Here is a 288,358-nt window from a genome sequence, read left to right on the forward strand (position 1 = left end):
TACCAGAAGTCCTATACTGCACATCTCTATATACACCTCCTCATCTCCTTTCTCTATCTCTTCCGAAGTATAGTACAGTATGGTATATATACAATGTGTTGTTGTATAGAGAGAAAGAGAGATCTTCCCTCTCTTTTCTTGGGAAAAAGACTTCATTTCCTGTCTCGCGATGAGGCACGATCTGGAAACCTAATGGCTTTTTCGGATCAGCCGGAACGGTTCCCGTCATCTTGGGATGTGTGTGGGGGTATATATATATACGAGGGGAACGGCTTCATCTATAGTTTTCCTTCAATGGGACGCTAGTTTAGTTTTTCCTTCTGGATTTTTTGTTTTTTATTTCTTTATTTTTTAGGTCTTCATCTTTTCGGAACAATGGAGAGAAACCGGATTAAGATGAGAGTTTGTTTTCGCTTGACGGATGATAAAGCGAGAGAAATGAAAACGGGTTCCGAAGAGGTCTTTTTTAACCACCACATGAAGAAACTTGTTTTTTTTTTTTGCTTGCATTTTCAAAAAATGTGTTCGGGATTCGTACAAACTAGAAATTTTTACATAAAAAACGTATTTGCTTATCTTTAATAAATGTTCTTATTTGATATATATATTTTTTTTTTGAATGAGTCATTTATTATTGATACGTGCATTTCGGAAGATTGAGAACTGTGTATCAAGCAGTGGTGGATAAATTTCCAAAAATTTACATGCCCGGTCGGACATGTAACTTAAAATAATAGATGCCGCAATCAATATTACATATCCGAAAAATTTTATCGCTGTGAATATATACTTACATTAATTGGAATGTATACTAATTGGATTACCCTTTTAATGGCCGAATTTAGATTTTTATAGATTGATTTTCATAAATTTTTTCTTTTATTTCCACTTCTGATCTTTTAGCTTAGTGATATGAACCGAAACATTCACGAAAAAAAAATTTTCCCGTATGTTTTCTGTGGACCCACCCATACCCACAGAAGCAACATTAAAAACCAACAAAAAAATTATTTATTCTTCCTTAAAAATGAGTGATTTAAAAAATTAAATTTACGGCACAAGAGCTGAAATTTTTGCTTTCTAAATCAAGTTCGGAATCTCACACCTTCAGGGGAACAAAATCAAGTGCTTTCGTGAAAAATAAATATTTTTTGCTAATTATTGGAGAAGACGTTCCCATTTGGGAATTTCGGTTATTAAAAGGTGAAAACAAATTGGTTTATTATCATGAAAAATATCAAAAATGATATAAATTTTCATTAATCGATATTTTGAAAGTAATATGGAAATCCAAAAGGAATTCGGTCACCAATTATAAAAATCTAAAATTATTCTTACCGCTGATTATGAATTTCCGCAACAATTCAACTCACTTATAGATTCATAACCGATTTACGGTACAAGACCGGACTTGAGCAAGACACTTCGAAATACAGATGGCAGGTGGCAGCACGATAACAACCATTAAAAACAAAATAAACTTCACGTTAGCTTCAAAGCACATACATTCATTTATTTTTTGGATCTTAATATTTATTGAATAAAAGGTGTTTCAGAGCTACCCGTATCAGTACGGGCAATGGCCGATATCACTGTCAGGCGATGTGGTCTGGGTGCCTCCTGACTCCAAATTGTGTATGCTGCAACGAATCATATAATATAGACGCTTGTGAGCCAAAAAATACAAAAAACTGTGTAGACGGTACAAAGTTTCTGCGGTTTTAACAGTCCGAAGCGCGAATGCGAGCCGGTCTCACATTCGTAAAAAGTTTTTTCCGCTAAGACCAGGTAAACACGATACTTAAATAACAGGAAAATTCAGGCATCCAAAGTTTCCGCTGCAAAATATAGAAGCCGGATGTCAGCATCACTTGAACACGAATCATGTATAAACCCGACAATATAAATACATTGGGGGGGGGGGGAGGGTGACACATACACTCAGAACACACATTCCGGTATTTACCGGTTAATTAGTAGAAAATACAGATGAGTATGATCATTCGAAAAATAGATCATACGAATCATCTTATAATAATTCAAAGAAAGTTATGATATCATGGAGGAAATAAAAGGGGATATTGTTTAAGGACGAAAAAAAAGAGATGGATCGTAAGTATTCTGGGCATGACGGATAAAAATTGAAGAGTTTAGGAGACCTGCATCCATCAATACTGTAGAGTGAAAATCGTTGGTGATGCTGTGAATTAAAGTAATTTAGAAAATTAACATTGTGGAAAAAATTTGTTCTAAGCTTTCTGGAACATAAAAATAAATTTTGAACACATTTTAAGATCCTAAACAGGGTCAAATAAAATTAAACATTTAAGAAATACAGGATAGTTATCTTCTCCAAGAAGGCATCTGTAATTTGGAAATTCCTATGAATATTTCATGATGAAATCGTAAAAAAATATTTTATGTTTTTATCGGTTGAGATGTTTTACATGTTGAGAGTTAAGGCATAGTGTGTGTGTGTGTGTGTATGTATATATATATATATATAGTAATTCACCAGCACTGATATATGTATATATATATATATATATATATGCGTATATCAGTGCTGGTAAATTACTCCTATACCCAGATAACCCGTTTTGAAGGGCTTGGCTCGCAATGAAATATAACTGATGGCAAAAAAGAGGAAATATTTATCCAATATCTGTAACATTTTCGAAAAAAATTAGCTGTGATTAGAGAGAATTGGCCGTATGTATATCTCTTTTATTGAAATCTGGTCAACATATTCTTAGAGGAATCAATACATAAAAAAATTGAAAATTAATTTAGTAATCATTTTGTATTAACAGGAAAAATAATGCCAAAAATTAATAATAGATAGTCAAAACACGATTAATAAAAACCTTTTATATATAAACCAGTTTTATTATTGGTGGTTTTATTTGAAAAATTAAAATCAAGAAGATATTTAAAGTATCTTTCCCACTAACCCTTTTCAATGCCGTTTCTTTCTTTACACATAATTGAAAGAAATTATATATAAAGAAATTATACTAAATTGTCGCATTCTTCAGACATTCCCCCTGACTCGAACAATATCAATGATTTGACATTTAGAGCATTTTTTGCTCACTTTTATTTACATAATTTAAAATGGTACACAGTATTTTGATAGTCAATACAATTTAAGTAAAATATTAAAACTTATTCTCGAGTCAATCACTTAAAATTTATGCATGTTTTGGATTTTTAAGAAACAGCACATCAGTATTTCCGAAATACATCCCATTACAGAGTATTTACTAGTTCTTTATATGCTGTTTTCGGTATTTTATCACAGAAAATTCCAGAAAATCGCTTCAGTTCTAAAGACAAAAATCTTCAAGGAATTTTTTTTTAAAAAAAAGTGCCTCTGTCCTATCTCAAGTTATGACCGAACTGAAGTTGTCTATCAAGTGGGCCTTTCAATGTAGACTATATACTATATGTATACAGAAAAAATAAATAAATAGCGAAAATCGTAAAAATCACATCGGGTTAAAGAGCCAATTATAGGAAAAAGGATTTACAGAAGTGCAATGCAATAGTTTCTTTTCTTATTTTTAGTTTCCTTTTTCTTTCACTTTCTGTTTTTATGATCATATAGCTCTGAAGAAAAGACAATGATAGAAGAAAGTCAACAAGGAGAAGAGCCAGTGGAAATTGAAAAACGATAACCTTCGAAGAAAAGAAGTATTGAAAGATTTTTCGTTTCTCTCAAGTCGAGAAGATTTATTAGGGTGTCTCTGCGATTTTGAGAGATGTAAGAACAGCAAAAATGAAGTCGTCACCGTTTTATAAATAATACATAAATACGTATAATAAACTTCACTATTCGCTCACAATAATAATCGCCTTCAAAAATCATTTTTAAATGCAAAATGGTTAAAGGTACATTTTATATGAAACTTCTTGGTCAACAGTTCTTTTGTATCCTGTAAATAATTTTTTAAAATTATTATTTACGCCTTAAAAATTAATGCAGTTGTAAAAAATAAAACGATTATCTCTGTGAGAGTGAGATAATTTTTTTCGCTGCCCCTGTATGAAGACTTTTTTCAACGGATAAATAGCTTAACTGAATGCCTTTCAAGTCCGAAATATTCATAATAATGTAAAGCACACTGAGGAAAGTGGAACTGCTTTTTTCTCTATAGTGCAAATTCAACCTAGCACTTAAATTGAAGAAATTCACGAAATTTCTTGAAAACTTGTGCCAAGACTGATTATTCTTTAAAATTATTCATAAAATGATGATTTATAAATGAAAAAAGTGTTAACGAGAGGAAAAAATTCATTCAAACCATAAGAAAGCCCAAACATATTATTATTCTGCTTTTTACAAAGCTAATTAACCGCCTTTGTATGTAGAAAACTCATAATGTAATGATACCCACCCCGTAAATAGTAACCTTTATGACGTTATATTGGACAAATGAGGAAGTATTTCCATGTCCGAAAAATAAATTGTTAATTCTCTTGGACGTCAAACTTAACTTCATTACAGCTAATCGTACTTTTGTCTTGAATATTGGGCCATTGAAAGGTAGATTCAGTACCGATTCTTTTTCCAAATTTTGCTTCCCGACAAGTTTCAACTTCAGTATGTTGCCTAACAAACATCTTTACTGCACATTCACAAGGTTCACGAGAACAGTCACCAACCTTTGCTTCTAGAATGGTTTTTAATACCATATCTACGAAGTTTCGTTGTTCCTCTACATCTGGACACTTATCTTTTAGGTCTATAGAAGCAACTGGTGCTGACTCAGGAGCAAAATTACCTTTCTTAAGTTTCGTAAAACAGTTGTTAAAGCCAATTCAAGTAGGTACGAAGTTAGCTCTTATTTTTTGGTTCCACTTGCCCTTACACAGGGAAAACGCGCGGAAAAGGGTGACCCTCTTAATTCCTACTCGTCCTGCAAAAATATAAATTGTATCGTAATTGTGTTAAAATTACAGACCAAATAATAAGAAAGGAAGATTTCTTGACACCAAACAATCGATATTAGGCCAACTCAAACTTTCAGAAATAGTTGAAATGTAAAGGGAACGAAAGAGGTAGCAAAATGGTCACAAATCTAACTTCTCCATATGAAGTCTCCTTGTAATATTGTTTGCGCAGCTATGACACACACATCAAACACATTTCCACTGAAAAATAGGGCAAGTACAAAAGAAAATTCCGCAAGTGAAACAGAGTTCCCTGTTATTAGTGGATTTGGACTGTTTGGATTTGAACAACACAACCCATCTCGGAAGCCCTGCTAATCACGTTTGGGTCGTGACCCGTAGGTTCACGCTGTCTTAAATAAACTCTCTATGCCAGGGATATGCGAACTTTTACGTTCTCTTGTCAGTTCTTTAGGAATCGCAAATATCTCGTGTTGTTTTTCGTTCGATCTCTAAGTACTTTAGCGTCACCCTCAGTTATATATTACACACTTTATTAATACTCTCGAGATATTTTTCATACCTTATTATAATTTATTGTTGTCACAGGTTATACGTAAACAGTGAGTTTTACTCATGATAGAGTAAGAAAAATGTACATTTTACTCGTTAATATTTAATTGAATGTAAATTAAACGTCTGTTATTACTAAATGAAAACAACTAAAAAGTAGAAAAATACTATTTATCGCATATCACAGAAAAGGCCTTCACTTAACCTGTTGTTTGATAATCTGAATCAAGTTATTTATAATAACGTATTTGAAAAATGTTTTGCAACTGTAATTTTGAATTATAAATTCTCTTTCCAGTTTTGATTCATTAAAAATATATAAATGTAATAAGAGTACTGAAAAAAAGAAACAGCAAAAATTGAAATTCAAACTTTCTAAAAATAACACAGATTTTATTGAAATGATTAGAAAACATCGTAGAAAATATCTGGAGTTTCCAACATCGTTTAGACATGAAACATCTAGAACAACCTGACACTCTATAAAACCTCTTTCTCTCAATAACAGGTAATTTGAAACTTTTCTGTCCTTTGAACATTATTAAAAATCATCGTCATTCTTCATTCCTTTACACGTAATATATTTTTATCCATTTGAAAATTATTCGCAAAAAATCACTTTTATATATTTTTCCCTCTCTTATATCAGTAAACGACATTAGTTCCGTCACATTTAGTGAAATCAGTTGCATTGAACGGTAACCTTCTATAACGTGAAAGTTTCACAGGTTGTTTTCACAGTTTCCCTGCGATGTCTTGGCGCATGTTGTGTTGATGCGTGACATGTTTTCTCCAATAACGTTTGATTAAGAGCTATTTCTCCTTACTATGAATCTCTTCATGTCTGGCATTCTATACAGTTCTTCGATAATCCATATTGATGCCAGATGTTACGAGAAAAATCACCATAATCTATACAATATCTTTTGTGGATATGCATCGAAAACTTTAAATGTCATCGAAGAATTTTGCAAATTTTTATCGTTGATTTGATCGATGCTGATTTGTATTATGTCATTGATAACGTTTGTTATCAATTCTGCTGGGTCAATAATTTGTCATTGAACTTGTCTTACGTGATGACGCGATGTCAGTTCTGAAAGAAAGATGTCATAGATTCGAATACTCCAGCAATAATTCCATTATTTACGGTATTTTACCATCAATTTATTTAAATTTAACCATTATTTTACCTATTCTACTTCACATTCCATTATCATTTCTTAGGAATGACAATATAACGTGGAAGGTTTCTCTCTGAGACCAAATATACAGAGAAAAAGTCTCAATTAGACTGAAAAAAGATGTTATTATTCGAAGAATCTTCACATTCTGTTTATTTCAGATGCATTTGTAATTATGCTGCACCCACCATGAAGATTCACTCACATAAGCTCTCTTACTAAAACCAAATAACTGTATCGAGTTAACTTAATTCGTGGTCCACCGACTATTGTGCTTCTTGCGATAAAAAGTCCAAATCCATGTATCGGAGTTATTGGCATACGAAGTTGTCGGCTTGACAAGGTTTTTCAGGGGGTGCTAGAAATAGACGTCCATTTTCGCAAGAACACAGTTGATATATTCCTGGGTAAGAACGTCCCCGAGTCGTAGGTATGGCTGTCTTCAAATTTTTAAGCTCTAACCTCTCGGAGTCTAACCATATCTGGAAATATGCGAATGAGAAAAAGAATCAGAAGAGAAATGACACGAAAGAGAACTTTTTTTCAACATTTATCTTTGATTTTCTTCATTTTCTGCTAAAGGTTTATGCACAAGGTGAACCAGAATATACCTGGATTTTCTTTAAAAATTCATAAAAATTGAAAGAAAGAAACATAAATAGAATAGAATATAAAATAGAAACATAAAAATAATTAAGCAGTTCGCAAAAGAATTCATATCATAAATATAAATTTTATTTGGAAAGAAAAAAAATTGAAAATTTGAGGTCTCGCTGGCAATATGATTCTATTTGTTTTCGATAACTTTTAATGGATGGAAATTTATTTGTGAATGGCGTTAAAATGCTTCATCAGGTAGCGTTTCACATTACAAAAGTGTCTTTCGATAAATGAAATGCATTTAGAATTCAGCTTCCATTTCCATGCTTCTTATTGAGAAGTATCACTTGCCAGTGAAAGTTGGAACTAATTTCTGCTGTGCAAATGAGATACGAATTCATGACATAAATTTTGATGCCAACAAGGGACTTTCACTTGCAATTATTTCTACTTCTAAATAATAGTTTTCAAAAGTCTGTGAAAACATTTTTGTTAGTGACTTTTTCATGCACGATATGGGGAAATCCGGCATCACCGATTATTTCCTCACACATTAAAGCAGTAGTTCTGAACCTAGGGTCATATGCCACCCTGGTCCTGGAATATTCCAAGTGAGACAAGAGTGAAAGGGGAGCCATTACAGTTGGTTAAGGGACCCCAGAGCTGTGCAAAATACTTCAGATGAGGAAAAACAAAGCTCGTGGCAACGAATGAATACCCGTGGTCAGGGGCGTGCGTAGGATTGACTTCTGGAGGTTGGTGCAAAATTCTTTGGGGGAAGCACAAAAATTTTCTTCCCGAGAAATTTAGAGTTAACCCTCTTCAAAAAACATTTAAATTAACAGAAGTTGCTTAATATATATATATGTTTGAATTTTTTCACCGAAATATTGCATTATTTTCTAATTTTTGGTTGGTTTGGGAGGCACGGGACCCCTAAACAAACTCTTTCGTACGCCACGGCCCGTGATCTAGGGAAGTGGTTTTCATTAAGTGGGGAAAGGCATACAGTGTCTTTGTGATGGCCCTCGAATATTCTAAAGTAGGGGTTGCATGGTTGAAAAGCAAATAAAGGGAGGGGACATAGCCAGAGATAGAAGCCCCCCCCCCTAAAAAACCCATGATTTAAGGATAAAAAGATGAAAGAAAATGCAGAATTTCTCGTAGAACCAGGGTTATCCAAACGTATGGGCTTACTCGGGCATGACCCGGAGGCGCCGAGTTCAAAGGTGATCCTACACGATGAGACCTGCTATGATTCTCAAAAGTAAGTATGTAAATGTGTCCGTTGTTACTTCCAGCTAAGTACGGGACCCCAGAACATCACTTTGCCTATGATGTTGAGACGGCCTTGCACATAACTAAGACAATAGTGTAGATCGCTGAACTCTGTCTAAGGGCGTCTGAAGATCTCACTCTTAATTCATAAATTTTTTTTTCACTATAAATTTACTTGAAAAATAAAATCTTTCAGCTAATAGAGGTTATTAATAGCTCTGGGTGAATCGAGTAAGGGCACTTGATAAGACGTAGTCATGAGAAGTGGGTGAATGAGGAAGGAAGACGACATGTGGTCTGAAAAGTGGGGGGGGGGCTAAAAATTGTTAAGAAGCAGTGCAATAAAGTATAATCGAAAATATTCCTGCGTAAATAAAAGAGAGAGCATACACCTTCTTCTCTGAAGGGGATAATACTCGATAAATACTGTACTCCGAATTCTATTCTTGTCTTTGATAAAATAAAATAAAAAAATAAACATTTTCGTTGTTTAAATTATTCTATTCAAATGCTAACAGGAAAAACAAAGATGGGGTATCTTCTACAAAGGAAAGATATTTCAAGAACACACCTCCAAAACGTTCATTTTAAGCTCGAGGTAGTTATGTGAGTCTGATGAATGAAACCAATATACAGTAAGTATACTGTGTACAAGGCTTACATTCTACATTTTCCCCTCGTGAGTGTGTGTGTGTGTGAGAGAGAGAGAGAGGCACAATATACCTGCAACAATTTACGGCCACGAAGAAATAAAAGCAAGGTAATGAAATTAAACACTTCCGAACCTCCAATTTATTACGAAGAAAAGTGAAAAGCTATTTTAAAGTTTTACGGCTTCCCATTTCTCTCTCGGAAACGCTGTATGTTTGTATGTTATACGCACGAAGAGAAACCTCCACTTAAAAACTGTTGGAGATTCTTTTGACTTTTTTTTAATACCTTAGGGGAAATTTATAAATCAGATGTTGTGATTACGTTAGTGGGATATGTTTACCCTGCGTTTGAATAATATAAAAGTTTATACTGTATTTTGAATATTTGTTACTGTGTCTTGATCTTGGTGACTTAATTTGTTTCTTATTATACATTTATTCCTTTTCTAAAAACTGTGGAAATTAATGTTCGAGGGGAAATTATCCGTTTTCGATTTTTTGGTGTAAAATCAGCGTTTATGAAATAAGGTTTCGTGGGAACCCCAATGGTTCACCTAGATATCACTAGATTTCGCGATAAATAGGATAATGCAGAGTTTTTATAGAGAAGATGAATGTTTTTATTTCAATTGTTTCCTAGTTCAGATATTTTCGGATGATTTCTAATAGCGTATACTGTGTATTTTCCAGCGTCTCACGGACTATACGTTAAGGGAGAAAAATCAAATTTGTTAATGCGGATTACATCATATACTTACAGATTTTTTTTTCTGACAGGCTATAGAAATAAATATTTTAAAATATGTATTTTAAACATTTATAGATGGTGTATAGATACACGAGGAGATGAAAAATAAAAGAAAGCTATTTATATACAGAAAATATTATATGAATTTTACCGATCCTTCTTTTGATCGAAGTTTGAGATCCTTGAGACAGGTGGCACTGATGTCCCCCGCTCGAGATTCGATACCTATTCCTTCAGGAGCTTGAAGATGCAACGTTCTTGTTGGTGATTCTAACCTGTTAACAAAAATCCTAATTTCAAAATTTATTCTGAATCACAAAATTTTCTGAACTCACTATCAGATATCATTTGATTTCAAGTACGAATCAATAATTAATCCTTGAAGTAATTAAAAAAAAAATTATAATTTCGTTCGTATGCATCGGTGTATACATCGCCACAAGATAATTATCAACCAAACACGACAGCTGTTACTCGTCCGACTGATATAACATGAAAATAACAATCAAAAACCATTATTTGAACAGATATACCCTGTCAGGTGAGTTTGATTTAATGCAAAATTCTCATGGGATAAGCATCGTTACTCAATATATCGATCACCACTAACCGATTCGAGTTTTCCCAACTAGGCATCGTTCGAAATTAAATTGAAATTTCTGAATACCAGATTACTGTGCCAGGGAGGGATGGTATTGCTGTCTCTTCTTCCAACGCCCCCCCCCCCCCTTCCATTTCAAATATATTCCTAGTCTTTACAGTTGATTCGAATCTTTGTAGAGGTTAATTGGATTCAGAGGCAATTCATTCTCTCCTCCCCCCCCCCCCCCGATGCAAATTCCAGGTCCACTACACGGTTAAGAAACTGGGATTCCACCATGGAATAGCTATGGAGCTCCGAGTGACCTCCTCCTCCCGAGTAATGACCATATCCACGGAAACAGGGATCGGAAAGCATTCAAACAGATGCTAATTTTTCCCGAATAAACTCCTTGCTGTGTGTGTGAGTTTTCGGAATCGCAGAGATATAATTCCTGAGTTTCATCCGTTATATGTAAGAGGATTATTTGTGCTGGATCCATGGCTAGTTAAATTAACGGCCGAAGATTTCATGATTTGATTCGAAAATTTATTACGCAGCCGTTTACAGTATTCGTACCTTACAGATGGAAGAATGTAAATGATATCATTCAGCTAAAAAGAGAGATGAGCGAGTGTCTTGGTTTTACGCATGATGCTACTTACCTGAGTTGTTGAAACGGCTCGGCTCTGACGTGTGGTGTTTGGACAGAACCTTCGAAGCGTACTCCTCCAGAACCTATCATTGAAGATTAGGAATTACTCAATCCTCTTATCTCAAATCACTCATTATATTTATGCATAAACCTAGGGTGTCAACGAAGTGTGAAATTTTTCATGATTTCTAAATTTACTTTACATGATTAACTGGTGTAATACTTATGCACAGTGTCCTATAAATTCGTAAATACTTAAAAATTCATAAAAATTTATGTTTTGTGAAAAAGTCATTCTCTCGAAGGGGGGATTTTTTTATACAGAAAAAATTCAGTTTCTTTTTAAGTTCAAAGTTGATAGTGGACGCTACACGAAAGCAAATAGGTAGCTATTGGACCTGAACGATCTCTTTTTATCCTTTCTTCGACCTCTTCGGTGTCGTTTCTCCGAAACGTTCGTAAATCTTCAGTCACTGATTCGTGTGGCTGAGATAAATAAAACAACTTCACCAATAACGCTTTATCCGCCAATTTCGTAATGAAAAATTTATGTAAATCGCCAGTATATCAAGATAATTCAGAATTGGATTAGTGGTTAATGGTTAATCATGCAGACTGCACCCAGTGTTAATCAATCGGCACCCAGCCGATATGCCTATTTCCAGATACTTGTTTCGAACAACGTTCTCTGTCCGACGAGAATTTCGACTAAATATTTTTTCTGCACAAAAAAATTCCCCATTTGTGAGAATAATTTTCTAATTGGATTCAAATATATTAATTTCTTCAGTTTTCCACTATTTACAAATTTATTGGACACCCTGTACATACTTACCTCCGTAGAAATACATGAACATAGTGAACATGGTGATTAATATTCCCTATTTTTGTTTGCACATAACTCTATAATTGAAGTCGGAAATAAATATGTTGATTTTTCATGTGAAAATACCAGCATATATAAATCTGCAGAAAATGTCCCTAGAAAACCTGATTGTATAGTTTATATATTTAATTAATTATTCATTAACACATCTCAATGAAAAAGCATTGCCCAATTACGGAGGTAGACAAGACAAGAAAAATACAATGAATGCAAGTACACATAGACCATTAAAAACCACATAAATAACATAAATTCAAGACTAAAGTCATTCTATAAATTTAGCGAATAAATAAACGAGGAAAAGAATCTAGTTTACTGAGAGAAAGAATGATTATACAGTTTATATATACAAAAAGTTTATGAAGATGTTTGCGAAGCTATAATATCAGTTCTACGAAGTTATTCCAACAGCAAGTTCAAAAACTATCTGGCTGCTTTTGACAGTAGAAATTCACTTGAATTATCCAGTCAAAGATCAGTAGAAGATGGTGGACAACAGGCGCAAAAGACGACCATTTATCGTTGTCAAGGAATAGTCATAGGCAAAGCCCGGATGTTGTTTGCCCTAAAAATCTTGAAAAATGACTTCAAAAAATGCACTAAAAACTTAAAAAATGTCCTAAAAAGGCTAAGAAAAAAATGCCATCAAAATAACAAAGAAAAGTTCTCTTGATAAAACGGGTTATGTTCGAAAGTCGGAGGAAAATGTTTTGACAGCATCAAAATCACGTTTAAATTTTTTTCTCAACGGTTAGAGTTCATCAAAAATAACCATTTTTCTAATACTCCAGTTATAATTCATGAATCGGTTATAGGAACACTTTCGTTATGTTAAGAAGTCGCCCACGAATATAAGGCAAATATACGAAAAATACAAAAACTCCTAATGTATTTCGACACACAATGGGTGTCATCTTCAGAGGAAAAAATATTTAACCACTAATCAAACTGACCGAGGATCCCAATTGGGTTGTATACCTAATCTTAACTCTCGGTTGCTGAGCGGCAAAAAGTACATCTGGGTGGGACTAACAGGGCTTCGGCCCCGGTAGCCTGAGACGATTCTTATCATTTTTTGTTTTTTCCACAAGAAATTGGCTTTTGAGAGGCCTTGAAGAATTTGAAAGCGGGTCCCTGTTGCTAGATATGGGGTCCATGACTGGCGTAGGGTTTCTTTCAGTAAAAAACGAAAAATGATTCCCACTCCTAGAAAATCCGGTGTCTGCCTATGGTTAGAAAGCCAAAAAGCATATTTTATTTCATTTTAAAAGAAATTCAAGCATTTTTTTTTCATAAGGGCTCAACGCACACAATCAGTGTTCGTATAAATTGTCAATCCTTTCCATTGTCAAAAAAAATTAAAAAAGTGAAAAATATCCAGAAAATGTCAAAAAAAAAGGTCCTAACGGGGGGGGGGGGAGGGGGAGGAAAACGCGAGATGCAAATGTCATCAACATCCGGGTCCAGGCAATCGACTGTTACTCAACAGTTTTTATATCTAATCCGTCACTTTGACTTTACCGTCAAATCATATAATCAAGGGGCCGGAGTTAGTAACATGCTCTTCTACCACTGTAAAGGCAAGTGTCAGGCCAAGACGCCTCCTTGAGAAGATCTATCTGTAAGAGGTGCTGGTAAAGACTCTTTTCCGATTGAACGTGAGGCGGCCACTGGTAGATAGCTCCTCCACAATATGCCACCACCGAGTTACTTTAGGTCTCCGAACAAAAAGAAACTGTCCCCCTACGTCTCACGATTCAACACGTGTCAACTCTGGCGGAATTAAAAGAAATAAAAAAACTATCTAAGAGTATAAAATATACAAGGGTGATTATTCAATTCCCTCTTGCCGCATTTTACTGGCGAACCGTTTATGGTAGAGACATGCTTCCAGTTAGAAAACTTATCCAAACAACGTGTAAAACTCAGATACGCCATTTATTGTTGTGAGAGTTTTTTTGTTCAGTTATTAAAATAAAGGGATCAATTTTTTATACGGACACTCTGTCCTCATGATCCCAATTAGAAAGTTTTTGCGCTATCCCTGCTGAGGCTAACAAACAAAATTACATGTTTCAAAGTGCAATATTCATTGAGATACAGTATTCAGGCCGTGTAAACATAGAAATAACAACGTGCACCCAAAAACAAAGTTTTTTTTGTTGTTTCTTATTACATAGTTTCATATTTCATGCAAAAAAATGGTCAATAGTTGTACTTATTGTTGCGACATCCGTAATTCTCGAAATCATTGTTGAAATCGCCTTATAACATGGAATTCGACAATGTCTTTCTTCAGTCTCCCAATAAGGGTCCCTGTCTACCAGACGCCCATCGACCAACAAGGACGAGCCATCTGCGGAGATATAAGGTCTGTGTTTTTCATTTCAATTCACCATTATATAACTATTTTAACCCTTTACGAAAGAATTTTTCAGGGACGCATAGAGGCCGGAAATGTTATGAGGGCCTTCTTAGGAAAGGATTCTTCATGGGGCCCATAAAGACCGGGTGTTTTGCGTGGCCCCTAGCGATATTTTAGACTATATTAATAGTGTAAAAAAGAAAAGAAAAAAAGAGATCGATCCCCGGGCTTTTTTGTGCTAGAGTCCCTATCAATCACAAGCACCGAAGGGTTGAAAGTAACCAGTCATCCCGTATATATACGAAACTAAAGAGGGGGGGGGGGGTGTATACTCAAAAATTATTTGGGGGATGTGCCTCCCTCCATATGATTTGTCAATGGTGGTGGGGGTTAAACTGCCTGAGCTCCGAGGTTTTGGCACCCATGCTATCAACCTCAAATTGGGACGAAGGGGTTTTACTTTGGTCTTCTCTAAGCAACTATCTTGATAAGAGTCCTTTAAAGCAGGGTGACCATGAAAATAAAAAATATTGTCAAAATGGGGCCCACGGACTATGCGATATTTTGAGGGGTCCACTATTTTTTCAGCTGATTTTCAGGTCAAATTAATGACGTAAAGCGCCTCCAGCTGGCGTTAACCTTGATATTATATCCAAATGAGGGGTTAGAGAGTCGTCGGTTCTAGGCAAAGCCATAATACAAGTACAGTAAGACCTCAGTATAACGTCGATCACTTTTAAAGATCCCTGAAGAATAATCAGCAAATCTACCGTTTACTCGTTATTAAAAGTCATTTTTTTAATCGGTTCGAAGGATTGCTGTTATACCGAGGTCCGCCTGTATAACGGAGTAGAACCTCACGATAACGGATCCTCCCGGGAAGGGAAATATTGTCCGCTGTTGTGAGGAGTATAATCGACATCGTAGGGATATTAAATAAGCATTAGGTATTTAGTAGAAAGAATGCAGTGGATACTTCCAACGCTCTCATATCTGTATTGGATGGGGAGCGGGGCGCGTCTGGTAATAAAAGTGGATACTTCCGATAACGGACACTTCCGTCACATGTCCGTTGACCGATATTTTTTCCGATTACCGTGTGATAGGGCTTTAACGGATTTCATTTATACAAAAATTGCCACGTTTTTAAGACAAATAAATTCAATTGGTCGAATGGTTTCATTTGTTACGGACGTTACCCGTTAAAGGAAAATTTCGGTCGCATGGATGTCCGTTATTGTGAGGTTACAGTGCCTTTTTATTTTTCGGCACTCTCTACACTAATACTAAGCGTCACACAATCACACTGATAACCACTATCAGGTCTTTCATTTATAGTCCTGCACAGGGGAGTAGCGAACGAAAAAAGGGACAGTGGCAGACTCACTTACTTGGCGTAGTGTGAAATTCTACTATTTATGCTCATTAGATCGATACCTACACTCGGACACACTGGAATGTCACATTAAGCCTTATAAGCCGAGGTCGAGTGAACGTCGTTCATTGCGTAAATCTTCTCAGAGTAGTCCGCAAAACTCGAAGTAGTCACCATTATGAGTTCGACTATCGTTTCAGCGGTACCGCCTGGTGGCTATCTCTGTCCTGGACGGGATTTTCCTGTACGGGATGTTTATGGGGAGTAGCGGATGAAAGGGTCAAGTTGCAGACTCACTTACTTGGCATAGTCCATGGAAATTGGCAGTGCATTAATTCGTCACTATATAGTCACACGCGGACAAGTCTTAAGCACTTTATAAGCCGAGGTCGAGTGAACGTCAACAGTGCGTAAAACTTCCCAGAGTAGTTCGCGAAACCCAGTCATCGTCACCAACACAACATGCATGCCACATAGAACATGATACGGGAAAACCTGTCTTAGACACCTGCGGTTCCATTCAAAATCTACCTAAGCTACCGAGCTATCCACAAGATATAGAGTAGTGTTTCCCAAAGGGAGCAATATCTCTCCCTAGGAGCGATGTAGAAGTATAATATAGGATCCAATGACTAGTCTCGAAGCAGAGACGGACTTAGGTACGAAGGAAAATTTTAGGGCGCCGCAAACGGAATAAAAGTACTTTGACTACGCTGACTTCACTCAAAATTCTGTGTAAGGCTGGTCTCTACTTACAAGCCTCGTATTAACCCCCAAAGTCAGTAGCTCACGCAGGTTTGGTCAGCAACTCCTAGAGATAGAAGGCCTCCGCACGGGTTGTCAAGTTCATCAGTAACGTTAATAAGACTACCTAGCAAGTTTGCCATATTCTGAACCTCACCATCCTATTTAATTTCTTGTTATTATGTCGTAGAATCTTCTAGATTGGCTAACAAATATCGCATGGTGATTGGAAGTGGGGCATAGAAATCGCCAATTCTGACGATTTATATGCCTGACCGTTTCGTTTCCGCGCAACGATGATACTGACACGAGCAGGGAATTTTTTCCCCCTGAATATTCTGATGGTTATTTACGGGGTATTGCAGCTATGCAATAATCTTGCCCCACCAAAGATCGCAGCCCATAGGTTCTGATCTTTTGTGGGGGGGCTCCCCCACAACTCAAAATTTTCACAGGCTGCTAGGATTTCATCTTTGGTGGACACAAGGACAGATTTTTCATGGGTCCCACTGCAGTGAATTTATAGGATGAAGAATCCTATGAAGAAGAAAAAATGATAAGAATCATTACGTGCTTCCGGGCGGGATCTCTGTCAGCCTAACCTTTATTAAAGACCATGATTGTAGGGCAGTGTTTCTCAGCCTTCAAGTGTCTTCGAGGCGCGAATCCAAGCCGATCTTAACCCTTCGACAGTTACGCATATTCAAAGAAAATCTTCTGAATCGGGCACACGATTTTACCAAAATCCTTTGAAAAACGGCAGGGCCTCTTGAGGTAAGACGATGCCTTCCCCCAGTTGTCAACAGTAGGGTGCCGGATTTTCGCTGATAGGATTCCTCCCACCGCAACAATAAGGCCAGAGGTATGAATAGGTCTTTTGTAAGTTGACGATAATAGCCTTACTGAGTGGAAAAGGTCCATGAAATTCAGGGAATAAAGTTTCCGTCAGTGAAAATTCTTCTTTCCCCCTTCTTTCCGTTTCTTTGACTTCACACAAAATTATTCCCATTTATACTGATTATAAAAATTACAGCAACATCAAAATCTGCTATACTTGATATTCACATAACATTCGATTAAAAATAATTAAATTACGTATCACTGTATGGATACATCTGATGCGAATTGGTATACAGAAATGTATAAACAATAGCTATAATTTTCCGTAATAGAGAGTTGTCACATTTTAATTTTACAGTCAATTTTTAGCTCCAGTTAGTGGCCAATTCTAGCTCTCACGGCCTATCCGACAATTTTTTTTAGTACTATAGCTTCGATGATTCTAATGAACTTTTATGAACATTTTTACACCCCAGATTATGGATTAGTGTTCAATCGGTAATTTTATGAAATTTGTAAAAATACCAAAAGCATGATCCCCACTAGGATGGAGCTGACACGACTCCAATCTTAGGGTCCCTTATGATTATCTTTTTTTTTTTTCCAATGCCATAAATTCACTTTCCAAGGGGCCCCTGAGCGCAGGACAGTGCTGTCTCAACGCACGAGCCCACCCAGGTACGGCCCGGAGGATTGGAGTTTAGACCGGGGGCTGTAAATAAAATCAGGTTAAAATTTTCGAAAGTAAACACGTAGAGGGCCCTAGAAAGATCACTTTACCTGAGGGCTCACGATGCTCTTGAGCGACGTGTCGTCGACGAGGGCGACGATCGTGTCTAGGGGCCCTGCTTCAAGATAGGGGGGATGCATCCAGAAGTTAAGTTGATTTTTTATAATTGAGTTTTATTCAACTTTTCTATCTCAGTAGGCTGATACGAAGCTTCTGTGTGTCGGTTGCGATATTTGTACGAAAACGTTTTTTTTTTTTTTTTCTCTCCATTTTCCTAGAGACTGCTTACATATTAAAGTGGTTCTTCACCGAAAATAACGTCAATTGAATTAAATATTTACGAGATTATACTATAGATAAATTACAATACATTTTACTGAAGTTTAAATCAAGATCATAATATGTAGCAGATGATTATTTTTTTTCCCACTCAAATCATTATTTTCGATAATAAAGTGAAATACATATATTTTTCACTTGTATGCAGAAATTCAAATCCATAAACAGAAACAAAAAAAAATCAATACTATATATGATATGCAATGGCCTTTGTGGCAGTGCTTCTCAAAGTGTGCGTCGTAACAAGATGGAAGTATCGATATGTGTGTCTATTAATGCTTCGAAGTGATTCTTTTATAAATGTACATTGAATGCATTTATTCTCTTTAGATTAATTAGCAATTAACTCTTTAGATAGAACATCTGGTTAAATGGTATAGGTATTAGTATTTAAGCTATATTTAAATCATTATTATTAATAATTCAACGGTATTGTAAACGGTATTGTCCGTTGATCACCGAACAGAAAGCGCTCATTTCCTCCGTCACTGCTACCTTCTTGGGGAATAAATTTAAATACAAAGAAGAATATTATTCAACAATAGTTACAATATGATTATTTGAAATGAATTAATTTCTGAGTAATTCGAAAGTTTTCTGCTTCTTTTTTATTCTTAAAATGCTAAAAGCATTTTTCCTCCTCTCAAGTCTGTTTTGCCTTGATAAATCCTTGCCTGGGAAACACCAGATATCCCATTCTATATGACAGTGGTTCTCAATTTTTTTTCACCTGCGGCACCCTTGCCTAAAATTCATGGTTCATCTGCGGATCTTCAGAATTATTTAGTACAGTGATGGGTACACTGTTTTAGGAGAGGGTCACCAAACAAAAAGAAAAAAAATTTGACGGTCTGGACATATTCGGACATTGATCCATAATTGGAATTTTTATGCTTAGAAATGAAGTAGCGGAATGTGTTGTAGACTTTGAAGACTCCCGCGGTCTTGTTGCAAATGAAAGACAGTGGTTTATCCTTTACAACTGTGAAAAAACAAATAAGTACATTTTAATAACTTTACTGCATATGCGTTCTATTATTTTGTACATGCAACGTTTTTGAATAAATTTCTGTTCAAATTCTCACAGACATATTTTCCATATGTAAGAAAGGGAACAACTCCTCCTTCCAAACGGATTTTTTCAAAACACCCGAAACTGAAAATTTCCATACTATTATTTTGAAACTTGTGGCGGGCCGTACAGAACCTCTAAGTGGACCGTAGTTTGCCCATCAATAATTTTGTTGATACTGTACTTTGACTTTTTAAAGAACCACCTCAAAGTGCATAAATAGGCACACAAATCAGTATCTCGAGCTCGCCACTATGCCTCTATGAGTCGCGATAAAACCTTCGGAGAATGCTATAGGAGTACGTATCCATTGTTTGTGTGTGTGTGGGATTGGGGGTTATCTGGCCCGGCAACGGATTGTTCGCCCAGTCATTCATTCGTTAGCTATCGAAAAAAAAATTGTGACTCGGTGAAAACGTTCCAGAAGAAACACACACACACACAAAACATGTTGGTGTATGAGAGCCAACTGAATTAATATTCAATGAATAGAAAGGACTTGGTGGAAAATGAATCAATGAAACGAATCTGATGCTTCCACGCATATTTCCGAAATTAACAAAGAAAACTATTATACGTTTCCACCTGTGGAGCGAAATATCTTTAGTACAGAACAATGCCGGGATTATCGTTTACCCATTTTTGGTACAAAGTTTAGATACGCGAAGAATTCACGCTAAGGCGTGTATCGATCGTCTTGAGAAAAAAAATACAGTGCCGGATTATCTTTGCCATTGTCAAAAGTTACCTGTTATCAGGACTCAAGAATCAAGAACTCAATCAACACCCCCAAAGAAGAGGGATGGTTCTTTTGGGAGTGTTGGTTCAATACGGATGAAAGTATTTAGGGGAAGGGGAAACGCGAGCATAGAAATGAGTACGTATTGGTGATTAGTTTGAAGAAAAAGAGGGGGAAAGATTATTTTCTTATCAAAAGTACGTTCGTAAATGAGGACAATAAATGTCCATTAGTGAGAATATAAGCATCGTCTCGTTTTTCTCAGTTCGGTTTTATACTGTGTTTGCTAAAAGAAAAGAAAAATGGGAGATATAATTTGTGGCCCGACAAAAAATAAATAAGAACATTTTTCGGACGAACAAAAAGTAATTGACAGATATAATTTGTGGACCGGCGACAAATAAATAAATGAGAGAAATAATTAATTTGTAGTTCTGCTGACGGGTAAAATAGGAATAAAAACCAATATAGAGACATTAGTATACTATGTATTATATTTAAAATTAAATTGAAAATCAAATCGAAAATTACGTATCGACTATATGAATTGGGCAAAATTTTCCATAGACTAACTGTCAAATATTGTTCAAGATCAATTGTGAATATCGATCTCAACGATTTCCTGTTCCTGACATCAAGCATTGGCAAGGGATCTCCAGCCACTTTGTGAAATAGCCGGTCTATGCCGGAATCATTTCTACAATTCAGACGGACTTTGGCCAAAACTCTCGGCCCATTCGCGAAGTGGCTGGCCCAGTCTCAGATCGGCCGCGATTCGGGCTTTGGCAGTAACATGTATATAGGTGTACTGCTTATAAATTCTTTTTCTAAAAAATGAACACTGCATATATTAATTAAACTTTTAATTTTTTTCCCCATCTCTCAGTCATTTTACATGTATGCATTATTTTGAACGGTAATTTGTTTTAAATATAAAAAAAAGTTATTTTTTACTCTCTCTCTCTGATGTACATCAAATATTTCAACTTGTTTCGACATCTCTTATTATTTAGTGCCTTGTGCAATTCCATAGGCCGCACTGCCCTTAGACCGCCATTGGACTTATACTGTTCTGGTGGCCTTTGTTTATCATTCAGAATATTATATCGTCACCTTTACTTTATTGGCACAAAGGATCCGTGAAACACCAAATGTTTAGAACCCTGACTTATTTTATTTGTTTTAATTACACGGGACATGGTCTCAAAAAGGTTGAAAACTAGCACACCAAACCTGAGTAAAGTTATTTTTAACTCAGTTTTTTTTTTTGTAGCACATTAAAATATATTGTAAAATGCGTCTATAATAATAATATTGAAAGAATGTTTTTACTCTTCGCTGCTGACAACAAACAGACAGTTCTCATACCAACTGATAAGAAAATTCCATTTACTTTCAATACATGTTGTATAGACTTATGGATAAGTCAGTGAATAGAAGAATTCAGTATGTACTTGTAGGGGGTGTTTTTTACAATGTGTTCACGAAACAGTTTATCTACTACAGAGGTACACACCTATCTGACATTTTCTTTTTTTCTCTCTGAATACACGGGTAGTCACGTACAAATACGGCTGTACAAAACCTTTCCCAATTTAAAAGGATTCTAGTTATCCGGATTATTCTTGGAATCCGCAATTTTCTTTCAGCTCTGTACATAAAACGTCGTACAGAGTGTTGTGCAATATTAATTAATTGCATCTCAATATTCCTCATTCTCATATCATTTTGCTAAAATTATTGTTACTGTAAATAGAAAAGTAAATTTTTTGTATCATTTTTTACTTCAAAGGCAAATTTTCGGTCTTTCGGGGAATATTAATTTTTTATAGAGCATTTTCTATCAGTTTTTAGGTCATGAAAACCTTGCCCCTACTTATAAGTATACTTGCCAACCACAATGGAATTTACGTAGTTTCTATGGATTTACACCATAAAATATGAAACTACGGTGGAAATCGTGAAAAATTATGGAAATATGGTTTTTTAGAAACTTCTTTTGTTCAAGGATTTCTTTGAACTCCATTACCCTATCGTGTACAAACTTACGTCACACAAAAAAAGACTGCACTACCGAAGAATAAATATCAAATTAATAACAAATCGAAAAGGTGCGGTTTACACTAAGACAACCTATCGTGCAGGTGGGTAACTAGGCTGGGGCAACCGGGGTCGTCTCTGAACTTCCTCCGTGAGAGAGAATACATTACTATTATTATATTTTTTATAACAAGCTGCAACATTTCCCCCCCCCCCTATATTTATTACCTCATCAAAATATTACACATTATAATGCAATTGTAATTTCTACAATGATACAGTAGTATCCCAACTTACGTTACCACGATTTGCGTGATTTTCTATGGAAAGTTGCACATTTCTGATATTCAAACATAATCTCGGGATTAATGCTGAGATAGTACAATATATTATGTAAACATCAAGTAAAAGTTGATTTATTCGTTCAGAACACCATATGTAATGAAACTGCATCGATTTCTGGGAGGCTACAATATATAAAGATGAAAAATTTGCAGTGATTTAGAAATTAAATCTCAAGGGTTTTATGATATCAGCCATTTTTCTGTAAAAGGTCATAATTTTCAACTGACCCGGTAAAACGGGTGGAGTCGAAGGGTTGAAAAGGGAGACAATTTTTAAGGTTGAAAAAATTAAAAAGAAAAAAAAAATTACCACAACTTAATGCAAAAAACATTTTGTTTGCTAATTGATCATCATAGTGCACCCCCGGAAAAAATTACGGACCTGGGGGAAGATGAAACAAATACGGTGTGATGGACCAGAGGTGTGCCAAACTGGATGTTGTCGGACTGGCCGAGTTTATGGCTGCAGCCCTGACTGAATTAACTATTTATTAAATTCTTGAATGATTCTCAAACTCTCAAGAATCATTTAAGAAATATTATCAAAGAAGTATTACAATAAATACTATTATTACAATTATTCAAGATATGTTAATTTTAGAGAGAGAAATCTTGATATTAATTTCTAAAGAATGTTAATTTTAAAAGTTTAAAAAATTGAACTTGTCAGAACTATTACTGTATTTAACAAGAGTACAATCAATTATATTACGATGTTGCTAAGTTCTTTGGAAATATTATAAAAAAGTGCTCTTCAAGAAACGAGTTTTCTCAAACGCAGAGTTATAAACATATTCCCAAATAACACACCCACACACGCACAATTCAAGATAACTATAGTACATAATAGAGAACAGTGTCTTTTATTCACGTCTGCTTGCTGTATTAGGTGCCAGTGAAGAGCTTCCTACAATGAGATCAGCATTACTGAATGAAGAGGGAGGAGCTCGTCAAACAGCATGGGTGACAAGTCTCAGACAAAGCAGCTAGGGGAAAGCACTGGCCTGACCAGGACGCGTTGACGCGTCCTCGCCCGTTTTCGAGAGAATTTTTTGGTCGCGTCAACACGTCCTTGCCCGTTTTCGAAAGAATTTTTATGACGCGTCAACGCGTCTTCGACGGTTGAAGGGTTAAAAAGTCTCGCCACAGAAAGCAGCAGGCCTACAACGATAAAATTATTCAATCATAACACTTCACTCATAGTTACAAAAATTGATGGCAGATGGCAGCACTAAAAATAACAAGCATTACTCGGAAACAAACTTCACGTCAGGTTCACAACACGCACATCCTAACACGTACTAATTCGTTAGAAATTCCGCAGAGGAATATGGACGTGGTGCATGTGTTGTTTAGTAGTAGTAGCTTTCAAATGCCAGTAGGCGCATTTACAATTTCCCTCGCTGGACCGTGGGTACTATTTTCCAATTTTATTGCCGAATAGCTTTTTTCATTACCATAGTTCGATAGTCGTTCTCGGGTGTTAATGTAAACCTGGTGGGGCCCCAGGGTGCCCGATGACACTGGAGGATCATTATTATGACTGGTTACACTCAAAACAGTTCAATATACAGGGAGGTGTCATGCATGCCTTAAGACATCAGGTGGCTCAAGATTTTCAATTCCGGTTCTCGGGGTGATTATTTCCTGCACCTAATTCTTTTAGTACGGGTGGGTTACCTAATGAGGATCCTTAAATTTTTGGTATCTACTTGCGTAATTAATTAACTAAAATACTAAAATCAAAATTATATACATAGCCTACAAGTAATAATTACTTGCGATAATTTTTAAATTATGCATTATTACAATATCGTACTTAAATCAATTAATAGGAATAGACTAAGGAATTAATTAAGTTACTCAATGTATTTCAAGAGTTTGGATTTTTCTCAATATTTTCTTTCAATCCTATGTACCTGACTTGCGGATAACTCCGAGGACAATTTGGAGAAAGCATCGAAGAGAAGTCCTTTATCCAGAACCTGGAGGACCCTATTCCTGAACTGGACGATCATTCATGGTCACGACTCGTCGGTACAGCTACGGCGATTCTTGATACCTCTTGTACCTCGATTCTTGGTACACATTTGCATGTACCGTGAAAAGAGCAGTTTGTTCGCGACGTGTATAGCGGCAGGAGTATTACAATAAATCATTACGTATTTATGACGTATTCGAGTGCTTTTATTGTTTAAAAAAAATTCCGTACTTATGTGCACAATTAGTATAGAGAACATGACTATAAATTTCAATAGGAACAGTTTTCTTAACCTTTTAAGCGGCAATGACGCGATGTCTCGTCTCCATAAAAGACTCTTATTTTAGCATTGACAAGCCAGAAGATATTTTGTGAAAACGATTTTGACAGACATGTGATGATACATTTTACTTTATTAGAAATTGTAGTATTTTATTTCAAAAATCGGAGGAATGTTGGGAGAGAACAGCAAAAACTTCGGTCATATCTCCATACAGCAATTGACTACCTATAGAGGCGGGTCTGACATGAAAGCGTCATCTATAGCTGGTCGGCCCTGATAGGAAAAGAACTTGTTTGCTATATTGTTTCCCAGGATCAAACCCGCAGACCTGACGGAAAACTTCATGTGGGGTGGGGTGACGAGCATTTTACCACTCTGTCACTTAGACGCTCATGATATTCGTACTGGAATCCTATGGGAAATGTTTGCGTTTATCGTGGGGTGACAGAAAATTGATTCTCCGAATTGTTATCTTCAGATTAACAACATCCGATTTTTCTGCCACTTGTAAGGTTTTAAATCCATTTCTTTTTTTGACCTATTCGATCATGGATAAAACTGTTGAAGTCATAATGTGATGTACATCATAATTGATCACACTTTTGATGATGAAAATCTTGAGATAATATAATATTTATTATAGACGATGTGTGATCATTCGTGAGAAATATTTCCTCAAGTTTCATTATATCGTTTCTAGTACACGATAAACCTGTTCTCATAACAGTTCAGTGAGAATTACGGAAATTTCTCCAGATTTCGGAAGCAAGCGAAGATTTGAAAAGAAGAGAACAAAGAAACACCGAAAGAAAGAATCAACATAATACGGGGAATAAAGAAAAAAATAAACGATTTCGGAAATCACTTTTTACGGGAAAAAACTCAGAAATATGAGAAAAAGCAATTGAATAAATTTCAAGATAACGTCTTCTTTGGGGTTTCCTTTTCTTCTTTCAAGTGTTATCTTTGCCACTAAAATGTTTCTTTCAAAATGAAAACAGGAAGCTGATGTCTTTAAATTGCTTTTTTTTTATCTTCCTCTTAATTTCGGATTACTATCATGTTTTATTATTATTTTTTTTCACTTTTTCTTCGAAAAATAAAAGCTACAGTGAAACTGTTTTCACTGCTTACCACAAAGAAAAACAGGTGTTACATTTCCACCGACATCTGCTTCTTCGATCATTCTCAGGAATTTCTCCTGATAGCAACAGCAAATTACGTTGATGAAATTCTGATTCCTCTTCTTTCTTCCTTTTCTTTTCTCCCTTGATTCGATTCGCGTCAATTAAAAATGAATTTCGATGGATATAACACCTGTTATATTACGAATGGCTTCCATGCAACAAAAATCTAACGTTAAGATTAATATATTTTCTTTCACCCGATGCGCTCGACATTTGGTGAAGGAAAAGTGTTTGTTGCGAAAACTTGTTGGTAATTCACACCTTAAATTTATAGAATGATACAATTTAAATCAGTATGAAAGAGACTTTCTTAAGTTGGTGCTCGAAAATTTTTTGTATCAGCATGTATCAGAAGCCACTAGGGGTACTGCTATTTTGGATTTAGTTCTTACTAGTTCTGAGGATCTAGTTGAACATGTTTCGGTGGGGGAAGAGTTTTCTTCCAGTGATCATCGTATCGTCAGATTTCTCTGTAACTTTTCCTCGGGTAAGGTTGATAACAAAAGACTGGTTCCTTGTTTTCGGAGAACTAACTTTGATGTTTTGCGAAGAAGGTTAGCGGAAGTTTTCAAAGACCGGTTGGAATCAGTAGGGGTGGTAAGTCAATGGGAAGAATTTAGTACGAAGCTATCCTCTGTTTTGCACGACGTCATACCCTTTGTTCGAAAAAAGCGTGTTTGTACATCACACCCTCTATGGTTCACGGATAGCGTGCGGAACCTTTATCTTGAAAAGAAAAGAGCATTCAGAGAGTATAAAAGTGGACGAGGTGACCTATCATTGTTTACTGATAAAAGAAGACTGTTGAAGAAAGCGATAAGGGATAGTAAAAAGCAAGTTGAATCTAGGTTGGCAGATAACATTGGCTCTGACCCAAAATCATTTTTTCGATACGTCAATAATGGATGTAAGGGGACAGTTGGCCCCCTCTCGATAGGAGGCTCAAAAGTAGAGAGCAATGTAGGCATGTGTAGTGCTTTCAATGACTTTTTCGCGTCGGTTTTTAATGGAGATAATGATATTCGATATACGGGTGTTGCATGGGGTAATAAAACGCTCAACGATATTCAAGTGGAAGACGTGGAGGTCCTAAATCTTCTAAGAAATGTATGTGCAAGCAAAGCACCAGGACCAGATGATATCTATCCCAGGGTTCTCAGGGAAGGTGCTAATGAATTGTTGGGGCCAGTCGCACAGATATACAGGAGTAGTGTTGCTGAGGGTATCGTCCCGAGAGATTGGAAACTGGCTAACGTTGTTCCGATATTTAAGAAGGGTAGTAGAGAAGTGGTGTCTAATTATCGTCCAGTGAGTTTGACGAGCTCCCTCTCGAAAATTTTGGAAATTATCATCAAAAGGCAGTTTGTGAAGTGGATAGACGAGAATAATGTATTGTCGGATAATCAGCATGGGTTCAGGAAGGGGAAGTCATGTGTAACTAACCTCCTTTGCTTCTATGATTACGTGACTAAGGCTTTGGGTAAGAGCAAAAATGTCGACGTTGTTTACCTTGATTTCCAGAAGGCATTCGATCGGGTCCAACATGGCAAACTCTTGAAGCGTTTACACGAGATTGGAATAGGGGGCAACTTGCTGAATTGGATAGAATCGTGGTTAAGAGATAGGTCACAACGAGTTATGGTGAACGGGGAATTCTCTGGTTGGACAGACGTCACAAGTGGAGTTCCTCAGGGAAGTGTCCTTGGCCCCATACTTTTTTCACTTTTTATCGACAAACTCGATCAGGGTATCGATGGAATTACTAGCAAATTCGCAGATGATGTGAAGCTAATGGGGGTAATCGGAAATGAAAGCGATAGGGAGTTGCTCCAGACCAACTTAAACAAGATTGCAGCATGGGCAAATGAATGGAGCATGACGTTTAGCGTAGATAAGTGCATGGTCGCTCATTTTGGTTCGAACAACCCACGGTTCTCTTACGAGTTGAATGGTGTCACTATCCCGGATGCAACTAGAGTCACCGATTTGGGAATTCTCATTGACGAGCGACTTAAGTTTTCTGAACATTGTTCAGCGGTTGTCAAAAAATCGAATAGAATGCTTGGTCTCATTTTCAAAAAGGTCTCTTCGCGTTCTCCTAAAGTCATTCTTCCGCTTTTTCGAGGCTTAGTTCGTCCTGGACTGGAGTATGCTGTAAGGTTTTGGAGACCATACCTACAGAGGGACATAGACTTGGTTGAAGGGGTGCAGAGAAGAGCTACGCGTGTCCTTATTGGCACACAGGGCTTGAGTTATGAAGAAAGACTTCATTTTTTGAATATGTTTACATTGGATGAACGCAGGTGTCGAGGAGATATGATCGAAGTGTTCAAAATTTTCAATGGGATGGATAGGATGGACCATGAACTTTTAGTACACCGCCAATCGACTGCTTTTACAAGGGGACACCAGTATCGATTGGTGAGGGACAATGCAAGGTTATGGTGTCGCAGGGAATTTTTCTCCAATAGGGTTGTTAATAAATGGAATAGCTTACCCCCGGAGGTAGTAAATTGTAACACAATTGACACGTTTAAAAAGAAATACGATAAACATGTTGGGGTAAATCGAGAAGCTATCCATTCTTAGAATAAGACAACCATAATATTCTTTATGGGCATTGTATAATATTTTATCATGTGTATATATTGTTTGTAATTTGTGTTAATTGCATTTTTAATTGGGTTGCTGTATTTTTGAAACATATGACAACCATATTTTTATGGGCATCTTTTTATCAGCCACCTCGTTGGGCATTTTGCCTGTTGTGGCGTTGTATTTGTATTTGTATTTGTATTTGTATATACGTTTGTAACCTGAATCAAGATTTTAAGTCATTTAAGCCCTATATACGGTACATGGTTTCCAGAAAAATCTGCTCGATCATTTTCAGACTTCCCCAACAAAAACGTTTTTTTTTCCAATTTCTCTAACCATACGAAACTGAAAAAATTCAGATTTGCCCAGACTAAACTGCAAAAATTTCCCCGACGTTCACTGACAAAAACAAAAAACTTCCCTAACTAGAACTCAAAAAATTTGACTTTCCCTTATCGAAACTGAAAAATTTCCCTCACCAAAACTGGAAACATTCCCTAACTTTCTTAGAGAAAAACTCAAAAATTTCCTTTACTTTTCTCTGACTAAAACTCAAAAATTTCCTTTTTTTCTGACCGAAACTCAAAAATTTCCCTTTTTTCTGACCGAAACTCGAAAATTTCTCTAACCAAAACTGAAAAATTTCCCTGACCATTTCTGACAGACTTCGGAAATTTTCCTTATTCCAGACCAAACTGAGAAATGTTCCCGATTTTCACTGACCCAAACTCAAAACCTTCTCTGATTTTCTGTGACTAGAACCCAAAACCTTCTCTGATTTTCTGTGACTAGAACCCAAAACCTTCTCTGATTTTCTGTGACTAGAACCCAAAACATTTCCTGACTTTCTCTGACCGAAACTGAAAAAATTCTATGACTTCCCAAAAAAAAACTATGCAATTTCACTGACGTTTCCCTGACCATAACTTAAACATAACCCTCTATGACTTCTCTAGAATAAAACTCCGGAAGAAAAATATAATCCAAAATCCTAACATTCCAAATGTTTTTGAACTTCCGATTTTTCCCTCGTTTCCATCCAATATTTGCAATATTTACACATTTCTCTTATTTTTGATTAAAATTTTAAACTTTCCCTGACAACTTTTCCTTCCACTGAACGTCCATCTCGCTAGGTATCCCGCAACATACGCTACGTCAGGCACCCCACCTCGCATATAATAATGCTTCTACATAAACAGTTGATACAGATGTGGTTGAATCGTTCATTCTCAGATCAACTAAGGTTTTCCGATTTTAATTGGAATTACCTCGAAATGGCCGATTTCGCTCGGATTTTTTATACATTATTGAAATAGCTGAACTCGGGCATCATTTTTTTAAATATTAGGAAACATTCTTGTGTATGTATTATAGAGCTTTGGTGCTACTCCGCTGCCTTCTTTCAGACCCATAAGAGGCTTTTTGGGCATGTTTAACCTAATACCCGGGGTGATTATAGCATTCGTTTGCTTTTTTCTAAATGTAAAAGCCTTCGACTCAAGTTCTCCGCGAAAAAGAGTTGGAAAAAAAAAAAAAATATATATATATATATATATATATTTTTTTTTTAAATACTCACACACACGCGCGCGCGCACACACACACACACATATATATAAAGACTCTATTTTGATACAGCTGAAGAGGATGAAAAGCAAAAATAAAAACCTCTTGGACTGAAAAGTGGAATAAACAGAGAAGGAATTTTTTTTTTACTGTTTTCTTTTTGCTGCTTTTAAAAATAACGAAAAGAAACCGAAATCCATGAGAAAAAAGTGCAGGGAAGCTTACGGTAAAGTTCGATTTCTGCTTTACCGATAAATCATGGACGCATGAGCTGAATGGCGGAGCCAGGAAAAAAAAAAAGAGGAGAAAGAGCTGAGAGAAACGTTTATATATATATATTTTCTGGTGCTCACCTGTCACCCTCAGTCGCTGAGCTGCAACCAAAACTTCTTTGTCGTCTACTTGGAAAAGAGTTTCTCCGCGTCTATTTTTGATAGAAAACTTTTCTGCAAAAGACTCTACCGAGTTTGGACCTGGGAAAAAAAATAAATAAAAACAGAATCAAGCGTTAGGTTCCATAAAGCATTGCATCAAGGATTGAGTTTTCGTGAAGAGCTTGAGCTTTCCAAGTCTATCAATGAAAACACATCAACCTATTCTTATAGCCATTCATGAGAAATCCTCATTAATAAAAGGGTAGCCTATCCATTGAAAAGCGTTGTGAAATACAATTATTATGAGGTTAAAGTTAACAAAATTTTAAACAGGAAATTTCACATCAACAACTAAGAAAAAATGCATTTTACTCTTTTCATACTGCTCCTTTTTTTGTTAATGTACAAATATCCAGTGATTGCACTGCTCAACAATATAATACAGAGGCAGGCACAAAACATTTCTTTTCTTTCAACCTGCATGGTAGTGTGATGTGCTAAGTAGAGCTAGTAGCCTTCCTTAACTCAGCGATAAGCTCCCCGGGTGTCTCAAGGAGGCTACTGCACACTCAGCGAAGCACACTACTGTGAGTGTTATTCTAAAAAAAAAGAATTTCTCTGGTGCATAGTTTAGTACTCGCCCAGATAGCAAGAGAACCAGGGTTCCCGAAGGAGTCTACTAACGCTTCTTTTTAAAGATGAATTAGGTATTTATACCCATTAAGTCTCTTTCCTTGACGTGTTGAAGTCTGAGGAAAATAACATCTATATGCACTGATTATGTTTGCTGCACACAGGTTCAGACGAAACGTCTAGATATTTAAATTCCATCCGATCATGGATCCTAAGCCCTGTTATTTTCTTTCATCCATCTTTAACCTAATTAGTACTTCCAGTATAATTTCATTGCCAACATTTCGTGACATTTTCGGCTGATTTATTTGCCACTCAAAATACATGGAGTATATCGTTTGGGAATCAATAAATTAACTAATTCCTGCACGAGAGATTCATTAACGAAATTGAGATAGCGCCTGGATCTTTTTAGTTAAAATTTTAAATATAAAAATGTTTCGTAAGTAAAATGAGACAGATATTGAAAACTGGGAGATAAATTGAAGATCTATTTGAATATTTACCAAAAATACCCATGAATTGTAGAATTTGATTCAAAATCTGTAGGCAGTGATGCTCACTATTCGGCTGACCATGTGTTAACATTCAAATGAAAAATGGGCAAAATATTTTTACAATCGTATTACTGATAGATAAATATTACACAAATATATTATATATTTATAATTTTTTCATACTTTGTTTTGTAAAAAGTGGTAGGAAAAAGAAATATGGGGGCATATGAATTTAAATATTAGTTCCTCTAGCATTTTTGACAAAGAAGTTTAAGTTTTTATGACTATCCAAAAATGAAAATTCTGGAAAAATTTTTATCGATCCGAATTTTTTTTTTCTCATGATCATGAACAGGAAAATATTTTTTTAAATAGGAAAAAAGCTCTATATTTTTCTATTTTGTAATTTTTTGTCACATGGTACAAGAGGTTTGTCAAAATCCTAATTACTAGTTATTTTAATCAAATTGAGTTAATTTATTTACATTAGTTAAAAAAGTTAATTAATATTGGAAATTTACTTTAATTACAAAGAAAAACGTACTAAATCGTTGTACAATATTTTGGACAAAATATATCTCAAATATGTTATTTAAGTAACGAGATATACATGTTACCGGCAAAGTATGAAATCCAGGCATTCTATAGAATGCCTAGGCATTCTATACAATGCCTGGTCGTTTCAGGCAAAGTATGAAATACCGGTTTTATTCTATACTTTGCCTAGGCATTCTATAGAATGACTAGTCATTCTATAGAATGCCTAAACACAAGTATGAAATATCTTCTTCCAACAAATCTCTTTAGGGGCGGTATAAAATATTACATAAAATTAAAATTTCACAGAATTTTCGTCATTTTTCCCCTGAAACGTTTCCCTTTCGCTCTCGTGGAAAAGGATCTGATGAGGAGCGGTATAAAATATTACAATTTCGTCGCATTAAAATTTCACAGAATTTTTGCCATTTTTTCCCGGAAACATTTCCCTTTTCGCTCTCGTGAAAAAGGATCTGTTGAGGGGCGGTATAAAATATTACAATTTCGTCGCATTAAAATTTCACAGAATTTTTGCCATTTTTTCCCGGAAACGTTTCCCTTTTCGCTCTCGTGAAAAAGGATCTGTTGAGGGGCGGTATAAAATATTACAATTTCGTCGCATTAAAATTTCACAGAGTTTTCGTCATTTTTTCCCTGAAACGTTTCCGTTTCGCTCTCGTGAAAAAGGATCTGTTGAGGGGCGGTATAAAATATTACAATTTCGTCGCATTAAAATTTCACAGAATTTTCGCCATTTATTCCCGGAAACGTTTCCCTTTTCGCTCTCGTGAAAAAGGATCTGTTGAGGGGCGGTATAAAATATTACAATTTCGTCGCATTAAAATTTCACAGAGTTTTCGTCATTTTTTCCCTGAAACGTTTCCGTTTCGCTCTCGTGAAAAAGGATCTGTTGAGGGGCGGTATAAAATATTACAATTTCGTCGCATTAAAATTTCACAGAATTTTTGCCATTTTTTCCCGGAAACGTTTCCCTTTTCGCTCTCGTGAAAAAGGATCTGTTGAGGGGCGGTATAAAATATTACAATTTCGTCGCATTAAAATTTCACAGAGTTTTCGTCATTTTTTCCCTGAAACGTTTCCGTTTCGCTCTCGTGAAAAAGGATCTGTTGAGGGGTGGTATAAAATATTACAATTTCATCGAATTAAAATTTCACAGAATTTTCGCCATTTTTTCCCGGAAACGTTTCCCTTTTCGCTCTCGTGAAAAAGGATCTGTTGAGGGGTGGTATAAAATATTACAATTTCGTCGCATTAAAATTTCACAGAATTTTCGCCATTTATTCCCGGAAACGTTTCCGTTTCGCTCGCGTGAAAAAGGATCTGTTGAGGGGCGGTATAAAATATTACAATTTCATCGAATTAAAATTTCACAGAATTTTCGCCATTTTTTCCCGGAAACGTTTCCGTTTCGCTCTCGTGAAAAAGGATCTGTTGAGGGGTGGTATAAAATATTATAATTTCGTCGCATTAAAATTTCACAGAATTTTCGCCATTTATTCCCGGAAACGTTTCCCTTTCGCTCGCGTGAAAAAGGATCTGTTGAGGGGCGGTATAAAATATTACAATTTCATCGAATTAAAATTTCACAGAATTTTCGTCATTTTTTCCCGGAAACATTTCCGTTTCGCTTTCTTGAGAAGGGATCCCTTGAAGGGCGGTGTCGTCAAATTAAACTTTCGCACAGTTTTCAATTTCAAACGTTTTCCTTTAGCTCTCTTGAAATGGAATCCCTTGAGGGACGGTGTCGTCAAATTAAATTTTCAAACAGTTTTCTTCGATTTTTCCGGGAAACGTCTGGCTCTCTGGAAAAGGGATCTGTTTATAGGGGTGGTATAAAATATTCAATTTATACGATTACAATTTAATATAATTTTTCTTAATTTTTTTTCTGTAAACTTTTCCTTTGGCTTTCTTGACAAGGGATCTGTGGATGGACGATATTAAATGTCACATTTTCGTCAAATTAAAATTCATTCGTCAAAATAAATCACAACTGAATTTAACCGGGTAATTTCTTTTTGGAATTTCAAATCGGATACGGACAACAACATTTTATCGCTTTCGGACGTTTTTCGTGGAATATGTTACTGTAAACAAAATGGCATAAATCTGTAATTACGCATAATCGCCGGATTTATATCGATTACTATGGATAATCACTGATCAAAACGGATGAAATTATTGTGCATAATAACCGGCGATTATGCATAATCACCAGATTTATCATAATTACTGTATTTTATACATGGCATCAACCTGTAAATGCTGTCAAAATTAGTGCTCAATGATAACAATTCTGAAAAGTGCCCCGCGACGTAAAAAATTTTGGAACCAGTTTTCTATCACTTTGGTCCCTCCCCATGAAATGAAAGTGATCCCCCCTTGACCTTGGAATGAAATTTCTGGCTAGGGGCCTGATGAGACACATAACGTCAATTATTTCACCACTGACGTAAGCTCCCAAAGCTGAGGTAAATGATTTCATTGCTATCCAAAGAATTCACGTAATTTTGGTAGATTGTAAAAACCGTGTCACTAAGTTTTATTGCACATTTAGGCTAACCAAATTTCTTCGAGAAAAATACCGGAACTCAGGATTTCAAATACGGGTGAAATACGGAACATCGCCAATCATCGCCATAACTGCCGCCGAATGTAAACAAAGTTGCCAACTTTTGCAGAAATCACTAAAAAACACCAATGGCAGGAATAAAAACATTACTCTGAGAGAATTGCAGTGGACAAAACTGGATTCCACGAAGTACATTGTAAAATAACGAAATAAAACGTTTGAAGGGGCAAACAATTAAATCAACGTTTAGTATTTGCCGTCTTGCAGTGGAGTAGTTTGGAAGCTAGCGTTTTACTGTGGAAGTGTTGGTTCGAACCCTGATTCTCTCGGGCATGGATGTTTATTAACATTAACAAATTCCCTGGACAGATCATACAGGATCATACAGAACATATTTGAGGATCACTTTATCAAGAAAGTAAAAAAGCCATGACGTATGTGAGGTGAATATTCTTATTCATAGTTGTAATTATAGTGATATAATTTATGCGTCGAAATATAATTTCAATAGTTGATTTTAATAAAGTATATCCATAATAAAACTATAACCATCTAAAAGTAGGTTTTGTAGATTCTTCAATGTAGAACATTCGCGACAAACCACGGCATTCTTGCAAAAAAGTCGGGACAGCCAAAATAAAGTGAAAATGTCCCTGGAATGTCCCGGGAAATGCGTGACATATGTGTCATATGCATAAGGTCACCACAAAACGTTTGCTAAAAAGGCCTATATTTTGCTATTTATCTTTTATTTTCACCGTCCCGAATTTGTTTTTCAAAATGTCCCGTATTTGTTTTTCAAAATGTCCCGTATTTTCGACTAAACTCACTTGACTCACTGAAACTTGACTGAAAACGTGGAGGAAGATAGTTTTAATTTCTTACAAATCACGGTACGATTAATTATGATTGTAAACATAAACGTTTGTGTCGTATATTTGTGACGTGTTTCTTTTTTACATAACAAAAACAAGACATTTAAAAAAAAATATCAATAACATAACATTTATTTCGTGAAATACATTTTTATTTACTGCAATTTATTGTAGTCCTTCTTCGTACATACCCATCAGCATTTCTTTCCCATCAATTTTAACCATAATTAGCAATTTTTCAACATTTGACAATTTTTTGAGAGATAGAATAGCAATAAGCAGGGTGACCATACATCCCGTATTTCTCGGGACAGTCCCGGTTTTTTTCTGTTTTTTTGCTGTCCCGACTTTTTTGCAGAAATGTCCCGAGTTTTCAAATATTTTCAACGAAGTCAACTTGGCTTTTTATTCTTCAAATCAACGATTAAAATTATCTTTCCACCTTAGAAATTACATCACGATAATGAGGCTTTTGGAATAGATATCATAATCATCATCAGCATTGGCGCACTCAAAGGGGGGGAAGGGGTTCTAACCACCCCCCTCCCCGAGCCAAGATTATAGTGTTATTTTACAGGAAAAAAGGTAAAACTCCCTCAGAGGGTAAACAAGTTTCAAATCCCCCCTCGAGAAAATTCTGCGTACGCCTATGATCATCAGTATCACTTGGAGGGACAAGCACAGCATGTTTTTCCCATGGAAATCAATGTTAAAATTGCCGAATTTACCGTAGAAATGTGGATATTTAGTAGGGTTTTCCGCCTCATCAATAATTTTAAAAGTTGAACTGAATTCTCGATTTTCGAAAAATTGAGTTCGCTTAGAAATATGAAGCACAGAAAATTAAATATAAAATAATTAGCCGGACCTACTTTTGAGTTAGATATTCATGCAATAACATTTACTTATATCTTCTCAAGCACAAAAATGAGAATTAATACTTCTGTATTGTTTTATAATATTCAATATCATCAATCTATATAGTTTAGGATGTTTTGAAGTTAATTATGGGCCCATAAATTACACTGAAGAAATTCCGCAGCTTTAATCAAGCATTTTTTGAAGCAAAAGCAGGCAAATCCATAACTTGATCTTCAAGAAAATTTTCGAAATATCTAGCACCCATCAAAAACAATTCATTTCTACGTTTCTTTAATTTTGATTTATGTCTTTCACGAGTTGCGCAGGAAGTCGCCATATTGGTTACCATGTATGTCCCTCCAGAAAAAGGAAAATATAACGTGATTCAAAAAGCCTCATTAAGAGACTAAAAACAAGAATATTCATCTCACACATTTGTCATGTTTTTTTTTAATTCACTGTAATTTGAAGTGGCACTTTATTTCTCGCGATTGGCGAATTTTCTGTGATTTTAGCACGAGTTAACAACTTCGCTTACTTTTGGCATCATTTAGCGATAATTGACATTGTCCCGCATTTTCCCGTATTTCGAATCCCAATTTCACGTATTTTTCTCGAGCAAATATGGTCGGCCTAACAATAAGCAATTCTTTACTTAGGATCTCTATCTCCCGTATTTCCACCGATAAAATACGGTAAACCTACGTATACCAATTTGTTTTCCGTGACCGACATACCACGGTCACTTTCCCTCGAATAGATGAGTTAACGGGCGCTTTATACATTATATTTTTTGTTCATAAATGCGTAGATGAAAATTTCTGTTACTTCAAGACAAAATGATATCGCATAATCCGCATTTGCAAGTTCCATTTATCAATGATGAAATATTAACAGTAGGAAGACGAAACGGGGGTCTTTTTGACCTTGCACGCTGTTTAAGCTTACATATCTCTGCTAAGAATAAACGAACCACCTGGAATTTCTGGACTTTTCCTGAATTAGCATGTTCTTATTGTATACCAAAGCTTCCTTTCGTTATCTTTTTTAACAACGAAGCTACGAGCGGATATACCTAGAAAGACCGAGGCGGGGTCATAGTGACTCTTTCTTATATTCTAGCACATTATGCGGTAAATACTACTATCGTCGTCACAATTGATTTCTAAGTAGGTTATAATCCTTCTGAAAGTCTTTTTTGCATTTGACCTTGTGTGTGACCTTTCTTTTCCTCTCATTCTTATCTGCAAGTGTCGTCAGCAGGTGTGTCATTTTTGGTTTTTGTCAAGCATTCTTGCCATATTATCCGTTAAATTGTTTATTCTTGGACGTAGAAAATTTGAGTGCATGTGATCTTTTCAAACAGTTAGTTTAGAACATAGTTTCCCAAACTTTTTGTTCCACCGCCCCCTTTTTCAGATAAATTTTTCCCTCACCCCCCCCCCAACTCAAGCGAACCCATAGGATCCTCTGTTATACCCGTGGCTTCTATCGCCCCCTTGGCCCTTTCTATCGCCCACCAGGAGGCGATATTGCCCACTTTGGGAAACATTGGTTTAAAATGACGAGAAAACGTATATTTACTGAAGAAATACTCCAGGAGATGTAAAGATTAGATGAGAGAAACTCTGGAAGCAGTTATGATAAAAGTGCAGAAGAGCATAGATCTACCCTATGTCGAACTGTAGTGAAGAAAGTAGCGGTTCTGATGACGAAGATTTAAATCAATATAAAATTATTTCTCGGGCACGGTAGCCCAGGTCGATAAGATACTCGCCTAAAGTACCAAAGGATGTTTAGAGGTGTCGCGAGTTCGATACCCGGTTCGTCTTTGTCAGAAAACTTTCCTGACACAGGGGTACAACAGACACGGCGATTTGACTGCAGAAAAAATTGCTACCGCAGGAAGTTCCCCATTGAGGAGTTAGTGCACCAAATTCTCGATGATGAGCATTGAAACACGCTTGCCGTTCGGAATCGGCAATAAATTGTAGGTCCCGGTCTAATTAGATCTCGTGTGCAGAAAATGACCGTGGTGTGACTCATTATAACTCGTTAAAGCCACAGAAATGATCTAAGAAAATGCAGCAGATGGGAGCATATGGAAAATCATAGAACCTTCATCAACTTTAGGATGTCGGGGATCGCAAAATATATTGAGAGAAAATCAAGGCCCCACATTTTATGCGTTCAAAAAACATAAATGAAAGTGTTCTGGGTTCGTGACGCCTTATTTTCTGCGACAAAATGATTCGACATATATATGGGCTTCAGAGGCTTCAGAAGCTGAAGCCCATCCTCGTCTGAATGAAACTTCTTGGTCAGTTTCTTTGCTTGAACTGGATGCAACGATAACCATTATGTATGCAAGAGGTGCAAAAAACTTCCTCCTGAATTCATTGTGGTCGTCGAGATTTGGGGTCCCCTATTTTTTCCCCAAACAATGACAAGACATCGTTTCAAAGAAATTTTGAAATTCATGCGATTCGATCTGAAATCTGAAAGGTCTGAAATATTAAAAACTGACCAATTTTCTCTTGCATGTTCACTATGGATTTCATTCATAGAATACAGTGTGACTTGCTACAAACCAGGGCCCAATCTAACTATGGACGAACAACTTCTACCCTCAAAAGCAAGATGTCCATTTACACAGTATATCCAAAGTAATCCTGATAAATTTGGGATAAAATTCTGGCTTGCCTGCGTTCATTCCAAATATATTCTGAATGGACAGAAAATCAGTTTCGATTACACTGGGGCAGATAATACCAGACCAGCAAATCAACTTGTCTATGAACATGTAATTCGAAACAAAACAACAGATGATTATTTTACATCACTGAGATTATGTGCATTTTTTAAAAGGACAAGCTTGGTTGGGACCCTTCAAAAAGACCGTCGTGAGGTACCTCCAACTGCAAAAACAGGAACTGATATTACACTGACATCTTATCAGAGAAAAAAGATTAAAAATGTTCTAGTTCTGAGTTCACTTCATACTGATGTAACCAGGGCCGGTCTTAGGCCCAGCGGCGCCCGGTGCAAAAAAAGTAGTCAGCGCCCCCCCCCCCAGGCGTAAATCCAGAGTGATGTGCCAGAGGAGGCAATTTTTGCTAGTCATACGGGACAGATTCATTCTACCATATTATCAGACACTCTTTGTGTTGTGACACCCCCCCCCCCATCCCCGGCACACCGCTATTTAACTTGTAAACAAGCATAAAAACCCAACTTGTTTGATTTAATTAACAGATTTAAAAACATTAAAAAAGCAAAACGTCACACATTTGTGCAGGATACTCATCACGGAGGATCAATCTTCTTCATACTTATGTTAATTGAGTTTTATGGTAAAATTCGTGTAGCGCACGCATCACGTACGGGCTAAGATGATAATAAAAGTGGTTAAATTAAAGTGATATTTCCGTATGATTTCTTTTCATATTTATAAAACACATGAACTTCATTTGAAATTACCCCTTTCAGTGCCAGTACCAAGAAACGGAAGGGACAGGCTAACACCAGCTAAAGCACCGGGCCCTGCAACTTGGGCAGGCCCGTAACTATTCTGAGGCAATTTGGGCGGTGCAACGAGCCGAATGGGGGGGGGGGGGCTTGTAACTCTTCCTTTTTCTGAGCATAACCATTTCAAGGAGACTCCAAGAAAAGACTGCCCCCGAGAAAGCACGCTACAGCCCTGGGGAAGGGGCCATATTATGCACTGCACAACTGCCCATCGATTATTTCCGTTTCGAAAAATAACTAATATTATACACACTCAAATCTTTGTTTTTTTTTAAATTCATCTCGGTCATTTTTTTCATACATATTTTACAGTTTTTTTATAAATACGTATCTTAAAGATATTTTTCTAGTAATGTATATTTAACGCGTTTCGGCGCCCCTTCTCATTTGCTCCCGGTGCAATTGCACCGGTCGCACTGCCCTAAGCCCACCCTGGATGTAACTATCAACGAAAACGTGAAAAAGACCCCAGAAATAGTTGCCTACAATAAAGAAATTAAATAAGGAGTTTACATCGTGGATCAAATGGTGCGATTATACACCAATAAGAATAGAAGTCGTTGCTGGCCAATGCATGTTTTCGGAAAAAATTACGAACCTTACTCAACAGATCCTTTTTCAAGAGCGCGAAAGGGGAAACGTTTCCGGGAAAAAATGACGAAAATTCTGTGAAATTTTAATGCGACGAAATTGTAATATTTTATACCGCCCCTCAACAGATCCTTTTTCACGCGAGCGAAAGGGAAACGTTTCCGGGAATAAATGGCAAAAATTCTGTGAAATTTTAATGCGACGAAATTGTAATATTTTATACCGCCCCTCATCAGATCCTTTTTCACGAGAGCGAAAAGGGAAACGTTTCCGGGAAAAAATGGCAAAAATTCTGTGAAATTTTAATGCGACGAAATTGTAATATTTTATACCGCCCCTCATCAGATCCTTTTTCACGAGAGCGAAAAGGGAAACGTTTCCGGGAAAAAATGGCGAAAATTCTGTGAAATTTTAATTCGATGAAATTGTAATATTTTATACCGCCCCTCAACAGATCCTTTTTCACGCGAGCGAAAGGGAAACGTTTCCGGGAATAAATGACGAAAACTCTGTGAAATTTTAATTCGATGAAATTGTAATATTTTATACCGCCCCTCATCAGATCCTTTTCCACGAGAGCGAAAGGGAAACGTTTCCGGGAATAAATGGCGAAAATTCTGTGAAATTTTAATGCGACGAAATTGTAATATTTTATACCGCCCCTCAACAGATCCTTTTTCACGAGAGCGAAAAGGGAAACGTTTCCGGTAAAAAATGGCAAAAATTCTGTGAAATTTTAATGCGACGAAATTGTAATATTTTATACCGCCCCTCATCAGATCCTTTTTCACGAGAGCGAAAAGGGAAACGTTTCCGGGAAAAAATGGCAAAAATTCTGTGAAATTTTAATGCGACGAAATTGTAATATTTTATACCGCCCCTCAACAGATCCTTTTTCACGCGAGCGAAAGGGAAACGTTTCCGGGAATAAATGACGAAAATTCTGTGAAATTTTAATTCGATGAAATTGTAATATTTTATACCGCTCCTCAACAGATCCTTTTCCACGAGAGCGAAAGGGAAACGTTTCCGGGAATAAATGGCGAAAATTCTGTGAAATTTTAATGCGACGAAATTGTAATATTTTATACCGCCCCTCAACAGATCCTTTTTCACGAGAGCGAAAAAGGAAACGTTTCCGGGAAAAAATGGCAAAAATTCTGTGAAATTTTAATGCGACGAAATTGTAATATTTTATACCACCCCTCAACAGATCCTTTTTCACGCGAGCGAAAGGGAAACGTTTCCGGGAATAAATGACGAAAACTCTGTGAAATTTTAATGCGACGAAATTGTAATATTTTATACCGCCCCTCAACAGATCCTTTTTCACGCGAGCGAAAGGGAAACGTTTCCGGGAATAAATGACGAAAATTCTGTGAAATTTTAATTCGATGAAATTGTAATATTTTATACCGCTCCTCAACAGATCCTTTTCCACGAGAGCGAAAGGGAAACGTTTCCGGGAATAAATGGCGAAAATTCTGTGAAATTTTAATGCGACGAAATTGTAATATTTTATACCGCCCCTCAACAGATCCTTTTTCACGAGAGCGAAAAAGGAAACGTTTCCGGGAAAAAATGGCAAAAATTCTGTGAAATTTTAATGCGACGAAATTGTAATATTTTATACCACCCCTCAACAGATCCTTTTTCACGCGAGCGAAAGGGAAACGTTTCCGGGAATAAATGACGAAAACTCTGTGAAATTTTAATGCGACGAAATTGTAATATTTTATACCGCTCCTGAACAGATCCTTTTCCACGAGAGCGAAAGGGAAACGTTTCCGGGAAAAAATGGCGAAAATTCTGTGAAATTTTAATGCGACGAAATTGTAATATTTTATACCGCCCCTCAACAGATCCTTTTTCACGAGAGCGAAAAGGGAAACGTTTCCGGGAAAAAATGGCGAAAATTCTGTGAAATTTTAATGCGACGAAATTGTAATATTTTATACCGCCCCTCAACAGATCCTTTTTCACGAGAGCGAAAAGGGAAACGTTTCCGGGAAAAAATGGCGAAAATTCTGTGAAATTTTAATGCGACGAAATTGTAATATTTTATACCGCCCCTCAACAGATCCTTTTTCACGCGAGCGAAAGGGAAACGTTTCCGGGAATAAATGACGAAAATTCTGTGAAATTTTAATTCGATGAAATTGTAATATTTTATACCGCCCCTCAACAGATCCTTTTTCACGAGAGCGAAAAGGGAAATGTTTCCGGGAAAAAATGGCAAAAATTCTGTGAAATTTTAATGCGACGAAATTGTAATATTTTATACCGCTCCTCAACAGATCCTTTTTCACGCGAGCGAAAGGGAAACGTTTCCGGGAATAAATGACGAAAACTCTGTGAAATTTTAATTCGATGAAATTGTAATATTTTATACCGCTCCTGAACAGATCCTTTTCCACGAGAGCGAAAGGGAAACGTTTCCGGGAATAAATGGCGAAAATTCTGTGAAATTTTAATGCGACGAAATTGTAATATTTTATACCGCCCCTCAACAGATCCTTTTTCACGAGAGCGAAAAGGGAAACGTTTCCGGGAAAAAATGGCGAAAATTCTGTGAAATTTTAATGCGACGAAATTGTAATATTTTATACCGCCCCTCAACAGATCCTTTTTCACGAGAGCGAAAAGGGAAACGTTTCCGGGAAAAAATGGCGAAAATTCTGTGAAATTTTAATGCGACGAAATTGTAATATTTTATACCGCCCCTCAACAGATCCTTTTTCACGCGAGCGAAAGGGAAACGTTTCCGGGAATAAATGACGAAAATTCTGTGAAATTTTAATTCGATGAAATTGTAATATTTTATACCGCTCCTCAACAGATCCTTTTCCACGAGAGCGAAAGGGAAACGTTTCCGGGAATAAATGGCGAAAATTCTGTGAAATTTTAATGCGACGAAATTGTAATATTTTATACCGCCCCTCAACAGATCCTTTTTCACGAGAGCGAAAAAGGAAACGTTTCCGGGAAAAAATGGCAAAAATTCTGTGAAATTTTAATGCGACGAAATTGTAATATTTTATACCACCCCTCAACAGATCCTTTTTCACGCGAGCGAAAAGGGAAACGTTTCCGGGAAAAAATGGCGAAAATTCTGTGAAATTTTAATGCGACGAAATTGTAATATTTTATACCGCCCCTCAACAGATCCTTTTTCACGCGAGCGAAAGGGAAACGTTTCCGGGAATAAATGACGAAAATTCTGTGAAATTTTAATTCGATGAAATTGTAATATTTTATACCGCTCCTCAACAGATCCTTTTCCACGAGAGCGAAAGGGAAACGTTTCCGGGAATAAATGGCGAAAATTCTGTGAAATTTTAATGCGACGAAATTGTAATATTTTATACCGCCCCTCAACAGATCCTTTTTCACGAGAGCGAAAAAGGAAACGTTTCCGGGAAAAAATGGCAAAAATTCTGTGAAATTTTAATGCGACGAAATTGTAATATTTTATACCACCCCTCAACAGATCCTTTTTCACGCGAGCGAAAGGGAAACGTTTCCGGGAATAAATGACGAAAATTCTGTGAAATTTTAATTCGATGAAATTGTAATATTTTATACCGCTCCTCAACAGATCCTTTTCCACGAGAGCGAAAAGGGAAACGTTTCCGGGAAAAAATGGCGAAAATTCTGTGAAATTTTAATGCGACGAAATTGTAATATTTTATACCGCCCCTCAACAGATCCTTTTTCACGAGAGCGAAAAGGGAAACGTTTCCGGGAAAAAATGGCAAAAATTCTGTGAAATTTTAATGCGACGAAATTGTAATATTTTATACCGCCCCTCAACAGATCCTTTTTCACGAGAGCGAAAAGGGAAATGTTTCCGGGAAAAAATGGCAAAAATTCTGTGAAATTTTAATGCGACGAAATTGTAATATTTTATACCGCTCCTCAACAGATCCTTTTTCACGCGAGCGAGAGGGAAACGTTTCCGGGAATAAATGACGAAAACTCTGTGAAATTTTAATTCGATGAAATTGTAATATTTTATACCGCCCCTCATCAGATCCTTTTCCACGAGAGCGAAAGGGAAACGTTTCAGGGGAAAAATGACGAAAATTCTGTGAAATTTTAATTTTATGTAATATTTTATACCGCCCCTAAAGAGATTTGTTGGAAGAAGATATTTCATACTTTGCCTGGATTGTGTTTAGTCATTCTATAGAATGACTAGTCATTCTATAGAATGCCTAGGCAAAGTATAGAATAAAACCGGTATTTCATACTTTGCCTGAAACGACCAGGCATTGTATAGAATGCCTAGGCATTCTATAGAATGCCTGGATTTCATACTTTGCCGGTAACATACATATAAAAAAATTGTGCGATTTGATCATGAATTGGAGAAGCGGTCAAAAATGGTTAACCCTTTCCCTGAAACAATAATTACCGTAGTATAAAATGAAAAATCTTAGCATTTAAAGATAATTTGATTTGATAAACTTTGGTAGACCACTTAAACTGTTAGATAACCCAGTCGGAGGCAACAATGATTTTTTTTTCTACTTTGAATAATAGAAATATTTAATCGAGCTTTTACCAGTTCTGTTGATTGGTTCCCTCTTCTTCTCCGTTCAAAATACATGAAACATTTTTAGGAATGATTTTAGAATCAATCTATGACAGATTCTAACTATGTATAGTGAATTATTTGCGAATTCATTGTGGAATGAAAGCGAGCTTCGGAACAAGTATAAAATCAAATCTGAACAAAGCGAGAAAAAAGCGGAATGTTCTTTACGGAAACTTTGCCACAATAGGACACTTTGAGAAGACATTTAAAAAATGATTTTAAAAAAAAGAAATAGATAAGGACATTAATTGAAAAGCCTCATCCATTTCAGAGCCCTGCGTGAAGGTAGAGGGAAAATGCAGTAACCGAGAACATTAAAACACGGTGGAAAGCATTTTGTCTTCATTGCAATTAATGCTCTCGAGGACAAGGACCGGGAGTACCTTGGACACAACAGAGAAGTATTTTTTTTTTATAAATATATATGTACTCTATACGTGTGTGTATTCTTCTTTCATCTTTTAGTTTGTTCTTTATTCTTTTCCAAAAGAGAATCCACTTCCTCTTTTACGATTAGTTGAGCTCGGAATCTTTGGTTTAAAGGCGAAAGTTTGAGGGAAAAAAATAAAATGTTGGAAAAGATGGTGGTGGATTCACTTGGAATCGGGTTGGGCGTACGTGTGCGAGAGGTAGTGGCGGTGCCAGAATTAATGTCCCTACTAGACTGCGATGAGCCCCTGCTATAACAATTCTCGAGAAGCTTCTTTGATTTATAAAGGTTATTATTCAAAGCCGGATTCTTTTATCTTTTATCTTTATTTTTTTTAATGATGGGAATAACTGGTTCCGATTGCTCCTGGTTCCGGCCAGACGTTTTAGTTGAAAAATCGCGTCCATTCTGGGAGTTGTTTGTACTTCATCATGTCTGGAGGGGAAGCGGCATAGGATCTTCATTACTATTTTTTCGTTTCTCTCCCACACGATTTTTATTTTCTCGCCTTTTGAGTAATTATCTAAATATTTTCAGCGATCCGTTCGTTTGATAAGTGAACAAACACACCAGGAAAGAAGCTTGCTGCTGTACTAGGAAAATCCGAGTAAACATTGTTCTGTGGAAGTCTTTAGCGATTGTCATCATAAATATTGTGCTCCGGATTCCGGTTACAGAACTGAAAAGAGAGCGACGATTTGTCGTACTATCCATTTTCTGAAAAATCTCTACGGAGCATAAATGCTTATCTCTAGACTTCGAAGATTGCGTAGATTGAAAATTTACGTCATTTCCTCAGGAGTTGCTAAAAGATAATATGCACGAGTGTATTTGATTTCAAAGTCTGCAGTGGCAATATAATTAGTAATTTCCTTACAAGAATTTTGTAGAGGCAGTAGTAAAAGTATGGTGTTAATTTTTGAATTGTGCATTTTTTGACTTCGTCAATTTTTGACAAGAAGAAATCGTCCATTTTAGACCTTTCTCGACAAAAACATGAAACTGTCGAAAAACTACACGAATCTTAATCAACTAGACTTGATGCTAGTGCGAAAAGTTAGTTAGAAGGGGCAACGGGTCTATTGAATACGTTCAATAATATCCATTTACGTGATACCAGTCGCTTTAAAAAATCCTCGTTATTTTCCTCTCCTGAACCGAGCGAAAATATAAATATGTATTTTCTGTTTTAAGTAACGAGATCCTCAAGTATTCCCAAAAGATCCTGTGTGATCTGTCCAGGCAATTTATTTAAGTTAAAAATCACCCATGTGTGCCCGAACTGGGATTCGAACCCGGATCTGCACAGTAGGAGGCTAGCTCCGTAACCCCTCGACTTCCAGGGAGTTAATAGAAATACAGATGTAAAATCAAAGGTGGTAACAGATAAACTGCCTGAAGAGGAGGATTTTTGCAATAAATCCAACAAGAAGGACCTCATAATGTACTAAATCTATCTTTTTGCACTGCCTGAAATAAGAGAAAGAAATAAAGAGATAAAAGGTGGTGTATGAGGTGATTCACTAAGAATATTACTACAGTTGCAGTGAAATGGTTGGTTCTGTTTCAATTTTGATACCACTGTTTTACGTCCCTGAAGAATCTTCGAGTTTTAGGGAAGTTAGCATTTATAAATACAAATTTTATAAAGTCGCAACAGACAAATTTCCCATCAAGTTAACTCGAACAAAATGTTAAAAGAGAAGATAGAAATATAAACATGCATAAAGAAAAAAATCGCTTAAAAAAATATGGATGTCATTAAGCCTAAATACAGCAACTCAGTTTTTAGAAAGAGTGAAAGAAAGTTATAGAACAAAAACCCTTTTTAAAAATAATCTTACACTATCCATGAAAATATGTTTGTCATCATCCGAATATGGATAGATTTTTCGATTTCTTCTACTTACTTATCACATTTCTTTTTAAAGGTGCTTATATATATTATGAGGAAATTTACGACAATAGAAGGCAAGATATCCCATGCACTCACAATCCTGCTAGAAAAAAAATCTCCTTAAGATACAACAGTCTAGGAATTGTGCTAACCAAAGGGTACTTTTGTTCTGTATTACAGTGGTTCCCAAACTGTGGTTCGTGACCTCCCTGCGTGGCAGCATAGGGGAGAGAGGGGAGCGCTAGGGGATCGCGGAATATTTCCAAAAGTATTCAAACGTCTTAAAATAAAATTATTTTATATTCTCTCGCAACGTAAATAAATATATTTGCAACCTAACACTTAGCTGAGCTATTTATAATACATATGCGCACTAGTCAAAGGTAAAGCGCGCGGCGCACGTGACTTATAAATTAATAACTACAGGTACATTAATACTACTATGCGTGGAAAAAAACTATCATTAAAATGGCAAATCTTAAAAACCGTAAATAAAAAATCCGGACAGCTCGGTAGAATTTTTACCGCCAGGTTTGAAGAAATCATGTAGTTACTGATTTTGATGACAGGGAAGCCCCCCCCCCACTACAATCATTCAACTTTCATTAATTTTTGAACACGGGTTGATGTATCCGAAGCCACACACAAGCACGAGCACTCACGTATCTCGATCAGAATGTCGATTTTCCAAAAAAATTCGAAAATGCAAAGTTCAATGAATACTTTGTATGCACATATGAATAGTACCGATACGGCACCACCTATCGATTAAATTTTAACTGAAGTTAAAAAAAAAGTGGGGGGGGGGGAAGGGCTACCAATAAAATTTTTTTGTCAAAAGGGGGGTCGTGCGTCAAAAATTTTGGGAGCCCCTACTCTAGTCGAATCATTTGATTGAGGATGTGTTATAATACTCTATGGTCCATGATATCCATTTCATTAAAAATCTTAAATACCTCAAATAAATCTCCCCGACACCTACGTTGTTGCAAGGAAACATATTTAAAGAATGGATATCTTTCTTAAATGCTATAACTCTGCATACATGTAGTTTACAAAATTGAAATTTAAAATTCAACTCAATTTCTTAATTCAACCCAATTAATTTATTCCTTAATAACATAATGATGTGCATTTGAAATTCATGCAAATGGCATATTATGTTCTTACCAATGTAGAGTCGATTACTTATTTTTCCATCAGTATTCCTAGCGTTGATTGTAATATTTCTGGAAGACTCTATCCTGAGCTGCTGCTCCTGTCGATAAAAAAGAAATAAAGCATTGGAATATGTAAATGTAAAAAAAATTTTATGTGCAATTCAAAGCATTAGTTGCTGAGTACAATTTAAATGTTTTTCGAGAACACCTGAATGACGAGCATGATGAGACATACTTATTTCACTCTATTTCCCATACTTTACATTAGTTAGCGTCCATCTTGGAATAGTCGAATTGTCCTTGGAGACAAATACAATAGAATCTGGCCTATCCGGCCTAATGTGGCGGAAGGGATAACAGAAAAGCCGGATACGCCGGAGTTCTACAAATTCTCACTTCTCTCTCTTTCTTTCTCTCCCTCTCTTACCCCAATCATTCCACCAAAAACACCATTTTAATACCAAAAAAAAACAAAAAAAAACCGCTGTTTATACTCCTCCGCAACAAACATAGTAAAGTTTGGCGACAGATCTGATGATTTGGTGACGTCATGGGGCCGTGAGACGGCCGGATAGTCGAGTTTCTACTGCGTGTGTTTGGCTCAGCGTACATGAAATCCATTCCATATTCTATGAGGAGTATCAGGGTGAAAAGTGAGATATTCTTATATACCCTTTATTTTTTGAACCTTTGGTGATATAGAAAAACTTCCATCCAGTTATAAAAAATACAAATAACATGCACATTCTAGTTTTGTCATTTATTTTACCTGAACCTGAAAGACCAGATTTGGGGGAACAGAGCGGGGACCACGTTCTGGTGGAGCAAGACCAGACACATCCCACCTCACGTCTCTGTCGATATGGAGATATCGACGTGTCCACAGGGATAAGTACGTCCGAAAACGAAGGGGAACTCTTTCTCTTAATTAGCAATGTAATGTGATTAGTTCATTAGTTTTAGTTCATAATCTATTAATTGTCCAGTATTAGTTGGCGAACGAATCGAGAATCTTATATAAACGTTGAGCAAAGTTATCAAAGTTATTTTACTTGCGTCCGCAAATATACCGAGATACACAGTTTTATTACATCATGCGGTCATCCTGTCCTCTAACTTCCAGATAAAAAATTATTAACCTGCCTTTACTAAGCCCAATAAAAAAAATTCATGTTTTTGAGTGTAAAATTAGAACAAATACTTGAGTTCAAATCGCTGAAAATGTGGGAAAGAACAACATATATAGTGAAACCTCGATATAACGATATTCTGCGGACCATCAAAAATGTCGTTGTAGAGGGATTATCGTTATATCGAATATTGTTGTAGCGAGGTTTCACTGTACTAAACAGAAAAAAAAATTCGCAACATTCTTTTACAACTACAGTTCATTACAGAATTAATAAATTTTATTAAAAATGTTCCTCTCAAATTTCAATCAGCAATATATCAACATATTGCACTTGGAAACATGGAATTTTTCTGTTAGGCTTCCCATAGGCGGCCTGACAGGGCAATAACTTTTTGACTAGAAGTGAGTGGACTGAAGGGGACCGTATAAATAGTAAATTTTATTTCTCAGCACATATACGTTTCCTGATAGAAGAAATGACATATTCAAAATGTTCATGCTATCTAGATACTTTTCCCACTTGGAAGTATGTTTCTATCTATTGTAATTTTCACAACATTGTAAAAATACAACACTATCACCAACGGTTCAAAAGATAAAAAGTATATAAAAATACACTTTACACCCTGTATTTTCTTCTATCGATAGGAATGTTCATAGGAATATTCACAGAGGTTCCATAAAAAGAATTGACTAGACGTATTATTAATCCTTTAATTGGCAAACATTGAAAAAATCCAGAAGAGAAAAATTTAGAAGATTGTATCAAACATACGAGGCACCCTGAATGCTATTACATAAGGAAAAAAAACATTATTGTCAATATTTAAAAAAGTATGGGATGTTACACTTCAGGGAAGAAGGCACCGCAATATGCCCCTTCCATACATGCTATTTCCCTCCAAAATGCAAAGGTCAAAAATCGTTTTTGCTTGTCAGGACATAAACGTGTGTACCATTCAGTCATTTTGCTGGTAATTATAGAAACTTCATGAACAGCTCACAAGTAAAAATCGAATGGTTAGGAGTTGCTTAGGAGCACCAATGACGAAATGAGCTCAAAATATACAATGCATATATTTGAAAAATATAAGTAACCCATATGTGTTGCTTTTGAAACCAACACGACTAAATAAAGGGTTAAAAAAGAAGAACGTACAGGAGAATTAATCAGAAAAAATAGCCACAGTTATTCGGAAAAGAAGAAAAAAAACATTGGAAACGTACATCCAAATTTCATATCCAAAAAGAACACCGGAATGATATTTTTTTCCCCACATATATAAATCATAGAAAAAAAAATGAATGCTGATTAAAACTTATTTTTTCCTTCACAAATTCGAACTTTACGGTTGAATTTCTACCAAATACTCGCCCGATAACTCAATACTAAAATTTATTTGAGGTAAGAATAAGATAGAATGAAAAAAAAAAGAAGAGAGAGTCGCAAATATAGAAATCGAAATTGATTATCTGAAACTGGGAGAGAATTTCTTTTTTATTATTATTATTATTATTCGGATTTCGAGAATTTGTCATTTTTCGTTACTTTTCAAAAACTGCTAATGACCGAAATCGTAGAAATTTTTCCTCTTCCCAACCCTCTTGAATATTCGATCATTAATACGCTTTCCCCTCTCTTTTGCGCGTTAATTCTTTTTTCCTTCTCAAACCATTTTTTCTCTCTCTCACAAACGTACAGAATTACAATCCATTAAACTAATTTATTAAATTCATATTTTGCCCCCGGAGCTTTAATAATAATATTATTATTATTTCCTTTTTTTCTCTCCCTACTTCTTCTAACGACTCCTCAGGATGTTCGAAGAGCATCGAATTACATCAATTAACTTTTCGTTTCGAAATTTCGAGATCATTAAGCATAACGTTCAGCAGAGTGTTTATTACTGGACTCATTTACTTGAAACGTTTGGATTTTTTTTTTTTTTTGAATTTTACTTTTATTTTGGATTTTTTGAACTAAATTCCAAAAGTCTGATTTAATTCGCCATAATTAACGACGTCTGATAGTAAATGCTGAGTTAATGACAAAAAAAATGTCTTCCCAGATTTTAATCCGCGTAAATATGAAATTCTATGACATAGAAAACCCTAGAGTTGGGTTTCATTGAATTTTAATTTGTTTTTAACTTGAAGTTAATGGAAGTGAACGTGATGATGCTTTTGAAATATTATTGTTATTTTTTGATAATTAAGGTTTCTAAAATTAATAAATATCTGAATGGATTGATTCGAGTCACGTCTGTTTCTTAAGTACGACTTTATTTCATTAATTGTTGTTTCAGTACAAATTATTGCATTTTTTTTATTATTATTAATTTTTTTTTTTGGTTGTAGAAAAATAACTTTATGTTTAAAAATGTGCGAATTATATTTTATAATATGAAAAAAAATGAGGAAAAATAATATGAATGTCAAGAAACTCGTTATGTTCTTTTAAGAATAAAATTTTTGTATATTTCAATAGATGGTTTTGCGTTCGGCAAATAGTTTATAATGTGTGTGTGTGTGTGTGAATACTTTTTATAGAATAAAATACCTCATGTTAAAATACAAGAGGCATTATATTTTCACTACGACGCTTACAGCTTATCGGTGTTTTTTTTTTCCCTCGGAAAGTAGGAATCACTAAAATCTCTGTAAAATGTCATGTATTTTTTAATGAAGTAGGATTTGTCCCGATTTTCAGTAGGTGCAAATTGAGCAGTTAAGAAAAGTTGTTCCATTGAGAAATCCACGTTAAAAAATATTTGGGCTTGTTGTTGCTAAATTAAGAGTCTTTAAGGGGGAAAAATATCTCGTCAATGCTCCTGTGACATTTATTGCTAGGAACGCGGTGCAGATGAATCGTTTCCACGTTAAAATGAGTGCTTGTTCATGATAAAGAAAATGCGGTGTTGACGAACTTTCATTTCCTATCATTGGAAATGTGTTTAACAGGCGTTCTCAACCTTTAGCTTGAAAATCGTGGGAGGTGGGAGTCATTGCTAATGGTAGGCATGCTATAGCCCTACTAAACAATTTCATTCGGCCTGTCGCTCTCATTTTAATAGAGGGGTGCAAGGTGGATACAGCTCCACTCCGTTGACAATCCTGTTTTGTCTCTGATGTAAACCAGAGTGTAGCACTTTTGATCCACCATCATGGACATCCACAATTCTGCTGAACTACATACGGGTATCTCTCAGTGAGAATTTTGGTAGGCACACGATCCAATCTAGCAACTAGGGTGTGAACGAATTCGTCATGCATATACTCATCATACAATTTCTCTCCAAATTAGGAAGCCGTATAGCCGCAGCTACTGAACAGCATCCACACTGTTACCAGCAATAGAACTGCACAGCACCCACATACCATTAGGTTAACCCCTCTCATCAAAATATTCTAACACAACTCACCACGTTCTAGGGTAAAATTTTGTAAATTGCGTTAACAGTAGAGGACAGTAGTCACAATCTATCGCAGTGTTTCCCATAATGGCAATATTGGCCCCTGGAGGCAGATGGAAGAGTTGGAGGAGGGTGCGGTAGAAGCTATGGGTTTAGTATAGGATCATATAGGGGATGACTGAAGTTTCGGGGTGATGAAAAAAATGCTGAAGGAAGCAATTGAACAAAAAATTGGGAAACTGTTGTCTGTTACAGACGCACACTATCTGGGTTGATAAAATTCTTCTTACCGTGATGAGTATTTCTTGATGAAAAATATACCTTTTCCTCTATTTAATGCAAGATATACAGGAAACTATTTCACCAAGCACCAACTCTGGCCGCTATATTGCAATTCACTGCCATTAATGAGATCGGTTGGATATGAAGGTGCTGTCAATCTGCGGTCGCCTAAGTTCGTTAGGGAAAATATCTAATCTATATCCTCCCTCGGGTTTAAACCTGGACCCGTGACAGCAACCTTCACGGTGGTGGACGAGCATCTCACCACCACACCATTTGGACGTTAATATATCTGGGCTCGTCCGGGAGAATTACTTCCTCATATGCAGGAAACTGGTTTTATACAGAAAGTGTTGACTAGGAAACGGAAAATCATATTTGCCTCCGTTGGGACTCGAACCACAGCCCTCTCCCAGTCCGGGAGAGTGCGCTACTACTACGCTATAGAAGCAATGAGAAACTTCTTCCTTGAAGCTGAACGGCACCGTGCGATGAACGGTGACAAACAATCAGCTAATGGCTAGTAACGGCATCAAGGCTGCCAGAGGGCGACATGTACCTAGATATTTCGAGAAAGATGCCCCCGTCCCTAGTTGATACACGATATGCAGGAAAATCATTGTTATGTACAAATGATGACTAGGAAAGCGAAATTCCCATTTACCTCCATTTAGACTCGAAACCTGCTAGCTGGTGGTAGCGAACTCGCTTGGACTGCGAACGGTTTATGGTTTGAGTCCCAGAGGAGATAAATGTGGATTTTTCTTTAGTCAGAATATTTATATTAATATAATTTTTTTTTGATTTTGTGTGAATTGTGCATGAGATTTACTTCGAATGGTACAATCGGTGTTTGTAATTATATATTCTGTATCTTCAATTAAAAATTGACTTAAAAAAATTTCTTAAAAAAATAACTCGCGTATTACACAGATTACAGAATTTCTGAATTTTTCTTTATGTATTTGAAAATATCGTAATAATAATGTTCCAAGAACATATTACATACACATTTTTCAGAATTTGTTCATAAAAATCCTTCAATAATGAACGCGTTCTTTCCATAAACATTGGGAAGTTTTTAAAATATTTGTGAACACAAAAAATGAATTCTTAGAAAGTTTAATAGTGTACTTATTTCCCAGGAATTTCTAGAACATCAGTGAGTTTAAACACAATCTACGAGCAGTATCGTGAAGTTAACCTATGAAAAAGAGGCTTTCCAGTAAAATAGTCTACGGTTACCTTAATATGGTGGTGGTGTAAAGAGAGTGAAATAATGGCCGTGTAACGGTGTTACGAAGCTCTGATCAATCACTAGAATCAGCCGTTTGAAGTGAAGCTAAATGGAGTGTTAGCAACTGCATATCTTCCCATTACCGTGAAATTGGAACTTTAGATAAGCACTTTTAAAACAAAAAAAAAAAAGATTTAGTTAATCTCCTCCTTAAAGCTCAACATCGATTCCTTACTCTTAACTTTATCCTATTTAATTTTTTGTTTCTCAAATTTTAAGCTCTTTACAATTTTTTTGTGAGAACAATTTAATTTGCTTTACTTAATTTTTATATTTTCTGGAGTGAATTCACAAGCATGTGTAAATATTCATTTTTAGCACTTTACCATCTTGTTCAGATTTTTTTTTTTTGAAGTAAATCGATACTTCACAGAAAATTTAAATATTTTTATTGGGCATTTGAAAAGCTCAACATTATACATTAGGCGCAAGTGGTGAAATATCAGCACATGTTTATCATAATTTATGGAAAATGTTATGTATGAAAACAAAAGATCTAGTCAGATTTTCATGGTTCAATATTTATTCAAGAATTATTTATTTTTACAATATTGTTGGCAGAGAGAGGAGACCTAAATATATATATTTGCTTGCCTATATATGCTTGTATATAGGCAAGCAAGAATTACTGAATTTTAACGTGTTTGAGGAACCCTCTTTTGCCAAAGATGTTGTCCCAAAAATAGAAGAGGTTTCTTATAATCAGGGTGTTTCATTAAAAAAATACGAAAAGGTGAAAGTGTCAATTACAGCGTCGCTACACCGAAAGTCCGTCTCGTTCATGTCCGACTGAAATGCGTCTCTGATTCGCTTGACGCATTCTTCTGATGTCGATGGTATGGGCCGTAATCTTTTCACATGCTCAACCTTACCTGTGTCTTTAAACTTCTGCGCATCAATGCATAATTGAAGGTATATCTGCTGGATTTTTATGGTTCATCAGACAAAATTTTCTTTACCCGGTTTTCGGTGATTTTGTTTCCACTGACCACATACACACTGCGCTTTAACCTGCGCGGTTGCCATTTGCGTTTCTTGTAACAGCTGCCGAGCAACTAGCGCCGTCTACCTCAGACAATTGATATTGAAAAAAACTGTAAGATTTCTTCATCCTTTTGCCGCAAACTGCATTTCATTTCACCTTTTCGTATTTTTGTTATTAATGTTTAAAATAATAAAGACCTTTCTCGGGCACCCTGCATATATTTTTCAACTTTTTCCGAAGTTTTAAGCTGAAACAATGGGGGGGGGGATCCTTATACACGATGGTTAATTACATATTTTAAAGTTTTTTTTAATTGCATTTTTAATTGGGTTGTTGTATTTTTGAAATATATGACATCCATATTTTTATGGGCATCTTTTTCTCAGCCACCTCGTTGGGCATTTTGCCTGTTGTGGCGTTGTATTTGTATTTGTACATGTTAAAATGTGTGGTCTATGTTTGTATATTCATTCAAGAATTACATGCTTGTATTTATTCAAGGATTTTATGCTTGTTTATTTAATCAAAAATGAAATGTATTGTGCATTCCACTCAAAAACAGCGTATTTTTCCAATGAAACTGTGTAGTTATTCAATAAAATTGTGTATTTATTCAAAAAATTTTGTATTTTTTTATTCAATACGACTGTGTATTTATTCAAAAAATTTTGTATTTTTTTATTCAATATGACTGTGTATTTATTCCCCAATTATATGCTTGTATTATTTGTTCGAGAGAATTCTTTGCTTGTTTTTTATTTCAGAATTTCTCAAAAATTTCAAGTGCTTTTCAATATTTTTAAAGACACTTTAATTTGGATGTATAATTATTTTTTTCACTTCTTTAAAATATGCCTAAACACATAAATTGATTTTTTTTATGTTTTACAGACAAATTTTTCCTATAAAATTTACACCCTGTAGCCAAAAAATCATTAACACCCTGCTACTCACATCTAATATCGTGTGGGATCTCCTTTGGCTTTGAAGACAGCAGATATTCTTCCAGGCATGGACTCTACAAGTTGATGAAATCGTTGAGGAGGAATATTAGGCACTGCTAATGAAATTACAGCTCTTAATTCCCTCTGGTTAGAAGGTGGTGTTTCGAAACTTTTAACATACATTTCAACCTCGTCTCAAAAATCCAAAACTGAGGTGCTCGTATCTCATCGCTCTGGCAACGAATCGCTTGGGGCGGAACGTGCCGGTGATGGTAGCGGTGCCCATGATGACGTTCTTCTCCTGCGTACAACGTTAATACTGAACAATCCAAAAACGGGATTGAAAATTAAAAGAGCCGACCCACGTCCGAAACTGGCACAAGTACAAGAAACAGAGAGGAGCCAAGTTGCTCAATTGGATTGGGATTAGGTGACTATGTGGGGCCATTGGAGCAATTGAAACTTTGAATCATGTTCCTCAAACCAATCTAAGATAATTCCAGCCCCGTAGGAGAGTGAATTGCCCTGCTGGAATAGCCATCATCAGGAAACATTACGACTATAAACGGGTGCACGCGGTCAGCAACGATTTGGCATTGTCCGATGTTTCCAATGGAAATATAAGGAACCTTGTTTTTTTTTTTCCTCAAGCCGAGCACAACTCAGGTCTATCGCCATGGGCAATTTACTACCTAGTGAGTTGTGCCGGAAGTGTAAGTGCGTGTACCTAACAGTCTGAGTGCGTATCTAGTGTTGTGTATGATTTTTCAGTGCTGCCATCTATATCTCAGAAGTGAAGTGAGTGATGTGTAGTGACTGAATATTTGTACTGTTTGTAGGACTGTTGTTCTCTGTGGCGAGACTTTTTAACGGGGAGATCAGCTCGCATTTGCGCCTCGAAGTTGGGAACCACAGAAAACCAACTTCAGCCGACCACCACTGTGGTGAAGGCGGGGCTCGAACCCGGGTCCCCGCGATGCGAGTCCGTCACTATGACCACTCGACCACCACAGCGGCAATATAAGGAACCAAGAGTACACCAGGGAAATTCTCCCCAGACCGTGATTCCACCGCACCCCGTTTGAACAGTTGTCATATGACAAGCCAGATCCATGGCTTCGTGCTGCTTGCGTCACACACGGATCCTGCCATCAGCGACATGGAGAAGAAATATTGACTAGTCAGACCAGACAACCTTCTTCCATTCATCAAGTTTCCGATTTCAAATACAAATACAACGCCACAACAGGCAAAATGCCCAACGAGGTGGCTGAGAGGTCTTTCCGCGCTCTCTAGCTCGCAAAAGTCTTCATCGGTTTTGCGGTGAAATCAAAAGGACTCTTGCTGATCGCAGGCTATTAAAACTGATTTGCTTAAAGATCCGTCTCTTAGAGCGTACGGATATGCTTTGCGATGATCCTGAGTTGTATTTCGCTTCATTTTGTGGCGTTGTAGCTCTTCTGTTGCTGCACGCGATGCGTGTTAGTTGCCTGACACCTCTTTCGTTCACACGTGATTTCCACCCACTATTCCTCTTTCCGTTCGAAGTTTTTTTGGCTTAACTTAAATTCTTCGAAGACTCAACATACTATTGTACGAGAAAAGCCAAGAAGGTGTTGGTGAGATCTGTCTTCCATATTTTGAAACAAATATGGCAAATGCATGAATTTTAATCCTTTATATCCTAGCATTTAATCCTAGCATATTGATCCTTTCAGAAAAGTGATTTTGTCTCTAACGCCAGAAAGTTGAAATTTTCACATCGCTCAACCAACGGATCATTTATATGTACAGCAGATTTGTGTGGTCAAATATATCGTGACATGTCCGTAGCATGTAAAAATTTTGACCGGGCATGTACATTTTAAACCACACGTCCTACGTTTGCATATAAAATATTGATTCGAGCGTGTAAATTTTCGGACATCTGTCCAGCCCTGATGCACACCAAAACCTGCTAAGTTAACAATGTCTGTAAGTTTTTCACTTGTAAGTTGAATAGTTTTTCCTGGGAAGTACTACATAACTATAAATTAGTGTAGTGAACATTGCTACTTTAACGCATGGGCCCACCCGGCCTCAAGAGAATAGGGGCCTCAGAAAAAGGACAACTGGTTGAATTTTTTTTAAATATGCCAGGTAGGGCCTCAGAAAAATCACTTGGCCAGTAGGCACATGATGTCCTTGAGACGGCCATCGTAGTGAAGTAAGTGACCTAAGTTGACCAAGGAAATTTCACACCGTAGGCCAGGGGGGCTCAATCTTTTGAAGACTGCGGGCCACTTCAATGGTTTAAAGGGTATCGCAAGCCGCATAAATTATTTGTAAATGTGCCGCCGCCCACTCAAATGATCTGGGAATATTCCGTGGGTCACTTTCAAAAGATGGGAAACAGCGCCCCCGGTCACTTACATGATCTATAAATGTGCCGTGGGTGACTTAAGTGATAATAAGTTAGTAAGAATGTGCCGTGGGTCGCTTGAATGATATGGAATTGTGCCGTCCATCACATAAAGAGTAAAGAAATCATGTGCTGGCGCCACTTTAGTGATATTGCTCCGGGTCACTTAACACGTTCACTGCGGGGTCTAAATTGCTTGTTGAGTCCCTACTGCTAGCTTTTGTAGCTAAGATTAAAACTAGTTTTGTACATGACGCCACCATGGCGTCATTAGCAGTGAACGTGTTAATGGATGTGTAAATGTGCCGCGGGTCACTTCAGCAATCCGAGAATGGTCTGCGGTCATCACAAAAATATTGCTTATGGCGATAGACCGGAGATGTGCTCGGTTTGAATGAATGAATGAATGAATGAATGGTCATCACAAAAAGTGCCACGGGTCAGTTAATTGTAGTTTAGTTTTTGTTTAGTTTCACTGGAACAGCGCTGCAGGTTGCGTAAGTGATCTGTAAATACACTACGGGTCACTTATTTGTGAATAAGCTGCGGGTCGGTAAACTGCTCTGAAAATGTGGTGCGATGATTAAATATGTCGTGGGTAACTTAAGTGGTCTGGGAAAGTTTCGCGGGTCATTTAAAGGTGCTGGTTGTGTGCTACTACTACACCAAACACCAACTCTGGCCATATCGCTGTATTGCAATTTACTGCCATTTATAAAATGGGTTGCAAATGAAGGCGCTGTCTCCTGGTTATGTTCTGCTTACTTCATTTTTGCAAAATTAAGTTTGAGATCATGGGACTCATCAGATGATTTCGAGGGCCAAATTTAGCCCCCGGGCCATGGGTTGAGCATGTATGGCATAGGTGGTCAACTTATATAGTGGAGTTTCTACAATATCATTCTCATTGTGGGTTGGCATCATTAAAATGCATTGGAAAGTTGGAAATCATTGAATATTTCCTTTCGAAGCGGTATGTAAATTTCTGAAATATTCTAAAATTGCTTGAAAATCCCGCAAGACCAGTTTGAGTACTTTCACTTCCTTTGGGGAGGGATTCTGGTATTGTCCCATTCTGGATTGATGAATGAACACTCTGGATTGTTTCATTATTAGGTTGCGTGTTGGACGGAGCAGCATCGTTTCGTATCCACCGTGGAAAAGCTAAATGACTGATTTGATTTACAACTTTGGGAGAAGGAAATGTCTTTTTCTTACACGAAGCCCCAAAATTTCCCGAAGCACTTCATTTCTCGGCCATGTCAAGTGAAAATTGCCTCGGATTTTCGCTCCCCACCTCCTCCCATTCATCGAGTCAGCAGTATTACGGTCTGACATTGGACTGTCCCCCAGGAGAATACAATATTGACTACGAGAACTTGCCTTCGTACAGAATATTTTGCAAAATTTAAAGGCATTCCAGATAACACTGAAAACCGCTCTCCGCCCATGCCATTACACTGTGCCCGACTCCCAACTCGTGTCAGTGAGTAAAATATATACATCATGGAATCGCGTGGAAATTCTTAGAATTCTTTCATTAAAGTGATGAGGTGGCTTCACGAGGCGCGTAGTTGTATGTGCGAAGAGGGGGGGGGGACCTAGGAAACACCCCCTTCGTTTCGCGGGTACATGTGTGCCTTTGCATAATGCATGAAGCAAAAATGGAGAAGAAGGTAGGAGAAAGCGTGGCCTCTCCCAGGTTCCGAACTTGCTTTAGCCCGAGCTAAAAGGCAATGAAATGGCATGAAGTTTAAGGGTTGGCAGGTGAGAGGGGAAAAGCCCAGCAATTTCATCAATCACAACTTCGTTCCTAGAGGCAGAGGTTTTACAAATTGATTCTCAGAGGCTTTTGCTGCCGCCCGGAGAAATTCTCTCCCGTGTTCATATTTAAAAGTTGAATATAAAGTAATTGATTTCATACGAGACATTTCAAGAATTTCTATTGCTTATTGTACCGAATTTTCTTCTTTTTTTTCGGTTGTCATCGACAGCCATTTCAAGAAGGTGTCTGACTTGAAATTTGCTTAATTATATTACAACCTAATGTATATATATATTTGAATTTTTAAAACACTAGTATGAAGTGCTTTATTGTGATACGGGAAGTCCCGTATCAAAATGTTTCGAATCAAGGAAAGGGACTTTTTTTTACGAGAGATATATTATTAATTATTGTGTATACTCAGGAGATGATCTTTACATATCTAAAATATCTAACCATGGTTGTGTGCTGTGCATTTATTCCTAATGTAAAACAGCAAAAATAACATGGGTCCTGAGGACTAGAACTCGGTCAGCTCCTGCCCCACCCTGTTGGGGCTACGACGTCAACTGATGGCCAGCGGAACAACTCTTATGACACTCACCGGTCAGTTATCTATCTGCAATGCGTGAGCCAGACATGCTATGTGAAGCATGTGGAGGGACAAGCTTCTAATTTATTTTCAGCTTTTCAAATATATGGGTTGCATTTGTCCGAAACAAAAACGTTCATGTCCCGTCCAGCCAAAGCACAGTCGATGCATAAGTGAGTAATTTTAATTGGAATTTTAATTCTGTTCGTTTTAACTGGAACTTTCACAATCTTGATGCGAATTCCAGGGTACACGTGGATTGTAATCGAAAAATTTCTCTATAGCCGGGATTACGCTACAAAAGTTTTGTAGAAGCTCTTTGATAAAATTTGAAAAATTTAATCAATAAGATCACCTGTTGCATTTGCTCGAATTTAACCGATGCGCTTAGTGGTTGAATTTTTCAAATCTTATAAAAGATCTTTTATCAAACTTTTATAGTGTAATTCCGGCCTAAGGCAGAGATCAAAAGTCTTTGTCACTTCTATACGTAACGCGAACTTTCGTATTCCTCGGGCACTTATGCCTATTTGGGTTTGAATGGGTCTGGGAGGACGATGGGTGGGGCGGGGGTTCGGATAAGAATAAATGAAAGGAAGGTTTAAAAAACAGCAATATGCGTTTGAAGTTCTCAATGCTGAAAATATCCAAGTGCTTCTGAATATGGACTCTAAAATTCACGAATAAACATTAAAAAAAATGTCGAAATAGGCATTTATCACAGAAAAAATTCAAAAAAGGCATTTTTGTAAAACAAAATTCGAGAATAGGCAAAAAGGGCATTTGTGGCACTTGACCTGGACTTTTGGGGTCTATTTATTACACTTTCGCGTAATTTAGTCAAACACTGCTTTTAAAAACGTTCCCTCACAAATGTATAAAACACACGTATTATGTTTTTCTTTGTAATACAGTAAAGTTTTTCGTGCGCCCAAGAATGTCCTTGTCACTATCTAAAGAAAGAAGTTTTGACAAGAATTTTCACGCCTCTCTTGTAAAGGGGTTCATTGAGAATATACTGTAGGTCCATAAATGCGAATGTTTCGAATTGTCGTACACAAGTCAGATCGGGGTTCTTAGCGTTTTATGGTCCATATACCACTTGTGACCACCTGGTAGGTAAGCGGTTGCAAATAATTATGAAATTAATTATCGTAATTATTTATTACAAAAAATGTTGTTTTAGATTATTATTTAATTAGTTCATGGGCACAATATAACGAGGGTGCGTGCGGTATATATTTCACATTCATTAATTCAGTATTCATCCCTCACAGACTGTTTTGGGCAGGAGCTCAAGTTGCTTGAGCCTATACGTTCCAGTGCTTATGACTATGACCATACGGTATGGCTAAGACCAATATAGTTCAGTAGGCGATATGGTAGATGATATGGTAAGTTCAATAACATAGTAGGTTCGTGGAGGTTGAATAAATATTTCTGGATCATGGAAGGCTGAAAGTCATTGATGAAAAAAAAAGAAAAATTCCAGGGCTCTGAACTAACGATCCACGAATCCACGAATCTCATGGAGAGATTACATTGGGTCCTCCGTATGTGTGGATTAACAGAACAATTAATTTATCGATTTTACATTATTTCATAACGAATATTATTCTGTAAAGGTATCCGTGGTATTCATCTCATTGGCACAAGCGGTCTGGGGCATAGAAAAATTCAAGAACCTTGATAGTCAAAGCTATTGTCAAAATTGAATATCATCATGAAGAACAAAATTTTCTTACGAAAGAGATTTATTACAATCGAGCATTGTGTGTGTGTGTGTGTGGAAATTCCGTCATACTCCGAAACACCTTCTAGCACGTTGTATCTTACAAAAAAATTAAACGCTTCGTTTGAACATGGCTGCAATATGCAGACAAGAAACATGATTGAAACATGATTTCGAGCGGGAAAAAAAACACATGTATCGAGTAAAAAACAACTTGCCTTTCTGGACTGGATTTTGGCGGCGTATAAAGCATGCAGGAACTGCGACTCCCCTTCTAGCCTTAAGCCACCGTTGAAAATTCTTAAGCGCCCCATTCCGTCCTTCGAATAAATAAAATGCATAAATTTAACAAGATTATTACAATAACAGCTCACAGATGCAGAGTAAAAAATAAATAAATATGGACCTATTATATACAAAATTCAGTGTAAATATGCCTCAAGAATATCGTATAATTCTTTTAATTAGAAAAAAAAAGCAGACTATTTCTGTACTATCCACAATGGAAAGCCACAATCAAACATTTTCAAACGGTGGCGGTGGTAAGAATAGACCCAGAATCTGAGATCTGGAGCCATTAGAATGAAAGCGGTTGCCATTGTTCGCAGTAGCATTTGTAATGGCGTCTGCGGGAAATGGCTGAGGGTAAGGGATCAACTGAGAGGGAGAAAGAGCGAGAGATCACAGCTGCCACTAAGCACCACGGAGCAAATTGCGCTGAATTTTCAAGATAACCAAGACAACACGGTCACGTCTTAAATTTGCGCCGCTGCGAACTTTGTTAGCGTAGTTAGCGTATAACACGGTCATATAATGACTTCCTGTCGGCCTTTTGTGCGATACGCCTCTTTGCAGGTCAGCGACGAGAAATTTCTCATAGATAATAATCACTGACGATCCGCAGAATGCATTCAAAATCCGGTAAATTCCTCGGACTATGGTATCTGGGTTACGGACTCTATTTCTAATTTCACTACTCTTCGTATTATATGTGGTTTTGACTCCAGAATGCTATGGAGTTAAATTGCGGGATCTATGAAATGTGATTCAACTTTTATGGTTTTTACATGAAATATTACACCTAGGGTCTTCAACGTTTCAGACATTGCGGGCCAAATTAAAACTTTCCATGGGGGTCTCGTGAGCTACCAAGCCATACCGTGGTAATCCTCGTTATTAAATAGGGTTCCCCGAATTAGTACTTTTTTCCTACTTATGCTCCAATGATTTATTTGAAATTTCATTTTTTTTAAATCACTTTTCATCGATTATGGATTTTTTTATTATTTCGGATATTTGTTCGGATAATTCTAAAAGAGTGTTCCTTCATTAATTTTAAATTTTCATTAATTACGAAATTATTTTTTTTCACCGATTCTTAATTTTTTTCATGAAATATTACTTATAACAATTCTGAAATCACTGTCGTTGTAGGAAATTTTTGCATAATGGTATATTTTTTGTTATACATATGCTACAAATAATCACCGACCATCTTGGTAAGTTTGATAAACTTTGGGGAATTTATCGTACATACCGGTGATTATAATATATATTGATATATATTATGTATGTAAATATAATTCCCTATACTTATTGTTAAAAATGATAAATCGTCAATAAATTACTTAAATTTTTCAGACACTGCTTTAACTTCAGCAACTTCAGCATAAGATTCATGTATTCTATCGGTGATGTGGTTATGTTTAAACACTAGCGGTATTTTTGACCTCTGTTGCAAAGATACAGTGCATACGGTTGTAAATATTAATTTATTTTGGATTAAAATAAGAGACATAAAACATAAGGTTTCCTGTCTTGAAATATTGCCGTATGAGGGTATTGGAGGACACGGGGTCCCCAATCCCGAGAAAAACACTATGTTTATATTTTTCTAATTTATTGCATATTATTCATTGATTTCATAGTGTCGGGATGTAAGTTGCTCCACGGCAACCGAGTGACATTCCCCCTCCTAATCAGGTGGTTCCGATAAGGCAAAACAATGATGGGTTATTTGGCATTTTAAGGATATCAGGTATCTGGCAAATAAGGGATTCAACAAAGCATGCGTTGAAGGGTACGTGAATTGCTTTGCATGTTCATGAATTATTGCGAACACACTTTATAGAAATTCTTGAGGGATCAAGTGACCTGAATCCTCACTACTTATGGTCCCGCCACTCCTCTCCTATCCCAGCTGGATCACTTAAGAAAAGTTTATGATTGAAGCTACAGTATACTAGCAGAAAGATCGTGTGGCATGTTGTCGTTGCAAATTTCATCACCTTTGTTTTCAAGCTGTTGCAAACAACTTTGTCACTTATGTGATTGTATAATGAACCCATGGAAAATAATCGTTCTGTTCTAGTAAGATACATTATCTAAGATCACTGTATAACTTTTACACATCCACTTAACAAATATCTTTCTCTACATATAAGAAAAGAGCCTCCTTTCACAATTTTCTCGTAAAAAAAATAAGGGCCGCATACTTTCTTCATGGATACAGCGTTAGAACAGACTAGGGCTTCTGTATAACTGGGTGGACTTATCGTGTCCCATCTTGGAGCGGCAAACCCAGGTGTGGTGTTTGTTAAGTGACGTCTAGATAATCCTGTGATTGTCAATGACGCTTCTAGAACTTCAAGATTTTTTGAGGCACATAGAATAGACTTCTGAGAGTTAATAGTAGGCTGAAATAATCTATTCACTATAACACCAGAAATTCGTTTAGATTTTCATAAGTTAGTGAAAAATATCAATATCAATAATAATTCAAATTCGCACGAATGACTCACTATAGAAAAGTCCATGACCCTGATGATCCATATCGTTAAGGCAAGATTAAGTATCAACATCGTAGCGAGTACAAGCACTAAGAAATACAGGCACCTCTTCCGCCATCCATAAATGCCTATCCTGTACACGTACTGCTGTTGCTGCTGGAAGGCGTCCAGTGGGAAATTCTGAGCGACCGAAGTCTGTTCGGAGGTGGTATTGCCACCGCAGGGTTGCTGATGAGAGGAACTTTCTCCGACGGATGCTGAAGTAGTCGTTGCTGTTGACGCTTCACCACGACCCATTACTGCAAGTAGATAAAACAAAGATGTCTGTAAGATATAGTACTAAAACAGCATATGATTACTAACAAAAAATAAACACTTCATTTCCGAACGTACGTCACACATGCATTTCAGCCCATCACTATTAAATGGTTTCACCAGTTATGTGGTCCGCGCCAGAGTGGCGCCGTGGTATGATGCTCATCTACCACAATGAAGGTTTCCACCAGGTCCACGAGTTCAATCCTGGGGTAAGAACATTGGGTACAAGTTCATATCCTTCCAACCTGAGTAGATCGTCGACAGATCATGTCTTCATTTCCGACCCAACTCAATCGATAGAAAATTTCTGTAATGCGATATAATAGGCGTTGTTGTGCGGCAAAGTAGTAGTAGTTATGTGGTTTTGTGTAAACATGATTCGTTCACGGTTACGTCCTCCTACCTCCTTTTATAAATTTCAGTTGCAAGAGAGGTATTCCCGTAGCTATCGGACCACTTTCCTCCTTATAAAGGGCAGCAGAGATGGAATGACAACAGAGCCCGGTCGATCAACTCATAACATCCTGCGACATGCAATCTCGGAACCATAAATGGTCACGTGAGATGATAATGTTCGTAACGGATCATGATCCGTTTCCTAATAACCGTCATAGGTTCAAATCAATCCCCAGTGAATTGATAAATGTGTTTGTTCGGCCATAGGCACTCCTCTTCATTACGTAACTCTATGTCCCGCAACAACAGCCTTCCACTTCAGAGAGCCAGCTGAACATCTACGGATACCTTAGCTTGAGTGCATGCATCCTGAAGCGGAAGGATTCGGAAAGTAAAATACGTAGACGTTCACTTTCTGGAGCAGCACCCTGAGGATATCAGAGCTACAGCCCCGGAACCAGATAGTGAGCCACCCATGCCTGTTCAGAGATCTACCAGAATAAGGCGTCAGATGCACCCAGACAGCGACCTCATACAACTGTTTAGAGAGGAGGAAGAGCCAAAGTGGGAGAATAGATGATCCACGCAGTCTACGGAGAAGCTGGATGTAAGCAGCAATTGCTGACAAATGCCTTTGGACCGCGGTGCAGCGATTAGATCAAGCCAGCTGCAAATTGACAGTTTTCATTGACTGATAGTAACTGATTCAATGAAAATCCCCTGAAGAGAAGCAGATCACAAACTTTATCAAGAACTATTTTAGATAATGACGATTTTGTGATTTAGAATTTTGATTTATTCACCTCAGTCACCATATTTTGATCATAAAATATATACTTGTTTACTGGCGATGTGTATAATGACACCTGCCCATGTTTATATATCTTTTTTTCAAGCTGGATAAATGATTAGGTAATTCCGGAGACACCCGAGTCCCCAGGGACATTGTGCTTATATCACCGAGTGTGACAGTGCCTGGATGTATGTCTCTCTATTCCTATCCTCATAAGATGTTACATAGATCTAAAACCGCCCCCTTATACAATCGGTCCCACTTAATCCGATAACAGATAAAAGGATGACCTGCTTAAACAGATAAAAGTCCTCCATCACTGAAATTTCTCCCACAGAGACAATGTTAAAATTCTCCGCTTAATATGATAATTTCAACGACTTTTCCCCCACTTAATCGAATTATGCTTCTCACATCACAATTAACACACCATTAACCATACATATAATGCTTTTATTGAATGAAAAATTTGGAATTAATGGAAAATATGTTACTAATTGTAAGTTAAGATAATAAATAAAACAAAAACATTTGAGAAGTACGTACTGGCCTCCAAGCATTCAAGTTGTCTTCAAAATGCATATTTAATTATTTTATTTTTTGTTCTCTGTTCAGCCAATAGAAGGCGCTCACTTTCCTAATGAAAAGTAAAAATCTTGGGTATTGTGATCATAGTAATTAAATATAATTTCCATTTCATTTTTTTATATGTCTGATTTATTCGAGAAGCTCAATAAATATTCATCCTTCGTGAGCTTTCAATACAAACTATACTAACGTTGTAAAATTCGACAATACCGAATTGTTATTCAGGTAAGTGTAGAATTTCAGGTTGTTCTATTGTTATCCATCTATACTTATGTACTTAACATTATATCATTCGATATTTGAAGAGTTTTATAAAAGAGAAACGGCACCAAATACGAGTACATCGCTAGTCTATATCTCTAGTACGATTTCTGCCGTCTAAGATGCTTCCAATACGGACAAACACCAGACGCGTGAAAGGTTTTTCTCGTCCCGCTCTTTTCTATTTCTGTTTACCTATATCAAAGCTTCTGAGAGAGCCTTGAGAGATCGGAAGAGAGCATAGCTTATTTGAAATTCTGATCAGGCTTGGTTCCGCATAAGATGAGAATCGTTTGGATCCTCGAGAAGAGTGTGGATGGGAGAAAAGTAAAAGTTCATATGTGACGGAAAGAGATGAGAGACTGACCACGCGCGTTGTCGTCTCAGCGATACAGGAGGCGACAAATAAGCACCGCTCGCTGATTATCATTAAGTATGAATCAGGTACAAGCACACAAAGTCACACCTGTGAAGCAGAAAACTCTTCACTACTTTCCTACAGCGCAACGTACATACATACAGTGTAAGAAGAAGTAAAGGACGGTATAGGAATATATGAAAGTATATTATACGTGCCTCTTTTCTCGGAACCGAAGTTATTTCTGTTTCATGCATGAAAAATAAATTTGAGAAAGAATAGAACGAAAAGAGAGTCCAGAATAATGATTTTCCGGCAGCTGGAGTTATAATCTCGCCCTTGATATAATTCCTGCACACGTAATACATACAGGGGAGAGTGAAAAATAAAAACAAACAGTGAAAAACGATCGCCACACTTTAGAGATCTTCAGTCTTTATCCCTCTTTAATGATGGTTTGAGAACCGTCGAAGCGTCTGGATTACATTGTGATTTCGAGCGTCTAAAATTAATGGTTTTATACTGGCGAAGAAGCATTTTTTTAATCGAATTAACGTTACATATTTGATTTTTTTTTTCAAAAACGAAATTACCTCGCAATACAATCGCAGAAAAATGATTTTTCATCGATATGATTACTCGTAACCGCATTTTTAAAAAGGAGAAAAATTTTGAATAGGAAATATTTGGAACTTTAACTCTTGAATAGTTTTCACGTGTCGAACGGTTCTTTAAACGTTCATTACTGCAGTCAGTTTGGAGATAAAAATTCATGGTGTTGTTTGCAAGTACTGTGTCACCGACTTAGAATGAGACTAATTTTGGTGTTTGTGAAAATATAGTAAATATTATTTTAATTTGTAAATTTTATTTTCTTAGTATATTTCGATCATATCTGTTAAATTTTTAATCGTGAAAGTTGCTTTCAAAAAATTCAATAAATAATTTTAAAGTCATGTATCCCTTAACTTTTTTCGAATGTGTGTCTTAATAAAATTTTTCGGAAAATAATTTAAGGAATTTGAAAAATTATTTAGTGAATTAATTCACAAATGAATGTAAAAAACCCGTTGCTTTTATGAAGACTCTTTTTGTTGATTTTTAAAATGCATTAATTATTGTCAGAAACTTTCATGTGGCACGGGTACAAAAGAAACGGCGACATGACCACAGAAAAGATTGCTACCGCAAGGAGCCCCACAGCGAGGGGTTAGCGGACCAACCTTTCGGTGAGTACAAAAAAGGCTGCCATTCGGAATCGGCAATAAATTGTAGGTCCTGGTCTAATTGGCCCTCGTGTGTAGAAAATGACCGTGATGTGACAAAAAGGATCAATGAATTAAATGCATTAATACTTGCTGGGTTCAAAATGACCCCACGACGCCAGTTACGCACAGAATTTTCACAACGCCAGTTAAGGGTTAATTTGTTAAAACAAATTTCGAATAATTATTTAAGTGATCTGAAAATGTGCCACGGGCCGCTTAAATGTGCTGGAATTGTACCACGGGACACTTAAGCGATCTGTAAATGTGCCACTTAGTAAATTTTTACAAAATTAGGTTTGAGGAGGGCAGGCCTCATGAGATAACTCCCAGGGCTATATTTGGCCCATGGGCCAAGGGCCTTTATGCGATTTACTATTATATGGCTTAGGGGATGGGTCGCAATGAATTTATTGAAGATAATTTTTTTTAGTTCATAGCCTTCAAATAAGCCGCTGTGGTGGTCGAGTGGTCATAATGATGGACTCGCATCGCGGGAACCCGGGTTTGAGCCCCACCGTCACCACAGTGGTGGTCGGCTGAAGTTGGTTTCCTGTGGTTCCCAACTTCAAGGCGCAAATGCGAGCCGATCTCCCCGTTAAAAAGTCTCGCCACAGAGAGCAACAGTCCTACAAACAGTTCAAATATTCAGTCACTACACATCACTCACTTCACTTCTGAGATATAGATGGCAGCACTGAAAAAATCATACACAACACTAGATACGCACTCCGACTGTTAGGTACACGCACTTACACTTCCGGCACAACTCACTAGGTAGTAAATTGCCTATGGCAATAGACCTGAGTTGTGCTTGGTTTGAAAAAAAAAAAAAAAAAGCCTTCAAATAACATTGAATTTAACAGAAATTGATTATAATGATATATAAGGTATTTTGTCTCTGATCCCACCAATATGCGTTAGGAATCAGAGGGGCAGAGCTGATGACGAAATTTTGCTGACGGGACGGGTCAGAGTTTTGCTGACTTTTTCTGACGGGGGGGAGGTCAAAATTGGCTAAAAATTTGCTTACGTAATACTTGAACGGTCCCTAAACAGTACACAATCCGAAATACGTAGATCATTTTAAATATTTCCGGCTTTCAATATACGTGTTATTAACGATGCCAATAAAATATCAGCTCGGGGAAAAAATTGAGCATTCAAAGGTTAGACATTTTTATTAGACGATTCTGAAATTCTAAACGTTTTGTTTTGGCGCATGCTTTAGTTTCTGTTGCAGAATTAGAATAGTATATATTCTATGGTAAAACGGCATTCGACCGAGATGTCTAACCTGGATTTTTTATCGTGATCGCCATATTTTGATGAGGTCCATATGGCTGACCGAAAGTTTGGCGATGTTGCTCTCAAAAGCGACATGGTTTTCTCATGTTTTTGAAGTGAACGCATTTTATATTTTGAGATCGTTTAAGAATTGATGTTTCTAAGCAACTCCTACAAACATTCGATTTAAACTTGTCAGTGGTTCATGTAGTATCTATAATTACCGACATAATGGCTCAAAAGTTACACACGTCTCCTATTTCTTGACAAGCCGAGCAAGAACGATCTTTGACCATTTCATTTTGGAGGGAAATACAATGCGTGGAGGAGGCATATTACTGTGCATTCTTCAACAGTGATAGAAAAGTATGTCTGCAAACACAATAAATGACATTTTTAAGCTATTCAAATATATGAAAATCATATAAATACAGTGAGTTCCTTGAAGTGCAACATCCCATATATTTTTATAATATCGATAATATATACAGTATATTTTATTATTTTTTTATTTTATTTATTTATTTATTATTATTATTTATTGACATGTAATAACTATTACATTATTACAGTACCTCACTTGCTGAATATAACCCCTCAAAATTTTACTCTTTGGATATCTTAATGCTTGGCAATTAAGGGGTTAATGGCAATATGATTTTTTTAATGCATTAGAGAACTGATTTTTTCCTCATTCAATATTGTTCATTAAATCAATAAAAAAATTAAACAAACTCAATGCGATTTCTCAAAAAAAAAAACAACAACTAATTTTTAGTTTAATCATAGTCTAATCACGAAAAATGCAAAATTTCTAATTATATTAAGTTGGATGGACTAGTTACAATAGGCTTAACAGAATATCATGCTGATAAGAAAGTGTTGGATAATTCACTCAAATGCGTTTTGTATAAAATGATTAAGCTCTTTGCAACGAGCTGGATTTTTCACTTCGTCTACGACAGATTTTCTCAATCGGTAGTCACATGAACGGGTGAAAAATCAAATCAAAGAGGACAGAAGTGAGGAAATCAAGATTTTGTAAATGCGTTGGGGGAGAAAAGTGTATCGATTTTTTAGAATCCAGCAGAACTCCTCGCTGCCCATAGAGCCAGAACCATCTTTCCGCATGGTCCATCCGGGCGTGGTCAGAGAGCTTCATGTTCATGGAAGTCCTACATGATGAGAACGGATCTCGCCAACCACCAACTCTGGCAATATCGCTATACTGCAATTTATGAGATGGGTTGGAAATGAAGGCGATTTCTATTGGTGGTCGCCTCATGTTCGTTAGGGAAAATATCTTATCTATATCCTCCTTCGGGTTCACACCGTGACGGTAACCTTTAGGGTGGTAGACGAGCATCTTACCACCACCACGCCACTCGGACGCCACATGATGAGAACTGGTGCAATGATTTCCAATAGTATGTATGTTGATATGCAAGCCGTTACTTCTAACTACGTATGAAAGAAACCTTTGAACATCAATTCATCGGAGGCTCATAATATTGAGACGTTTTACATAGAACCTCCACTACATGGAAGCTCGCCGAATCCCGGGGATCACGAGATCGACCTGATGTATAAAATTTGTTACAAATTAAATTTTTCATGTAAATATAATTTACAATATTTTTTTATAAATTATGTTTTTTATAGATTTACGTTAGATCTATATCTATATCGTTATAGATATTACTCCCTCCAAAAAAATCAAATAACACTAGTAAACGAAATTTCACTTTTTTCGTGTTTCTATCATCAAATAGAGTCATTCTTATAGTATTTTCCCCACCGATTCCGAATCTGCTATCAGAATTTGTGTGTCAGGCATAGTGTTTGAGTAACACGCGTTTAAAATTTTGAAAAACGTATATTTTTCGCATTTGTTTACAACTTAAAATAGCTTAAATTTCAATATTAATGGCAGTTCAAAAGGTATTTTTACATGATTTTCTTCGGTATTTTGCAGCAGGAATATTTTTTTTTAATGTCCAACAGTAATCGGCCAGCATGTTTGGGCTCCACTTGCCTTGATAATGCGATTACATGATGGATATGTCCTGGTGGAATCGCTCACCGTGCTCGTCGTTGACATCATCTAGGTTTTCTGGGAAAAATTCCAAATGTGAATGAAGAAAATGTATCTTCAGTGATATATTGCAACCAAGAGCTTTATAGTTTTGAAGTAATTCCTCCACAAGGTCCTTATATTTGTCCGTCTTGTTATTTCCAAGAAAGTTCTGGACTACTTTCTTGAATGACTCCCACGCTGGTGTTTCTTGCTCATTTAGGGTGGCATTGAACTCAGCATCGATCATTAACTCTCGAATTTGAGGGCCAACGAATATGCCTTCCTTCATTTTAGCGTCACTGACCCGTGGAAATTTGTTTTTTAGAAAGCTAAAACCGTCGCCGTTTCAAAATTTATTCCATTAACAAAATTTTTCATCGATCCCAGTTTAATGTGTAATGGTGGCAGGTAGACTTTCTGAGGATCCAGCAGGATCTGACTGACGCCATTTTTGGCTCCAGGAATGAGCTGTCTTCTTGGTGGCTATTGTTTTTTTACATAATGGTTTTGTCTATCCCTGCTGTCCCACAAGCACAAGAAACAGCAAAATTTGGTATATCCTAGTTGAAGATCGAGTACAAGGGCAATGACTTTTCAATCTCCACAATTGTGCCAGGCATGTCTTTCATACTGAACCACATCCGTAATAAAACTTTCATGTTTTCATATGTCTCCTTCATATAGGCCCCGTAAGCGATGCGAACGGAAGGGTTTTCGTTACCATTGTGCAAAAGTACTGCTTTCTAGCTGGTTTTAGAGGAATCTATGAATACCCCCCCCCCCCCCCCCCCGGGGATTATACTGATGCCCCAATGTAACGTACAGAGCATCGACATCATTGCAATAGACTAAGTCGTCTTCCTTGGAAAAAATGCTTTGGTCGAGGAGCAAAGCTTGGACACAGTTTGGTCAGAAATTCCCTATAAAGGGTGAAAGGGACTCGTAATTCCCTTGTTCCCATGGCTAGCACATGATCAGAGGTATCTCAAAAGAATCTTGATGTACTATATAGAATCTTGATACTATTCCATAATATTTAGTCAGATATGAGGCAAGTTTTAATATTCATAATACCCATTATTAGACTAAAAATGTTGATCTTCTAAGTATAGAGTATTCAGGCTGGTTAGGCTAACCCGCAACAATGGAAAATGCAATTGCTGAAAACTGGTGCCTGATGGACAATTTCTGACAACAGATTCAGAATGAGCATCGAAAAATACGTAAGAAACAGTACTCAGCGTCCAAAAAACAAAAACCTTGTTCACCAGTGTAATTAGAAAGAGTCCCGCTTCTAGACAGAGGCGTATTTACAATTGAAGAGTCATCTTCGCAACAGCCAGTTATTAAAGACCTTCGTATGTATAGCGGAGAGTGACGTCATCCTTTCAGTACGAGTTCATGTCCTTCGCGGGATCTGAATCCATACATGCCGAACAGATGGTACATTAACCTAGACACTAATGTAACAATAATGTAAGCTTTTCATTAAGAAAAGTGCATTAACTACATGGTTGCTAGTCAGTGTTTTTCCATTTGGAAACTTACTTAACGACAAATTAAACAAATTTGTGAAACATATTGGTATTGTGATAGATGAAGATAATGACATCTACGTTATTTGAATGATGATCATAGTATTGGAATAAAGACACCATAACACGAGAGAGAGAGAGAGAAACGCTCATTTTTTTCTTTTCCTTCGAAAATCTCGTCAAAAAATTCTTTTCTGGCAATATTTCAATGTCTAGCACGAGGATCTTAGAAGATGGAAGACGGAAAAATTCTTTCGATTTATGAAATTCGAGAGAAGAGAGAGAGAGAAATTCTCTCCCACAACGTCGTTCTGATAAGACGTCCGAACACTTTTGATTTATGCTAATGTAAGGCGATATCGTTGTGGAGAATAAGTGGGAAAAACTTGGAAATTTTTTCTTTATATTCCTTTTTATTATTATTTTTTTCTCTTCTTCTGGGAATCCTCCTTTACTCCCAAGCGAGACGAAGTGAGGTCGTTATTTTGGTGATTGGGACTCATATATGCGAGAAGCCCCCCCCCCGTATCAAAAAAAAAAAAAAAAAATCGAGATAGAGAGAAGTGTAGGAATCTTGTTGCGTCGATTGTCAAACTAGCTATTTTCTGTCCTCTGCCAACCTCCGCTTGTTAAAATGATTCCCTCATGCGTCTGGGAGAGAAAAAAGAAAAACCCAAATATCCATTCCCTTCAAGACGAAGCCCGGAAAAGAATCTCCTTCGATGGGAGTGAAATGGAGAAGCGCTCGAATTATTATTTTTGCCTCCCGTTCCGAACAGAATGGTCTCGGCCATCTAGGGATCGTGCGGCTTAAGATGTATAGTAATACGGAAAGAAAAATAGAGAAATCTGGTAGAAGTAGAGAATATCTACGAGTATAACATAAAAAAATAAATTGTAGATATGCCGTTGGGTGTATTTTATTATACGGGAACTTCGACGAATAATTTAAGCGTGGAATTTTTTATGGTGATTTTTCCGTAATATACGTATGCTTTTATGCAATGTATTGAGATAAGTCATATGAAACCATGATTTTAGCCGTAGATATTGAGAAAGAAATTAAATTGAAATTCATGAAAATTTAATTATGTTTCGGATATTGGTGAGAGAGAGAGAGAGAGACCCTTTGACTACTCATCATCATTTTTTTTAATAACGTGATCCTCACATATTCCTAAGGGATCAGCATGATCCGTCCAGCGAATTTGTTAGTGTTAGTAAACATCCATGCCCGAACCGGGATTCGAACCCAGACCTGCACAGTGAGAAGCTAGTTCCCTAACCAATTCTTCAACCATTTTCAATCCACTGCTGGAAAAACGTTTCTAAATTTTTCCATGTTATTCTGTCTGATGCTTCAGCCATCCAGTTGACTCCAGCTACTTTTCCGATCTCATCGATACATCTTGTGTGGCGACTCGTTCTCGGACGTTTAACACCACGCGGGTACCAACCAAGAATACTTGCGGTTCATTTGTTATCCTGTTTTCTTGCAAGAAGGCAGGACAACAGTCCTGTTCTTCTTTGACTACTCATGGGACAAATATGTTCTACTAAGATTTCAAAAATTACTAACTGGACAAGAATTGTTCGGATATAATTGTAATATATCCCAGTCGTGATCCAGACCAGTTGTTCATGTTTTACCTGTTACTCAGATGGTGCTGCAGTTACACTGCTGAAAACTATATATGTAATTTAATAATTTTTGTCTCACCACGGTCATTTTCTGAGGGCTAATTAGACCGGGACCTGCAACTCATTGCCGATTCCGAACGGCAGCCTTTTATATACTCATCGAGAGATTGGTGCACTAACCCCCACGGTGTGGTACCCCCTTGCGGTACCAATCATTTTTTTTTTTGGTCATGTCGCCTTTTCTGTTGTACCCCTGTATCAGTAAACTTCCTGACAAGGACGAACCGGGTATCGAACTCGCCACATCTCTAAACACCCATTGGTGAGTATCTTATTGACTTGGGCTACCGCGCCCGCATATATGTATACCGTCCCATCGTATGTATAACGTCACTGACTACGACTGGGACATATGTATCCCATTGTTGACTGCACGACTGTAACTGATCCGGGAGCCTGTTGAAAATTTGAAAATGGACTTACAACGCCGTTTAGTCATTTGCGACCTTTTTCTTCCCTTCAATAACAACGACTAGGAAAAGCCGTGTGTTTCAGCCTTTGTTCGAATACCACTTGATGAAAAAAATCCCAAACACCGAATTTGTTATACAGGGCGTTCTGTTAATGGACCGACAAATTCAGAGGGTTGTTAGTAGGCATTATTGTTATGGGCATCTTTTTCTCAGCCACCTCGTTGGCCATTTTGCCTGTTGTGGCGTTGTATTTGTATTTGCATAAGAGGAACAAAAATTGCAATGGAACATGGTGTCGCAAACCACGTTGAGGGAGTGAAAATCGTGAAAAACGCATGCAGGTTTCGACGTACCGCTGGAACGACAAAAAGTACAATAATAACTACAAAAATATTTATTTGTTAATTATTACTAGAGTTGTTGGAAGTGGCTGTCGATGACGTCATTGCACAGTCTACAACGACGTAAAAATGACGATTCCCGGACGCACTCGAAGACCGCCGTGGTGTGCATCCATCTGAACATCGAGTTCAGATGGAACCGTTCGTGAACTTGTCGACGGGGAATCGGCAAACCGTTGCAGCACGGATTCTTCCATTTGAGGAGTGGGGGCGTTGCGCGGTCTCCCTGCATCTCACGCTGTGCTGGGTGGAAGGTCTCGGGTCTCCCGTAGTAGTCGATCGATCATGGCGAAGGTAGTATCGTGCGGACAACTCCTCATCGAATATTGCTGTTGGTACATCCACTGCGCTAAGCGCCCATTGCCATCTGCTCGACCGTAAATCAGATGCATATCAGCGTATTCCTCGTTCGTGTAGTCAGCCATCACGTTGCTCATTGAATTAGACAACAAACTGCTGCACGTGCTTCAACCACAATAGCGCTTATTTACGTAGTCCGCAGCGCGTGATCCAACCCATCTCATGCGTTTCGCGATGCTGCTTACGTCAGATATGGTGAGCGAACGTACGAACGCATTCAGCGATCAACTGACATCCACCTTTCGTCTCCTCTGGACTCAGAGCCTGCATGTGTTTTTCGTGATTTTCACCCTCTCAACGTGATTTGCGACATCATGTTCCATTGTAGTTCCTCTTGATGCCTATTAACAACCCTCTGAGTTTGTCGGATCATTAACAGAACACCCTGTATGATCTATTTTGTCCATTTTCATAGTAAATGAGGTGAAAAAATAAAAATGAAAAATACGTAGTCAAATGGTTAAATATCGATTACAGAATTTACGCAGGGGCTCTTAACCTTTGGGTATTTGTATGGCTTCCGAGATGGGTCGTTCAAAGCTACTAACAGCCAGGGACTTATCCTTTAGTTATGGATCCCGCCCCAAACTTGGTAACAGCTCTCAAGAAAGGTCGTCCGAATTTACTTACACCTAAGGGTTTCTGAGCTAATGGGTTGCGACACAAATTTTATTCTCAAGACTTCCAAGATAGGCCGTAGAAAAATCCACATTCAACCAGGATATCTTGAGATATGTATGGGTAAAGGCCAAAACTTGACTCACAGGGGCTTCCGAGAAGGCTACGAATCTACTTACATGAAAGTGTTTTTGAGGGTCATGACTCTCTCTCTCTGTCAAACTTGATTCGCAGGGTTTCCGAGATGGGCTATACAAATTCACATATCCTCTTCTCTCTGACTACCTAAGGAACATATATGTGTTCAAAGGTTCTCGTGTTCACATATGTTTTCAATAGTTTCAAACGGCTCAGGTGTGAGTAGGTTACAGCCAGGGACTCTTGAGCTATGGTTCACTACCAAAACTTGATTTTCAGGGGTTCCTGGATGAGTCGTTTGAATCTACTTACAGTCTATTATGAAGTCACTCTTATTCTGTCACTCGTTTCACTAATTTGAAAAAACAAACGATCCCGTTGTCGATTTTACCATTGCACCTCCGCATCGGGAAAGGTTCTGACAAAGACGGATCAGGTATCGGACTCACTAACATTCAATAAACATCCTCCGATATTTTAGGTGAGCATCTTATCAACCTGGGCTACTACGCCCAATCAGAGTCTTATAAAATGCAGAGTGAACCATTATAATAGATGATTCCTGAATTTTCCTGTTACTGGCACTTACATGAGTTTTTGATTGTGATATTGACATCAGTGAAAGTACAATTGGTGATGTTGTTTTACCGCAGCTACGCCGGTAGAAGCTTTTAGAAAATTTCGGACACGGAATAAATTGAAGAAAGGTTCTGATCCAAAATTATGTGAATCATTTCGTACAGTGTCCTCTATCGGCAAATATTTGAGAAAAAAGTTGTATTCAAGGTGAAAAATACCCCTTCATATACGAATAACTTTTTCCTCAACCCGCAATGAAATATACCAATTCCTTCAGTTTTCATCAATTTATGGATCTTTGGGGCACCCTGTACGTATTTCTTATTGTACTCTCACTGGCTGATACGACTGATGCATGGGTTACATAGCACTGGAATGTTCATGGGGATACCTGAACAAATTCTTCTGAAACGGCAGTATACGTATGATCCACTCATTTCATTTCTTTGTGCCGTTTGAGTCTTCAGGAAGATGAATAAAAATTTCATTCACAAATACCAGCTACGCTCCGAATAAAATTTATTCAGGTTGCCTATTGTTTTGAAAATTCTTGATTGTTTTCCATTGAGAATGAAATAAATCGTACTTCACCGCAATTCTTGCGTCGGACACATCAATGGTAGGGGAAAAAATTGTGTCCTCTTCCCGCAAAGAGAGGGGGAAAAATATCGAGATGATTTTTATTTCTCCGCCATACGGCAAATATTAAGACTATATTTCTTGAGTTTAAGAGCCCGAGTGTCAAAAAAACCAGGAAGACTTTATATGGACGCTATTGCATTCCTCGATTCGCGGAGATGATCGCTCCAAGAGAAAAGATGGCCGTATTTTAGTGAAGTTGTTCAATAAAAAATTTCGGAAGAATTTTTCGATTTCTCCTTCCTATATCTTGTAATAATGTGTAACTAGTATTTTACTTACATGCGCACATAGATATTCGTATACACTTTGATCTCAGGCAATGAGCCGAGGAAGCGTAAAACCTAGAGATCCAAATCATATTGCTGCGATCCTCGAATTCTAGAGTTTTCTTGAAGATCAATATATATATATAAGTATTTCGGCTGCTTTGCAGTATGCAATATTAGCAGGATTTCGGCCCTGTGTTAAAGCAATCACCATACTTATTACAGTGTGAAGAAAGTATAACGATACTGAAAGGATCGGAGAAACGTATCGTTTATCATTCTAAGCTCTCAGATGGAATATACTAACGCTATATAGGAATTTCAATGCATATCGGTGGAGTTTTGGTGTATTTAGGGATTGTCTCTCTAAGGTAGAAACTTGGTTATTTTCCTTCGTACATAGATAGTTTTACATTACAGTTACAAAACTTTATACTGGTTATTACCAACATGTGCAATATCGATGCTGCACAAACAATTATAAGATCATGTAACATGATGTCTGGAAATAGTCGGAGGATGACTATAGAGTACATATTCAGTAAATTAAAGTGGCACTTCAACTCATTTTCTGCAGATGTCTCGTAGAAGATTTTGGACCTATGGGTAATTCTCGTACTACTATCCTTCTCCGAACAAGATCATGGCAAAGCCTCCCAGATGTACCTCTCCTAGTAGTATTTAGGAGGCTTTGATCATGGCCCGCCATTCAGTCTCAATGAAGAGATGTTAGCAGGTGGTGACAGAAGACCTGAGTCATGCTGGGAAATATGCGTGTATATATTGTGTTTGTTTCTGTGTAATGCTTGTTATAGTGATGCGATCAATTTTTGAGTGAAGTGTAATGATTAAATAATTGTACTGTTGTAGGTCTGTTGCTCTCTGTGGCGAGAAATTTTATTCAGGAGATCAGCTCTCACGAATCGATCTTCAGAACCACAGAAAACGAACTTCATATTATTGTCCGATAGTGTAAGCCGGAAAAAGAGAGAAATTTTATTCTCTTCAATCTAATCTTGTTTCTATTTTGCAGACCGATCAGATTAAGTGAACAGACCGGCCTAAAGGGGAGAAATTTAGAAGGGGAGAAGGAATCGAAGAAAAAATAAATAGGAGGAAAATTTTGCGAACCTTCTAACTCATTATATTTTACCTCCTGCTGCCACCTAGAATATAAAAACAAAACTACTTGTTATATTTGTTCAAGTAAAATTAGTTGGAGGTTTTAAACTAGAATGCATCACGAAAATGAGTAGTATATGGTATGATAACATATATTTTTTGTGTTTGAAATACGCACAGACTGGCGTAAGTTTTGTGTTATAATATCTGTTATTAGCTTTTATAGACATTTTTGACACATACCAAAAAGAAAAAAAAAGATTATACCACTAATGAAACAAAAACAACCGAATTGCTATAATTATTCAAATGAAAGTTACTGTTTTCCTTAAACCGGTCTGCAGGATGAAAATAAATAGTACTTGATATGATAATATATATAGTATTTTTATGTTACATATCGCTGTAAATTTTATGTGCCACAATACCGGCTACTGTTCGCCAGGAAATAATTCGGCGGTGAATATACAATGTAGTAACCGGTTTCTCGGTAAAGAAGCATAAAATGAGTAATATATGATATCATAAAAATTACTATTTATATTCAAGCTGCATACCACTATAAAATCAACATCTAATTTTACTTGGATAATTTATAACAAATAGCTATGTTCTCATTTAGTAGATGACAATAGGGGGGTCCAAGAGCAAAAACATTTCTGTATATTTCAATCAATATTTATACAACTTTCTCTACTATATGAAAATTTTTGGAACGGGAGAGCGAATAAAAAATTCGAACTCGTCCACCAATGTTTTTTTTTAGGCAACATAATTCATCATTATCTAACATTTGCATTTTATTCACATCAATATGTGCATTTTCATTATCTCTTGTATTTGATTAAGTTCCCGAGCAGATATGCCTGGTACATTCAGCCGGAATTCTCATTTCTTCTTGACTTTCACCATCATTTGATGGTGTGAAATTACTCTTAGATTTTCATCATTCCATGCCATGATGCTCATACCCACTAAGACCTCAAACTGTACTTAATTCGCAGAGCGATGAGGAACCGGTGTATGAGCGATTGCAGCTTCATCTGTTTCACATGTCTACCCGAGATACGAATCAAGGGACAAATGCGAGCCGATCTGTCAGTTAATAAATTCTCGCCCCACAGAGCAACAGGACTACAAATATTCAATCATTTCATTGGTGTCATAATTTCAATCATTTCAAAATTGGCGGCAGATGGCAGCGCTACACATAATAAGCGTTAAACAGAAACAAACTTCACATTATGTTCACAACACGTACATGGACATTCCGGCATGTAAAAATTCTGTAGAAAAATGTATACGAGGTGCATGTGCGGTTAAGTAGTAGTAACACTTCATAACCACGTAACACGCATTTCTCAGAAACTAACTTCACGTTAAGTTCTCAACACATACATGCACATTCCGATATGTACCCATTCATCAGATATTACATAAAGGAATATGGACGCATGTGCTGCTTAGTAATAGTAGTAGTCTAACAGGAAGACCTTGAAACCCTTCAACGCAGTTTCACCAGCCCAAGTTATCGAAAGAAAATAACTTTTACTTTCTTTAGGAAGTCATTATTCATTCCCAAATGCAATGTTTAGATTATCCCGATTTCCAGAATACACAAAAAATAGAAGACATAAGTCTGTACGCAATGGATTCATTGACACCTTACAAACACACACACACACATCACATTAGAAAAAGATTGCGAATTCAGTATTGTACTCAAGGAATACCTGAGGCGTTATGAATATCAGAGATAACATAAAAACTCCCCGTTTACTTGTTCCTTTTTTTCAAGACACCAGAAATATATGAAACTATTCGAGCAGATCACGCCATGAAAAAAGAACATTCTGCTGATCAATGTGTATCAACACGACCGACGGCCATGAAATATCACCCCATGGTCATTATTATATTTTTTTCTCGGGTGCCAAAACAAAAAGTATTCCAGGTTTTTATCTGTAGCATTTAAGCACGTATGTGATGTGTATTGTTTCCAGAATATAATCATAACGCGCCAAAGACTCGGCTCGTACTCGATGCACGCTTTATAAATCTGCTGCCGCTGTTTTACACGCACCCTTACCGTCAATATTCACGCTCTTGACTTGAAGTCGGTCCAAGTAAGAGGAGGCATGGCGATATACCCATTTTCCAGGAAAGGAACCTATATAACCGGGGGTGTATGCGGATGCATAGGGAGCTAGGCTAGTCTAGCTGTTCCGTTCGTTCTGGTCCATAAGAAGAGAATTTTAGTTTTCTGGAGCAAGTGTAACTCCTGCGAGGGGATTTGTTTTATTGCCGTAAGTGTCGGGGAGCTTCGGTCCAATGCTTTCGACGCTTGATGGTCTGGAATGTATGCAGCAGCAGCAGCAGCAGCGACATACATAGCGGATATGCTATGTATTTCGATATCGCTCCCGGATGTAATGTCATGGCGCACCCGAATACTAGCAATTTCGCTTCCTTCCCTTCCAATACATATTTTTTGCCTAAGAGTTATAAAGAGTAAGACATTTATGACTCTCCCATAATGTATGGGGATATATCTGAATATTAATGATTCGTTAAAATCGTCGGATAGAAGATAAAAATAAAAAAAAAGAGGCACGTCGTTATATATGTGTGCTTTCCAGGAATAAATAGTCGAATGGGTTAAAGGATAGAGAATGGTAGTATTCAAATACACGGCAAGCCCTTGTCGAAGTTGGGTAGATTAATGTGGCGAATCATCGATACTCTTTTCATCCGAAATGAAGTTGTAAAGGTTCTCATTCAAAGTGGAATGAGCACGTGATTACTGAAATACTTGATGAAATCGGTATATGTAAACGGGAGAAAAATATCCATTTAGTATGAAGTTTTTTTAAATTTTTAATGTTTCGTGTTTGATCCTTCCGTAGTAATTTAACACAAGGATTCGAAGATATTCATTATTTTATTCATTAAGGTGACTTCCTTGCTTCCAGGTACTTTTTTGAAGAAAAAAAAGGTCAGTTTGGATGAAACAAATATGGTTCTGGTTTGGATATAGTACAGGATTCATAAAATAAATATCATTTCATGAATACTTTTGCAAAAAAAATAATGTGTAAATGTGTAAAATAAGATGTAAAATTTACATATTTACACATTCTTTGTTGAAAGTACTTGATATTTGCAATTCCAATTAAGGTAAATCAAACAGTTTTGAACATTAGTTTTTAGTTCGTTGCACAGCCAGAACTGTTTGAAATACATTTGGAAAGTTTCGTAGAGATGTTTTGAAAAATGCTTGCGAAATGAAGTTTTTTGTGAAGTGAAAAAGCAAAAAACACAAATCTTCAAAAAACGCATTGGAAGATTTAATTTTCAGACTAAGACCGGAAATAATAAAAGTTTGATAAAAGTTCTTTATCAAATTTGCAAAATGCAACCGATAAACGTATCGGTTACGTTAGAGCCAATGTAATGTATAGGCTCATTGATTAATTTTTTTTTGAAGTTTCATAGAACTTTTATAGAGTAATTCTGTCCCAAGAGGGCATTAAATTCGTTTCACTTAACCCTTGACAACTAAACTTAAATCAGTGTTACTCAGTAGTCTTTGAGACTAGCAGTCTCTTAGGCGGATATTTATTTATCTAGGGGTTATTATCCAGGGTTAAGAGAAATACGATAAACATGTTGGGGTAAATCGAGAAGCTATCCATTCTTAGAATAAGATAACCATAATATTCTTTATGGGCATTGCATCATGTGTATATATTGTTTATAATTTTTGTGATTGTGTTTTTAATTGGGTTGCTGTATTTTTGAAATATATTACATCCATATTTGTTATGGGCATCTTTTTCTCAGCCACCTCGTTGGGCATTTTGCCTGTTGTGGCCTTGTATTTGTATTTGTATAATTGGCAATAACTTTGCTTCAGTTATTGGAGGAAAAAGATTAAGTTTTTGGGGATAAAATGAGATAGTCCCAAAAAAACTCGTTAAAAAGAGTTTTTTGGGGATACTAGATTAATTGTAATTTCGAATAAACGCATAAAGCAGTTTAATTTTAATCTGTCGCCTGTCTTCAAATAAGGGTTTGTAAACGAGAGAAAAAATATCCATTTACTTTAGTTGTTTTTTTATTTCACTGTTTCGTGTTTGGGGTGATTCCACAATATCTTGCATTTCATATACCTCTGAATATCATTTTTAATTTGCGTTTTTAATTTTATGGCCATTTTCATCTTGCGACTAAACTTTTAGAACGGACTATAGATTTACCCTCCCCCCATAATGTCAAAGACAAAGTTACGCCACACGTATACGGACATCGAGGAATTACAGACACAAATCAAGAAAGTGATCAAGAGACTCTTCCGCAATCAATGGTAGAAGAGTGGGTTGAAATGGAGTACCACGTTCGGATGCAACCGAACTTACGAAAGGTGTTCATATTGGAATTTTGGTAGTATCACGTAACGAAACCTGCAGTAATCATTAAGTATGCGCTGCTTGTGTTACATTTTATACGTTATTCTCAGTTTTATTTGAAACAGTACCGGCTGTGTGAGTGAAATTTTTTTTTTCTCAGATTTATAAACAGAAAAAAAAGAGGGGAAAAAAACTTCATAAAATGGTAAGTGTCTCGTTGCAAACCACATCTTTTATGTGAATTGGTTTGGGTTTTTGTCAATTTTCAAATTGTATCTAGTGCTTCTCGCCCACACTGTACAATTTAAGAATAAAAAATTCTAATCGAAACTGGATAATTATCGATTACAAAATGCTGTATTTTTCACACCAGGTGCGATTTTCCACAGCGTCGAAAGATGGTGAGCGTAGCTTTTGAAGCTATAACTGAAACACAAAAGATGCGGGAAAATATCAGACGTGGGGGGAAATACGGTATATTAGAAACGATGAATTCAGAAAAGAAAAAAAAAGAATCTCCCAAACAGCATCGAAGAAGAAATTCTCAGGAAACAGTATTGCATGTTAGATGGTTGTCTATAACATTTCCATATACGTTATTCGGTCTATGAAAGTAGGCTAAAAGTGGTGCAACGGATACTATGACATAGTACATATATTGTTGAACATAAAAGAATGTATCCGACTATACGGAAGAATTTTCTTGATCGGCGTAAAATAGCAATATCTTGGACTTGTTAGGATGCGTTAACAGAGAGTATTTGAGTTTGTCGCTTCTCCAGTTTTCGTTGGAAAAAAAAACCACTTCTCTCCTTATTTTCAGAAAATACTTTGTTTTTCCCAACTGGCGAATGCGCTACATACATATCACCGAAATCGTAGGATACAGACGGAGGAAAAAAAGAAACAACTGTAAATGGAAGTGTCAAGAATATTTCAGAGCTTTCCACCCGAGACACATTCTGCGCTCGTTTTATGGCAGATGCTTCATCTATTCCTTTTTTATTGCTGTCTTACTAGTTCTCAGCGACGTTTAACTAGCAAAATATTCTTCAATTCAGTTTTATAAAGGTATAAAAGTTTATTAAATCTATTTTATAATAAAGCTATGCAGTCGTACCTCAAGATACTATTTCAAAATTATTATTAAGAGAAACCCATATTGACAATGAAAGTATGATATTAAGACAATCTTAACTTTGATATGTTTCAAAATGAGATAACACTATAGGCACTTGGTACTTAGATTCTACCCTAATTGAAATTTTCATAATAAGGATAATAATTTTCTTAGAAGAAACCGGATTTATAAATCCTAATATATTAGTATCATTAGACATTATAATATTTTTAGTGAAGATCTTTCAGCATTAGTATGATAACTCATTATATTCATTGCATTATAAATTAATAGAATATCTCAAATTAATATTTTTGAGATATAAGGGTCTCTCTCATAAATTTGCGAATAGTTTAAAAATTCGTAAAAACTGAAGAAATCGGTATATTTGATTTGAGATATTCTCACGAAAGGGATTTTTCGCACATACAATTCCCCCCCCCCCCACACACACACAAATTAGTTCAAATTTTGGTCGATAGAGGGCACTGCAAGACAGAAAATCACAGAATTTGGAACCTGAACCTTTCTTCAACGTCTTCGGTGTATAAAACGTTCATGAAACTTCAGGCGGCAATGTGTGAGCTGAAACAACTTCACCAATAGTGTTTTTCCCCACCAGTGTCATCTGCCAACAACACAATGGAAACCTGATGTATAAGCGCCAGTAACAGAGAAAAGTTCAGAAACGATCAGTATAAATCGTACACCCTGCATTTTATAGGACGCAATCTGTTAGGTAGCCCAGCACCTCCTAGATTTAGAAGGCATCCGTACGGGTTGGAAGTTCATCTCAATGACAAGAGAGTAGTTTGGTAAGACTTTCTAGCAAGTTTGCCACATTTTGAACCACAGCATTCCATTTCATTTCTTCATATTTTGGCGTAGAATCATTCAGGTTGGCTCAAAAATACCGCACGGTGATTGGATGTGGGACATATAAATCACCAACTCTGTGCCCGATCATTTTTTTTTTACGAACAACGATGATGCAAGTACGTGCAGCGGAATTTTTTTTCTCTGAATATTCTGAGTGAGGATGGACTACTTGAGTGACGTTACGAACAGCGTGCGGATGCCTTTTATTTCTCAAGAAGCTGGGTAGACACACTTTGTTCTAGACTCTGCTCCAAATCTAGGCTGGAGAGGATGCCAACAACGGGATAAGTGCGGTGGCAGAGTCCTGGCCGTTCATTCATTCATTGCTCACAACCAGGATGAACTCGCTTGGATAAACTAACCTGTACATTACTCGCCAGTAGAGACACATATATCTCGAGACACTTATATCTTTAATACACGAAATAAATTTTTACAAAAATAATTCTATAAAGATTAGAATGAGAAATGATTTTCAGAAAATTGATAAGGATAAGAATAAAATGATTTTAAACATCACCATTAAAGTCTCACTCACGAAATTTTTAAATACTTAAAAAAATCAATTCATTAACTGCCCTATAATTTGAAATAATTTTTTCAATATTCAAAGTGTATGTGTATGTTCATGATTCGAGCGTAATGATTATAAATTGATTTGATTCTCATTAAAATAATCATGGAAGCTATTATTTCGGGATTTTAAATTGTGGTCACTGAGTGATTTTCTTTTTTTCCAACTTTATTAAATTAAAATAATTAATATATAATAATTTATTAGCAAAAATGAGAAGAAATGAAAAAAATTCAAGCTTTGAAAGAAAGAAGTTACAATGTTTTTCCACCAAAAAATAGAAGGTTATCTCTTTTTTAACAAAAATAAAAAAAATCATTTTTTTTGTTCTTAGCTTTATCCGTGAATCGATTTTTTGATCGTGACCCATCGTTATCAATTTCAGAACCGGGCAGGATCTCGATGAAAATTAAAATTTCCCTTGATGTACCCACCATCGATCTTGCGCGACCCGCCGCCGACTTCCCTCGAATCTTTCGTTCATATCTTAGTTAAGCGCGCGGTTGATCGGGATATCAAAATTATGGATGTTCTGTGCCAGAGGTAATTACTCGGCAATGAGTTTTACTCCACCCTCCACCTTTTACCAGTAATAACCTCGGTTGGCCGAAGAGAAGCACTTACTTCTTTTTCCCTTAATCGACGGTGAAATTAACCCAAACCCACCACTTACTCACTTACTACTACTGCTACGAAAGAGCTACTTACGCCTATGCTATTATAAATTGTTACGTTTATTTCTCAAGTCAACGCAATGGTATTTTTTAAAAAGGGGAAAAAATAATTTATCTCCGTAATTGTCAACATTTCGGTTCGATTTGTACAAAAGATTTGATGATTCGTACATTGCCTTTGCGACAAAGGTGTTCCAGTTTCTCATCTTGTTTATCATCTTCTAAATTCAACCAGTTAACCTTCTCAGTGGTATTGATGACATATCTCGTCTCTATTACCCTTTAAGCGGTTTTTAAAATTTCTCTGATCTGCATTATAACTGCTGCAATGTAAATCTCTGAACTCTCTGCAAAATGCCGCACCTTATTTCAAGAAGAATATTTTTGCAACTTTGCGCAGTTGATAGCGCTTTCCCTCAACTCCGGGAATAATGATAAAACAATAACCGAGGAAGAGAAATACTCCGGCTTTGCCTATTATTATGGCTTTTCTATTACCTATGCACTGTACGCATATTCTTATACTACCCCGAAGAACACCATCTCTTTTCTTCTGGTATCAAACTTTGAAGAAATGCTGACTCCGCGCACTGGCAGTTGATCTGACAGATTATGGTGTGGAAAACACAATATCCGAAGAAGAAAATTTACAGTGGTAATCTGGGCTCGGCATTGCCGAAATATGAGGATTTTAAGGAGGTGAGATATCTTGTAATTGCCAAACTAAAAGGATCAAGTTAAGCGAAATATCTCGTTAATATCGTTGTAAGGGTTAAAAGTGTCTTATTTTATCACTTAAAAAGCCCAGATATTTTGTAAAGCTGATATTTTGCAAATCCTTCTAATTTGCACCTGCTGAAAATCGGAAGAAATCCTAATTCATTAAAGAAGATATGCTATTTAAAAAAGGGGGGTTAGTGATTTCTACTATGTGTCGTGGAAAGGATTAAGATCCTTAATCCTCCACGCCCTTTATTCTTTTAGGATTAAAACGGAGGAAAAATTTACTCGCAAAGTTTCATTTAAATACCTTACCCGCGGGCCGGTATTAACATCGGACCAAATTATTTTTTAAGGGTGAGTAAATAGAACAACTCTTTGTCATAAAATGAAAGTAATTTTTTAAACCACCATTAATGTACCATCTCCTCATCCTTAACAAGAAACCTTATAGATACAATTGCATCCTCATCCTTAAAGAGCACTTAAACCGTAAGTCACCTGAATTTTTTTTTCATTCCTAGGTACAGTCTGAAAAAAAGGTTAAAACTTTATTCTCATTGAAGACGAGGGTGGTACAGCCCTAAAACGTTTATAGTCCTCAACTAAGGACAAAAACAGAATTTTCTTTTTAAATTTTAATTGCGTTATGAGCCAGGGGGTCCATGAGCTTGAATAAAAAATAATCAACTCATTGTTTCTACACATTGCTTCATATTAAATATTATTCTGCAAATTGGCATATGGCCTCAATTTTATTGGCACAAAGGATCCGCGGAAAACAAAAAGGAATCATGTACCCCTATTGAGAACAAAGGATCTAAAACATGAGTTGGAGTCCTCTCAAAAATCGCAAACCCTCGTTTCGCGAGTCCATTACAGCAAACGAACGGATTCGACCTAAGGACTGTGATGGGATTGAATTCATAATTTATAAACTATATTGTATTTCTTTAATTTTAATTATTAAAAAGAGTTATTGAATAAAAATTTGAATGGAGTTGAAAAAAAGGCTTTTGTCACTTCCTTTAGCCCTATAAAGAGACTTCAGACCTTTAGAGAGACACCTTAGACCTCTAAGACTTCCCTTAGACAGTTCTTATACAGTATGATTTACATTCGCTATTCCCAAAATGCGCCGCGTAAGCATACATTATTACTGAACACGGTCCTACTCCTATACAGGGTGGCTATGAATAACAATCACCAAATTAAACTAAGGCATCTGGAGCTGATTGCAAGCAAACCATGAAATATTATAGGCCTACACATGCACTTTAGATGATACAAGAGAAATTCAGAGAAAGACAAAAGTTGCGTTTTCATCACAAGGTGCAAATTGTAAAGTGTTGCTGTAATTATAAATTACGAAGTGCTGTAATGAAGAAAATGGCACGAGCGCAAAATTTTGTAATTTCGATTTGGCATCATAGAATAAATTCTTGTCCGTTTGTCATGTCATTTATCATCAGAGTGCCGAATTCACATCACGTGGAGGAAATTTGAAACAATTCTTTCCCAGTTCTTTTCCCATCGAAAATTAGGGCACGTACTGCTAATCTGAACAGCATATATGCACAAAATTCCATTTGCATCGGTGTACCGTCATGAGTGATTACCGTCAGTTTAATTATAGGAAATCTGTGCATCCAGTTGGAAAAGCGTTTGCTGCACCTGGGTTTGAGACGTCTGCCTTGAACGGATTCCATTTAATAAGATTTGAAAGTTCAAAAATTTTCTTTGGAAACTGTAAAAATCATTGTGATTTACCCTCTCAAATTAATTATTCATATTTGAACATTCATGAGCTAAAACTTCACTTCAACTGTAACTGTCTCAAAAAAAAATTCCTTTGGAATATATCTCCATTCCCCAAAATTCCATGAAAATATAAATTTATAAAAAAAAAATTTGATACTCTCATTCCTTTTCTTTAAATAAAAATTTTTCCAAGTGAAAAACGTAATTATTTTGATGGTCTCCCGCTAGTAATTTTAGAGCTATCAAAAATTCATTTTCAGTGACATGAAAATCGACGCGAACCACTGAAACGACCCATTCCACCTTTCAAATAATAAAACAATGAGTTCTTAAAAGTTCTAAATTTAGAAAAGAAGCATGTTCCCGTGGTTAACTGTAAACTTAATCTCACAAGGGTTTTCCCTCACAACTGGATAACCGTCTCACAGCAACCAACGTCTAAAATTCAATTAAAATCAAATACTCTGAGACCAAAAAAAAGGGGGGACTCTAAAAAGTATATTACTTTAGGTACTTGTTTTGAGGATTTAAGGGAAAATTTAAAGGGAAAAAAGTAAATTATATGTGTACAGATATCAGTATATAATGTGTGAGAGAGAGAGAGAGAGATTTACCTCGTCGCTCGGTAATCATTTGCTCGAGCGATTATCTTTTCTCTCCTCTTGTCGGTTGATGCCTCACGGATAAACAAGAGAGACAGACGGACAAGGCTGTCATCAAGATTATCCTAGAAGAAAACCAAGACAATATATAAAGAGAGAAAAGCAAAAAGAGGAATTCACCCCAATTCGGGAAAACGTCAGTTTTTCCTGAAGGTGCAATAAATCGCGCTTGGATGCCTACATATGAGGATGAAAGTGCGTTTTGTGTATTTTCCACACGAATTAGATTAAATAAACCGTTCGCGTGGTATTATTCTGTTGAAGACAAGCATGAAATTAACGCCGGGATGTCTGTTCGTACATACGGCAGATGTGTTGGAACAGAAAGGACCATGTTCTCTCTTCTATCGCCACCCCTCCACACATATTCTCTCATGTTCTACACACGTCTTCATCTTCGAAAATCCGTCTCTCTCTTTCTCTCTCTTGCTTTCCCATACGCATAAACATCCTTGATTGCTCCGTTTCACGGATGCCCCCCGAAATCCAATTTCTGAGATGGAAATCATTCTGTCTCTGAAGCTCTCATATTCTCGGGATTTATGGATTAGGAAAAAAAAGAATTTCTCCTTTGCTGTACTAGATCGCATAATTTCATACTTGAAATAATGATTAAAACGCATGCAAGAAATGTGTTGACGGAATTGAAAATTGAAGACGTTCCAACCAAGGACACCGATTTAATGGTACATAAATTATTAATATCGAAAGAGATGATTGTGTAATAAATGCGTAATAAAATTATTAAAAAACAATATTATTCGGTTTTGTTCTAATATACAGTATACATTTTTTAAATTGTAATGTGTATGTTACTGCGAAAGCCCGAAATATCGTCCAGTACGTGAATCGGCCAATATCGTTGTAAATTGACCCGGCCAATATTCGAATTTCTGGTTTTTGCCAGCCAGTTCGCGAAGTGACTGGACATCCCTGGCCAAAGTCCGAAAATAAAAGGCAGGATTCGGAGCCATCGCCATTTGGCGTATTTTTTCGTGGTTATTTTGTAGTATTATACATTAGATATGGCAACCCATCAAATCGCAGTCACGACACACACACACACAGTAATCGTTTTCTTCTTTCTTTTTTTTCAAAATTTTACCGAAAAAAAATACCGAAAATGTGTCTATATTATTATAGAAATAGTTTTTTCTCAAATGTTTTTTTCTCCCTCGTCACAGGGAGCTAATCCAATACAGTTATTATATATAGTCATGCATCTCATACGTTGGCGATGCAAAAAAAAAAAGGATTTGGCACCTACCATCAGTACATCGAACAATGCCCAAGAATTCCCAGCCATTTCGCGAAATGACCTCACTTTTTGCTTTGACAGTAACATATATATATTGAACTACAGGGAGGGTTAAAAGTCGATGGCACATTCCACGAACAAATATCAAATTAAATTAGCAAATGAGATTGTGGTTTGCAATTGAATGATCCTCATAGTTAAGAATTTTTATTTAAAAAAAGGAGTATGTCTAAAACGTACCGTAATTTTCGGCGTATAGTCCGCAGCGGTGTTTGATCGGTTACTCGGAATGAGAAAGTTTCATTCATGAATAATCAAATCTTAAGGAATGGAAGGAAATGTTTGTCACGCTTTTGTATGGCAATTTTTAATATTTTTCTACTCAAACACTTATACTTCATCTATAAATCTTTAAAAAATTATTTTTTTCCCTATGCAGGATGATTCAAACTGTTCGTCCGTAAGACTTCATCTTTGTAACCGTTTACTTTAGAACCATACAATATTACAATATACATACCAATTAGAAAACGTTTTTCAAATGACATGCGGTTTGTTTAAATGACGCAATTCTTTTTTGAGGGATCATACACATAAAAAAATTGAAAACACAAAAAAATTTTTATACGGACACACTGTGCTCAAAAACCCAATTAGAAATTGCTGCCCTGAGTCTCTTGAGATAAAAAAATAAAATAAAAAATCCACGTTTCCAAGTGCGATGTATACTATATATGGACCTGTATATATGTAAAGGGTGTCCTGCAAGTGCTAGCACGGCCTTTATCTAATCAATCGTCCGTCGTAGAGGTATGATTCCAATTTAAAACATGCTCTAAAATGGCGTTCGAAGATCACCCTGTACCAATTTTGAGAGTGCAAATACAGTGTGTAACAAAATAAAACTTGTACTCCCACCCCATGCATTAACTTTCAATCAGAAAGTTGTTGCCCTGTCTCTCCTGATGCCAACAAGAAACATGTTTTAAATTAATATCATACCTAGGTGACGGGCGATTGGTGAGGTAAAGGCCGTGCTAGCACTTGCAGGACACCCTTTACAAAAACATGCCAACTGGTACAAACTTGTACGTAAAGACAAAGATACACGAATTATGAATATTCAGTCTGTGACCCAGGGAACTAGGTGTCCTTTCAGTGGGTCTACAAAAATAGTCTAATATCTGTTATCAAATGGAAATCATCATAATTATTTTTTTAATCAGTTAATTGTTGGTCAGGGTTATGTAATTGGTTTTACTTAACATCGATTATGCTTTTTATTCTAGATATATGAATTCGAAAATCGGAGAAATGTTCGAAAAAAAACATACGTAAAAGAGAAAAGAGTGTTTTCCATTAGTGGTGCGGCATTCATGTATACTAAAAACCAGGGTAAATATTGAAGTCAAAATATTAGATGAAATCACTTTTCACGTTCTTCACTCTCGTATAAGAAGTGAGTATTTTGTTTTCATTCATTTTTCCCAGAACTAGTCTTTTGATAAATTTTGTGAAATATTAAATATTTATACATTTTTTCCCAATGATATCAGGTTTTTTAAGAAATTTATTTTTTCTTATATGTTTTTATTGTCCTTGTAATCTGTACATTTCATATTTTATATTTGTAATAGTCTTGTGAGAATATTTTTGATGTTTGGATATTTTTTATTCTTTTTATGTGTTTTGGAAAGGCTGTTTTAACGTACGTTAAAAAACAAATTAAAGAGATAAATCTTATCTCTATTAAGAAAACTTGAATTATTCAACATTGAGAGCATGCTACAGAAAACCATTGACTAGTTTTTGTTTTGAAAATATAATTAATTTCTGCGAAATTAATTAAAATCATTTTAGAATTTCAAGGTGAAATTAACTGATTGAATTCATCAGATTGACAAGCTATACTCAAATTCAACTTGTATTAGACAAATTATTTTTTATTGCAATGAATACGCTTGCTTGCTTGCTGAAATAGTTTTCGTTGTAAAACAAGCCTCAAGCAATTCACAGTTCTCACAAGAAAATCGAGGATCCAACTTGACTTCTCGAATGTCTTACGGCACAAAGCTGCCAAGAGGACGATGCGAGGCTAATAAACGCCTTCTCCTCGAAACACATCCCCTCTTTTCTCGTACAATTAAGTGCTCCATTATGAGAGAGTGCTTTCTTAACACCTCTCCGACATTACTAGAGAGCGTTATTCCGCCGAAAATTTATACCGGCTACCGCCATCAAGGGGGACTAACAATATGTCGTCTAAAGTAGCATTAGCCTTCCCTCTCTTTGGAGCAAGCAGTTTTGTTTTAATTTGACTGTTATTAGCAATATACGTGACAAGCATTGCATTAACAGAACCAGCTGTGGATAAATTTTTCCCGTGGAAAATTGGTGGCAACTTCACGTGTTCGATTCGAGGACCTCCTTCTCCCTTTGGGAACTAATAACTCGGTGTAAGAGTTATACGCGCCAAAAGCATTAGTCTTGTCAAATTTTCTCAACGTTGCAAAATTTTCTTCCCCTCTCTGAAAATTTAATCAAACTTTTCCGATGGATTTTAAAACTTCAACAAGTGACGAGGAATTTCATGTAGGGAGTGGAGGAGTGAATCCAAATTCCGGACAGAAATTCCACCGTTCGTCGGTGAATTCAATGTTTAAATTGCGCTGCAAGTCCTTGATAAGTGAACAAAATACTTAGACACCTGAAATCAAACGGCAAAACTTGCGTAGCACATATTAAATCTTCCTTTCATTGGATAATAACACATGTTGATAATTATTGATGGAAATGTTTTGATCGTTTTTGAATATTTTATACAAATTTATTGCACAGATGTTTTCTTACTCGAATTACTATTTTATATGTTCTTTTTTTCCAATTTATTCGCGATCAAGAAAATAGTCTAAATTCCTTGAATCGATTTCGAAACTACGATTCGATTAAACTACTTAATTTAGAATTTCGAATGTGGAAAGAAAAACCTCCCTTCCCATCAACGATATTTTTATTGCAGTCGTTACTTTGACTTTGAGTAGAATATTTGAGGATTAATTTTTTGGTGACTTTGTGAAACATCTTAATGATATTCTCAAAATTAGTCTGTTTTCAATACTTACACTAAACATTGTACCATAAAAACTAATGCGTGTATTGAATGTTAAATACCTATCTATATTTATTTTCCTATTCATTTTTTTCTTCTCCGCGCAAAAAATTTATATTTATCTATTTCTTCTGCTTATTTTTGGCCGGTCCGCTAAGTATTTCTTCTATTTATTTCTTATCTCTTGCTTATTTATGTTTGCTCTTCCGCAAAATATTTATTTTTTATTTTATTTTTCCCCCTGCTAATTTTTTACTGGTCTGCAAATTATTCCTCCTATTCGATTTTTCTCCTGTTCATTTCAACTATTCTCACCGGTTTTCAGTTGTAAAAATAAGAACGCTGATTCTTAGACAATAAATTACATGTTTAAAGGTAAACTAAAAAATTTTTGATACATACTCTATTTTCCGAAAAGAATTGTGAATTTCGGTCAAAAATGCAACATTATATGTATCAAAATATTTAAAATCAATGTGAAAAAATTCTGGAAATACATAAACGTTTCATTGTATAGCCAATATTATATGAAACACGGTGGGAATATTTCTCACTCTCTCAGAAATCACATTTAATATTTTGCTTTGATACTATATAATTCCTAATTTATTATTTCTACTTACCGCATGTATAATAATAAAACTTTTGGATTTGATGAGATAAAAAACTTTTGAATAAAATAATTTAGAAAAAATGATAATTTCAACAAAATTCTTAGCTGAAGGGGACGGGGGTTGCGTAAGCAAATAAAACAAACTAAGAACTCTTCTAAATAATAATCAGTGTGAATTATTCCAATGGGAAATAAAGAATGTGTGATGATTATATCGAGTGAACATCGAAATGGATTCTTAACTTCCTGTTTAAAAATGAATACAATAATCTAGAAAACACTACAATTCCAACTTTGTGACTTTCTCAGAATTTACAGCTAAGAAGTATTCCAGATGTTTATTCTCCAAAGGCGTGTATCATTATATAATGTTCTTTTCACAATATCCTCAGATAAACACATTGGATATATCCGATGCAATTTCATTTACTATTCAAGCATATCCTCGAGTAAGCCAGGGATTATTAGTTAACAGTTCGTCACTTTATTAAAATCCCACTAGACGACCGTAAACTGTTTTCACGCCATTTATACCGTAACTTCGGAGCACTTCGATTACTTCTGCCAGCGGAATAAAAATGCTGAAACAGACCAAATGGAGAACATTAGAGCGGAGTAAACGAATCCCGATGAATCTTCCATTGATGAAAGAGACGCGCAATTTCAAATATCATCTCTTGGATTTTTACTTATTTTTTAACGCTCTCTCTCTCTCTCCATCTTTGCACAATCGCTGTTTTATTCATTTGACTCTTAAAAATCCTCTTCCTCCACCACTTTATATTGCATAGGTAAGTTAAACTACTCTTCTGCATCCTGAACAGGCAGAGTGGCGGGGGGGGGGGTTGAGATTGGATGGCAGTGAATTGAGACTTTAACTTCAGTGGTAGTCTTGATGGTAGATAGGGTTGGTCGGTGTGGAGCCTGGTATCAAGAGCCTCGTTCGCCTGTGACAAAACTTAGTGAGACAGAACCAAAGGAAATGAGGAACGGGAGCGAACACCGGGATTAAGGAAGATTCTGCGCTTTTATCTAGGCGCAGATGAATTTTCATAAATGTCATTCCGGATGGTTGGTCGCAGAAATCCAGGCTAAAGTCCCGGCAACTCTCTACGAGAAGTTATTATGGAAGAGAAGGTTTGGAACGAGCGTGCGGTCAAATTATCAAGATGATAAAATATATATATTTTATTTTTTCATCTTTTAAAAAACTCGGTTATGATAAGAAAGAACATTTTTTTATTCCGTATTTAAAAAAAATATATATTACTCATAAAAGAGTTATTACAAGTTTTCTCTTTCCTTCCGCGTAATACGTATGAAATAACTTGCTGATCCATCATTACTCGTAAGATGAATGTTTTATTCGGGAATTATTTTTTGTAAAATCTCTTTGGTGAAATGTGTGAACCTGTGTGAGGATTGCATGAGTAGAAATGATTTATTTTATAGTTCGGAATTGAGCTCGTTCGAGCGAAAGATTTAGAAGTCTTTGTATTCGGGAGACAAAATATTCTTCAAATATTCGTTAAGGTTCTGAAGAGAAAAGTAGTAATTCTATAGGTATTAAATACTTTTATTTATCGTTCATATGTGGTTTTTTGAATGCAAATGATAATTTCTGCTACATATTATTTAGATAATTATTTTGTAAGGATAAATTTTTTTCTTTAATGTGACTAGGATTTGATGCATTAAAATAATGACCGTCAACGGAAGATATTAAGATTTAATTTCAGACATTGTCTCATGTACAGTATTGCTCACAATAAACATAATAAGTGCAATAATGTATGTATTTTACTTATAAATATTCAAACAATGAAATTTTGAAAATATTTTCTTCAAATTTAGTTTTGATTTTACTGTTTCTTATTTAAAATTGAAACAAGAATGATGATTCTGCATTTATGAATAATTTTTAATGTAAATAAATATTTTCATAAAATATCTTATCATTTATTTAAATAAATTAATAAATAGCTTATTTTGTTTTTGAATGAGGAAAAACAAAATAAAAACTAAATTTAATTCAAGGAAATAGTTTCATAGTTCAGTGTTTAAATATTTAAAAGAAATATTCATGAAATATTTGCGCTTATCTAGTCTATAGTGAGAAATACGGTAAAATAACTACAGCTAAAATAAAATCTCTATATCACCCATTGACCGTGAAATATATTTTACTGCATGAAATCCTATAGTGACATAAATGAATAAATGTTATATGCTTACAGAATAATTATCCAAATATGCAACAGGAATTATTACTTGCATAAAAAAATATATTTAATAGACGGCTTTTTCTCAGCCCAATATATCAAAGAAACAGATATTTTCTGGATTTTATGCCAAGATGAACGTGGAAAGAGTACTCATCTGGTCTCCGCTGGGACTCGAACCCAGGCTCTCATGCATACCCGGCAAGCATGTTCAGCGACTCACGCTACAGTGAGTGAAATAAGGAAGGCATCTCTAGCGGTGTGGATGGTAGCATGCTTCTCCGGCCTGGGTTCGAGTCCCAGCTGAAATCAGATGACTTTTCTTTCCGAGTTTAACTTGGCGTAAAATCCAGAAAATATCTGTTTGCCTGGAAAGTATTCAATGCCAATAAAATTGGTTTTTCAGAAAACCTTGATTTAATGGGGTATTCAAAGAATATTCCGTGCGAATATTTCAATATTATGTTATAGTATAAGAATATCACCGCATTCCTTGGAATAGGCATCGCATGTGTAAAATCATCGGGAAAAATATATTTAACTTACTCACAACATCAGCATATCCACAGCACCTTACTAAAGTGAAGTTTAATATTCATACAATCATTATTCGTAGTCTACACGCTGCATTTATTAGAAAATGCTTGCACGATCAGTTCTCAATAATTAAAATAATACTTAACAAGTTGATGTTTGAATATTTTATAACATAACTTTCATTATCGATTTTTCTCATTGTTTTTTTTGAACAATGTTCTTCTTTTGAACAACTTCTCTCTCTAATTTAGTTTAGTATAGTTAAGTCTCCAAAATCATGTTTTATATAAACGTGATTTCCTTGTAGGATCGGGGAAAGTTTACGGCACTTATGGTTTAACAAAAATTTCGATAGTCGGAACTTCTTATAATTTTTAAAAAAAGAATGATATAATATTTCTCTATATACTTAGAAAATCAACTAATATTATTTAATTATAAAAAATATACAATGCTACTACATTATATAATTTAATTTTTAATTATAATTATATTTCTAGCAGAAATATTTTTAAAAATTGATGTTATTTTATTTTGCTTATCAATTAAAACACAAATTCGCAGTATACAAGCGCGATGGTACTTATCGAAGCACCCAAAAAAGTGCGCACTGCTTGTCAGATTCAATAGTCCTGAAATAACAGTCCTATTCAATTCGCATTCAACTGTTAGCATTATGATTGGACTTTGAGCATGTATAAGAATTGTCATATGGGCGCTCTTATTCTGATCATGGACATCGAAACACGAAAACGGTTGAAGCCCCTTGTCTCGAAGCATCGTGATATCATATCGAGGACTAACTTCAAGACCAAAAGTTTATAACTAATCATGAGCACTTTTTATTTCGTTTTCCAACCGTGAAGAGCACAAATACACAAGAACACTCACATAGAGTTTGATGATTTTTCGGAAAACATATGCTTATTCTGTCATCTTGTCACTTGAGAATCTAGATTGATGATTGCCGATTTTTCTTTTATGCTGAAAAATTTATCTTTTTGTTGTCATGTTGCTCTTGTTATTCAACCCTTACAGCGGCAATCCTGAGATATGCCATCAAACTTTAAATTTTCATCATTGATATTTTCTTAAAACATCATAACGTATACAGGTAGATTAGGCACATGTAATATTGATCTGGGTTGAAACGTCCCGAAAGAAAAATCAAATAACGCACAAATAATATTCCCATGTGCAAAAATAACTGCTGAATAAAAATTCGAAGATTGAATATTTTTCCCAAATCTCTTTCATTTTAAAAATGAATAATTTTTAATTATTCATGACATTATGACAAATCATCCTCATTTCTCATAACTTGATCCGAAAGAAAAACATATCGGAAGGAGCTATCGTTGAATGTGATCATTCGCATCTAATACTGTCGAAAAATATTCCATTTATTTTTATAACCGAGGAAAAGGTAATCGCCACGTCTTCGAAAATTCCTCATTATCGCCAGAAAAATATTTTTCTCAACTGAAAATTAGAATCGAATAAAATACTAGATACAGATCGAGTTATTCTCATTTTCTCCTCCAAAATTATTTTCTTTTATGGTCAAGCTATTAGAATTAACGGCTTGCAATTCCGTAAAAACATAAACACTTTCTCTAAAATTCACAAAGGAAAAAAAAGAACAACATACATTGTATATTCGGTACAAAGAGAAAATAATGAGCAGAAAGAATTTCAATAGTAGTTACGCAATCGAAGAATGGTTCGGTTCAGTCGAAAGAAAAAAAAAACAACAGAAGAAACAAAATAGGAAATTCCTCGAGAAAAATCATAATTCAAAGAACATCCAAAGCAAAAATTTCCTCGCAAAAGAAGTCAAGCGGCAAAACTTTTGCCACTGTTGAGGAATTCCTATTTTTACTCAACGCGAAAAGCTACAAATCAAAGATAGGATTTTTAGTTGGAGGATGAAGAGGAGAAAGTACAGTACTGTGTTGGTGTATAAGCAAGAAGGAGAAGCTCTCGAGGCCTAAATTGGATTTACCTCGGGTGGGGAATAAAATCCGAATGCCATGAAGTTAATTTGAGTTTGTGTGAATATTTATTTATTTTATTTTGCCTCCCCCCTCCCTACATTTTTTTTTTCTTCTCTTTCTTACCACTCGAAATTGCAAGAGCAAAAATCAACAAAGCCGATGCGAACCAAGATTTTCGAGAAATCACTTTTCCTTTTTTTTTGGTATTGCTTCTTATTTTCTATTTTATTTTATTCATGCATTCGTTACAGAAACATGATAAATACAAGAATTCGCTTTTGTAGGGTTTTCCTCCCAAAAAATCTCGTTTATGTGTATATTTTTTTCTTCATTTTCGTGGATGGTGTTTTCTACTTTCCGGAATACGAGAATTACTGTTTTCCATCTTCTGGGTATTCGAATTTTTATGCATGCTATGTCGGGATCTGTCATTGACGTATATTGTATTGAAAATATCTCTTCTTGATGATTCGATTGTGTATTGTTTTTAATCATTTATATTGATTGTTTTTTTTTTTAATGCTACAGATAAAAAATGTCAAAGAAGATTGAAATTTATGCATTGATTTTTGTTATTATAGTGGTGATGTGATGGAGGAAAAACTTTTATATATGTATATATATATGTATATATATATTCAATTATTAAAACCGGCTGAGCGTAAAACGGGTGTTCCCAAACTTATTTTCCGTTTACGTCACCATGGAGGAATGAAATTAGATATTAATTTTTATAAAATCTCGCGAGACACGTGACGAATTTCAATGAATTTGGAGGTATTCTATGCAAAACAGGACAACACGTGGTGTGCTGTTAATTACTTCTTTGAAACGCAGTATCGCTCTGGTCTATCGCCATCAGTAATTTACTACCGATTGAGTGGTGCCGGAAATGTGTGAGTGAGTAACAGTCTTAACAGTCTTAATGCGTATATAGTGTTTGTTGTGCGTAACTTTTCAGTGCCGCCATATATATTTCGGAAATGAATTGAGTGATGTGCAATGATTGAAAATTTGTGCCGGTGGAGGCCTGTTGCTCTCAGTGGCGAGACCTTTTTAACGGGGGAGATGGGGTCGCATTTGCACCTTGAATTTGGGAACCACATAAAACATGTTTCCGCCGGCTGATAATTACTGGTGGGAATTACTTTACCAAACGCACATAGCCTTTGTCCTACCGTGACGAAGGTAAAATTCGCTACAATTTTATCTCCGCAGAAATGGCTGTGTGAATTAATTATAATAGGGCCCTAACCATGAATTATTAATCTTGAAGATCCTTTATTAACGATGAAGTTTCATGCATGCATGTGTGTGTGTGTTTGTTCAATTGCTGCATCTCCCAACTTCAGCTGAAGTTTCCAACTTCAAGGTGAGAATGCCGAGCCGATCTCCCCGTTTAAAAGTCTCGCTATAGACAGCGACAGACCTACAACAGTACAAATATTCAATCATCACACTTCACTCAAAATTTCGAAAAATATTTGGCTGATGGCAGCACTATAACAAGCATAGATCGAAGTAGTGTCATTATATAATCAGACTGATACTACTTAATTTTATTGACACTACCCTACTTTGACCTGGGTAACGTCCGTTGTAATGAACATATTTCATTGAAATTTAGTATATACGTTATTTGAACCACGGAAAAAAGATAATATAAATCTGTCATTTTTTTCACCTAGTAGTCGGAAATTCAACTCTTTTTAACCGAATCTTTCTTTCCCCCATGGTCCAGGGCCGTCATTTGGGGGTCCGGCTTTTGAATTTTGTAAATACACTAAAAATGGTATATATATACATATACATATATTGAGCACATGTTCTTTGCCTCCCCCCCCGAACGGAAAAAGTTGAAATGACGGTCCTGCCATGGTCCATATATTCTACATACCAAGTTTCGTCAAAATATCTCCACCAGAATGGGCGCAACGCATGTCTGAGTAATGTCAGTTTATTTATACCACCCTGTACTCTTTCATTTCCATTACTGGCCGCAGGAATTCATCATACTCACTTAAGAAAGGCTCTACCCAGATTCCGTTTTCGAATTTCAAACATATAAATTTATAAAAAAATATATTGTACACAAAATGGACGTAGAGAACTGTCAGAAGAAAACTAATTCCAAATTTTCATGTTTTGAATGATCGATAAATCGAATGGGGGAGGATGTATTTAGTATGATCAAACCCAGTTTTTTTTCCCCCAGTTGTCTATATCACACGTCTGTATGACACGTTGAATCAAGATAAGAATCGGTTTTGATCCTCTAGCATTACTTTAATCTCTGCTGTATCTTTCCTTCAAAAGAAATAAATTTACAGCGTCTTTGTCGTTCTTTTTTTCCCCTTTCGAAGACATTGATCAATAAAAGTTCGATAACGAGTGAAGTTTGCTTTTGGGTCTCACTATAATATGATTTCTTTTCTGAGTGTACTGAAGAATTTCTATACTGTAGAATTCAGGGTTTTTCTCCTAACAAAACCTCGGTACATGTTGCTGATGCGGGGGAAAAAAAAACAAAAAACGTATATTGTGCGTACATTTTAACAAGCACGGACAGGGCTTCGATAATATTGAAAACTGGTTGCTCAATGCGCACATAAGTGAATTTATATATATAATTTGTAATGGTAGAAAGGGAATGCGAATTTTTTCATCATTGGTTTTTTTCGTTGTGGATCAGCCTCAGAAAAATAACATCAGCGTAAGGACAAGCCGCGCATCAGTATTTTTCGTTCTTTACCAATATGTCAGTTTAATTTTTTTTTTATTTCAAAACACGGAGATGTATGTGCTGAGTTGCTCGTAATAAAAAAAATCGAGCGGAACCATGTATTGTTATGAGGCGTTCTAAAAGTCGGATTTACTGTATTTCCAACAAACATTACTTACACCAGTGTCCTTCAAAATATTTTCACAATTGTGGACCGGTGAAAGACGTTGAAAAATTTCACAGACCGGTAAAAACGAAAAAAAAAATAATTTGCGGACCAGCTAAAAATGAATGAATAGGAGAAATAATCTGCGGACTAGCAGAAAATCAATGGCATGAATAAGAGATGTAATTCGCAGACTGGCAAACGATAAAAAAAATAGGAGAAGTAGATTAAAAAACGAAAAATACTAAGTAAGGGGGAAGAAGTTAATTTGAAAAAAAAGAATGTAAAGTAATGTAAATGTAATAAGGGGGAAATTTTTTTTTCCATTTTTTCCTTCCATTTAAGGGAAAGATGTTTTATTGTATTATTGTTAAGGAGTTGATCAGGCAAAGAGTTATAGAATTTAGGGATAAGATATGAAAAATGTTTCTTACCAATCGTTTTATAGATTCTAGGGAGTAAATAGGTGGAGTTGATTGTTGCAGAAGAACGAAAGGTGTTCAAAGGTAAAAAATGTTGTTTTTTACATAAAATAATTAATGATTTGAAGAAATAGAGATGTCGAAGAGGTAATATGTTTAGAGAATGGAAAAGTTGTAGTGAGGGAGTACAATAATCATTGGTAATCAGTCTAATTATTCTTTTGTGCTAAGTGACCAAAGGATATAGGTTAGTAATGTAGTCACTACCCCAGGCAGAAAGACCATAAAGTAGTTGAGAGTGAAAAAATGAGTAGTACAGAACTAAAAGAAAAGAGGAATTGACATAAAATTTGAGGTAAAAAAATTTGTACAACAAATAACGAAGTTTACAGTGAAGTTTTGTGATATGAGAATTCCATTTAAGGTTAGAGTCAACATAAACACCAAGATATTTGATAGAATGTACTTGTTGAAGAGGATTACAATGACAATCATTAGGGGAGCAGTTAGAATCATGGAAAACAATATTAATATTATGTAGAGGGTTATTAAGTAATAAAAAATAGATGAATTTGGTTTTGGATACATTAATAGTTAATGTATTAGCTGAATACCAGTTGCGTACTTTAATTAAGTCTTGGTTAATCATATTAGTCAACGTTTGGTCGTCTTTAGCGCTATAAATAATGACTGTATCATCAGCAAATGTTATTATGTTACCAACAATGTTAATGTTACAAAAGTCATTAATGAAAATGAGGAATAATAAGGGGCCAAGAACAGAGCCTTGAGGGACTCCGTTAATAATTTTCATAATATTGCTATATTTATCACCACACTTAACAAATTGGTATCTATGTTCCTCTTAAACTTTTGCGATCTTACCTTAATAATTTAAGGTAAGATCGCAAAAGTTTAAGAGGAACACTTCTTATATCACAGAAACTAAGTTTTTCTATCAGGATTTCATGAGAGACGCTATCGAAAGCTTTTCTGATATCTAAGAAAATAGCAACTGTTTTGTAAGATTTATCAATATTAGTATAGACAGTTGAAGTAAAATCTAGAAGAGCAGATTCTGCGTTTTTGTTAGGTAGGAATCCATGTTGTTTGGGGGAGAAAAAGCTAGATTTAAGTAGAAAAGGAAACAGTCGAGATTTTATTATGGTTTCAAACAGCTTGGAAACAGAGTTAAGGATTGAAATAGGTCTGTAGTTACTTATTTTATTCACTATATTATTACATTTATATCATGAGGAGACATTAGTGGTCTTTATTTATGGATAATAAGTCTATTAATTTACATTTCACATACTTCGAATGTGAATTGTATGCTGTTTATGTATTATCGTTGGGGAATTTAAGTTTCATTTTATCTCAGAAACTAGAGCTGATCCAGGAAAACAAATGCCAGATTCGAAATCAGAGCCCCAAAATCACTCTAAAAACACTGAAATATTTTTCAGACCAAAATCAGTGTTGAGTAGTCTGATTTGTGGACTACCAAAAAAGGAATAAGTAGAAGTAATTTACGAACTGGAAACAAAAATATAAAAATTGGAAAAATAATTCGCTGACCTGCTGATGGCCAAGCCAGAAATAACTACACATAATGAAAAAATTAGAAACTGTGAAAAAAAAAGGTTCTTTAAACGTTCATTGCTTCAGACAGTTTAATCAGAAAAGTTCAGAATCCCCTTTGCACATATAATTAAGCATATTTTCATGGTTTCAATTTCTTGGTAGATGTCTCAAATAACGACAACTCTTTGTTGGAGTGATTTCGCCAATTTGTTTAAATGCATGTTTGCATGTTTTTTTTACCTCGAAATTGAAATTCGCAACCCGAATTTTATCCTTATTCCAGTTTGAATCATAAAGAAGGTAATTATATGTGTTTGGAAAGTAATATTAATTCAATGCATTACTTTATCTGTGATTTTTGAATCTTTGCACGTCTTCAATAAGGCCCTGTACAAGCAGTTCACAATTCAAAATACGTAGATTTTTTTTAGATGATATTTCTGGCTTCTGATACGTGATATTAACCGTGGAAAAAAATTTAAGCTCGGAAAAAAATGCACATTTAAGGGTAAAGGGGAACATCTCAGAATACAGAATATTTTTTAATAAACTACATCATTTTTAAAGAATCTTTGGAATTTTCATGCAGTTGTTCTCAAGTTTTTGTCTCTTAATATATGCTGTTCTCAGAAGCGAATTACGGTTCATGTCCCGGGCGAAGAAGAAAATTTTGGGCCGCTTAAATTAGAAAAAAGTGTAAAGTTTGGACTTTTGGGGACCCTTCAGAAGTCGGGACCTCGGTGCGCCCGCCGTTAAAACCGCCTCTGGCTGTTCGTTCACTTCTTTCATTATATTCAGAATGTTTTTGAATTCAAAAAACATTCGCCTGCACATTTATTATGTATTCACATTACTTAAAGTGCTATTTTTTTTCTTCTGGATGTGAAGCGTCATTTCTCGTGATGAAGGTGATTTGCCATAGATCAAATTGAATTACAAATGTAATGAAGGAAAAGAACAGTTTTCACATGAGTTTAATGATCATTCGCACGACGAAAACAGAACAATAACAGCTTTTGTTCATACCTCGCAATAAAAAAATATATTTTCTAGCAGAAAACAATGCGACTACTGTTAATGTTTGAAACTTATCCTCTGAGTAAAATAAATTGCATGTGCAATGATTTGCGAGAACGATAACATTATTAGCGGTTTTTTTTTCAGGCTTACATTTTACATTCAAGCCTAAAAAATATATACATACATATATTATATCTTTCTTCGCGTTTATTATCACATGAAAGTTCAGAGGTCGAGAGATGAAGATTTCACGTGATAGCTCAAATGTCTTGTCGGGCGCATGGAAAAAGAAAATGAAGAACTGGCGGATTTTTTGCAGACTCTTATGGGTTGAGCTTTTTTTTTTTGACAGCTAATAGTTTTGTTTGGGTGACTCTAGATAATAAATTTGATTGGATTTATCAGCATTACACAGCAGCAGAAATAATGACTATGAAATACAGAAATAGGGATGTATAAAAAAAATCTACTTCCAAATGATAAGAGGCCAAGATGCTTTGACATAGACCTACATACATGCGTCTTCAAAATTTCAGATAAATCCGCCATTGAAATGTAGAAATGTTATCGATCACTGTTGCAAAAAAAATAATAATAATCATCATCATCAGCTTCATTAATATGTGTCATTACTGTGATTGCAACAAAATATTTTTTATATCACTTTTCTATGCTTTCTGTATATGTACGTTTCTCCTCTTCTTTAGATAGCCTTGTTGCATGGTCCATCTCTACGAACTCCTTTGACACAAAATAACCTTCCTCGAGAAGCATAAGTCACGTATTTCAAAGAGACGAAGAAGAGTATATCGATAACATGACTATGCCCAGTCGGAACACCATATCCCAAATTTTTTCTTGTTCATGCAATGTTATTTTCAATCTAATGTAAGAATCTGAACATATAATTCGATCAATCACAACAATCAAACTGAACTTTATCCGCCACTTTTTTTGCAAAGAAATTATGAAAATTTGTATTTAACTGTGTTTGACCCAGTATATTTGAACATTGAATTCAAATTTTATTATGGTTTTTTTAACTGATACATTTTCATTGATACTTCTTACTTTCTAATTTCGTCCGAATATGGACATTTCTTAAGAAGTTAAGTTGTATGATTTTTGAAACTTTTATGACGACCATCCCACATAACATTCATTTCGCGTGGAATAGGCTGTTTTTGCAACGAGCGTCGAATGCAATCAACAAGTGAATCAGCTGCATATTGTGTGTGCGCGTGTTTTATTGAAATTGAAATTTCAATAACGAAATGATGATTTTGATTCAAGTAACTATGCAATATTAGAAAATGGATGGGAAACATCATTCGACAATGCGATGATACTACTCTTATTAGACTTTAAATTGGGCGTGGTAGCCCAGGTCGATAAGATACTCGCCTAAAGTACCAAAGGATGCTTAGAGGTGTCGCGAGTTCGATACCCGTTTCGTCCTTGTTAGAAAACTTTCTTGACACAGGGGTACAGCAAAAATGGCGATATGACCTCTGAAAAAATTGCTACCGCAGGGAGTCCCCCATCGAGGGGTTAGCGCACATCTGGATGGGTATAAAAAACAAAGCCTGCCGTTCGGAATCGGTAATAAATTGGGGTTCCCGGGGTCTAAAATTTGCCCTCGTGAGCAGAAAATGACCGTGGGGGGGGGGAATGATCAAGACTTCAAATTATCCTCGTAAACATTCCTCTGGTAAATGTCTTACGAATCGGTGCATGTCTGAACGTGATGTAATTGTTTATTGATGTCACAGTTATGCGTGTTTCATGGAGCTTCCATCTGCCTTCCAAATCAGGGGTGAGGGAGGCAGATGTCTAAACTTTCATGCTATGTGGTGGTGGTGGAGGATGGGGGGTATCTAGTTGAACGAATTGAATTGAATTGCCACAATACTTTCAAAAAGCTTTCCAGGGGAGCTGAGCAGCGAGATTGGACGCCAATTTTGTACGTATCGCAGATCTTGGCCTGCTTTTGATATCGTTTTTTTACAGCATAATCCCAAAAGTTGTCAAAAAATTAAGCAAGTAGGTGACAATATTTCTGGGCAATAGGTTCAGAACGCTATTGATAATACAATTAGACCCAGGAGGTTTCTTTTTATTAAAATTTATGTTGAGGTTCATCTTTTCTACTTCTGCAGTAGGAGTAAATTATAATAAGGATAGATGTGATGTGACTATATATACTTATATATAGAATTAATTGTTATTTTTGATTTTTAAAAGAACTTGAATATTTACTCAAAATTCTAATAGACTTTTGAAATTACCTTCGATAACTACTGAGTGTTCCACATATATTCATGAATAGTTTGAATTATTTTTAAAATAATATAGGTATATTTGAATGCATTTTGCTAACGAATTATTTTCATGTACGGGAATTTTTTTGGTAAAGAAAATGAATGAAATCAAATGCAGTTTAATTTTTTGGCAATAGAGAGCGCGCACAAAAGTTCTGTCGGATTTATCAGACCTGAACATTTTTCTTCAATCTCTTCTGCGTTCGTAACATTCGTAAAGTTCCACCCACTGGTTCATGGCTGAGTAAAACAGCTTCACCAATGCATTTGTTTATTTGATCATTTTTGTCGTACCACGGTCATTTTCCGCACACGAGAGCTAATTGGACAAACACAAGCAATTTTGCCGATTCGGAAAGGTATTTTCTCTATACTCAACGAAGGTTGGAGCGCTAACCCCCTGGTGTAGAACTCCCGTCGGCAGTAATATTTTTCTATGGTGATGCCGCCGTTTCTGTTGTACCCCTGCCTCAGAACAGGGACGACAGGTTTCTGACAAGGGTGAATCGAGTATCAAACTCGCGACACCTCTAAACCATCTTTTGGTACTTTAGGCGAGTATTTTATCGGCCTGGGCTACTACGCCCTTCACCAATGGAGTTGTATCTTTAATTACCAATGTCAATATCACAATGAAAACTTCACATAAGTTCCAGTAATAGGTACTTTCAAAAATTAGCCGTTAATCTTACACATCGGAGAATTGCACATACATATTTCCAGTTATATACCTTCATGCAGCGCTCTCGATTGGCGAAAATTCGTTCTCATTTGCATTCTGTACTAAAAAAAACGAATTCTCCACTTTGAGAATAACGTTTCGTAAACCGCATTAAAAAGAACGAATCCCTTCAACTTTTATGAATTTTTTAAACTATTTACGAATTTATGGGACACTCTGTATTTACAGATATTCAAGATTACTATTTTTGCTCAATGACTTGCATATCGTCAAACATTATACAAAAGTATCTGAAACTGTAGTATCACTTCATGGAAACCGTACGCTTTAAAATTGTAGTGTAGAAATTGGTGACCTTTTTTTTCCTCTTTACGAGAGGCATTTCCAGGCGAAATATTTGACTAAAATAGAAAAATGGGGAAAAAAAATTTGCTCAAGAGGAAAAAAAAAATCTTTCCTGCGATACATAAGAAGCGGAACGAAAATGTTATTAACAAAATTTCTAGAAAAAAAATGTTGAATGGCTTCCTAATATCAGGAGATTGGGAGAAGAAAAACCACACCCTTGTAATATCGGCGCCAAAGTGGGATGGTAAGTACCTTCATCTAAATATGAAATCTTTGGCGGTCAACTGCCGCCTTTTGCCCCATCCCCGGGGGAAATCATAGCAAACCTCAGAGTCTCTATCTCCCTCTGGAATATCCATTCCTCCAATGAAGTAATTAATTGCTACTTTTTGGCACTTTTTTGGTATCTATGTTTTTTTTTTTTAACCTTACTTCATTAAATATTTCCCTGATTTTTTTTTAATCTAATATATGTGGTATCAATTTAATATACGACGAGGTTAAGCAAACTAATGCCAAGGATCGGAGAGTACTTCGCCAAAGACTGATAAGTTACTGGATACAAATTTACTGGATAGTTTTTTTATAGCTATTATCTAGTGAAAAAAAAGTGGGCTTCTAAAGATAACTGTATAAATTATTTGCGAAAGGTGGTATATGGCTATTTTTCAGTCTAATACAAGGGTTCTTCACCTATGGGTCGTCACCAAAACTTTAGTCAGAAGGATGATGACGTCTGCCTAGATGAGTCGTACAAATCCACTTACAGTTGTGTTATAAATGCGCTGATAGCGGCACTGGTTTCACTAATTTCAAAAAACATACAGTGCCATGGCCCGCGAAGATGATGATCCTGTCGTTGATTTTGAGTAGCGGCTGAAATAACGTTAAAAACTTTGGTTTAATAGGTCGCACGTCATAAATATTGAGCCAAACACTGACGATCTGATCGTTGGTATCATTACAACCCCAGAGATTTATTGATTCTGAACAGTGAATACGCTGATGTCTCCTTGTAAGAACCGGGGTATTATGGCTATTGTAAATGGGATTACAAAGGGTTACCGAGATAGTTCGTTAAATTCAAACAGCCAGGGATTTTTCAGCTATGGGTCCGACACAAACTTGATTCACTGAGATTTCGAAATGGATCGTACAAATCCACATACATCCAGGGATTCTTGAGATACGGGTCACATCTAACTAATTTCGTAAAACAAACAGTCCCATTTGTCGGGAAGCTGATCTTGTTGCTGATTTTGAGTCACGACTGGCAAAAAAAGGATAAGAACACTCTGTTTTATCAGCTAACACTTAAAAATATTCAACCAAATATGAACTATCTGATCGTTAGTATCCGGACAACCAATGAAATTTATTCGTTCTGACCAGTGTATTAGCTGGTGTGTGTACTGGTATGGAGTTCTGAAACTTCTAACTTCTTTATCGAAAATGTTTTTTTTGGTGCTTTCCGAAATGTTCCCAAGAGTCTTTCATTTAAATGTTTCTAAAAGTGAAAAACTTCAAAGAAAAAATTTAAATACTGAGACGATAACTACCTTGATTGCTGCGGTTGCTTGTTATCCAATAAAACTGATGCTGGCTTGTAGTCCGCAAGTTATCAAACCCATTTGTTCACCAATAAGGTGTTAAGCGAGATGACTCGCAAAGATGGATAATTTATATTATACAATAAGATTCTCTTTTTTTTTTTTTTTTGCATCCTGTGTGTATAATATGACAAGTGTGAGATAACAGATGAGATGGCATGCCCTCCCATGAAACCCAGAAACTTTTCTCCAACTCCCAACCCCATTTCACCTGTAATCACCACAAAATTTGAAAATCGCGACAGAACACAATTGTCCTGATCTCGGCAACGGGATAAGTCCAGTGGCAAAGTTCTGGCGTTCATTCGTGCGGTTCTCTGTTATTGCGACATCAGTTAATCTACAGTCATATGTATCAAGAAAAAAGAACTTGAAATTCGATCAGCTGTAGCCCTGGTTTCACATATCTCTCACGTAGAAAGTGTTGTTTTTCTGCGTGTGCGATGTGTAAGATATGCAAGTAATGCATACCACATATTCGTCACTTTTAATTGCAAAAAAAAAAAAAAAAAAATCCGCAAGCACAAAAAGGAAATAATAAGTCTCATCTCCCAGTGTTTTGTATGAGAAATAGAAAAGTTTGGACGAAGGAAACACTTTTACTCGATTCGTTAAAATGATGTTTCCTTGCCTATGGTTAATGACATGACCACGGGAAAGGATTGCTATTGCAGGAGTCCCACATCATTACACTTCACTCACAATTTGAAGTATAGATGGCAGCACTGAAACATCAAACACAACACTAGCTATACACTCAGACTGTTAGGTGCACACTCACTTTGTTCCAGACTCTGCCACGAAGCTGGACTGGAAGAGATTTCGGTAACGGGATAAGTCCGGTGGCAGAGACAATGGCGTTCATTCATTCATGCAGGAGTCCCACATCGAGGGGTTAGCCAGCACCTCCTAGAGATAGACCTCCGCACGCTACTCCTGACGTCAGCAACTCCTCACTCAGAATATTCAGAGAAAAAAATTCCGCTGCACGCACCAGTATCATCGTTGTGGAGAAAAGAAACGATCGGGCACAGAGCTGGCGATTTCTATGCCTTACATCCAATCACCAGACGGTATTTGTAAGCCAAACAGGAAAGTTCTACGCCAAAATAAGAAGAAACGAAATAGGATGCTGTGGTTCAAATTGTGGAAAACTTGCTAAGTAGTCTTAATGAAGTTACAGATGAATTTGGCAACCCGTGAGGGGGCCTTGGTGCTGGGCTAGCGCACCAACCTCTCTGTGAGTATAAAAACAGACTGTTTTTTTCAGAATCCGCAATGAATTGTGGGTCCCGGTTTAATTAGCCCTCGTGGTCAGAAAATGACCGTGGTGCGGCAAAACTGATCAAATTATCAAAATTAATTCCCCCCCCCCCCGAACAACAACACATAAATGTTTGTTTAACACTTGATTAAAGTTTTTCACGTTTTTCTTCAGTCATGCTCACGCAGTATTAAATCTAAGCTCAGCATGCTAATAACGCGAGGTACAAATATAAACAAACCGCGAAATATTTTAGGTATTAATACACGGTATTGTTTTTTCTCTTAAATCCAAACAGAAATTGAATACTTGAATACGCTTGGTTATCGAAACGCAAATTTGAAGTAACGCATTTTCCGCAAGTGAAAGCAGAAAAATGAGGTGTTAAAATTTCAGTATGATTCACATTTCGTGAAGAATAGGAAAACTCAATTTTCATTATCGTCTCAATTTTCATGAATATAATCAGTCAACATTTTTTTTCTATCTCGTACCCCCAAAAATGCTCTCTCCCAAATAATAACACCCATGTTAAGAGCCACTGCTCTATGCTTAAACTCAACATCTAGTATTCGGCTGCTTGATCGGATGTCGCGATTATTTATGGTCCCCTATACACATTACTCAATGACGATAGTATAGGCTACCAAAGGAGATGCAAATACAGAAAACGTCTTAAAGTCATGGATGAGCTTCACCGATGTCATTAGTGTGATTGCTAGAGCTGTGGAAGCTATAAATATGGGAACAGTCAATTCGTGCTGGACGAACTTTTGGCCAAAATGTGTGCATTTCATTTTGCACGGTTCATTTCTACAGAGCCAGCCGAAGAGATTATGAAAGACATTACGACGTTAGTTAAACAGATGTATGGAGAAGAGTTCAGTGGTGTGAACATAAAAGAAATCGGAGGACTAATTAACAGGAAAGTCAGAAATTGACAGAGGAGATATTTATCAAGCTGACTGCTCCTGAAACTGAAGCGATACCACATTGTGATGAAGATAAAGGAGTGTAAAGTTCACGCCGTAGAGAAATTGGCCGAAAAAGCCTTGTCACTATATTCTAACAAATTAGCTGAAATGAAGAAACAGCTGAAAGACGATATTATAGAATGGCGTTCTTTCAGAAAACATTGTCGCGAATCACTGTACACCCTTTTCTACTTCTGCTACACAAAGAAGATATAAACGAGATGCCTACAAAACAAAGGTTTATGGTTTCAGTTATTCGCGGATTTTCTGTATTCGCGTTGACTTCCGTAACGCCCGCGAATACTGAGGAACGATTGTATATGTTTAACGAATATGTGAAATATATGAATATATTTTTCTGGCTATTATTAATAGAGGTAATTAGTGATAATTATCACGCTGTAATTTCTAAATTCATTCCTTGATTTCAGTAAAAATTACAAGTTTAAGTAAAATTCGTTGAAAATCTGGAAAAATTCGGAACAACATCTTATAGAAAGGTCAAGACGGTCAACACATTACGGGAATGTACCGTAAAATACTGGTCATATGGCCACCTCATATATACCAGTTTCTGGCAGCGAGCGGAAAAAATACCATATATCTGCTCCGCGGACTGAAAAGGCTGTGCACTCAAAATATTTTGGGTAATTCAAAGTTATAGAAAAAAAATCATGATTTTTGAAAAAACAAAATTGCTTGGAAAATTTCTATAAGTGATTCTTTGCTTTTTTCGATCAAGTCGTTAAATAACAAATCTTCAAAGACAATTAAAATTTTGAAAATTCAGCTTTTTTTTTTCTTTTTGCTAATCCAATGCCCATTTTAACATTCTTTAGCTGCATCGAGACTGTGTACCACTTAATACCGATTATGCTTTTCAACCTACGGATCAGTTTATACCATTCACAATCTGAAAATTTTTATCGTTGTTCAGAGTATGGGAAGTATCGGAAAGTACATCTTATGTAATATGATAATGAAAGTACATTTCCTTGATAACATAAGAATGATAAGCAAGTATTTGGGAAATAAGTTTCCATAACAGATGATCATGAACTGTTTCCATAAATCAGGCTTTGAACATGGTAAAAAAATTCTGTAGCGATGCTGATTCCAGAACAGTAATAATATAGCAATTACCATCAATTATATTATATTTATGAACTATTAAAATGTGGGAAACAGTTTCGTAACTGATGATAAAATTTTAATAATTGATAATTTTTATCCCATGCGAATGTTGCTGATTAAGTTGCAATTTGTAGTCATTTTACGGATTCGGGATAGATCAATTAGACCATTTGAACCTTTTTCTTTCCAGTGGCTTTGGACTTCAAATCGACCGAGTTGACTGTAGAAACTACTTTATGATTTTTATCAAAAATTCACTTTATTAGTACTCTATTGACAATATTTCCAATATTATCCATAATATGGATATAGTTACACGGAAAAAATTGGTGATATTCCCGACTATAAGACTGTTGAGCATCTTGAGGTGTGTGTGTTGAATTACTGGAAATCGGGAACTTATGAACAGTATAAAAATCAACGCCTATACCACTGTATTTAATTAATTCAATATTGGAAAGAGGAACCTCTCCTGAGCCTAAATAAAAGAAAAAAACCCAGTTTTTAATTAATGAATGTCTGAAAGGGGGATTCGTCAAACATTAATTGATTCGGCGTGGGGGTCTCAAAAGCGTTGCTACTAATTAATCCGTGACAAGCCTTGACGTCAACACACGTCGTTCTTTGGTGTGGAGCTGTTTTGAGTGTAAAAAGGGAGGTTTAAGAGCGTCGATATATTAGTTGTAAGACATCAATGACGACTGCTGTGCTTGGCATTCGAAAATGCCATTTTTATATTTTACTTCTTTCTTTTTTTTTTACTGATATTTTCGTCTCGTCGCCATTAAAACACGCGTCGTCGGAAAGAACTTTGGAAATCAGCAAAATTTTCGTTTCGAGTATGTATGTATGTGTTCGTTCCTTCGGATAAATTCTCGGGGAAAAAGAGATTTTTCGTCGACAACGACGGCGACGTGTGGCGATGGGAAAAGCATCAAATAAGAATTTTTCCGTTCAGCGGAAAATTCCCTTTTTGGAAAAAAAATAAATAAATAACAGGAGAAAGAATCAACATTCCGTGATAATGAGCGAGTAAAGCAGCCGTGAAAAGAGCTTGGAAAGCACGAATAACATGTGTATTTTCCATTCTAAAGGTAGAAATTGAATGTTTAGCGAATCGAATTCCTTCGAAACTGTATCTAAGCAGCAACTTTATTATTACTCGTTTTAATTAACATACACGGCTATGAGGCATTTTTCTGAATGCTATATTAATGAAAGAAGTTTCCGAGTAACTTTTTTTAAACTTTTTTGTAACTTTTCCTGTTTGATTTGTTTAGTCGTTCGGATCATGTAAAAAGAAGTATTTTATGTATCGTCATATTATATTCAAATTATTCCTATTTAACCCTAAATGGTTGATCCCATAAAAACGTATCGAATAAATTTTTACACGAACGGATGTAAATCGGTGCCGTTAGCATATATTAATGTAAGCAATACATTAACATAGCAGTTTCATTAATTAGAGTTGGTTTTCAATTATCTGAAATGGTTAAATTAGGGTAAAATGTACAGATTGTATTGTTGACCCTAAATTAACCATAAACGAGGGTACGATTTTATAAATCTTCGAACCCTTAAAATTTCGACAGCTCTCAAGAGAGAAATGACACCAATAAGAAATCTGAATTTCTGAAGAAAAAGGGTGGGATACATGTAGTCCCACCGCTCGTCTACAGCATCCCCCCTACAGAGGGCAGCACCAATTTCCTCACCCTTGGGAAATCTCTTTGGAATCGTGTTTTGTAACATGATACTGTTGCATCTGGAAATTTTTTTCTTTATTTGTCGGTCTTCAGTACAGAGAATGGTCGGATTTGTTCTATAAAGTAGAACAAAATTCAAAATGCCTCGAAAAGGACTAACAGCTGCTGAAGCTCTTGCTTTGATTGAAGAAATACCATCGGATCCTGAATCCTCAATTGAACTTGATGATGACGAAGAAGTGCAAGAACGGGAAGAATTTCGCGTATCGGGGATGAAGAAGGCGAGATATCTCGTGAATGTCGCTGAAATGGTTAAGAAATTTTTGCAGACTTTCGTATCCGTTTTTAAAAATGTTATTTCTATTCATGCGCATTCAATACATACAGAAAGTACAAGAAAAGGTTCTCGAATAAATTTCGAGTGGACCTGGATGTACGTATTGAAGACAACTTGAATACTCGGAGGGTAGCACCAACTTTCACACAACCCGAATATTATTTACAAATACCCAAATACCGTACTTAACTTGGTAACATATTTTGCATTAATTACAAATGTTTCATTCAATAAAAACATTATGTGTATAGTGGTTGGATGTGTATTAATAGTTGGCGTGTGAAGCGCAATGCAGTCGATCCCGTTTTGACGAATAGCGAAACCCGTAGCGAATAGAATAACCCGTATAGCGAAAATCTCGTTTTAACGAAAACATTTCTAATCATCCAGATTGCATAGGAACAATGCAAAAGATATAGAATTCCTTTATTACGAAGTTTCATTATTACGACGTGATTTGTCCGGTCTCTTTTGGAGTTCGTTATAACGGGATTAGGCTGTATTAGATTAAACGGGGGAAAGTAGAGAGAGAGAGAGTTGAAGTTATCATATTAACCTTACAGGGTACGGGGTACCTTAACATTGTCTCTATGGGAGAAATTTTGGTGACGGAGAATTTTATCAGTTTACAATAAATGGAGGGGCGTATCCGTTATTTAATTAAGTGGGGCCGACTGTATGTCCCAGTTGTATTGTAATAATGATTAAACTGCAATGGACAACTAGGTTATTTTTATCCAATTCAATCTGTGTGTGTGTGTGAAGGATATCAATAAAATAATAAAATGCCCAAGGATGTCCCAGTAGTAGCGGAAGGGTTGGCTAATGGGATTAGATGGAAAACAAAACCACACACCAATAATTTAATCCGAGAACTTTTTTTGTACAGATGGTGTATTTATTCAAAAATGCAGATGTAGGAGTCCGTCGTTTAAGTCGATAAGACTTATTATGAAATGTGAAATGTTTATTAAGTTTTGATACTTTTTTACCATTATATTAATGGTGGTTTTACTACTATTACCAAAGTGCACAATTTTATTGAGAAATTTCTAACGAATTGTGTGTGTGTGCATACTGGTGATCAACTTTGTTCCTTTAACGTATTTATAAATTCGTGAGTTATGTTTATTTATGTGTTCAAAGTGTTACCATCTACCTTCCGAACAGAAACCCAAAATAACGAACACTGTGTTGTTAAACTGAAGAATTAATGTAAAAAAAATCACTTCTCGGATATTTTTTCGAATTGAAGTAATTGATGCTAGTTTTATAAGATAAGGCTCTGATAATCTGAAGTAATAGGAATGCAACCAGACCGGATTAAATGGATTTTCCGAAATTACGAATGTGGTTTTTGAAGAATTACATGAATACATAACGAAATCTCGCGAATACGAATTTCAAATAAAGAGATTTGGCGTTTAAAAGAAAGAAAAACCGCTCGGGATAACTGAATGAATAGCCTTCGGATTAAAGCAAACCCAAATTCCTGAGAGATTCGGTTTTATTCTGTTGAAAACATCAATTTATTTACAGATGGTAACGAAAGAATAAAAATGATTCGAGAATAGTATTTCTCTGATTTTAAGCTTATAATTAATTTTATTTCATTATGCAAACCAAATTCTCATGATTCGATAGAGAAAAAAAAATGTATTCATTATATACATGGACATGAACTGTTTTCTTTCCGTGTGGCGAAAAGCCACGTGATTGACCGAAAGGAAAATTCGCCAACCATTAATTGACAAAGGAACATAGTGAGTGTATGAGCAAAAGAGTGAATAAGTGATTGATCTACTGTATCAGGGACTTTGTGAATGAGTAGGTGAGCAAATGAGCAAGTGAATAAGAATTAAGCAAATGATTGGGTGAGTGAGCAGGTGAGCGAACGAGTGATGGAAGGAGTGAGGATTGAGTGAGCAAGTGATAAAAAAGTGAGTGAACAGTGAGAGAGTTTTTCCCATAGGTAAATTGTTCGCCGGTTAATTTTCCTATCTAGAAATCTTTTGAATTATGACCTATTCTATTACTTCATTGTGTGCGTGATCTAAGAGTATTTCTGAATGAAATTCCTTATAAAAGCATGTGGTTAGATTGCGTCACGAGGAAGCTGAGCCCACTTCCCGTGAATTAAGATGTACTTACGTGCCGGTGTCATCTTAGTCTAAGGATCGCGTAGTACAAACTGCCTCATACTTGAAACTCAAGTACAGTGCAAAGAGAATCGTTAGTGGGCCATTGTCCACGGAAGCACCCACGAAAAAAAGGATTTTTTAGTTTGATATTTGACAGTAAGGGTTATCCATGGCCCTCCTTGTAGAGTCGAGGTCTTAATAATCTAAATCTTTAAAGGTCCCTCCCTCCGAAGTAAATTTATAGTCTAAAAAAATTGGCCCATCTAAGGTTCCAACCGTGGAACTCTGTCAGCGCCCTATTTCCTTTTTGTAAGGGCTATGAGGGTTATGCCATTGAGATGTACAGTCAATCCCGCTTAATCGGATATCAATGACTCCAGTACAAAATATTCGACTTGTGCGAGGAACGATTCAATTGCCATTTTACGATATTAGTAAAGTTTGCATATTGAAAACTGATGAAGGGGATCCGGAACTTTCGCCCCCGACATTTCGTCCCCGACAGTTTGTTCCCGACATCTTGCCCCTGGAACGTTTCGTCCCCGTTACATTTGACCCCCGGAAATTTCGCCCCTGGCGCGTTTGGCGCCGAAAAATTCACACCTGACATTTCACTTGCCCTGAACGTATGAGTGACCGTATGAGTGATTGACTGTGTGAGTGAACGTGTGAGTGATCGAGTGACCGTATGAGTGACCAAGTGAGTGTGAAATGGACTGTAGGAGTGCGTTAGTGACCGTACAAATGACTAATCGAGTTGCAGAATGACTCACCACGTGAGTGACCGTATCAACTAGTGTGCAATTGACTTTATGAGTGAATGACCGTATGAGTGACCACGTGACTGACCGAATGGCCGTATGAGTGACCAAATGAATGACCTCATGAGCGACCAAGTGATTAACTGTATGAGCGATCAAGTGAGTGATCGAGGGATTGACCGTGTGAGTGACCAAGGGAGTTACCAAGCGATGAAACGTTTGAGTGAATGAGTGACCAAGAGTGAGTGACCGATTAAATCTTATGTAATTTTCCAAGTGAGTGACTGAGTGATTGAGCATATGAGTGACCAAAGGAGAGACTGAGTAATTAACCGTAGGACTGACCGAGTGACTGACCGAATGGACGTATGAGTAACCAAGTGAATGACTGCATGAGCGACCAAGTGAATGACTGCATGAGTGACTAAGTGATTAACTGTATGAGTGAGCAAGTGAGTGATCGAGGGATTGACCGTGTGAGTGATCAAGTGAGTGATCGAGGGATTGACCGTGTGAGTGATCAAGTGAGTGATCGAGGGATTGACCGTGTGAGTGATCAAGTGAGTGATCGAGGGATTGACCGTGTCAGTGATAAAGGGAGTTACTGAGTGATGAAACGTTTGAGTGAATGAATGCCCAAGAGTGAGTGACCGATTAAATCTTGTGTAAGTTTCCAAGTGAGTGACTGAGTGATTGAGCATATGAGTAACCAAAGGAGAGACTGAGTGACTAACCGTATGAGTGACCGAGTGACTGACCGCATGAGTGACCAAGTGAGTGACTGTATATGTGAACAGGTGAGTGACGGTACGAGTGTTCAAGTAAGTGATCAAGGGACTGACCATGTGAGTGACCAAGGGAGTTACTGAGTGATGGAACGCATAAGTGAATGTGTGACCAAGTGAGTGACTGCATGAGTGGCCGAAAGATTGATAAAGTGAATGATGCATGAGTGACCGAAAGATTGATAAAGTGAATGACCGTATGATTGACCCAGTGAGCGATTGAGAAAGTGAGCGATTGAGTGATTGGCAAAGTGCGAGGGTGGAGTTGTCTGCAAAGATGATCCTCCTCATCCCCTCCCTTTTTATAGGTGGTTACGTAGCACTGAAAGACCAAGTGACTCACACTTTAATGGATTCTAAGAATTTGGAATTTTCAGTTTAAGCATAAAATATTTTTCCCAAATTTACGACTCACACTATCATTCATATATTCACTCATACGGTCACGCGTACGGTCAAGGTAGGCAAAATGACAGGGGGTCAATTTCCGATTCACTTGATTACTCACTGAGTAACTCATATGATCACTCACTGGGTCACTCATATGGTCAGAGCAGGTGAAATGTCCGGGGATAAATTTTCAATTCACTCGATCACTCATGTGTTCATTCACTTGGTCACTCATGCGATCAGGGGAAGCAAAATGTCACGAGTAAATGTCCAACTCACTTGGTCACTTGTACCATCATTCATATGTTCACTCATACAGTCACGCGTACGATAAGGGCTGGCGAAATATCAGAGATAAATTTCCGATTTACTTGATTACTTACTGAGTCACTCATATGGGTCACTCACTGCGTCACTGATATGGTCAGGGCAGGCGAAATGTCAGGGCAGGGCGAAATTCCCGGTGTGAAATGTCCGGGGCGAAATTTCCGGGGGCTAAATGTACCGGGGTGAGATGTCAGGGGCGAAATTTCCGGGGGCCAAATGTACTGGGGACGAAACGTGCCAGGGGCGAGATGTCGGGGACGAAATGTCGGAGGCGAAATATCGGGGACAAAGGTTCCGTGAACCGATGAAGGATCGATATTAATAAAGCTTCTCGAATAAATCAGACATCGAAAACGAAATGAAAATTATATTTAATTAAAATGATCAAAAGACCTAAGATTTTTACTTTTCATCAGCAAAGTTACGCCCTCTATAAGCTCGATAGAGAACAAAAACAAAATAATAAAATGTACATATTGAAGACAACTTGAATACTTGGAGGTCTGTACATACTCTCAAATGTATTTATCTTAACTTAATAACATATTTTGCTATAATTCCAAATGTTTCATTCAGTAAAAACATTATATATATATATAGTGGTTGATGTATATTTACAGTTAACGTGTGAAGCGTAATATTTGATTATAATCGGGAAAAAGACGTTGAGATCATCATATGAAGCGGGGAACATTGTCTCTTCGGAAGAAATTTTGGTGCCGGAGGATTTTATCCGTTTCCGATTAACGACTGTATACGAAAAAGATGTTCGTTGTGCCAAGGAAAGTACTACTATTCGAGTGACCTTACTTTGCACCATATGTTTTACAATAGGCCAGAAAATTTTACTTTTTAATATCCATTAGTATAAAGATTCCAATCAAAATTATTTTGCCGTTTTGAACTTTTGTAATACACATGTGCCCAGCGTTTTATTTATAATACACATTTTTTCCGATTAAACACATAAGAATGAGACAAAACTTCAGAAATGCTCATTACAACACATTTCCGGAAAAAAATCTTACCGAAATTCAGATTTGAAATTAACTTGGACGTTAACGGGTGATATCGTTTTCCGTATTCAGTTAAGTAACATGAGGAAAGAGATGCATTATGTTGGAACTAATTTATTGGGGATTCGCACAAAAGAAACTCGCTCGAGCGGATTAAAATCACTCACTAACTCGCTTTTCATTGGTCTCAATGAACGCAATCCCGTTTCATTTGATCTAATCTTACACAGTGCTTCTAATTCAAAACTGTATGAACCGGAGAAGGATCATGAGAGTAAGTACCATTTTAAATTTAATGCATTTTATACTTGCATCAATGTATCTATGAGGACAATATAATTCTGTCGAAAGTTATTTACTTACTTGATTCGCGGCCTCTAGTGAATTAGTAGTAGTATCACATAATCTCAGGTGACATCAGAGGAAATACAGTAATAATGTATAATGGATCTTGACCTCTTGGGATTTTGTTCAAAGTCCCATACACGGATACTTCCAAGTTTCCTCAGAAATATGAGTTGATCAATTAGTCACCACAATTAGTGTCTTGTTACTTTACCCAGTCTTGTTACAAAGAGAGTACTCTCCTCAATGCATAGACATTAGGTTAACGTGTTATATTATATCTATGACTCAATGGAATGTGAACAAGGGAACCGTACCAAAAGACGGAAATACTTAGATTATAATCTCCCGAGAGAGAGAGGAACTCACAAATTTTCTCATTCTCGGAAGCCGAACACGAACACACACACACACACACACAGAAAATTAATTTTATATACATATATTTGTATTATTCTTTGCCTTTCTGTATTGCAACATGTTGTTTATATATATATGTTTTATTTTATTTTCACTCCAGTGTAATTGGGCACATGCCTGTTGTGTGAGTTTATTGAGAAATATAAATAAAATATATCACACATTTTCCGTAACATATCCATTTCTTGGGATCTTCTATGGCAGGAGTGGCGCACCCCCTCCACGCATGCCACAAATGGCACGTCATGGTATCAGGATTGGCACGCGAACGCTTTTCAAAAATTAAAGAAGTTCTATTCAGTTTTTCAGTCAAATCCCTGTCTTTTATACAGTTATTTTGTTAAGCTGGGATTGCACTATAAAGGTTTAATAAAAAGTATTTCACAAAACTTGAAAAAAAAAAAAAAACGTTAATATTGTCTGGTACGTTCGCTCGAATGTAACCGAAACACTTATTGGTTGCATTTTTCTCACGTTCTATAAAATAGTTTTATCAAACTTTTACTGGCTCAAGACCGGCATTATACTGTAAATGGTTTGTTACCTGTTGTACTCTCAAATTTACCATCTTGGGGTATAGCCTGCTTAACCACTTTAGGTCACTTATCTCTCTATACCACTCTTTTAGTCATTTCAGGATCATTAGGTCGGTATAAGGCCAGAATTACACTATAAAAGTTTAATAATAGGCCCTAAAAGAACCCTCGGATGCAGACTCTCCATCATCAAATTCAATAAATCCAAAATTGAAAGTGATATACTAAAATATGTCTTTAAATTAAAATGCTTCCCAAAAATTCCGTGATAGTGGCCAGAAAGTAAAACTTTTTCATAATTTTGCTCTTATAAATAACTGTAAATATGTTAGGGATTCCAGTATAAACGATATTGTCCCTATCTCCCACACCCAATCTAGTACAAACCCTTCTTCGCCTTCCCACTCCTCTCAAACCACAACGGTCCTTTCTTTAAGGCCCCTCCCAGAGCACTCGCATCGTCCACCCAAGCTCCAAATTAAAAAATAAAATCTTCAAGTTGGGAACCGTTAACACTTCAAGTTTCAGAAATAAATCTTATTTAGTAACAATCCCCACTTTCTTGCAGTTACAGAATCATGGTTAGACGATGCAATTTTTAATTCAGAAATTTTACCACCTGCGGGTGTACCACCTTTTGATTCTTAATAACGAATCACCCATACGTAAGAATCGGTTGGTAAGAATCACGATAAGAATCGAGATCCGAATGCAAACACGGTGTAATTGTTAAAAGTTATTCTTAAAGTCACGTGACGATGGAAAGGCCGAAAAATTTCCCTTTTTTTGGGGAATTTCGCCTTTGACCAATCAGCACCCAGCTAAAAATTAACAACAATGTGTTGTTGATAAGATGGAGAAGAGGAAAAAAAATTTAGAGCTACGCTAGCCTGAAAAAATGGCGTGGATTATTTAAGTAAATGTGAATATGGTTGAGAAGAAATGATATATACAGAATATTTTTTTATCATGTTGCAGTAAGAAACAGAAACCTATACTATACATACTTAATCATCCGATATGAATCAAATCAAAGACTCATCTCACGTTCACTGGTATGGATCCCTGCCACCCTACATAAAGAGCGGCTATGCTATATATGTTAGGTGAAAGTGATAAAGAGCTGTTATTATATGAATAATCATCGGCCATTTCAGTAAGTTTGATAAATTTTGCTCATATACCGTGAATCTATCACATTTGTAGGTCATTATGCATGATCGTCAAACCATGGTTAATGCGATGATTGTGTTTACATTATGTATGCAAGTGAAGCTAACATTGCAAGACTAACAATACTTTTTATAATATGTGCTTCATGTTTCTTTAAATAAATTTTCATGGCAAAATGAACATGATACTGTGTATGTATTAAATAGCTGCTTTGTGGTCAAATAAAAACAATATATATAGTGATCAATATTTAAAATGAACATCACATCTGTAATGTTGGATTTTTTACGTACACCGAAGCGTGTGAAAAAAACAAATGCAGCAGCAGGTTAATAATTATTTTTAATTTATGTACAATTATATTTTTCGGCCCATTAGAGCTTCTTGTCACATATTTTGTGTGAAAAATTCAATTTTCTCTTATTTTTTAAGCAAAGAAAGATTGTCAAATCTACAAGTTCCCGTAATATGAAAAACGCTGTATTTACGACCCATCGGTCACAGGATATTTATGGATTGAAAATTTGAGAATCATGCATAATCAGTGGCAAATGTGATTGTATGTGAGTGTAAAATGTAGCAAAATTTATCAAACTTCATCGAAATGATCGGATATTTTACCACTATTATCAACATACATTTATATGTGCTGTATATAGACTCCAACACTCTGTTTTCAACTCCCCCACACAACCTTCAGATAACTTTTCGATAACTCAAAAAGTCTGACGGATTCCTTATTTGGAACAAAAAATACATTGTTAATATTTTTTTTCATTTTAAAATATGAATCATAAAAAAAAACTTCTATTAAAAAAAGAATTTATCTGGCATATGGAAGAAAAATTTTTTTTACTAAGAATCGAGCTAAGAAATGGATATAGCCTCGGTTCTTAACTCGATTCTTAACTACGGAAGAAAAACGATTCTTAGTTAAGAGAATGTGGTAATACCTCTCGATTCTTAACTACAGATCAAATCCATAGTTAAGAAGCGGATTCTTATTAAGAATCAGAAGGTGGTGCATCCCCTGGTTTCAATTCTTTCCGAAAAGACAGACACTGTCAAGGACGGGGTGTTGCACTAATCTTCAATAATTCTACCCCCCCCCCCTTACTGAAATCCCTTTACATTCTAACTTAGAATTCGTTCGAGCCGAATGGCGCCAACGTAAATGTTTCCCACTGATCTTATTTTCTATCTATTTATCGCCGGCTTCTGATTTTCACTTATTTGTTCAAGTCGAATCAATACTTGAAAGTTTCTTTAATTCACATTCCCTTCTTATCTCTGGAGACCGGAACCTCCCGGGAATTGATTGGAAAAATATGTAATCACTGTCTGGCAACCACCGAATCAACAATAAAAGTATTACACATCTTCTATAAGCTTAATCTTGTCCAAACCATTTCAGTGTACCAACAAAAACTACTATTCACTCCAGCTCCACCCTCGATTTTATCGCCACCTATAACTGAATTCAAATTCTTGATACCTAAATCTTCGAAGGTTGTTCTGATCACAATATCCCATTTCTCTCTTCAAACATCGATATCCCCTCCAACAATATTCATATCTGTAGGCCCCGTGATATTCAAACTTTTTCAAATATTGCACTGAAAAAATAATCTCCGACTATCTTCTAATCTTATTTAACGTCTCACTAAATACCGTCATCCTCCCCACCGATTGGAAAATCAATAAAATTATTCCCATTCACAAATCCGTTCCCGTCTCCGACCCCTTTTTAACTTCAGACCAATATTATTACTTCATCCTGTTGCAAGATATTCGAACATCTTATAGCAAAGGAAATCCACACCCATTTAGATTCCATTAACTTTTCCTTTCCTAACCAACACGGCTTCAGAAATCCCTTTTACTACGTCCCAACTGTCCCTTTTCATCCATGACCTTTCCAAGGCCATTGACAATAAGTTACAAACCGATATCATCTTCTTCGATTTTTGTAAAGCCTACGATAAAGTTCCTCACAATAGACTTCTCCTCAAACTTTCGAATCTTGGCCTGAATGCACAATTGCTCAAATGGTTAGAAGCTTTCATAAAAAAATCGTAAACAGTTTGTACATTTTGAAGATAATGACTCACCATTTACCACACTGTAAATTCAGGAACTCCTCAAGGAGCAGTCCTCTCGTCTTTATGGTTTTTATATATAACCCCATCTCCCTGAAACCCTCAACTGCACCACTGGATATTTTGCTGATGATTGTGTAATCTACCGCGTAATTAATCGCAAGTCCGATCAAGAAATTCTCCAACGTAATCTTATTTCCATCTCAGACTCGTGCTCATTTTGGCACATGCCTATCAACCTATGTAAAACAGTTTTCATGCGAGCTTCTCGTAAAACTCTTTTCGAATTCTCATGCACGATCAATAACGTATCCCAAGTTTCTCAATTTAAATAAATATGTGGGTGTCATAATCTCGGCTGACCCACGTTAGAATAATCATATCGATTATGTCTACCAGAAATGTCTAAAACTTTTCCTTCACCGCAACCTCAAATATTCTACTCGAGACGTCCGACTTCTCTGCTACCAAACTTATATTTCTCCCGTTATGTAGCGGAGGTCTGGGACCCCCCCCATCGCTTTTGTAATATCGAAAAGCTTGAATCTATCCAAAATAAATCCACCCGTTTTATTCACGACTGCTGGTCATCTTTTAGTTCCGTTTCCGATCTTAAACTCGAACGTAATCTCCACCCACTCAACGACATATCTCCTACTTAGCCATGCTTCATAAGATTACTCACTGAATTTCGCTCATCTAAATTTCGATACGTCCGGTATTCTGACTAAACATTCCCGTTTCCAATAGACTTGAACGCCCCAAGAAATTAAAACCTAGTTTTGCCTTTACACACTGTTTTAAATACAGTTTCTTTCCTAAACACCATAGTGGAATGGAACAAGCTCCCCTTCAGTATTGTTAATTCCCCCGAGATCTCCGATTTTTTGTCAAATGCTACGAAACATCTATGTGTAAATCCACTGCGTCCTCTTGCATAGGCCTTTGAAATTTCAACAGCATTGCATAACTAAATGGATAAGTTTGATGAAATACATTATATATATATATATATATATATATATATATATATATATATACACTTGAGAAAAAAACAATCAATAAGCCTATTGGTTACATTCACTCGAATGTAACCGATACACTTATTGGTTGCATTTTTCATGCTCTATGAATGAATTTTTGTAAAACTTTTATGGTGTAATCCCAGTCTAACACCATGAAAGTTTGACGAAAGTTCTTTTATAGAACTTGAAAAAATATAACCAATAAGCGTATCGGTTACATTACAGCAAATGTAACCAATAGGGTTATTGGTTGTTTTTTTTTCAAGTTTTATACAAATACAAATACAAATACAAATACAACGCCACAACAGGCAAAATGCCCAACGAGGTGGCTGATAAAAAGATGCCCATAAAAATATGGTTGTCATATGTTTCAAAAATACAGCAACCCAATTAAAAATGCAATTAACACAAATTTATAAAATAAAACTAAAACTAAACTAAAAATAAAACTAAAATATCTTTTACAAAACTTTTATAGTGTAATCCCGACTTTATGAACGATGTACTTTTCGGTTGCCATACTTATATTTAGTATAGTAAGACTCTCAGAATAATAATTATGTGATGACTTTCTATTTAATGCGCTTCTATTGGGTTTTTTTTTTTTATCTTTGGGCATAGTTGCAGGACGTCCAATGTGTACCAGATTCTGGCATGGGGAACATGCATTGTATAATACAATTACATTGCATAGCCATGAATTCTTTTTGGGGGTGGGGGGTGTTAAGTACTGTTACGAAGTTTATTGGGGAGGGGGGGGGGACCCAAGAACACTGAGTCTTCAGGTTGTGGTGTTTAGGCACAGCATGGTTCAAGTAAACGAACTTCTACCGATATACGTATACACGCAATCTGCATTGCGATAATCGAATTTATGACTCAAAAATGAAAATAATTTAAAATTCAAAAGAGTAGCTAACTGAACAGTTTTGCAAAAATAAGAGGACAACCATACAATACTTTGCAAAGAAGGAGATAATGCTATTGTCCCATATTAAACAGAACGTATATGGTCTGCTTGTTAAAATTCGTAGAGTGGAACGCGCATGGAAAATAATCTTCTGTGTGGTACGGCTTTGAAAAAGATTGGTCATCCCTCCCCTGAAGTAAAAAAAAACGGATTATATTTTATTCTATTTTTAGCATACTCAGATGATAAACAAATGTCTCGCACTACCATTTGGTCTCATTATTTCTCGTGGTTATCCTAAACCCTTCAAGTGTCATTGCAAGGGAAGGAAAAAAATATAATAAAAGAGAAGGTGCTACTCATCGATATCAGTGACAGGTTAGGATATCTCTGCTAAAACTCCTTTGGAACCAAACAAACCATCCCCCCCCCTCATCTCTCTCTCTCTCTCGTGACACGAATCCTCCGATTTTGGTGGTAAACGGACAGAGATGGATGGCTTATGGCGTCCCTTATTTTTGCGAAACTTACACTCGCTTCTACGGCTAACTGATGGTTAAATGACGCCACACCTTCAACTAAGAATAAAAGTAAATGAAAAAAAACAATAATAATAATAATATTACGTATCTCCCAGAACTATGAGAAGGGACATTGTGTAAAGGAAGAAAATGAGGGATGATCCCAAAGGCATAAAAAGGGCTCTTATAAAATATTGCCACGTACCAAAGAAACTTTTATTATCACTACTCTTTTCTTTCTCTTTTGGCTTCAATTGTTTTCAGGATGCGGTGGGAAAAGAATGATGTTTGAAGTGTGAAAAATTACAACCCTTTTCAAATCGTTTGAATGATAAGAGATATAAAATATTAAATGAAAATTTATACAAATAAATTTATATAAATAAATCTTGAATAAATATATAAATATATTTATTCAAGATAATTTGTCAAACACTTATGTTTTTTGTTTGTTTGTTGAATTACATTTTAAGTGAATGTTTCTGTAGATCTCTATTTTTCACCATTGGCGATTTTTTTGCAATATGAACAATAATTGGCAACCTTACTCCTCCCTTTGACAATGTCTCTGTCTATAGTTAGGAACTTTACTTCCCTATGACAATTTCTTTGGTTATAATTATCAATTTATTTACCTTTGCCAGTTTTTTAGCGACACTTTGCGATGGTTCGCGTCATGCTCCGTTCATTTGCCCATGCTCCAATCCTGTTTAAGTTGGTTTGGAGAAATCGATGGGATTGCCAGCAAATTCGCAGATGATGTCAAGCTAATGGAGGTAATCGGGAATCAAAGCGATATGGAGTTGCTCCAGACCAACTTAAACAGGATTGGAGCATGGGCAAATGAATGGAGTATGACGTTTATCGTTGACAAGTGCATGGTCGCTCATTTTGGTTCGAACAATCCACGTTTCTCTTACGAGTTGAATGGTGTAACTATCCCGGATGCAACTAGGGTCACCGATCTGGGAATTCTCATTCACGAGCGGCTTAGGTTTTTCTGAACATTGCTCAGCGGTGCTACATATGGTAATGGTGAACCTTGTTCAGCGGTTCACATACGACACTGGATACGCAGGCAAACTGTTAGGAACTTCTGTCACGAACTTCTGGCACAACTTACTTTACCCGGAAAGTCGGTAAAACGGCAGTGTATTGCCTACATTGCTGATTGGCAGGGGTACAAGTAGTAAATACTAAACCGTGTCTTACAAATCCCAGCCGCCATGTCATCGTAGTGGCTAAAAAATTGGTATTGGTGGCACAAATTCTCTATCGCGATTGCTAGCTTGGACATAAAAAAAAGGGAAGTGGGCTTGGCTCTCAAAATATCTGACGCCGAAATATTTGCTGGATTTGTCAATCCCTTCCGACAAGGAAAGATAGAAATTTGTGCCTCTTCTTTGTCATTTGTCTTCGTCGTTAATTTCTTCTTTACCGTTTTTGCAATTTTCGCTTTGTGGATGGACTTGAAAACAACTACGGAACGTGCAAAACAGAAAAAAAAACAAAACAACACATTACATTACATTACACGAAAGGCTTCATCCGTAAATCCATACAAGAGTAGACGAAAAATCTTCCAAATCCTTAAATCTTGCACCATTGAAACATCAGCGAACTTTTCTATGTTGTTAGACTGGGATTATACGATGTAAGTTTCGAATAGCCCTTAATATATTCACCCGAATATCAAGATTAAGCCTTTCTAAAAAAAAACAATAAAAAAATAATAATTTCTATACGGATGCCATTTAAATTAGAACCAACAGTCCTGTATAATTTTGATAAATCTTCTTGTACCTTAATTTGGAAATTATACGCGAATTATTCGAAGCTTAAATGAATGACACCTCGTTTATACACACACACATTATATACGAATGTTGAGAAATACTAGATAAATAGAAATATATTCTTGAACCACTGTCTTTGACGGAAGCATATTCTTAACGTTTGTAACAAATTTGCGTTGGGAAAACACGGCGGGGAGGGAGATAGATTTTTCGTGGAACAGTTGCTTACTTCATTAAGAGATATCCATTTATTATCATTCTGTGAAAATTCCACGAAAAGTTTAAAAAGAAGTAACTAAGTAAAGGAATCATCGTTAACAGGGAAAAGACGTTAAAAACTGAATATTCATGAAGGGGGGTAACTTGTCATGATATAGTTAATTAAGGAAAACAAATTTGTGGCACGTATTGATTTCTTTTTTTTTTCTTCCCCCCTTTTCTCAGTTACACAAGAGTAATTGCTTATCTTGCCGTTAAGATTATTCATAATCTAAAAATGTGTATAATCAAAGTCGTTGTATTTAAGATAACCACTATCTGAATTTTCGATGAAAATGTATTAAAGAAGAGTTTTATGTACAAGTTATTTCGGTGAAACTCGTAACGGATGTTTTAATAACTTGACGTCGATGGAAACTTGTCACCGATACGACGAATGTGTTATGATTAAAACCATCGCCAGAGAAATATCGCATGTCGCATAATTTGGCTTCATTTCATAAAATTCCAATAAATTTGTATACTTTTTTTGTTCATGTTCATTAGTTGCGACGAGGCCTGATTGTTTTCTGAATGAGATGCAAAATCAAAGATTCATTCATGTTACTAGTTATAAGATATCTATGATGTTATATCGAGTTTAATATACCAGTGACTTTTAGATCATTTTGAAGATTTATGTTGGTTCATCACGCACACACGCATGTTACGCACCAACATATAAATTAGCAGTTTTCAAGTACAGTCGGCTAACTTAAACGGACACCGACAGTTACAGCATATAATATCCGATTAAGCGGAGTATTCAAATACGCGGGAAACGATTCGATTGCGGTTTCGCATTGTTAGTACAGTCGATTCTCGTTTTAACGAACACCATTGTAGCGTAAAAATATCGTTTTAACGAAAGCTTTTCTAATCCCCCAGAGAAATTTACACAGGAACAATGTGAAAATCGAGAATTCCTTTATGACGGAATTTCTTTATTAAGAAGTGATTTCTTCTGTCTCTTGGAATTCGTTATAACGGGATTCAACGGCATATGGAAGAGTAGATAAATTTGCCTAAAATACTCAGAAAATCACCAACGAATAAGGCAAATACAAGGAATGAATGTCCTTCTATCTGCTTTATCCGTTGGTGATTTTTTTGAGTATTGTATGTATAGTTCGTAAACTTTCATATGTATTTTTCAATGTCTAAAACATCAATTTTTTTCCTTTGCTGTCATCTGTGTAACCATCCTCTTGAAGCAAAAACCTTTTAGCAGTTTTCAATATCATTGGCGATTTTCTCTGATCTTTTCCCAATCATGGAGTCGTTGATTAAAGCATTTTTAGCGCTTTCAACATGTAACCATTATAATACAGCTTGGCCGACATCGTCGAAATCACTTTTGTCTTGTGGTATCTGATAGAGCTTCCGTTATTTCACTAATCTTCAATGTTAACGGAATTTATGTTAATGATTGACGTCTGAGCTTGAGAAAGTCCACACTCTTTGACAATTTCAATTTGAATTTTTTTTTTATTGCATACAAAATTTTTAATTTGTTGCATAAACAGAAACTCCTTCTTTTTGCGATCTTTTCCTAATTTCAAAACAATCCATAAAACCATGGCGGTAGTGCAGAATTTATGAGATTTCTACTTGCATTGAAAGTGTTATAGCTCCTCCCTCCTTCTCCCCCCACCCTTCCCTCTCTATAGGCTTAATAGAGAATGAAAATAACATAAAATAATTTAATGTATTCTGAAGACAACTTGAATATTCCGAAGTCCCAAGTCTAACTTTTTTATAATTCGCAACTGGTGAATGATTTGCCAAAATTTCCAAATGTTTTGTCTCATAAAACTGTCATGTGCTTAAAGGCAAACATATATTTGTAGTCGTCGTGCCAATCGTAAAACGTATTCGATTTAGTGTTATTCACATTATGTAATTAGTGTTAAGTCGTATTATATAAGAGGGGAACTTTAACACATTGTCTGCAGGAGAGAAATTTTGGTTCCAGAGGATTTTATCCGATTAAGCAGTGTATCCGTACACTGTTACCCGACTGAGCAGAGTCGACTGTATTTTACTTCGGAGATTCAAATTTCTGTGAGAGGGCATTGAGGACGAATAATTGAGAGTTACATTCATGGATATACATTTGGCAAAGTTTATGTATGAATTTTATTTCGCTTGAGTTTTATTCTTTTCTCAAGAGAATATGACTCCAATAGCACAGGAAGTATCATGCAAAGAAGCAAAACGCAGAAATATTTTCCCAGAACATATTGCTCTTTTCGTACCGCAATTGTTTGTACCCATAGCTCTGAAAAAAAGATCTAAAATGAAATTTCTAGGAACTTGATGACATCAAATGTTCTAAAAATAGACCTTAACTGTAACAATTTTTGAAAACTTACAAGCGAAATTGAATTTAAAAAAAACATTTAAAAAAAAGTTTTCGCTCTCATACTCATCTAAATAGCATTTTTTGGCATTTTATATCACACCGCCTAAAGGAATAGCCTAAAACATCAAATAAGAGTGGGAATATATAACGTAACATCAAATAAGAGGGGAAAGGAATATAGTTTGATGATGGCCACTGTCCTTAATAGCAAAACTTCTACATTCTTCAACTCATTATTTCGTTTCTACTGCAGTAACGAATGTCCTAGCGAGATGGTCATGCAGTTGATTCGTTATGTACGTACATATCCTTCGTTTTACGAACAAATTGCCTTTTTCTTTTAACAGTTTTTCCTGTTTTTTTTTTTTTTCTCACGTTACTCCAAAAACTTTTTATCAGCTTTCGGAGGAGAAATAAACTTGCTAGTAACCGTTAGCCAAGAAAGTAACACGTGAACACCGTCTCCTTACATTTTTCCCTTAGCCTTTACTCACATTTTTTTTCCCCCCTTGTACAAGTTCAGGTAAGTATTATGATTCTTATATATACCTCTATCTTTTTTTTTCTTCTCTTACCTTGACGCTAAACGCGTAATAGTTGTCAACTTACCACCGACACCACCTCATGAACATGGGTAAATGCTCAGTACGTATAGCCCGCAGTGAAATTCTGGAGCGAAGCGTCTTTATATTTGTGTGATAAAAAGGTATGGAATAAAAAGAAGAAAAAAAAAATAGCAAAAGGACAGTTTTTGGTTCTTGTCAAGTCGGAGGTACAGAAGAAAAACTTTTCTTTTTTTTTTCTATTTTTCTGTCCGTTCGCGGAAACTCCCATGTAAGAAAAATAAGGAAAAAGAAGCTCAAGATAAGAATATATATAATTTTTTTTCTCTTCTCGTACTCGCACAAAGATTTTCTCTTACAGAGGAAGAGAAGAAAGAGACGAGCTCGAGGCTATCTTCTAGCCTGGTATGGTGTGTGTGTGTTCATAGGATTCTTATGTAAAAAGACTGTTAAAAGATTGGGTTTTTGGTGACTGGTTCCAGCAGGCTTGCGAAGAGATATATGAGCGGTGGGAAAAAGGTTGAAATACGTACATACTTGCGCTCTCTCTCACTATACGCAGGTTTCGTTGCTCTCGTCATTCAGCTCTTCTACAATGTATTATCGGCTTCCATTATACACTTGTTCAATAGTCACCGGAGAGTAAAATGATAATAAAAAAATTTTATTTTCTTTTTGCCTAGACGTCGTGAATGCAATAACACGCGTTTTCGTGGATCGTGTAACGGGAGTGTCGTAAGAAAAGGCGAGTACTTATTACTTATCTCTAAAATTTAGACTGAAATTCCAAAAAGTTCTGAAATGGTTGAAGTTTTTACTTGTGGAGTTGCATAAATGTTGAAAAGTAGTGGAACTGAAATTTTTCTAGCGATACACAGGGTGGACGAGAAGTCGTGGACACATTTTAAAAATTAATTTGAAATCAACCAATTCATAAAAAAAAAAGGTGCGGCTTGCATCGAAATACTTATCATGGCCTATGGCCTAAGGGTTTTTTTGATAAATTTAGAAATAAAGTCAAGGTGGCACTGCATAACGAAAAACTTGACATACATAAAACGCAACAGAAAAACTGTGTATAATTAAAGATTATGCAATTCCATGACATAAAATTATCGCATTTCAATATGGGTGCCTTTTTTTAGCACGGGCTACATCTAAACGGGTGCTCATGTTGAGAAATATGGTAGTTTATGAAACGCAAATTTTTTTATAACCATTAATTATGCACCATTTGTGTTGCATTGTATGATGCGTGGTCAAGTTTTCCGTTTTACAGTACGACCTGTGGGAGAAATTCAAACTTTTTTCCATAATTTATCAGAAAACATAATGCGCATTTTAGTGCAAATCACATTGATTGATATGTAATTAAATTTTAAATTGTGTCCTGAAATTCTCGTTTCCAGTTTTCTTTTAGATTAGAGGTTCTCAACGTTTTGTGTTCGACAAACCCTTTCTACAAGTAAGACGTAGGCCACGGACCTCTTTCCATAGTAATATTCAGCACATATAATAATTTACAAAGAATTGTTGTTTCATCCAAGCTCCAGTAGTTTCACGGCCTCGCTGAAACCTCTCCAGGGACCCCCAAGGGATCTGCAGACCTCTGATCAGGAACAACTGTTTTAAATAAATTATCTGTGTTTTTGTAAATACGTGCTCCATACAGTCGACACCGCTTCTTAAAATCACGGATAATGTTATCATTCGGGAATTGTTATCATTTTTGCAAAGAGCGGAACGGACCAATATCATGACATGAAAAAAATTCGTTTTTTGTAATCGGGACTTCGGTTTACGGTTTATGTTATCAATTTCTTCCCCCAGTCGACTTTTTTGCAAATTCTGAGAAGCTAAGTTTAACAAAGTTATTTTTTCTTCCTCGTGAGTTATCGCTATCAGGGCTGTAAGACTATGTAGGAGGCTAAAAGTCCTCTTTCCTCCATCGTTGACAAACATTGCCATATTCCTTAATCGGTTTTGTAGTAGTCATAGTAATCGCTGTAATCCATGTACTTACTTTAAGCCCCGTTCACATGGGAAATATAAAAAGCGGGTTTAAAACCCGCTTCAAGAATTTTCACTAATGACTGCTCTCCAAAATCGTCAAGCGGGCGCAAAAACTATCATTTGATCATTTTTGTCGCACCACGGTCATTTTCTACACACGAGGGCTTATTAGACCGGGACCTACAATTTATTGCCGATTCCGAACGGCAGACTTGTTTTTTACACTCATCGAGAGGTCGGTGCGCTTACCCCTCGATGGGTGACTCCCTGCGGTAGCAATTTTTTGCTGCGGTCAAGTCACCGTTTTTTGTTGTATCCTTGTGTCAGGAAAGTTCCTGACAAGGACGAACTGGGTATCGAACTCGCGACACCTCTAAACATTCTTTGGTACTTCAGGCGAGTATCTTACCGACCTGGGCTACCGCGCCCGCAAGAACTATCAATGCTACCGCAATATTGCACATGTAAACGGATTTATAGTGAGGGCTAATGCATAACAAAAAACAAAGCACATCCCTTGAGTTCTTGATCAACTTCTTGCAGTCCACCAGATTCAAATTTCTTTTCCCGAGAGGCTTTCTCAAGAAATTAATCAAACGTATTGCACATTAAAAAGAATTATTCACGATATATATTAGACTGCTTCATTCTAACGCCTCACAATGGCTGAATTAAAAAAAAAAAAAAAGCAGGATTTTAACTAAAAGAGTAAAATGAACCCTCGTTTTGTGATTGAAGAAACATAACGATTGAACATTTTGCAACCAATTATGTAGGAAAGAAAAACTGTTGTGACGAAACCAAACCCCGTCCGTGCAATTAGACCAAAACGGGGTGAATAGTAACCGTCATTACTACTAAACCAGACATGCACCTCGTCCATATTCCTCTGCAGAACTTCTAACGAATTGGTACATGTTGGAATGTGTGTGTACGCATACTGAACCTTCTGTGAAGTTTGTTTCTGTTTAATGCTTGTTATATGTAGTGCTGCCATCTGCAATGAATTTTTTTAAACTATGAGGTTTTTTTTTTCTCAACTCATAATGAATGAATAATTATACAGTTGTATGGGCCTGTTGCTCTTTGCGATGAGACTTTTTAACGGGGAGAGCGGCTCGCATTCGCTCCTCGAAGTTGGGAACCGCAGAAGACCAACTTCAGCCGACCACCACTGCGGCGACGGTGGCGTTTGAACCCGCGTCAAACAGGGGGAAAATATGTATATATTTTCAAATACAGGAGGAAAAATATGATTAACATGTAATTGAACTACTCAGTAATCGGATACTTTCCAACATTTGAATTTTGAATTAATTTCGTTTACTTTCTCCAAAACAACTCGTTTAAGATAAATTTCTAAAATCAGTTAAGGGAGTCGGTGCACGCAAATTTTCCAAATAACACATTTTCCAATTTTTCAATTTTTAAATACTATAAAATTTTCTGCGTTCAAGACATTTGAATGAGTGGTGTTCGAACAAATGTTCCTTATCTAACAAAAAACTTAGTTTGAGAAAAACACATTTTAATGGAAATCATTAGCACGTGTACTGCCTGCCAGAAATTTATATTAAAATATTTTAGTACAGGTAGAACAAAAACTTGAACACAGATAGACGCAGAAAATTTCATAGTATTTAAAAATTGAAAAATTTTTAAATATGTTTTTTGCAAAACTTGCTTACACCAACCCCCTCTTAGGGTTCATATAATTGTTTAAAATTTATATCATTTTTAATTATTAGGGTTTTTTTCCCACAAATAAACATTTGTGAAAATACATTTTTTCTAATGGAAATTTATTATATTGTGGATATGTCATATTTGCGGATTTGACAATACATACTTACAAGAAGATTGATTTAAAAGAATAAAATGAATCAAAAAAGGCAGAAATAAACAAAAAAAACCCAATTTTTACTATATTCAAAAAATATTTGCCGTTCAAAATTTAAATACTTTTCAGTGAGTTCTGAAGTAAACAATTATATAATAAAGTAATTGATTCCTAAACTTTCATCACTCTATTACGTCATCATCATGTCCGACACATTTTTCGTTTAAAATATGACAAAAAACAATTTTATACCAAATAATTATAAAAAATTCTATTCTTAAGACAAAAAAGATATTTATATATCATTACACGAAACAAGCAACCAACTATTCTGGGCGTAGCGTTTCCCTAAAAATCTTATTCCTCCTAAAGGGAAAAAAAAAACAATTTCGTCACTCCTTTTTTTTCAAGTTATTTTTTCTTTTCAACCGAAAAAGATAAAAATCCATATCCACAATTTCTGCTGAATTCACGCAATTTATTTAAAACCAAAAAAGGAAAAAAAAATAGAATATTACTTATCGAACGGTAGAAGTATAATTACAATACGAAGCGATTTTATGGTGAAAACTGCTTCAAGGGGGAACAAAAAAAACCAACCTTTTTTTTGTATATATTCAATTTTAAAAACAGAAATTATTAAAGTTTCGCTCACGTCGATATACATCGCTATTTAAACGACTTGTTTTTATGTGTTTTTTGTATGAACCTTAGTTATTTCACTAACAAAAAAAAATCATTATTATTATTTTGAAACTTCGCTCCAAGTTCACAATTTTACTTACTTTTCGGAAAAGTTTTTTTTTTTTTCTTCGGTAAATTTTCCTTACTTTGCTCCCAATTACTATCGGCATTGGAAAATTTGTAACATGTTTAGTTTTTTTATTATTATTCTTCTCTTTATCGAACGAAAAAAAAAAGAATCCAGGACAAGATCGGTTTATCGAACAGGACATACCTCGTCCTTTTCTTTCTCGTCATGGCGGAAGGAATAAGGAAAACTTTTCTACCTTGTTATAACGCTTTTTTTTGCTCTCTCTCTCTCTCTCTCTTCACGTTTATCTTTCTGGGAATTCAACTATATTTATTATATATTTCTTTGGATTGCGGTAATTTTTTTTTTTCGTTCTCTTACTGGATAAGAAATTGCTGTATGATGATCTCTGAAGAAAGCTACAAACTAAAAAAAATACCGTTATCATTTTTGTAGGACGGTATATAAAGTATTGAAAAGCTACAGTGTGATATATATATACATATGTGTGTATATATATACACTGTATTTTTCTTATTTTTCCATTTGGTCACTATGATCGAGAAAAAGAACTTTGCTTTTTTCACTGGTGAATAAATATATTTTGTTGATTTTGGAAAAAAAAAAATTTCAGTGATTAAATGGCACTTCTGAATATTGCCCGTGAAAAGTTGCGGAAAATACTTAAATGCACCTAATTTTGGTGTAATACTTTTTTTTCCTGCAGTTGACGTACATTTACTGCCTGACAATAGAGTAGTTAAAAGCTTGAGTTTTCAGACTGTGCAGGTCTGGGTTCGAATCTCAGTTTAGGCATGGGTGTGTAATAAAGCCAGAACCACACTCGTGTCAAGATTGGCCTAGTAGTCATTCGTAAATATTTGAATCTAATATTTGCCTTTCCCTGATACAAAGAAGCAGCAGCGGCATAATCTGGGGCTACACAGTGACCCAATGTTTCTTGGCTAATATTTGCTTCCAGAATAATTTAATACGCCAAAGCGTGTGTTGTTGGTATTCTTCGACCAATGTGTGGCCAGACTGATTGAAAGATCGGGAAAGAAAGTAGCTCCTTTGACTTGGCCAGGAATGTCCCGGTGATTCTCTTCGATCAGCCTTCCAGCCTACAATATTTGACAATCATTGCCAATGGTGGAGTGATCACACTACTCACCCATGACTCACCTTAGAATGTATTAGGCCAGACTGGACACGAGTTTGGCCTCGGCTTAATGAAGACTAATTTATTTGACTATTATGCCATTCACGAGGATTCTGACCTCTTCTAAAGCAATACCTGACCAAATAAAGTGCAACAAACACTCAACCTAGAACAAACCATTTGTTTTTCCAGGGCCACGCGAAAGCATAACGAGTCCGAACTAGTCGAACTTCGCTTCAACGGAACACTTCTTAATTGATGAATTTGAAATGGTTTTGCACGATACAACAGAATTATCATATAAAATTTAACAACATATGAATGAACATAGTTCAATAGTTGACACAGCCTGGATACGGTTGAAAAGAAAAAAAAAGAAAAATTTAGTTTCATTTATTATATTACCTCGTTTGTATTCATCCAAAATTATTATTCATCCACTCACTACTGATGTTGAAACTACATAGATGGCGGCGGAATCATCTACTCATGGATAACGCGTAACAATTAGATACGTACATGCAGATGTAGTGGATTGCGGTTGCATGTTCCGATGCAACTGAAACTGTAGTGAATTGTCTCGTTATGAAAAGTGAGGAAACCCTATCAAATTGAAGATTGGTTGGTGCGAGGGACGTTGCTACCACGAGACTTTTCACACCTTTTTCACTGAGAACTAATGAATGGAGATCTGTTGATACAAATATTCCACGAACACCACATCAAATGGTTTAAAATCCTGTTCGATCCCTCCCCCTAAATATTCTGTACCCCAAATTTCATTGTAGAGAGAGATGATCAGAACTTTATAATTATAACTACATTGGCTATTTTCAAGTTAGAACGAGGAAAATTCTACAGTTGTCTGTGAAAAACCACCGTCTTCTCGCAATCCATGCAGTGCGCTAAACCACTACTCTGCAGAAGCATTGATGCTTTCTTTTGTTGGATTATATATAAGATGTGTGAACAAAACTCTTGCAATTGTGTGTCTGACTTTTGGCAACGTCTTTTAAGAACGCGTGCGCATTCGCAATTTCGTGCACAAACAGACGACAAAATACGTCCAAAGTGCGCGGGGTTTTTTTTTCTGTGCGTCAGGTTTCAGGTAGTAAACATATTCAATAAGATCCAGTGGTAGAATGCCTTGCATCATTCGTTTTATGAATGCAAAAGGAAAAAGTGTGACACAAGCAAAAACCCATCATCAGATAAGTGAAAGTCAGAATATTATAAGGGATAGAAATGATATGAAATGACTGGGGATTTTGTAGGAAAGTCAGGCAAATGATACACTGAATAAAACTAACGTGGCTAAATTTAAGCTGATTCGGAGTTACTATGTTAATTCCTTGCCGTTTCTTTGGTTTGATAACCAACTTGTTGAGCAGTAGATTCTCGGGCGGCAACAAATTAGCTCGTAGGATGCAATTATTATTCATCGCCACTGTGCGCTGTTGTGGGCATCGTGCTCGCCTGAATTCGATCCCTGCAGGTTGCACATCGGTTGTTGCTTGAAGTTGGTTCTTTTTGTGTTTTTTTTTTAACTTTGAGGGTATGACTGCGAGCCAGTTTCATCATTAAAGTCACCCCAGTGAGAGCAGACAGACACCCTTAAAAAGAACTACAACCACTATAGATTCTTACACTTGTCAATTTCGCTTCAGATTTGGAAGAGATAGAAGCCATTTTGAAAATATAACACATGCACCTCAAACACGCATCAAAACGTTAGTTTTTGATATTTTTCAAACTAAAAAAAGCAAATTTGACTTTTTTGTTTTACTGACGAACAGACGCATATGTTTTACACGATAAAATATTCAAAACAAATAATTGTAGTCTCTTTTGCAGCGATGATCAGTTATTTTATACAAGATTATCATGAAATAATGGACAAGAAAGATGAACCCACAAAAAAAATAGATGCGCTGTATGAAATATTATCGTCTTTGGTCACATTACAATAATAAACCATACTGAATGTGACTTTTCGTTCTTTCGAATAAGTGTACAATTATGTTTACTTGGGCAGTATTTGAAATTTTAATTTTCTTTTAGTTTGATTGCAGTTTAGTATACAATTAAACACACATAGTTGGGCGAGCATATTTTTTTTTCATTATACAGCCTAACTAAAAAAAAATCTGAAAAAAAAATAATTCATCAAATTTATATCAGAGAAAAACACCTTCTTTAAATCCTAAACCTTCTAAATTACTAAGGCTACATATTCCATTCGACTGTTTTGCTTTCATATCAGTCCCCACGGACTGAAAGTTCATATATTTTTTTTTATCTAAACAGCGCATGCTTATAATAAGAAAATTTAATTGAGATTTATGAAAACTGCAATGTTTAAAGTATACAAATTAGCAGTATCTTCACCAATGTAAAGAAATTAAATAATTCAAAATCATTCAAAAAAAAAAAAATGCGTAAAACGTGCTCGGTAGGGTGGAAAACAGATTATTACCTTTATTTTAATAATCAGGAATTGTTCACTCCTTGTGATCAATCACAGCAGTTTGATTGTTGTCATTCGGATGTGAAAGAAATATTCAGAAAAGAACAAAACAAATGCTGAAATTTGACCTTGTCCCATTAGCACCCACTTTTCCCTACAACAGGGTGGTTATAAATAAACAAACATTACTCAGAGGCATATGTAGCACCCTTTCCGATGGATGTATTTGGATGAAACTTGGTATATAGGATATATGGACCATGGGGGAAAGAATGATTCAATTAAAAAAGTTCGCTTTTTGACTATAGATTGAGAAAGTGGCACTTTTTATCGTAATTATCTTTTCCCATATGGTTCAAATAACGTATATACCAAAATTCAATGAAATACATCCAATACAATGGGAGCTACCTAGGACGAATTATTTTTTCCATAATCGATTATCCACCATAACTCGAAAACGGTTTGTGATAAGACAGTGTTGGTGGAGTGTTTCATGATCCACTTGGGCTCTTCTATCACCCCGTTTCGTTTGGCAGAATAGAACGAATTCACCCTGTATACGTTAATAATAATAAAAATGAAACTTGATACATACGTTCTTTGGACCACGGGGAAAAGGTAACTGCGATGAAAAAAAAAAAAAGAAAAAAAAGAGCCACTTTTTTCACCTGGTGATCAAAAAATGAATTTTTTTTTATTTTTATCGAATCTTTCTTTTCTCCCCATGGTCCATATACCCTATATAACAAGTTTCATCAAAATACCTCCGTCGGAATGCTGCATACGTTTGAGTAGTGTCAGTTTATTTCTAACCACCCTGTACTTTGAAGAAGAAAAAAAAAACTTACATAATTACAGAATATTACATTGAAACACCATGTGGGTAATTTTACCATTTACTTACAACGCTAGCGATGCGTAATAGAGACACGACACGAATCTTCTTCTTTTAATTCTAAAAAAAATCATCATCAGCAAGGAGTTTGAGGAATGGAAAAGAAAAAAACTGATCGTAAATTGAATCCAAAACAAATACAATCATTTGAATGAGCCAAAAGAAAAAGTAGAAAAGATCCAATAAGAAAAGAATTTATCTTTCAACGATCTTCGGTTTTTTTTTCTACCCCTAACACAAGAAACACTGTTTGAAATCTTTAGTATTTCTTTATTATTATTTTTCTTATACTCAGTTGTTTGCTTTGAGTTTTATCCCGATGGCAAAGAACAAAGAAATGGGGGGAAAAAAATGGTTGAAAAAATAACACTAGGTTAAGAAGAGAGGAAAACTCGTCAAATAGTTTTGGGCTTATTATTTGCACTAACACTTTGTGTTCGCCCTCCGGCGAGTTGTGTGAGGAATATCGCGTTTAAAATTGTCCAATTTCACGAAATGATTTTTCGTTTCGAATATCTGAGTCACATTATTTTTTGTTTCGTGTAATGTTTTGGATAATAAATATACGAGACCTTTCTTATTGATTCCCTCGAGGAGTTTATAGGTTTTGTTGTAACATAGTCAACATGATCATTTACCCTAATGCTGAGGGAATTACAAGAATTCAACATGGATAATATCAATGATAACTTGATTTTTTTTTCGCATGAAAGTTACAGCCACTAGAAAAAAAAAAAATTAATTGATATGCTACGGTAAATATGATAAATCCGATAACTATCCATAATTGCCGGTCATTACACATAACCGCTTATCATTTTGGTAAGTTTGATAAATTTCCACTGAATGTATCACTTCTACCAGTAGTTATACATAATACCCAAGCGTCGTCGGTAAACATGATAAATCGTACTATATTCATCATATGTGCTGGTTATTATGCACAATCGCCATTGCAATTGATAAGATTATTATATTCGCATGACCGTTCTTTTGAGCCAGTGTCTGAACCAGATATAACGAAATATGATTGAACGAATTTTTCCGAAGTTCCCCAAAATCTTTGACGAATTCTAAAATCGGACATCGATATAACTAACTCCCGTTTAACAAATTTTACGATCGCACTACGATACATAATGATCTCCCATTTAAAAAATTTCACGAATGCACCCTGATATAATGGACACCATTTAAGAAATTGTTTTATTTAACGTTTACAACGTGTACAATCGGACCAAAATATAACGAACTCCTGTTTAAAGAATTCTACAATTGAACTCCGATATATCGGGGTAATTTGCTGCATTGAATAATTAGTTGCATCATGAATATGTTCCACTAGAAATTACAAAATTTCTGGGCTTGTCAATGCTAAAATAAAAGACTTTTTAAGGAAGTGAGATATCTCGTAGCGGTTAGAGGCTTATACTTTTATTAGTTAAAAGGTCCCGTGAAAATGGAATCGAAAATTTAGACACTCTTACATAGGAATCTATCATTTGTCATATAACGATAATTAGCGCTGTTTCAACTTTTTATAGGATCTTCATTCTCTTGTCCCATTACTCCTTTATGCGAAATTTGAAAGCATCCCAAAAACTATTTGAAATACAATTATATGAGTTTTTTTGTTTTTTTTAAATATGCTGCTGCACACCGTTTAGGAAATGAATTTTTATTGCTACTAAAATCAAAATGGGTCTCTAGCAATTCAAAAAAAAACTCGCGCATCAAAATTCCCTCCGGCCAAATGTCTGGGGATGGAAGGATATTGTGGGCATCTGGATCAAATGCGATCACAAGGGAAGCATAGCTGTGAGAATTGCGTGAATCTTTAATTTCACACATTCATATCGGTGATCTGAAGTAAAAAGCAAGGTGTCAATAGCTTAGCTATTAGTGTCATGACTAAATCTGTTATTTTTTTGGTACCTTCTGGACCAAAAACAAATATCAGGTCCTATTAGCATACATTCCATATCAGGGCCGGACAAATCTATTGCCCGGGGCATGTAAAACTTCCTCTCGGGCATGCATTCTTTAGGAACACTCTCACACCCATACATGCACTTTGCATGTATGGGTGTGAGAGCTTTCGTTACTTGAACTGTTCCGTTTCGATACATAAGGGACTTTTATGGTGACTTTTAATCGTATGGCAATGCTGTTAACAAGCTATTTTTTTAAAGGAAGCCATAGAAATTATCTGTTCCTCTCTCTCGAACTTTTTCATGATGACGAGTTAACCGAAATTAGCGACGAATAAACGAGGGTTTAATAACATTGTGGTCTATGAAAGCTGGACACGTCTGAAGAAAAACGACGACTTATTAAGGTGACGACTTAGCGAGGGTTTACTGTATATGAATTTTTTTAATGTAGTACAATTAATTTTCTGTATTTTCTCCGTTTTCATCAATAGTTAGCAGCACATTCGTTTCGAATGCGTGGGAAAAACTTGTTGAAGAAGGGAAATTTCGGCAAAAAATTTAGTCAAATTGATCTAGGTTCCCATCATCGGAGTGGATCTGAATGGAGGATTTGTGTTCCTGAATGGTAAATAATCATTAAATTATAGTTGTAAAATATAACTACTTTTTGTGTGTTGACAAAGAAAAATGATTTTGCGATGAAGTAAGTAAATCTAGTAATAAAACTAAGCAATGTTTTTTTGGGCACATAATTTTTATTTTCAGTTTTCCAGCCCTGCTCCATACGCCAATCTCTCGAAAGAGTTTTCAGAAACGATTCTGTTTCAGTACAAAAACCTGAAAAATTCGTGATGTAAAAAGGTTATCTAGTGCTAAAATAATCAGAGAAATGATTAGTTTGATTAGTCCCTAAACCTCACCGTAAGCTTTTGTTTGCTTCTCATTATAGCATATCGTGAGAGCTATAAATAAAAACCATAACAAAACTCCTAAACCAGGGCAAACATACAAGAAAGCACAGAAGCGGAAGCGAAACAGAGGGCAAAAAACCAGCGTTAAACAAATGGCGTATTATATATACGATGCTCTTTTCTCAATTTAGAATCCGTGCAACACATGCTACAGATAAAGATGCAGTTTAATGGTGAGCAACAGGCTTTTAACCCTCGGCCCGCGTTGCGATTTTTCAAAGGATGAAGAGGAGGCGGAAAAGATGTGTAACATAATTCAAGTCAGTCACGTGAGCGGTTAGAAATGAAACGTGAGAGAAACACACTGTTCGTGATACTTATACACAAAAAACGCCATAAACTCCGTACCATTTACGAGCGAAAAAAGAAAAAAAAAATAGGAGCCATTACTAGTTTATTGCATCCAGGAAGATTCAGAGAAAAAAAAGCTTTTAACATCTTTTTTGCAACAATTTTTCTTAATAATATGAGTTTAGTTGAATTCTTTTTTCCACATCCGTAAAATAAGGAAAAACATTTAATAATCATACACTGACAAGCCATATCAGAGAGATTTCGAATGCTATGTTAGGATTATGAAAATACAGGATGTCCGGGATGAATGCGTCCAAAAGTAACGGCTCACGCCAAGGGTGTTCAAGCTTTAGAAGAAACTTTGTGTTCCACTTCACCGATGGGAAAAAGTGTCGCGGGTCACTTAATTGACGTGGAACAGCGCCGCAGGTTGCTTAAGTGATCTGTAAATTCATTTCGGGCCACTTAAGTTAGGGGTCGTTCAAGTATTACGTCATCATCGATGGGGGAAGGGGTTTCCGATTTCCTGACTTTTGTTGACAAGGGGGGAGGGGGGGGTTTGGATTTTGCTTACGTCATCAACCACCCTTTATGAAAATATGAAATATTTTTAACAGCATCTTACTCGGTGCGCCAAAAACGAGAAAAACCTTTCGATAGTTTGTGGGCACTTGAAGTGACATCCCCCCTATTGATTAGTACCCTACAGAGACACTTTAGTTGTCTCTAAATTTTTCGCGGATCCAAGTGATCTGGAAATGTGTCCGGGTCACTTAAGTGATCTGGAACTGTGCCACGCATCACTCAAGTGATCCATAATTATATGCCGCGGATCACTTAAATAATCTGAGAATGTGCCGCTGGTAACATGAGTGATGTAGAACCGCACTGGGGGCCACTTAAGCGCTCTAAAACTACGTCACATGTCACTCAAGGGATCTCTAAATCTGTCACGGATCGCTTAAGTGTTCTGGAACTGTGTCCCGGGTTATTTAAGTGATCATTAAGTCATTTAAGTGTTGTTGTGATCATTGTTCACATCTGAAAATGTGCCACGGGCAGCTTAAATGTTCAGGAATTGTACCACGGGACACTTAAGCGATCTGTAGATGTGCCGCTTAGTTCATTTTTACAAAATTAGGTTTGAGAATGGTAGGCCGCATCAGATAACCCCCCGGGGCCATATTTGGTCTTCGGGCCAAGGGCCTTTATGCTTTTTATCATTATATGGCTTAGAGGGTGGGTCGCAATGAATTTATTAAAGATAAATTTTGAGTTTATAGCCTTCAAATAACATTGAAATGAACAGAAATTGATTATAATAACATATAAAGGTATTTTCTTCCGGAATTTCAATTAAAAAATTTTTGTTTGCATTAAAAAAATAAATTTTTGATCGTCGGGAGGGAGGGGGGACGAACGAGCCCCTCTATGCCGCCCACCCCCCCGTGTACGTCTCTGATCCCACCAATATGCGTTAGGATTCAGAGGGGCAGAGCTGATGAAGAAATTTTGCTGACAAGGGGGGGGGGGTCAAAAGTGGCTAAAAATTTGCTTACGTAATACTTGAACGGCCCCTTATCTGTAAATACGCTGTGGGTCGATTAACTGCTCTGAAAATGTGGTGCGATGATCTGTAAATATGCCACGGTTCACTTAAGTGATCTGTAAATATGCTGCGGGTCACGTAAGTGATCTGGAATTGTGACTCAAAGAAGCTAAGTGCCATGGAATGTGACTCAGACTACTCAAACGCCTTGGAATTGTGCCGTATCTCATTCAAGCGATCTGCAAATATGCCGCGGGTCACTCAAGTGATCCATGATTGTGCCGTGAGCAACTAAAGTAGTCTGGAAATGTGCCGTGGGCCACTTAAGTGATCTGGCAATGTGTCACTAAAGTGATGTGTCTGTGCCGCGCTTGCCACTTGAGTGATCTATCGATGCGACCAGGGCGCTCGAGTGGAACTGCAACGCGAGCAATTTTGAAATATTCCGCTTGGTTCATTTTTGCGAAATTAGATTTGAGGTCATGGTGCCACTCCTGATGGGTTCAACACGTAATCCTTATCCTTAAAGATTCACGTATGTTCAGTCACGGAAGTGCTTTGCCGTCTGCTAGGTTTTTTCATTAAGTTTTCTAAAAATATTTTGCAAGTGCACTGCCGACAGTTACTTTGGCCGAGATTACAAGAACTTTTATAGCAGTTTTATAGTAATTTTTTGATTGTGTTTTTAATTGGGTTGCTGTATTTTCGAAATATATGGCATCCATATTTGTTATGGGCATCTTTTTCTCAGCCACCTCGTTGGGCATTTTGCCTGTTGTGGCGTTGTGTTTGCATAAGTTATTTTATAAAACTTGAAAAATGCAACCAATAAGTTTATCTGTATAATTCGACCACAAATGCAACAAATCAACGTATTGGTTAAATTTGCCAAGTTTTATAAAAAAATTTCTGCAAAACTTTTATAGTGTAATAGTGGCTTTCGAGTCGTTTCTTACAGGATTAGTACGCTGACTGCGTTTAACGTGTGGATCCTACAGTGCAAAATTAAGTGCGTGCTTTCGCTAACTAAATTTAAATCAATGATACGTGTTAAACGCCATGAACAAGCTGAGTGAAAATGTTGATCTTTCCAAATCCATATAGCAAGCGTATCTCTGCAGCAGTTTATTTGTGACACCTTAAGGAGGGGGTCTCATACATTTTAACATGGTGAAAACTATTCTCTAGTCCAAATATCATCAAAAATATTATTTAATCAGCTATTTATTTCAAATTTCTTACACGTGTTTGATTAAATACGCTATCCTGTGCAGTGTAAAATTTTACATACCTCTAATACTTGATTTTTTGAAAATTCACATGGTTAGAATTAAAATGAAAAGACTTCATTTTATGAAATGAACTAAAGCATTGAAATTACATTGACTCATTCTTATTTAAAATTTAAAAATTTAAATTTTCAAAAAAATTCACATTGAACTTGCAAATGAGCTTGCTCTCTTTAAAGCAACTTTAAACTAATAATAACTAAGCAATTTATAACTAATAATGGGTGTTTCTCTCTGTATAAGACGTTAATTTTGTATATCTTTAACCAGTAGAACCTGTATGTTAAATAATCGAACTCGTTATAACGCACTGGGTTATTTCAACACTTCGGCTATAACGCCAGTAACAGTAGTCTAAACAGGATTCACGTAGAAAATGAGTCTAAGGAACCTCTTTTCATAAAAATCCAATGACCTCAGATATAATCACATATTTTTCAGGATTTTTTTCTTTCAGTTTTATGATTTTTTTGTTCCACGTAAATTCGTATAATTTGAAGTCATGTTGTAAATTTTTACTTGTTTTTTTCCCATTGGAAACTGAAAATGCTGTCTAGATGCATATTTTTCAAATGCCTTGTTTATTTTGTATTTTTTTTACTTCGAATTCCTTAATACAACGTAATTCTTTCTATTGTCTGTACAGGCATTTATTTGTCTTTCAGATGGTGAATATGTGCGTTTCTCAAAATTGATTTTTTTGTATATGAAACGAATAAACTTAATTTAATTTGAAAACATGTTTTACATGATTGTCGATTGCTGTTCAGTTTGATACATTACTCGTTGCTTTATGTGTAAAAATATTGACGCGTTGATTCTTTACTTTTTAAATTTGTGTTTTTATTGCACATATTATGATTCTTTCAATATACTTCAGAAAAATATCGATGAGGCAACAGAAGCCGCTCTGGCCGCTGACTAACTTACGGTTGTTCAAGTCTGACCTCAAGACACAGCTTAGGTAATTTTAGTCTTAATGTAATCTGCGTTACTATTACATCATTTCCAGTACGATAAGTCCTAGTAAGGTAATATTACTATGGCAGGACAGCCACAGAAAGAAACATCCAGTAGATTCCGCTTATATTGTCCTTCCCACTTAGAATGTTTTCCCGCTTTTTACGACTGATTTCCGTGGTTCCGGGTCTTACTAATACTCATCGAGATTTCCCGTTTAAAACTTTTTCGTGCTTACAATTCTTTTTCATGACGGATTTTTTAAAAAAACACCCGCTATAAGCGGGATCCACTATATTAAGGAACCGTCTAACGAAATGTGATCCTCTTTCTCAATTTGAAACTCGCACAACATGCTGTCGTCAAATTTTATTCATTTACCAGTTGGAAAAAGTAATGTACTCTGACGATTTCGCTCAATTTTCTGTTTATTAATTAGACATTTGTTCACACAAGGGCGAATATAATGGCATCGATGTCAGAGTCAAACTTATTCTTGTCTCTTTTTATTAAAGTTTTGTTTCTTATTTCAGATTAACTCTCATACCGAAACTAATAGTATTACTTTCAATAACGTTTTGAAATATTTATGTAGAGGCAGGATTCCCAGCAAAATCTGCTTGATAATTTCCCTGACAGAAACTTCTGAGGAAATACGTACATAAAATTCAAAAATCTTAACCCTCAAGTGTTGTTTTGAGGGAAACCCTCAAACAATCGTAATTTTTTTTTCAAGTTTCGGGTATTTTTGTACACAGAAATTTTTGCCTAATTTTTATTAAATATTTGCGTATATTTCCGAGTTTTACCAAATTTATATCACTATCTCCATGACGTTTCTGATGTTTGGAATCCTATTATGGGATTATATGCACTAATCGACAAGTCTGTTTCGATAATATCAACTGATAATGTGCCCATATTCTATGAACATCGATAAGCTAGATAATAAGAAGAAATAATCAAGGAATACAGAATTTAATAATATTCATTCAATGATAATACTAATCGAAAAAAAACTTACCTGTATAATTCGATAGCAACACAACTCGTAGAAATTCTTGTAAAAAGAAGAGGAGAAATTCACCGACGAAACCTCAATCCACGCACACAAAAGTGTCAGTCACCATGATGGAATTTTCTCACTTTTATTGTTTAACGTTACCTGAACAAACAATTTTTCTTTTTCTTTTGTGTGTGTGCGTGTCTTCGCTATTCAAGGCATCAAATCCAACATCATCCAAGAAGACATTTCGGCTGATGCTTTCCCGTGGATTATCACACTACCACCACACGACCACAGAAGAAAAAGTTGGCAACGCCAGACGAAAACTCTCGAGTTCTCTTGAGTACACCACGTGACATTATAAGCCAAAAATAAAGAGCACACACACCACTCCCAGTCCTCTCTCTCATATACACACACACACACACAGTGAAAACTCTCTCTCTCTCTCTCTCCCACTGTTCCTAGGCCAGATGTCAACGGGAGATGGAATAAAAAAAATTTATTTCCAAGAAGATCTTATATAATTGGATAAAATAAAAAGCTAATTAGTATAAATTCAGTAGCGAAGCGCTCTCTTTTACATCAACTATCATTGTTGTATCTGCCGCGAGATACGCTCTTATCGAAATTTTGCTGAAAGCCATTTCTTTCATCTTATGTAAGCAAAAAAAAAAAAAAGTAGAAGCTTCTCAATTCCACGTTTTTGGCATCGAATCAATTTTTTATGAAACTTCACTGATATCCACGGATCTCGTGTGGAGATTACAACCTGTATAGTGGGGAAAAATTATATCAGATGCCACTTTTAGAACTCATAAGCATCTTCAATGATATTGAAATGTAAGTTTTGTGAAGCCCCAAAGATGAAACTCATGTCTGACTTGAAGTTGGTAGAAATCAAAAATCTGCTGCTGTTTCAACGTTTACGATGGAATTCCTAAACCGTTCGTAATTCTCTCAAAAAAATTTTCAAGATACTTTTTTCAATTGCTAAGTTCCAAAGATGAATTTTTCAACTTCAATGAATCCCATTTCTGACGTAAAGTTCATAGAAATCGAAAATTTTCGGCTTTTCCAACGTCTGCGTTGAAATTCTTAGAGAGTATTCGTAAACGTTCTCAAAAAAAAAAATTCAAATTTCTTTTTGGAACTGGCAAGTGATTTTCACGAGATTATCTCAGGTTTGATGACTGTTACAAGAAGTTATTCAATACATTTTTCAATAGCGACACATTTTAGAACATTTCTGAGAAAAGTTGAATAGAAATAAAATTCGCAAAAAAAAAGACGAAAGAGACTGACTTTTATCTTATTTGGTTTCTTCTTTTCCGAAATACCTTCTCGTGGCTTTTCACGGAATTCGAAATATTTTTTTTTTCTTTTCTTTTCTGTTTGGATTTTTATCTTGAACATCCATTAAACATGAGCGTGTTATACGATATAGCTTGAGGAATGTACCCCATGCCTGCTTTCCAACTGCTCAGACCACATGGCTTTGATTCAAAAATCGGAAGGAGTCTTCAAAGTAGGAGCGAAAAATGCTTTTTCTCCTCGGGCATGCTCAGTTTAATGCAATGGAACGCCAAGCAACGCCAATCACGGATCGGGATATCGCCAGCAATGACATCTGTTCGCTACGCGGGATTCTCCTCAAACTCCTGATCTTCGGAGAATCTTTTTTTTTCCTCTTTTTGGAATATGTTTGAGAAAGAATAAAGTAAAACTCCACGATATATGTGATTTTGCTCCCCCTCCACTCAATGATAAATGTCTGCAATATTTCTGCGTCTGCCCTGGAGATTCCGTTGAATACTGCATTCCGTTGAAAATGCTTGTAAATAAAACCTTCGGAAAGAACAAGAAAAATTTAGCAATTATTAAATCACAAAAACGAATGAAAATTACAAGAGGTTCTGTAACAGGAATTTCATTAAAATGATCACCAGTTTATAAGTACAAGGTGTCTCAAAAAATTGGTAAATAGTTTAAAAATTCATAAAAATTGAAATAATTGGTGTATAGTAAAACTTCGATTAGCCGTCACCGTCCGGACAATGGCTTTGACGGATAACCGAATAGATGGACAACAGAAATTTCTTAATACATATGCACAGTAACGTGATTTCACTGTGCCTTGCGATGAAAATGGAAATTAATTCCTTTAAAAGTGAATAATGTATGCATAAATTGTATTTAATTATACAAAACGATCAATATATACTTCAATATGAGGTCAGCCCAGCAGTGACGACATTGAAGATAGCGTCCTCTATTTTTTGTATCTCTTTCAAAATTCTCTGACGGTGATGGCATCAGATGAAAGCAAGCCTTCGATAAAAGCTTTTCTGTAACGTCGCTTCATATTTTCAATTATTCTCTGGTCCATAGACTGGATAAGTGGAGTGGTATTCGCTGGGAGAAAGAGGCATGTTATTTTGCCATCATCATTTTGAGTTCGCAAGATGGGTATGTCGGGTCATTGTCCATTAACAACAGTGCTTTCCGCGAACTGCTTTTCGGCCATATGAGCTCTAACTTGAGGCACGAAAACGCTGTAGAACCATTCTGAAAAAATTTGTTTGGTCCATCCAAGCACTTTTTTGGGCATAATATTTCACAGGCAATGTGTTGATATTTAAATTTTTGACTGCATTTGGTTTCTTGGATTTTCCAATTACAAACAGGAATAATCTATGCTTACTGGTGACATTAGCACAGACCATAGCAATGATCCGATCTTTTTGGACCTTAAAACCTGGGGCTGTTTTTCCCGTATATTTTTTTTAAATGATGACGGATAACACCCTCACGGTTACACGAGCGATGGTTAATCGTAGTTTTACTGTATTTGAATACGAATTGCGAAAAAAGTTGTTCTGGGGTTTTTTTTCTGGTACAGAATATTTAGTTCAAATTTTTGTCTTAAAAAACGGCGTTGCACGAAAGGACATCACTGGAAATATGCAAATCAGAGTCCTATAAAATGTACGAATTTTCCGCACATTTTTTAATTTTCCTAATACTGGCGCTTGCATGAGATTTTCATTTGTAAAGTAATATTGGTGACATAAGGTGCCACAATTACATTGGTGAAGGGCTCCGTAGCCCAGGTCGATAAGATACTTATAGCCTAAAGTAACAAAGGATGTGTAGAAGTGTCGCGAGTTCGATATCCGATTCGTAAAGTACAATTCGTGTGAATGATTTACCTCAGTCACGAATCGCCGGCTGAAGCTTGACGAACGTTTCAGACATAGAAAAATTGAAGAAAAGTTCATGTTCAATCACTCCTGCCGGACTGACTCGCAGCGCCTTCTATCGACAACTGTGCAAACTATATCTCCTTTCTCTGTACCAATAAAAATATCCCCGTTCGAGAGAATAACTTTTCCGCTAACTTCCTAATCCAAATATGCGAATTCATCCAAATTTTATGAATTTTTTAACTATTTACGAATTTATGAGACACCGGGGGGGGGGGGTGCCCCGTACATGGGAAGTGTCAAGAAGATTGTTAACAAGAAATACAAATTCTATTTAAAATATAATTTACACTTACACTTTGAACAAAAATTTGTCGGATATTAAATGCTTGAAATATTGTTTTGCTTAGAAAGGTTGCATTTTTACAAAATTAGTCGCATATTCGAAAGCTTTTGAATGAATCAATTTTCCATCCGATCGACGAGATATTTTGAAGTTCCGGATGCTAAAAGTGTGATTTTTCAAGATGACATAAATATAGTTGTTTTTAACTCCAACCATAAGCACGTTCTGCATTTCATTGTCATTTCCCTACGTATAATCCATCGATTATACGTACAAAAATACGTGAGAATTTCTTTGTGCAGATTATATATCTTTGCGTCTTATCTGCAGCAACTTTATTCTGTGAAGGGTTAGAATAAAAAATATATGTATTTTTTTAATATATAATGTTTCCTATGCGGCAGCCCAGGTCTATAAGATAATCGCCTAAAGTACCAAAAGATGTTTAGAGGTGTCGCGAGTTCGATACCCGATTCATCCTTGTCTGAAAATTTTCCTGACACAGGGGTAAAAGAGAAACGGCGACGTTGCCACAGAAAAAGATTGCTACCGCTGGGAGTCTCACATCGAGGGGTTAGTACACCAACCTCTCGATAAGTAAAAAAAAACAAGCCTGCCGTTCGGAATCGTCAATAAATTGTAGGTCCCGGTCTAATTAGTCCTTGTGTGTAGAAAATGACCGAATGCTGTGTTTTTCTTTTTCCTGAGTGGTTATTATTAAGTTGATTTGAGATTCCATTCTTGCTGGAGCAACTTTTCATATCTATGAAGGAATATATATGTTACGGTAAATGTGACAGTTATTATGCATGATAATCGGTTAATATGCATAATCGCCAAACATCTTAGAAATTTTGATGAATTCTAAAAAATATTATACGCAATGATAATTTGTCAAAATGATAAGCAACATCTGGGTACGATCGTGAAATTCCTTGAATGAGAGTCCATCATGTCGGGGTACAATCGTAAAATTTGTTATATAGGTGTTCGTTATATCGAGATCCGCTTGTAGAATTCGTTAAATATGAGTTTTTTATGTTAGGGATGGATTGTATATGCATAAAACATGAAGAAATTCGTTAAATCAAAGAATTTATCACTTCAGATTTCGTTATATCTGGTTGCGGTGTAAAAAGTTGTTGCATAGGAGTTTATTATACCGTGATCTGATTTCAGAATTCGTCAAATAGGAGTAATTTCGAGGATGGTCAGAAAAATTCGTTAAATTGGAGTTAATTATATCCAGTTTAGACGGGGGCTCGCAAGTACGATCATCTAAATAATAAATCTTATCACGGCAATCGGAAAGATTTATCATATTCAGCAATACGAATTGTCGATTATGGATAATAACCTGCCAAATGTGATTAATTTAGTACGATTTATCATATTTACCAACGACGCTTGGGTAATGTGTATAAATCGACTGTAAAAGTGATGAGTTTAGCAAACTTACCGAAATGGTCGGTGATTATGCATAATAGCAGGAACGTCAGGATGTATCACATTTACCGTAACAATAAAAAGTAACAACTTAATACTTGTTTTCCCTAGAGACGTAGAATACATCAGTATTCTTGATTTTTAATCTTTCTCCATGCAATTCAAAAGAGTTGAAGTTGACTTCTTCAGTAAGAATGCCATACAGATAACTTAGAAAAAAAAATTTCTGTGAAGTTAGATGGATATCTTTTCCCCATTATAATTTCAGAAATAAACTTGAATATTGCATAAATAATATCACGCACTCACCATTTTTTAGTTTGATTAACGTAATCTTCCACTCTATCAGTTACCCCCAGAAACTTTCAAAAACGACCTTGATTAGATTTCCAAAATTTAAACGAAAGAAAAACTCCTGGATTTATTCAAGAAATTTAAGTTCGGTCTTCTTTTTTCGCACTTGATGTGCGGTTGTTTTCAAAAAGCCACTTTGGAAACATCAAGCTTCACTTTAATGCAATTTTAACGAGGACTTTCCATGGAAGTAACATTTCCCCCGGAGAGTATAATGAGTAGAAATAGATATAAAGGAATAAGTTATAAGAGAATGAGATTTTCAGCAAAGAAAAAAAAAAATAAACCAAACCTTAAGAAACGAAATCTCAGTTTCTTGCGGGTTTTAATATTTAAGAAGAATAAATAAATAAATTTATCCCTTTTAAAACACGTACTGAAACTCCTCATCAAGTAAAAGAGGTTTCAACAATGGTTATTCATATCTGAAACGGTTGAAAAAAGAAAGTTCTTCTATTTCTGGAGAAAAAAAAATGGTTTTTCGTCCTGTAGAACGGGAAACATTTAAAGTAAATTTCTAAAAAGAAACACAATTTTTCGTTTCATTTTTTGAGACATCCGTGTTTCTCTTAAAAATAATATTGGGGGGGGGGGAATTTACTTCAACTCTCGGTAAAATGGGAATAAAAGATAAATAGATAAATTCTGTATATATAATTGATCCCGCTGGTATGATTGGGTAACGGATGGGATACTCTGGAACTAAAATTTCTGCCATAGAGAAAATGATAGTTTCCCGCTTAATGTAATAATTTCAACTTCTTGAACCGTGTTACATTGTGTACATACAGCGTGTACATCGGGGTGCCGTTGATTAAACTTTAACAGCTCATACCCCTCCATCATCGCTCTGGCAATTAAATGCAGTAGCCACGGTTGGTATAAGATAATAGAGATGATCAGCATCGTCCTTAGGGTTGTGCGACAGGTGCTGTAACACTGGAACCCGCACTTATAATTCATAATTTCTGAATTCATAAATTCTGAATTCATAAATTCTGCTTTCATAATTAAGTTCGCATTAAGTTCTGCAGCATTAAGTTCTGCTTTCATAAGTTCTGAATTCATAAATTCTGCTTTCATAAGTTCTGAATTCATAAATTCTGCTTTCATAAGTTCTGAATTCATAAATTCTGCTTTCATAAGTTCTGAATTCATAAATTCTGCTTTCATAAGTTCTGAATTCATTTTTGGAATAATTTTTTCATGAATTATGAGTTTTCCATCGATTCCACAAAATTCTGCATATCCAACTATAAAAAAAATAATTATGATTTAGTTCCTTTTATAAATTCGGAATTTTTCATCAATTTGTGAAATTATTTTTCATAAATTTTGGATTTTTCATAAATTTTGGATTTTCCATCAATTCTAGAAAATTCTGCATCTTCATCTAGAATGAAATAACTGGTTTTATTCCTTTTATAAATAATGAATTTTGATGGATAACATGCATCGATGATAATTATATGAGATAATATATGATGCAATAAGAATAAATAATTATTAGTTCACCATATGATGAGTAAGATATCAAAGATGCAATATGTTAATAGCCATGCAATTAATAAGTTAATGCAACTTGAGTTAGTGCAACTTGCGTTGGAAACAATAAAAAACCGGAAAGAAAAAAAAACTCAAACTATTCAAAAAGACTGGGATTTTTCTCAAGCATTAAGAAAAATTCTGATGAAATCGAAGAAAATTGGCAAAAGAGCGGAAGCTAGATCAGAAGAGAAAATCTAGTTTCGACGACACTAACTAATTTGCATTGCTGCGGTTTTATGGTGAAAGAGCCAAAAATTGTGCGTTAAGAAAACTCTGTTCCAGTGAAATTTTGAGTTACTAAGCATATATAGACATAAAGTAATTGGGATAGCATACAAAGGTACTGCATATTCTGATTTTTTTGCAGAAGAATTTAAAAGCATTTTAAATTTTTATTTGTGTTCGGGATGGCATGGGGAGAGAGAGAGAGAGAGAGAGAGGGTGCCCTATGCCCCTCTACGCGTGCTCCTCTGGATAATGTGCCAATAATACCCAGCACTGATTGTTTGCCCTCGATACAGTTGTCTCCGCTTATTCGAGTAACGGATTAACGGATACACAGTGCTTCTTCGGATAAAATTCTCTGAAACAAAAGTTTCTCTAACGGACACAATGTTAAAGTTCACCATTTATTAAAATAATATGAACAACTTTTGCCCGCTCAATCGAATATGTATAATACAATTGTCACGACAACTGTAAATATATATTAAGTTTTACTCACATGACAGTTTTATGGCGGGAAGGAAATCGGTAATTACGACGACAAATATGGCAATGCAACCAGTTTCGAATTACCGAATGAACCGATACGTGGGGCTTCGGAATATTGTTTAGATTGCTGAAATTTTACGACTTTTCCTAAAATTATTGAATTATTATACTGTCCAAGTATCATCTATTTGAAAAAAATAATAATAAGCGGCGGAGTGTTAAAGTTAAGTAGTGTTAAAGAGAGCCAAATATGATAGCAAACCCTTTGATCATTACACATGATTAAACGTACATAAACATGTCGATGATATTTTCTGAATGCACCTCAATAGAATATCTCGTTATCGCATCGTAAGACAGAAACAAAAAAAGAAGAGGAAAATATTTTTGCAGTTAATATCAGATATCTTTTTGGAACGGAAGCCGACATTTTCATTTCCACAAAAGCCACTGCTCTTCCAAGTCCTAAGCCCTACTGCTAATCGGGATCCGAGGCCATAATGGGAGAAATCTTTTCGCAAACTGATCTTTTTCCATCAACGAACTTTCGCCAGGCTAATCCAAGAACCATAACGTCAGGCCTCACTCTTTTGTCCATAGTTCGAAAGCCAGAAGAAGATGGAAGAGGAGCAGATGAAGAGCCTTACAAGGTATATACACTGTATAATAAAGGGGTGGGAGAGTTGAGAAAAGGACGCGGGGAGGCTTGTGTATCCACCAAAACCATTTCCAAAGGGGCGTCCGGTTTCATTCATCCAAATGCTTTCAGAAGAGACTCTTTTGTACACAGAAAAATCTTTATTCGATACGACATATACGGGTTCCCGGACGACAGGAAGGAATTCCTAGAAACTTCCAAGAAATCACAACCAACACAATAAGTACACTAAGTAAAAACATATTACTAAAAGCGAAGTAAAACTTAATAGATATGATTTTTCTTTTCTGTGTGTGTTCTCACAAACACAACACACTTTTGTTCTTAACATTTACTTTTTTTCGACGTCTTTACAAATATTATGAATCTATTTCGACATCTTTTATGACGATAAGATATTTGATCTAATACTAGAGTGACTATCGGGAATATCCGTAACCTGTTGAACTATATGCAACCTCTCTTTAACGAACAGCAGGGATGACGTTAGGAAAGATTTTGCTATATCAATATGTACAGGGTGTTCGATAAATTCTCAAATTTTTTGAATATTCATAAAAATTGAAAGAATAGGTATATTCAAACGCAGTTTATGAAAACGTTCTTCTCAAGAGGGTTTTTTTTTTTGGAACAGCGAACAGAATTTTCGAACAGTGACGTCTATTGAGAATGTGAACCAAAGTGTTGGATTAAAAAAAATCCTCCCGTGAGAATAACGTTTTCGCCAACTGCGTTCAAATATGCCAATTCCTTCAACTTTTATGAATTTTTAAACTATTTACAAACTTATGATACACTCTGTATCTCAAATTTCTTCAATTTTTAAATAGAAAAATAATTGTTCTTTATTTTAGGAACCAATAGATGCAGCTTTGTGGTCGTAGGGACAACGTGCTGGATTCTCATCGTTAAGAATTAGTTTCCAACCCCGTTGGCGACATAGTGGTGGTCGATTGACGTTGGTTTCCTGCGGTTCTCCCACTTCAAGGCACGAATGCGAGCCTGTTTCCCGTCTAAAAAATATCTGATCTCACAGTAGTAGGCAGATCTTCAACACCCTACAGTACTTACGTGAAGTGAAAATTCAGGCATTTGCCATTTTGACTTCGAAATATGGCAGCTCCAGTTTAACAGGAAACAAGCATAAATCTGACAACATAGATACGTTGGTGCCACGCATACACACAACACGTTTCTGCACGTAACCAATTCATGAGAAATTTCTCAGAGGAATGTTTACGAGGTGCATGCACGGTGGAGTAGTAGGAACCAATGAACGCCCTTGAAATTCAAATGAATAATGATCTATCACAAGGGTGAACAACCTCCGACCTGCGGGCCAAATGCGGCTAATCGGGGGCTTCCATCCGACCCACGAAAGGTGTTCTGATACAAAAATATCAACGCACATATTATGATATAACTATACTTAGGCTAACCATATTTACTTCAGAAAAATACGGGAATCCTGATCCATACGGAATTTCACCAGTTATCGTCAAAAAAAAAAATTGTCGAAGACAAGTAAATTTGCCAAGTATCAATGAAAAAATCTCAAAAAATTGTCAATGGTAGGAAATAGAGGGCTACTGCAAGTTGCAATGGAAAAAAAACGTATTTCACGAAAATAAAAGTATGTTGTGACTATTATGTAAGATGAATATATTCATATGACTGTAATTAATTATAACAAAGAGTCATAACTATCATAATTCATTAGTTATGAAGATAATCGCAAACCATAATTTCAGTAAAGAATGAAAATTCAAGTATGCTCTTCTTCGGAAAGACAAAAAAAACGGCAGATTTCACAATATAGCCGGGAACGCATTAAAATTAAGAGATATTCTTGTGAAAAAGGGGGCACATGGTCACCTTATACTACATATATAAGTCTCTGGCCCACGAACTGAAAGTTTGTGCAGCCCTGATCTATCGGGTGTGTGATGTCGATGATCATTTCAAAATTTATATTCCGTGAGTTTATTCTGGATATTTAAATTTTCATACCCCACATTTACAGGCACAAGACATGTTACCTGAAGCTAATCTTTAAAAATGGTAAACACACTAAGCCAAGTGCATTCTATTGTATCAGTTCAAAAATTTGTAGTTTTTAAATAATTTCTTGATGACTTCTTTCTTTTGTTCTTCTCTTTCAGTGGAAGGGGTTTGACTAAGGGTTCTAAATTTGTTTTGTGTTCTACGGAAAATTTGTACCAGTAAGATAAAAGTTCGCGAACCCCTGTGCCAATAAAATTAAGGCAACGAACTCCCTTGAATAATAATAATTATTATTATTATTTATTCACCCAAGGGACAAGACCCATGCAAAGATGGAGTACGAAGATAAAATTTGAAAAATAATGGAAAAATAATTAGGAAAAACAATGAGTTAATTATTCTCTCATCGAAGCTTACAGATCCCTAAAGACTCTCCGAGGAACCCTAACACTGAATCAAAAAGCTGTTCCCTGTATTTTCCAACAAAAGAGATCCCATGTTTTAACTGAAATATTCACTGCGATATTCGAATTGAAAAATCGTAGAAAAGTTGGCAAAGAACAGCAAAGAGTAACGGACACATACACACACGCGCAACTCTACTTTTCCTCATTTACGATGTCCTTTCCCATTTTTACTTTGATTTTTGATTTCGCATACCTCTGTGAATATTGCACTTAGAAACATGGATGCTTCAGAAAAGACAGGGCAACATCTCTCTAATTGGAAATTAGCAGACAGGGGAACCGTATAACAGTTTAGATTTGTTCATTTTGTGGCATACTGTATTTTCACTCTCAAACCTGATACAATTCGATTTTTTAATACATTTTGAGCATTTTTGAACTGAAACCATCCCTCTACGACGGATGTTTGAAGATATAAAGGACGCATTATAGCATTTAAAGGACACCCTGTATAGCTCTTACCGTTGAAAATTATATATTTCACTATTTTTTATACTTTTTTTTTGTTCGAAATTCAAAAATAGAATTCTATAAAAAAATTTAGTTCTTTAACTTCAAAGGAAAAAAAAATGTTATAAAGAAAAGTTGGATTTTTTTCTCCGTTTAGTGGAGGTATATTTTATTGAAGGCAGACATGATGGAATTTAAGGAACCGACAGTTTGACGGGTGCGAAAAAAAAAAAATCCCGGTATTTTTCACTGCATTTTTTTAGCTCACGATGACACAACATCCATGAGGATCACCTTTTTAAATAGATATAATAAAAGAATGGAATAAATTCCCGATTGAAATTATCAGAAAATACGGAAAACTCAATAGAAATTCAAAGAACGCATGAAATTCACGAACTAGCAAATAATCAGTCACTGAATGTCAGATGTTCTTAAAAATCTGAAATCTTTAAACTCAATTTAAAAATAGGTTCCTCGACTGACTTGACTTTTTTTTTCAACTTGATCGCCCGTTTTTTTTCTGGAGTGCAGCAAGAATCGTTGCTGACACGACTGATATACGTCAAACACGAAAAAAAAAGTTCTCTAACTCGTATGGCAGAAGTCTTCGACTCATAGCCTGCAGACCACATGTGGCACCCCCGAAGACATTTCCAGTGGCCCTCGATGTAAACGCTTACTTGGTTGCAAAATTAATAGGAATGCTGGAAAAAAGAACCCGCAATGGAGAAGTTTCTTATGGAATTGGTCAAAGAAGTAATTTCGTATTATCATTATTTTTATTAAATATTTTAGAAATAATGACAAAAATAATTTTAGAGCTAATGACAAAGTAGTTTTATTAATGACAAAATTAACTCCAGAATTAATGCGATACATTTTTTCATAACTATCGGAATTTAAGGATTGATGGAAACAATTATCTCGCAATCCACGAGTTAATAATTAATGAAAAAATATTTCCAGAATAATTGAAAGAGATATTTTCATAGAAAATTAAGATTCATATTCAATGAAAACATTATTGCACAATTGATAGGGATTCATATTTTATGATTGAAAACATACTTCAGGATTAATGAAATGTTATATTTGATGATAAAATAATTTCAGAATTTAAAAAAAATTCATATTTAGTTGAAAAACAATTTCTCAGAACTAATGAAAACTAATATTTGATTGAGAAGAAATTTCGAAATTAATGAAGTTCACATTTTCATATTTAAAGGCATCTCAGAATTAAAAAGTACCTTTTAAAAATATAGCACCCCAGGGCTGGATTAAACTCCGAAAATCAACATGCCCAGTTGGGCTTGTAACTCAAAATAATAGATGTCCGAATCAAAGAGATACACAGGGCCGCAACTAGATGCTTGGTCATCCGGGGCAAGCGCGCATTTTGGCACCCCCTTGTACTATTGAAGGAGAAGTTTCAGAATGAATTTGAGCCCCCTCGTGTCTAACGCTCGGGGCACGAGACCCGCCAGCTCCCCCCTAGTTGTGGCCCTGGAGATACATACCCAGAAAATATTATCACTGAATTTACTTACTTTAAAACATTATAAAAAACAAATCGATTTATTTGCATTAAAATTGGCGAAAATGATTTAAGTTTTTTAATCGAAATTTTGAAAGAAAACCGAAAATTCTAAAGCAAAATGTGGTCGTTAATTAAAAATCTTGACTACCACATCTTGAAAAAAAGAATTCTGGCAGCATTATTATAGAATCGAATTGTAAAGCAATGGATAAAGTTACCTGACACCAAAAGCTACTGGGCCTCTTGTGCGGTTTAGTTCAGTGTTTTTCAACCTTTTTCTCGCTGCAGACCGCTGAAATTAGTGAACATTGTGACTTATTAGAAATTTCATATTTTTTACATTTTGCTATATTTAATTTTGATGATTTGCTTTTCATACGAGAAGCGCTTTTGGCTAGTACTTCTGCTGTCACCTATTGAATATAATCAAAACTATTTGTTATTATTATAAAGTAAAAATGATTGTTGGTTTTAAACCGATGTTCAGAATGAAAATGAACATGCGGTATAATTCCTTTTTATTCTGCGTATTAGTGTGAAGTCCATGTGCCAAAATACCGGATACTATGTTTCTTGATGTTTGCAAAAGTCGTTAAGCCACAAATATAAAACATATGGTGGTATGTAAATGGCTTTTTTTCTCAGCCAAAGATATCAAAGAAACATTATCTGGTTATTATGCTGAGGTGCATTCAGAGAGAGAAGTCATCTCGTCTCCGCCGGCACTCGAACCCAGGCCCTCTTGCATACCGGGCAAGCATGCTACCATCTACACCACTAGAGACACGACCCTGCCTTCCTTATTTCACGCTCTATGGCGTGAGGTACTGAAGTAGAGATTACCGGTATGCAAGAGGGCCTGGGTTCGAGTCCCGTTGGAGAACAAGATGACTTTTCTCTCCAAATTCACCTCAGCATAATATCCAGAAAATAAATGTTTTATGTTATAAAAACTTATGTTATAGCGCATAAAATTAGGTATTTTGTGTAAAAATAAATAATTTATTTTGTCATAGCATATTTTGTTTGGTTTTATGCTACTACTACTACAGTAGAGCATCCATTATGCGAAACAATTGCGGACTGGGGCTGTTCGGATAACTGATTTTTTCGATAACCGTTCATTTACTGAAAAGAATTGTACCAATGTCATAACAGCAATATGAAACAAAGAAATGATGATATTAAACACAAAACTGAATACATTTTGTATCACATGTCTTACAAATAACACAGACTAGCCTAGTTTGATAAGTTCAAAATGGCCATTAAAGTAGGAGAGAGAGAGAGAGAGAGAAATTGAAATATCTAAGTGAATAATTCACTTGGAAACGATGATTTTTTTGGCAGACAGGGCAACAACTTTCTGAATGGGTTCTTGAGCGCAAAAGGTGTCAGTATAAAAAGTTAATATTTAAATATATTTTTACATTTTTATGCCAAGAAAGAAATATTTTCAGTTCTTCCGTGAATTTTATTATGATGTACTATTTCGCTGGAAAGAAGAGTTTTCCTTTTTTACCTGAACAACCCAGTTGCAGTATAAAAGAGCCCATGACCGCACCAGGCCAACACCAGCTAAAGCAGAGCAGCTAAAGCAAAGCAGCTAAAGCAGAGCAGCTAAAGCAAAGCAGCTAAAGCAAAGCAGCTTCTAGCTGGTGTTGACCAGGCTGCTAAATATCAGGACCGTGAAAATGGATCAAAATACGTCATTTCGTCATAAAAGTTCACGGCCAGAGAAAATTTTCACATGCCCAGTCATGTTGGGAAATAGATTTGTCCAGCCATGGAGTACATCCCCCGCACCGTTTGACTCAAACTCCTGGGCCCGTTGAGACGCTTCTGCGTGTGAATGCAGATACCACCTTTGGACTTGTCGGCTCCCAGGCTTCATGGGAATTTGTTTTTGGCTCGCAATGTCTTAAACCTTGAAGACCATTGATTGTTTGGTATATTGGTGCAATCAATGAGTCGCCAGTGTCATACATACATTTGATGCTCTTGATGTCCCTTTAAATTTAAATTTCTAAGACGGGAATATCGAATAATTCTGTCAATTAAAAAAAACCGGAAAATTCAGAAAAAAAAATATTAGAAAAATATTCAACATCGCCGTGTGTTTGTTCATAGAAGAAAAATGAACTAATTATTTTCAAGATTTTTCAAGTAATTTTCAAAATTGAGGAAAAACTTTTTCAACACCACACATGGCCCATCTAAAATTATAGAAACCTCTTTTTACTAAAACAGAGTTGAAAAGTAATAAAATAAAGTAGATAAAATAAAATAGAAATTTGTTGTGAGTTTTTGTTCTAGAACAGTTGGTTAACACACAGGATAAAAGATTATTTGTCATTTAAGTATTTATTTTTCCCCTTGGATATCTTATTTCCCATTTTCTCCCCGAAGGAAGAGAATAAGATGGAATGAAATTCCATTACTTAAGACATATTCTCAAGAATTATATATTTTTTTACTATTAACGAAAAAAAACATAATAGAAATAAATCTCAAAGAAATAAGTCATTCGATACGAAAGAGGACGTGCGGCCAACAACAAGAGGAGAAGGAGAGTGGGAAAATAAGTCAACGGACAGGACGCTAATCCGTAAAATCCATAAAGATTATGGCTTTGACTTCGAGAAGCACAAGGAGACTCTCCTCTGGTTTCTTTGTAAGTATGAGAAAGAAAGGGAGAGTTATATATATTGTGTTTTCCTCCTCTCATTTCTCTGATTCTCCTACCCTTTCGTTACGCAACTGAATTTTTTTTGCGATACATAGTCACATTAATCATGTGGCCATGTGTAAAATTAGTTACACTATAGTATTTGCCGAGAAAAAAAATTGCAGAGTGAGTAGAGATTTCGTTTGGTCCGTTCGGATCCGCTATCAAGAACTCTATCTTTTCACTCAGGAGCTAACTTAATCCTCAACAAACTAATCTCATCTCTCCCCTTGTTTTATATATTCTTTAGATGGGATCCTTGGGAAAATGGGCAATCCCTACTCTGAGATGGTAATTTAAAGACCCCGAAGTAAATGTGGTCCCGAGGGTCAACCTATTTCATCTCTGACGACTCTTAAAAGATAAAGGATGTGCACTCGCAATCATAGGGAGAACTGAGATGTCAGGGGAAGATTGCAATTTTCCCCTAAATGGAAAACGGTCAAGCAATAAAGTTATTTTTGTTATCAAGTAAGCACTAAACTGTAAATTTTGACAGTATGACTATCTAGTTTTATTTAGATAATCTCGTAATGAAGGACATCAATGACGCGATATTTTGGTGTAATATACTGTGCCTTATATAGTAATTTACTACGTATGATCCACGCGTGCAAATTTCATTTATCAATCATGAAATCTTAAGGAACTGAAAAGTTTTTTTATAATTTTTTCGTAAAAGAAATATGGATGTTTATCTAGTATAAAAAATATAGATCTCTATTCTCGTCTATACGCCATATATAGATCTTTCAAAAATTATTTTTTACAAATTTATTCTTAATTTTACTTCTATTTCAACCTCTCAAAAAAAAAAAAATGCTGCAGATAAGACGTGTTCATTATAAAATTCCAGGGGCGTTTGACATTTCCCTGTAACATGGAAAAAGCACAACTCTAAAAATATAAACACGTTAGAGCCACGCATATACAACATGCATCTTCTAGCACATGTGAAAATTCGTTCTAAATTCTCCACGTAAAAGTTCGCAACAAAGAACAATACTCCCTACAACGGAACAAATATTCAATCAATACGCTCAACTCACAATTCAAATTACAGATGCCAGCACTTCAACCAGAAAAAGCTCTAAGCCAGTGGTTTCTAAATTTTTTTTAATCCCTTCACACTCCATGCTGGATAAGGTGTCTATTTGTTGGAATTTTTAGGGGTTTATTTTTTTCAATTATTCACAATAGTCATCTCCTAATAATTTATCACAAAAATTCTAAACATAGGAGATAATTATAAAATTAGGTTATGGAGTAAAAAAAATGCACACAGTATGTTATATCAGCGTAAAAATTGAAAATATGTGTCGATTTTCAGTAATTAATTTGTTAATGATTGTTCGTAATAATGATTTTTGGCGGGGGGGGGGCGGGAGGTACTCACATGTCATCACTTAAATTCACAAGCGATTTGTATCCTCCGAGAAGTGATGCATCGCCGCTGGCAGGATCATTGGAACAATCAGATAAATAATAAACTTCATGCCATCAAACCCACACTTGGCCATTGGCGTTCGAGCTGCAGAACTAACCGAAAGGAGGAATTGTCCGGTCACGCATAGGACACAGTCGCCTCACACAATCATATCTATTACTACGAGAGAGTCAACCAGAGTGCCCTCATTGACAAAGTCCATTGACCATTGCTCATGCTTTTACTTGTTCACATCATCGTCATCATTTTACGACCGCTTTTGGTCAGAGTCATCTCTCACTTCATGACATTTTATCTGACCATAGCGATGCATCTCGCATTTTTAAATTCATCAAAGCCATTGGTTTAAACGACAAATTATAGTTTTTGCAATTTGTCATTGTTTTACGTTTCATGTCGCTTTTTTATCATGCACAGTTTAGTTTTTTAACAAGACAAAAGGGCATTTTTCTAATTTTTATACCATGTTTTGGCGCAGTTTGGCCAAATTGGTCCTTGCGCCAATAAATTGAAAATCAAATCCAATCCAATACAAGCGATTTATAGACTTTTTTCCCCATCACCGAAAGTGATGAAAACCCTATTTACGCAGAGGTAAGGAATTGTAAAAGTATTTACAAAGCAGTCTTCGCTAATTTTGTAAATGGTTCCACCTAAACACCAGAATTGTTCTAAACCAGAATTTCAAAATTCCATTTGAATACGTGTGCTAGCTCCCAAACACACACACCCGCATTCCAATAATATATTTTATTAAATTAGGTCCAATCATTCATAGAATTAAAGTCAAAAGAAATGAATCTTGCATCCCGAACAGAAAAATTAACTTACAAAAGCTCCTGAAAACTGCACATGAGGTAATTATTTTGTTCTTTGAAAGTCTCTTTAAAATGAGAATATTCAAACATTGGGAAATCAATTGCAATGTTCAATACTGGGAATATTGGCAAACATATTTTTACAAAGAGAAATTTTAAAAAAGTCTTAAAACAAAGATAAATATGAGATGTGAAAATCTCGGCGGGGTTCATATTTTTATAAATAGTTCGAAAAATTGAATTTTACTGAGTAATCAATCAACATCCTATAATTTCTTTCCCATCTTTTACTTCCCCCCCAAAAAGTGTTTTCCACACACAGCACCCCTAGTCAAGAACCATTGTCCTATATACTCACGATAACTGGCACGCACACATTCCCGGTACAACTCGTTTACACCCCCAGCCCCGACCCCCCGAGTTGTAAAACGGTGATACATTGTCCAATGCCAATATAGTTTAGAAGAATAAAGATGGAGGTTAAGATTAGTACATATGTTACTGCGGAAGCCCGAAATCGACCAATTTCGGTAAATATTGACCCAGCCATTGTCATTGGCCGGCCATTTCGCAAAGTTACCGGTGATCCCTGGCCAAAGACCGATAAAAAAAGACATGATTCAGGATCATCATAAAGTTGGAGTATTTTTTCGTGATAATTATGTCGAAGTTAGTTACGGCAACCCATTAAATCTCAATCACGAGATTCGTTGGTAATTTTTCTCTCTAAAATTTGGCAAAAACAAACTATATATATGTTTGTCTAATTATTTATATAACTGTATATATAAAATAATTATTATAGTTTTTCCCTCAAATTTCACTTTTTTCTCTCTAGTCACATGGAGCTAATCGAATACAACTGCTATATAGACATGTATCACACGTTGGCGATTGGAAAAATGAATTTGGCTCCTTTCTGGCCGTCTCACATGAGCACATAGAGCTTTGGCCAGGAATCTCCGACCACTTCGCGAAATGTTCAGCCCCGTCGTGCATTCGTGAATTCACAGCAATTCGGGCTTTGGCAGTAACATATATACGAATGCGAGGCAATCTCTCATTTAAAAAAGTATTTCCGTAGTTAGCAGGCAAACCTACAACCCGATACTTACAATAACGTGAAAAAAAAAAAAAAATTCAAGAACATTTATCATTTTTATTTCAAAATATGGAGATCACATGGCAGCACCAACAAGAACACGAAACAAACACAATTCTGACAACATAAATACGTTATTACCTCACACACACTCATAACACACATTCCGGCACGTAGTTAGAACTTTCATTCGTTAGAAATTCCATAGAGGAATGCGTATATGCATGTATGGGTCAAGTAATAGTAGTAAATTATATACAGGAGTGTAAGATGCAGCGGTATATAATCCGCATCTGGAAAAAATCCGCCGAGTATATGTATCGAAATACAGTGTTAATATAACGATGTCTTTTCCCATATCATCTTATCTGAGCAATAATATGTTATAATGCGTTGCGATTAAAGCGAAATGTTGCTGCTCTGGTGCGTGTGATTGATTAATTAATTTTCATTAATAGTTTACATTATTTTATTTAACGCAAGAAAATATTAAATTTTATGTTCTTCAATTAATCCTTTTAGTAATCAGTGGAACACTAATGAAAAATTCTTCAACGTGGGAAAGATAATTCAGAAGAAAAAAACCCAATAATTTCCCTTAAGAACAGGAGAAGAAAACAAAACGGATAAATAGGCTATAAAACATGCCGCATATTATCAGATGATGAAGAGTTGTTGCCACGTAAATTTCTAAACGAGCCGAACACGCCTGAACAGCGAGTGAGAGGCAAAGGAGGATAACAGAAATAAGTTATCCAATCCAATCTCTACTCGGAAAGGAGAAAAGTTAGGGAAGAGAAGCATTTTATATATTTAACTGTTAGTTTATGCTAATTTCAAAAGATGCGATGAAAAGTCCTTATGACACGGAGGCAATTTGCGAGAATTTGTGCGTTAATAAATGATCCGGTATTGGAAGCTTTCCAAACAATACAGGTTCTCACTCATCTCGAACGAACTTACTGCTAGCCCGCTATAACGATTTATTTTAATGACCCTACAACGATGGTCATTAATTTTGCGGCCGAACGAACGCGGCGTATATTTCGCTCAGTTTTGCCACCGCAAATCTATCGCCAAATGAATACGAAGCGAACCTGGGATTTATTCCGACGTGAAGTTGGCTGCTCGACATTGTCGACTCCTTTTTCCCAGAGATTAATTCTCGTCCTGACAAGCGCTGACTGCCAGAGTTGTTCGCAACCGATGCTTAATTGAAATTACGCTTAACATTGTTAATATTTCGCCCACTCCCTCTAACCCGCCAACTCACTTCAATCATATCGATAGCAATCGTTCTGTGTGTTTCGAGTGTAGTTATTAATAGTGTACACACGCACTTCTAGTCAATATTCTGAAAAAAAAAATAATAATAATTAATAACAATGATCAGAAACCCATCCGTTTGTTATAATTTTTTTTTTCTATTTTTGTTTTTATCCCCATTTGTCTCTTTCCTGTCAGATCTAACGTATTATTGTTGATAATTCAATGATAAATTATCTGCGCAACATTTTCCGCATCATTCCCTGGAGACTGGGAATTTTTTTTTTTTTTAATACTTTCATTATGACTGTTTTTTCTTAGCTACATGGTTATGTACGTAACTGTTAACTGTTATTGTTGTTGTGGTTGCCGTTGTTACTTGTTTCTTATTTTAACTGTGTGTGTGTGTCGGAGGGGGGGGGGAAGACTAGATTAGCATTCTGTCTATAAAATTAATAGTTTTATGCTGTCTGCGAAAAGGAAAAAAACGATAAAATGTTATCGATTATTTTTTATTGTTTCTCACAAATATCGCAATTATTCTCAACAACATTACTCTCAAGAAGTTCTTCAACTACTTCACAGACATAAATACTGGCTGATCTGTTTTTGAAAGTTATTAAAACTGTTGGAAGCTACTGTTTGAATATTGAAATAGTTCGGTCGGATTGTTAGAATACTGTCGGATTATTCAAACTAACTGTTTGAGAGCTTTTGACATTCCCAGAACGACTTGTTTGACATTTTCAGAACCAATTATTGATAAGTGTTGACATTAAGCTAACAGTTTGGAAACTATTGGTATTGTTTAGAACCAATAACTGGAAATTGTTGGCATTATTGAAAGCTAACCATTTTAAAGCTATTCATATTGCTGAAAATTTTTTGAAAGCTTTCGGCGTTTTCGAAACCAATCGTTTGAAATCTTTTGCCATTGTTAGAACCAATTACTGAAAAATGTGGACATTCTTAGAGCCAAAGGGAATCTGTTGACATTATCAGAAACCGTTTGCGAACTATTGATATTGCTGGAACATATTACTCGAAAAGTTTGGACATTGTAAGAACCAACTGTATAACATTTTTTTAATATTACTAGAACCAATTATTGGAATGTAATGAAATTTTTGAAGCAACTGTTTTTGGAAACTTTTGATATTGTTGGAGGCTATCATCTGAGAGCTTTTTCACCATGTTAGGAGCTACTTTCTGACATTATTAGAAGTAGTAAGAGCTGATGTTAATTAATAAGCTGTTGATTATTTAGAAGACATATTTTGAAAGTTCTTTATCGAAATTTTTGAAGCTGTAATTTGAAAGTGATGACATATTTAGAAGATAAAACTTGAAGACTATTGACATAATTTAAAGCTCTGTTTAATAGTTATCAACATTATCGATAAACTTCTGTTTTTGCACTATTTGTCATTTTTAAAAGCGCTGTTTGAAAAAAAAAATCAAGTGAAAGTACCTTAATTTTCCGTAATAGAGCCATATGGCCTTTTTAAAAAACTTTTTCTCTTTACATTCTGATCCTGACTTCAATCGTATCGATTATAATCGCTCCATTTTCCTAGGATAAGTATAGATAATGTACACGCTCTTCTAGTCAATATATACATGAAATGAGAAATAATTGTAATGATCACGAGAGAGAAGCCATCCATTCTCTTACAATTTTCTTGTCCTCTAATTCTCATTTGTCTCTTTCTTGCCCGAAGTCAGACATAGTATTGTTGATAACTCAATGATAAATACATTATGTGCTCAATATATTCTGCATCATTTCATAGTGACTGATCAGCTTTTTTGTGAAACAGTACTTTTTATTATGATTTTCTTAACCTAGACACGTGATTTTTGTATGTATTATTTTTTTGTTGTTATGACATGAATGTCGCTCTCCACTTGTTAATACAAGATATACGGAAGACTGGATGTTGTGAAGATATTTATTATTTGAGATATTAATTTTTTAAGGAAAGAAAAATCTACTCCCGGTAGAGGCAGAGATGAGTTTTTTCCTTCCTTAAAAAAAAGAAAAAAAAATTAACATCTCAAATAATAAATATCTTCACAACATCCAGTCTTCCGTATATCTTGTATTTATTGTTGTTGTTGTTGCTGGTTTTCCTTATTACGAGTTAATGAAAATAATGAGTTTTACATTCTTTTCGATAAAATTAAGTAAAGTGGGGGGGGGGGCGGTGAAATGTCAAAAAATAAAGAGAATTGGTGCCAATATATCCAATTATTTTCAACAATATTACTCAAGAATTCATTGAAAATATTTGGGAGACGTAATGCTCACTGATGTTCATACTGTTGGAAAACTGTTAAAAATGTTGGAAACTACTGTTTTTGAAGGATTTTGTTATCATTGCTGGTACAAATTATTGGATAGTTGTCGAAATTATTGAAACCTACTATTCAAAAGCTTTGATATTGCCAGAACAAATTGGTAGAAAGCTTTTGACATTGATAGGGCCAGTTGATATTGTTAGAACCAGTCGTTTGAAAAATTCCGACATTGTTAGAACCAATTATTGAAAAGTTATTAGAAGAAAACTTTTTAGAAACTATTGATATTTTTAGAGCGAATTCTTTTTTAAAAGCTTTTGGTATCGTTAGAGTTGGTTATTTGAAAGGCCGCCATCTGGTGGCATCGTCAGAAATTGTGAGCTTTGTCCTGAATTGTGTCCGACCGTTCATATACGGTCCCGTTCAGTGCACACGAGCTCCAAGGACAGATTGAGATATTCGTTGCATCTGTAGTCTACTGGTCTACGGCGTTCACCCGGAAAGTGAAAGGACGTGGGTTCGATTCCCCGCAGGGAGCAGTTGAATTTTATCTATTTCCAAAAAATATACCTTCGCATCAGCCAGCTGTTAATAACTGTTGTATTTGAAAGGTTTGACATTTTTAGAAAAAGAAAACTTATTGAAAAGTGTTAACACACATTGTTGTACAACCAAAGGGTAATTATTAGATATTAACCATTTTGAAACAATTGATACTGTTAGAACAAATTATTCAAAAGGTTTGACATTGTTAGAACCAGTTATTGCAACATGTGGACATTGATGGAAGGTAACGGTTTGGGAATTTTCCACATTCTCTCAGAAGCTGAAAGCTTTTGACAATGTTAGAAGCTTCTCTGTTGACATTATTAGAAAAATCACTGGGATTATCAGAAGTTATAGCTGTGAAGATATAGTTTGAAAACTGTGTGTTGATATGCTTTAGAAGCTAAAATACGAAAGCTGTTGACATCGTTTACAGCTCTAATTGATATCTCTCGATATTATCAATAAAATATTATATTAATAATTGCCCAAATTGCCATTTTTAGAAGCGCTTTGAAGAAAAAAAAACACATTGTTGTGTGAATACCGTAATTTTCTGTAATAAACTCACTTCTTATTTGTCTTTAAAATGAATTTCCAGCTAGAGTGACTAATTTCGATCCCGGTCTTTTTAATAACTCTTTTCCTCCTAGAGTTCTGAGCCTGAGGGGAATTTCAATAAAACTATATCAACATTTTTCTCGTTTTTTCATGTATTTTTTTAATGAACTTGAAAATTTGAATGCATTACGGCCAAAGTCCAAAAAGCATCCGGTTCGCGAAGTGATTGAGGCTTTTTTAGCCGAAATGCGATTTTTAGAAATGAATAATAGTTAATCGGAGTTTTACCGCGGCCCTGGAGATCCCTCGCCAAAGTTCGATGTGCTAAGTTAGACGGACCGGTTTTCTCCAAATTCATCTTTGTTTTTCATTGCTAACGTGTGAAACATGGCTATATACAGTAGCTATATGAGATTAGCTTCATGTGACGAGAGCAAAAAATATATAGAATAATATCGGCATATAGCTTTTTCAAATTTTGAAGGAGTTAATTTATACCGCATCTTTTTATACGATATGATGGGTTGCCATAGCTAACGTGGACATAATTATGAATCACGAAAAATACACTAAATGGCAATGACCCGAATCATGGTTTTTCTTTTAGGACTTTTCGCCAGTGATCTCCGGCCACTTCACGAAATGATGCGGGGAATTAGGACATTGATAGATTTTTCGTGCTTTGACAGTAACAACTGTGCTACTATTATTACTGAACCACACATGCACTTCGTCCATATTCCTCTGCGGGACTTCTAACGAATCGGTACGTATTGGAATGTGCGTGTATGTGTTGTGAACCTGACGTGAAGTCTCTTCCTGTTTCTGTTTTAATGCTTGTTATGTGTAGTGTTGCCATCGGCCATCAATTTTTCTAACTATGAGAGAAGTGTAATGATTGAATAATTGTATTGTTGTACGCCTGTAGCTCACTGTGGCGAGACTAACGGGGAGATTCGTAACAAATGTACTGTTAAGGGGGTCATTCAAGTATTTCGTCAGCATCGATGGCAGGGGCCACGGGGGTTTCGGGTTTGCTGACTTTTGATGAAAATGGGGGGGGGGTTTGAATAATGCTTACGTCATCAACCACCCTTTATAAAAATATGAGATATTCTTAACGACATCTTACTCTGTGTACCAAAAACGAAGAGAACCTTTCGCTAGTTTGTGGGCACCTGAACTAACATTCTTCCTATGGATAAGTCCTCTATAGATCCATTTTAGCGATCTCTAAATGTCCCGCTGATCCTTCAAGAGAGCTGGAAATGAGTCCGGGCTGCTAAAGTGTTCTAGAAATGTGTAGCGGGCCGCATAAAGTGCTCTGAAACTGTGTCGCGCGTCACTCATATGATCTGTAACTATGCCGTCGATCACTTAAATAATCTGGCAATGTCCCGCGGGTAATTTCAGTGATGTATAACTGCACTGCGGGCCGCTTAAGTGCTCCACAACTGTGCCACATACCGCATAAGCGATCTGTAAGTGTGCCTCTTAGTTCATTTTCACCAAAGTTAGGTTTGAGGTGGCTGACCATATCAGATATCCCCGAGGGCCACATCTGGCCCGTGGGCCATAAGTTTGGTATTTGTGACTTAGAGGGTGTGCTTAGTCTTCAAATAGCATTGAAGTTAACGGAAATTGATTATAATAATATATAAAGGTATTTTCTTCCCAAATTAAAGTTATTTTTAAATATTTTTTGCATCAATTTTTTTAATTATCCGAGGGGGATGGCTTGAGCCTCACCATGCCCCCCCCCCCAGCGTACGTATCTGATTACAATATGCTTTAGAAGGTGGGGAAGTGCTGACGAAAATTTGCTGACGGAGGGGGGGGGGTCCGAGTTTTGTTGACGTTTGCTGACAGGGGGTCAAAAATGGCTAAAAATATGCTGACGTAATACTTGAACGGCCCCTAAATGCATATATGAATCACTCGCACAACCAAACATAGATTTTTCATTGAACCCAAAATTCCACGAGATCAAACTAAAAGAAATCACTATTGGAATTCCTATCTAGATTTGGTCAGTGTTTCCCGTTATTATATACAAAAGCAGGCATTGATAATTCTTCCCTCAGGAATTCAATTACAAGTTATTGCTGCTCCGGCTCTTCCATGATCGATACAATAGATCAACGCGAAGCTATGTTCGGAATAGAAACTATTCTTAATCCAATCCGCAAACATCAACCAACTAATCATACACAATCTTTCCCTACGAAATTAAATACATACATACACACACCCTAATATATCAACCATCGAAGTTCGGTTGGAACTCGTTTAATTTTAAACGGTTTTCCCAATGAACACGATCAAACGCCTCCATGTACCGAGCCGTATTTCTCGAGGAAAACGTCACGGCAGATACCGACCGCATGGGGGGAATTCCGAAGACGCGATTTAATGCTGCGGAGGATTTCTGAAGGAACAATGGAGAGTATTTTGGAAGTTGAAAAGAACGCCATGGAGACAGAGAGAGAGTAACCAGGAGCAGCTCAATGGAAATCCGTGGAAACTTCACGGAGAGATCGTTAATATTCCACAGGGCGAGCACACATAACACAAGCTTGTCGAACGATGAGGAGATGGTGCTAAGAAAGTGGGAATGGTGGTGGTGAAGAATGTCTGGAGAAAATTAATTCGAAGCATTGACTTCCATCGATTAGTGGGATCATTAAACGCTTTGTGAGCAGTTCCGGGTCCATTTTCTTTTGTCAGTCTGTTTCAGAGAAAATGATCAGAGACAGACTGGATCGAAAACCACAAAATACGACAATCTTTCCTTTTTCTTCAATTTCTCGCAGATGTGCGGAGAATGAAAAGGATCCATGAAAAAACCATTTAGCATATTCGCGAAACTATCGTCATTATGGGACATTATCTAATGGGTTTCATAAGAAAGATGATTTCTACTTATTGCCATCATCTTGGCATTTCTCGGTGTGACGAATGTTTGATAATATTTGTCTGTAGTTTACTTGTTTGTATTGTATCTAGTTCATCTGATCACTTGGAATTATTTATTAGGTAATATAGGAGTATTTCTGTTGGGCTCTATGATTTCCTACAAACATAGACAAGAATTAAGTTTCTTTGCTGAGACTTTTCTGTATAGTACCACGCTTCTTCAAACAAGTCTTCAACCCCTAGAATCGAAAGGTATAGAGCCAAATGAGAGACTTCTAAACGCAGATTATATCAAGAATTCAACAATGTCCATCTAACATCATCGAAACATATGTGGTTTCGGGCTATCTGAAGATTGTACCTGATGCTGTCAGGTGTTCTAATTTTTTGAAACGAATAGGAAAAGTAATTTAAAACTTCAAGAATTATTTATTCTACTTTATATATGCAAAGTTTTTGCCACCGATATGCTGAAGAAGAATCTCTCAGAACAGTGGTTCGCAACCGGACATCATATGGCCCCCCAGTGCTACTGTGATATTTCAAGGGGACCACGGAAGAAAATGGAGAAAGGGGGCCATGTTCAGTGGTTTAGAGGGCTGCAGAGAGCTAAGAAAAATTAAGGTGTGAAGAAATAAAGCTTTCAGTGACTATGCAATTACGGAATCCAACAAAATCACCCATAAAACCAGGTCCGTCTTAGGGTAAGGACCCACCCGGGCCTCATCGCCTACATTTTGGAGCAGGTTCCCTAGGATGGGGTTTTTTGCTGGCCCCCGGCTAGATTTTTCACAGACCCCCCTCCTCTATATAAAATTTATAGTGTGAAAAACAAAAAATGGTGAAAACCACATCAGGCCCCGGGCTGCAGCTCTGTCAATCATACTCTTGTGAGGGGTCATGCCCGGGGGGTCTCATGCCCATAAGTTACCCCACCTTATGATATTTTGTATGGTACAAAAATTTTGAAAATAAGTAGGAAATATGCAGGCTGTTTATTTCCAGCAAAGTATGGGACTACCATAGTATCACTTTTCCAAGGGGGTTCATGATGTTGAGACGGTCCTGAATAGAACTCGGACTATTGGGCAGCTCAATAAATTCTAGGCCTGTGGTCTGGAGGCCAATATCTTTTGCAAAATTTTCGTTCAGTATAAATTCAGTGAAAAAATAAATTCAATTGCCGCTGTGGTGGTCGAGTGGTTATAGTGCCGGACTCGTGATGCGAGGATCCGGGTTCGAACCCCACAGTGGTGGTCGGCTGAAGTTGGTTTTCTGTGGTTCCCAACTTCAAGGCGCAAATGCGAGCCGATCTCCCCGTTAAAAAGTCTCGCCACAGAGAGCAACAGTCCTACAACGGTAAATCATTCAACCATAACACTTCACTCATAGTTAGTAAAACTGGGGGCAGATGACAGCACTACACATAACAAGCATTACACAGAAACAAACTTTACGTCAGGTTGCACTACACGTACACGCACATTCCCGCATGTACCGATTCGTTGGGGGGTTCCGCGGGGGGGGGGGGTGCATGTGTGGTGTAGCAGTAGTAGGTAGGGGCTCGGGGGTCCATGATGTTCTTAAGTCAGCCACCTCGTTGGGCAATTTGCCTGTTGTGGCGTTGTATTTGTATTTGTATTTGTATAAAGGATCTTGCTTCTAGATGAGGGTCGAAGACTCTGGGTAAGACCGGGGACCACGAGAAAAAAAATATGGTTCAAAGGGGAACAGCGCTTTCCATCTTCAGCGAAAAACGTTCTTCATGAACTGCTCTCATAAATTTCTGGGGTGTTGTAATTTTTTTGAAAAGGGCGTATATACATACAGTGGAACTTCGGTTAACGAGCTCAATTCGTTTCGCGAACGTGCTCGTTATTCGAATCAAACTCCCCCTTAGGAAATAATGGAAACACGGATAATTCGTTCCACAATTATTCATTCACATAAAAATGACTAATAAGTACGACATTTAATCAATAATACAATGCAATAATAATAGTAACAATAATATATATATATATATATATATATATATATATACACACAATAAAATAATATACATATATTGGACGAGCCAATGAATTTTCAGAGATATTGATCTTGACCCACTCCTATCCTGGGCTAGAAATCAGTTCTTCTTGCGGGGAGAGCATCTCAACACCATGGGTCATCAGGAAAAGTGCAGGGTCGTCTTAAGAGCCCCATTGCCCCCCCCCCCGGATACAGTAATTTTTCTATAAGGCCCCGTACTTAGATAGATAGATAGATAGATAGATCCGCTCAAACCCTAGAGTTGATGCAAAGCAACTTACTTCCGTAACCTCAAAAGAGGCAGGGTCGTGTCGAAAAAATTAGTGAAAGATTAATAATAGTGGCCTCCTTGCCCCGTGCTCGCAAGTATCAAATCACTCGCGTCGTTCTCCCTATGAAGACACCTATCAAGTCGATGTAACGCACAAGCCTAAAAATGGATAGCTGAACCCAATGACCAGGGAGAAAAATTGCACGCGCGCCCAGTGGCACATAAGGGCTGGAGACCGCAGCTTGGGATTTCAAAAGGAGTGAGGGGAATACTTGTGAGGCAAGTAAGAAGATGAAATTGGCATGTTGAGGTGGAAGATTCGAATGATCTAAATGCACACAATACATACAAAATATATACAACGCCTCTACTGTAACGGGAAACGAGGAAACAAAGCCTCCATCCACAGTGCTAAGTTTCGTATAACAGTCGCACTCAATTTTTCCGGTGAGGCACGCTGACAGGACACTGTAGGGAAGAATATTATCTACAATTCCACAGTGCGTGTGTTCATGAAAGCGAAAAATCATCAGCTTAGTTGTGAAAACGTGACAATAAATAAACAAATCGCAAAATTTTTGCTCGTAATGCGAATCATCGCTCGTTAATCGAATCAAGTTTTTTGTAACAAAATTTTTGCTCGTTATGCGAATTGCTCGCTAACCGAAGTTCCACTGTACTAGTATTTTGTATATGAAAGATATACTCCAGTGTCTTCAAAAGTATGTTTATCTCACAATGTAATTTTTAAACACAGAATAGGGAAAAAGAAATAAAATTTTTAAATTACTAATCCTGTGTGGACTTATTATACAAATACAACGCCACAACAGGCAAACTGCCCAACGAGGTGGCTGAGTTAAGAACATCATGGATCCCGAGCCCCTACCTACTACAGCTACCCACACATGCATTTAGAAATAAATATAGCATTGAGCAATAGAATGTAGCATTTAGAAATAATTATAGCATTGAGCAATAGAATGTAGCATTTAGAAATAAATATAGCATTGAGTAATAGAATGTAGCATTGAGCAATAGAATGTAGCATTTAGAAATAAATATAGCATTGAGCAATAGAATGTAGCATTTAGAAATAAATATAGCATTGAGCAATAGAATGTAGCATTTAGAAATAAATATAGCATTGAGCAATAGAATGTAGCATTTAGAAATAAATATAGCATTGAGCAATAGAATGTAGCATTTAGAAATAAATATAGCATTGAGCAATAGAATGTAGCATTTAGAAATAAATATAGCATTGAGCAATAGAATGTAGCATTTAGAAATAAATATAGCATTGAGTAATAGAATGTAGCATTGAGCAATAGAATGTAGCATTTAGAAATAAATATAGCATTGAGCAATAGAATGTAGCATTTAGAAATAAATATAGCATTGAGCAATAGAATGTAGCATTTAGAAATAAATATAGCATTGAGCAATAGAATGTAGCATTTAGAAATAAATATAGCATTGAGCAATAGAATGTAGCATTGAGCAATAGAATGTAGCATTGAGCAATAGAATGTAGCATTGAGCAATAGAATGTAGCATTGAGCAATAGAATGTAGCATTGAGCAATAGAATGTAGCATTGAGCAATAGAATGTAGCATTGAGCAATAGAATGTAGCATTGAGCAATAGAATGTAGCATTGAACAATAGAATGTAGCATTGAGCAATAGAATGTAGCATTTAGAAATAAATATAGCATTGAGCAATAGAATGTAGCATTTAGAAATAAATATAGCATTGAGCAGTAGAATGTAGCATTTAGAAATAAATATAGCATTGAGCAATAGAATGTAGCATTTAGAAATAAATATAGCATTGAGCAATAGAATGTAGCATTTAGAAATAAATATAGCATTGAGCAATAGAATGTAGCATTTAGAAATAAATATAGCATTGAGCAATAGAATGTAGCATTTAGAAATAAATATAGCATTGAGCAATAGAATGTAGCATTGAGCAATAGAATGTAGCATTGAGCAATAGAATGTAGCATTGAGCAATAGAATGTAGCATTGAGCAATAGAATGTAGCATTGAGCAATAGAATGTAGCATTGAGCAATAGAATGTAGCATTTAGAAATAAATATAGCATTGAACAATAAAAATCAGCATAAAGGAATAGAATTTAGCATTTAATAATATAACTTGACATTTAGCAACAGAAATCAAGATAAAGGAATACAATTTAGCAGATTCACATTTGTCTGCTTTCCCAAATTGAATGCCTTTCTCACGAAAAAAGGACAAAAAAAAGAGATTCAACAGTGAGAGACAATAAGAAATCACTACATTTTTTTACAGAAAATAATCTTGTTTATGTTTCTGCCAAAGCCCGAAATCTGCCTCTTCGAACCGGCCCAATTGATTCAACCAATGTCCAAATTTCGGGTTTCCACCGGGATTTGGACGGCACCAAAATATCGATCCCTATGATTCGGGTTCATCGCTACGTTGGCGTATTGGCGTAATTTCTTTTTTTCTTCTTTTTTTTTGTAATAATTATGGCCATTTACAGTTACCGTTAGCTGTGGCTCAATGACCAAAGGAATCGGAATATCGATATCTTAGCGACCGATATATAGAGATACGTGATACGTAGGTACCAGCCAATGCCCTGCCATATCCCGTGAAAGCCCGAAATTCGGACATTGGCCGGGTCAACTTGGCCGGTCAGTTCAGGAATTGGCTGATTTCGGGATTTGGCAGTAACATATACTCTTTATTTATAATTCGTTTTATTTATACGAATATCATAAATAACGTGTGCAAGTACGTCTAGTTTAATGCTTAATATCCTCATTCAATAAGCAAATGTGATTAAAACAAACAACTTATATTTTCGACATGTTCAACATGTTTTACTAAAACAATGTTCGTAAATAGCGTTGTTATTTCAACAAATCTTTCTTTACCCACTCCTGCAATCGGAATTTCCGACAAGTCGAACCAACGATAACTCGAAGTTTTTTGTCGACCACTGCACACTCGACTTATTGAGATTTAACTGCATATTATATTGATATTTTTTATCTCTCTTTCTTAATTTCTTACAGTTTTCTCTTTCTTTATTTTTTTTGTTTTTTTTTAATTTTCTTTTAAGAAATTTGCGTTTTCTTAAGCATACAGGGTGTCCATAAAACGACTTCCCAACTATAAATATGAAAAATTAGAGGACATCTGTAGACGAGATTTACCTTGGAAAAAAAAATTACATTTATATCTCACATCGTACATTGCTCCATTTTGATGACGTACACATTTTTATATGCATACCACGGTCTTTTTTATTCACTTTGTTTAGTTGTTTGCGCACGCTATAGATAACATGCTATTATGCCACTGTAAATTTGCACTATCGAGGAAAAACTAGGGCACTATTAAAATTTCTTACTTCAAATTAACTTATGAAAAATATACAATTAAAATAATTTTTTTGTCTTTTCATCAGTATTAGACCAATCACTACCGGAATCACTACTTTCTGTTTTGAGTAAATATAGCAGAAAATCACGATTTTCTTTGCCAGAGTTTGCATCGTAAGTCTCCTCGGCCTCAGATTTATTGTCCGAAATACACTGAAGAGCCAAAAAAAACTGGTTCGACTGCCTAATATCGTGTAGGGCCTCCGCGAGCACGCAGAAGTGCCGCAACACGACGTGGCATGGACTCGACTAATGTCTGAAGTAGTGCTGGAGGTAACTGACACCATGAATCCTGCAGGGCTGTCCATAAATCCGTAGGAGTAAGAGGGGGTGGATATCTCTTCTGAACAGCACGTTGCAAGGCATCCCAGATATGTTCAATAATGTTCATGTCTGGGGATTTTGGTGGCCAGCGGAAGTGTCTATAGTCAGAAGAGTGTTCCTGAAGCCACTTTGTAGCAATTCTGGACGTGTGGGGTGTCGCATTGTCCTGCTGAAATTGTCTAAGTCCGTCGGAATGCACAATGGACATGAATGGATGCAGGTGATCAGACAGGATGCTTAGGTATCTGTCACCTGTCAGAGTCGTATCTAGACATATCAGGGGTCCCATATCACACGCCAACTGCACACGCCCCATACCATCACAGAGCCTCCACCAGCTTGAACAGTCCCCTGTTGACATGTGGGTTCCATGGATTCATGAGGTTGTCTCCATACCCGTACACGTCCATCAGCTCGAAGCAATTGGAACCGAGACTCGTCAGACCAGGCAACATGTTTCCAGTCCTCAACAGTCCAGTGTTGTCAGGCCCAGGCGAGGCGTAAAGCTTTGTGTCGTGCAGTCATCAAGGGTACACGAGTCGAAAGCCCATATCGATGATGTTTCGTTGAATGGTTCGCACGCTGACACTTGTTGATGGGCCCAGCATTGAAATCTGCAGCAATTTGCGGAAGGGTTGCACGTCTGTCACGTTTAATGATTCTCGTCAGTCATTGTTGGTCCCGTTCTTGCATGATCTTTTTCCGGCCGCAGCGATGTCGAAGATTTAATTTTTTACTGGATTCTCGATATTCACGTGAAATGGTCGTACGTGAAAATCCAAATTTCATCGCTACCTCGGAAATGCTATGTTCCATCTCTCGTGCGCCGACTATAACACCACGTCCAAACTCACTTGAATCTCGATAACCTGCGATTGTAGCAGCAGTAACCGATCTAACAACTATGTCAGACACTTGTTGTGTCATATACGCGTTGCCGACCGCAGCGCCGTACTCTGATTGGTTCCATATCTCTTTATTTGCATACGCGTGCCTGTACCAGTTTTTTTGGCTCTTCAGTTTATCATTGAGCACTGAAAGTTAGAGTATTTTGTTCTAATGCATCCTTTTTCTAAGAGCCATTTATACATACTGTGAATGAACTTTGTTTCTTAGGAAGCTTTCAAAGCAGATCGTGGCGTGACGAGTTATGAAATGCCAAACCAAAACTAAAACTGAGCTTGTTGGGTGAAGGATCATAAAAAAAAAAAGTTTCCTCAACACACTTTGATAACAGAGGCTATAGCTATCCTAAATCCTAAATATGACATAGTGGCCTGTGGGTTCCGACTGAAATTGGCAAACAGTGCATACCCCTGAGTCATTTCTTAGCCATCCTGGACTAGTAGTGCGATTTTCGCCATGGTTGTATATGTTTTATTTTTAAACTACTTAGAGTTTAATATTACCCGTATTGGGCTATTAAACTAGGGGGAAAAGAAAGCTTAAGTAGGCTGGAGGGGAAATAAAAAGCAGAAAGTGTCACTCAACAGGACAGTGACAGAATGTCACTTCATCAGCCTGTTAGGACGTCATTAAGTTATAATTAATGTTATTCTTTTAACACTAATCATTCATCATAATGTATATTTTCCTACTCTAATTTTTATATTTAGCGTCAACTATATATGATATTAGTAAATGCGATTATATGTTATTAAATGCAGTTAATTATTATTATTTGATTAAATATATATTATCTACAAAATTTGATATTTTGCAGTTGGTCTAATTATTTACACTATATATAGTTGCTTATATACATTTTCACAATCCCGATACCTCCGGTCTTTTCATAACCAGAAAGTTTTTGGGTCTGGAAAAAGCTGATATCTGATCTTTTGGGTAAGTGGATATTTCCCTAAGATGTTGGTATTCTGACTCTTCAAGAGATCATTAGCCAGCTTTTGAGCAAAGGCGTGTATGGTGGGCATTCCTATATCGTTTCTTATACTTCTATTCCTGATGAACCAATTGGCTCCCAGCATAGCTCTTATTGTTTTGTTTTGATATTGTTCTCATTTAACCATGTGTTGATTGCTCATGGCTATAGCTAAATAAGATATAGTTTGGTTTTGATTGTGAATACATACTGTCCCTGTCAACAGCTCTTTAGATTGTCCAGTAACATGAGATGCAACGAATATCATTATTTTATTTATTTTTTCTTATTGGTATGTTACATGTGAATATATTGTGTTGCCTCGATATCTCCCGAACAAAACCTTCAATATCCTCGAATTTTTTTACATAGAGGTAAGTATAGAAATAATGAACAGTCACCAAACATGGAGTTCGTACGTCAAATACTGCCGAGATTATAGCGTTTTCAAAATCAAAAACCGTCAAAACGTGATTGGCCGTGCTCCGGCCATTCTAGTGTTAAACATATTGTACAAATTACAATCGAAGATTAAAATCAACCTAATTTCATGCATTCGTATGCGAAACTTGCCGTAAGGGGTGCTCTTCTTTTGGTGGTGGGTACATGCAGTGCTCGCGATTAGAAAAAAGTTGAAGACCTCTGATATACAGGCTACAGAGACGCTCGAACTCAAATGATCATTATCATGAGTGTGATATCGGATTAGCGGAGTTCTAATGTACTTATTTAGGTGACCCAATAATTTTTAAATGAATAATATTGTTCAATATTTTTAGTTACCATAAACGTTCATTTCTGTTGCGGCTTTGGTATTTCATCTATAAAAGCTGAGAGAAATCCCGAACGATTTCTTGTTGCCTGTCACTTAAGCCGTCCACTACGAATGTAACAGCAAAAATCTTGTGAATTTTGGTTTTTTTCCTATGCTGTTTCTGCTAAAGAAATTTGAGATGTAGGAAGGACCAGAAATAATTTTTTGTTTTCGAGGTTCTTCATCACATCAAAGCGTAAAAATAAATCGGAAAAAAAGTCACGCTTTTTCCTTCTGTTTCTGACACTCTGAGTTTTTTTTTTCTTTTCTTTTATTTGTGTTAGTATTATATATTTCTTTTTCGTCGATAGTGAAGTTTTCGTATGTAACTTGTGAAACGTCGGATATTGCGTTTTTCATTCAGTTGTCGGTTTTAGTGTCAGACAAGGAGAGTTTGAAATTCAATTTTTTTTTTTTACTCACTCACTCTCGATGCGTTTCCCTTCGTCCGCCATTCGGTTTTACGCTACTGTATACCGAAAAGTAGGGGAAAAAAAAAATCTCTGATTTTTCTGCGAAAAGTTGAAAGTAATTTTGTTTCCAATTTTTTGTTAGTGCTTCGAACCGGAGGAGTTTTGCTACTATTTCTACTATTTTTTCACGAAATTTTCTTCATAATTTTAAAAATATATTATCTCGTATGTGTATTTCAATTCGTGCTTTTTACTAGGTTGTAGGTTCCGCAGAAGTGGAACAAGTGTCCTATATTTGCTTTTTTTCTAGTTGAAGAAGCGCTCGTAATTCGATCTTAGACATATGAGGAAACTAAATCTTTATAGAACTGAGAAGAAGAAAAAAAAAGGTTGTGGCATTATACCATAAACTCTGGACAAAAGTAAATTGTACATTCAGGGCAACCCTTAGGGGTTTTCGACAGTTGAGAATCACACCTGGACCGTGTTTTGGTAAGGTCGAGGGGTTCCTCACTAACGGTAATGATAATTTCTTCATAAATTTTGAATTTCCATGAATTCTGAGAAGTACTTTCATTTCATTTCTTTCATTTTTTTCTAAATTTTAAACAATTATGGAATTATTTCTTTCAAATTTTCCTAATATTCAAGGGTGTTGAAATAATTTCTTTCATTTATTTTGAATTTTCACTTTTGAAAATACACTAAAAATGGTATATATATATACATACATTGAGTACATGTAATTTGCCCGCACCCCCTGGAAAAAGATGAAATGACGGCCGTGCGGCGCATCGATACATTGGTTGAAAGGCCTTCGTTGGCCTTTGCCTCCGAAAGGCCTGCCTTCGTTGTCATAACAACATGTGATGCGGTTCCCTTGTAGCTTTCCTTCACTGCAAAGTTAACCTGAAACGAACTATAGGACTGGGTGCACACCGGTTAGACGTGACAAGACAAGACAGCTCACGTGAACAACATTGACTAAGTTTGTCTAAAGCTGTCTTTCTAGACATTTCTAACCAGTGTGCACCCAGCCTAACAGTAGTCATCAGGTTCTGCACAACAAATACGGAGCCATAGAGGGAGAAACAAGTAGCAATATTCAACCAGTTGAATCGAGGAGATCCGAGAAACTGAGGCTGAAACAACAATCTACCTCACGCGTTTAAAAACACCCTCTTAACGGACACCTCTCAGATGCTGTCACACCCCCCCCCCTCTTTTACGGTCAAATAAAAATATCCCCGCAAAATGTCTATTTAATGATGTATTTTGAACCTCCTGTTTAACGATCACCATTTTTGATCACTCGTTCTAATGGACTAAAACCCCTATAAAGATAACAATAATTTCAGGATTTGATATTTGATCCACTTTTTGACAACTTTTCAATGAATTTTTTTAACGTTGAAGTTTTTTAACGATCGAAAAACAATTTTCAGGGTGCCATAGTCCAACGTGTTACGAGACATCTACTGACGCGTTTCTCAGCTAGTAAGAATTGGTTTTTGCTACGCTGCTTTTAACTCAGGAAAAAAAGAAATAATAATACTTATTGCGGTTACCGTTTCTGGTCATCAATTCTTATAGTTTAAAACTAAACTGAAAAAAAAACTTAACTCAGTTAATGCTAATTAAAATGCTGAATTTTAGTATTTACTGATTATTCAATGCGCGAAAAAACTTTGAGGGTTATGGAAAATAACGAGGACAGAACTTGAAGGGATGCTCTTTTGCATATTGTATGTCGAGCGGAATTTCTGAAATACCGCCAATTCATACCACTACTTACAAAGATATTATATTGGCCTCTCTTTACATGACCCTCTCGAAAGAGATATGAAGAGCTGAGTACACAATTCTAAAAGCAACGGCGCCGGATATTAGTTCTTGAAAAAGGTGGAACTGCGTGCTTTCGGGCATCGATATCATCGAGTTTCGAACATTGGCTACGGTGATGTTATGACGTTCGCAGCACCGAAGAGCATGTTGAGAGCACCGGACAATCTTAAAATACAAATGCTCTCTTTGATAAACACGTGTACAAAATTGACAATTAAAAGAATGGAAAATTAAAAGATTCAGTAATTACAAATCGGTCATTATAACAAAATTCATGATTCAGTTATGGTTTCATTTTTGAATCCTGCCGACATTGAGTGCATTTCCTGTGGAATCTTAGTCCACTTGCCCCTGATGGGTTTTTAATTTTTTTTTTTTTGCAAAGAAAATGTCAGGTATTTTTCTATTCTATTCATATGTCTACCAATAGGAGTAACAGACAATTACAGAAAATCGTATATTCAATGTTTTAATTTAAAAATTTTGAAATTTTGATTCACTTATTTATTACCTTTTTTCGAAATTAATTTCTTTTTTTGACAAAATAACTTATTTGAGTTTTTTGAATGGACTCAAGTGTGATATCGTCGTGAGAAGTGTCAATTAATTTGTTTCAATTAGTTCTGATAATTTACGACAAAGATAAAAAAAAATCAAATAGTGATAATATGCATAATTATGGTAAGAATAATCAGGAGATGGGATATAAATAATCTAGTTTTTAGATAGATTATGTAGCTCTGAAGTAGATTATGTAGCTCTGAACTAGATTATGTACCTATGTAATTAGATTACAAGATCGTGAAACTATAGCATTTGTGCTGATTTTGTTAAATGTTTACTTTTCGTTAGCGTTATCTAGGGGGAACTAGCACGGGTAAGTCAATTTCGGGAGGAAGCACGAGACACGGGCAAGTGGTTAAGCCATCGACGTTCATGCGTTAGGCACCATGACTCACGTTTCGACTTGAAATATGTCTTACGTTTCCATTAGGGGAAACCACGCTCATTTTGTGAGTTTCACGAAAAACTCAATAAACTTTGGAACTTTGGTAACTGATACAGGAAATGAATGAATGATATCGCATTTGAAAGACATTAAACAAAACATGTCATCAGCTGGTGCAATAGCACTTCCATTTGGCGGCAAAGAAAGTGAGGGAACGCTTGACTAAAAAATAGCGTGACCCTGGACTCAAGTGTGATATCGTCGTGAGAAGTGTCATTTGATTTGTTTCACTGAGTTCTGAAAATTAACGACAGAGATTAAAAAAAAATCAAATAGTGATAATATGCATAATTATGGTGAGAATAATCAGGAGTGAAGTGCGAGTCCCGGGGACTATATTTGCTCACTTTTTAGTACTGGATCATCAGCAGTAGCGTAGGAACCTGGAGGCATTGAAAAAGGAGCCCGGTGTCCGTTTGTTTTGGTTGAATCAAATTAATTGTGGTAATAGGAGGAGCAGAAAAAATGTGTACGTGCTCGTCTTTACGATTGGTGTACGAGCAAGAGCCCGAGCACACCCTGATTGGTTCACAAATCAAGAGATATCCCGTACAAAACTCAAGCTAAGCAACTACAGCTCTAAAACACTTCCGACACCCCCTGTATCCTCAGTTCTGCCACTGTTATTTTGAATTCGATGTTCAATGTTTCCAGTTGTTAAATTTTCAAAGTAATACGGAGTAGGTATTTTATTGCGACAAAATAAATACGGTCTTTAATATTCTAAGCTCTTAAAGGTTTGCGGCAGTGATCACCTATCATCATCTGCTATTGCTTGGACTCATTAAGTAGTCTTTACCATTTACGGACTTTGTCATCAATCATGGCACTCGCACTATACACGTGAATTCCATGAATATATGGTGTTACACTTCTTGATGTGAAAAAACGAATAACGGACCTATATATATAGATTCACAGACACATCAGGTCACTCGATTATCTCAAACATCTTGATCATACTTCACACACTGTCGACAGGATTTAAAATTATACTTGTCTTACTGCAAGGAATGTCGATAGACAAGAGCAAAGGAGTTCTTGTAATTACGAACGCGGTTAAAAGGATAATTCCAAACGATCCTTAACTTAAAAATAACTTCCATATTATGGTTGTCCACTACGAAAAGTACCGTACTCATAGATAATATTTGGACATATTTTCATTATATCTTTTGAGATAAGAGTTTCTTCATTAAAATGTATCGCTGTTTCCTCTAAACGCAACGAAATTGAAAAGGCGTCTTCTATCTGTAATTGCTTTTCACAAGTGTACCTGTGAATTCTCTCTCTCTCTCTCTCTCTCTCACTTCGGCTATTCATTTCATGAGTAAATACGCAATCGTGGAAAAATAGAAAACGTCAGTTTGAATGTCTCTAAAGAAAACTTGAAAAGTTTCAACATTTAATGCACCTCAATTTTCAAGAAATTTGAATACCTCATACACACCGTATTCTGATTCGGGAAAAAAAAAATTAAAAGAAATTCTTTTGCCGGAAGGGACAACACACGCTCGGAATAAATATGTATTTTTCATCTTCAATTCTATTTCAGGAAACGAAATGAAAAGAACTAAAATTCCACGAGCTTTAAAAAAGAAAATGGTAATAATGACGGGAATACGCGATGGAACGTTATTATGCGTATAAATGTTAGGAAGCTCATAATAGAGACAATTTTTAATGACAACATCAAATTCCTGCCCTTTTTTTTTTTTACTTTTGGTCATTATTCTTTTCACAAATGGCAAACTGCACATTAAACGGAATGAATTATTTACCATACTTGTGTATTCTTCGTTTATTATAACCGCGAGCGATTGCCTACTACGCAAAAAAATTATTATTATTATTTCCCCACTTAAATTCTTCCATTACTTTTATTTGGTTTCATTTTTAATTTCTTTTCTTCCTGTGCTCGTGTGATATATATATATATTTGGTTTCAATTATTTATAAATGAATCTAAAAATACGTGTTCCTCGTATGCAGATAGGTGTTGGTCCAATTTATTTTATATCTATATTTTTCTACACACGAATAGGCCGGCCTGAACTTTCGTCGGTATATCAAGATTTGTAGATACAATTGACTTCTCTTTCTGTACGTGTCTTAAAGGTACGAGAAAAATTCATCGACTGAAGAATAAACGACATGGTCATTGATCAGAAATAAGCGTCAGAGAATTACGTGTCAGTGAATATCAGTCAGTTATTTTTCACCTCAATGAATATTCTTTTATGTGATTTACTGTTTAGTGGGGAATTTTGTGTCTTGGAGTTGTTACGAAATTTTATTTTTGATGAATTGTGATTGTTTAGTTGATGAATTGTGGTCAGTAAGTTTTCGGTCGATGAATAACTGTTAATGAAATTTCTTTCGGGAATTGCTATCAGTGATTTTTAAGTCGATCAAATGTTATATCAGCGAATTGTTGAATTTTCAGTTGATGAAATATCATATCCATGAATTTTCTTTGTGATTTGCTGTTGTCGATGGAATTTTTTTTTTTGATGAATTTTGTAGGTGATTTCCTGCTGAAGTTGTCAATGATTTTTCGCCGATGAAATGGTGTCGGGGATTCCCAATCGATGAACTAATGGTGAAATTTCCTTTAATGATTCACTGTCGAAGATTAATTTTTTCCTCGGTGAACTGTTGTCAGTGATTTCCAAGTAGATGAAATGTTAAATTTTTTCGGTCGTTAAAATGTTGTTGAATTCCTGGTCGATGAATTGTTGTGATTGAAATTTCCATCGGTGAAATGTTGCTAATGAAATTTAATTCGATGAATTGTCATCAGTGATTTTCCATCGATACATTGTTGACGGTGAATATTCCGTCAATAAATTGTTGTTTACTGAATTAATCAGATATTTAAACTAAATTCAATTAATAGAATATAGTTTACTGCATACATTTGATCTGAACGTTTACCATCATATTACTTTATCACATTATTAATGCATTACTAGTTTTACAACGTTATACATACGACACTCGGTATAACGACACCTCGTTATAATGACCATTCCGTTGTAATGATGGAAATATACGATGGAACTTTATTATACGCATAAATATTAGGATGCACATAATAGAGACAATTTTTAATGACAACATCAAATTCCTGCTCTTTTTTTTGGTCATTATTCTTTTCACAAATGGCAAACTACACTTTTAAACGGAATGAATTATTTGCGATACTTATGTATTATGTATTCGTTTATTATTATCACAGATGATTCCCAGTGTTCAGCAAAATATAGCATTATTATTATAATTTCGCAACTGAAATTCTTTCATTACTTTTTTATTTGGTTTCACTTTATTATTATTTTTTTTCCTTCTGTGGTTATGTGATATATATATTTGGTTTTAAATATTTGAATAAATCTAAAAATATGTTTTCTATACACGAATAGGCCGGCCTGAACTTTCATCGCGTTTCAAGATACAATTAACTTCTCTCTGTATGTGTCATAAAGGTTCGCGTAAAATTCATCGACAAGAGTTCGTCGTGTGAAAAATTACGATATGATAATTAATTCGAAAGGAAAATTACAGCTGCGGTATTAGATGAGTGATTCTGATTACTTATAATTTAAGAATCGGATAAAAAATGTATTTATTCAAATATAATGAATTATATGTTAGACATTTATTGGCAGTGATATCAGAGGATTTCATGTCACAATGAATTGATCGGTTATTTTTCACTTTGATGAACAATATTTCATGTGATTGCTGTTGATGGTGAAATTTTTGTCGATGAGTGGTTGTTAGTGAAATTATTTTTGAATAATTGTTGTGCCGGTAATTTTCCGTCGATGAATCCTAGTGAATAAGTATTCGGTCGATGGATAGTTGAAGTAAAATTTCCTTTAATTAACTGCTGTCTGTGTGGTTTTTGCGCCGATGAAATCTTTTCGGTGAATTATTTTGGTCGATGAATAATATTATGAATTAGTCTGAGTTTCCCCATCTATGAATTTTAGAATTTTCGGTCGATGAGTTTTTTTCTCTGTGTGACTTGCTTATGTAGGTGGTTTCTTATCAATGAAAGCTGTCGGTGAGTTTTCGGTCACTGAAGTAAGGGTGAATTTTTTTTTTTTTTTTGATAAATAATTGTCAGTGAAATTTCTTTTTCTGAATTATTGTCAGTGCAATTTATTTTCATGAAATAACTGAAATTTCTTTTGATAGCACTGACTGTGAAATTTCTTTTGATAACATTCACTGTGAAATTTATTTTCAAATGAATTCACTGTGAAATTTATTTTCAAATGAATTCACTGTGAAATTATTTTCAAATGAATTCACTGTGAAATTATTTTCAAATGAATTCACTGTGAAAGTTATTTTGATGAATAATCCGAGATTTTTCTGTCGATCTTGTCTGTGATTTTCAGTATGCGAAATGGGGTTGTTCAATTTTTGGTCGATGAATTGTTGTGATTGAAATTTCAGTCGGTGAGAGAAATATTACCAATAAAATTTCCGTCGGTGAGAGAACTGTTACCAATGAAATTTCCTCTGATGAATTATCGTCAGTTTTTTTTCCATCGATTTTTCCAAAATTCACGGACCACTTGTCGATGAATTTTTTATTGATGAAATTTTCCGTCGATGAACGGTTGCCAGTAAATTTTCAGCGGTTGATGATCTGTTGTTTACTGAATTTATCAGATACTTATAATAGATTTAACTGATGAAATCAATTTACTACCGTATACAGGGTGTCCTATAACTGTTAATATGGCCTTTACCTCATTAACCGTCCGTCGTATCTCGTAGGGTACAAAATGTAAAAAATGCCAACAGGCGTTTGAAAATAACCCTGTACCAATTGTGGGAGTGAAAATGCAGTATGTAGCAAAATGAAAAATCTTAATTTTTATACTGTCCCCTGTGCTGTACTTTTCAATTAGAAAACTGTTGTCCTGGCTCGCCTGATGCCAACAAAAATATTCCATGTTTTCTAAGTGAAATATATTCCCCGAGATATTCGAATTCGAAAAACGGAGGAAATTTGGAAACAGTGTTAAATGCGGGTAAAACGGTTATTTCACATTAAAAGCTGTTTTTTCCAACTTTTCTCTGTTTCTCGAATTCGAATACCTCGGGAAATATTGCACTTAGCAACCATGGAATATATTTGTTGGCAACAGGAGAGACAGAGCAACAACTTTCTTACTGGGTTTTTGGGCACACGGAGACGGTATAAAAAGTTGAATTTTTTATTCCGTTAACTATATAATCTCTTCTCTGTCCAAAACGTTAATACAGTAGGCGATTTGTGACTGAAATAAAACAGTTTCGACGGTAGTGTCAACTACATTCAACGTGAATGTCAACATCACAATGAAAACTTTGTGTAAGCGCTAGCTGTTAGTCCGACACCCTGCATTTTATAGGACTTACCTTTTATAGGTTAATAGCATATTTCCAGTAATTTGATTTTATGCAGTGCCTTCTATCGACACAAATTTAAACTATTTTTGTATTTAAAAAAATCTCACAAACCACATTCAAATTTAACAAATCCTTCAGTTTTTTTTTAAATTTTTAATCAATTTACGAATTTATGGGACACCATGTATTTTTACTTCTTAATACTGTATCACGGTGATATTTTTAAGTTTATATCATCTCTGTTAATTGATTTTTCTGTTTGTGTGTGTATTCTGTATATAAATCTACAATCGTAAATCTATCGTCGCCAAATTTTGCATATATACCATACAGAGCCCGGATTGAACGATAGGCTAATTAAAATGTTTGTCAGCGCCGGGCAAATGCCCTAAATGAGCAAAAAAAAAATCTCTCGGGCAACAATGGTTCCTGGCCTCAACAATCACTTTCTGAATGTTTACTTTGGTTACCGTGGTTCCCTACCAATGTGTTTCAGACATGCATATGCCTTCACAGTGGTTTGTCACATCTTTAATGTTGCAAAGTATTATGTATAATAGTTTATTCCTTTACAATGGTTTGTCACTTTTTCAATCCTCCCAGTAATTGATGAACGCCCGGGCAGCGCCGGGTATTATAGCTAGTAAAGACAATATTTAAGAAAATCTAAAAAATTATTTTTAAATATCTAATCAGAATTATCCCTCATCAGAATACACGCTTTTCGCTTTTCTTACTACCACTGTTTACTACTCCTCCATTATAAAATCCAAAACTGATGACGATCTGGAATAAAATATTCGTAATACATACAACCACTATGACTTGCTTTAACACAGAAGGGGAATAAACAGGATGATACACCACTCTGTTTACTCTTCGAGAGAAATCTTACTAAGATATAATAACATTTTATTGATATGTGAAATAGGATTTTTCTTCCCTGGTTGATTTTTAAGAAAATGTGGAGGTCGATCTCGGCTCCTTCAACTTGCTTTATCATCGCAAACAAACTTCTGAAAGAAATTTGCATCTCATCAAAATGATTCTAATGAACGGCTGAGTGCATCACATTATGAATATTTAATTCTGGAAGTTTCATGAATATCTGCAAAATTAAAAAAAAAACAGAATGTTCTCGGCCATGAGCCTGAGCATCTGACGTCCATTCCATGTATCTATTTCTTTAAAAGAGAATCTCCTGAGCCCCCGACATGGCATATTTTAAAAGTTTACATTTTCCATCTCGGATAATTTTCTTGTGTTTATCTTTTCCTTGAATTTTTTTTATATTAGGAAATGTGATGCATTTTAATAATGAATAAAGAGTACAATTCAATGGTAGTGATTGTTGTCGTGTCTATACCAAGTAAAATATCTGTTTCTGGAAAGTGAATCCTCAGGAAGTCATGTATTCGTTTTCTGCTTAATGTTCTTGTTGTAATTTTATTCGTAACTAGCAGAGATGCCTCACCCCCCTCCCCCTGGTCTCGGATTTTTATGCATTAATTGGAAGAAAAAAAAATGTTACTTTATAAAAAATAGGAAAAAAAACTAAAACATTTCTACATGAACTATTGTACAGGGTGAATGTGACCTGTTCTGCCAAACGAAAGTGGATGGGGGAGCTGATAGACCAGCCCAAGCGGTACATCTACAAACACTCTATCATCCCTTGAATCGTTTACCTTTAATATCTTGAATATCTTATCCAATACCTTGAACCGTTTTCGAGTTATGGTGTATATAGAGGGAAAAAATGCGTAAAGTCTAAAAACACTCGAATTTGTGAAGTTTTTGAAATACTCACATGCAAACTAAGCACATATTTGAAAAGAACAGAAAAAGTCCTATAAGGTGACACCATTTCCATCGAAATACTGTATATGGATTTAATGGCATGCTACAAGCTCTGAAAGATTGGCAAAGTGGTATGGGAGTCTAGGTGCGCCCCTCTATATTGAATCTGCATCTGTTTGAGATTCTACTTCCGAATCACTAGTGGAATGCTCACTGCTCCCAGTAATTACCAAAATAGTTTCTTTATTATTCATTGGATAGCTCAAGATTTGTTGTAGTTTCCTCGTTGCAGATCTTTGTAAAATAATTTTCCGGCTTCAACAACCGATTACCTTTCCAGATAGGTTTACATTATTTGCTGTTGTCCTTTGTATTACAGTGCATAACATTCTTGATCAGCAACCTTTTCCACCTAATGTTAAATTATTATTACATATCATTTCTGTTAATGAGAGAATTTTGGCGCAGCACAACCTTGAACGATCTTGCGTCAAAAAAAAGCCAGATCCAAAGAAATAATTTAATACTTTTCAATTCAGTTCTGATTTAGATCTTTTTTTATCCTAACAAATGAAGTATCGGTTCATTTAAAAAAACCTTGGAAACCTGGCTCCATCTACCGACCGATTGCGTTACGTGAGCTTTTCTCTTGTTGTGTGTGTGTGTAAAAATAAATATATATATATATTATTTTTTTAACTCCAGATAAAAAGAAACAAAAATTCATACATATATGTTAAACCTTTGAATATCTATTATCCAGGGGCGTCTTAATGGTGGACGAACGAGACCCCATTCTAGGGTCTCGAGTCGAACCTAAGCACGACCTTCTATATAATATATGGGTATATAGGAGGTCGTCACAGAAGCCTCCTAGAGCAGTGTTTCTCAACCGCCGGGCCGCGGCCGAGTACCGGGCCGCGAATAATCAGTCGTTCCATTTTTCCTCATTCATTTGCCGTTGGTCTTGTGTTTGATTGGGCTTTCCACTCACAAAAATGAATGAAACTGGGCCGTGGGCTTACCAAGGTTGAGAACCACTGTCCTAGAGCACGCGTGGAGGGCTTCAACTGAATATTAATTTTTATTTATGTCTAAGCGTACGTATATGCTTGAGTCAGTATTTTTGAGCATTTTTGTACATAACAAATTTATGTCATCCGTATAGGACCCCGGACATTTTTCCTACTAAATATACCAGGTTCGGAGTCTAAGACAAAAAAAAAAGACCCTAGTAGACCCATATTTGATCCAGTTTCAGACGTACGTTTTTTATGCACAAAAATATATCCTAAGATGCATTCATGAAAAACGTTTCAGCTAAAAATAGTTTCTTCACGTATAGATCTATAGATTTTTCGGAACTTCAATTCATTACAGTAGAGCCTCGATATAACCCGAGGCTGATTTCAGAAAAATCATTAATTTTTCTGAAATTCATGCTTAACGTTACTACAAATATATATACCATGCTTTATTTAAATTTTAACGTTACTTATCACAAAAAAGTAATTCAAAGTTTTGTCAATTAGGTGGAATATTTTATTATCAATCAATTGTAGCTTATCAGTTACTTTATGCATTAAAAGGGGATTAATCTAAAACACAAATTAGCGATTTCCTTATTTATAAACGATCATATAGCATAGTCATCCAAGCGCAGCTTTTTATCATGTCAATGATATTCAAAATTATTTATTTAAACACATGCTCGATTTATATAGACACAAATTTTCATTAAAAAGAAAGTTAAATATAGCACAACATTTAGAATGTGAAACTTTAATTAGATATAGTAATTGCAGATTTATATATTTCATTTGCCATGCAAATATGTCCAATACAATCCAAAATAGACATGCGCTATTTGATATTTTTCAGCATCACCAAGTGGAATCCACCGCTCATAGATTGCGTGACATTATGGCCATTTATATTTTTAAATAACGCCTTTTTAGCGGGTAAAAAAGGCATTAAGAATAATTTTATATTATTCTTACCTTAGTATGAACGTGCTAGCACTTCGTCGCTTTGGTATAAAATGTAGTATAATACCCATATATTATTTTATTTTACGTTGCATATCAGTGTAAATTTTATGTTATATCAAATATGTTTGCCGATAAATTACTTTTATTAAAATAGTTACCGGTTTTTTGACGTATTAAATTTACACCGTTATGCAGCGTAAAAATAAATAAATATGCATAGTTTGATTTTTATTCCATAGGTAGCCGCGTGACTAAGTTATGTAGAGCGCCAGATCAAATTTTAATTATTATTATCTCACATTTTCTTCATCGCGGGGACCATAAATGGCATGATCACTATTGCTGAACATGATTCAATAGGTGACATCAGAAATACTAGCTTCACGCTGTTTCCTCATATTTATAATAGCAACGTATAAATATTAAATATAACAAGTCAGTAGGTTTTATAGGCCTAATATATAGGAAAATTTTTCCTCCCCAATTTTATTTTGTTGGTTCGCAAATTAATTCTCTCATTTGTGCAGTTCACGAAAATTTTCATTTAATTTAAGCAGTCTGCAATGAGAAAAAGGTTGAAAAACACTGAACACAAAACCTAAACCGTAATACACTCAGGCTTTTAATACTAATGAGTAATTTTATCCATTGCATTACTATTCAACACTATAATGCCATATGAAAAATTCTTTTCAAGATGTCCCGGTTTGTCAGTCATATGATCTGTCCAACCTATCATAGGCACGAGTCTGCCCGAGTTCGATCCAGTACCGTAAATAGGCTTAAGTGAAGTAAAAGGCGAAAGATTTGCTCTCAAATCTGGTTGTAGTGAGTTGCGTTGAGCTATCTATAGTATGATATATTTTTCGGTTATGTACAATAATGATTCGGGTATCTCTTATTCTCAGTTACATGCGCGGTCGGGCAAGTAAATTTTTGGAATTTGTCGAGCACTGGTTTCTACAGCTTTATTGAATGGATTTTGTCATTATTTATTCAACGGTCAAATTATGTATGTGGAATGCAATTCAGGCTAAGTATCTGGTGCTTAGGCGATAGCACACAGCTCAAGCTAAATTAAACTATAGAGATATACGTGATGACGGATCAATATTTTCACTGTCCAGTGAGCCGAATTCGACTGCATTATCCGTATATTATACATTTCCCGCCTTATTCTCAACCGAATGAGAATCGAAATTAGGTTCCTCTACCCATCCATCCGCCTTTAAATGGAGGAAAGTGCTCCTATACTACGCTGTTTGCTGCAAACAATCTTACGCCACAAATAGGACCGACGAACCGTTCACACGTTACAGCAGCCGAAATCCTAAGTTTCTAAATACCTCTCACTCACTCTATCTCTATCACTCGCCCCGACAGTACAGCCGATCCCCGGCTCTGCACCTGATGATGGTCCATCGAAGTAATTCAGGAAGTCGGTAAGTGTCCAGGAGTAGATATCGTTATCACTTGCCCACGGAAGCGTCCTTTCCCATTCCTGTAGGCGATGATTCGACCCGTTGTTTAATTTACCTCAATAAACAGCAGTTATATACGGTTGGCGGAATGACAGAATTTCCCCTAGAACCCCCGGATAATGAGCTCAAGTCTATTCATCACCAGCTTCTGACAATCACGTTACGTCACGTTCCACGAACGAGAAAGGAATTTCGCAAAAATTAATTGTTCGCTCGTTATGAAGCGAAAACTGCTTTTCCTGAGCTGAAGCGCAAACACGGGTTCGAGGATATGCATACGTATGTATTACGCTGATAATAGTAGTAGTTGGGAAATTCGATTTCAATGAAACTCATTTATAATGTGGGGCTGGATGAACAGATTTCCCAGATTCGATCTTAACTGAATAACTTATATCGTGCTCGAAATTTATGTGATTATGTAGATCTGTAGGTTCACGATGTTTAATTTCTGAAGGGATTAGATGCCAAAAAGTTGATTTGCACTATATTGATTGTTTGGGTTTCAGTCATTGAATTAATTCAGGGCTCGAAAGTCAGAAGTTTTCAAACTAGAGTCAATTTTAAGTGCCAGACGCTTATTCCCTGCTTGACGATTGCTTCGACTTCAAAACCGAACTCAAATCATATACAGATATACTGGGTTTCTTATTCTCGATGACTTTATGAAGATTCCCGAACGAGTCATTGTAGCAGACAGATTGCGCATAAATTGGGCACAAAAGTCCTTGACCGTATCTACTTTCTTTTTAATTAAGAAGTTGGGAAATCTTTGTGGTCATAGAGTGACGGACTCACTTGGCGACGACCCGGTTTTGAACCACACCGACGGCACATAGGTGGTCAGCTTAAGGTTTTTTTCCGTGGTCCCCAACTGCGAGGCATGAATGCCGGCCGAGCCTATCGCTTCGTTAAAAGTCTTGCCACAGAGCACGACAGACCTGCAACAGTAGAAATATTCAATCATCACACTTTACTCACAATTTGAAAAATATATCAGAGCACTAAAAAATTCCCGCACAACAGTATAGATGCGCACTCAACTGTTCGGTACTCATGCATTCTTCCGGCACAGCTCATTCTATATTATTTATTTATAGTCATAAGCCGGATTTCAGCTCCGTTTGGAAGAAAGATCGAAATTTCGTCCTCTTGCTCTAGTCTCCACATCTGATACTCTGTAATTGGTGTCAAAAGCATATATCCCAAATATCTTCTAGCGGCAGGACTACAATTAATGTACACTGGCCATACCGATAACATTATCAACTGGCAAAGATTCTATGATCAATAGTATACATACTATCCCTCCGTACAAATTTCATTAGTAGGGTTTAGGTTATCTATATAAGCCAAAGTACAATTAAATATGTGATCTTGTTGCACAAACTAAACATTTCAAAGGCCGGGATTGCACTATAAAAGTCTGACAAAAGATTTTATTTTACAGAACTCGAAAAAAAAACAACCAATAAGCTTGTTGGTTACAATACCCAGGAATTGGCCCAGAATGTTACCAATACGCTTATTCGTCACATTTTTCAAGTTTTATCAACGAGCTTTTACAATACTTTTATAGTGTAATCCTGGCCTAATATAAATTTTGAAAGCTTGATATCTGAAATATAACCTATAATGTATTTGAATTGATAATTAAAAAACTTTTCTTATTTTAGAATTTTAAATTTAAAAATTATTTAAATGCAGAATTTTAATTATGTATTCAAGTACTTACGTAAATATATAGCGTTATTACTGATGTTTTTCTTACTTCTTAAATTACCATGTTTTGTTTGGTATGCACAATACGTTACGCACTACATTACTACTACTTGGCCGTACATGCACCTTGTAAACATTCCTCTGAGGAATTTCTAACGAATTGGTACGTGTGTTCTGAGTGTATATGTTACCCTAACGTAATTGTGTTGTTAGAGTTATGTTTGTTTTGTTTTCTTGCTGCTCTGCTGCCATCTGTCTTTCATACATTCAAGTAAAAATGGAAAATGTATTGATCTCCATGTTATGTGAGGATAGGATCGTGTTTGAGGTCTGCTTACTCTCTGCGGAGAGAATTTTTCAAATACGAAACAGGCTTTCTTTCACTTAGAAAACCGCAGGAAACCCTACGTACATACTGAATACAACTCGCGTCTGGTACAGTTCATCTACTCGACATGCTCTTCAATGCATTTGATTCTGAGGAAAACTTCAACGCATTTGATTCTGAGGAAAACTTCAACGCATTTGATTCTGAGGAAAACTTCAACGCATTTGATTCTGAGGAAAACTTCAACGCATTTGATTCTGAGGAAAACTTCAACGCATTTGATTCGGAGATTTTAATGAATATTCATTTAAAATTTTTTTCCAAAGTATAAGATAATAATTCACTCTCTTTAATGGTCATGAAAAAAAAGTAACAAACAAGTCACGAAGGAGAAATTGTAGGAGGCCATTTTCTCAGAATCTCAGCTCGTTTTCAATAACTTACAAATATATATAAATCAATGTAAAAAAAAATTATGCTATTTATTTACCCGATGAGAATTATATGATATGTCTATTAAAACGAGGGTCTTGTTACACCCAGGAGCTATCAAAGCGGAGACTCTTAGTCTCTTAGCGGTGATTATTGCATTGTAGACATGCAATTTTTGTATTATACGGTCGTTAAACTAATGGCCCGATTACGACCAAAAAAAGAGAGATTTGGATTCCGGGCGAGATCAGGTATTGGCATCATTAACCGCCCCGTTACTTATATGTCTTTTTTTTTTTTTTTTCCAGTTATCTGCCGGTAATTTTTCTCTAGTTTTTTCGTCTTCGAAAAAAAAAATTACTAGATGAAAAAGAGATGCAGTCGTCTAAATTGCGGCCGAAACCATTAAATCATAGAGGATTGAGAAATCATTTTCCGAAGAAATTTCCAGAGGAAAAAAAATCTACCTGGAAAGAGAAAGATATCAACCGATTGATTTTTATTATTATTATTATTATTATTGTAAGTTATTATCAATATTAGAGCGTCTTCTTTTCAATTAATATTGGATAACATGTTTTTTTCTCTTCTCATGTTGGGAAGATAAAATAAACTTTTATGACAGCTTTTTCTAATGCATTTCTCTTTATTCCTCTCGTGTTATTGCTGTGTAAAGATTATTTCAAAAATTAATTGGTTTTTATCCGTAGGATTTATGAGTATATAATTCAGGTGAAAAATCAGAAAAAAAATATGTTGTATAAATGAGGGTACGTGTTCGATCGTGAAGTATTTATCAGCTGACAAACTAGTCATAGTATTGTAATGTGGAATTGTAAGTTTATTCCGACTTGCGGTAAGACCGCCAAGTGAAACAGCAATAAACTGCTTCGAAATATGCCCCGATGCCGTACATGCTAAGCAAATGGCCCGCGGAAAACTGTGATCCTCCCATAAGTGGAGATAGACTTGGAAGTCTGGGGGGGGGGGGGCATGGCCATGGCCATTATTGCTGGGGGGGGGGGCAAGATGATAATGATGTCAATTCATATATAAATTAAATCAGTCAACTCCACCTTTGATGATGGGGAGGGGGGGGGAGTGGCAATGCCCCCAATACCCCCTCCGTATCCCCGCCTATGGACCCCCCGAAATCATGTGATACGGCCCGCGACCTCAAACATAATTTTGCAAAATCAACACATTTCCACATTACAAAAGTGACCCGCGGTGCAGTCCCACATCACTTGATTGGTCCACAACAAGATTACTTGAGTGACCCGTGGTTCAATTCTACATCACTTATGTGGTCCGCGGCACATTGCCAGATCACTTGAGTGTACCCCACGGGACATTTACAGATGATTAGAGTGACCTGCAGTCCAATTGCAGAGCACTTAAGATGCCTGCGGCACACTTCCTGAGCACATTTAAGAGGTCTACGGTGCATTTTAAGCAAGATTACTTAAGTCATCTGTAGTGCTTACTAAGCGGCTACATCAGTACGGCATATTTATAGATGATTATAATGACATGCGGTACAATTTTGGAGCTCTCAAGAGGCCGATGGCAGTGCTCAAAAACACTTAAGAGGTCACACCGTGGTCTCACCAGGATAAGATCACCAAAGATATCGGCGGTGCAGTTTCACATCACTTGATTGGTCCACGGCACATTGCCAGGTCACTTAAATAAGCGCCTGAGTGACGTAGTGGTAAGATGCTCGTCTTCCACTATGAAGGTTACCATCAAGGTCCATGGGTTCGAATCCGGCCATAGAACGTCAGAAGCAAGTTCTTTACCTACCGAACCTGGGGCGACCACAGATGGATGGGAGACCATTTCCCACCCATTCCACTGTTTGGAAATTGTCGTATGACGATATATGACCGGAGTTGGTGTGCGGTAAAGTAGATTACCTAAGTGACCCACGGTGCAATACAAAATCAAGCGAGAGACCCACGGCATGTACACGGATCACTTGATTGACTGGCAATAATTTACATTGCGCGGTACACGTGATAAATCCAGTTATTATAATCGATTATTATGCATAATCACCGAACATTTACGTACGCTTGATAAATTTTCCCAAATCTACCGCTTTTACCGGCAATTATGCATAGTATCCAAGCGTCGTTGATAAATTTCCCCAAATTCATCACTTTTATCGGCGATTACGTATAATACGAAAGCGGCGAGTCGTTCCTTGGTCAACGTGATAAACCGTACTATATAATATACTATATATGATAATCCATACATGTATTGTATCATTGTATTGTATCACATATACTGGAATCATTTGCACTTTTTTCATATTTATCAAATTCATCAATTACACCAGGGTATGATGCATAATCACAGATAAAGGCAATAAATTTCAAGTATTTATTAAACTTACCAACGACACTTGGTTATTATGTATAATCTACCGTAAAAATTGCATTTGTTTTAGAATTTATCAAGTTAACCAACGACGCTTGGGCATTGTATATATTCACCGGTAAAAGTTATAAATTTATCAAACATACAAAGACGATTGGTAAGTATGCATAATAACCGTTTACTATGCATATAATAGCCGATTTATCACATTTAACGTAACGTTTATATTTCACAGTATCTAAACGTGCCACTGAAATAACTCGCAGTTGTTGTAAAAAGAAAAGCCCACGAATATCGGAAACTATCTCGGACGGAAAACTTTTTTTTTAACTCAGTGATTTCTAACAGTAGACTGTATATAAATAAAAGATAAAGGCAAAAGACTGTCCTTATATATAAGTCTCTTATCAGTCTGAAATTCGCCGTATTCTTCTTTTATTCTATCTTTGTAGCTTATTCTTTTGATTTGCTCCTCATAGGGTTGCCTTTTGAATATATATTCGCTCCTTTTCTTCTCTTTGAGGATCTAGTGTTTGGAAGCTTTGGACATTTCGACCGAAAGGCTATATATCGAAGAAGTGAGAGGATAACTGAAGAGATCAACAAACAAGCCGGACGAAAATGGCTCGGATCTATATTCTGTAAGTACGGGTTTTTCGATGGGATTCTCTTCTCTCTCACATTTTTTCTGTTCTTTTTTCCTATATACTGTATATATACATAACCCTCCTCCCCCAACAAAGATTTCATGAAAGACACACAATCTTTTCCTATTTATTACTTTATTTCTATCTTTTTATTTTCTTGTTGATTTATTTCTCCGATAGTTTCTACAAGACGCAGAAACAGATTTCCGATTGCGCTCCATTTACAGAAATGTTGCGTGTACTACGAAGAATAATACGTACATAATAGGCGAATGAAAAAGAAATACCAATATAGTATTTCTAAACTGCTTCGTACTGATGTGTGGAAATTAAAAATTAAGTAAAGGTATCAGCATAAAATTATATAACTTGATGAAAAATGAAAACTACGCTTCATGAAATACGAAGGTTTTCAACAGCTGGCTGATACGAAAGTAAAAACTCAACTGTCCTTACGGGAAATCGAACTCACGTCCTCTAACTTACTGGATGAGCGACCTAGACTACAAAGCAACGAATTTCAATCTTTCCTTAAAGCTCGTGTGTACTGAATTGGACCGTACATTTGAGGTTGGACCTAACTCAGGCCAAAGCTCACAATTGCTGACACTGCCTCCAGATGGTGAATTATCGAAGGATGATCTCACTCTCCGGTATCCATACGAAGGTTTTCAACAGCTGGATGATGCGAAGATGTGAAATCAGGAAAGAAAGAAAATTCAACTGCCCTTTCGGGGAAATCGAACCCATGCCCTCTCACTGGCCTGTTGAGCACTCTATACCCTTCAAATAGTAACTGTTTCATATCGAAATTCATGAGACTACTTATACTTCATATTAGACTACTTCATAAAATGTTCCGCTTTCTCTTGCTCCAAGTAAGGTAATTGCATGATATAGCTTATAATTTGTATTTGCATAACTGCTGATGAAAACGAGCATTTTGGCAATTTATGTCACTTTCTTCACATTGATGAGTTTACTAATCTAGTTGAAAGGAATGCATGCTCTATGTAGAGTAAGGTGTCTCCCCTCTTGTTAATATAGGTATACAACAACCATAACGACAATGTCAGACTTCCTCTTCATAATTATTTTTTATCAATTCGGAAATTATTTCACTCATTAGTTCTGAAATGTTTTCTAAAAGCAATTTTGAAATTACTTCTTTGACCAAATTCTGGAATATATATTTCTTCATTGAGGTTATCTTTTTCAAACATTTCTATGAGTTCTATATTAATATTTTCGTTGCGGGCTCATGCAAAATGCTTTGAGGGCCTCATATGGCCCACGCGCCATGCTTTGAATATTCATGTCCTACAAATGAACACAACCTTATAAGATCGAAAGGCAGATGACTTTGAGTCAGTTTAATTACGGTCACACTTGATGAAGCGAATAAAAACAAGAGAAAAATTATATAGATGCCATCAAAAATGTTAATATCAAAGAATTTTCTCAGAGTCTTCATGAATGCAATTTTTTTCTATCGTTTATATCCTCCCTATATACACTGCATTATGGTACTTTTCCGTAAATATCCCGTTATCTCGAGCCGAAAAAAAAACTCGGAAATTTGCATTATTAAGAGCTTTTTCCTCTATTACGCACAAGAAAAAAAAATCATTCCACATCAGACTGATTTAATAAGCAATTACAATGTAATGGTATACCATGTATAAAGTCTGAAATCATCCAAGAAAGGCATATAATAAAAAATAGTGTAGTATTCTCTGAAATTAGTTAGAGAAAAGAATTCGGAAAGTTTGCCAAAAAGCCCCAAAGAACAAGCATAAAACTGGCGATTCATTTCTCCTCGTTCTTATACAATACGCCACTGAATTTTTACATGTGAAGGTGCCGTACAGGGAGGACAGAGAGTGTGTGTGTGTGTGTGTCCTCGAGGACAAGAGACTCGACAGAGTTTTTGGAACAAGATACGACCGATGTAAATGCTAACCGAAAAAGAGGGGAGACAGATCGCATTAATACGAACACCGCTCAGTCAGAAACAACCTCTTCTGACTTTCTTATGCATATGGAATGAGGAACCAGAAACCCCCCTTTGTAAATCAGAAGAAATTTGCATAGAAATGCTATTACTCCACTCCTTTCGGTCAGGGTTATTTTTAATAAAACACAAAACGGGGAAAAGTAGTTGGAAAATATAATAAATAAAAAGTAAAAAAAGAATATCGGAGAGACTTTGAGTCGAGTTGATGGCGGGCTCCGGTCGAACGTAAAGCCCGTGAAGTCATTCGTTTAGCATATTTCTCGTCGTCCAACCGCTAAATTCCCAACTCAACGAAACAAAATCAACAGCATAGAAGAGAAGGTGGGCAAAAGAAAAGTCTTTTGTGCGTGGGTACAACATATCTTTGCTTCTTCTGTACGCTCCAGCAACAGCTGTCATCTTTTCTTGAGAAGATCTTTAATGGTTGAAAGTTTTGTCCTTTTTTTAACTCATTTTTGGTATTATTATTATTATTATTATTATTATCGTTTTGTTTTGTTGTTCGATGGAGAAATTTTTATGATGAAGAGAAAACACCTTTTCTATTTTGGCTGGAGACTAATTTGAATTTTTATCATGCTACTTACAAATCAGATCGATTTATCTCTGCTCAAATGAATGGTTATTTCATGGGATGTAATGTGATTGGTCCGCCTTGTATGGTTGTAACGTTGAGTTATATCAACGCGTAGCATATAAAAATATTTTATGAACGATACTTTTTCTCGTTTTATTTTGGCTTTCTAATTTTTGATTGTATTTATATTCCGAATAGCAAAGATTTAGCTATTTAGATTGATTTTAGATAGACATTTCCTTTATTTAAAAAATTTATAATCACAATTACAAAACATTTAGGGGCTAAGCAAGCTTGTGAGCTCACAAAACAATAACCGATACATATCTGTCTACATAAATAATAACGAAAGAAAAAAATCTAGATATATATATACATATCTATAACACCAAGAAATAAGTGGCAACAGGAATGGAGGTGATAGACAAAAAAAATGACATTTAGCAGCGTATGCAAGTTAAGAGAAGATAACATTACAATATCAAATAGATAATTTAAATATTCTTGAGTTAACAACTAAAATTTTAAATTGATAAAGAAAGATGTACATGAAGACTGTTCACTTATTAACTGAGGAAGCAAATTAAATATTTTGGGAGCTAAATAAAGGAAAAATTTCGGAAACGCGTTTTATTTGGCCTTGGTACCTGTATAGTATGACATCTAAAATGTATTCCAGATTTATGTAATTTCAGATTGATATGGCCACACTTCTTTTATAAAAAATTTTTAAACATTTATAAACGTACAAATGCTGTAGAGAGTAACTTTAATGATTGAAACGTGGAAATGTACGCGGGAGTCTATTTTTACTCAGAATGATAGGAATGAAGGACTTCTGTTTGACGAAAAGTGTAAAAAGATTGCTAAAGTATGTCCTCCCAACATGTAATGCCATAACTCAATCTAGATTCCAAAACTTCTCCAAAACTACTCGGGATTTGCTCTGATTGAGTACGTCACATCAGCATTCAATGGCTGTGCACGACAGTGATTCTCATATTTTTTATGTTATGCAGCACTGGTTCTCAAATTATTTGACTTATTTGTGTGCGTTCATCTCAGAATGACTATCAGATTCATTTCTCTGATGATTCTGATAATCATTCTGAGATAAACGCACTCAAATAAGAGAGTCTTCGATCGTGGCAGAAATTTGGGCACGTGATCATTCAATATCCGAAATTGTTAAAGAACTTATCTTTTCAAATACAAATACAAATACAAATACAAATACAACGCCACAACAGGCAAAATGCCCAACGAGGTGGCTGATAAAAAGATGCCCATAAAAATATGGTTGTCATATGTTTCAAAAATACAGCAACCCAATTAAAAATGCAATTAACACAAATTACAAACAATATATACACATGATAATCGCGTTGGACAGTGTCAGAAGAATGGCAAGAACGGTCCAGACGATGAGACAAATGAGTTGTAGGATGGGTTCGTAGACGCACTCACAGATTTTATACATGATTGCGTCACTTTCGTTTTCGCTCTATACAATAAATATGAATGTCTTTACAGTTAAAGAACAATTTTTGTTTTAGCGTTTTAACCGTTTTTTAGCAATATAAGCATTCGTGGATAATATGAACAATATATTAACCTTATCGCGAAGCTCTGTAATACAAAAGATTTGTGCTTTCAGTAAGATTTGGCTGATCAAAAAGAGGATTTGCAAGAGCTCCAACAGTCAGGCCACTCACTTCGCTGGCAACCAACATAGGTAGACCTTTATTATGTGCCACGACCGAATGAGCAAGTCATGCTGAAAGAAATACATGTTATGCAAATTACAAGAGAAGAGATTTCTCTAACTTTTGTGTCCTTTTTCTGATATGTTTTATCATTTCTCTCTCTCTCTCTCTCTCGGCATAGTTTGAAATTCCTTCTTCCACGTCTCATCACCATCGGGAATCGTTTTTCCATATGACAAATCTGTGCTCACGCAATTTTTAACCACTAAACGGCATGCTGTCTGCTCCCCCTTCCCGACACGAAATTGGATGAAATTGCTGTCCCTGTAGTAGATTGCGGATGGTTTGAAAGAAAGAAAGATACACATTGGTCCGTGTACAAATTATTCTCTGGAGCAAAAACATGATTTCTACAGTATATGGGCAACTGCTCTCGTTGAATTTCTAATGGTACCTAGAACTTACATAATTTCCCAACCGCAAAGACAGAGAGTATTAAAACTACACGAGTGCAATCCCGAATCGATTCTAATAAAAAACTGTTTCCTAAAAGTAATTTCAATCAAATAATCATTCATATTTGGAACCAAAACAATCAGCTCGTACAACTCGCATCAGCGGTTTGCGGCATACTTGTAACTCGGTGCGTAATTAAGTGCGGAATATAGATTCTCTGCGTAAAATATTACACAACTTCAATAATGACGACTGAAGATGTTTTAAAGAACTACGACAACACAGGAAAGATACGCAGTACTACAACTGGACGATGAAAGATGCTACATATTATGTCCACGCCTTCCATTATGATTTAAATACGTCTCTAAATGAGATTTCAACCATATCAATCTGTTCTCACTTTCAATTCCTCCCCCCACCTTTTTTTCTTCCGCTCTATTTTTGGATCATCATTGACGAATTGGGCGTATACAAATGGCTCAGGATAGGCACGCTGCCAGCTGCTGATCATCTTAACATACATCTGTGTCTTTCGCAATGAAGACGGAAAAGAAGAAGAAGCCTTCAATATCGTCGAGTTCGAAACATTTATTATCGGACTAACACAGATAAAATGAAAGGCATCTGGGAAATAAACCTCATGCTCATTTTTATCCCATCTTTCGGAACTTAGCACTTCCCGAACCTGTCGTTGATAGTTCTGTGAGGAATCCACACGTCTTTCCAACCGCGAAAATTTAGCATTAAATTTTGATTTGTTTTGAAAAAACATGTTCATGGGGACCTCAATAACTTTCCTTTGCTTATGCGTGGTTGTCTTGTCCAGACCGCGGCCAGGTAAATAGCACTTGCTCGTATATTCATAGAATAAAATAATTGTGTATTTTTTTCCGTTCTACTATGAACATACTGTAGATAATGATTACTGTATTACCAAATATTTAAGGCAATCCCTGTACCTTCATAGATTTTTTTTTCCATCGGCATTCCAACTAAACCAACAACAGTAGCTTCAATGAAAAATTCCTATATATTATTTGAGCATATGCTTAATAATGCTGGAAATTTATTACTACTACAGTCAACGTACGTTATAACGGCTCCCATTCTCAATCAAAAACCGACGTAAAATCGGGAGGTCGTTATATCAAAAGGAAAACTTCATATCACACGTCTGGAAAGAATCTCCGAAAATTCGCATGCCCCGTTGAGCATGGAACGCAAAATAATAGAGGCCCGAATCAATATTTTACATGCCTCATATTCATACATATTTCATATTCATACTTTGCTACTATAAATACGAAAAACTGCGTCAAGATATAACTCTTGCTGTCACCTATTGGATAAAACCAAAACTATCGGTTATAATCGTTAAAATTAAATTATCGTTGGTTTCAAACCAAGGTACAGATTAAAAGTAAACAACATATAATATGAAACTAGGATTTTTTTTTCATTTTCATGCTGTACAGTAGTGTAAATTTTATGTGTCAAAACACCGGTTACTATATTTTTTGATGTTTACAAAAGGTAATTTAGTGTCAAACATATAAATTATATCAACTGGTGATGTTTTTCCCCCCATTCCACTTAGAATAGATGTTGCTAGCTGCAGATTGTGTGACCTGCTTCTGTGAACTGTGATGACATTTGCCTGCTTATAGCCAGATCATGACTTTTAACCAATTTGACCAGTTCTTTTTACATACACTACACATTCATGCAAACACATATCTATCTACAGACATGTACACATTTTCTTCTTCACAGGCCTTCTTGGCCAGTTTTTATGCCGGCAGTTGATGGCCCCCGCGGGCTGGGAATCGGCTCAAAGTTCAATTCTGGTCTGGTCTGGTAAATTATATCAACTGACATTTTTTTTTGGCACACAAAATTTACACTCGTATATATCAGAATAACAAATAATATATATAGTATCATAACATATTTTGCTCGCTTCCACACTGCAAACCAATTTGAAACTAACAGCTAACTTTTCTTAAATAATTATAATACATTGTTTTCTTTTCATTTCATAGGTGGCAGCAGAGATAATATACGTTTATAATATATATATATATATATTTCCCGATATTTTCATGTAAAGAGAAATGTGCATAAATATTACTTGAAATAATAAGTTTTGCACTGCGATCCTACTGCCTCCTATCAAATAAAACCAAACTATATGTTATGGATTCTAAACCAATTATGTGCAGCAGGAAAATCACTTAATATGGGGTATAATATATTTTATGTCTATCGCAATATCACTTTTGTAAACACCGCAAATGTAGTAACCGGTATTTTGGCGCATAAAATTTTGTACAGGTGTATACCATGAAAATGAGCAAGATATTGTATCATACATTTCATTCATTACACAGGTTATTTTTTTTTGTTACACACCGGTATAAAACCAACACTTAATTTAACTTCAGATAGTTTTGTGCTTATTCGGTAGATGACAGTAGGTGTCCCGGCTTAACCGTGTTTATTGCATATTTAATAATTAGAGCCCGACAGTTTAGGCAAAATGCCAAAAAATGTATTTTTTTGCCTATTTTCCAACTTTTTTTGTAGAAATGCCTATATTTTGAAATTCTTCTGACGTTAATTCCTATCTCAATATTGTTTTTTTTATGTTTAATCGTAAATTTTAGGGGTCATATTCTGTAGAAGTTAAATGTTTTTAGCTTTGAGAAAATTTCAAAAGATTTTTTTTTTTAAATTTTCAACCCTTTAGTATTAAGGGGCTGTGTCAATTGTTCTCCAAAAGGGTTTGGATTTTTAGCGTATTCCTGCGGCAAGTTGATTGCCTCCAGTTTGATTTTCTTCATTGTGGGTGATAGAATAGGGGAAGGGGAGTTTGAAATTTTTCAAAAATTTTATTTAAATAACCAGAATCATATGCAAAAATTGTGTGGAATTAGGTTAAGAAATTGAAAGAACAATGAAAATTTTGTTGATTCCACGGAAAATAATGTCTTTACTACCGCCCTCTGCTGTTGATTAAAAAAGTTAATTTCTAAACTGATGCACATTATAAGAATATTTTCATTTTTTTAATAAAAAGTTATGTTTCGAGTGATTAATTTGATAATATTTACCGTAATTGAACTAATTTATAGAGAAATTTGACATGTCAAATACCGGTTAATATAATTTTTATTTTTTATTTGAAAAATGCACAACCTTTATTTTTACAATGCGATTCATCGAATATTTTATTTTTAATTCGTAAAAAGTTATTGACTGTTCTGGTCAGTAATGCTCATTTGTAGAATGATTGGATTCAGTGAAATATCGGTTAAATACAATGTCTTCTGATTTTATGGTCCTGAGTTGAAAAAGCTTGTGTTTTGAATGCAGGAAACCGGGCTGGACAAATTGCCCGTCATACCCAGGGCATACATTTTTCTTTTCATATGCGCATGCGTTAGCTTCGTCAGATCTGTAACTTTCCCATATACAATAAAAAGTAAAACCTGTGTATAACGATACTGTAGGGAATCCAGAAAAAAATATTATAGACACAGGATATTGTTGTAGACAGTTTGAGCGTTTGCGCTATTTCCTATTGAATAAGAAATTCCGCCGGGACCGACGAAAGTATCGTTACAAACACAGTACCGTTGTACACATGTTTCACTGCATGTACTGTGTATTCTGAATCTTTAACGCTGATGTTTTCGGAATAACGAAAAACACTGGTGCCTACTTGGATGATTTCTCAGCGCTTTTTTTTTCTTTTTTTGGCATCATTGTATGCAGTGGATTCTTGTTATAACGTTCCCACTGTGCATTTTCCCGTGGTCTCAATATCCACTAATATTCATCGAAATATATATATATTTCCCGTTTAACCCTTTATTGGGAAATGCTCTCACAAAAGAAGAAACATGGTTTTTATTATATTTTTCAAGTAAAGACATTTTATATTTTGAGCTCGCTTCAGTACTAATATTAGATTAGGTGTTCGTGAAGTTTTAATAATTACTAGCAGTATGGCTCAAAAGTACATGATTCCCTATCGTTTGACAAGCCAAGCAAGAACGATTTCTGACCCTTGTGTTTTAGTGGAAATCCCATGTGTAGGGGAGACATCGCTGTGGATTTTTCAACAATGAAAAAAGTAGACAAAAAAGTAGATTGGCCAAGAGTAAATGACATTTTTAGAAAAACTATTTAAGTCTCTAAATCATATCAATACAGTGAGTTCCTCTGAAGTGAAATACACGCATCCCTTTTTTTAATATTGACTGTATGTATGTGTGTATATATATATATATATATACAAAAAAAGAATTATTTTAAGAAAAAGGAAAAAGTTGAATTTTATGAGAGTGAACTAGAACCTATGCACTGGGTCGTCGTCAGGGGGAACCCCACGCATGGTTCGAAAAATGTAGGCGTTTCTGAAGGGTGACTATATGCCTAAATCCATTAAAAATGCTAACCCTTGTTCCCCGACACCTGCCTTCTCAAAAACATGTTGGATGAGAAAAGACAATAAAAAAATGTATACAGAGCTTCATTTTATATGCTCAAAGAAGCATGAGAAAAAATATACAAAGTTACAGGAATACAATAATTACAGTGAATATTTTAAAAGGACTATGTGTGAAAAATGTCGAAAATAAATTAACAAGCCCAAAAATACAGTCAAAGGATCACCGGACGTACTTCAAGAATGGGGGAGATTGCTGTGGTTTTTTGGAGGTTGAAGAAAGCGGTTGGAATACTGCTGTCAGATTCAGTTTTGAAAAGATTGAGGAGTGCTGTATTGAATTCCTGTTTGTTATTACAAATGTGTCCGAATCTACAAATTTGCGAAATGAGTGTGTTTCTGAATATTTTGGTGTTGATGTTTGAGTGCCAGTGGCTTAAACTGTTAACAGAAAAATCGAAGTCTTTTCTTTCGTCATAAACCCCTTTTTCAAATTTATTATATATTTTTGTATCCGGGAACATTATTATTATGTCTTCTTTTGTGATTTCCTTCAGAGAAAGCTCTTCAGGATGTTGGGGAAAATGCTGTTAAAATTTCATTTGTTGAAAATGATTAGATCATCAATGTAACGAAAGCCAACAAAGTTGTATTGCAGTTTGGATTTTTGTTCACAGAAGTGGAGAAAAGGGTTGGCGAGGGCGCTCGAGTAGCAGGTCCCCATTGGTATTCCTTTTATCTGCTTGTATTTATTGCTGTGTATTCCATTGAAAAGAAAGTTTTCAAGAATGCAGAAGTTAACAAGGTTTTTCCAGTGTGTGAAATTTTTGTACATTTTTCATTGTCTTTTTTTGTCCAACATGTTTTTGAGAAGGCAGGCGTCGGGGAACAAGGGTTTGCATTTTTAATGCATTTAGGCATAGCCACCCTTCAGAAACGCCAACGCTTACGAACCATGCATGGAGTTCCCCCTGATGAAGACCCACTGCATACATTTCACTCTATCACTTTTACAGGTGATTATTCATAATACGCAAGGTAAATGATAAAAAAATTATCACTTTTACCAAATTATACGCAATACTCCAGCGTACCTGGTAAATTTGATAAATACTTGAAATTTATTTTGAATGAATTTCACGATTTAACAAGATTTTTTCTCGACATATGCCCCTGGGTCAGTCTGTTTAAATAAGAACTTGCAAACATTCATCAAATCAAAAAATGTGTTAAGTAATGTATACGTAATACCAGGTACGGTCGAAAAACTTGTTAACTTTTTCAGAACCGAGCATTCATTTTTTGGAATTTTCAAAAAGTTTTTTTTTCATTTTTGATACTCAAAAAAAAAACCCATAAATGTCAGCAAATCATTATTCTACAATTTTTGCTTTAAAATTTTCAATCAATTATTTAGTTATTTATTTTTGTGAAGAAATAAATCATTTTCTTCAACTTCTTTCTTTTTTTCATCTTCACTTACAATTTTTTTCTTCCTCCTCCTAACCAGAACATGGTCCGCCGCTGTCTCAACGAAGAGATGATCAAAGACCAGGGCCATGCTGGAAAATAAAAAAAATTTCCGGAATTTTGTTGCTAAATTTTATGTAATAAATCACACTTTCCCCAGATGCACTTCCTTAAACCACACCCCCCCCCTAAAGTTCAACTTAAAGTGCTGCCCTCTAATAAAAGCCCCCAAAGTTCATACCATCTCATTCTCACTCAAAACTTAGACAATCCTTTAAGTCAGAGCTTGACTCTCTGAGGTCAAAAGAAAATATTCTACTGTGAGAAGAAACAACCCATACATTTTTGGCACCAGGGTCTGAAAGGGTTTAATGAGAGTTTGTTATATCAAGGTGCGATCATACAATTTGTGAAAGGCGACTTCGCTATATCGAGATCCGATTTTAGAACATGTTAAATAGGAGTGAACTATAGGGTCATTTCGGGGGCGTTTAGGAAAAATTTGCTGAATCAGAGTCCATATCCTGTTCGGCATCTGACTCACAAGTACGGTCATGTATATAATAAGTATTATCACGGCATTGAGACCGATTTATTATATTCCGGCAAATGTGGTGAATCTAGCATGATCTGTCACGTTTACCAACGACACTTGGATTGGAAACATTCCAGTAAATGTGATAAACTATGGGAAATTCATCTAAAATACCAATGGTCAGCGATTATGCATAATAACCATATTAACTGCAACATATACACGTATATCAGTCATTTTCCTAATATTTCGGAAGAGGGATTAAACCATACCTCCACATCCTAATCTTGAGGGAAGAATGCCTCCTTTCCTCCTGTATGGTCCCATTCCCCCTTCTTGCTGCGGACTTGGCCCAACTAGAGCACTATTTTTGAAAGCAAGACAATTTTTATCACTAAAAGTATTGTTGTAGAAGATATGTAACAAAAATATATCCTCAAATATGTTTGAAGAAGCATTGTTGAGAAACTATTGGTTGCAAAAACATTTTTGAGAATAACTGTGTGTGAGAGCTTTTTGAGAATTATTGTATGGAGGATCATTGTTTGAAGGAGCATTGTGAGAAGAACTATTTGAGAGAGCATTGTGTGTGTGTGTGTGTGTGTGTGTTGAAAACTATTGTTTGACAGAGCATTGTTGTTGAGAATAGTTTGCTTGAGAGAGAATTGTTGAGAACTATTGCTTGCGAGAGCATTGTTGAGAACTATTGCTTGAGAGCCTTGTTGAGAACTATTGCTTGAGAGCATTGTTGATAACCATTGTTTGCGAAGCTCTGTTCAGAATTGTTGTTTAAAAGTGCATTGTTGAGAACTATGTTTCTAAGATCATTGTTGAGAACTATGTTTCTAAGATCATTGTTGAGAACTATGTTTCTAAGATCATTGTTGAGAACTATGTTTCTAAGATCATTGTTGAGAACTATGTTTCTAAGATCATTGTTGAGAACTATGTTTCTAAGATCATTGTTGAGAACTATGTTTCTAAGATCATTGTTGAGAACTATGTTTCTAAGATCATTGTTGAGAACTATGTTTCTAAGATCATTGTTGAGAACTATGTTTCTAAGATCATTGTAGAGCTCTTGTTTGGAAGATCATTGTTGAGCTCTATTGTCTGCAGAGCACTGTTAAGAACTGTTGTTTGCGAGAGCATTGCTCCAGATCTGTTACGGACAGATTGACTGTGAAGGAGAATTTTTTTGAATAAGGCCAGGATTACTCTATTATCAAATTTTTATAGTGTAATTTTTCGAAAAAATTCTCCTATACATGACTTATTGGTTGTTTCCTCAAAGTTTGTAAAATATCTTTTATCAAATTTTTAAAGATATTTTACAAAATTTGAGAAAACAACCAATAAGCCTATTGGTAACATTTCCAATCGATACGCTTATTGGTTGCATTTTCCAAAGTTCATAAAAGAACTTCTATCAAACTTTTATAGTGTAATCCCGGCTTTAGTCACATACCAGCTCGGTGGTCCTGGGGTATCATTTCTCTCCCACAAGAGGAAATAGTATCCCTAGAGTCTAGAGCAGTGAAGATTCTCACAAGGACTAAGCTGTTTGAGAACTAATGAAACCGCAGAACGTTTCTTTAAAACTAAGGGATATTCTCTATTAACTTGGGACATTGTCTTCTTCGTATATGTGAGAAGTCTTCAGGTATTTCTAGTCTAATCCTACTAGAAAATTATCAGTAAACTTTAGGATGCTTCATTTGAAAGTTTAGTTTAATATTTGCGAAAATCGTGAAATAGTGTGAATATATGTATGTGTGTATTTATATATGCATTTAGAATAAACGTAGTAATTAATTTTTATTTACATTTAAGCTCATCAAAGGCCTTGGGAAAATATAGGATTCTTCGAAGGTGATATCATCCTTGATGATATACGACAGGTGAGCAATGTAACTTACATTCGAAGCAAAAAATAATAATCTTATTTGGAAGTGCGAAATTAAAAAAATAAATTATTATGAATATATTACCATATCATGAATACATATTTAAAATTCGCTTTCGCATATTTCATTCATTTTCGCTTATTAAAAACCCATTCTCCTATAAATATATATTTTTTTCTTTTCAATCTCACAGCTTTTCAAACATAAATAAGTAACTGAACATGGCATATCACGGTAATTTATGATGATGATTTTAATCAAATGTTTAATTTATGAATTTTAAATATATTCATTTAAATATTTATCTTATTACTGTAGAGACAAAGAAAAACCATTTTTTTTGTGTATAATTTGTGTTCTCTTAAAATTTTTCATATATATATATATATATATATATTGAATTTTAGGATAGAAGTGCCGTTCCCGATCCCGCAAATTTATGGCCTGGTGGTACTGTTTACTACAGGATTGCGCCTAATCTAGGTATTTTCTCATGTAAAATTATCTTTTTATTGCTCGTTATTGTAAATGATGAAATTGTTTAAAAATTTCCATGGAGAACTAACGTGGTGCGATTTGGAGAAATATTGTCCAGATTCATGAGGATGTAATGCAATGAACGGTGGCGTATTAACGGTACAGCCAAGCCCTCCCCCTACCTCCTCCAAGAAAAGAAGTTACAAATTATTAAGGACTTTAATTTATTCTGAAAAAAACAATTTCTTTCATTAAATATGAATTTCCATTATTTCATTATGTTCAACCTCTATTGAAACGCATGTTGCAAAGCATTTTAGGAAAATGATACTTATAGAGTAACATTGGTAGAGTAAACATACAAACGTCATTTTCCAAGTTTTGGAAATTTGCACATTCTGGTGTTTCTGGTATGAGAAGAACGATATTTTATTGTATATGTGTTTCCCCTTCCCCCCCCCCCACAAAGCTTTACATACATCTCCAATACATTTTTTTATTCTACGAATGTACGCACATGATAAAATGACATAAAATAAATGTAATTTAATTAAAATTGATTAAAGAAAACAGTTCAATTCATAAAATTAGGAAAAAGATTGAGATTCAATTGACTCATTCTTTTTTAAATTAAATTTTAAATTTTAAAAATTTTAAAAAAATGTTTTTGTTATAAGAAAACTCAATTATTTTTGAAAATGGATCTCTCATTTTCTGTCATTTTATGAACTGGACAGTTTTCTTTATATTGAATCAATTTTTGATCCCTCATGCAAACAGTTAGAAATGTATTTTATTTTTTTCAAAATCTGCAACAAAATAAGTGTTGGGTATATGTAAAACTTTGTATACAATGAAATAAATACATAAAATAAGAGAAATTAATCGATGATTAAATACTACTTTTATTTATGTTTTCATTAGAGACAGCATAGTTTTTCATCATGTTGAATGGTTGGAGGTATTGGGGAAAGCGAATTCGCTAAAAAACAAGTTTTTATACTTTTCAATTTTTCAACACTTTAAACTTTTCTTCGTCCAACTGCGATAGAATTTTTATTTTTACTGCAGTATAAATATTTTTAATATATTTTAATATAAACCGCTGGCAGAAGCATTATAAATGCTAATGATTTCCATTGAAATGCTCTTTTCTCAAAACTACGTCTTACGTCAGATACGGAACAGTTTTTTTCAAACACTACTTGCTCTAATGTCTTGAAACTTTGGGTGTCTCTCAGCACTGAGGTGTTACAGGTCTGAATTAAATGCTTTAATGAGACGAATTCTCATTAAAATTATTATTTTTTGATTTCATGGTATGGGTAAATTTTGGGGATTTTTGTCTCTTGTTGAAATTTGAAGAAAATAACCAGCAACTACAGCACAAAAAGCTCTCGTTAAATTGTAGAAAAAATATTCGCAAAAAAAAAAAAAAAAATTAGAGCCTGAAGTTAATAGAAAATTTCCAAATAATCCTTAAAGACTGGGGAATTTTACCATAAAAAAAAGGAAAACATCTGAGAAGCCAATATCGTGCACCAACTACCCTTAACATACTCGCGTTAGAGGCCGGAAACTGCATATTTTTAAATTTCACTTTCAATATTATTTCAAAGGACCGTAACTGCTCGATGTATACACGTAATTTACAACTCCAAAAGTGTTTTGGCAGCAAAAAAAAAAAAATTTCCCTGAGAAAAATCCTACATTTTTTCAAAATATTTTTCCTAATACTTTATTATTGTGTGCGTTCTTTCAAACCACTTCCAGAAACAATTCTGGCCCCTGTCAACTGATATGCTGTTCGAAATATTGATGACTGAAATATTGATGTGCTGCCATCTGTCTTGCATATTTTGAAGTGAAAAATGGCAGATGCCCGAATTTAGATGTTACGTATAAAGGTGTGCCTGCTCTCCGTTGGGAAAATTTTTCAAATTGGACATCGGCTCCCATTCGTGCATTCGAAGTAGGGAAATAATTCTAAACCACGCACTTGCACGTAAAAATTTCTCCGGGGAAACTTCTAACTAATATGTGTATGTCGGAATGCGCCGTGTATGCGTCCTGCACGTGAAGATTGTTCCTGGGATATGTCTACTATATGTTCTTAAACAATTGCTGTCATCTGTCTTCCAAATTCGGAAGCAAACAAAGCAAGTGTCAGTTAATTTTCACCTGCTCGTATTACCCATGAAATTTTGAAATGTGAATGGTGCAGGCCTGATTACTCTCTGTAAAAATACTTTTATGAATATTCATGTCGACCGCCCGTGGTTTTCTCATCTGCAAATTATTGGCTATTCAGGCCTCTATCGATTTCAAGGAACAGAAGAAAAGCCATAAGGGGGCCAGGTATAGACTGCATTAAATGCAGTTATTACAACGCAAAATTATGAACGAGATAATGCTGAACATCAACATCTTGAGATGAAAACTTGAAACGAACTCAATAGTCCACAACAATATTCGGAGATATATTCATTAATATTTTTTTTGTAATTGGAGACATTTTACGGTGTTTGTAGAAATGTTCGCGGACTTATATTGTTACGGAAATTATGTAAATAGTCATTATTTCGCGTGTACATAGATATTATCACATTTCTCTGTAAATCTTGCCAAATTAACAACAAACTTGACAAGTATGGCGACAGCTCCGATGCTTTGTGGATGTCATAGAGTGAAGAGAAATGTAAAGATCCCGCGAGAATCGTGCACATTGTTCTGAAAAGTTTCTTTTCTCTGTTCAGCAGCGCCACCAAAGCGGAACTATGTGCAGTTTCGTTGAGATTTCTTCTACGGAGACAACTGGTAAGCGTCTATCGTCAAAAAAAAAAAATCTCTGCTTGTAAATACGTATAAATAACTGTTCTGTGAAATAAATCAGTGTTGTCCATCCAATTGCTTCGTGCTTTACCATCTCGAGTGCTTGTGAGAGACATTATCCGGAGAGACGTTATTAACTTCAAGATCTCCATTCATTAGTTCTCAATAAAGAAAGTGGGAAATGTCGCGTGGCAACAACGTCACGCGCACCAACCAATCTTCAACTTGATCGGGTTCCCTCACTTTTCACATAACGTGGTAATTTACTACCGTTTGAGTTGCATCGAAATATATAACCGCAATCCCATACATCTGCATGTGTGTATCCATTGTTACGCGTTATGTGTGAGAGAAGTTGGTTCCACCGCCATCTAGTTTCAACATCAATAGAGAATGAATGAATAATAATTTTGGAGAGAGAGATGAATACAAACAACATAATAATAAATGAAACCATATTTATTTTTTTAAATATACTTTTTAACCCTATCCAGGATCCGTAAATTATTGGGTTATATTTAGTAATGAATAATAGTAAGATTTGATGTTCTTTGGCTTCTCATGATTCGTTCGGGGTTGAGTGTTTGTAGCATTTGGTGCGGTCAGGCTGTACCTTAGAAGAACTCTGGTGCCACCATTTATTGCCACATAAATCGTAAAATAATGCCGACAGGAAGGTATTGTAAGGCTGGTCGAAAAGAACGACTACAGAACCTTCCAGCCCTAGCCGCTGCGGTGGTCATAGTGACGGACTTGCATCGTGAGGATACATGGTTGAAACCACTCGTCGCCTCAGTTGTGGTCGGCTGAAGTTGGTTTTCTGCGGTTTCCAACTTCAAAGCCCGAATGCGAGCCCCGTTAAAAAGTCTCGCCGCAGAGAGCAACAGGCCTACAACGGTATGATTATTCATTCATTGCATTTCACTCACTATGAGGTTGAGGAAAAAACTCATAGTTTTTAAAAAAATTGATTGCAGGTGCCAGCACTACACATAACAAGCATTACACGGAAACAAACTTCAAGGTAGGTTCACTATACGTACACACACATTCCAACATGTACCAATTCGTTAGAAGTTCCGCAGAGGAATGTGGACGAGGTGCATGTCTGATTTAGTAGTAGCAGTAGCCCTAAGTCAAAGGAGTCGCCTTCCTTCACGATCTTCCAATCCGTCTGGCCACACATTCGTCGAAAAAACATGAACAGTCACAACAGTTATATGTTCTGAAGCAAATACTCGCCAAGGAACACGCCGAGGCCAGCTGAGTCAGTGTGTATAGTGAGCCAGTGTATTTAAGACAAGCTGAACCAGTTCCACCAGCGGCATAGGCTGGCTCAGCGGGTGGTTCATTGTGACGGGGGTAGGAGGGTCAAAACATTTGTGCAAATATTTTATTTGTATATAATCGTTTTCGTGGCCCCGGCCAAGAGTTTCAAGTTTCAGGAAACCCATGGGGATCCAGGTGATTGCACTCACACTTTCGGCGCCACTCAATCGTTAGTAAATTGCTTATGGCGATAGACCGGATTGGTGCTCAGTTTGATTGAATGAATGTAGCAAATAGTTGCGAATAACTGTTAGACCAGGCTGGATATGATTGTGGCCTCCACCTAAATCATAGTGTGATCCTTTCACGAGCAAAAAAGATGTGGAGGAACATCGCGTAAAACGTGTAAAGCAATGGTAAACTGTTAGATAAGTCAAAATTTCATCGTTCACCGGTCAAAGTACGACGACATCGGGGGTTGAGATAATTTCACGTATAATGAAAACTCTCTGAAGGGCATTCGATTTTTTGTTAATGTTCTCCGTTGAATCATGCGTCTAGTTTTGAACATAACGAACGCTACAAAGGTCACGAATATGCGTTTCCAAATGACGCAACTTTGTTCGCACCTTCTCGATGGTGAGAACCAAAATCAAGGAAAAAAACGCCGACTTTTATGAAATCGTGTTTACTAGATGAAAACGGCTCAAAATTATATTCTTTATTCAATGAAAGCGTCAACGAGAAGATAATTTCATGCGATTAGCAGTGATGAAATGCTACTATATTTATTTCCCGCGCCGTGTGTGTTTTCTTGCACGTTTATAAACAAACATTGACCGGTCCCAAAGTCCATGACAGGATTAGTGACCAATTAAAATTACGCATCGTGTTCCGTGGCGCCTCCCCAACGATGAAGAAAGTGAGCTTCACAGACCAATGTTCAAATAATTTTCTTTCTCAGCCACTAAAAAAAAAACGTACACGCTTATAATGACCAACCTTGAACCTGAATCCATCATCGCACGGAATGCGTGTAAAGAAGTGAAAACCGATTTTCCTCAGCGAAAATAGCCACCCCAATCGAGAAATTCACTCGTGAGACTCACGTATGCATCTCGATTGCAATTGAAGTGGGTGTTACTAATATATCCTGAGGTAAGCGAACCATCGGTATGCATAAATATGATAAAAATAAGCTTGGTATTCAGACATAACCGGTTAATTTTGGCTCAAGCTATTTATGTTTTGCGTCATATCTTGAGACGAGCCACGCCGCGATAAACAAGAAAAATAGGAACAAATATAGAATGATTCAACGAGTGTGTGAGGTTTTGTAAACTATATCCAAAGGTCAATCTAGATTTGGATCTAATATTTTGACTAAATCCCATGGATCTTTTTCGGATACATCCGAGAATGCGTGGAAAAGAAAAAAATTATGGGTTAACCTTCGCCCGAAGATCGTCATCATTTGCGTCAACATTCGTATTAAGATCACGTGTTTCAAACGTGCAGACATACGCTTATTGGTTTTCGTCCCAGAGTCAATGTATCACGTCGTCAAAATACGTATCTGTGACTCCTTTTCGCAAAACATTGATATACGAGGGATTACAGATTTTTTCCCCCTATGATACCGTAGAATTAACCCTTTAAGCGGTTTTTAAAATTTTCCTGATCCGCATCATAACTACCCCACATATTTGAAATTGCGAAACCCTCACAATTTCCCATCTGCTTTCAATAAGAGTCTTTTTTCCCTATTGAGAGCTAATAACTGCCCCCGCCCCCACAAGGAAATATTCACTACTCCCACATCGCCAATATTTCGCTCACTATGATACAAAAATCCCTGCCATAACATGTGTGTTTTTTGTAATATTTATACTGAGGGTATATTTTTCTTTACACAGCGCTGAGAAAACCCGGGGGGGAGGGAGGACTGCATTCCCCTTTTCTCGCGCCTTCGCTTATCTAACCTTTAATAAGAGCTGACTCCGCCCACTGATAGTTGATTGATTGGAGGGGGCGGGAGGAGGAATTAGAAAACAAGTATTACTGTAAAAACAAATTCAACGTGTTTTTAGAAGCCGAGATATTTCGGGGTATCTGGAATGAAGCAGATCAAGTTTGACGAGATATCTCGGGATTGTTGCTCAAAGAGCTAAAAAGTGGAAGGCCTGCGCATTTTACCAACGCCGGAGTGTGTTTGTGTCGGGAAAAGCACAATACACAACGTGGGGTGATCGATTGTATTTTGCGTGTAATACTTCTAGGCGTGAATACTAGCCACTCTCCCATTTATAAACGCCTCTCTACAGAGCAGGCAAACCAACAACACGATACTTAAGGGCCATTCAAGTACTATGGCAGCGATAGGGGAAGGGTTTTTTGGATTTGCTGGCTTTTGATGACGGGGGGAGGGGGTGGACTGATGCTTACTTCATCAACTACTAAATATAAAAATATGAAATGTCTTGATGACAATTTTTTACTAGGAATGTGAAAAACAAGAATAAAACCTTTCCATAGTTTGCGGACACCTAAACTAACATCCCCCCCCCATTGATAAGTCCTCAAAAGACCTCCTTTTCTAGTAGACCTCAACAGACCCCTCTCTCGTCTCATTTATTGGGGAGGGGGGGATCGCCGTAACAGTTTTGTGTCCATTCAGTGCATCACATGCTTTGTCCTCGAGTGATTTTCTGGACTCCCCTACATAAGCGGATACATGCTCGACGAACGGGGACGGTGCGGTTCACTGAGGGGGGGGGTGCATGGTGATCGGGAGGAAACTGTCTACTTTCGCCCTCTCATCCTATATACATTCTTTTTTATTTCCTATATACATTCTTTTTTATTTCCTATATACATTCTTTTTTATTTCCTATATACGATCTTTTTTATTCCGTTGGTAGAGTCTTGGACTTGTGTGTCCGGCGTTAAATTCCTCCCATTACACAGTTTAGCCATTTAGGTAGACCATGAGTCAATTAAACGAAAATATGTTTCATCCAGTCGAAGGAAAACATAAGAGTATCAATAATTTCTTCCGTTTTTTCTTTCTTAACAGCTGCAAAATTAGAGCGACTAACAGCAGAAACATATGAAGTTGCGTCAGTAATTTTAACCCATAAATATCGAAAGCGACTTGGAAAACTGACAATTGAGCTAGATGTATGAAAGATTTCCTTCATCTCTTTCAAAAATTGTCCATCACTTCACCTTCCTAGACATTACTCTGCCACGCATAAACGTACTGGGGGCAATGTTTCTCAAAGTGAGCTTCGCAGCTCCGGGGGGCATTATGGTGAGCTGGTGATATCTATGTGTGTCTGTTCGATGCTTTGAGCCGGTTCTTTTAGATTATTATGCAAGGGAGCCGCGGGTACAAAAATTTGAGAACTACTGCTACTACGGAATGCACTTCACGTAGTACACTAAATAGTATATCAATTCGTTAGAAATTCCGCATTGTCTACAAGATGCATGTGCAGTTTTACTCCAGGTGGTCAACAGGGACTCGGAGTGTCACTAATGACAAGAATTGTCACCGTATCGGTGGTATCAACGAAACCCTCCTCTCACATTTTTGAATTAAACGAATTTCCAATTTTTCCAGGGAGAAACTTTAGTAAATTACGCCATGGTGATAAACCCAAATTGGGTATTCCATAAAAAAAATTATTAATTTTTTGATTGTAAATTTATAACAAATTTCTTACCTTTACAGTAAATGGGTGATGATTTGTTCAAATTATTATTTTTCTCAACCTGATACCACATAACTTTCTGTAAATAAACTATTTTTTAATTTCGTTTTAGAATCATCAAAAAATGAAATTCTCGGAGCCATGAAGCATATTGAAGATAAAACATGCATCAAATTCGAAGAAGGAACAAACCAAAAGTCACAAGTAATCATCATTAAAGAACACGGGTAGGCACATGTTTTATATATATATATATATTCAAAGAAAAAAAATTGAAGTAGGCTGGGTCATAGAAACAGCCGCATGTTTTGACGTGAATACGTTTTTTTTGTGCCTTGAATCACGTGGTAGGAGGATTATCATCGGCTTTGTCTTTGGAATAGCTAACAAACGGTACCACTGCGTCTATTTTCGTTTGCGAACCGCTCGAGATATAGCGGAAAACATTTTGTTATAAAGCAGGACAGCGGCCCTGTTGCCCAGACGGGAAGCGATATTGAAAACGGAGTGATATCATTGAATGCACCTTTGCAATGAGCATCTGACGATACCATTGCTTTTGGCTTGCATTGGATACTTCTTGAGATACTAACGTTTAAATAATTTCGGCATGCAACTTTTTGCGAATGCTCCCAGTGTCGTCAGATGATTTAATAGACGTAATGACGTCAAAAAACTTTTTAACTTTTCAACAGTTTCCAGATCCTCATACTTATGGGGAATGTTTATTTTTCTTTGAATAAATGGGACATGAATTTAGAAAAACGATTAAATTCCGATTTTTATTCCACAGATGCTTCTCTCATGTCGGAAAAGCGAAATCGATGCAACCCCTGTCTCTCGGAGATGGTTGCATGGTATTCGGAACGATCGTCCATGAGCTTGTCCACGCTATCGGCTTCTATCATGAGCATACGAGATCCGATAGAGATGATTACATCGAAATCAACTGGGGAAACATTAAAAGTGGTGAGTAATTTATATTCTCTTGTTATAACGTGAACTCTATATTGAATTTCATTGCATAATACGGTATTCAAATCCCTGGTGTATCGTCAAGTGGCAGTTTATTAGGCTCAATTCCCATGCGGGAGTTGGCTATATCTTCGAATAATTTCGCCCTGAAAGATTTGTTCATCACCACAGTTGGCTATACCAGAGAAAATGTCCGTCTGGTCGTTAATATTGGTTCTTAGTCCGTTAACCTCGATTTAAACTAAGGAATGGGACTTAAAGGGGGAGGGATATATTGTATATGAGGAGTTATACCATGTAACACATTATGTTGTGCAGTGCACTGGTGGGGGTACATACATACCTCTGGGTACATGCACAAAACTTGATCCCTACAGGTCAAGCGGTTCCCGATGTCCTCAGGAGCTAAATGAATACTTGACCCAAAATCGTAACCGACTTCCGTAACACAAATACGTAACAGATTTCCGTCACCCATTTCCGTTCGGTTGCTTAGAAACAGGCCCTTTTCGAGTTTGTGATTTTATATTATAGAGTAGATAAGTTTTTTGGTATCTTTGGATCAAGAGGGGTCTTCTGGTAATTGCTAGTTTAAATCTGCAGCGTGCGCGTTAAAATCTGGGCACAAAGAAGCGACCTGTGAATGTTCTTTATTAGTGTTATTATTGGAAAAAAAGAGGAAAATTAATTTCTTTCTTTTTTACTCGAAAGGCACTTGCTCAAACTTATCCACAGCTTTGCTATTTAAATTACGGTCTTTGCTCTCTTCATCTGATCAGTCTCAAATCCCACTGTAAACTCCGAGGCAGTGCCACGGAGGCTGAAAAGTGTTCTGTCTCTTACTTTAATCACTGCGTTCGAGAATTTCTTCGTTGTCACCATTTTTGGCGTTCCACTACCGTATTTCGTATTTATAGAGATCATTAATTAGTTCTGAATCAATCTTTGAATAAACGAGTTTGCACGTCAAGTTCTCCCGTTTTGAAAATCACGCGAGAACTTGCATTCAGTTGCGAAACTATTGCGTTTCCCTTGACAAAATCGAATTTATATGAGCAGAATGGGCACGTATTTATCAACAGTGCTACAGCTACTTAACCACACACGCTAGTTGCACACATTTCTTTGGGGAATTTCTAACGATTTGGTACAGTGTAGCCCCTAATGCAATAATTCTCAAAGTGTGCAACGCGACTCCCTCGGGCATCGTCAACCTCTGTCAGTGGAGTCACGAGAAGTTGATGTAGCGGTTTGTGCCTGTTCAGTTATTTTTCTAGACCAGTGTTTCTTAACTTTTCTGAAAGCAAGGACCGGTAAAATGTGTAATACTATTTCACCAACCACTTGTGTCCCGTATTACGGGAAATTCGTGTAATTTTCGTTATTTCGATTTTGCTTTATATATTTGTCACGTTTCTTCAACGATACTTATTTGCAATATTTGCTAAGTCCTGGATACACAGCGCTTTCATAATATAAATTAATGGCAAAAATTATAATTATTCATCTCGCATATTTGTCAGGTTTATCATTTTGTCCTCATTTATTTATTTATTTTTTTCGAATTTTATTTACGATTGGTGATTGTGCCTGCCTCCGCTAATGTTTATGATGACAAATGGTGATGTTCCGTATTTTAGGATCATCGTTTAAGATCCCAGTTTACCGAATTTTATTTTTCTCAATGCAATATGGTGATCAGGTTATTTGAATATTTTTTCATGAAATTAATTTCTGTTTACTGCGATTTGTAGCAGCCCTTTATGCGTCCACACCTTTCAACAATTTTAGCAGTGATTAACAAGCTGCGTTCAAAGCAATAAATTGAAATTTTTGATCAAATTTACTGATATCCCGTATTCAGGACCACAATTTCATGCATTCTCCTCGATGATATACGGCGAACGGAAATATGAAGGTTTAATTTTATTTGAACTCATGTGTGGTCTAATTAATATCGAATACAACGGGTAACCTTCGCCTGGAAAACCGTTGTCCCGTCCCTAAGGATAAACAGGCATTGTTTTGAACAGACGTCGCCATCCCCCGCTCAACACTCAATAAGACCGACGGGCGAGACGAGAAATAATTCTCCGAATTGAGAGCCGGCGAGAGTCTGATTCGACGGGTGGTGCCAACCCTCTTAATGTCCGTAGTCAGACGCGTTATCCGTTGCGCCACTGGCCCACCCTCTTAATGTCCGTCGCGTGGTTTTTTTAGCTCTGGCTACAAAGCCAAAGTCGCTGACTGCAGGTCAGCCCTACCCAACAGTAGAATAAAACTAACCCATCTCACGACGGCCAATACAACGAGTAAATAATATTATGAAATCTGCTGCGGACCCACCTATGAAATCGTTGTGGACCACCTCTGGTCTGCGAACTACAGGCTGAGAAACGCTGCTCTAGATTATTCTGGGGAGCCGCGGATAAGCAATGATAAGCCAATATGAGCGCTGAGTGGGAAAAGGTTTGCGAACTATTCATATATGTGGTTAGAGTTATGAGTGTTTCGTGTTCTAGTAGTGCTGCAACCTGTCTTTCATATTTTGAAGTGAAAATGGCGGATGCCTTATCAACAGCACTATGAAGATTATAAAGATCTTAAGCTCAGCTACGTGAAAGCCTGAAGAAGTTCACGTGCCTCTGTAGCGAGAACAAGTCCACTTTATAAGTAATGGGATTTGTTGGACATGACGAATGCGCTCTCGGGTTAAGAAACACTATGCTATCGTGGACTATACACTGTGCGAAATACGTATAATGAAGTGTTCACTGGTTCAGAAAGCATCAAAATATCGTTGAGGCTTTAAAAAATAATCAAGAAGAAACAATCGAAATAAAATACTGTATCATGGTTTGCACGAATGGGATCAGAAACAAAGCATGGTTTTTGTTTTTTTAATCAGAAAAAAATTAGTTCCGAAAGTCGCCGCAAGAGTGCTCCGAGAGATACCGTATTTGAACGCAAATTTAAGCAAATCAGGCCGTCAATAAATCAAAGAGACGTACCTTGAATCTTCATTACATGCCGCCAGCCTGATTTGTATAAATCTTCTTCGTAGATCACATCTTAGAGTCATCTATTAATGACTTCGCAAATTTTGTTTATTCAAAAAAAGAAAAATCTGATCTCTTTTCTGGTCCCATTTGTGCAAATCACAATTATTTTTATTATCATTTGTTTCTTTTCAATCAATTTTTGAATTTTTTACAAACCCTTGACGCACCTTTGCATATGAGATGAAGGATTTTTCGCTATAGAAATATAGGAATATTTGTTCAATTATGATTTATTTATTCTTGGATCTCATGAAACTCTTTATGATTCAATCCTGTGCAGATCACTGGAGTGAGTTCAGAAAACTGTCGCCTATACAGAACAAGCTCCTAAACTCTTTCGACTACGACTCGATCATGATGTACGGGAAATTAGCTTTCGCAGTCGATGACGAATCTCCGACAATGCAACCTCTGAAGAGCGACGTCAAGCTGCTGGAGGTTAACGAGAAAGACGGACTGAGTCCAAGCGACATCTACAGGATTAACGAACTGTACAAATGCAATGAATGAATCAAACAAGTCGCGCGTGTGTGTGTCGAAGGTAATTGAATCAAACAGAGAGAAAGAAACCTACAAAACGCACGTAACGCGTGCATCCTAGTCACTATTGATATCAAAACAAACTGGCACCATGTAAATAAGACGGGCGATTAATATCGCTCAAAATGCTGTGATTTTGCTGGAAAAGGAAATATTTTGTATGTATTTTATAAGAAGTGTAATTTATGAATGATATACGTGTACAGTTTGGAAATAAATTATTTCTAACCAAATCTCCTGTAATTTCCATGAAATAAGTTTGAATGGCTTTGACAACATCCAACTCTTTTTCAATTACATCGCCGCACGCGCACACACACACACACACACAAGGGAGGGGGGGGGGGAAATCAAAATTTTAAGATAATCAAGCCTCGTCACTCCCATGGAAAAAACTAGTCCTGATATGATTGATTTCGAGATAACAAGAAGTCCTCTTCACCACATACTAGACATTCTCTCATAAAAATTTTATTCCGAAGTTCCGGAATGTATGCAAAATCCCTGGCAGAAAATTAGGGAAGGAAGTTTTTGAGAATTTTTATGAATATTTTTACATTATTCAAACGCGGCTATCTTTATTCATTTCTCCCCTTCACTATCAAACGCTCGGTTGAATTTTACGAGTATCTATAAAGCACGAGATTTCGAATATTATGCTGTATTAGAAACGCTTTTATTGGAAGGATGTGGTATATTTCATTCAACGTGGTAGGCTGTGTCGAAAGGAATACTAACATGTATTTAAAAAAAAAAAAAGGAGTTCGGAAAAGAGAGAGAGAGAGAGAGAGAGTATCTTGAGAGCGCAATAATCCCTTAGTGCATGTCGCAATCTCTCCTAATGAGGTACAAGATTTTGTCAAGCACATTGCTACCGTAATAATATACCGTGATCCATTCGTAAGGTAAGGTGACGAGCATTATAATACCGAAAGATTTTATAAAAAAATCGAATGGTAGGTGGACTAAAAAAATCATAAACAAAGGTTTTTAACAGCTGGCTGATGCGAAAATATATTTTGGGAAGAGAAAATTCAACTGCCCTTGCTGGGAATCGAACCCACGCCCTATACCACTAGACTACAGAGACAACGAACCTCCCTATATTTCCTTGAAGCTCGTGTGCACTGAACGGGACCGTAGATGGACGCCCGGACCTGACTCAGGCCAAGCTCGAAACTGCTGACGCTGACACCAGATGGTGAATAAAACAAGGAGGATGTCGCTCTCCGCTGCCATACCAAGGTTTTTAACAACTGGCTGTTGCGAAGATGAATTTTTGGAAAGAGAAAATTCAACTGTCCTTGCGGGGAATCGAACCCACGTCCTTTCGTACAGTGCACACGAGCTCCAAGGAAAGATTGAGAGATTCGTTACCTTTGTAGTCTAGTGGTCTAGGGCGTGGGTTCGATTCCTCACAAAGGCAGTTGAATTTTAACAACCGGTTACCGTACTGCAAAAATACCGAAAGAATCATTTCTAAAGAAGGCTTTGACAATTAAATCTCATCACCATTGGGACTACTTAATAGGAAGACCTCGGAATTAATATAAAGGGATGGCCACAAAAAACATCTTCTTAAAAGACTACGGGTATCAAATTTAAGAAAGACCGCTCCCCACCCGAGAAATATATATTTTGCAGACATGGAGGGTGTCTGCATGAGGATATTTAATCGTATTTAAGATACGTCGTGCTCAAAGAAGACCACGAGAATAATGTCTTTGAATCTTAATGTCGAGAATCTTAAAGATGGGGGGGAATCATTTTCAGAAATATATTATACGGCAATCATAATACGAGAAACAATGAAAAGAATCATATTTAGAGATTGCCTGAGTATGATGTTTAAAATTACAAAAACATTCGCTAAATATCATGAGAATCATATTCAATTAAAACCATGGTAATCGGAGGGGGGGGGCGGATGCTGTAGTCCAGGTCGATAATACTATCGTCTCAACTCCCAAATTGTGTTTGGGAGCGTTGCGAGTTTGATGTCCGATCCGTCCTTGTCAGAATCTCTTCTGACTCAGAGGCGCAACCGAAATGGCGATAACATGACCAAAGAAAGAGATTGCTACCTCAGAAATTCCGCACCGAAGGGTTAGCGCACCCACTTATCGATGCATATAAAAAGGCAAAATGTCCAACGCTGTCGTTCGGAATCGGCAATAAATTGGAGGTCCCGGTCTAATTAGCTCTCATGTGCAAAAAATGACCGTTGTGTGACAAAAAAATTATCAATGATAATCGTGTGTGAGAAATATCACGAGAATATTTTTCCCAGACGCGCACCTAGAATGATATTCAAGGGTGACAATGGGAACAATATTCAAAGTGCAGGTCAAACATGTTCCTGAAATATCACTAGAATATTCAAAGACGACCTCGAAAACTATATTTAACTTTGGTAGAATAGAATTTATATAAGAGCAAAGAAATATGTTTAGAAAGTCAACGAGATTCATTAAAAAAAAAGGGCCATGAGAATAAAATTCCAATAGAATGACAAGAATCATGTTCAAGGAACAGGACGATAATCAGAATTCAATTTTAATAATTATATTTAAGGAAGATCTCGAGAGTTGTAAATTAAAGAAGACCACGAAATCTGTATTCAAAAGAAAGTATGAAATCAATGATTAAGAAAAATAACGAGGATCTTATTTCGGTATTACCATGAAATACCAGAATCATATTTAGGTAACTCCTTGAAAGTAAAGGAAGGCCAAGAGAAAATGCTCAATGAAGACCAAGAGAAAATGCTCAATTAAGACCAAGAGAAAATGCTGAATGAAGACCAAGAGAACAATGTTTAATGAAGACCATGATAATTGCATTGAAGGAAGACCATGATAATTGCATTGAAGGAAGACCATGATAATTGCATTGAAGGAAGACCAAGAGAACAGCATTTACGAGAGACCAAGAGAATCGCATTGACAGAAGATCAAGAGAATCCCACTGAAAAAAAAGATCAAGAGAACCGCATTCAACTCATTAACGTAAGCGGAAAAAAAATCTGCGTATGGCGTGTCTCTTATTACCTAGAGCAGAATTGTACCGTAAACAAAAATCAGTATCCTTATTTATGCGCGGTGATATGTAACAAATTCAAAGGATGTAAATGTGTCAAGCAGAACCACAATCATCGATATTCAAGAATAAACAAGAGAATCATATCAAAGGAAAACCATGAGAGAGAGAGAGAGAGATGTTCTGTAATGTTCCATAGATTTTCTTCTTCTGTAACTATGGGCGGTATGGAGGAAAATACAAATAAATAAAAGTTTTGCAATTACTCAATTTTTCTTTTCGCATTTATTCGATAAAAGGCATTATCATCTCACCCTCTCTTTCCGTTTATCGTATAAACATGTGTTATTTTACTCGTTCGGGTCACTTGAATTACTTATATGCGGAATGAAACTTCGGACTTCACCTTATCTGATTCAGATAAGCAGGAATGGGAAAATACTTTGCAGGTGAATGGCGGTGTATGTAGTTGTGCTAGCACTCTAAAATACAACATGGACAACAGCGCTGTGACATAACAATACAATAAAGTGTATGCTCATACAGGGTGTTTCAGAAAAGACTTCCTAACTTTGAAATGAGCTGTGAAACAGTGATAGGTAGAAAGATTTAAGAAGTGGCACGTTTGAAGGGCAGTAATGGAATTTTGAATACAAGATATTGTAATCAAGATTGTAGATCGATTTGCAAAATCAACTACAATTTTTTCTTTCTTTCTTCCTTCCAAACCGAGCACGACTCCGGTTTATTACCATGGACAATTCACTACCGAATGTGTACCAAAGGTTGTGATATCTGATGTTGTACGTGAATTTTTAGTGCTGTCATCTATGTTTCAAATTGTGAGTGAAGTTTAAGGATTGAATATTTGTACCGTTGTAGGTCTGTTGCTCTCCTGTGCGGGACTTTTCAACGGGGACATCGACTAATATTCACACCTTGAAGTTGGGAACCACATACAATTTTCTCTTATAGATGGCACCACAGTCGTTTTGTTTCACGATTTATTTCTCTGGGACTATTTCAAGGTCAGTTTTCACACTCTGAGTACTCTAACGCTGTAGCAGCTTGAACAGATCATTTATGGGGCATGTGCATCCATTGCAGTAGAGATATTGCAAGGAAGTGTGTTTCCGCTCTTTATTTTTATCATTCCATTGCTAGGCAAGGCGAACATTTCGAATCCATCAATATATATATATGATTTACCTATGTTCGCGAAGGTCAAATACCATTCCTTATTTAAAAGGCATTGCACCCAGAGCCGTAACTAGACTTGGGCATTGCCACTGGGCTCCGAGCCAAATGGGGGCCCCAGCAAGAGTTTTTTTTGTTTTTTTTTTAATAATAACGTGATCCTCACGTATAACCAAGGGATCAGCATGATCCGTCCAGGGAATTTGTTAGTGTTAGTAGACATCCATGCCCGAACCGGATTTTGCATAATAATAACCCTTTCAAGAGGTGCCCCAAGAAAAGGACTGCCCCGGGGCCCCGAGAATGCACACTACAGCCCTGATCAAATCTATTTGTAAATAATTTCATTAACCAGCCAATTCGAAATTCCGGGCCTGTCGTCAAACGAACTGCTTGCTTCATCTTTCTATCTGTCACTGTTTCCAAAGTTAAGGAGTCCTTTCTGAAACACGTTGTACAATATTCAACTATGAAGGCTACTTATCGGGTTCAATAAATAAATGAAGTGCAGCATCACTTAAATATGAAAAGCGTAGAATACTGGTTAACGAACAACCACTCATTTACCGAACATCCAATTCACTGGTTAACCCTTCTACGGCGCGGTGTCTATATATGAATATACGTACATGGTCCAAAAAAAATCGATTATTGTAATTTTTCTTCTCTCAATTTTTTTGGTGTTCAATAAAGTACATTTTTTAGTGAAATTTCAGTGCAAAATACGGTTAAAAGTATATGAGTACAATACAGTCGAATTCTGTTTTAACGAATACGGTTATAGCGAAATTCTCGTTTTAACGAACACTTTTATAATCTTTCAGATAAGTTTACATAAGAACAATGCAAAATCATGGAATTCTTTTATAACGAAATTTCAATTTAACGAAGTGATTTCTCCGGTCTCTTGGAGTTCGCTATAACTGGACTCGACTGTATATAAGTATATATATAAGTACTCTTTTATCTAGGGAAAGTTGATTCTTTATCGGTGCCATTTTTTAAGAAATACTGAAATTTTAAGTATGCAGAGATTTATAAAATTGTATCAAAGGAAATTGGAAGGAATATTCAAAGCAACAACTATTTTGTGTGTGTGTGTGTGTGTGTGTGTTCTGTTCTGTTCTGTTCTGTTACATATATAACAGTAAATTATAAAAGCAAACTGTATATAGATTTTGCTCTTAATTATCTAATTAATTAAATTGATGTGTTGAAGTATTGTTACAATTACAAATATGGTGAAATTTACATCCGTATTTCGAAAAAATACGTTTGGAAGCGAACCATGGAGGTCACATCTAATGATATTGCAACGCATTTTGAAGTGACTCCCCCTTAATTTGTGAGAAATATGAGCACACATATCATGAGAGCTAGAAGTGGAAGAATTCCCCCATTTGTGTCCGAACAGTATCGAAATTGGCTCACTTTATATTTCAGAAATCACTTGCCATAAGTAATTTTTAGTTCAGTCATGGACTCTTATCAGTTTGCTGAGTCAGATTCAATCGTGTTTGAACGCGAATGTAAGTTCTTTTCTGTGTCAACTTTTATCATGTTATCCTATTCACCTTTAAATTGCGTTCCAATATCTTTTATTGGTAGCTGGATATGATGTGACCCATCCAGAAATATATTAAAACCCCTCTTTAAGGTCATCCCCGTTTTACGGCCTAATAAAAATACCCCGACATAAAGCCTATTTAAATAATGTATTTCGAACCCCTCTTTAACGGACACCCTCAAATGTGGTCACGGACACAATTTTTCATCGTTCGCTCAATTGCACTAAAACTTATATATATGTAGATACCAATAGTCGCAATTTCGGTTCCAATTATGCTCGCTAGATAGCAGCAAGATCTAAATATTTGATCAAATTTTTTATATTTCGCTACTTTTGAATGAACTTTTGGTAGAAGTTTCTTAATGTTTGGATGTCTTAATGTTTTTAGATGTCTGTTTGGAATCTAAAATCATGTGTTGCTGATTTTCCTCCTATATTTTGCACTATTCCCCGCTGTTTAATATGGTCACCTCTAGTATAATTGTCACTGTCTATCACTAAGAGAAAAAAATTGATGCCTCAAATACAGTGTCAAACGTAAAATAGGAGTTGGTGCTCTTGCAAATGAATTCAATGCATTGATTTATATATTTTCCTGTAAACGGAATGACGGAAAGTCATCAGATTTAGTCTTTCAGCTTAAAATACATTTTGAAAGATTTTAAATACTCAGCAAAACCCACCACAATGCGATTGATAAGTTTTTCGAATAGATGTTAATTCAATACGTAAACTTCGTACGATATTTATTTTGTAGTTTTAATTTCGTATCTATGTAATAATTATGTATTTTCATGACTTTTAACGAATCTCATATTGTCAGAATTTCATTCATATTCAAATAAAGAACCATTTCAGTTACTGTTAGGACTATATAATACAATTTATACAGGAACCCCTTTTTGATACGGGCACCTCTCTTTTACGGTCGAATTTTTTTGTCCCACGAGTGTCCGAAAAAGAGGGGTTTTATTGTATTATGAATGAATTTATTTTTGCATTTCATTTACATTTCTATTGTAAATTTTACATCAATAGACGGATTCGTCCTGGAGATTTGACGTATTATAACTTCATGTAGATGTAAAATGGAGTGGTGCCAAATTTTTACAAAGAACCGCATATTGAAAATGAGATCGGATTCTGATACATTTAGTCCCGTTAAAACGTCTAGTTAGAGGCAGAGCAATCGCGTTTCCGACGGACACAAAAGCCTTAAAATGTTGTTCGTAACTCGACTGCTGTGTGGTTAAACGACAGCGTATCCATGTATGTATATCCCATCCGCACGTCAAGAGGTTTCAGCTTTTTTTTGATGGATGAGCCTATTAAGAATCCAATAACCGCAATGGAGGATGATGAAGCTCGGGTGTCAAAACGTCTGCGGTGCATCTTTAATTAACCAAGTGGTGAAGCTTAGATCAGTTTCTTCCACCCGCGAAAACCACCATCGCGACTTATTTCTTTTTTGGCTTCCACTCTCTTGTCTCTCCCCACAAAACCCACTCTTTTTTTTACCTTTTATTATTTCAGAATTAATAATGCTCTTTTGGTTTTCGCGATAAAGCTTTAATCTTCCGCACCGATGAACAGGAATGGAAAATTTCGCTGATGCTTCGAACCGATCGTGGCCAATGCACGTGTTGTTGGAGGGGAGAAAGGCATTTCATTATTATATAATATTTTACAGCGGAATAACACACTGACAGCATTGAATAACCAGTGAAAGATGGATGGGTGCCCGACGAGTGAAGATCAAAATATAACACGCACTGAAACGTTCAAAGTTTCAATATAAACCGTAATTGACCAACTACTGATGAAGGCATACTTCTTAATGTTTCAGCATTATTTTTTTTAATCATTTTTCAAAAAGATCTATTTCAGGACCTGCGCAGCCTCCCGCGTACAGAAAATTCAACGACCAACAATTCACTGAATGGAAAATTTACCGAAAACAGTTTGGGGGGGCATGAGTGAATGAACGAGTGAATGAATGAGCGCGTGAGCAAATAAGTGAAAAAATGAGTCAGTGAGTACGAAAATTAGCAAATGTGTGAGCCGTCAGAAATTTTCTTAATGCTCTACAACTGCACTTTAGAAATTCCATACTTTTCGGGAATTTCAGTTTTTTTTTTAATTGCCTCCAAAACTTGTAATTCGTTGCACAAACTCTCAAATCCTTTATTTGTGCGTTAATTTTTCTCATTTCATAGCATTCATTACTTGAATCCATGGTGTTTGTGCAGATATTATGAGATTTTTCCTTTTATAAATGTAAGCTGACGTCCTCTATGGCCTAAATAGAGAAAAATTAAGTGAAATAACTAAATACAATAAAAACTGCTTAGACAGCTTTTTTTTAAATTAATAACTAAAAATTATTTTTTTATAATGTCAAAATGTTTCATCTAATAAAAATATTATTTATATAGTAGTTAACAAATATTTAAAGTTATTTAAACTATGATATTCTTAAGCATGAAATGTAATAATATTGCTCTACAAGATATACTGAAGACTGGATGTTGTGAAGATATTTATTATTTGAGATGTTAATTTTGTAAGGAAGGAAAAAACTCATCTCTGCCTCTACCGGGAGTCGAACCCGGGTCCCTCGATTGCCGGACGAGTGCTCTGACCACTAAGCTACAGAGGAGATAGAGATTTTCCTTCGCTAGAGCGTATATATGCCGTCATCAATATTGCTCTAACCTGTTTCAATCTAATAATTAGAGGGCCGAATGATAAAGCTCTTGAACGTTTACAAAAGCAACACTCTGAAGTTCTTCCGGTTCCCCCGAATCATCAAAGATAGCCAATTACGCAGCGATACCAAAAGATTAAAACAATCATGAAATATCAATCATTTATTTCGCCTACTGATCCAAACCCGTACGAACGGTTGGCGAGAATACAGAGAACAAGTTGATAAATCAGTGATATATAGACAATAACTAACATACATGCAGCAAATTATAAATGAGTACAATGAGCCATATGACAATTATGGCCTGAGTGTTCTTGAAAACCGTCAATTTAGTTGACAAAATTTATTTGTAACGGTGAATTCGAAATTGCAAATTTTCTTATACCCGTCTGTTTCTCAATTTAGAAAGTTTAATATTCTAATCGCTTCATTGTAGAAAAAGTAAAGGTTTCTAATTTGAAGCTCGGAGAACTTTGTTAATCATGCCAAAAGAATCGGATATATGCCATCGAATCGATTAATTCGACACTCCCGACACATCGTCCCGGATCCGCTCAGCTTATTGCCCACGGGCCAAATGTGGCCCTCCGACCTTTTTGCTGTGGCTCGCCGTCCGTTTTCAGACTCTTAATAACTGCTAATACATAGAAAAACTATTAAATTTAAAAAAAAAGAACACACCTGGATCCATGCCTGAATGAACATCTTCAGCAGTGAATGGAGCCGAAGCAGATATCTTCAATAGCAAATAGAGCGGAGGCTGGCATCTTTAGTTGCAAATGGAATGGATACAGATGTCGTCGGCTGCGAATGAAGAAGATGCAGGCATCTTCGATGCAGGCATCTTCGATGCAAATTAATGCAAAATGCTGAGGCAGATATTTTCAGTTGCACATGAATCGGAGACAGGCATCTTCCGCATCGAATGGAGCCGAAGCAGACATATAGAAATTCGAATGGAGCGGAGGTAGTTACGTCCAGCTACGAATGAAATCTAGGCACATGGCACATATATTCAGCTGCGAATATAGAGGTCGCAGCTTCGAAGGCAGATATTCTCAGCTGCGAATAGAGCTGAGGCGGAACCACGGTGATGGGTTGGAGAAGCGACTTATTGTGCAATGAATCATACCATATTTTAAAGAGACACACAAATTTACCCTATATAATTCGACTCTTGGGAGGGGCGATCGCCCCCATCTCTGGATCCGCGCTTGGTTGAAGACCCGTCTCTTATGTAATGCAATATTCATAATTTGTACGAAAAATACAAAAAAAAAAAATTCTTGTTCATCGCATTTCAAAAACAGATAAAAAACTACAGGGAAAATAAGAAAGAGAATAAACAAAGGTGGGAAAGTAAAGAATGACACAAAAGGATCTTGATTAAAAAGCCTTCGCGTCTTTTTTATTTCTTTGCAACAAAATAAAGGACTCTGCCGCTGTCACACGCAAGCGAAGAAGAAGAGCTGATGGAAGGACATCCATTCCGCAACCATCCAACGCCTAATAATTGTCTCCCCCAAGACTCAGCGTATACTTAGTTACTTTTCATGGCAAACGATCTGGCAGTAAAAGGACGAACTAAAGCTCCGATGCGTTTTGGCCCTTTTATCGGTCCCCAAATGACTAGTTACTCGATCCAAGTTAATTAACATGGGTCTCTAAATAAAAGTTACTGCTCCGACGAATCAACCAGGGGAAGGAAAGGAGGGGTTATCGCTTAAAGATTTGGGACTTTTGGTTCCGCTGCGTTGGTCCGCTCTTTCCTTGACATGGAAAAGGATATTCCCGTGAGGGACATCAAGGAATCTAAAGAATCCGAACTTCCGAATTGGCTTCATTTCTTTCGGTTGGCGGAATAAAATCGCGTCGAATCTTCTCGCGGTTATAACAAATTACCAACAATTGAAATATCAATTAGTTGACGTTGATAACAGCAAATTCTCAAAATATAATATTCTTTACAATCAACGTGTATTATATTTAACATATTAGTCCATTGTAGTCTAGATTTGTTGTAGACATTGTAGAGAGACAGTTGAAATTAAAAGTCATTAAACGAGACAATATATACAAAGGCTATTTAATTGTGCAGGCAACTCATAAACATTCCTCTGGGAAATTCGCATTGGCTACCCGACGCTGAAAAACCGCAGAAAGCAACCTTTAGCTTACCACCACTACGCTACAAACGGGGTTCGAAACTGGATCTTTTTGATGAGAGTTCAGCCCGATACCCAAACAACCACACGGCGACAAATAAGGGAGGCTTTCTTTCTTTTAAGCTGAGTCTATCGCCATGGGCAATTGACTACCGAATGACTTGTGCTGAAAGTGTGAAGATTCCCTTAACAGTCTAAATGCGAATAGTAGTTTTGTGTGTGCGAATTTTAGTGCTGCCATCCAAACTACGAGTAAAGTGTTGTGATTGAGTATTTGTATCGTTGTAGGCGTGTTGCTCTCTGTAGTGAGAGTTTTTAAGGTAGCGGGGGGGGGGGGGGGTTGCTAGACCAGCTCGTATTTTCTCGCCTCAAAGTTAGAAACCACAGAGAACCAACTTATATACCGACCACCACTGTGCTGCCGGTGAGATTCGAATCCGGTTTCTTGTGATGCGAGTCCGTCACTGAGACTACATGACCGCACAACCGCAATAAGGGAGTCTGCTGCTGTCTCCACTTCAGGTACGTCACGCCACAGTGCGTGGTATGAGGAGAGCCCAGTTGTTTCTGCGGTGGTGTATATATGTTAATGCCAAAACCCGAAGTGCGGCCAGTTCGCGAATCGGCGGACGGTACTGCGCAAAGTCCTATTTGCAGAAATGATTCTCCACACATTAGTCGACCACCGTAGTGAACTTTTCCGTCAAATTTTTAAGAATCTCCATCCACTTTTCGAACTGGCTGGCAAAGTCCATTTTCCGATTGGCCGTTCGTGAATCAACTCCAATTGGTTAATTCGTGAAACGACAAATTTCGGGCTTTTGCAGTAACATGTGTACAGGGCTTGCACAAAATAATATGAACACTTGTGAAAAAAAACAACACTCGAGGGAACCTGTCGTATACTCCGCCCTCTAGTGTGGAAGAGTGCTACCTAGCGGGCGAGAATGTGCACGCATCAGTCTAGTTGTAGCAGTGATAGCGTTCGGATGCGAAGTAGTACAGGGGCGTTAAAACTTCGTTATGGCTGACCTCACAGATTTCGAAAAAGGCATGATTGTTGGAGCCCGTCCTGCCGGGGCCACAGTAACGAAAACGACCATCCTTGTTGGTGTCCTGCGAAATACCGTGTCGACAGTAATGACAGCCTATAGCAAACAAGCTATTAATGAATATTTTGTCTCATTTCACAGGTGTTCATATTATTTTGCCCAACCCCTGTAAGTAGCAGCACGATTGTCCGGATTGCCAGAAGAACGCAGTTCGATTCCCGTTGGATACCCGCAGACTTCTTTTTCCCGTGTTCCCATCAAAAAAATCTTTTTTGTTTCCCCACGTATTATTTCATGTGATAACATTTTTCCCCCCGATATAATCGCATCGCGGATTTTAAAAATTGGATTTTTTTCTCCCCGAGAAATTTATTCGGAAGCTTTCACTGTACATCAAAAAAAGAGCAAGTTTGCTTTAGAATACTCCCCCCCCCCCCTTTATGTCGTATGCATCGCCCAGGCTGTTCAAGACTTGGCGTATCTTGGCCTTTTTTGAAAAGCCCGAGGAAAAGCTATTTGGTTTACGTCTTCTCTTTTACTGATGCGAAACCATGATTTGTAAAAGAGAACTGAAGGTATGGGAGGAGAATGAGTGCTGTGTGTGTATATACTATGTGTGCGCATGTTGCTTTCTCCAAGGAATTCTTCAAATGAAGAGCGGGAGGGGAGACGTAATGGAGGGGAATAGGGGGTTCAATCCCGTCTCATGTATGTGCTATTATACTGGTGTGTGTGTGTGTGTGTGTGTGTAGAGATTTTACGGCACTCCAAGTTAATTGAATGCCATGTTTCTGTCCGCTTTCCTTGGCGGAAGGAAATTCGGAGAAAACTTTTCCCTCCATAACTAGTGGCGCGTTTCGGTTTTCGTATCCATTCGCATTCTCCGCTCTCCGTTTTGCTATCTCAGACCTGTCAGTCATTGAAGAGAGAGCGAGGAAACTTGAAAAGCCACCACGAGAGATAAGTTGGACGTTCATCTCTCCCTGGGTTCCTTCTTACTCGAAATTACGAGAATCTTCTATTGAATTTTCCCGAGTATGTATGTGTATATAGAGCCAATTTAAGTTTTGAGCGTATAGCCCGGATTGAATTATTATGAATGCATTCCAAAGACGCCGCCCGGTCGCGTGAAAGGCACTTCGAAACTTTTCATGATGAAGGTTTTAAAATCTGTTGATTATAATTAATGTGGGAATTTCAAAAGAAAACACTTAAGTTCTGCAAATACGAAAAGATGGAATTGCTCTAAATTATTTCCGAAGTGTTCGTACATCCAATAAATTATTGCCTTCAAACGGCACTTTGAAAATCTTAATGATTGGGGTTCTCTCTCTCTCTCTCTCTCTCTCTCTCTCTCTCTCTCTCATATAATTTTTGAAGTTATTTAGTCCAGGTATGATTTAACATCTGAACGTTTGAAGGAAGAGAATTGGTTCCTTTTCCTCCATTTCCATCTATTCACAAGCCTAAAATGCTTTGAATGACATGGTTGCTTGTTAATGCCATAAATACACTGGTACGCATTCACCGCAAAGTAACACTTTTTTTATTTCAAAAGTGAATTTATTTCATTCAAAAGTGAATTTATTTCATTCAAAAGTGAATTTATTTCATTCAAAAGTGAATTTATTTCATTCAAAAGTGAATTTATTTCATTCAAAAGTGAATTTATTTCATTCAAATTTTGAGTTCATTCCATTCAAATTTTGAGTTCATTCCATTCAAATTTTGAGTTCATTCCATTCAAATTTTGAGTTCATTCCATTCAAATTTTGAGTTCATTCCATTCAAATTTTGAGTTCATTCCATTCAAATTTTGAGTTCATTCCATTCAAATTTTGAGTTCATTCCATTCAAATTTTGAGTTCATTCCATTCAAATTTTGAGTTCATTCCATTCAAATTTTGAGTTCATTCCATTCAAATTTTGAGTTCATTCCATTCAAATTGAATTCATCTATGTCTAACACTAGTGCATTCTGGATGTTAATAAAAATACAGTTCAACATATTTCGAATTCATTCCATTCAAAAAGTAATTCATTCCATTCAAAAAGTAATTCATTCCATTCAAAAAGTAATTCATTCCATTCAAAAAGTAATTCATTCCATTCAAAAAGTAATTCATTCCATTCAAAAAGTAATTCATTCCATTCAAAAAGTAATTCATTCCATTCAAAAAGTAATTCATTCCATTCAAAAAGTAATTCATTTCATTCAAAAAGTAATTCATTCCATTCAAAAAGTAATTCATTTCATTCAAAAATTCAGTTTTTATTTCATCCCAAAATTCTATAAAATGCGACAGGGCCGTCTTGACGCATGGACCGAACCTGGTAAGTCTCGTGGATGTTCGGCTCATTGTTGACCGTCTCCGATAACGATATCGCACACTATTACTTTCGAGAGTAAATACATAAATTGGTAGTTTGAACTTCCAGCCGATTTGAGGGACAAGAGAGCAGTAATTCGCTAGGAACCATAATACTGTGCATGTAGACGGTCAGGCGGACACTCCAAAATATCCGAAATCACTATACAGAGCATCGTTACGCCGAATGTGTGTGCGTATATACCTGACAGCGCTTGAGAATCTAGTGTTGTGTTTAGTTAATTGCTGCCATTTATATTTCGAATTGTTAGTTAAGCGTAATGATTGAATATTTGTTACGTCTGGGAATCAGCCAATCAGTCTCATTCCTCAGATTTAATCGAGGTCGAAGGCGCCTAAATCCAGGACTTTGTGCAAAAAGACTGTTTCACGACAACCACGACACCGACTCTATAATTAAGACAGACACTCTTTTGCTCAGATTAGAAGTGAGTAGCACAATTGGATTTCATACTGCTTATCTAATTCTTCAACGAGTCAATGTATTAATACTGAGACATATAAAATAGGACTCGAACTCACGCACTCTCACATTTTAGTAAACACAAGAATATAGCAAATCAGTTTCTCGACATAAACAGCCAGTTTTCAGTGTACAGTGATATCTCGGCTGACGAAGACGTTTTTTGTGATTTTCTGCCTGGGCTAACGAATGCGGATTTGGCTTACGAAGATTTTCATTGGTGTGTGTGTGTCGCGCTATTAATAAAATAACTACATCGTGAGCTGAATTTTAGCACCAATCATCCTGTCAGAGACTTATTGCCACGCTGGAAGGGATCACGACAACCGAATAAGTCCGGCGGCAGAGTCCTGGCTTAGCATTAAACTGAACACTCTGAACATTCTAGGAACTTATCTTTTCCTCACGCATGTATCAGACACAGAAATGAGCTGATCAATTCACAAATAGATGAGGGCACCTACGAAGCTCGGCTGGGTTGTGTGACCACCAGCTTCTCAGTATAATTTTGAAAACCAAAACAACCCGTTTCCCATCTGAGTGAGATACCGAAGCGTTCCCGGAGGATGCGTATGTCTGTAAATTTTATTAAACATCTTCAAAATAATAAGTAAAAATATTATATATATACACACACATAAGGAATACTCGCCAATGAGTGGATCATAGCGTACTATAAAAATAAAATTAAAAAAGAAAAAATCAACTCCCGAAATACCGAAAGATCCATCCGAAGACGAACACTCTAGACTCCGTGTGCGCTAAATAGCGTTCCTGGGCACTGTGGCCATAGCCTTGTTCGGGTAGAGTCCGATGGTTTGTGAAATCTCACCGAGATAAGTGATGATCCTGAAGTACACAGGACGGAAGTCGTATGGACTTTGGTATGAAACGTCTCACAGCAACGTAGGCCCGTCTTTGTTGTTATGCGTTGCTTCATATGGTCCTATATAGGAATATATAAACTCCTGCTGTTTCTCAGCATGACGTATTAATATGTTCTATATAGGTAGCACAGACATCCACGGACACCACTAACTCACGCCTGGCAGTCCAGTGGTTAAGGAGCTCATCTCTGACTAATCAGGTCTGGGTTCGAATCCCGGTTCTCTCGGGCATGGATGTCTACTAACACTAACGAATTCCTCGGACAGATCGTAATGATATCTTGGGAATGCGTGGTAATCACGCTTTCCAAAGCTAACGCGTCATATAGCTGAAGTGTGATCGTACATCGTTCATCTGCGGATGGTAAATAAAATTAAGTCTCGAATTTGATATCATAAATTGCCACTAATATATGATCTCAATTTGTCGGTGATTTAAACTCATCTTATAGATAGAGTTGATTTGAATAATCGTAAAATCACCAAGATTGATTGTGTCTGGAATATAATCTCAATTTACAAGTTGATCAGACGTTCTTTAAACCGATTTGTCGATACGAAACGCCGCACCTATCGGCAGCTTCACTACACTACAGCTATACGGTATTAGTTGACTAGAGCTGCGTACGCGTAGTGCAGTTGATCATTTTAGACATTCAAAGTGTCCCATTTTCCTCTAAATTACAATTTATCAAATTTTGAAGCTGTGAATTTCAGCCTTTGTTCAGTTTTGTCTTTTTTTATTGCACTCTTTGGTGCTTTAAAAGAGACATATCTTTACATTTTGGACAGTACCTAGGACGAATCAAACAATTTTACATGGAGACATACGTAAAATCGCGTTTCGGTTAACGAATATTCGGGCTAAGAACGTGATTCCGGAACGAATCGTCTTCATTAGCCGACGCATGTAACTTGTATTAATAAGTGGGGAGGAAAGACATCTTTCTCTGCATATATCTCGACATCTGGTGGTCTTGGTGTCATTTACAAGCTATTATTATCCATCGTACAGTACCATTCAGCGTATATACGCTCTAAGGAAGAAACATTGTACCTGCTTCTATAGCATAATGTTAGCGCACTCGTCTGGAATCCGAAAGGCATTGGGTTCGGGTCCCCGTAGAAGCAGAGGCGAATTTTTCTTTCCAAAAATCAGTATCTCTACATAAACAGCCAGTTTCCAGTATATCTTGCGAGCGCCCGAGTGTCGCCGTGGTAAGATGCTCGTCTTCCACTATGAAGGTTACCATCAAAGTCCATGGGTTCCTATCCGAGTATACAACATTCGAAGCAAGTTATTTACCTACAGAGCTTGGGGCTACCACCGATAGATGGAGGCTTCATTTCCCACCCAACTCCTCTGGTTGGAAATTGCCGTATGGTGATATATGACCAGAGTTGGTGTGCGGTAAAGTAGTATATCTTGTGATGGGGAGGGGGCAAGTATTACGTCAGCATCGAGATCAGTTATTGAGAGTGGAAGAGGGTTTCGGATATACTGACTTTTGATAGCGGGGGGAAGGGGGTTGAATGAGGATCACGTCATCAACTACCCTTTATGAAAATATGAAATATTCTTAATGGCATGCTTAATTTGCGTATTTTTGTGTGTTTTGTTTAATATTCAACTAAAAAACTTAACCAGCCATGGTGTGGAGCTCCACCTTGCGCTATAGTCAAGACCACACACACATTACATCTGTAATGATTCCATTAAATTGCGTGGATAGCTACACAAGAAGGAATCACCCAAAATCACTCAAATAGTTGTTTTTAAGCAACCATCTTGACATTGATTGATTGATTGATTGATTGATTGATTGATTGATTGATTGGCATCTTTGAAATTTAAGGAAACCATGATGAAGACGAGACCCCAATGCTCTCTAATTTGCACCAACAAGCAATGGTAATCCACTCCATCAGTAAATACTGAAAACTTGAAACACAAGCTAAAAAAAATATAGTGTATTTGTTCACTGTGTGTTACCATGTGAAAAATGATTCCTGTGGATTCATAGCAAAGTTCACTACAGAGCGTTAGACAGTGTCGGCCAGACTAGCTATAATTATTCTAGAAGGACAATTCCAACCAGGGGGGAGTACGCAGGATCGGCATTTGGTGGGGGCACAAAACGCTTATGGGGCACAATGGACTTCCCAGAAATAAATTTTGAGTTATTAGATTCCGAATAGTATTGAAATTATCGGAAATTGACTGTAACAACGTATAATGTATTTTCTTTCTTTCGATGTTTCAAGTTTTTTAAAAATATTTTTTTTGTATCTAAAATAAGTTTTGAACGTCTTGGGGGGGGGGGACGGCACGAGCTCCCTCTATGCCCTCCCGGTGTACACCTCTCATCCCAATACGCAATAGGACTTGGGGACATATGCTAACTTTTGTTGGCGGGGGAGGGTCAAAAATGGCTAAAAACCTGTAGACGTAATATTTGAATGACTCCTAGTAACTTTTTTTGCGACGGGGAGTAAGTCCCAAGTGAATCCTCCTTGAGTGTACCCTCTGGTGTAGTTTTTTTTTTTTTCCATTGTCAACTGTATTCTGATGCTTTTATTAGATCTTCGATTTCTTCTCTCATGACATAGCTTTGTAAATACTGAAGCACAATCGTATCATCACAGGCACATACTTTCCTCCAAAAACACGATATTACGTAAAAAGCGATGAACTTTCTTTCCGAGGGTTATTTACATTTGCATTTCCTTTTGGATGTTCAAATGCAATGCGATTACTGTCGTGTGCAGTGGAGATAGTAGAATATATTCAGAGGAAATAGTTTTCTCAAAAATTCCCGTCATTCTCGTGCACGTATTTATCTCTACTTATGTATTGTATCTCTTGTTTGGTAGTGTAGCATTCTGAGGAATAACAAAATTTCTTGTAGCTTGATTTCATTATATGTTCGGAGAATATTTTAAAACGAAAGTCACTCGAATTGCGTTAATAGCGTTTGTAACTATACCAGTTTGCAATTATACGTGGGATACAATTGCAAATTGGCCAAACCGAATGAACAGAATTTTCTGAGTGGAATGAATGAAATTTTTAATTTAATTTTCTGAACACTTGTGGAAATGAAATTTTCGACTGTAAATTAAGATATTTTTTACGGAACGAATCTTATTATAGAATTAAATTTCTGAAAGAAATAAAAAACATAATTTTTGAATGAACTAAACGAAATTTTTTTGTGTGAAAAAAAAAAACTTCATTCATTTTTCAATGACACCAACTCACTTTTTCAATGGAATAAACTCACTTTATCACTGAATTTTTCAATTGAATAAACTCACTTTATCGCTGAATTTTTCAATTGAATAAACTCACTTTATCACTGAATTTTTCAATTGAATAAACTCACGTTTTCATTGAAATGAACTCTTTCCAATGGAATAAATGGAACTTTTGAAGAGAATGAATGAAACTTGAATGGAATAAATTCCCATTTTCAATAAAGCAAATTCACTTTTTTTAAGAAAGTTCAATGTTATAATTAAATTTTGAATGACGTCTTTGATTAAAATGAACCAATTTCTTGACTGAAATTTGTTTTAATATAATTATAAGATTTTTACGAATGAAATTTCTGAATATAAATGGAGAGAATATTTGAATGAGACATTTTTTCTTGGTGTGATGAACCCACTGCAGCGAATATAATTTCTGAATAAATAAGACCATAACTTTATATATTTTTTTAATTTAAATTTTTTGAAATTCTGGGAACTTTTTGAATGAAATAAATAGAAATTTTTAATGAAGGATTGATTTTTTGAATAAATCAATGAAATTTTTCAATGAATCAATAACCCTTTTGAAAAAAAAAATCAATGAGACTTTTGAATAAATCAAAAAAAAAATTCAAATAAAATGAACTTTTTTAATAAACTGAATGATCAAATACGATCAAGATTCACATTCTAGAGAAAACAGAATGTAAATTGATAATTTTCTTTGAAGAATATCCATGAGCCCATCTGCGAGATATTTCATCTTCAAAGCAGTGCAACATTGAGATAAGGATTACAAATTGTTCTATGAATGTCTTATTAGAGTTTACCAAAGAGGAAACAGTTAGTGGTTTTTGTTCTTAACTAAACTGTTACGAAAACACGCCGTACTCAAAATCCTCACGTTTCGGCACTTTGTCACAATATACGAAACATCAAGGCAACGAAAAGCTCCCGGGTAAAACTGCAAAAAAGAAAGCGAAAGAAAACAAATACTAAATTGAATACACACGCACGATTCCAGCAACAAAGCTCCGACGTACGTGATCAACATGCCTAAGGAGGAAGCGCGGCCCGGCAAAGGTAATCAATTGTCCCGGTCGCAAAGGGCCCACCATGGCAAGGATACGAAACACCATCCCAGCGACGACAAATGTACAGCACGGAATACAGTGAGCCCTTTTCTCAGCCACACCTTCTGAATTCGAAAAATCCCCTGAAGTATAAAAGAGACTTCTGATGAGGTGATTGAAGCGATGCTGCAGATGAAATAATCTATCAAACCAAGTGAAACGTCGTCTCCTTCTCCTTCCCGAGTTCGTCCACCATCTCACGTTCGTTCCCCCTTTTGAAGTGAATTCCATGTGCAGAATATTTTATTGGAAGTTAAGTCACTGGGAAAAGGTTTCGGAATATGTATGTATGTATGTATATGTATGACGCACACCGTTGGGCTGAAACTATTCAAAAATCCCTTGATGTGTTACATAAAACGTAAACGTTACGCGGACGTTTGCATTTCCGTTTCTGAAACACAGCACGTCTTTTATGAAGGTCCTTTTCAAAGATGGAGGAACAGAGTCGTTTCCCCCCTTGACGATGAATTTCTCGTTTGTTTCGATAGAATGTCGACTAAATTATGTGTAGTCAGAGTTTGGTTTGACGATGATAACGTAGTTTTGAATTCTACTTTCGGTATTCGTGAATTTTGTAATTTTTTCCCCTTTATGAAAAATCGCGATGAGGAATGGAAATGTCGGCGTGGTTCGATTCCTCGCTGAATATTTGAATTTCGTTTCACACATGGGATTTACTCTATAAAGCTTGTAACATCACATGGAAGTGCATTGCGGCTCGAAACCACAGTAGAGCCTCCCGATAACGGACTCCCATGGGACCGAAAATTTTGTCCGCTATCGAATGTCCGTTAACGGATAGTAAAACACATTGAGTCTCGTCAACGTAATTCAATAGTGTGTGTCTGTTAACGGGAGGTTACCGGGAGTGCCCGGTATGAAAGACTCCTCTGTACCGCGAAGCATCTCGCCCTCATTTTCTAAGAAAGAAATTGAGTTTGGATAGAAAACTATCATTTTTGACATAATATTATCACCTGGTTATGCAGGGTGAGTCAAAATTCATGGGACCAAATATAAAAACAAATATAAACGCCCTAGACCACTAGACAACAAAGGCAACAAGTTTCTCAATCTTTCCTTGGAGCTCGTGTGCACTGAAAGGGATCGTACATGGACGGCCGGACCTGATTCAGGCCAAGCTGAAAACTGCTGACGCTGCCACCAGATGGTGAATTAAACAAGGAGGACGTCACTCTCCACTACCATACGAAGGTTTTTAACAACTGGCTGTTGCGAAGATGAATTTTTGGAAAGACAGAAAATTCAACTGTCTTTGCGGGGAATCGAACCCACGTCCTTTCGTACAGTGTACACGAGCTCCAAGGAAAGATTGAGAGATTCGTTACCTTTGTAGTCTAGTGATTTAGATCGCGGGTTCGATTCCCCGCAAAGGCAGTTGAATTTTCTCTCTTTTCGAAAATTCATCTTCGCACCGCCAGTTGCTAAAAAACCTTCGTATGGTATGCGGAGAGTGACGTCATCCTTTCACACACAATCTAGTCATACAAAAATATAAAAACCAAACATTCAGTGCACATAAATATATGATAAATTATCATTCTAGTATTTTTTTTTTTTTTTGTTCTTTCAGTGATTCCAAAAAGAAAACGAATCGCCATAACTTCAACGAATGACATCCGTTTGATTTTTGAACATGAATTCAAAGAAATATATAAATTGTGCTTTCACGCACGCCGACGCAAATATTTCTACAACCTTTTAAGATATATATATATATATACATATAATAAAACAAAAAAAAAACAGGATCTTAAAATAATATATATATATATATATATACATTTGCAAAGTAAAGAATAAGAAAATAAAATAAAAAAAACGTCAACATCATCAGTTATGTTTTTTGCTGACGAAGAATTTTCTAGTTTTCTTTTCTCAACAGACATAGAAAAGGCTACATTAAGATATTTTCTTTTTTATTATTATTATTTGAAATCAGAATGTCATCTGCAAATGTTCGATTTTTCATATTTTGTTAGTTTTCCCCCAGAAAAAAATGTCTTTTTTTTTTTTTTTAGAGAAATCAGAAAAAGAACAGAGAATGCACACACACTCTCACAATCCCTCTTTATTCTTTCATCGTACTGTGTTTTTTTTTTTTGTATACCGTTCAAGCTCCTTTTAATAATTCCATTTAAAAATATCGGTCTAAAATAGATGGGGAATTAAAATCGATGTGTTTTTTTTTTCTTTTTATATTATCGAAAAGTTTCCGATTTTCGTTTTACGGGGTTTTTTTTTTTTTTTCTCCTTTTTATTATTATTATTATTTTTCATTCTCGAGTCATTCCTGGACAACAAGTTATAACGATTTTAAAGCGGCTGTGGATGACAGAACCTATTAGGGAAATATTTTTTGGCTCCTTTGTGTGCGATGACCTGTTTTTCCCTCGGAAAATGATTCTTCATTTCTACGGAGGAATTTCTCACCATTGTGTTATATAAATACAGAATATATCTTCTTTTACTGAATTTCTACCCCTGAAGTATACCGTGCTGTATCTAGCATGAGAGAGAGAGAGAGAGAGAGAAACAAAATGCGTGCCTTTATTCTCGAGCTATTTTCATATATTAATGGACGGATACGTATATAGTATTTTTCTCGGGGTTTTTTCGCAAGTGTAAACACTGAAATCGAAAAATAAAATAAAAATGATAAAAAAAATTGTTCAATGTACGGTATTAGTTCACCAGAATTTAATTTATTTTTATACATCGCTGTTTTTTTTTTATTTTGAAAACAAACATTCACTTTAGAAAATGCTTGCAAAATGTTCATAGCTGATTCTGATTAAATGCAATATAATTTTAATATTTGGTATTCGAATATTACAACCTCTGACAATAAAGTTCGGTGAATAGTCCTGTAACATTAACGTAGATGAAATGTTAACGAAAGTTACCTTACTGTCCTTCGAAATAGTCACCTCCCATTACTATGCACCGCTGAGATCTCCTATACATGTCCTGGAAACTTTGCAAGATGTCTTCTTTTAGGATAGAGTTCAAAAGCCTCGCCACGTTTCGTTAGATGTCAGGAATATCGTCAAATCTCTTTCCTTTCAAAGCGAGTTTGAGTCGTGGGAATAGGAAGAAGTCTGGAGGATTGAGATCTGGCGAGTATGATGGATGTTCATTCTACACCACCCCCTTTTTTGCCAGGAACTGTTTGACGATATTGGCTGTGTGAGGGCGAGCATTGTCGTGAACAAGAAACCATGAACCTTGTTGTGCGTACTGAGGTCGTACCCTGCGTAGACGTTTCATGAAACGGGTTAAAATTTCAATGTACCTTGCAGCATTCATCGTCGTTCCCTCAGGTAGAAATTCCTTGTGGATAACGCTTTGACTATCAAAAAAGTGATTAGCATCGTTTTGATGCGTGATTTTTCTGCTCTGACCTTTTTCCGACGAGGTGATGCAGGAGAACGCCATTCCATGCTTTGCCGTTTCGTTTCAGGGGCGTACCTGAGACACCAGGACTCATCCTCAGTGATCTTTTGTTCGTTCATTTTCCTATTCTCAGTTAAGAATCAACGCACTAAACAAGCACTTTGTAAAACAAGTCTTTCACGGAACACAAACGACGCTCAACTGAACAACGGTGGCGGCAGATGGTCAACACCTGCCGCTACGCATGTGCAGCGTTTTGCTTCGCCAGTGTTGCCAGATCGGCCGTTCTGACTTCATTCACCGAACTTTATTGTCAGAGGTTATATATGTTTATAGTCAATCTCTTGGAGATATTTAATGACTTTTAGACACAAAAAGATTATCGTAAGTGCTGCATTGAAATGTTAGCTTCTAAAATTATGTTTTGAGAACGTAAGCGCCGTGGCTGATATGTCTGCTTTGAGTATTAACTAAAGTGCACCATATTATCCCGTACGTTACAACAGTTAAAACGGTTGCACGATGGAATAACTTCACAGGGCGTGCCTTTTATTCACTGTAACGCAGATTTGCATACGGTTTCTTCTTCTTACCCAGGTTACATTTGCATGCGTGGTGTTCTTTTCTCTTCCGATAAATTTCAACAGGAATGCCATTTTAACGTTTGCGGAGCGGCCGTTTCGAAACGCGCTAGCGCGTTTGCGTTTCATGTTAGACCATGCATTCTTGGATGAAAATTGTTTGTATTGGTGTGTACTATCACGTCTTAAAGTTTGTCCATATTTTCTGAATCACCCTGTATTGAATTTTCCGAACTGTCTTTTATTACCGACGTCTTTAATCTGTTTCCTACCTATTTCCGATTTCGCGCTCACGAGAGCTATTCGTCAAATCCACACTTGAATGCCATAGTCAAGTTGCTTCCAAGAATAATAAAAAATTATCATCAAAAACTTTGCTTAAATAAATTTAATTTATACAAAATATTGACACGTTTTTAACACAAATAAAATTTAATTGGTCGAATGGTCGACGCGTTTCGGCTCTACAGTGGAGAGCCATCATCAGGACCTCGTGGTCAGAAATCACACAATGAGTCGTGGAGGGGTGATGCTTATGTCTGGTCGTCCGGAGAGTTCGCCTTTGTATTTGCTGAGTTCCCATCTGTTGCAACGTGTTGGAAATTCTGTCTCGACTGAAGTTAATAAAGCTTGTCCAAGCTGACGGAATAGGTGACGTGTTCCTTCCATCAGTAACGAGGAAATCCTGGTATGTTCTGATAAAGTATCCCTCGAGAGAAAATTCAGTTCGGAATTATGTGTTGCTTTTTTAAAACAGACGCTTTCTCAAAATCAAAATTATGTGAAAGTTGCCAACAGTGTGGGGCTATAGCCAAACTATTTGTCTGTCATTTTCAACATGTTGTCGGTGTTCGAGAACTCGAATATTCAGCTTTCTCCTAGTTTGACCAATATACCCTTTTTCGCAATTCTTGCATGGGATGAAGTAGATACCAGATTTCCCCAACTCAAAGATCCTATCTCACCCTCCAAAGATTCTGAATATTCGAGTTCTTGAACACCGAAAACATGTTGAGAAGGGACAGAGAAATAGTTTGGCTATAGCCCCACACTGTTGGCAACTTTCGCATAATTTTGATTTTGAAAAAGTGTCTGTTTTTAAAAAAGCAACACATAATTCCGAACTGAATTTTCTCTCGAGGGATACTTTATCAGAACATACCAGGATTTCCTCGTTACTGATGGAAGGAACACGTCACCTATTCCGTCAGCTTGGACAAGCTTTATTAACTTCAGTCGAGACAGAATTTCCAACACGTTGCAACAGATGGGGACTCAGCAAATACAAAGGCGAACTCTTCGGACGACCAGACATAAGCATCACCCCTCCACGACTCATTGTGTGATTTCTGACAACGAGGTCCTGATGATGGCTCTCCATTGTAGAGCCGAAACGCGTCGACCATTCGACCAATTAAATTTTATTTGTCTTAAAGACGTGTCAATTATTTTGTATAAAAAATGATCCAATATTTATTATTAACTAATGATTATCATTATTAGTTATTATTTATGTTAGGTTTAAAAAAATCCTTGGATCACTTATTTCTCTAATTGCGAAAGATGGCGTTCACAACTCGAATAAGATTAGAAACTAAGTTTCATTACCATCAATTACTGTACTATGTCTCGTACGGGCAGTGAAATCGCTTTCTTATCTTCATTTGATCGAAATCTTTCGATAGCACCGAGTCCGAATGATTCATAATTAATTTTTGAACAGGTATATAAAAAACATGTTTCCAGATTATTTATTTATTTTCCAACTAGATCTGATCTCTTTTTCCTCCGCCATTTAGTTGGAAAAAATACTCATCTAGTTAAAAAGCAAATCAAGTCGCACAATTCAAAGATCACTGGTGAAAGATTTTCCAGTTGCTCAGATCATGATTTTAAACTTTTAAAATTAATGTTAAATAATTAACGTTGAAACGTTTTAAGTTTTTTATGCGGATTTCGCAAATCATAGTTGTTTAATTTTTTTACTGTTGGCAACACTAGAGAAAACACTAACGTATATTCCAAACAAATACTCAGTATCAAGACATTTATTTTCCAGATGTGATTTCGTATCCAGTTACATAAATTATATGATAAACTGCAAAAAAAGTAAAATAGTGGCCGTGTGTTTAACCGGAAAAATTAAGCAATTTTTTACTGATGTTCAGAATTCTAGCATTGAATAGGAAATGAACAGGCAATAATGGAAGAAAAAAACGGTTATTTAACAATGCAATTTTCTAATTGGTTATGTAATAAAAAAATGTCCAAGATAACCGGAATAATCACACCTAGTCCATGGGATTTCAGATAAAACATGAAATTTTAACCACTAGCTCTGTTGGAACTAGTGATTTACTCAGCAGCTTCCATCGCTTCGTCGCGCACTTCTGTAACGAATTCCTCAATTTGGCCGATAATGTCTATTAAATAGTCTGCAGTTCGTTCGACAAGTTTTCTGAAAACCTGTTTACGCTTAAACGCATTTCCACCTTGTCCCAACGTTTCATCGGAAGCGATTTCATTGGCCATTCTTTTGAACAATTTTCCTCCGTGGCCCGCCATTCTTCCGGAAGCGCCTGCATTGGTCATTCCTTCGAACATATTTCTACCGTAGCCTGTCATTTCTCTGAAAAAATTTCCACCTCGTTCCATCATTCCTCTGAAAGCATTTCCACCTTGTTTCATCATTCCTCCGAAAGCATTTCCACCTAGGTCAGTCATTCCTCCGAAATCACTTCGTTCGGCCATTCCTTCAAGAGCACTTGTGCCTTCTTTGGTCATTCTTTCTAAAGCACCTGTGCCTTGTTCAGCCGATACTTCTAGAGTACTGGCGGCTTGTTTGGCCATTCCTCCGGTCAACTTCGCATTTTTTCCGGTCATTCCCTTTAGAGCACTTGTGCCTTCTTTGGTCATTCTTTCTAAAGCACCTGTGCCTTGTGCAGCCGATACTTCTAGAGTACTGGCGGCTTGTTTGGCCATTTCTCCGGTCAACTTCGCACCTCCCCCGGTCATTCCCTTTAGAGCACTTGTGCCTTCTTTGGCCATTCTTTCTAAAGCACTTGTGCCTTGTTCAGCGGCAGGTACAGCGTTGAAGCAAGCAATTATCACAACGGCCAGAGCTAAAGGTGAGAACAGAATTTTCCCTGTCATAATTCCCATCTTTGAAATCTCGATCACTATAACGGCAACCAGACTATGATGAGGTTACATACGCACGACACTTTCTTTTGTTGTAGGTTATGATTTTTAGAACTTACTTATATAGTTTGTATAGAGATGGTTTTTTTCTTCTTTTTTTTTAGAAATGGCACAGATGTTTTCGCGAATATGGGAATTCATAGAATTTTGGAAACAAAAGAATTGGCACATAATCGCAGGAATTCATTGGAAATACTATTTTGTCGATTATATTACTTTCACAGCAGGTGGAGATATAACTCACTATGGGTTTTGTTTTCCGATTTTTTAATTGCATTTTCGTAATGCTGCTATTGTCTCATGGTTTGACTCAACTCTTTTACCTCATAGATCTGGAAAGATCAAGGCTAAGGAGAAAAAACGAAAGACGACTCAAAAACGAAATAATATGGCCTTGTTTGATTATATGAAGTCATGATGACCGTGACTTTTTCTTCGGATCCAGTAAATAGGGTCAATTCATTGACCCTTGCTGCTGTACACACACACACGCGCGTATTTTTTTTTTCTAATAAGTCACACTCGGTTATAACGACTTCGGTTGAAAGACACCTCGGCTACAATTGGCGGTACCAGCTGATTCCTATATAAAATAATGTTGAAGAACCTGGGTTTTAACTTCGGTGAATCGGTAATACCCTAGGTAACAACTATAAATTTATTTCGCTTTCGTTTATTTTGTATTATTTATTTATCATAATTATTATGAGAGACTTATGAGAGAGAGAAAGCGTCCTGTTTTCAAAAGAAACTATTAGTGGTAAGACTGCATTTGACATAACAAATCTAATACTTACGAAGAAAGGCATCTTGCAAGGTGAAGCGAAATATGATATTAATACACTTATATTACACTGCACTTCTTATCAAACTTATCAGAACTGATAAACAGAAATCTAACCTTCCTTAGGGCCCTTTCACATGGAGCGGATGCGGACGCGGGTCCGGAAGAAGTTTTAACAATTGGTATATACGGAGCCTCTCAGACGATGCGGAATGCGCCCACACCTTTCGAAAAAAATTCATGCGGGTTCAGGTGTACCGTCCGCATGTGTCAAAACCTAAGTGCGGGCTCCGCATCCGCACATACACCCACATACGTCTATTCCCTCCGTTTCCTTCTGGAAGGAGATATAGCAACTTCGGCTGCCTTTTGTCCATACCTTACAATTTTATGCAATAAAACCTGCCAACAACGGCCACTGACGGGACCAAAATTATAAGCCGTTCTGTTCATTACGAATATTTATTTGACTAAATACTTTAATAACTTTTGAATTGAATTTATTATTTTTTTCTTTTTAAATATTTGAAATTATTTAAAAAATATAAATATTTAAAATTATTTAAAAAATATAAATATTTAAAATTATTTAAAAAATATAAATATTTAAAATTATTTTAAATATTTATTTTTTTATTTTTTAAATTTTTAATCTTAATTTTTTTAAACTTTAAAAAAAAATACTTTTATTAAACAATGTTATCCACGTACGGCGTTCACTCATGGCCGGATTAAGACGTTTGAAGGACCTAAGCACTTGGATAGTTGAAATTTAAAATTTCAAAAGTAACTAATCTAAGAATTTCACTCTGAAATGTTTATGAAAGTTATTTTATAAAACTTGATAAAAGCAACCAATAAATTTATTTATATCAGCTTATTGGTTGCATTAGTAAAAGAATTATTATGAAATTTTTATAGTGTAATTCGGGGGTAAGACAGAATTGTGATGTGAATATTTCTAAGCACAGACATTTTGAAAGTCTCCACCCCCTCCCCTTTTTTGACTTTGCAAAGTCTTTGATACATCCTGAATTTTTTTTTTTTTGGAACATCATTGGATGTTTTTGGAATTTTTCTTTCATATTTTTCCAAAAAGATATATCTTAGATTTTTTTTTTTCAAAATCTTTTGAAAATATTTTAAGATATTTTCTCCCATCCACTACTTGTGATGATCGAACTGAAGACATATGTTGCTAGCTGCAGATTGTGTGACCTGCTTCTGTGAACTGTGATGACATTTGCCTGCTTCTGTGAACTGTGATGACATTTGCCTGCTTCTGTGAACTGTGATGACATTTGCCTGCTTCTGTGAACTGTGATGACATTTGCCTGCTTATAGCCAGACCATGACTTTTCACCAATTTGACCAGTTCTTTTTGCGTCACGACTCCCATGTGATGTTTTCCCCATTCCTCTTCGAATATATGTTGCTAGCTGCAGATTGTGTGACCTGCTTCTGTGAACTGTGATGACATTTGCCTGCTTCTGTGAACTGTGATGACATTTGCCTGCTTCTGTGAACTGTGATGACATTTGCCTGCTTCTGTGAACTGTGATGACATTTGCCTGCTTCTGTGAACTGTGATGACATTTGCCTGCTTCTGTGATGACATTTGCCTGCTTCTGTGATGACATTTGCCTGCTTATAGCCAGACCATGACTTTTCACCAATTTGACCAGTTCTTTTTACATACACTACACATTCATGCAAACACATATCTATCTACAAACATGTACACATTTTCTTCTTCACAGGCCTTCTTGGCCAGTTTTTATGCCGGCAGTTGGCCCTCGCGGGCTGGGAATCGGCTTAAGGTTCAATTCTGGTCTGGTCTGGAACTGAAGACATCTTTATACCCATATTCTATAAGAATCTAGCTTAAACCACCAAAGAATGGTCTATGCTGCCCATGGGCACTGAATCAGGGGTGAAGGAGAAAAATAATTACAAAAATCGCGAAAAAAAAATAGGTTTTATGCACTTTAGTGCTCGTGTGAAAGGGCATGTGGATCCGCTTCGTGTGGAAGGGGCCTTATAGATCAGCTGTTTCCATTCACTGCTCTTCAGACCAGTGACTAAGATTTATGTGTGTAGGGACAAACTCGATATTTTTTTGCCTCCCTTTTTCACATTAAAATTCCATCCTACTATAATAAGGATTTTTTTTCAATTGCATTATGTTTGCACATTCTTTTTTCAATTCCCCCAATAAATTTTCCATCCTAACAAGACTGCCATCTGCAGCAGTTCCCCTCCGCCGCCGTTCAGCCATGCTGCTTTTCACACGGTGTTTCAGGAAGAGGTTCTTAAGTTTGAAATGACATCACACTACTAGGAACAGCGATAGATAGAGAGATGAAACAAATAGTTCGTTTAAATGGGCCAGCCTTTAATTTTAAATACGTTGGCCCCGCATGATCGTATAACGGATAATGCGGATACCCCGCTTAAACGGATAAAATCATCTTGTACCAAAACTTCTCCCCTTGAGGCAATGATTAATATGATCCTCGACTGATATGATAATTTCAACACTACTTTTCCTCGCTTAATCAAATATTGTGTTTCACGCGTCAACTGTTAATACACATCACACACTATACACATAATATTTTTATTGAATAAAACATTTGAGAGTGGGTACTGGCCTACAAGTCTTCAATACGTGCATTTAATTATTTTATTTTTGTTCGCTGTTGAGCCAACAGAGAGCGCTAACTTTATTAATGAAAATAAAAATATTAGGTATTGTGATCTCTCTCTCTCTCTCTCTTTCATTGCAATCTTCTATATATACAAAATTGATTTTCTGTCTGTCTGTCTGTCTGTGTGTGTGTGTGTGTGTGTGAGTGTTCTCTATACAAATCTACAATTTTAGATGGATCGTCGCCAAATTTTGCATATATACCAAATGGAACCCGACTTAAACGATAGGCTACTTTAAATTTTTGTCAGAGCAGGGTAAGTGCCCCAAATGGGCAAAAAACTGTCGGGCAACAATGGTTTTCGGGCCTCAACAATCACTTTCCGAACGTTTACTTTGGTTACTATGGTTCCCCAGCAATGCGTTTCAGACGTGTATATTATGCCTTTACAATGGTTTGTCACTTCCTTAATCCTGTTAGTATATGTATATGTATAATAGTTTATGCCTTTATAATGGTTTGTCAATACTTTCAATACAATTGCATTTCAATACTCTCGGTAGTGAGGCTTTTTGAATAGACGTCATAATCATCATCAGCATCGCTTTGAGGGTCAGGAAAAGGGTGAGACTCATAGAAATCACTGTTAAAATTGCCGATTTTATTGTAGAAATGCTGAAATTTGGTGGGTTTTCCGCAACATCAATAATTTTAAAAATTGTATAGAATTCCCGATTTCTGAAATATTGTGTTTGCTTAGAGGTATACTAAGCCCAGGAGATTGAATATGAAGTAATTAGCCGGACCTACTTTTGAGTTTGCTATCCATGTAATAACATTGATTTCAACTTTTCATTTATATCTTCTCAAGCATGAAAAATTAATGTCTCCGTATTATCTTTTGATATTCAACTGCATCAATTCATACAGTTTAGGTTGTTTTAAAATTAATTATGGGCCCATAAAAAGTACATCGAAAAAATTCCACAGCTTTAATTAAGCATTTTTGAAAGCTGAAACAGACAGATAATTAACTTGAAGTTTGGAGGGGGGGATAGAAATACCTAGCGCCCCTTAAAAAAGGAAAGAAAAGTATATATTCATTTCTATGTTTCTTTAAATCTAGATTTGTTTATTTCATGAGTCGCGCAGGAAGTCGCCATATTCGTTAACTTAGACACGGTTTGCATGTTCCTCAAAGAAAGTGGGAGATATCACGTGTTTCTAACAGCCTCATTGAAGAAAACCCGGGCAGCGCCAGGTATTATAGCTAGTTACATATAATTTTCATTTCATTTCTGGTGTCTCATTCATGCGAGAAGATTTATGATACTAATTCTTCATCAGTTTTAAATATAAAACTATAATAACGTTTTGTAAAATGTCAATTGAATTGTTCCCCATATAATGGGATATTGTGAGCTAGAATCGCGTTAATGTCCGATTATACTTTATAAGCGGGACAGACTGCATTCCAATTCGTGAAATTCAATTTTGGCTAATAGATATCACCACAATTCTTTGGAATATGGGTGATATTTTCCAACGCGAAAATGAATAAAACCACATTACGATGGATTCGAAATGCTTGCCTTGAATAGCCAGGACATGACGGTAGTGAAAAATGAAGTTTGAAGTCACTTTCCTGCGATGTCTCTATTGCAATGGATGCGGGTGTCTCACAGATATCAATTAAGACAGACTCCTGAAGACTTGGTTCAAACAATTACCTTCAAATGATCCCACAGACAAAGGTTACCATCCCTCCTTCTTTTTGGTGTCATTTCAAGCGTCCTCCGATGTTTTAGAAAATTCGCCCTTTTGTCCTCCTTTTCCGGTTTAAGAAATAACTTTCTTTTCTTTCAGGGGAATTTATTTTTTTCACTCAATATATTTTTTCATTGGCATGAGTATTTGATGTGTTTCTTTTCCCACACATTTTTATCACGCTTTGGCCAACGCCCTCGAAATTTTCTGACGAATCCAAGTTGCATCCAAGCAATATAGATGCCATATAACCATCGCCCAGCTTGTTCCAACTTCCAAAAATGATAGGTAACTATGCATATTAGCCGGTGATTATGCATAATAACCGGATTTATCAAATTTCTGTAACATATATATATATAGCGGTTCTGTTTTAATTGGGAAAAATTATTGTGGTTATGGGTTTATTTTTTTTCTTTTTGGAAGAAAAATGGCGTCATCTGTTGTGAAGATTGGGAAAATGAGGTAGGTCATCAAGGGTATGAGTGCAGGCGTCCTCCTTTCTCAGATATTGAATCTGGTAACCCTACAACAGACAGAAGTCGTGGAGTAAAACTACTGTGATGCCATCTGTAAAATAAAACTGTAATTAGTTTTGAAACCACTGAATTTGAAATTCCAAGCCTGCCCATTAAACGTACCATTGATTCACCTTTCTATCTACATAGCACTATTTCACAGTTACGTCATCGCAAACTGTTAAGGAGTCCTTTCGGAAACATCCCGTTTGCGCAGATAGTGTTCAATGGATTGCGACATCTTAATGTCTTCAAGAGGAAAATGAATACATATATCCACAAATTTGTACGATTATTTTCATAAGAAAAGTAAAAAAATCCTGTATCTGAATTAAAAAAGTTATCCGGTACTGAAGTCACAAAACTAAAGCTCACCTCTCAAGTCAGTGGTTGTCAGTTGGTGTGCGCGGCAACCCAGGGTGCCATGAAATTGGAAAGGAGAGTTATGGTTACTGGTAATGAGATCGCAGTCTCTCTACAGGAAGACCGAAGTCCCGTGAAATCGATTAAGAGTCCCAATTTTCTTTCAAACTGTGGATTTTTCGTTAAAGAATCCTAGGGATTTCTTTCTCCAGAACATACAAGGTGATTCCCTTCCTTGCATTTTACTGGTGAACCGTTGATTCTAGAGGCAACTTCCAAATAGAAAAAGTATCCAAAAATAACGTGTAGAACTTAGATACGTCATTCACGTTGCAAGTGATTGTATAGTGATTGAAATGTGAAATATATATATATATATATATATATATGAACACCCTGACTTCAAAAACCCAGTTAGAAAGTTTGTGCCCTGTCACTACTATAGGCAAAAAAAAATTCCCACATTTTTAAGTTCGATATTAAACTAAGATATTCGTATTCAAAAATCGGAGGAAAGTTGGGAAAAAGAAGCGTTTTTTTCCGTTATAGTTTTATCCAGTTTTTTTACCAATTTTCCACTGATTTCTCAATTCAAATTTCTCAGGGAATATTGCAGTTATAAACATAAAATTTTCTTTGTTGCCCTCAAGAGATACAGGGAAACAATTTTCTAGCTGGCTCTTTAGGAACGGGGTGTCCGTATAAAAAGTTAATTTTTGTATTTTAATAACTCTACAACCCCTTGCAATATGAATGATGTATATGAGTTCTACACCCAGGCATCTTCAACCCGTTGCTTGTGAGCACCACGGTGCTCCCTGAAGCGCCCAGAGTGCTCTATGATCATGTCGGATTTCATGCTCGCGAGTACTTGTGGGCGACTTTCCAATTAAACAGCTTGTAAAAATTGCGTTCCAGGATTGAAGTTATCCTGATTTCATGCATTCGTACGTCAAACTTGACGTAAGGGGTGCGCTTCTTTTCATGATGAGTACAGGCAGTGCTCGCGCGACTAGAAAAGTATTGAAACCTCATTTCTACACGTTATTTGGATACTTTATCTAAATGGAAATATGCCTCTAGGATGAACGGTTCGCTAGTAAAATGCGGCAAGAAAAATTAAATAATCACCTTGTGTACAGCCTAACCTAAACTATTGTACAGCGGATATCTCTGCAACCATTGGCTTTAGAGATATAAACGTGCTCTTTTTTTTCAATTTCAAAGAAAAATATTTTCGAATGACGTGCAGTTACGTAAAATCTGAAAATTTGTTTGAGGGGTCGTATACACAAACAATATAAATTACTTTTTAATATATTCCCCTTGTGCTGAAACTTCCTACTATTGAAATGTAGATCCCGCTCTAAAAAAAGCATTATCGTAGTAATTCATATATTTAAATGACATATTTATCGATAGACATTAAATGTTTAAAATCACTACTGTTATTGCAACTTATCAGTGTTTTGGGCTGTTTTCATCATCTCAAATGTTGCATATTTTTTAGGAACTGTATTCAAATACAATGAACACACAAGTTCTATTTTTTTTGTTCACAATAAATAACAATTACATTTTTTGATATTTCTTATTGCAATCACTGTATAGAATTTTCACAATTTTGAATTTAATTCACTTTTTACAATTTGTGAACCACGACCATTGAAGACAAATGTTGAAAATTTCGAAGTCAAATATTTTTGCTAACATTGCATTTAAAAATATGGAATTTTTTATAAATGACTTTTCACAATCACATTTACATTTCACTAATTGGAAATTCCAGCGCACAGGGTCTACATAAAAAGTTAATTTTTCTATTTTTTTTCCATGTATACGACCACTTGGGAGATTTAAGACATTTTGAGCCACTGCACATCATTTGAAAACATTTCGTAGCTGAAAGTATGTTTCTAAAGTCCACAGCGCAGAGATGTTTGCTGTGTAAATAATTTGGGACAGCCTATATTTTTAAGCTTAATCATTTTTTTAACAACACTACAACTTCCTACTTGTCTATGTAATTAATTCACCTAAAACCTCATGAAACCACGAATTCAAAATATGATAAACAATTATTTTTTTAACAAATATATATTATATTCCAAACAACACTGATAAAAGATAAAGATATCCACAACATATATGACGAGATTTAAAACAAATTCAATGACACGAAAACAATATATGCATTTATTTTCCAGCTCAAATTTTGTATGTAAATATGCAAATTTATATGATGTTTGACAATATTTTCATTTTCTTTCGTGTGTGCACATATTTCACAGAAACACGGATCAGATTGAAACATTCATTCTGAAAACAATTACAACAATTTCGGATATAATATCGGTTAGGTAATACATAGATTTTTTTTTTATGAGGAACACATTACTGAGAGCTTGACAATATCATACTACTTTTTTTTCATATCGAAGTAAAATATATTAACAACAGAATAATTTTTTGTTTCGTGTTTCTTTTTTTTCGAATGGATTATGTGATGACGTTCAGGCGATGGCATTTCAATAGCAGAAATTCTCTACTCGTTTAAACATTCTTCCGAAACGATTTTCACTTTGATCGGTAATTTTTCTGAACGTCTCAATCCCATATCACTCGTATTTGTATTAACTAATGTTTCGAAAGGACGTCATCCTCCTCATCCTCCTCCTGGCCGGAAACATTTCGATCTTGATCGGTTTTCTTTCCTAACACATTTTCTGCTGGCTCCACCATTCCTGCAAAAGCATTTGCTCCTTCACTCGCCATTCCTGCAAAAGTATTTTCTCCTCGACGCGTCATTCCTCCGAAAGCATTTCTTCCTTGTCCTGACTTTCCCCCAAAAGTATTTTCCCCTTTTCCTGGCTTTCCTCCGAACGCACTTCCTCCTTGACCCAATAATCCTCCGAACGGATTTCCTCCTCGTCCCGGCTTTTCTTCGAAAGCATTTCCTTCTTGTCCTGGTTTTCCTCCAAAAGCATTTCCGTTTTGTCTTGGTTTTCCTCCAGAAGTATTTTCTCCTTGTCCTGGCTTTCCTCCAAAAGTATTTTCTCCTTGTCCCAATAATCCTCCAAACAGATTTCCTCCTTGTCCCAGGTTTTCTCCATAAATATTTCCGTCTTGTCTTCGTTTTGCTCCAGAAGTATTTTCTCCTTGTCCTGGCTTTCCTCCAAACACACTTCCTCCTTGTCCCAATAATCCTCCAAACGGATTTCCTCCTCGTCCCGGCTTTTCTTCGAAAGCATTTCCTTCTTGTCCTGGTTTTCCTCCAAAAGTATTTTCTCCTTTTTCTGTCTTTCCTCCGAACACACTTCCTTCTTGTCCCAATAATCCTCCGAATGGATTTTCTCCTTGTCCTGTCTTTCCTCCGAACTCATTGCCTCCTTGTCCCAATAATCTTCCGAACGTATTTCCTCCTTGTCCTGTCTTTCCTCCGAACTCATTGCCGCCTTGTCCCAATAATCCTCCGAACGGATTTCCTCCTTGTCCTGTCTGTTCTCCGAACGGATTTCCTCCTTGTCCTGTCTGTTCTCCGAACGGATTTCCTCCTTGTCCTGTCTTTCCGCCGAACGCATTGCCTCCTTGTCCAAATAATCCTCCGAACGGATTTCCCCCTTGTCCTGTCTGTTCTCCGAACGGATTTCCTCCTTGTCCTGTCTTTTCTCCGAACGCATTACCTCCTTGTCCAAATAATCCTCCGAACGGATTTCCCCCTTGTCCTGTCTGTTCTCCGAACGCATCGTCTCCTTGTCCAAATAACCCTCCGAACGGATTTCTTCCGAACATACCAAAGGCTTGTTGGGCCATTCCTCTTAGAGCATTTGCGGTCATTTCTCCAAACCTACTTAACATCTGTGTGAATGCAGAGGCAGGCACAACGTTTAGGCAAGAAATTATTGCAACGGAAAAGGCAAAAGGTAAGAACAGACTTCTTGCTGCCATAATTCTTTTCTTTCAAATCTCGATCACAATATCTTCAACCAGACTATGATTGATCACATACAAGACGTTTTTTAAGATACTTTTACTTTTTATGTAGGTTGTGATGTTCAGAACTTACTTATATAGTTTTCGGTAATAATTGTATTTTGAAATGGCACAGGTGTTCCCTCTAATGGGAATTCACAGAATTTCTAGACAAAAGAATCGACACGTGATTTCATAGTTTCGTTGAAAATCTCTTGAAATCGTATTTTAGTGTGGTTTTTCCCCCTTTTGTAATACGATGTCGTTTAATGAGTCAACGCAAGTCAAAATGTTTTTGCTTGTGTCGTAGAATGAGCAGGGCTGAGACACAATTTTATAAGACTGAGTAAAACTGTGTTTTTATGATATTTTCGTGTTACGGTTTAATATTCGAAGTCATGATGACCCTGACTTCAGATTCAATAAATATGGTTACTTCATTGTCACAAACTGCGCGTGCGGTGAGGTATTTATATTTTCCAATTATCCCACGCGAAACACTGTGGAAATCCCTGATGTGCGTAGAGAAATCTTACAAACAGCTTTAAATAACTCATATTTGGTGAACCCCCAATCTGGGCAATTAAATTTATTGATGAATTTGAAAATACCTTTGGTATGTTCGCAAAAAAGATTCTATACATTCCATATAATATACCAGGTTATATGATTAGAATGGAATTGGGCCAGCCAAGAGTCTCAGTCTTGCTAAAAAAGCTGGTTTTAAAGTTTTATCTTCGTACCCTTTCAATGAATGACACTTGATTTACAAAAATATGCTTGTTGGAACTTAGACGTAAAGCTTTGAATAACCTTAATAATGTAAATAACTGGCTCCTCGACGTTTGGAAAATCTTCAATGAAACTGGCTTCAGCTTTCTTAAATTTTCTCAAGATCCCACAACAATTAAACAACATATACCCCTTATTGTAAACATTCTAATCTCACAAAGTATCCAGCTTGACACACAATATGTACAATCCTGCTATGGGTCATCTTTTTATAGAACAATAAAAAACTCCTTTGGTTTGGAAGATTATTTAATAAATAACTGCAAAATTTGTTTTAAAAGAGTCTTGGTTCAATTGCGTTTTGGCAGCTTAAGAGTCAGCCTGAATCGAAATCAAACTATCTGTATTGACCCATTAAAAAATTGTACTTTCTGCAACCTTAATCAATTGGAAACATGGAAACATTTATTTTTTGAGTGTCCAACCTACGCATCCTATAGAAGGCGATACTTCAGCAACATGACCTTAAACATAAAAGATATCACGACACTGAATAATATTGAAATAAAACATATTTTTTATTTTTTAAGAGCTGTTCATGGTTTGCGTTCCCTCGATGGAGACCAGTGACCTTATATATATTTCTTTATTATTATTATTTACTTATTTTATCTTTATATATTTATTTTGCAGCTTCCCAATTTTAAGTATTGCACGATCTGAAACTGACTGGAAGAGCTGCATGAGGAAATTCGATCTAATCTCATCCTTTTATCTTTGAATAAGGGATCCTGTGATCAATAAATCGCTCATCTTGTAAAACGATATAAATGTGAAAAATATGTGCGTATATATGTAAATATGTGCATGTTAACCCCCTCACATACCTTGATAGAAGTTTGTGAATTTTTTATTACTTATTTATTTTTCCCCAATTTTTTTATCTCCCTCTTCTCGCATTAGAAAAATGTTTTTGTATTAGATAGCTGTGTTTTGTCACTAATACGAATTAATGTTATCGTTTCTGATTGTTGCATTGTAGTATTGTAATGAGCTAGGGCTCAAACAATAAATATTCAATTCAATTCAATATTTGGTGAACCTTCATTAAAACGATTTTTTTTTTAATACTCATTTATAGTTCAAACAATGTTTCCGCGAAAATTAAAAATATTGATTGATTCAAATCAACCGTTTTGAATGCAATTAAACTTTCCTGTCCAAAAACGCGAATACCAGGATCTTCCATTCACTAATTGCTTTTGATGCTCATTTTATTTTTCAAGTCTTCTACATTGTGTTTGGCGTCGACTTTGTGTGAAGAATAACATCAATTTTAAAAAAATGCTTACTTTTGCTGCTTTTATTACACTGGGGGAACAAAATTTTTGTTGCATTTATACAAGCACTTTATCTTACCTAATTCGGTTATGCTGATTTCAAATCTGAATTTAGTTTTTCTCTGTAAGCTGCATATTTTTTGCAAAATAAAATTTTTGGTTTTTTAGTTTTTTTTTCGGAATTTTTTTTTTTTTTTGGCACTTTTGCAATTAAGAATTCGTGCTGATAACTCTTGTGTTTATGGACTGTATGAGAGCAATCTCGTTTGATTCTCCAGCAGTAGACCGTCATCATATATTTGTCCTTGGTAGCGCTCTTCCATCGTATTGAAATCTTGATGAAAGCGCTTTCTCTGTTCATCACTTACAGCCCCAAGGTTCTTGGGATCAAGGTGACTAAACAGGAAATTAAACTTTACCCTCATGTTGCACCCGAGCTCACAAAAAGCCAACAGCATTCTAGTAACCAGAATCTTATAGTTATCTGCCTTCCTGTTGCCAAGAAAATTTTGTATAACTGCCTTAAAAGACAGCCACGCTGACTTATTCTTTTCATTCATCTTAGTGACAAATTCAAGATCACCCACAAGGGTATGAATTAGAGGTCCATCGAGCACACCTGCTTTGATCTTCTCGAAAGACAAAGCAGGAAAAGAAGAAACTGTATATTGAAAGCATATACCCCTCAACATCACTCAATGCCTTGACAAACTGCTTCATCAATCCAAGCTTGTCAACGGTGGTGGAGGAAAAACGATCATCTCTAGTTTCAAAATTAAATCACTCTCAATGTTTGGCATGCTTGCTTGTAGAGTTTCACGGATAGGCTACTCCTTCCGGGTCTAGTGTTTGTCTCGAGCTCGGCTGTCCCACATGCAAAGGAAGCGTGGAAATGATGTGAATCCCTTCCGTTGGCCATGAAGGATGTGACCATTTCCAATGATCCTATTATTTTAATGATTGATATCCAAAATTTTAATGATCTAATTTTGTTCGTGATATTTCAGTAAGTCAATGACCTTTCCAATGTGTTCATGCGCTTTTCGCAAATGCACTAAATGGCCTTCCGATACCGCTCCATACTCATTACCATTATGTAATAGTAAAAACTACACATTTTAGACAGCGCTTACTGCTATTCAAAAATAACCGCCACTCTGCAGCACTATAGAAGGTGACACCTAATTTTCCGAGAAGATCTGGGATATCGTGGCAGGAAACAAACCGCTTATCTTCTGAAAAGAAGGCCGGAAAATCCTGATCCCTTTTCAGAAAAAAAGAAACTTTTGAAGAGGAATCAAATAGTTATTTTCCTGTAGCCATTTTAATAGTATTCGTTAAAAGGGGAATAGACTGTATTAAAATTAACAGTTTCTTAAGAATACGAAATCAGAAAATTTTACAACTATCACAAAGCCAGGCCTCTCTATAATCCCTTGCAGGACTAACATTCGTTAGTGGGAATTTCTATGATTTGGCATATTTTTTTTATGCGTTCTGCATATTTCGCTATTTTTACGCGACAGAGAATTTTTTCATTACTTTCAGTAATTTCGGGATATTTTTCATAATGTTCAGAATTTTAGGCATATTTTCATATTTTGCATAATCCAGCGTAACAATGAAGAGGGATTTCTTTTCTTCAAGCTCTTTCTTTTTCTATAGCTTCGTTTTCCAACAATTGGTGATTTCAGCAATAATTGGCAATTTTACTTACCTTTGACACACATCGTTTTAGGCAATGATTGGGAATTTTTCGGCGATACTAGCAAATATTGGTAATTTAATTTGTGTACCTTTGGCATCATTTCTGACAATGATTATGTAATCATAGTCATGTAATTATAGTCAGCCTATTCATAAAAATATGTTTATATTTTTTTCGTTTTTTAGGGCATATTTTTCGTTTTTTTTTCAGAGCATTAATGCATTTTTTATGAAGTATATTCTGTAGGTTTTAGGTCGTAAAAATCCCAGCCCTATTCATTAGTAATTTTCTTAACTCAAAATGTTTGTGTCTAATCGAATGCTATCAACACGATTGAGTTATCCACTACTCATTGACAGTATGTACTACCTACCTAATATATCTATTTACCATTTTTCGGATTAAATTTATCACTCTTGAATTTGAGTAATACAACAAATTTTTCCTGCATATTTCTCCGTAATTAATTCAACTAAATAATTTTTAGGATCCTTTTTGAAAATGAAAAATTATTATCGCATATTCTTATAAACAAAGGCTCAAAAAAGTTTTACGCAAATGTATGTATTGAAAATTATATCTGTCAAATTATGTGATGAGATTGAAACCAATGATACAGGCTCAGGATCAAAGCATTTATTTTCAAGGTATCTAAAATATGCTATTTAAATGATAAAATGAGAACATTTTCTAATCTACTTTCAGCATCCACATGCTCTAAGAAACTAGCGTGGCTATTTCACAGAAACAGAGATCGGTCTATAAGACAGAATTAATATTCAGCAATAAATCAATAATACAATGCAGCAGTTTCGGGTATCATATCGGTGAGGTAATATATAAGATTTAGCTTTTATCAGGTACATTATTGATTAGCAGAGCTTCATAGTTCGTTTTTCACATTGAAGAACAAATGAGCCAGAAATATGATAGGCAAAAAGTCAATCGCATAACAGTAGAATTTTTTTCCCGAATAGATCAATGTGTTAGAAAAATTTCAAGATGACAGGAAGAATCACACACACAGTCCACGGATTTGAGAATAAATCATGAAATTTTGAGTGTCCCACCTTGTTTAGCCAGTGAATCCTTCGGCAGCTTTCATCGCTCCTTTTGCCATCCCTCCGAAGAAATTTACACCTCGTGAAGCGATTCCTTCTGCAGTGTCTGCACCAAGTTTGGCCATTCCTCCGACTGCTCTTGCACCTTGTTCAGCCATGCCTCCGAAAGTGTTTGCACCTCGTTCCATCATTCCTCCGATAGTATTTGTGCCACGTTCAGCCGTTCGTCTGGCAGAATTCGCACCTTGTTTGGCCATGCCTCCGAACATATTTCCACCTCGGACCGCAGCATCTCCAAAAGCAGATTCAGGAACAGGTACGGCATCGAAGCAAGCAATTATTGCCACGGATACGGCAAAAAATAAAAACAAACTTTTCACTGCCATAATTTTTTTTTTTCTGAATACTCGATCGGTAGTTAGGTTAGCAGAGTATTTTGCTTGAGCTCACACAAGCTGGTTCCAAGATGCGTTTTTCTTTCATCAGTCTCATCTTTAGCTTATATAGCTGGCAGAAGTACCTGTATTTGAACATGAATAACATGGTTTCCTTGGACTTGAGAACCGAAAGCATTACCCAAACAAAAGAACTGACACATAATGTCACAATTCCATCGAGAACCTCACGAAATCGTGCTTTATAAGTTATATTATTCGCAGCTCGCGGAGAGGTCTCACTATTCACTTTTGTTTTCAAATTTTTGAATTTCTTCAATGTAGTATGACTGTCACTTATCATTGAGGCTTTTTTTATGTAACCTTTCTAGCTATTTACAGCAAACGGTCAATCCTAGAAGACTGAATAACACTGCGTTTTAATATGATAATTTGATTCGAGTTATGGTGACCGTGACTTAGAGGCATTGACTTAATCCACTTGATGCTGATTTTCTCTGGTGTCTCCCTTAAAAACTTTACGGTCACGATTTAATGTTGTTTACCACAATCTTTATCCATGATATCTTGTGAGTAGTCACTGAACCGAAATTCATGAATGGTTTTGTTTACTTCTGAATGGCATCTTGAATATATCAAAACGCGTATCAGGTGGATGACGTCCAACCTTTATTTTTGATGTCGAATTATAAGATGGTTGATGCCCATATTGACGTGCGTGACTGGCGTATTTTTTTTTCCTGCGATTATTTAATAATCGCGGGAAAAAGTCACAATAAGAGGATAGGGGCCGTTCAAGTATTACGTAAGCAAATTTTTAGCCATTTTTGATTTGTACTTTTGTCTTTTAATCCGTTTTCTTTAATTTCTTTAAAGTTGATCATTGATTATTTTTGTCGCACCACGGTCATTTTTTGCCCGCGAGGGCTAATTAGACTGGAACCTACAATTTATTGCCGATTTCGAACGGCAGGCTTGTTTTTTTATACTCATCGAGAGGTGTTGGTGCGCTAACCCCTCGACGGGGGAACTCCCTGCGGTAGCAGTTTTCTGCTGCGGTCAAATCGCAGTTTTTTGTTGTACCCCTGTGTCAGGAAAGTTTTCAGACAAGGACAAACCAGGTATCGAACTCGCGACACCAATTTCTTTAAAGGGTTTTCTTTAATCCGTCCACAGTATTCGCTGTGATTCATGTGCATGTGGAAGGAGCTGTTTTTGCAATGGACTTCCTATAGTAAAGGCAAATGTATATGATGAAATAAAAGTGGTTTCCTTCCATTCTTGATCAGTTTCTGTCAGTTGACCAGATTCAGATTTCTTTTTAACTAGAGACTGTCTCAAAAGATCTAAGAAACGTACTGTGTTCATTAGAAAAAATATCGTAATTTTTGATAAACATTAGACAGTTCTATTCTAACGTCTCACAATGGCCGAGTAACAAAAATGCAGAATTTTAGGCCTCAAAGGGGAATAAAAATAGGTGCCGCTTTAGAATAGAATTGTATTAAAAACTAGCTATATATAGTACCCGGCGCTGCCCGGGTTTTCTTCAATGAGGCTTTTTGGGTCACGTGATGTCTAACTCTTTTTTTGAGGGACATACAAACTGTGTCCAAGTTAACCGATATGGCGGCGCCTTTCTGCCCGCTCATGAAAGAAACAAATCTAGATTTAAAGAGACGTAGAAAGAACTATATATTATTTTTTCCTTTTTTAAGGCACGCTAGGTATTTCGATTCCTCCCCCCCCCCCTCCCACGAACATCAAGTTATCCAACTGCTGCTTCTGCTTCAAAAAATGTTTAATTAAAGCTGCGGAATTTCTTCAATGTACTTTAAGGGCCCATAATTAATTTTAAAACATCCTAAACTATATGAATTTATGCAGTTGAACATTAAAAGACAATACGGAGACATTAATTTTCATGCTTGAGCAGATATAAATAAGAAGTTGAAATCAATGTTACTGCATGGATATCCAACTCAAAAAAAGGTTCGGCTATTTACTTCCTAATTAATTTTCTGGGCTTCGTATATCTATAAGCGAACTCAATATTTCAAAAATCGAGAATTCAATACAATTTTTAAAATTATTGATGTGGTGCAAAACCCCACTAAATTTCCACATTTCTACAGTAAAATCGGCAATTTTAACACTTATTTCTATGGGGATATTATTTCAAAGTGATGCTGATGATGATTCTGATGTCTCTATTCAAACTTCTCTTATTACTGGGAGGATTGAGAAAGTGGCAAGCCATTATTATAAAGGCATAAACTGTTGTACATACACTGGCAGCATTAAAAAAGTGACGAATCATTGCAAAGGCATATACACGCCTGAAACGCATTGCTAGGGAACCACAGTAACCAAAGTAAACGTTCTGAAAGTGATTGTTGTGATCCAAAAACCATTGTTTCCAGACAGTTTTTTGCCCATTTGGGGCATTTGCCTTGCTCTGACGAAATTTTAAAGCAGCCTATCGTTCAAGTCGGGTCCCATTTGATATATATGCAAAATAATTTTCTGACGATCGATTTAAAATTGTAGATTTGTATGGAGAACATACGCACAGACACACAGAAAATCAATTTTACACTCATGTCCATAAATTAAGGATAATTCAGAATCACACGGAAATCGAAATCTAAAGTAAAAATTTCACCTGTAGAATTATCACACACATCTGCAAGAATGATATGCAAATTTCAGGAAGCCACCAGATGATGCCGATAGTACGTCACAATGACGAGAGTGTAAGAGGGGGGTATATAAGGAATGGTGGCAAAGAAGTAAAATTGTTCACAAGAGTTCTGTAAGGCGCTCAGTGCCATAAGCGAATAGTTATGACACAGAGGACGCATGTGGAAGATTTTTTACGTAGTAGAATTATCGGGCGCCTGGAATGTGGGCGTACTCAGATGGAAGTATCCGGGGTACTTGGAATTGCCCAAAGTGTTATCTCTAGGCTTTGGCAACGATTCCAAGATAACGGAAATGTCAGTAGACGTTACAGTACAGGTCGCCCCGAGTATGTCAGTCACCGAATGAAGACCGGTATTTGGCAGTAACTGCCAAAAGAAGCAGATGGAGCACAGCATCCGACCTTTCTCGTCAGCTATCTGCAGCCACGGGTACCACAGTTTCAAGGCAAACCGTGTACAGACGTTTGGGAGATATTGGTCTATATGCTCGCAGGCCTGTCAGATGTGTTCCGCTCACGGCAACTCACTGTCGGCAGCGATTAGCCTAGAGTAGAGAACATGCAATGTGGACATCGTCACAGTGGGCTTGTGTGATGTTTTCCGACGAGTCCAGGTTTAGCTTGCAGTCTGATTCACGTCGGACTTTCATATGGAGAACGCCACGTACCCGTTACCACCAAGACAACATCATTGAACGACACCGTTACGGTGGTGCAGCATTGCTCGTTTGGGGTGGAATTGTACTGGCTCCCAGAACAGGTCTGCATGTTCAAACCGGAACCATGAAAGCCCAAATTTATCGGGACATCATTCTGGAACAACATGTACGTTTGTTTAGTGGTGCCATGGGCGCAGAATTTGTGTTTAAGGATGACAACGCCCGTCCTCAACGAGCAAACATCGTAAACAAATGCCTTGAATATGAGGATATAACCCGTATGGAATGGCCAGCATTCTCACCTGACTTGAATCCGATAGAGCATGTGTGGGACATGCTTGGCCGACGAGTTGCAGCCCGTCAACCACCTCCTACATGTGTACCGGAAGTTCGGAGAGCATTGCTTGCTGAGTGGAGTGATCTTCCCCAAGATCAGATCGGTAATTTGATACTCAGCATGCCTAGGCGTTGTACGGACTGTATTTCATCGCATGGGAGACATACAATGTATTAACTATCATACCAACCATGTAATAGTAAGTTTTTGTAAAGGAGATATTTTTTACAATTGCTCCAGGGAGCAAAAATCGTAGTTTTTATGAATGGTATCATACACATCACATTACACCATCGTTTTTGTTCTTTATCTTTTGTTTAATAAATGGACTTTATGAATAAGTAACGTTTGTTTTGTTTCTGAACTTTTATTTGTCGGAGCTGGCATTATCCTTAATTTATGGACATGAGTGTATATATATATATATATATAGATGGAAACGATTGAGAGAGAGAGAAAACATTTTGCTACCAATTACGTTGGAAAGAAAAACCGAGTTGTCCCGTTTCATCAACACCCATTTTCCACACTTTCGTTCTACCATATATGGTTACCGTACGTGCAAATGACTTTTTCGGATATAGTTATCATTTGTCCATTATTGTTATCAGATACTCCGAGTCCCAATGCGATCACGTATTATTTTCTGTCATAATGTAGCAAGCTTCAAAAATTATGATACTCAAAAAAAAAAATTGACTAACTAATGCTAATAAAAATGCTAAACTTAAAATATTTCCTACCCATTTTCTACTAATCTTCCAATTCGTGACCAAATTGCACAATTTCTATCTATATATATATATATATATATATATATATATATATATATATTATATATGTTGAAGGATTTTTTTTAAATTATATTTCAGCTTAATATGAAAAATAATTTACCCACTTCTATTATCAATATTTACTTTCAAATTAAAAAATCACCTCTTCAGCGAATGACTTACTTTTAGTGGTCAAACATTGAAAGGCTAAAGTTATTATTACACTTGTACTAATAAATTTGGCAAATTAACGTAATTCAATACGTGGAGTTGTGTAAAAAAGTCAACGTTCCATGACATGATTTCTGAATCATCTTATTTATAATTATTTCTGCTTTAATTAATTTTTTATGGAAATATACGGAATGCTCATACATACGTATTACGTGAAGGAAATAACGCTCGGTTTTATGAAAATTACTACCTTAAATGCGAATAATTTTGTCCTATAATTTTCGATTTCCTATAACTATTGCGAATGACTTCAGCACAAGAGTTAATACTGATTTATTTTTTTTTTTTGCAGGATTGTTTAAATTTTGACTAGTACAAAAAAATTTGAACAAAAGTTGGCAAAGTAAATTGCATGAATAAAAAAACCATGGTCTTAAATCATTTGGTCTTAAAAATATTTTGCAAAGAAAAAGCATTTTTTCTGTCAATTTCTTGAATTGAAAAAAAAAATTCTGGGTTCAAAAAATGATTGAATATTTCAAACAGTTAAAAGTCTAAAAAAGGCAAATTATTTGATTATGGTTTCCATAGCAATGTGAAGACATGGTTATAGAAGTAAGATTATACACATGCAGTGACCGTAAATAATTGCATTTAAAATAACCCTCATACTTAAGGCCTGCTAAAATGAAATGGAACAAGAAATAAAAATATTAGAAGTGCATCTTTTTAATTCTTTTGTTTTAGCTTCTTATTTTCAAATAATCAAAATACATTAAGGAAGTATTACCATAGATATCGGTTGATAGGTGGCTCTCTGCCCGGGTATTACATAGGTTGAGGAAGAATGAAATTTTGCTAGCATGCAGTACAGGAAGAAGTTCCATAATAAATCCACAGTTTACAGTGAAGAGAGTTGACAGTCCAAAAATTTCAGCGAAGTTGACTATGCAGTCCTCTTGAGACGTAAATCGCATGTTGCGCCGGAAACTTGTGCTGCAGTGCGGCAAAGTCCCATTATGTTCTCGGATCTCATTTACGTCCTTGCATACCTGAAAGCATTTTTTGGCCCATATTCGCAGCTTGGCCGACCATCTGCGCCCCTTGTTGGAACATTTGTTGAGCTTCTTGCATTCCTGGCATTTGCTGCGGTGCAGCTTCCAAACACAGGAAACAAGTCATGATGACACACACAATCAAAATTGCTACTTTACTCATCGTCGTCGATCTACAATACGGTGGAAACGAACGTAATACAGTCAAAGCTTAGGAATTTTATGATACAGTATCGTGTATAGGTTTCATTTTTATAACGGATTTTGCAGGTAAAAAAAAAACAAAAAAGCACTGGAGGAAATTTCACAATCTTTCAGTTGGTGTTAAGTATTGTAATAAAAGCAATTGAGGCCAAATTGCTATTTCCTATTGCATGTTCAAACCACACAAAGAGTTATGTAAAAATAAAGAGAAATCACACACACAACTATTCAAGTAATAGACATCGGAATGAAACAGGATTTCTGAAAAAAATGTCATATTTCCTACAAATTCAAATACAAAGGCCACAACAGGCAAATTTCCCAACGAGATGGCTGTTGCGTGCCGCTACAAACATGGTCACTCAAAGCGAGTGTGAATTGTCAAGGTTAATCCATTATTTGACGATATTTCTAGAACATTATCTGAACATCATCAGAAAAATATTAGTCTTTCCTGTAAAAATAAGCAATTTAATTCTTGAGCAATCGTAATGACTTCCATAACAACCAGAATCAAACGAGTCTTCAACGCGTGGCCCCTCGTGACTTTTTTTGCAGTGGCCCGGTGATGAAATCAGGAGTGAACAATCTTTTCGGTCCGTGGGCCAGTTATGCGGTATTTCAGGCGATCGCAGGCCACAAACTTGTAAAGAGTGCCATATGGCCTGCATTTTAAGGGAAATGCCGGTAATTTTGGTCATCCTGATTTTGTTTTTGTATGAACTTTTCCGTGCCCCACGCCCCCCCCCCTTTCCTATTTTCAACAAGGCTTAGTTGAATTTTTGGGAAATCAAGAATCATGATTATTTTCATGATTTGTATGAATTATGTCATTACTCTCTACCATGCATAATTAATTGTATATAGACATATAAATATATTCATCTCATATGTTTGCCAAACATAGACTTTTTTTTTGGATGAATCACATTTTTACCCATTGCATTTCACAGTAGCCATCATTTTTTACCATTAGCGATTTTTCACCAAATTTAGCAACCATTCTCAACTTTACTTCCCTTACCAATTTTTTTGGCTGCCATTGACAACTTTACTTGCATTCGGCAACTTTTTTTCGCTGTAATCGGTAATTTTACTTCCATTTGACGGACGAATTTTTTGGCTGCAATTGCCAATATTATCCCGTGTGGATCTCGATTTCCCGTACCTTTATCAAGGAAATGTGTAGGCCTAGGTGCTTATTGTGTTGTGTGTAACGAAACTTTTCTACCAGAACACATTACGCTAGCCGGATGGAACCCCTTGGCGAACCGTATTTGGTCCGCGAGCTGGAGGTTGTGAACCCCTAGCATACATATATTAACATAATTTATAGAGATGCTGGAAAAAAAACCTCAATGAAGTAACTTCTAATCTCATGAATTTTGCGCTAAATCTTCGGTAATGCGAGGTAACGCATCACGCCATAACTAGGCTGCGCAACCGGGGCACTACCCCAGGGCCCCGAGCCGAGTGGGGGCTACAAAAAAAATATACACTTATTTTGCATAATAATAACCCTTTTAAGGCGATCTCTGAGAAAAAGTATGACACAGGGCCCCGAAAAGGCACGCTACGGTCCTGTAATACATGGTGTCCCATAAATACGTAAATAGTTTAAAAATTCATAAAAATTGAGGGAACTGGTGTGTATTTGAATGGGGGTTTGCGGACAATTTATTCTCACGAAGGAGGGTTTTTAAGTACGGGAAAGAATTAATTCAAATTTTTGTCAATAGAGGGGTCAGAAATATTAGTCCGGTGGAAGTGATTGGACCCGAACCTTCCTTCAATCTCTAAACGTTCGTAAAACTTCAGCTGGAGATTCGTGGCTCAGGTAAAACATTCTCCCCAATAGTCCTTTATCCACCAATGTAGCTTTATCCATCATCACAATGAAAACCTTGTGTTTGCACTAGTAACGGGATAATTCTGCGACGAGCAGTTAATCGTACACCAAGCATTTTACAGCACTCTGATTTGCATATTTCCAATGATTTGTTTTCATGCAGCATCCTCTATCGTCAAAGGTTCAAACTAATTTTTTTTTTCTGTACTTTAAAAAAAATCCCTTTTCCAAGGAAATAACTTTTTCGCCAACCGCATTTGAATTTTAATAAAAATTATTTTAAAATATAATTCAATAAAATTATTTCCCAATAATTCACAATTGTTGTTAAATTATTTCCCAATAATTCATAATTATTGTTTAATTATTTCAGTTAATTTTTATGAATTATTTAAAACATTTTATAATTAAATTTCTTTATTTGTAAGTTAAAGTGAATATATGAAATCCAATCGTTTATTTCAGAAAGGGTGCAAGTCACTTTGTTTTAAAAAAATTTATGTTTGTATAGGAATGGACTCTGTGGGGATAGGCATATTCAATGTTGAAAAAGCACATGTGTAACGTGAGTTGTTTCGTTGCTATGGAGGTTTAAAAATCACGGTCATTTGAGAAAAGGCAAATCTCCTGGATCCTTTCTACAGTAAACTGACTGTACCCGGCATCGGTTTGGCAGACCACAGAAAGACGTTTGCGGTACATGTGGGGAGCTTAATGTCAAAATTAAGAGTGTAACTCACCAAATGAAAATGCAACGCGAGTTTCTACGGCCGAAAAAAATGTCCATTTGAGGCGTTGAAAAAATTTTATTCTGCCATAAAAGACGTTACAGAGAAGTCTGTAGATGATCCAGACACTTATGGTATTTGTGTAGACAACAAGCAGAACTTCTTATTACCAAACATTCCCTGTACAAGAAATTGTTTATTACCGCCAACTCTTGGTCAACTGCTTTTGTGTGTATGATATGAAGACAAAAAAAACCACCATCTTTATCATGAGAGTACAGCAAAAAAGGAGGTTATGAGATATCATCTTTTATTTACCACTACATAAACAATCACATTCCTCAAACAACAAAACATATGAAAGTTTTTTCAGATTCTTGCACTGGCCGGAATAGGAACCACACTGTGTTAAGAGCTTTCAGGGCCGTCTCAAGAGCATCATGGGCGCACTGGCCAAGTGATTGTTCGGAGGCCTTACCTGCCGAATTTTCGAAAATTTCAAACAGATCACATTTTTGTGAGGCCCCCTTTTCCTCAAGGGGCCATGTCCGGGTGGGCCCATACGTTAAGACGGCACTGAGAGCCTTACTAGCTATATCTCATGCAAGAGAAATTCCTGCAACTCAATATTTTCCTGTGAGGGGGGTCACAGCTTCTTGCCATGTGACAGAATGTCTGGGGTCATCCAGGGCCGGACTTATGGGGGGGGGGAGGTGCTAAATGTGCGGTCGGTATTTCTAAGCTTGGCCCTGGGGTCATCAAAAGAGCTATTAAAAACAAAGATAGAGTGTATACACCAGAAGAGTATGGAACACTAATAAAAGAGGGATCGCAGGTCAAAAATTGAAACAGTGATGTTAAAAGACAGTAACATGATCCTAGATTTTGATAAATGGTGGCCTGAGTATTTCAAACGTATGTAATTTGAACAGAAACTATGAAAATGACAAATAAAGAAAGAAAAAAATTTTAAATAACTGAGCTGTACTACTTCGAAATATGAAAAGTAAAATGAAAAGTACAAGGAACTGTAAAAGCACAAGTAGGTTTAGCAATGGGTTGTACGACTGAACAGGCTACTACGCATCAGACTACTGATCATCTGTGGAGCATGGGAGCATTCTGAGCGTTAAATATGAACAATGTTAAGGTTTTTCGGTAAATTGCAATATTTAAAGAAAATTATACAGAAAATAATAAACCGATCACAAAGTAAATTAATATGAAAAAAAACATGCTTTTTTGTAAAGGTTCCCCCCCCCCCTCTTAAAGCATAAAAAAGCAATTTCTGCAATAGACGTCAAACAAGATTTATTCTTAACAATTCTCTGCAAAGCTCAAAAATGGATCAAGAAAAGCGGATCAATGATCCATTTTAGTCTTGAATCTTTTTCTACAGTTTATAATCCTTACTTTGTCAGGATTTTGTAAAAGTTTATAGTATTATTTGATCCTTTTTTTTTGTGTGTATTTCTTCTACCATATTCACAAGATTTTCAGTTAACACATTTCGATTTGGATGAAATCTTTGCCTTTTTGAAAAACAACTAACTGTAATATATAATCTCCTTTCCTTTTTCATCTAAGTTTTATTTATATTTAACTTTTTTTAAATAAGAATCCGGGTAAATACATTCTTACATAGCAACGGCATGCGACAAACATGCAATCTCTCCAAAGCATCCGGTGAAGTGCGAGTGGATTTGTAATTGTCCATATTCAGGCTGTGCTAATTTAGTACTAGAGAAAAACGTCTGAATAGTTACAGCTTAGAAGTGAATATTTCTAGAGAAATGTGCAATATGAGTGTTAGTAGGTAATGTCACACGTGTTTGAAATCCGCAGCAAACGAATGCAATAAATAAATTAATATATATTTTCGCAATATTGAGTGGATTTTCCTTTGCCAGGAAGATAATTAGGAGTTAACCCTAGCATCTCAAACCTGATGTTCGCGAGTACACCACAGTCCTCACGAAAGCGAACAATTTTCTTCTCATGCTTACGTCGCATTTGCACTCGCGAGAATGATCGGCTGCCCGATCGAACGTCAAATTACACTAACGGATTACCCAGAAGCATCTTGCTGTGTTTGGTGTGACGGTTATCTGAGCCGCTACATAGGAGAATGCGGGTGCTCACGACTAGAATAATATTGAAGGACTCCCCCCCCCCACCCCGCCTCCTTAACCAACTATTTTAATATTATCTGTCACGAAGCAATTACCTACAGATTGAATTGAGTCGAAATCTTTCCTCTCAACAGGAAACTACTTCTAGAGTGGAAGACGAAAGGCTGTTGGTGCCTGTGTATATGATACATACTGCCAAAGTCCGAAACTGACTAGATATCGAATTGGATAATTAAGTTATAAATTGGCACGGCCAATGTCCGAATTTCGGGCTTTGGCCAACCAATTCGGGAAGGGGTCGAGAATGTAATAACAAATGATTCGGGGAGGGTGTGTGGCCAAGTAGGAATGGTTTGTTTGTTTTCGTGATAGTTGCATTCACGTTAGCTATGACAACCCATCAAACCGCAGTCACGATGCGGTAATAATATTTTTTCTCAAAATTTCTCATTAAAGAAAATAAAAACTGCATGTCTATATATTATTATGTAAATAGTTTTTCTCTCAAATTCATCTTTTTTTTCTCTCTCGTCACATAGAGCTAGTCCAATACACCTACTATAGCCATGGCGTTGGAGATGAAAATAATATATTTGGCGTCAAACAGACCGTCTTACATCAGCACATCAAACTTTGGTCAAGGATCTACGGTCACTGCGTGAATTGGCCGGCCAAAGCTCGAATCATTTCTGAAAATCGGACTTTGGACACAACTCTAGGCCAATTCGCGTAATGGCCGATTGGCCGCACTTCGGTCTTTTGGCGGTAACATATACCGGTTGTTGCCTTCAAGTGGCGATAGACTCAGAGGGGTGATACTGGACATCAAGAGGAACAAAAATTAGCATAAAACATGGTATCGCAAATCACGTTTAGTCGGTGAAAATCGCAAAAATACACGCCGAGAGTGTAAGCTGTATTGTAATGATGCTGTCAAATAAATTTTTTTTTTCTACTTATTATTGGCCTTGTTTTGTCCCACTCGACGTCACAACCTTCATAGGTATTTCTTGTGATTTTCACCGACTATACTTGTCTTGCGATACTATGTTCTACGCAATTTTTATTCCTCTTGATGACTAATATCACCCTTCTGTGTTTGTCACCTATTTCAAGGCAACACCCTGCACATACGGGATCTACATATGTTTTTTTCTTTCTTATAGAATAGCACTGCCATAACCTTTTAAAGGGTAATTTTTTTCTAGTAATTGCATATTAGCATCAGAGTGGTGCAGTGGTAAAATGCTAGGTAGTAAATAAAAATAATCCCATGCAAACCCCTTAAAAAAGTATTCACGGATCTCCAGGGTTCGCACAGGCTGAAAACACTGTTGTAAGCCATATTGACAAGAGGTGATTAAAAATTGAATAGAAGAGAAGTAGATAAATATGGCATTCACACACACAATCCCATTCTATTAATGGACTTTCCTCATAATTCATGACACACGTCAATTGAATCATGACATTGAGTCATCCATGGAAACAGACCTTAGTTATAGGAAACATCATCGTTGTTATTTAATATTATTAAAAAAAACTGATTTCCTGGAATCTTATACAATAGATTTGAGTGACACAATAAGTCTCTGCATTTGATCCCCATCATCGCTTGTGAAACGCTATCCTTCCAAAATATATGCGTGTTCAAGCAAACGCGATGATATTTTCCATCAGTGGAAAACACACGCACTGAAAGATTTACCTGAAACACCAAGAAACAATTGGGTTTTCCCTCGAAATCATTATTGTTATTTTATGTATGGAAGCAGGAAGTTTGGAACTTCAATCATTGATTTGTTCTAGAAATATTCTTTCCCAATATAAATCCAAACTTATATGAACAAAATTTCAATTATCCAGCGAATATTCGTATCAGAAAGTTTGTCTCGCAGTTAAAAATGATCAACAAACGTCTAGTTGTTGCGACAATCGCACTCATCTTATGTTTCTCTGGTTTCACAGCCGCAATGCCGCAGTCCATGCAGACCTCTTACGGTGGAGTGAGTTCAACGAAGACCATGACTCAGCAAAGCATGGATGGATCG

The 288,358-nt window shown here is 36.2% G+C and overlaps 2 protein-coding genes across 4 annotated transcripts; one reads left to right on the forward strand and one right to left on the reverse strand.

The window, feature by feature from the left end:
• Nucleotides 1–5,841: 5,841 nt before the first annotated feature.
• LOC149069499 (delta-sarcoglycan-like) lies at nt 5,842–154,188 on the reverse strand. Of its 3 annotated transcripts, XM_089249542.1 has the most exons (9): nt 152,703–154,185; nt 92,037–92,149; nt 66,180–66,466; nt 63,597–63,698; nt 48,846–48,933; nt 30,613–30,732; nt 11,178–11,250; nt 10,084–10,207; nt 5,842–7,135 (listed from the first exon to the last, which is right to left on the reverse strand). In XM_089249542.1, exons 2-9 carry the CDS (start codon nt 92,053–92,055, stop codon nt 6,965–6,967), a joined length of 984 nt encoding a protein of 327 aa, XP_089105668.1. In that variant the 5' UTR covers nt 92,056–92,149; nt 152,703–154,185; the 3' UTR covers nt 5,842–6,964. The 3 variants fall into 3 exon arrangements, with proteins under 3 accessions (XP_089105668.1, XP_089105669.1, XP_089105671.1); XM_089249543.1 differs by lacking the exon at nt 92,037–92,149 and having other exon boundaries at nt 152,703–154,188; XM_089249545.1 differs by lacking the exons at nt 92,037–92,149; nt 152,703–154,185 and adding an exon at nt 68,221–68,311.
• A 58,520-nt stretch (nt 154,189–212,708) lies between these two features.
• On the forward strand, nt 212,709–233,571 carry LOC149069500 (astacin-like metalloprotease toxin 5). Its single transcript, XM_089249990.1, has 6 exons — nt 212,709–212,939; nt 220,394–220,461; nt 220,875–220,950; nt 228,874–228,988; nt 229,555–229,730; nt 233,079–233,571. The coding sequence occupies exons 1-6, from the start codon at nt 212,873–212,875 to the stop codon at nt 233,306–233,308; spliced, it is 732 nt and encodes a 243-aa protein (XP_089106116.1). The 5' UTR covers nt 212,709–212,872; the 3' UTR covers nt 233,309–233,571.
• The last annotated feature ends 54,787 nt before the right edge of the window (nt 233,572–288,358 follow it).

This window comes from Pholcus phalangioides, unplaced genomic scaffold, assembly GCF_987345545.1.
Source record: "Pholcus phalangioides strain wild (caught in Gottingen) unplaced genomic scaffold, Ppha-v1.0 ptg000022l_1, whole genome shotgun sequence".
Lineage (NCBI taxonomy): Eukaryota > Metazoa > Arthropoda > Arachnida > Araneae > Pholcidae > Pholcus > Pholcus phalangioides.

Bases quoted from the DNA above. Each gene is read 5' to 3' on its own strand.
- LOC149069500 (XM_089249990.1), top strand. From the start codon at position 212,873: ATGTTCATGGGGACCTCAATAACTTTCCTTTGCTTATGCGTGGTTGTC. The intron at 212,940-220,393 runs GTAAATAGCACT...TTTACATTTAAG, and splicing joins CTTGTCCAGACCGCGGCCAG to CTCATCAAAGGCCTTGGGAA. The intron at 220,951-228,873 runs GTATTTTCTCAT...ATTTCGTTTTAG, and splicing joins CAGGATTGCGCCTAATCTAG to AATCATCAAAAAATGAAATT.
- LOC149069499 (XM_089249542.1), bottom strand. The intron at 48,934-63,596 runs GCAAGTTGTTTT...TTTTATCGACAG, and splicing joins CCAAAATCCAGTCCAGAAAG to GAGCAGCAGCTCAGGATAGA. The intron at 10,208-11,177 runs GTAAGTAGCATC...TTTTGTTAACAG, and splicing joins GAGCCGTTTCAACAACTCAG to GTTAGAATCACCAACAAGAA.